This window comes from Netta rufina (genome assembly GCF_964035555.1).
Source record: "Netta rufina genome assembly, chromosome: 28".
Classification (NCBI taxonomy): domain Eukaryota; kingdom Metazoa; phylum Chordata; class Aves; order Anseriformes; family Anatidae; genus Netta; species Netta rufina.
Window position 1 is genome coordinate 5588627 of NC_140152.1, and position 263316 is coordinate 5851942.

Consider the following 263316-nt stretch of genomic DNA (forward strand, 5'->3'; position numbering starts at 1 on the left):
CCAGGTGACCAAAGGTCCTCCCTGAAACCACAGTCACTTTGCTGGGTACTGCCCCTGAAAGGAGGCTCAGCTTGTGCTACTGATAAGAGATTTACAACTTAGATCAGGCAGACAAAGAATGGGAAAATGATGGGATTGTGTGATTCACTTCGGAGGTGTTGAGCCAAGGGCCGGAGAGATGAAGTGATTTGATCAAAGCAGAGCACAATTTGAAATCTCATTTCAGAAGCCATAACGCAGTTTCTTGAGCTGTGCCTGTGTTAAGTGCTGTCTCCTGTGGAGGGGTTTAATTCATCTTCCCGTCAGGACAACCCGATCCATATCCTGTAAGAAACCCCTCTGCAGCAGAGGGGAGCACGGAGGCAGGATCCCTCCTTTTTTAATGTGCAATCTTTGAGCCCATTTGTAAAGAAGCGCACCCTAAAGACCAGTACCCCAAATATAACACCAAGACTTTGAAAAAGAACCATTAATGCCGTATACTAATTGCTGGTCAGAATGGTACCTGACTTCTTAGTGGCTGTTGAGATCAGTTTCTTGCCTGTGCAGATCCACAGCCTGTGCAGCTGCTTTTCAGATATCTTTGGAAAAGCAAACACGGGGGGATGCCATCAAAGAATTAGCACTGTGCTGTGCAGTTCTGGGCTAGCTTAAAAGACTCTTTGAGGGTTTGCTCAAGCTTTCTCAGATTTTCTGGCAGAAATGCTGATTATGCAACGTTTTATCATCTTCCTGTAATATTTAACAGAAATTTTAGTATCCTTTCAGATACAGTGGGAGCAAACTGACTAAAGATACTGCGGGGTCATGGACAGTGATTCCTTGGGCCAAACAGGAAAATGCATTTAAGAAAAAAGTAATACTTTATACAAAAAAACAACTGGGAGAATGACACGACTCTGTGTTTCTTTTTGTTTTGAAAAAGAAACCCACATGAAAATAGCCATGTGAAAAAAAAAAAAAAAAGAAAGAAAAAAAAAAAAACGAGAAGGGAGAAGGGAAAAATATGAATCAGCTTCTTTTGTACAATCCAGCAAAACGGGCCCAAAACGGGCCCACCCTCCCCCAGGCTCCGGTTACTCACAGCTAGGAAGGCCTTGAGGGACACACCCAGGTTTTTCTTTTTTTTTTTTAAGCCCTTCCTGCCCATGTTATCTCTTTGAATTTGTTTTGCCGTGCTGGGACGAAAAACTCTGGGAAACGAAGGAGACCCTTTTCCTGCCTTTTTTCTTTGTCTTTTTAAAATAGCCCTGGAGCCGCCCCACAGCCAGCGAACACTTCTCCCCTGTAACTGTATTCCTTCCTTCGCAAACCAGGAAGTTTTTTCCCCTTCCCCTTACGATTCCACCCTCCCCGTCTGTCAGTGAGTTAAAAACAAGAACCCCCCAAAATCCGCTCCCTGCTCAGGAACAGGAGCCGGAGAGGTGCGAGCTGCTGCTTTGCCCAGCTGTGGTTTTTAACAGTTTTTTCCTGCAGCCTCCCCTCCTCCCCCATGATTCACGGCACCCTGCGAGGTCCTAAACCAGGAAACTCCTTGGCATAGAACTCTGCTTCCCAGTGAATTTGGGGGGGGCAGGGGTTGTTTCGAATACTTTTCCCTCTTTCTGTTGCTTTTATTTCTTTTTACCCACTTTTAATTAACGTGGCTGTTTTGTTTAAAAGAGTGCCTGCAGTTTTGTAACGTCTCGGGGTGCCAGAACATTCTTCTGTGCATCGTTCACGACGCCACACCAGGGCTCTGGCAGGGGTTGGCCCGCAGCTCGCGGGGCTCCCGGTGCCGCCTCAACCGGCAGAAGGACTGGCGTGGCTGCTCCTGGGCCGGGCAGCTCGCACGTGGCCCGAAACTGCTGAGAACAGGGGGTTTGTACTCACCCCTGAGCGAGGGAAGGGGAAAGGGGGGGGACCAGCACCGTTACAAGCGATGCAGGCAGAAAGCTGGGCTCGGGGTGTGAGCGTGCCGAGGAGCGGGGGGCAGCCGGCTTGGTTATCCCCAGGGCTTGCAGAAAGCTCACTGATCTGCAGCCTGCTGGTTTTAGGAGCAGCACACACCGTTAGCAAGGGAAGTGTTTTTTTTTTTTCCACTGATCCATAAGAATTTGGCACTGTGGAGTGTTACCAAAAAGAGAACCAGTGGGTGGCTGATCAATAAATCGGTCAGGAATCGAGCTTCATGCACCTCCAGTGCTCATACAGCTTTTACTGTGCGCTGTGTGTTCTGCACTCACCTTTTCACGGGGCTGACACGCCGTACCCACAGGTACTTTGTGCTGCAAGTAGTTGCATCGGCCTAAAATTGTAGGCATAATCACAACAACTCGTGTTTTACGTCTTTTCTTCTCCCTAATCTAAGAGAAAACGAGAAACTTATCTGTGTGCCGGCCTGTCGTTATCAGTCCCTGTTAGTTCAGAACTTCCCTGTCTTCGCTGCTCCTCGCGGATGCCTTCGGGTGACTCATTTCCTGCAAAGGACGGACCAGCCATTTCCTGGCTATTGAACACAGGACTTTTTTTTTCTTCCAGCCAGGGTTGGAGCAGATTATTCTATGGTTTGATTATGCCGCTCCAGCTTACACCCGAGCTGCAACTCTTCACGGCAGCTTTCTGAGATCATTAACTGTCAGCACGTGCTGCTCAGGGATCACGCATTGCCTCTGCTCACTCAGGCCGTAGGCTCTGTGATTTTGGGTGTGGAATTCAAATAATTCTATCAGTCCAGATTGAACAATGCCAGCCTTCTAGTCCCTGCAGTCAGATTGTTCTCTTAATCCAACTGACTTCAGCTTGTAAAAACGGAGCGTTAAAAAAGCGCCGTGAGGCAAGGACACTGACCCGACAGCACGGAGCTGAGCCCAGGCATCTTCAGATACCTTGTAAGTGGCATCAAGACTGCAGATGGGCTCTGGAGAAATCAGGTGTAGTGCCTGTGTTGTTCTTTGGTGGACGACTGGGCCAGCTTCTGCATTGTTCCTGCGCTCGTAGCCCCGTCTGTTTCCTCCAACCTGTGTTTCCAATTTCCTGAGCCGCTCTTTATTCATTCCTCACATCGTGCTCCTAACTGTTGTGGACAGCTTGATCCGATGTCACCGAGTTCAAAGAGCATCTGACCAGCGTAATTCCAGCCCGAAGCATGCCAGCTCTTTCACGCAGCTTTTTACTGCTCTTTTTTAAATTACTCTTTTAATCTCGTTTCCCAACATTTGCCTATTTAGATTCATTAGCCTGTCATACATCTGTAATGTTTGGGAAGAAAACCCACACAATAGGGATGTTGCCTCTTGAGTCTGAATGTAGCACATGCTGTAGGGATGATCGCTGAATAATTCATCCCCTCAATGATTTATTCATGCCCAGAAGCTGGATACCTCCTCTGTGACTTTCCATTATCTCAAAGAGAATGCAAGTTCCTATTCAGCTCTACCAGCCTAAAAGTGCCGCCAGCACCCGCAGCTCGGTGGCCGAGGCAAACAGAGCAGGTGTGCATTAAAAACCACTCCCTTCTCATTTTCCTGCAACCTTTCTGCTCGCTAACAAACTCTTGCCATTCCTGTGCCGTCTTTATCAGCCTTGACTCAGAAATTAAACCACAGGTACGTTTCTTTGCAAATTCTTCAGAGAGGAAGGAGGGCGAGCGAGCCTGCTGAGCTCTGCTCCACTGCTCCCCGCACGAACCGAGGTGCTGCAGGCGTGCTGCAGAATGTGCCGAGCATGGGAGGCAGACCAACAGGCCGTGGCTCTGGGGCTCGGCGCTGCAGAGCCGATCTTGTTCTCCTGAAGAAATGTCAGTTTTATTTCCATTCTAAGGGTAACGCTTCGGAGACAATTGGTAGAAACGTAACGAGATTGTTTCCTAGCCTCTCAGGAAACCCTGCAGGAAAGCTCAGCCAAGTAGCAGCAGAGCAGACTGATCTCCTTCCTGTCTCATGTGTACTGTCAAAAATACGCCTTTCGAAAAAGCTTGCAAGATGAGGATCTGAGTCTCCTGACCTAGGCAAAGATTTTGCAAGACACTCAAATTCCATTTGTCTAGATGTATGAAAGATGATGCCGTGTTTCAGCAGAGTCTCCAGCCCCACAGGCAACACTACCCCTAGCTGGCTGGTATGAGATTTCCTAATTGTTTACCCAGCAATCCTGACCGCTTTTGTCCTTGGAATAGGTTCTACATCAGCATAATTAAAAATGTCAAACATGCTTGAGAAACTCTCCAAGTTGCTAAAAATGAATGTGAATTTCCTCCCGACAGCCTCGCTTCATCTTTCCCTTACTCTGGCCTCAGCTTTGCAGAGTGGTCTGTTTCCAGCCCTTCAGCATAGTTTGCATTCCACTGCCAAGAATGAACATTTATTTATACAAACAACCATCCTTACAAGCACATCTCCCCTGCTATCCTAGGGCAGGGAAATAAACATAATTTGGGGTCTCTTCTGTGTGGCTGCAGTTCTACATTTCTTTTCCTTTATTCGGAGGCATTTTCTGCAGTGAAGGATTAGTGCAGTTCAGGCACCTTCCCGTGCTACAAAGCTGCTCAGAAAGCGGCTGGAATGCTCTTTTCTTTCCTTACAATGATTTTATTTTATTCCACTCTAACGGTGCTGCCAGTTTCCTGATAAACCACTTAGGGGTCGCGATGGCTCAGCAGGCAGCTTTTCCACGAGCTCTCGCTCATGCTGGGACCTCGGGGGCTCTGTGTAACTCCAGCAGAAAGCGCCGAGTGCCCGTTTTCCTCAGAAACACCCCAGCAGCGAGTCCCTTGGCGGGTGCTTTGTCACCCCAGCTCTCGGGGCGTGCAGCTCCCAGCTCAGTGGGGGAGCCGCGGCAGCCACCATGCGAGCAGCGCTGCCGGGCCCCACGTGGCTCATGCATTATTTCTGAGGCTCTGCGTCGCTCACCTGTCGGGCCGAGGGGCTGCTGGCTGAAACGCTAGCTCGTACCGATGTCTCCCATTGCATCTGCTACCTGAGTGGATATTACCCAGGTGCTGGGTGACTCCAGACAGAACGTCAGGCTGAGCACAGGTCATTTAAATGGAAGGGGCCCTAAAAGAGACAGAGACAGACATGCAGAGCACCCAGACATTCGCCGTTAGGTGTACGTCTGCAAGCTGCTCCCCCTCTTACTGTCTGCACGGCAGGTTTTGCTGTGCCAGAGCCAGCTTCCATTCGCAGCCCGTATAATTGTTTGTAACTAAGAGCAATATTTAGATTGACAATGTTTACAGCTCCCTCCACCAGTGAATACGCTGATGTGGTTTTCTTGGGAAACCTCTCACTTGCTTTTCTACAGCAACCTTCTAAGAAATGAAGCATTTAAGTAGTTTCCAAAGAATCCAGGAGAATGCTTTTTGAAAAATCAGAGCAAGACGGTATTTTAAAACATACCCTTGAGACTATCTTTTTAGGAAGAAAACAGCTTCTTTAACTGTATTGCCAAACCAGTCTACCAACTAGCTCGAAGGGCTGAAGGACGAAGTTTAGTGGCTACTTGGTATGAATCATTACTGAATATTTTATGGATCTCGCTCCTTCCTTATTGAACTTACTGCAGCAAATCTTGCAGGCCCCAGGAAAGCACGACGTAGCACAAGGACAGAAGTGCAGAGACGTAACTTTATTCTGGAACTGCCAAAATCGTGCTCCCTCTCCTCCTCCCGTAATACTTGTTTGAGGTTCCTCATAGTTTATAGGTGCTTCAGCAGCACAGCTGAATTAAAGTCCTTGTTTCACATCAATTCCAGAACAAATACTTCCAAATAGGTCTGAGGAAGTGATGGGACTGTCGGAGCAAGCCACCGCCTGCCTGCCATGAGGCCCGCACGGTCATCCAGGCTAATAAAGCCATCATTTTCCCAGGGCCTCAGCTCTATTAAACACAAAGCTCCAAATGATTTCCTGCTTGGATCAAAGATGTGTTTGTTCCAGTGCCACTTAAGTTTAAAAGGCAATACTGAGACTGAATGAGATCTCCCCAGTGGCAGCTGCCGAGGTTCAATTGGTTTGTCAGTGCCGTAATTATGCAGCGGGCGGCTTCTGTTGGCGGGCCCATATGTTGCTGGGGGGTGTTCGGCACGGCAGGCAGCGCGGGGAAGCCCTGCTCCCGCAGCTCAGGGGCCTGGCACTGTGGGATGAGGGCTCGCCCCCCGATGCTTCAGGTGCTGGAAATGGGAAGAGGTGGTGCAGGGATTTCAGCGTGGCTCTTGTTTGACAACTAGATGGAAGCGATGAACAGAACGAGTAACCTACCTCCAGTGTTTTAACTAGTTCTAACTAGTGCTTTAATACGGAGACTGACGGCTCCTGATGTTTGTGGAGTTACAGCTGGCCTCTGCTAGGGAGTGCCCCGCTGGGCAGACGCTGGGAGCCATCTCTGGGCTCTGCTTGGCACAGGACGGAGCTGGCTTCCTGCACAGCCAGCCACCAGCTCTGCCCCGAGCACTTCCCACCTGCGCAGTTCGGGGCCTGGGTGCCGATGAGAAATACCCACCCGTGAAGTAGCTGTGTCCTTGCCCAGTGGGTTGTACGCCGGAGTTGCTGCGTAACGCAGGTGAGCCGGTGCTGAGGCCTCCGGAGTAGTAAATCGAGCATTAAAAGAACATTGAGACGTGAACCTGCGCCACGTGGAGGCAGGGAGGATTGAGAGCGCTCAGGATCTCGGTTGCCAGAGGAACAAAGGAACTTAATATCCTTCAGCACGTTGAATATTTCATTTGGTGAGATGCTCAGAGGCGAGGGCAGTGAGTGCAGGGCGTGATGGCAGCGCCGTTGCAGCAGGGGTTTGGGGGATGTGCTGCAGCACAGGGGCACAGGAGGCTGCAGAACTGCAGGCTGTGCACAGCTGCCTGCTCCACACATACAGCGTGCGTTTTCTTGCTCGATTAACCAATTCTTCAGTTATTGAGAAGATATTTCGTTTCATACTGTGAGCTAACCACTTCCTTCTGTAGCCACTCGAAGCCAGCTAGCAGGATTTGCCCTCCCGGGCTTTGCCACGAGGACTAAAGCACACGTGTGGTCACCAAAGAAACAAAAAGGGTTTCATGTAGGCGGAGGAGCTCGGCTGTGGCTGTAACCCAGCCCTCTGGCCAGCAGGCCTGCCTTCCCACAAGCTTAGCCGTGCACAGATAGCTTAGTTGAGGTACCCAGTTAGGCTTTGGGGAGCTGTCGGCCTGGGTGATTCTGGTGATTCTCTAAGGCACGTTCACTGGTGCCGGGCTCATCTGAGAGCGTGCGCTGGAAGGCCCAGGAAGAGGCTTTGTGGTGCAGGCCTGGGGAGGTTTCCAAAACCTCCCAAAACGTCTGTACAGAAACGCCTTTGTGCACTCAGGGCAGTTACAGCAGAGAACTGCAGATCTGAACCCAGCTATTGACTCAAATTTTGCTTGAATCTGGAGAGTGGGCTTCATTACTTGCTCTTGCTCACACGTTGGAAAGTGTGCTATCGCTGCTGCAGGACAAGGGTTGGCAGCCTCTTAGGGCTGTTATGCCAGAATGTATTTTTCTTTCCTAAATTAATGGTTAGGTGTGCCAGTGCTAGGTTTCACTGCTCCTCCAGGAGGCAAGATGCCATCCAGCTGTGGTATTTTTCATCCGTGAGACTCAGTTCCTGCTGAACGCAGCACTCAAGAGGGAGACAAACCGGGAGCCGCTGCCTCTTAGGGTGCCTCTCCAGATACCGCCGATCCCAGCTCCTTGCCCCTCACAACCTATAAGAAGTGGCGGCAGACTCAGCTCTCGGGGCAGAGAACCTGCTGTTTATTGCTTCCATCCCACACCACTTGCTGTAAGATCACTTCCTAAATCACTAATGCCTTCTTTCTCTCGTTCCCTAGGCCGCCCTGTCCTCTGGGTCCTGGTGGGATTCTCGCCCTCCTTCCCTAGGCTGCCGTGCTCCATGGGAGGCTCCCTGAAACATCCTGAGTGACCGTGCAGGAGGTAAGGGCCACGGGGGCACTTCCAAAGACAACAGGAGAAAGCTGTGTAGAAAAAGGACGCAAAGGTGGAGAGCCTGCAGGGCTCCCAGGTGTCCTGTCAGCATGGGCAGGGAGCACGAACCCAGGGATTTCCCCGCAGCCAGAGGCCGCGTGTGAGGGACAGGCACCGCTCCCTGGACACCACGCCACGGGCATCTGCGTCTGCCCGAGACCCCAGCTGAGCCTTTAGAGCCCCCCTCCGAGGCAGCGCCCCCGGAACGTGCCTCGATTGCCAGAAGGCTTCCTCCTCGCCCAGGAGCCCTTCAGCACCTCCTGAACCTTCATAACCCCTCGAGGCACAAGGAGAGCCCGGTGCCCGCTGCTGGCGAGACTCCCGCACCCCCGCCCCGTGTCCCCGCGGCCTTAACGAGCCCCTGAGGGTGGCAGCGTCCCCCCTCCCGCAGCCCCCGCTGGGCCGCGGGGACACCGAGAGGCCCCGGGGGGCAGGAGGCGCCGACCCCGGCACCGGGAGGGGCGGGGCCTCAGAATGGGGGCGTGGCCTCACGGCATGGGCGGGGCCTCATTGGGTGGGGGCACGGGGAGTGGGCGGTCCCGGGGGCGGGACCTCGGGGTGGGCGGGGCCGGGCGCGGAGGCCGGCGGCCGAGCCCCCCCTGGCGGGGACGCGCCGGTGGCTCCCGGCCCCGCTCCCGGCCCCGCTCCCGGCCGTACCCGAGCCTCCTCCCCCCTCTCCCCCCTCGTTTTTGCGTTGCGGCTCCGCGAAGCTGCCGGTGCTGCGCTGTGACCGCGCCGCTGGCCAAGCTGGTGCCGCTCGGAACCTCGCGCGCAACGGGAAAAGGAACGTGAAAGCAACAAAAACGGGAAAATAAATGACAATCGCTATGGGAAATAACGGCCTGCTCGGCCCCCGGTGGCACCAGCTCACAACCGGCGGCGTGAGCGGGAGAAGGAGCACAGTCACTGCCCGGTGCCGTAACGCTCTGCGGTAACGGGTTTGCCCTACTCACATTTCAGCTTTCCCACTTCTTTGCAGGGATCTAAAATATTAGGGCATATATTTATAGCAGTTGGTGATTTCAAATTAATTTTTTCCTTTACTACATCTGTTTTTAGTGGTTGATTACTGTTGGTTGGACCAGGCGATCCGTTGCCAGCTGGCTGCAGGCTTTTATTGGCTCTGTTTTAAGACGACTTGATTTAGAGCTCGGTTGTGTTACAAGGACGGCAGCTCTGTAATGCAGACCCTCAAGAGAAGAGATAATTAAGACTCAGCTGAAAAAAAGCATCCAGTTCTTTAGACCAAAATACTCCTGTTTAAGGAATGTGATTGCTGTAGGCTGTTCAATAGCCGTCTCTCGGAGCTGGTACACGCAGTTACACCCTGCCCACTATCAGGTGTTGTTTTCTGTGAGCATCTCTAGAAATGGAGCACTGCCACCTTGTAGCGAGCGCATCTTGGGAGCTGCATTGCTGCAAGCAGGGCAGGAGGAGCAGTGGAAGGATACGGGGGAGCAGGAAGAGAGCTGAAGAGGTGCTGAGAAGGCTCCGGCATAGCCAGGAGAAGGAGAGAGACACACTGACAAGTACAGGAAGAACGATGTGCTGGGAAATGATTGATCCACCCCAAAGATCCACCCCAAAGGCCCTTGCTTAGAAGCGGTGGGATAAGTTCAATGACTTGTAGCGCCATGAGCTACTTCTGCTCTGCTCTCAGCTCCCTCCTTGCTCCTTCCAAGCGGACACGGGGAAGCACAGCTTCACCCCTCCTGCCCAGCCGCCACGTGCCCCAGCGGCGCCCCTCGCCCCTTCCCAGGGCTCTCTGGCAGCCCGTCCCCTCCCGTGCGCCCGTTTCACAGCTGTCCCGTGCTGCTGCACCCTTGGTGAGCTCTCTCAAGTGAGCAGGAGCAAACAATTCATGCTGAGGGCAGGGGCTGGGAGTCACGTTTAAGAACTGCTGTTCTGTATCCTGTTGTTTTCCTACCGGGATTGTTCCAGTTTCCTGCACTGTCTTATCTAGAGCTGGAAAGGCAAAGCGCTCCTATTTACTTGCTTTGTGCCTGCCTCGGGTTCCTAATCTGTGAAGCAGACTTATAAAGAGACTTCAGAGAAACACAGCTAGCACTATTACAGGGTGGAGGGACAGGAACACCGTGGTTAAAGGGCTTGGAGAGTCCATACAATTAGTTTCTTTATTTAGTTATCCTGCTTGCATCAGCCTGTGTGTCACAGAGGGGTTCAGACAACCTTCAGCATAACGTAACGCTGCATGGAGTCCACTGGAATGTGAAAAAGTAGAAATTTTCAGGTGATTTCCATATACAAACCTTACAAACAAATGGTTTTCAGAAAGTTTGTCAAAAATGGATGAGTATTTCCCCCCCCCAATGGCTCAAACCAGGCACAAGAAAGTCTTAACAGGGAAGAAGCATTTCAATGCTTTTAGTCAGCTTTGAGTTTAAAGAGCTCTCTTGAAATGCTGCAGACTTCTGGGAAATTATCTCTGTGTTCAAGAAAACGTGGCCAAGTGAAGTACGCAAATATCGTGCTAACATCTTGAAAACCTTCAGCGTGGATCAGGACCGTGAGACAGCAAAAGCTTGCAGATTTTTTTTCTTAAACATTTTTCTTTTTCCTTCTAGTGAGAATCCACTTAGCGTGAGTTCACTTAGCTGTATCAGCACACTAATTTTAACCCTATTGGTTAAAAAAAATAAACAAAAACATTTATCAGGCAGCTGTGGAATGTCCTGTTTTTCTGCACAAAGGTGTGGGTTCTGCACGCAGTGTCCATTATCAGATGGGAGCCTCTCCTGGAAAGACAATTAAAATGCTGCCTCGCTCACAGCCACAGGACCAGGCCTGAGGTTTCAAAACAAAGCTCAAGCCCCGAGCCCAGATCGCCTCCCCCGTGAGGATCCTGGGTTTGCTGAAGCCGGAGGCGTTGCGGCAGCAATCGTGACTGATTTTTGTTGACCGAAGCGATGAGACCTCTGCCACTTCAGCCCTTTGGGGTAAATACATGGTTTGGTTTTCTTCCCTCGCTCAACTCTAACTGTAAATCCAAACTTCCACTTCGCAGCATCTCTGGAGGTACCCTCAGCTCATGTAAATACCAGCGCAGGAGTGGCCTGAAGAAGCGTCCTTAGCTGATCACCAGAGTTTTTATTTGGACCTAAATATCAAGAGAGAAAAAAAGGCTTTTTCAGTGGGATCAGGAAAAGGAAGACATGTGCTCGGAGATAAGGAGAGATAAAAGCATTCCATTTAAAGACACCCATGATGGAAATCAAGATGTTCATCTGCCAAGTCCATAATTTCATGGCCTCATGACCACAGAGCTTCCGCTTCTGTTACCTTTTCCCACAGTGTGTGTAAGTGCCAGATTGCCCAGGCAGTTCAGCTCTTTGGGGAGAAATTGCTCATGTTGAAGTGGAAGATAAAACTCATCACTAACTTCAGAAAGAGCAGAAACCTGCTCCCCCAAGTTTGTACAGCACGGCAAGGCCCAGGAGCAGGGCTCTGCGGGAGGCTGTGAATCCCCTGTCCTTGGGAGCTTTCAAGGCGAGCACCTCTCAGGAGAAGCTTGGGTAAAGCTCATTCTTCTCTTGGCTTCAATGGGCACCCGAGGTGCCTTCCAACTCTGTTCTCTAGGGCTCATTGGGAGCGAGATCATGGTGACCACACGTCCGTACACCAGATTAACAGTTCCTGAGCTCAGAACGTGTTTGCTGCTTTAAAATTCCCTGGAAGCATGCCTTTGCTCCCAGAACGTATTCAGGGATTTTTTTTTTTAAAAGCAAGCAGCTTCAGTTAGAAGATTCTTTTAAAATCTTGGCTTTACATATTTCACAAGCTGGCATATGCAGACAGCAAAGCATTCTAGGCTAAAATTATCTGTACTATCATTAGGAAGCCATAAAAAGGAACACACGCAGTGATGCTAGCGTAAGAGCAGAAGGCTTTCCAGAGCTTTGCTGACATGCAGCATTCACCCCCAAACAGGAGTGGTTCTGATGCCTCCTGCTCAGTCCTCATCGGGAAGTAAAACTGATGCGAGGAGATCTGACCTGTGCTTTTCTTGGGGAAAGGAACAGTTAGTGCCACGACCTGTCTGCTGAGGTTACAGAGAGCCTTTCTTCTGTGCTTTGCTTTTGTCTCTTTCCTTTTCTGCTGGGCTTGTGCTGTGCCTATGTCCAGAGCTGTTCCTTGTCCTGCAGGTGCTGGGCAGCGTGGCTGTCACCTGTGCTTCTCTCAGGACAGGCAGCTCGGAAGCCCGCACCACCTCGATGGTATTTTGTGTTCCTTCTGCTTGGAACGATTAAATGTTTGCCTGGAAATTCTGCATGCCTCCTCGCCTGGGCGTTGCACCCAGCGAGGCACACTTTGCTTTGGCATCGGCAGGCCGAAGTGCTCGCAGGCAGCGTGTGCTCAGCGCCTCGCCAGCAGGAGCCACGCAGCGCGGCCGGGACTCTGCAGCGTGCTGGTCGCCAGCAGCTTTGGGTCGAGCGGGCAGGGCTGCTGCAAACACGCTTCCAGGAGCTCTCCAGCGCGGGAGGTCAGCCAAGCAGCAGTTCCGTGCTCCCTGGGATTTGTCTGTCGTGATCACAACGACCTCCTCCCACCTCTGCTCCCTGCGTCCCCACCTCGCCTCGCAGATGGGGCCGGCAGCCCAGGCGGCCACGCTCGTCCTTCCCGGCCTCCAGACGGGGCTGCTCGGCCTCGTCCCGGCCTCTCCTCGCCCTGCATGGGCCTGGCAAGCACGGCAGGGCAGAGGTCGGGCACTAAGGGCACCAGCACAGCCTCTGCGCTATGGGCAGCAGCACAGCCTCTGCCTCGGCTGCTGGCACGCGAACAGACGGCTGCGCTACAGCCGCTTCCCAGCCCGCGTGCCGGCAGGCTTCCCCTCAGTGTAACTAACATGCCCACGAAATAAATCCCTGCAGACAAACACCGCATTCACAGAAGCGGAGCAGCGCTGTGGCTGTCAGCTGGGATGGGCTTCTTCCATCCTCTGCAGCTGGCTCAGAACAGCAGCGCCCGGGGCTGGCGGCCGGCCCCGAGGCTCAAGCTCAGGCGCAGGGCGAGGACGCGCTCACAGCACCGCTCACCCACACCCTCAGAGCCGAGGGAAGCGGCCAGAGCTGCTCGCAGGGCCAGCCCAGATGAGATTCCAGTCCTTGGTGTTCCTTCTGGCATCTTTTGCCACCACTTATGGCAAAATTTTTAATTAATAATAGACTAAGCAGCCTGGGGTACGGGCTGCCATTAGGAGCTATAAATGCGTGCCGGATCAGTCCCATAAGGCACGGTCAGGTTTCTTGGCTCTGTTGCAATATACACACCGACAGGAATGAACATCACCTCTCTGACCTCTCCTCTGACCTGTTACACAGAAATTGCCATGCTGCTCCAGACTACTCCATGGAAGTTTTCAAAACTGATGGGAGAATTTCAGATTTTCTCCAGTAAACATGAATGACAGATGCAAAGAACCCTTTAGCTAGGAAACTGCCTCGTGTCAGTATTTGAAAACTCAGATAATGTTACAAGTTGCTTCACAATTTCTGGCCCTTCTGTTTCTGCAGTTCGCTCCATTTGTGGAATTAAAGATCGCTAGCCACAGATTGTAATCAAAGTGCCCAAAAACGAGTGACATCTGCTAGCCAGAGATTTTAACTATGTAATAAGTATATTACATACACACACACAATGTGTATTTTAGGTTCTGAGAAGGAAAGGATATTCCGACAGTCACTTACTGAACTCCACCCGAACGAGCACTCGGTGAGATAGAAACCAGCAGCATGGTGAGTGTATTTTATGGCATAAACGATCCCATAGGTGATTCTTTCTAACAGAATCAGTTATAACATTAAAAAATATAGATCTTTTAAAACAAGTTTTAGATACAGGGGTGCAAGGTCCACTTTTCTGTCTCTGAAAAGCATCCTACAGACAGCTTCACGTGTCTGATTTCCCTTTGGTGCCAGGAGTGCTACCATTTCACAGTCAAAAGAGCAACAAGCCCTGCTGGCTGTGGGGAAGTGGGAGACTGAGGAGCTGATTCCTGACACTTCCCCGTTACATTTTCCATAAGGGAGTACAGAATTGGGTACAAGCTTGCTTGGACCGCAGGACTCATCCCCACAGACAGCACTGCACTTCGCAAGGTGCCTTCCCATCACCTGCGCTGTGGTAGAGGCTTGGTGGCTCAGTGAGAACATCGATCTCCGCGGTGCTGTGGCTGTAGAACACATGCACAGCTGCTGTGGCATGATAAATTCTTACGCTGAGCTACTTGATCAAGACTCTGAGCACATAAGTATGCAATATCTATTATAAGCTCCTCATTCCAGGACCACGCTCAAGTATTGAGCAAGACCTCTAGGTCTTCAAAGTAGACTTATTTATTTTTTTTTAAAGTAAACAAATACAATCAGTAGAAGGCTCACTGATTTGGAATTATTACTCTGTTGAGGTGGGATGGAAACGGTCCCAGGACTGCTATGTCATGCACATACTCTTCCACTTAATTTACTCCCAACATGTTTTTGCAGAACGAGAGCATCAGTGCTGAAAGGTGCAGCGATGGCAGTTCACTTTGCATGGATCTTTCCAACCTCGTCACCTGGGCACACACTCATGGCAATATCTGCAAACAAATCCCAGCCTTGGAAGCGGTGCAGAGCTCGGGTCATCCCAGCAGAGAGAATTCTATCCTGTGGATGTGTGGGGGTGGACACGCATATCACTGGCCGTGTGAAAAATTACACTTCAGAAGCAGAGAAGAGAATGAAGCTGTAGAAAAGAGAAAGAGGCAAACGTCCTGCGAGGCTCCATCGAGGGAAGCTAACTCAGGTGAAAAGAGGATCAGGGTAACCTCACCTTTTGAGAGGGCTAGAAGAGACACTGCTGCCACAGGATCACGTAGCAGATCTCCAGGGGTCACTCAACAAAGAGATGACACAGTCTACATAGTACACAACGAACCAGCACCCAGAGAAAATCAGAAAAACAACAAATCCATGAAACCCTGCTTTGCAGCAGAACAGCGTGTGTCCAAAGGTGAAATCAAAACAGACGCACGTACAGTGAAGCTAGGAAGCAATGAAGATCCACAAATCATCTCTGATGATGAACAGCACGTATCGGATGCAGAAAACCAAGGAGACAGACAGAATATTTGGTCAGACTCACCACCAACTAGCTGTGTAACTGCTGAGGTAGATTTGCAAATGCATCATGATCAGAAGACTGCAATTCCCAAGCAGCCAGCCACTCCCACATCTGGCTTTGCCCCTACAGAAAAGCCACCCTTAACTCTTCTCTCTATTCTAAAATCCCCTGTAAATAATCAGAAGATCCTGGAAAGCAGCTTCATGTGTCAAGGTCCTCTTAATCCTGTGGAGTTCACAAGTGAAACTTCCAGAGCAAGGAATTCCACCGGGTCAGCAACACCAAAGGAACCGTTAAAACAAATTTCTGTCTCCAGCACTGAAGCAAAAGCCCAACTAGAGTCACCCACCTCTGTGACATTCTTTCAGTTTGAAACCTCTGTAGATGTCCAGCAGCAACTCCAACTGTGCTGTCCCGAGTGTGGCACACCAGGAACAGGGTTCAGTGGGAATGCTGCTGAAAACCCTCCTGAGGGGAGCAAACCGTCGGTGTCTGAGCTTACAGCTCATCACTCAGCCTCACTGAGCCCAGAAAACAAGAATTTGGAGCATCCATCCTCAAACAAAAGTAAGATAGTCTGGAGCTTTATTCCTGGGAGCGTTGGTGGGCATGTGGGCGTGTTTTGTTAATCACCTGGAGGGGGACTTGGTAGAGCTGCCAAAATCTGTATTGGGGCATCAAAATAAGTGCAGCTGATAGAGGGCATGCGATTTCTACCGAAAGGGACTAAAAAAGGTTCCTAGCTTAAGCAATCATCGCTTCAGTAGATGATGGCATTCACTGTGCTACCCGAATGTACACTTGGCTGTGGCCCAGCCTAAAATATCCAGTTTGAATACTTCGGTCTTTCATTTTGTTCAGTATCACCATGCAGCGTGTTGGCTGTGCTTGAGAGAGAATCCCTGTGAGAAGCTGGAACCAGAGACATGAACTCTGGTCTCAAGAGAAAAAAGCACAAGGAAGTAACTTCTAAAGCAGTGAAATGGAGAAATTGGGGCTGAATCTCTGGCTTCACTGAAGTCAATGACAAAAAATCCCAGAGACAGCAATGGGACCAAAATTTTTGGTATCTTCCTGCATGCTGTCCTTGGAATCCTGCTGGAGTGGGGGAAAATATAATTTCACAAACGTTAACTTGCGAGATCCACTGCTTACCAGGGAGCTTCCAACACCAAGGCTAAGTCACGCACAGTGTATTTTAAATGACTCCAAGTCATGAGAACAGCCCAGCCAGTGGCTGTTCTAATCCTGCTGTGGGACAGACACCGTCTGCGTGAGAAGGAACAGCTGGCACGCAGCGTGCAGACACTATCACAACGATGCTAGCAGTGGGGAAGCTATCAATAAAATTGATTTAAGTGATCGTGTTTTAGGATATATGTTATGCACCGGATCCTTGATGCCAGGTACATACACGTTACTTAATGATTAAACACCTCAAATAAAATGCAAATGCCCAGGACTTTAAAGATGCTCTGGCAGAGCCACAACATTTGCCTCTATGATTTGCATGCCTGCAGGTGGTGTCGCACAGTACCACCAGGTAAACTGCTGCCTCGGCATCTTTACGTTTTTGTCTGCTAGCATCTGGGCATAAACACGGAGGCAAACTTTGAAAATCTGGTTCAAGTCAGAGCATCTCTCTTCCTTCCAGTAGCTTAATGCCCTGGCTCCACCTAACAGGAAGAGCAGCCAAGAGCACGCCTCTCACCTCCACGCACTGAGTCCCCCACACCCGTGTACCCACACAGCCCAGCAGCCCCTAAGAGCAAGCAGGTTACTGAGAGCACGTGGGGTTTGTCTGTACCACAGTGGGTGTAGTTAAAGCACCAGTGGTCCTCCTCAATGCACTCAGCGTTACGTTTTCATGCCTTGCGTAGCCACAACCATGCACACTGGTGCAGTTTCATGAGCACTGTTTTTGTAATTGACAACGTACATCATCAGGAGGGACGGGGAATTCACCTGGGAACGTCTGTGCAATCGCTGTTCCTGTCAAGATAAATGGCTTATGGCTCAAGCGAGGCCTTTGCATGCATGTATTGATTTACAAGCCATTCATCTCTTCACGTAGATCAGTCAGTAACAAAGGCAAAGCACCAGAACAGCAGCACGGGGATCAGTAGGGATCAGTAGAATCCACCTCAATCCCGCCACAGCATTTTAAGATAACAACTAAGCGGGTACAAAATAATTTGGTGTACAAAAGGGAATTTCTAGGTGTTGGCTCTAGAACCCTTTTTAATCTACCCCTCCCCAGCCCTGGAAGAGTCACAGGCGAGCAGATGGAGCTTTTCAGCAATCCAAAGAATTAATTTCTCATGCTACATCGAACTAGGTGGATGTGGTATTGCCATAGCAACTTGAGAAAGAACCCAACTGGAATCCTGGCAACCCTTTTTTAAAAATACACTTTTACTCATCTTTTGCTGCTTCCTTACTATTCACCCCTAACTTTCATTAATGTTTTTATTGCACAATGAGAGCTCTCCTGCCCTGGAGAGGTTTCCGTGCAGGGGAACGCTTTGAAATGTGTTTTACATAGCGTCTGCTACAAGGCTTTGAACATACGAGATGGATGCCACTCGGTCCCGAGGCAGATCACAGCACAGGCCAACTCCCAGCTATTTTAGCAGAGCCAAGCGTGGCCCCTGCAGTCACCGTAAGGCACTGCCAGAGTAGCTGCAAATTGCTGAAGGACAGCGAGGCCATTCGGGACTGCTGGAGCCTCAGGGCCAGCACCGCAGCGAGTGGGTACGGGAGCGGTCCCACAGACACACAGAACCAGCTCCAAAGTCAGCGGGGGTGAAATTCGGTCCCTCGCCAACGTAAGGACAAGCCACCAACGACAACTCCCGTTTCCAGTCCTGCTGCTGTCCCAGATAGCCCATAAAACTTGCACCAGTGCTTTCCACCCGGTGAATCCCACAATCCCATTCAGTGATGAAATCTCACCGGGCAATCATTCTGTCCCCATTGAACAGGATTCTAAAAGAAAGAGAATCTCACATTTACCTTGCTGATAGCATGCAGATTCACCAGTCAAGCGAGAAGGAACAGGGCAGGGAGCAGTCCTGCCTAGAGCAGCGCTGTCAAGCAGCGCGGGCTGGCTGAGAACACAGATAAAGCCAGAGCTTTAAGGGAAGGGGTCCGTGACAGTCTCAGTCTGACTTACTTTTCAAAGGGAGGTGAACATTGTTCTGCGCCCCCTTTTATTTTGCTGATCTTGCTAGTTCGTGCTGTTCACAGTGCTGTTTCTTATCTTTTAGATGGGCTGAAGAAGAAAAACCGGAATGCTGGCGACATCAAGATTTTCAGAGACTGGCTGGTCTTACACTGCCCCTCTGAAGCGCGCGAGATCTACAAGCTGCCACCTGAAGACCTTGATAATTACCTGGCCTGGTTCTACAGCTCCGCAAAGAAACAAAACGGCATGGATTTTTCCGCCAACTCTTTGTACTTCTTCCAGAGCAGCATTGACAGATACCTGAAGGATCACAACTACGAGTACAGCGTGGTTAAAGGAGCGGAATTCAGAATGTCTCAGGAAGCCTTAAAACTGAAGCGTCAGCATCTGTCTCAAAAAGAGAGAGAGGGAGAGTGGACTATTTTAGAGAACCTGACGGATGAAAACGTGGATGTCCTTCGTAAGAACGGGCTGTTGAGTCAGATGACCCCTCAGGGCTTTCTGCACCTGATGCTCATAAATATCATTAGGGGGTTTGGGGCAAGCACACACAATCACAGCCAGAACCTGTACTGGGGACAGCTGGTGCTGAGAAAGGATGAGGCAGGGCTGGAGTACCTGGCGTGGAAGAACGACCTCCACGCAGAGGAAACTACGGGGGAAGCAGCTGCACACCTCTTTGCCAGGCCTGACAACCCAGATAACTGTCCGATCCAGGACTACAAGAAGTACGCTAAGAAGAGGCCGCTGGACATGCTTCACGACTACGATCCGCTCTACCTGTCTCCCAAGCCCCTCTACTCCATGTGGGACCAAGTGTGGTACTGCAGAAAGTCACTGACAAAATCCAAAATGGAAAAGATGCTGAAAGTTATTATCCAGCAAGTCAAAGGAGCTGAAAAGAAGGCCAAGAAGTAAAGGTAGCCGCTGGTTTCTGTTGTGCCACTTGGCTAGGAGCCTGTTTCAAAGTATGTTTGAAAGGTTTAAGTAGCGACAGTTAGCAGAGGTTGAAGAGAAAATCCATCCCTTCAGTGTCACCTTCCAACATCTACAGATTTGCATTACTTTAGCTTTCAGGAGAAGTGAAAAACTTCTATTGTTCTTTTTCTTAACAGAATTGGTAATTCAGTAAGTTAAATAAATATGAGAGTTCTATTTTTACAAACGTGAAAAGTTAACGTTCTACTCTATTATTAGTGACATGATAAAATAGCTGCACTGCCAGGGAGAGGGCTCTGCAGCTGAATAACAAGCTGTGCTTGTATTTAGGGGAGCTGACACTTGCAAACTGTATTTAGTCTGCTGTGTCACAGCCCATCATAAAGGGATAAATACCGTGAGCTCGTTGTGGGGTGGAAGGAGGATGATGAAATACCGTGTTTGCCAGCTGCTAATCCATAGCTCATAGGAATACTTTCAACAAGGTTTATGTCATTTTTCTTAATGAAAGATTTGTAGATTTAAGAAACTCTGACTGTTTTTAAAAGTTATTTAAATATCTGACAGCGTTGAAAAGTTTTATGGCGTTTTCCCCAGGGCACTAAATACAGCCACATAAGTAGCCTTCAGTAGACTTAAACAACTTCTTTCAGCTGTTCGGTCAATATACTCTTACAGTCCGGTTGTTGGAGTGAATTGTTGACATGTTCTAATAAAATTAAGTCTTACTTAGTACTGTTTGTCTGTCCTACAAGGGTGAACCAGTAAGCCTGAACCACCAGGTAACAGCTTCCCAGAACACCAGCACACTCACTGCTCTCTTCTGCAGCAAGCCTGCCGGTGCTCCCGGCTACAGAGCCGGCCCTGTGCAGGCTTTGGGCGTTTGAAATCCCCCTGAGCCCCCAGTCAGGGGCTCTTAAGGAGGCCTTTGTGGCCAAGGCCTTCGCCAGAAGCAGCCCCGTTCAAGTTTAACATCACCAAGTAACTCACAGATGCTTGAGGAGCCATAAAAAAGACAAACTCACTCCATCAAACGCTCAGAGCCTTCCAGCTTTCCTCGTGCTGCCCACCACAGCCTGCGTTTTTAGTGCAGCAGCTGCAGGAACCTGCAAACCTTCCATGCCCAGCTCAGGAACGGCCACATGTGGAGCTCTGTGTGGCAAATTGCAACCAGGCACTGAGAGCCAGAGCAAACCCTTTCCCACAGGGCTCAGGTTTACTCTGGCTGGATGAAACAAGAAGATAGCAGGCAGGTCAGCCTTTTATTTCCTCTGTGCTGACCTGTTTAGTCCACGTCCCAAAGCTCCTTAATGAAAGGCTGCTGCCTCAAAAACCAGGTGGCGCAATTAGTCAGCAGAATTCACTTCATCCTTTCACAGTCACACCGGCATCTCTTGGTTCTCCGCCTTGCTGCGGGAAAAAACAACAAAGCAAACACGAAGCAAACGCAGTAAATACGCGAGCAGGGCCCTGCCGCCCCCACGCCTTACGGTGGGAAGGAGCCTGGGGAGGGAAAGCAGCCCTCGACCCTCCCCAAAACCCCGCGCTCGCCGCGTTCACATGCCAGGGGAAAGTCACTTGCCTCTATACGTGGGAGGATATCTGTGGATCCTTTTATTTGTCTTACAGTGTTTCTAAGCTAAATTTCTGGTTAACTGCACGTCAAACAGATGAGTAGCATCCTGTGTAGATGGCTAAATTAGATCTCATCAAGGGTATTTATTAATTGCTGCTCACAGAAGAAAGGATCAGCCCCAGAAATGTTTCGTTGTGTAGAAGCGAGGGCCTAGCGTTTTCAGAAATTTCGAGTAACTGTCCCAGCGCATGTCACGGCAGCTCGCACTGTAAACATTTTAAATAATTAGGAAATTACCCAGCGTAGGCTGTTGCTAGGAGCAGTGTCTTCTGCAAAAAGGGCTTCTGAGAGGCCTCGGTTAGGGGACTTGGAAACACTTCTACTTTGAAAGAAGAATTAAAGCAAGGCAGTGTCCCAATTTTGTTTGCTTGTTTAATAAAATGCATTAATGCACATATTTGGTGGAACCCGATTTCTAGGAACATTTATTTTCTGCAAGAAGCACGACCAAAAGCCCTGGGCTTGCAGCTGCCCGGTGTCTCCAGCTGCCCAGGAGCACGCAGGGCATTCCCAGAGACGTGGCTGGACATGGCCCCGTCCTTTCCCCTCTTCATTGTGGGGCCCAAGAGGAACAGAGAACCACCCGGGATGATCCCGCAGCTCCCCCCCTGCTTGTCATCTTTGCATCTCAATTAAGAAGCAGTTGCTTATGGCAGAGACCCAGATCCAGCGCAGACAAATTAATTTGCCCGAGCTCGGTGCCAGCGGGCGCTGCACGGCCCCGTCCCGGGGGGTACCGGGAGGCACGGCGGGGCCCTGCTGGAGCCGCCAGGAGCAGTTTGGCCCTTGGCAAGAGAAGCGAGCACCCAGAGGGTTCTGCAAAACCGTTTTCTTTTTTCATACACAGGGTTGTATGTATTGTACCATGACCCCGCCGTCCGTGTGAGCCCAAAGGGGAAGCGGCAGCAGAAGGGAACCTGCTGCACCCCCGCGAGGCTCCCAAAACCTCCCTGAGCGTGAGCTGGGGCTGAGCTCAAAGCACCGCGGGACGCAGGGGGCCCGTGCAAGGTGCAGCGCGCTCGCTCCTGCCTGCTGACGGCTCGGCCTCTCGGGGAGGCTCCGGGGCTGGTGGGCAGGATCCGGCCCCATCCAGGGGCCCCCTCGCCCCTCGGTGCCGGCAGCGGGAGGCACGGCCCCGGCCTCCCGAAACACCCGCACTCGTTTTAACCCCCAGCTGCAGAACCAGCGGAGCGTTTGGGCAAACAACACAGCAGGAGGAATGAGAGTAATGACTCTTTAATAAATTAGCAAAATAAACAGCATTAATACATGTTAGATATCACTGCGCTTCAGCAGATTGCCTGACTTAATCAGAAACCTCGATTTCCCAGCTCGGTGTTGATCCAGCGGCACGCTCCAGCCCAGGCACCCTCCCGGCTGGGGCTGCAGCACCTGAAAACCTAAAACCACTCAAAAATAAAACTTGTTTTTGTAAGGGACACAGCTTGCAATGAGAAAGAAGTTAAATTACCGTATGATTTCTCTTCATCTAGCTGTCTCCTGGCAGAAGAAATTAAAAGAAAGTGATCTGATTCTTACCCCCTTACATAAGTATTATTTCATCTCAGGGGAAAGGGGGGGGACACAAACGAGCACGTTTAATTTATCGGAAGGATCATCTGTTCTATTAAAAACGGATGCAATTTGTGATGTGCGAGTCTCTGCGGGTGGCAGCTGCCCGGCGCGGGTCAGTCCTCGTCCCGCACGTAGAGCCCGGCCTCCCAGCGCTGCGCCATGGCGCTCTTGTGCCGCCCCACCCGCGTGCTCTCCACCACCTGGGGGGGACCAGAAAGCACGATTTGTCACAAAAACACTTTCATGGACAAAAAAAAAAAAGCAATCCTTTCCGCACAACTTGCCCTCCCCCTAACTGGGGCTCCCGCCCTTGGCGTCCGGCCCCGCGCGGCGCCTGCCCCCCCCCGGCCGCTTGGGGCTGGAGCAGCGGCCCCGGGCAGGGACCCCCTGAGCCCCTCAATCCCCGTCCCCCAGGGGCAGGAGGGGCCTTACCTCCGTGTTGATTTTGTCCACGGGCTCAATGCCTGCGTACTGGGAAAAGGAAGGAAAAGAGGTTCAGAGCCATGGCCACAGGGGGATGCCGGGGGAGGCGTGTGAGCACGGCACGGGGACCGCGGGGGTCCCCTGGGCCAGGACCCCCAGCAGACGGCAGGGCCCTTCCACCCCCCCCAGCCTCCAGCACCAGACCCAGCAGGGCAGGGAGCCCACGCTGCCGCCCCCGGGGCAGCCCCAGCAGCACCCGTGCGCTCACCTTGCCGTCCTCCTTCATCCTCCTCCTCCTCTCCTCGAAGGCGCTGGAGTGAGCCGAGTCGGGGCTGAGGCTGTCGCTGCTGTCCGGGCCGGGAGCCGCCACGCGCAGCGGGGTGAAGGACGACACCAGGCCCAGGACCCCCGCCTGGCGCGAGGAGGGGGTGGGCACCGGGGACCCCGACACCGAGTAGCTGCCGCTGGCACCTGAGGCGGCTTGGGGAGAGAAAGAGGGGCCGGGCTGCCAGGGCTGCGAGGGCTGCAGGGAGCACGACCCCGGGGATGGAGGCACCCACGGCGGGGCCAGGCTCCAGCCCCAGGGCCGAACCTCTGTGGGTCTGTGGTCACCGCCGGGAGCCCACCCCTGGGTGCCAGCACCAAGGAAGGGGCAATGCGTGCACCGGGCACTTCTGGGCCCTTTTGTCAAATCATCCCAAAGGGCAGCGCGAGGCCGCCTCCAGCTGCGAGGGGCACCTCGCACAGGCTGTGACTCGGGATCTTGCTCCCTCGTCGCTTCGCCTCCCTCCACACGGGCACCCCAGGGCTCCCTGCCCACCCCCTGAGGGCTCCTGCTGGGACTCGGAGCCACGCTGGGCAGGGGCAAGACGCAGCTGCCTGCCCCGCTCCTGCGATGCCTTTCCTCCCCTTACCTGAGCTGTGGCGCGAGTGGGAGCCCTCCCTGGAGAAGCCGTCGTTGCTGCCCAGGGAGGAGCCTTCGAACTGCTGCCGCCGCCTGCGCTGCTCCTGCAGCTCCTCTTCCCGCTGCAGGTCGCTCCGAATCTCCTCCTCGATCAGCGCCGACGTCTGGGGCTTCCACGTCCTCAGCGTGTACTGCTCATCCCGGCCGTCCTCCCCGTCCGGCCCCTTCTCCCTCCTCAGCGGGCTCTGCGTCCCCATGTCGTCCACGAAGGAGATCCTGGGCTTCCAGAAGGGGAAGGAGAAGTGCTCCTTGCGCAGGACGCCCGCTCCCGCGGGGCTCGGGGTGGAGCCGGGAAGCCTTCCTCCCTGGGAATCCTCACGTGCCCATCTGCCAGCGCTGGCGGAAGCGTGGTCGTGCGCCGGGGGCTCCCCGCGGCCCCTCTCGCCGGAGTGGGGCTGGGCCGCCTGGGAGCGCGTCAGGGTCACCGTGTGGGTGGACAGGGCTCTCCCGGCCCGCGTGTCCTCCGCGGGGCCGGAGCCGTGGCTCGAGGGCTGCTCCTCGTGGACCCAGCTCCTCCGCTCCTCTGCCCTTCTCGCGGGGGCCGGCTTGGGCGGGGGGGTTTCCTCCTGCTCGAACACCTTCTTGCGCTCGTCCAGCTCCTGCTGCGTCCCCCGGTCATACAGCCCCAGCAGCCGCCCTTGCCTCTTCAGATCCTCTTCGCGCTTGGTTTCCTGCTCTATTTCCCGCTGGACGTAGAAGGAAGCGCGGCTTTTGTCCTTCCCTTTCCTGCCCGGAACAGGAGACGCGTGCATGGAGAGCAGAGGCTTGGTCTGGATTTCCACCAGCTCGCTGCTGGAGGTCAGCCGCTGGATGCCCCTCTCTTTCCAGAGGTTCTCCTCCCTCTCCAGTGCCCTGCGGATCTCCCGCTCGATGGGCGTCTCGTTGCTGGCCTTCAGCTCCTTGTCGGGGCTGCTGCTGCTGTTCCTCACTTCCACGATGCCATTGAAGGCCTCCACGCTTCCATTGCTGACGTAGCCTGTGCTGCCCTCGGTGTACATCTCCCCCAAGCCAGAGTCCAGGTCATCTCTGGACGACGCTTTGGTCAGGCTGGATGTTTTCCCGGTGTGATATAACCTCCCGGCATCATCCCTTCCCTGAGCGTAACCCTCCGCCTTCACGGGCGTCCTGTAGGAGACGTTGTACACCTGGTAAGTGCTCGTGTCCGTCCTGCCCTGGCTGGGCACACCGGCGTCGCCGTAACCTCTCTCAGCCTTCGTGGCGGTCTCAGGACTTTGCCACTCTTGCCTAGAGATTCTTGTCATCGCCTCTGGCTTCGGAGACACGGCGTGCTGCCCCGGGCTGAGCAGGGAGCCCGGGCTGGTCTTCTCCAGCATCAGGAACTGCTGCCGGGCGGCGGCGAAGTTGATCTGCTCCCTGTCTATGCTTTCGGGGTCGATGGGCGTTGCTGCCCTCCCCGAGGATGCCTTGTCAAAGTAAATGCCGAAGCTGGAGGTGCTGGTGCCCTTGTGCTTGCCTTCCCCCTGGCCGCCCGCGCCCGCGTTGATGGAGCTCAGCTCATCCATGGAGCTCCACCTCTCGGCCATGGTGGAGCTCTTCCTCACCACCTGCCCCCGGATCACCTCCCTCCTCTCGTCCTCCAGCTCCTTTGCTTTCTCGGGAGAGATGTTTGGTGGATGGAGCCTGTACTGTTCCTGCTCGTCGTCCTCATAAAGCTTCGAGGGCTTCCTCTCACCCCTGTAAGCCCTCAGGTCGTACAGGCTTCCCGACCGAACCACCTCCAGCCTGGACTCCCTGTCGGGGGAAGGGGTCCAGACGTCCTTTCCACCATCCAGGAAATACGAGGGCGACTTCAGCCTCGTTCTCCACTCGTAGCCATTTTCCACCCTCTGGCTGCCGTACTGAGAGGACCCAAACACGTCGTCGTCGCCATCCGCGGGCGCGTGGTCGTGTCGGTGCGCCGTCTGCGGGAGCTGGAAGACCAGGTGCCTGGTGACCCTGTCCATCTCCTGGCAGGAGTCAGCATCCAAATTTGCACCTTCCTGGGGCTGGGGGCACTGCTCGGCCTCGCGGGCACCCTCGGACTCCGGGCTCACCTGAAGAGGTGTTGAGCAGAGGGCAGGATCTTGCTGGCCCTGCAGGCGGGAGGGGAGAAAAGCCGTCGGGAGAAGCTCAAGGAGCAGAAGTCGGAGCGGCGCAGCTCCCTCCCCAACCCAGCACTCATCCTCTGCAGTGCCCAGGTGATATCCGAGCCCACAGGGAGACACCAGTAAGGCAAGATAAAGACGTCTTAATAGCAATTTGCTCCATTTACCCAGAAACGGCAGTTGTTGGACAGAAGTGGTCAGCTCTCTGTTCTCAAAGGGAACTGCCCAAAAGCCAACATCCAGATCCCGTCCCCAGTCCCCTCTGTCCTCGCCCTGGCCGTGGGTTTTGGCACACATCCACCGTGGGTGGCACCGGGGACGTGTGCCCACAGCTGGGACAGGCACTGATGACACCGTGCCCACCTCTGCCTGGAATTTCTCCTTGCGTGTTTATGGGAAGGAAGCTCCAAGTCTCTGAGACTATTGAAACAGCAAGGATCATAAAAACGGTTTCATGGCTCATAAAAAGCATGGGACTTTAACCCATCTGTCACGCACACCGGGAGGAAATGCCTGCCCTGACCTTGGTGTGGGTCCTCCCGCTGCCAACCGGGCCATAGCTCGGTGACAAAGTGGGTGCCCGGGCAGGGAGGGGCAGCCCAGGCGGGTCCCTGCCCCCAGCAGGGAACACTGGTCCCAGTGGGATGCCGCAGCTCCGAGGGGGCCAGGTGAGCAGTGCTGTCACCACGACCCCACCACCGCTTCCCCAAGTGGGGGTCGGGGAGCTGTGGCCGTGCATCCCCTGCAGCATCCACAGCCCCTCCTCAGCCCTCAGCCGGGGCTATTTCAGCCTTTCCCGGGGGGCAGCACCTGGGGCTGGGCAGCGCTGACAGCGTTAGGGGCAGCTGGGGTGTCGCAGGGCGCAGGGAGATGCCCCTGCATAGTTTAACCCCACTGTCTTCAGCAGTAACAGGCCTGGGCTCTGCTGGGAAATGCCCCCCCCAGCTGCTCCGTGCCCAGCTGGATTCCCACAGCCTCTATTTTCCTTCCCATAACTCATTATTACCCGTTTACAGCCTGTGGTGACACGGGTAATGAAAACTTGCCCACGGGTAATCGTGTTTGGAGGGGGCAAAAGTCCTTGCTGGGAGCGCTGGGGAGCTCGGGTTGCTGGCAGCAGGAGGAGAGGGGGGCAAGGAGAGGAGCGGGGGGGCCAACACCCCCAGCAGGCCCAGCCCCAGGCAGAGCCGTGCCCACAGAGCCTGACCCGGCTCAGCCCTGGGGGTGCAGGACTGGGGAGAGCTGGGCTGGGCAGCACCGCAGCGCCCATCGGCCACCCTCACCATCAAACACGCACCGGGTGCTTCCCAGGGTCCCCCCACCCCGGGGTTCCAGCAGTGGGCACGGCACAGCACTGCCATCCTCGTGGCACTGCTGTGCCCAGCAGTGGCACCCACCGGCGAGGGGCAGGGGAGGCAGTGTCCCAGCTCCCGACCACGTCCCTGGGCTGCGGCACCTGGTGGCACTGGCACAAACCCAGGGCACAGACGAGGCATCGCCTGCCCGGCCCCTGCCTGCTCTGTGCTCACGCACCCCGTGCACACAGGCCCCTGTGCCCCCAGTCCTGCCGGCACGCCTGGGACACCCAGGAGCGAGCCAGCGAGCTGCAGGCAGCCCCCACGCCCGCACCACCTATGGATAGGGCTGGGGTACGCACGTACCCCTTGCGCTCACCCCTCTGCGTGGCGCCGGTGCCCCCAGTGCTGCACTTACTGTCCTGGAGCCATCGGCGCGGGGGTCCCCGTGCCCCAGGGTGGCACCCGCCTGAGCTGCGTCCTCGGGGAGTGGCTTGGCCGGGTGGCGGTGGGGTGTGGGTGCTGCCGGGGCGGCCCAGGGCTGCGTGGCCCTGATAAGCTCAGTCTGAGCCCCGTGGAGGAATTCCAAGAATTCAGCTGGGCTCATCGCTGGCCTGGGTTCAATGACCCGTTCCCACCCCCCCCCACGCCACCCATAGCCCTGCTGCCAACGGCTCCCACGCCTGCACAGCCTCCGTGCCCTTGGCCCACGGCCCCTGGTGCACACCAACGAGCAGTGCACCGGCACAGCAGCGTGCTGGGGCACCAACGTGGCCGTGTGCCAAGGCAGCGCCGTGCTGCGCGTTGCAGCACCGTGTTGGCGTGCTAATGCACCGCTACCCCCTCCTCTGGGCACCCTCTGCCTCTCCACGGACACAACTGCAGCACCGAAGAGCCCCGAAACCCCAAAGAGCAGGGGGGTGCCAGCCGCTCTTCTACCCTGGCTGTGTGGCTGAGATCTCCCCATGGAGGAGCACAAACAGGGGAAGAGCTCGTGCTGCTTCCCTGCGAGCAGGCAGCCCCCAGCGGGGAGGCAGCGTGGGGGCACGGCCAGTTGGCCACCAGCATCCCCAGTGCTCAGGGAGCTGCGGGTGCCGCAGTTTGGCCCCGGGGTGCTGCCGGGAGCCGTGCGGAGGAGCCCGTGGGCTGAGCAAACAGCAGGGAGTCACCGCTGAGGCCGCTCGCACTCTCCTGTTTACACCACGGGGCCTCTCCCGGCCCAGCTTTCCCCGTGCCAGCTGCCTGATAACCCCCTGTTTGCGCAGGCAGGGCTGGGGCGGGCGCCCTCGCTGCCGTGGCAGCCCCGGTGCTCCCGGCCCCGCTGCCCCTGACAGCCCCCTCAGCCCTCGTCCTGCCTGGGGACCAACCAAAGCAGCTCCAGCAGCGGGGAGCAGCCCCTGTGCCGGTACAGAGACCTCGAGCCGTTGTATCTGACGGGCGAGGACAGACCCACGGTGGCTGCAGCGCTCCTGCTGCCCTGGGCCATGGATGCTGGAGCCCGGCAGCGCCGCCAGCAGCCAGCACCGAGGGCACCCTGCCCGGCCTGGCACCAGGCGCCACGGCCGGCCTGGGTGGTGCCCCCCGTGCCACCGTGCTCTGCCCTCGCTGCGCCTGCACCTGGGGCAGGATGTCCCCATCCTCGTCCTCTGGCCACGTCCTCATCCTGCGGCCCCTGCCACAGCCCCGCGCCCTGCCAGACTCCGCTCCCCTCGCACGGCCCAGCCCCGGCTGCCGGCCCCAGGCCCGAGCAGGGCAGGGGTGTAAATCCCAACTCGCCCCAGCTGCGAGGCACTGGGAAACCCGACTCACCCTGCGCGGCCTGTGGCACCCGTCCCGCTCCTGAGGGAGAGCAGCCGGCACCTGCTGGGTGCGGGGATGGTGCCTCCGGCGCGGCCACGGGCGGCTGTGCGTTTCCGGGAGGGAGCGCGGTGCCTGTTTTACCGTGGGGCCGAGACAAAGTCCACGCCAGCGGCCGCGGGGCACGGGCGAGCACCACACCCTGCGGCGGGTGCGGATGTGTGCACAGCCCGGGGCTGGCACCGGGCAGCTCTGCCAGCGGGCAGGGCCGGGGCCCCGTTGCCCAGAATGACCCCTGGGATCCCAGCACCGGCGCTGCCCTCCCTGAGCCCAGCCTGGGGCGAGCTCCGTGGGACCCCCACCAGCCTGGAGGCGGGCAGAGACCCTCGGCTGCACAGCGGTGGTCCCCGGGGGGCCCTGACCCCAGCACCATCCCCTTGTGACAAGCAGGAGCCCAGGCTGCCACATCTTCACCTGTGCGTGCCCGCCAGCTGCAGCAGCCTCCCTTTCCTCCCAGCATCCCGGTGCCCCCTCCCCGTCCCCTGCTGCCACCTCGGGGACGCGGCGGTGCGGGGGTGACAGGCAGGCTGCCCACCCTTACCTGCGCCCTGGGCTCCAGGGTGGCACAGAGGACCTGCCACGGCGGGGTGTACTTGAACATCTCCCTCCTGTGTTGTCAGCGTCGCTCCGGGGACGGACACCTCCGGGGCACAGCCGCAGGTGGCAAAGGCAGCACCCAGCCGGCTGTCACCCTGACCGAGTGCCTCTGGCAACCCGCCGGGAGGAAGCAGGGGGATTTATCCTGCAGGGAGACCTGGTGGCGCTGGAGCCCGGCCAGCCAGCACCTCTGCCTCCGCCCCACACAGGCTCAGCCCCGGTGATCCAGGGGGAGCGGGGCGCTCGGTGCCAGTGCGGGGAGGAGATGGGGACCCCGGGTCAGAGCACGGGGCACCGGCACAGCCCCGCTGCCAGCACGGCTCGGGAACGCTGCCAAGGCGAGGAGGGCTGCTGCCAGCAGTGCCGGCACAAATACCCCTGCCCGCGACCCTTGCACTTGTGGAGCAGGCAAAGGGCAGAGGCTGACGGGAAGCCTCCGGGCAGGGGCAAGAGGAGACGGAGCCGAGGCAGCGCGGCTGGGGGGGGGGCAGCACGGGGGGCCTGGGGAGATGGGGCCAGACCCTGCTCCCGACCCCGCTGGTGCACCGCCTTACCCCGTGGTGCTCAATGGGGATGGACCCGACCTCCGGCCACCGTCCCCTCCCCAGCACCCCCCTCCCGGCCCCTTCCCACCCCCGTGCCCGGTGCCCACCTCGGGGTGCGAGCGGTGGGGCCGAGGTGTTCCCAGGCAGAGGCGGAGGCGCGGGGCTGGTTGTTCACACAGTTTTATTTGCTCGGTTCGGGTGTCTTACAAACAACGGGGGGGGGGTGTCAGGGAGGGGGGGAAACTTCAAACGGCTTCGTCACAAGTAAAAAGCACGGGGGGGGCGCGGGAAGTGCACTTCAGCTGAGCCAGGCGGGGGGACGGCGCGGGGCTCGCCGGGACGGGGCTGGGGCACGGCCGGGCTCCTCGCTGCTGCTGCCCCCCCACAGCCCCAGCCCCACGGGGCCTGATCCTGACCCTGCCTCTGCCAGGGGCCAACGCTGGGTCCGAAGGCAACCGGGGGGCTGGGGGTGCCGAGGGCGGCAGGGGGCCTGGTTTGGGATCAGCACCCGGGGAGGGGTGGTGGGAGGTGACGTGGGACCCTGCGGGGGACCCAGCCCTGACCCCCAGGGATTAATGGGGCCGATGCCCCCCAGCATCCAGCCCCAGCCCCCCACGTCACACACGCCCTAGGACCGGGGGTCCGCCGGCCGTGTCCCTGCCGGTGGCAGGAGAGGCTCTGCCCCTGCCCCCACGGGGCTCTGCCTCTCCCAGAGGCTTTTGGCGCACGGCTCAGGGACAGGGCCCCCCCCAGGAGACCCCGCACTGCAGCACCGCCAGCCCCCGCAGCCTCCCGCAGCCCCCAGCCCCTGCTCCCTGCCCTGCAGACACAACTGGGGTAAACCCGCAGCCTCGGTGGCACTGGGGCAGCAGCTGGGACGTGGCAGCAGGGCCCCCAGCTTCGTGCTGCAGCAGGGACCCAGGGGGACCAGGACCACGGGGACCGGGCTGGGGGAGCTGGGGGCTCCCAGCAGGAGCCCTGCCCGCGCTGGATGCTTCGCCAGCAGCTCCCAGGGTTTGGGCCAGGCTCAGCACCCATGGGTGCCCGGCTAGCCACAGTGGAGCCCCCCCTGCTGCCCCAGAAGGTCTCAGTGGGGAGGAAACACGAATGCTGGTGGTGAAATCCCCGCCGACGGGCTGGGGCGTGGGGCAGGGGAGCGGGGAGGCTGCTGGCGGTCCTGGCACGGGGCTACGGCCCCGACCTCCACCACGCTGCCAGCCAGGGCAGAGACAGCGTCCCAGGGACACCCTGCATGGGACACCAGTCCCCCCAGCAGGCCCCAGTCCCAGCACCTGGGGTGAACTGGGCCGGGGACCTGACACTGGTGACCCGCAAGCTGGCTCTGCAAAGCTGCCTGGGGCAGGAGGACGTGGTGAGGGCACAGGGGCCACCCCAGGGCAGGGCTGGGGGGCTCTGGGCCACCCTCATGCTGCTGCGGGGTGTCACAGGCAGGTCCAAGCCCTGATCCCATCCCCGTGGGCTGGGACCCCCCGTTCCCCCGCTGCTCGCTGCCCCCAGCCATCACCACCCTCCTGGGTGGGCACCCAGACACGGCCCCGCTCGCCCCCCTTGGGTGCTGGAGCCCAGTGACACCGGCAGGGCAGATGAGGTGTTGGAACGGCCCCATGGCAGCAGTGGCGGTGGCGGTACCTGGCCGGTGGCTGCCGTCACCACGAGCAGCAGGGCGAGGAGCCCCTGCATGGAGAGGAGAGTCCAGGAGAGCGGAGCCAGGCTCCCTGCATGGACCCAGGCTGCGCCTGCCCCAGGGGAGCTGTGCCTGGTCCGTGGCACCCTGCACGCTCCTGGCACCGCTCCGACAGCCCGGCCGAGCCCAGCATCACGGAGCCGACGATGGCCAAGCCCCCGGGATGGAGCCAGGCCAGGGATGTGCTGGAGAGATGGCGCTGGAGGTGCAGGGGAAGGGCTGGCGGGGGGCTTCGCGCCATGCCTGCCGCGGGCTGGGTGACCGCGGGTCCTGCCGGCTGCTGGATTTGTCTCTGACCCCTGGCCCGGCCGGCGTCCGTCTTCCAACGGCGGGTGGGAAATTGCTGGAGGAGGGAGGGAAACGCTCCCGGTGTCTGCGCCGGGGTGAGGCAGGGCCGTGGGGAGGGGCAGGCGAAACGTGGGGCGTGGGGGGGGGGGTCTCTAATAAATATCACACGCAGCACTGGGGGTGTCGCACGGAGCGGGCGTTGGACAGACGGGGCGAGCGATGCCACGGCCTCGGTGTGCTGCCGCCTTCGGCTTTACAGCCACCGCGTTGGATTTCCCCGGTTCTTCAGAAAAAAGGGGGCTGTGTCTGGCCAGGGAGTAACCCTGTGTCCTGCGGGGCCGCGGGCCTGGGGAGCGGGGGCGGAGGGGCTCAGCGGGGGCAGCCTGCTCTCGCCGGCCGCGGGGCTCACATCACCGTGCAGCATTTGCAGCGCTGCTTCTTCGCGTCCATGTCCTGCTCGGCCTCCTTGGCTTCCGTGGCGTTGGCGCCCGGCTTCTGCCCGCCCGGGGCCTCCTCCCCCTGCTGCGGGGCGGCCGCGGGCTCCAGCGCGGTGCCGTTGGGCGGCGCGTGGTCCTTGCCCGCCGGCTCCGGCTTGCTCTCGGCGTCCTCGATCACCACCAGCTCGGCCTTGATGGTGCCCTCCAGCCCCAGCACCTTCTTGGTCTCGTTCTCGTCTTCCACGTTCTGGTAGCCCATGAAGATCATGGTGACCGGCTGCTCCCGGCTCGGCTCCGCGCCCTCGCCCGGCGGCAGCGCCGTGGAGTTTTCCCTTGGCTTCGCCTGCAGCCCCGTGATCTCCCTGCGCGGCGTCGGCTTCTGGCTGGACGGGGCGCTGCCGGCCGCCTCCTCGCCCGCCTTGGCCTCGCTCAGGGTCACCTCGTCCGCCTTGTGAAGGAGCTCGTCCACCTCCGAGGAGCTGAGGGGGTGCGCCCCGTTCTGCAGGGCCCCAGCCTCGGCGCTCACCGCGTGCACCACTGCGGGGACAAGAGCAGGAGGTGAGGGGTGGCGGGGAGGGGGCTCGGACTGCACCGGGACGAGCCCCGCTCGTGCAGCCCGGCTTCCCCGTGCTGTCCCCTTGTCCCCAGGCCAGGCTCACCTCCTGGCAGCCCCCGGCCCTCCCAGCCCCTGCTCCGTGCAGCGAGTGGCGCGGCTGCACCAACGGCACCACTGAGGAGCCGCTCCCAGCCCTTGGCACCTCTGAACCCAGGCCCCGGGCCGAGGCGATGCTTTGCAGCAGGTCCCCGAGCTGAGCACCCGGTCCCACTGCGCCCCAGTGCCTGCAGTGCCCGGGGGCCCCGTGCCCGCCGAGGGACGGGGTCTTCTGCTGCTGATGCGCAGCACATGGGCACTCGCAGCGCTGCAGGGCAGGAGGAGCCGTGCTTGGCGGTGAGGGATGCACCCAGCGCATCGCATTTTCCACTTGACTTGGAGCATCATGTGATGATCAGTGCCACAGCCACGGAGCGCAGGCAGACGAGCGATAACAGATAATGACTGGGCCAGGCAGGGCTGGCTCGGCCGGGAGGGACCCGGGCTGCTCACTGCCAGGGGGCTCCGCGGCACCTCCTTGGGAACGGGGGGTCCCAGCTGTGGTCAGCCCATGGAGCCCAGGGTCTGCTCAGCCACCGCAGCTCCCGGTCGTTTTCTGCAGCTCCGCAGTCAGTCCTTGCTGACACAGCCGTCCCTCGGTGCCACCAGCACCATCAAAGCAGGTTCCTGGGGTGCCCCAAAAGGAGGCACTGCTCCCTATAGCTGCTTCTTCTCCACACCCAGGGGATGGGCTCTGTGCTGCCAGCCTGGGTGGCGCAGGGTCGCAGGGATCCCCAGCAGCCCAGCTGCTCAGCCCCATCCTGTCCCTGGCCGGGAGGTGCCCGTGACACAGACGCGATGCCGGTGCCATCGCCTCACTGGTGAGACGCTGTTGTGGTTTAACAGAGCTCCTGGGGCTCTGGACACAGCAGATCCTCTTCCGTGCTCCCCATCAGCACAGGGCCTTGACGTGCAAACCCAGGCTGGCCCCTCAGGACCGTCCACACCACGGTGCTGGGCTGGCTCCCACGCCGGGCTGGCTGGGGCGCAGGACGGGCTGTCGAGGGCTTGCCCTGAGCCAGTTCCCCCGTGGAGCCGGTGGAGGCAGCAGGAGCTGCCCCGGCCCTTCCTCACCCTGGTGCCCACGGGATGCTCGGGCAGCTGGTCCCTCGGCCCCTGCCCTGTGCTCCTGACGCCTGCCGGCGGTGCGGGATGGGGCCCTACCTTTTAGCTCATCCTCGTACACTTTGACCCCTTGCAGACAATGGTTCTGGGGGAGAAGGGTGGTGCTGGACAGGACCTTGGTCTCCCCAGTAACTCTGTCCTTCTCCACCGTGATCTCCACTGAGTACATGGCTGGGACACAAAGAGCACAGTGAGCGTCACGGCGGCCCCGGCCCTCCCCAGCCCGTGCTCAGCAGCCGGCAGCGGGCAGGCGCAGCAGCACGGCGCGGTGCTCAGCGGTGCTCAGCGGTGCTCAGCGGTGCTCAGCGGTGCTCAGCGGCGTTAGCAAGGCAGCAGGCTGCAGCGAGGAGGAGTGGAGGCAGAGGCAGGTGCGACATCCCGGGCACAGCCCTCCTACGGGACCCACGGGGCTCTCACCGTCCTGGTGCTGCCGGCATCCCCTTACCTCCGTCTGTCCGGCCAGTGAGCGGGGCCACCCGCGGGGGCCTGGGCTCGGGGCCAGGATCACGCTCGTGGGAAGCGGTGCTGAAGGCGCTGGTGCTGGCCAAGGGGGCAGGGCAGCCCCTGCGCTCCGTGGGACGGGCGATCCTCGGCACCGATCCTTCAGCTCCCCAGCTGCTCCCCACAGGCACCGGGGTCACCACAGCCCGGCGGTGCTCGGCTCCATGGACACAGAGCCGGGTTCTTCGCAGTGCTGCAGCCCGGTCTGAGCGTCCCCAGACCAGAGCGAACCTCTCCAGGAGCTCCAGCCCCGTCCCAGCATGGGCAGCTTGGTGCCAGCGGCTGCAGCCCCGCAGCCCCTGCCTGCTCCCCGCACCTCTGCAAGCCCCCGCGGGCAGGCAGCCCCGGCCCCGGCCCCGCGTCTCTGCTCTCCCTCGCACCGAGAAGCCGCAAACAGCAGGAGGCAAAGGATGAAACTGGAGCAGAGACATGGAATGGGGAGGGGATGGGGGCCCTGAACTGCAAACCAGCCGCGGGATCCCACTGAACACGAACCCTCCGATGGCAAATAACCGATATTTGATGCCCTAGGCTTGGAAACTCATGGAGCGGCGGGGATCGTTGGTGGCAGGGCTGCAGGACAGGCTGAGCACTGAGGGCGGTGAGCCGAAAGATGCCGCGGGGCGGGAGGAGGGAAGCGACTGGGAGGGAGTGCTCCTCGCGTGGCAGCGGGCACGTACCTGCCTTCATCATGTCGGTGCCTTCCACCGCCTTCATGGGGCTGCTGGAGACCTTCTTGGCTGGGGGTGGAGAGGAGAAACGACGCCCTGAGCCGATCCCCAGCCACCCACGTGCCCCACACGCGCCCACGGGATGGCCCCGGGGCAGACAGAGCCTCCTGCTGCCACCTGGACGGGCTCCCCCTGCAAGGGGATTTGGGGTGCAGGGTCACCTACCTACGGCTGTGCCCAGGGGACTCTGCAAGACAGAAGAGCGAGGTCAGGAGCCGCAGGGGACGCACTGCGCCGTGCACCCAGCCCCAGCGGTGAGGCACCAGGCACAGCCCCCCCCAGACGCAGCCCCTCGCCCCCTCACCCCCTGCCCACCCGGCCCTGCAGGGGGTCGGCCGTGCCCACCTTCTGCGCGTTGGGGACGATCTCGGCCTTCTCCTCCTTGGCCGGCACCGCCGCCACCTCGGCCAGGTTCTCCTTGGTGGACGCCACCGAGCTGCTGTTCTCCAGCGTCTCCAGCTCCTTCTCCAGCCTGGGGGAGGAACCGGGCCGGGGGCTGCGCTCAGACCGGGGAGCACGGAGCAGTGACACAGCCAGGGACAGACGGACAGACCGCCACCGAGACACCCCCGCGGGCTCTGAGTCCCGCCATCGGCTGGTGGCACAGAGCGACCCCACCTCATCCACGTTTTGCTCTCAGAAACGTTCATCCTGATCACATTCCCCAGGAAAAAGCCCCGGCCATCAGCCCGGCAAAGCCCCCCCCCGGCCCCCAGAGCCCCCCCCATGTCCCCCGTGTCCCCCCCATGTGAACCAGGGCACCTCCGCCCAGCCTTTGGTTCCGTCTCCCCGCGAGCTGCCCTTTCCCCCTGCAGCCCGGAGGAATGCCCCGCGCCATTACACGGACACAAAGCCCCCTTCATGCCTGGCCGCCCCGCTCGGATGCTCGGTAATTAACCGGTAATTAACGAGCGCAGCCAGGGACCGGGTGCATTCCTGCCGGGCTGCCGGGACACCGCTGGGGGGGTCCCTGCCCCTTTCTCCCCATCAGCACCCCGGCACCGGGGGGCTGGGAGGGGGCTGCCCCCCCTCACCTCCTGTCACGACCACCCAAGGGTGCCCGGGGAGCCAGCCCAGCCTGTCCTGAGCGTGGTGGCAGCGCCCGTGGGGTCCGACGTGGGGACCCAGCTGCCTCCTGGCCTCCTGTCTGCCCGGGGAATTTGGGCACCCTCCGAGCACGTCCCCGGCTCCCTGCGGGCTCCCCGGCACCAGCCCACGCCGCCACCCCCGGCCCCGTTACCTCTGGATGGTTTCCTCCAGCTCCTTGGTCTTCACTTCATCCTCCTGCATTTGCTTCTTCATCGCCTCATCCTCCTCGGAGGCGGAGGACGGGGCCCCCTCCAGCAGCCACCTCTCCCGCAGAGCCTTGGACTGGGGAGCACGGGGGGGGGGGGGTCACGGTCCTGCCGCCCCCGGGGCCAGGGGCTCCAGCCCATCCCTGGAGCAGAGGAGGGGTCCCCGGGGGGGGTCCTCACCTTGAGGTGCTGCAGCTGCCGCCGGTCATCCTCGAGCTGCCGCCTCTTGTTCTCGATCTCCGTCTGGCGTTTCCGCTTCTCCTGCGGGGACGGGACAGCGGCACAGCCGGGGTCGGCCTGGGGCAGGGGCAGCAGCAGGCACGGCCGGAGGGGGGGCGCCTCCATCCCGGGGGGGGGCAGCCTCTGGGCTCGGGTCTGCACGGCTGGAGCCCCTCGTCCGCCCCCCCCCCAGGGGACTGCACCTCACCAGCCCAGCACTGGGGGAAACTGAGGCACGGAGGGCGCAGAGCACGGGCTCTTTGTGCCTGGCCCTGCTGAGCGAGAGCCGGCGTCGGGAACCCAGCCCCATGCGGCCTCTTCCCCCGGCCCCGCCTCGCTGCACATCCTGGGGTCGGTCCAGATTATTTTAGCAGAGTCAGTCCCAGTCCCGGGAAGCGTCACTCGCTTTTTTTCCTCCTCTGGCCCCAAACAATTTGCCCTTTGTACAGCGCAGATCGGCCGATAGCGATGGGGATGGGGAGCGGGGAGCTGGCAGCCGCCGGCGGCACCGGGGGCCAGGGAGCTGCTGCGGGGCAGGGGCAGGGGCAGGGGCAGGGCAGAGCCTGCACCACGCAGGGCCGGGTCCTGCACGAGCCCCAGCCCTCGGGAAGGGCAAAGGGGGGCTCCTCACTCGTTTCCCTCTCCCTCGTGGCTCATCAAGGTGCCACTTCGTTAATTAACCCTCCCAGCCGCCAGCTCTGCCCCTGGTCCAGAGGTGTAGAACCAAGCCCCGGGGGTCCCGGGGGGGTCACCTCCTTGGGGCCGGGACACGGGGCCAGCAGCCAGGTGCTGCCTGCTCGCCCTAGGGGACTCACCGCGATGGCCTGCAGCCTCTCCTGCTGAAGGGTGCTGGTCTCCACAGCCCTGCAAGAGAGCACAGAGCAGCCGTGAAGCGCGCTGAATGCGGACATTGTGCCGGACACTGCGCACAGACAAAGGCCGAGCTCGTCCCTTCCGCCGGCTGCTGCCTCCCCTGCCCTTCACCACCCCGCAGCCGAGCACTCCTCGCCCCGCGCGTCTCCTCCAGGCACCCGCTCCCTGCTCGCCGCCGTCCCCGTGCTGCTGGCGGTGACCCCGCGGCACGCAGGTGGACGTGGTACCCACGGAGGTGCTGGAGCGGGGCGCTTCTGGCCACCCACTGCTCCACCCGCCTCGCACTGCCCATGGCAAGCCCCTTCCTTGGCTGCCGACACCTTTCCTGCACAGAGACCCCTCCCCTGTGTGCGCACAGGCACACGCGTGCAGACACGGACACACCAAGGAGCACGGACACGGGGATGTGCACAGACACCCCGCCACGCGCATGCAGGCGCAGACACACGGACGTGCACAGACACACGGCCCCGACGTGCCGCACAGCACCAGGTGCGGGCGCAGCCGGGCTGGAGACGCCCGCCCGGGGCCCGTCTGCGACCTGGGGAGGCTGCGGTGCCGCCGGGAGCAGGCGGGCTGCGTGCCAGCCGATGCTAACGAAGCGCTGAGCTGCGGCAGTAATTAGGGTGGGAGGCTCGGCGGTGGCGTAAGGCGGTGGATCGTTGCCATTTGCTCGCCAGAGCGAGGGACGGCGGAGCCCAGGAGGGGGCAGGAGCAAAGGGAGCGAGTCTTGGGGAGAAACGGGCCAAGTGCGAACCCATTTTCGCAGCTCCCAGGAGCTCCAGCCCTGGCTGGGAGCGCTGGAGCTGGGGTGGCCAAGGCTTGGGGGACAGTGAGACACCAACCGCCCCACGCGGGTCCTGTCCCTGCACACACCGGGCTGGGCCTGAGGGTTTGCAGCGCTCAGAGCGAGCGCAGACCGTCCTGACCCCCAGGGACAGAGAGGGGCTGCGGTGGCCCCGAAGCATTCCCAGAGCAAGCAGGGACCTGCAAGTGCCCCTCTGCTCATCCCCTCCCAGCTGCCCTCCGACGGTGCTGTGTTCAGGCTGTTTTCCCCATCCCCACCCCAAGCAAAACATTTCCATGGCATGCAAAACATCGCCGCTTTCCAGAAAGCCCCGGAAAAACAACAGGGACATTTCCTGAAGGGGTCATGGAAAACGTGATGCCCCACAGTGACCTTCACCTGCTCCCCGCACACGGCACCCCCCCAGGCCTGGCCCCATGTCCCACTGGTACGAGAGGAGCCCCCCCGCCTCCATCCTCCTCCCCCTGGAAGGCAGCGGTTCCCCCGCACCCGGATCCTGGCAGCGCGTGAAATCAGGGCCAGACAAACGAAGCGGGGCCGGTGCCGCTTTGGGGCGGTTATTTTGGTGCAGTTCGGGGTGATGCCGTGGCTGCTCTGCACACGCACGCATGCGCTCGCCCGCTGTCAGCAGCCTCCATTTGTCAGCGTGCTGGCAGCCCGCCTGCCGTCCCCACGCTGCGCCCGAGCTGGGAAATTAAATACTGAAAACCCCAAAGGGAGTCGGAGCGTCCGCGGGTCCCGTTCTCACCCCTGCTCCCTGCGAGCTGCTCCCTGTCCCGCAGGAAGCGGAGGGCACCGGGGGCCGGCCCCGCTCCATCCACGCCATCCGGACCCCCCTGCAGCCCCCCAGACTGCCTGTGCCCTGCAGCCCCCCCTCGGCAGCCCCCTCACCCGTGGGCTCTCCAAGGGCCCCCCACGCCCTCCCCAGCTGTGGGACCAGGCAGCCCCGGGGTGCCCCGTGCCAGGACCACCCTGCTCCGGGGCCAGGGGCACCCCCCGAGCCCAGCTCTCGGCACCCCGGCCTCGGAGGACTTTGGACCAAAGCCCGCTTCTTTCCTGGATCTTGCCCCGTGCAACAGATCCAAACTTTTTCAGTGTTCCTGAAACGTTCTGTTCTGCTTTTCCTCCATCCTCTTTATTTTCCATTATTTGCTGAAGCCTCTGCATTCCCGGGGTGAACGCCAGGAATCTTCCTGGCCCAGGGAAAGACGCAGAACAGGCTGGACGCCCCCTTGCTGCCCCCCCAGACCCAGCCCCGGGTGCACCCCAGCCCTGCCACAAGGCCCCGGGCACTCATCTCTCACCTCCAGACCCCGAGAAGGGGCAGGGTGGGGCTGACCCCGGAGCCCCCAGACCCCTACCCACGGGGACAGGGCGTGGGGGCAGAAGAGTGGGCGGGGGGGCTCCTACAGCCCCCTCCAGCCCCCCAGTCCCTGTCCTGCACCATCCCAGGGGGGTCACCACGCTTCATAGGGCCCCCAGGGCTGGGGGCTGGTGAGTGGAGCCCCGGGGTGGGCTGGGGCTGGGGTCATCCCAGGCTCCCCCCGAGCAGCCGCTCCCCAGCCCCGGATGTCCCGGGGGGCAGCAGCCCCAGGATGAGGGACAAGGGATGAGGGACGAGGGACGAGGGACGAGGGATGAGGGATGAGGGATGAGGGCTGGCCGCGCCAAGCCGGGCGCCCTGGCAACATCACCATGGCAACGGCGCCCTGGCAACGGCGCCATGGCAACGCGGGAGGGAGGATGCTGTGCCCCGGGGACCGAGGGGGCCCAGCAGCAGGGCTGGGGCCAGGGCGCAGCCGGGCCAAGGACTCGGCAGCTCCAGGGCTCCCCGGGAGGCCTCGGCAGCGCCAAGCTCCGGCCTCAGCCAGGGTGCCCGGAGGGGCGGAAAGGAGCCCCCTGGGGCACCAAGTCTGGGGCCGGCACCCCCCTCGGGAACCATGAGGGCAGAAAAAAAACAACAAAGCAACCCCTTCCTCCGCCACGCCTCATTTCACCCGGTCTCGTGTGCTCCTGCAAACAGGTTCATGCTTCGCCCGCTGCCCTCTGCACGCACGTCCCAGCCCTGCCCGTCCCGGGGCAGCTCCTCCAGCGGGCTCCGATGCGCCTCGTGGCCGTGGCACGACAAATGAGGTCGCTGGGACCGGGGGCACAGACGGCACCGGGGGAACTCCCCCTGCTACGGCAGCAGTCCTCGGGCAGAGCCACGCGCCCACGTGTGCGCACGCACGCGCCCCGAGCACGCACCGCGCTCCCTGCCTGGCTCTCCAGCTCTTTCCAGCCCTGCTGATGCCGCTGTTTCCACCATCACAAGGGAAGCCTGTGACCTTTTGTCTCCTCCCCGCCTGACATGAAACAATAATGTTTATTTGCCTTCCTCTGTTTTTTCCCATTAGCTCATCCAAATGTGCGAAGAGCCGTTTCAAGCTGCTCCTCCGCTCCCCTGACCTCCGCTCCGTTCCCACCCGCTCAGCTCCGAGCCAGAGCGCAGGGCAGGGAGAGGCCCCGGCGAGACGAGCCCTGGTGCGGGGCCCAGCACGGGTGCAAGCAGCAGCAGCTCAGGCAGCCACGCAGGAGCGGTGCTGGTGTACACCAAGAGCCAGACCCCCGGGGAAAGCCGGCCCCGAGTGCTGCTGCCGTGGGGCAGCCGTGAGGCCCCCAAAGCACCGCCACGGACAGCAGGGCCGCCCTCAAACACCCTCACCCGTAGCTGGGTGCGGAGGGGAGGGGGCTGCAGCAGCTCGGGGCCGACAGCCATCGACAGCGAAGGCAAATAAATCATCAGCCAGCAGGCTGGAAGGGAAGGGACGAGGCTCCCGGTGACGGCGAGGAGAGGCCGGGCCCCCGCTGCGCGCAGCCGGGCTGCTCGGAGCCCTGCGGGTACCCGCGGGCTGCCTGGGGAGGGGATGGGATGGGGGGGGGAGGCGGGAGGAGGGGTGGCAGCTCCTGAAAACGCAGGATGCATTAGAGCAGCAGAGCTGCCTGATTGATTCTCGGGGCTGAGACGTGGGCTGGGAGTGCCAGGAGAAAATGGATCCTATGAATATTTGATGAACGGAGGCTCAAGGAGAGAGTTTGATTGGAAAATTACAGATCTTTCAAACAATGGTTCGAGTGCCCTCCAAACACTTGGGTTTCCAGCTCCCTTCCAGTTAGAGGAGCAAGGCTCCACTAGGAAACACCCACACGATTTATGAATGAGAGCAGAGCCTCCCCCCCGGGCAGCCCAGCAGCTCCAGCACCAGCCGGGGACGTGGCGCTCGGCTCCGGCCACCCCGGCGGCGTCACGTTGTCCCCGCTCCTCGCTCCTTCGAGGCACCGCAGCTTTCCCACGCCAGCGCCAGGAAGATGAAGGCACACGAGGCTCCTCACATCCAGCAGGGATGCGGTTCATGTGCAGAGCCCTGGCAGGACACCGAGCCCTGAGCCAGCACCCGCAGCCCCCGGCGGGGAGCTCTGTCCTCACACCACGTCCAGCTCCTCCGCACGAGGAAGCACCTGCCTGGAGCAGGTCCAGCCTGGGCTCCCCTCCCTGACGGGAGCTCCAGGGCTGCTGGAGGCCTCATCCTCACCCCCTGGGACTGTCTGGGGCCTGAGGGGCCCCGCTCCCCTCCCAGTGGGTGCAAGTGCTAAGTACAGACTCGGAAGATCAGGCTCCCCGCCACCGCCTCTGCCTCCAGCCCCGAGCTCTCTGCCCTCCCTCAGGCCTGTCCTGACCCCTCAGACCTGTGCCCGTCCTTTCCACGTCCCAGCCTTGCTCTTCAGCAACCAGTGTGGGGGGCCCTGGAGAGGCTCCCCCAGGCAGAGCCCCCTGCCCGCCCGCCCCAGCCCCACTGCAGCCACTTCCAGTGCCGAAGCCCATCTGGCCGAGCCCGGCGCGGTGCGGAAGGTGTGAGCTGCCCCCCCCAGCGCAGGGGAAAGTGGCTATTTCTGGCCAGGAACCAGGAGAGCTAGCAGCAGCAGTTTCCCAAGGAAACCTGCTCTTGCTCCAGTTCCTGCCCAGCCCGGTGCACTTGAGGGGCCGCGGGGCCACGGCTGGTGGCTGCGGGGCCGAGCTCCGAGCCCCGGTTCCTGGCGCGGGGGCTGCGGTGCCATTGTGCGGCTGTCTGCGGCCGAGCTTTATGGCTTCCTCCGGGACATTTGGGAACCACGGTGGACTGGGTTTTAACTTCATCACAGAGGCACGTGGAGGGGAGAGCAGGACCCCGAGTCCCACCCAGCGGGAGAGCCCCCAGGTTACCCCCAGGGCTGAAATCTCCCTCCTCCCCCTCTGCAAGGCTCTCGGCTCCTGATCAGGGCTAGGGACGATGGGGAAGGGCAGGACCAGGAGAGCACCCAGCTCCCGAGGAGGCCAGAAGGCTGCGGGAGGCACAACAAGGCACAGGGAAGAGCTATCAGAGCAGCCAGAAGTGGAGATGCAAAATCTCCAGCTACTCAGCAGCATCAATAGCAGCAGGAGCAGAGGACAGCAGAGCAGCCCCGATGGGACCAGCAGCTCTTACAGAGCTGGAAGCTTTTAGCCAAACCTCCCTTGGCACCAGCAGCTCGCCGCGGCCAGCACCCTCCTCCAGCTGCTGCCAACGCCAAGGAAAGGCAAGAGCCAGCCCAAGCCCGGAGCACGCTGCCCAGCGCGCATTAGCGGCCGCAGAGCCAGGCCTGGGTCCAGGGAGCGCTTTGCCATGGGCCTCTCCTGACCCGGGACTTTCCTACGCTCCCATCCCAGCGACCAGGGTCTGAATTTAGCAGAGCACGACTGACCCGCGATGGAAGCCAGTGCAGGAGCGCTGGAGCTGTAGGTCTGCTCACACACCCACAGCTGCCCAGGGAGAACGCGTGTCGGCACGGCAGCCAGCAGTAACTTTTGCACATGTATTCCAGCCCAAAATCTCAAGACCCATCTCCAGAAGAGACAAACCCTGAGCGCCCAGGAGGGGCTGCGCTGAAGCTGCCCAAACAGAAGCCGTGCACGCTGGGGCTCTGCTTCACTGCTCAGCCCCGTGCTCACCTCTCACCTCCAGGGCACGTTTCCCTAGCGGGGATTTTAGTCTAGAGGAGGAACAGTCTGGTATTTCCAGCACACAGACAACAGCCCTGGCACATTCCCAAAGGGCTCCTTGTCCCTGGGGGCAGCCAGCGGGGTCTATCCCTCAGCCCCCGGTGTCAGAGGGGCTTGGGAGGGAGGAGTGGAGCCAGGAGATGTGGCGTGGGGGAGCTGGGGACAGGAGCTGCCGCCCTGCCCTGAGCTGTCACCAGGCCTGGGGGCTGGCCCCCTCCCCATTTCCATCCCAAACGTTGCACCCAGGCCTCTGAAACCCTCCCAGGCCCCTGCTGGTGCCTCCCACACCACTCTCAGCAAGCCAGAATCCAACCCCAACAGCAGGCAGCAATCACCCCGACCGCCTCCAGCACCCCCAGCAGGGCTCCCCCAAACCGCAGCCGGCAGCCGAGCAGGACCAGTCGAGCACCCAGCACCTCATTAGCAGGCAGCCCATTAATTGCTGCGGGGCGAGGCAGTCACAAGGAGCAGGCCCCCAGGCTGGGCTGGATGGATGCCCCCCAAATTCCCGGTGCCAAACCCAGGAGATGCCGGGGTCCCCATCGTGCCGGGGGGGGGACTGGAGCCACGGGGAGGGAAGGGAAGGCCTGGGTGTGATGGGGCTGCCCCCGCTGGCACCTGGCGTGGAGCAGCAGCCCCCTGCCCTCCCGAGGGGCACGACCAGCACGGGCAGGGCGCCCCCGACCCGTGCCCCCCGCTCCCCATCCGCCCGCGGATCCCCGCGCCCAGCCCGGAGCCGGCCGCAGGCAGCAGCCGAGCGGGGCAGGGCCCCACCGCGGCACACAAAGAAGGTCGGGGCCGGGAGAGCATCCCCGGGCTCGCCCGGAGCCCCCCCCCCGGCAGGAACCGGGCTGCGAGAAGCCCCCGGGGCTGCCCCCCAGGCCCCTCGCCGAGGGATGGGGGCCGCGTGCGCAGGGAGGGGGCCGCGGGCTCCCCGCCACCCACTCGCCCCCAGCCACACGCAGCAGCAACAACAGGTCCGAGCCGCCCAAATCGCCGCCCTTCCACCCCCCCCCCCAGCAGGGACTCGCCCCCCGCAGCCCCCGCGCCAGCCCCGGGCCCCCACCGCCGCCCCCCGGCACCCCGCGGCAGGGCGGGGGGGGGCAGGCACCGGGGGCAGCCCCCACCGAGCAGCAGCGGGGGCCGAGCCCCCGGCACCGGGGCGGACGCGGCACCGAGGATGGGGGCCCCGAGCCCCCGGGTCTGGGACGCGAGGCCCCGGGACCGGCGGGGGTGAGGGGGGGGTGCGCGAACCCCGGTTTTGGGGGTCCGGGAGCCCCGCACCGAGTCGGGGGGGGGGGACACGCGAGCCGCCGGTGTCGCCTCCCCGAGCCCTCGGTACCGCGACCCCGCCGTGGGGAGCGGAGGGAGGGGGGTCCGGAGCCCCGGCCCCCGCCCCGGCACTGCGGTGCGCGGCACCGGGGGACCCGCGGCCCGGTGCGGGGGTGCCGGGGGGTGGGGGGCGGCCCGGCCCCGGTACTCACTCCATCTTCCAGGCGGGCTCCGCGGGTCCGGGGCGGGGGCGTTGGGGTGGGGGGGGATGGGGGGGGCCGGGCGAGGCGCGGCGGAGCGGGGCCGGCGGCCGCCGGCGTCCCGGCGCTCAGGGCCCGGCGGGCGGCGGCATCCCCGGCGGGGCTGCGGGATGCGCAGGGATGGCGGGGCCGCGCCGGTGCCGCCGCCTCCCGCACAGCTCCGTCTGCCGGGCGCGCCCCGCCACTGCCGCCGCCCCTCACCCGGCCTCGGGGCGCGGCGCTCCCCGCCCGCCGCCGCCGCCGCCCCCGGGCGCTCCCGCGGCCGCTTTCGGGGTTGCGGGGACCCCGAAGCCGGGTCCGGCTGCGAGGAACCGGGGGGCCGCGGGCGCTGCCGGCTCCTGCCCGAGCCCCCCGCCCCGGGCTGGGCCCCCCACCACGGGCTGAGCCCCGCCGTCCCCGGGAGGGGTCCCCCGGTCCCGGCCAGACGCCCCACTCCCAGCACCGCCACGCAACCCCGGGGGTGCCAAGAGCGACCCTCAGCAGGGCCGGGGCTGCCCCCCCCCAGCTCCCCCTCTTCCCACTGACAGTTTTGTTGGGTAAACGCTGGCAAACTGACACAGGAAGCCCGGGCCGAGGCTCAAACCACGGCGGTGTGAAGAAATCCAGGGGCACGAGCTCCTCACACACCCCAGAGTGAGCCCAGCTCCATGGCAGGGGCACCCCAACCATGGGACCCCCAACCATGGGACCCCCAACCACGGGACCCCAACCATGGGACCCCAACCATGGGACCCCCAACCACGGGACCCCCAGCTGTCAGACCCTCAGCCCTCCCAGCTGGGGATCTGGACCAGAGGCTGCAGCCCCCGTGCATGGGCACAGGCCCAGAGCCACGCAGCATCCCTGGGGGGTTGGCATGGGCACTGCCACATGCTGGGGAGCGTCCCCGGGCCATGGCAGGGCCCTGCTCACCCCCGCTGCGCCAAGAGCAGGATTTCATCCCAGTTAGTTCAAGGCACGAGAGCAGCCAGGACGGGGCTGGAAGCTGCTCTGCTTTCACTCTTCCTTCCTTAATCCGCTCCCCTCCCAGCGAGCAGCCTCCCCGATCCAAGGGAGGCTGCCGAGCGGTGCCGCAGGCCAGGCTGGCTCCGCAGCCCTGAGGACAGTGAGCCTGAGCCCCCCCCCCGGGTCTGCAGAGCCCCCACAGACCAGAACATTGCACTCCCCATGCCCCCCACTCCATCGTGATTGCACAAGGCAGCAACACCCTGAGGAGGAAACCCGCCAGCATCCGCACCGTGACTGCGCCCACAGCACCCCCCTGCAGGGCTATTTAACCCCCCCCACGCACCCCAGGTGGCCCCACAGGAGGTGGCAGAGGCCCACACCGCACCAGCATGGTCACCGCTCTGCTCATCCTCAGCCTGGGGGGCTCCGTGCTGCTCCCGGCGCTGGGCCCAGCAGGTAACGGGACGGCCGGGGCTGCGGGGCCGGTCCCCCCCAGCCAGGGTGGGGACGAGGGGCCTGGGGCTGGAGCCTGAGCACCCGTGGGTGGCGCTGGGGTCCCCCCGCAGCCGCTGAGCGCCCGCACCCCCCAGGTGCCCGCGGCAGCCGGGTGATCGGGGGGAAAGCAGCGCTGCCCCACTCCTGGCCCTTCATCGCCTCCATCCAGATGGACGGGCAGCACTTCTGCGGGGGCTTCCTCGTCTGGCCCAAGTGGGTGATGACGGCGGCCCACTGCCCCATCCCCAGGTGAGCGGTGCTCCGGGGGGGGGCACGGGCTCTGGTCCCCTCCGCGGGGCACGGGGTGGCCCCGTGGGGACCTGGCCCCACAGGGATGGATGTTCCCGTCCTGGGGGGGTTACGTGGCGCTGGAGCAGCCTCCCCGCCTGCCCGTTCCCCTTCTGCTCTCCGTCCCCGGGGGCACCAGCCCACTCACGGTCCCCCCCCGGGGCCGCAGGCGCAACCCCTCGGTGCGCGTGGTGCTGGGCGCCCACCGGCTGGAGCAGCCCGAGGAGTCGCAGCAGGTCTTCGGCGTCGAGGAGTCCATCGCGCACCCCCTCTACGACCCCCGCACGGTGGACAACGACATCCGCCTGCTCAGGGTGAGCCCCGCGCCCCCCCGCTGGGGGTCCCCGGGGGGGGGGGTCCCGGCAGGTCCCCGCGCCCGGCCCGGCCGCCGCTAGGTGTCAGCGCTTCGCCGGGGAGCGGCGCTGGAGGCGGCCGACGAGGGGCTGGGGGGGGGCTGCCCGCGCCCCCCCGTCCTCCAGCCCCGGGGCGCGAGGGCTCCAAAATCAGCCGGGGCCGGGGCGGTGAGGAGAGGGGCCCCGGCAGCTGCCGGGCTGGTCTGGGGAGGGTGCGGGGCAGGAGCTGTGTGTTGGGGGGTCTGCCCCGGCCCGGGGGTGGGAAGGGGCAAGGAGGAACCCGCGCCCCCCGCTCCCTGCCCAGCTGAACGGGTCGGCCACGCTGAACAAGTACGTGAAGCGCATCCGCCTGCCCTCGCCGCACATCGACCTGAAGCCCGGGACTGTCTGCCTGGTGCTGGGCTGGGGGGACATCTCCAACTACGGCGAGCGCCCCGAGCAGCTGATGGAGACCGACACGGCCATCGTCAAGCGCAGCCTGTGCCGCACGCTGTGGCGGGGCCGCGTCTCGGCCAACATGCTGTGCGGGGCCAGCCGCAACGCCACGCTGCGGGGCGTCTGCGCGGTGAGTGCGTGCCCGGCCCCGGCCCCGCCGTCCCGGGGGGATGCTATTCTGCCTCCCGTCCCCTCGCTTCGCAGGGTGACTCCGGGGGACCTCTGGTCTTCAAGAGGAAGGTTTACGGCATCGTCTCCTTCTCCGGGGAGAGATGCGGGGACCGCCGGTACCCTGACGTTTACACCAAGATCTCCAACTACATCGACTGGGTGCACCTCATCGTGCTCAAGCACCGCCACCCCGAGGGGCAGCAGAAGCACAACCCAGGTCCGGGGGCAGCGAAGGGTCCCGGGGCAGGCAGACTGCGGGGGCCAGCAGGGGGGCCGAGGCATCGCAGTGGTCTGGAGGCTCCCAGGAGGGCAGGGAAGGGCTGGGACTCCCAGGCCCCCCTCCAGCTCCAGGGGCTTTGATGGTCGATGGGAACTGACAACCAGGGCTCACAGCTCCTGCCTCAGTTTCCCCACGTGCTCCAAGGCAATGCAGGAGACTGATTTTGACTGTTAGTGAGGAGCCAAGCATTCCCCTCCTGCCCCCTCCCCGGCTTGTACAAAGAGTCCCAGCACCCTGATTCCCCTTTGGCAGCAGCATTTTCCTTCCGCAATAAAACCTCCTTCCCAGCCCGCTGTCCGCTCACCTTCCCTCCGCCAGTCCCGCTCAGCCAGCAGAGCCCAGCCCCGCTGCTCAGCCCCCTTTAATCCCCTCCTGGCAGCTGGTCCCAGTGGGGCTGACTGGGGCCCTTGCCCTGCCCGTGGCAGCTGCCCCTCGCCTCCTGCCAGGATTTCCTTCCTCCAGCTTTCCCTTCTGTCCTTTCCCTGCCCCGCGCTGCTGGCACGGGGAGGACGGGCAGTGCCACCCCCACAGCCCCTCTCTGGGTGTGCTGCTGCTCCCCCCCACAGCCCTTCTGCTCTGCTCCCCGGCCAGACCCCTGCCTTGTCACGGGGCAGGGTTCTGCAGAGCAGGGGACGCAGCAGAGGGCAGGACCAGACCCCGCTCAGCACCAGGCACTGCCATGAGCTGGGGTCTGAGCCCTGCAGGGTGCCCCCAGCAGCGTGGCGCTGCCTTCCCGCGGGGGCCAGGCTCCTCGTCCCGTCCCACCCTGTCCCATCCAGCCTCATCCTGCCCCATCCCACCGCTCACTCGAGGACCCCCCATCGTGAGAACCACAGACACGGCCCGGGGCAGGTCGGTTCCCAGCACGCCCGCTCCTGCCCACGCTGGCAGAGGGGCCGGGGACACCCCCGGGGGGCTCCATCCTCACCCCCCGCCCCGCACGCCGCTGGCACGGGGACGAGCGCCGACCCTGGGGGTCAGGGGCCGCGTGCGAGCTGCAGCAGGGTCTGAGCCAACGCACACAGCGCACGGCTCCTGCCCGGCTCTGCGGCCGTCTCTGGGGACGACGGAGCCGCTCTCACCCCTGGTTGTTTGTTTTATCTGCAAATTGCTGGCACACCACAGCCGCGGGGCGCAGCAGCCCTGCCTGCGGAGGGTCCCGGGGGACACTGGGGCTGCGGCTGTGCCACGGGACATCCCTCGGTCGGGCGGTGAGGGGGGCACAAAGGGCAGGGCTGAGATGTCCCCAGAAAGCAGCCCCCCCTCCGGTCCCCGTGGTCCCTGCACTGGGGCGCCCAGCACCCTGCCGTGGCCTTGGGGACACCGGGGACACCGGGGACACCGAGCAGAGGCCGGACCCTGCCAGGCTGCCAGCCTTTGAGGAAGCCCCAAATCCCTGTGGGCTCCCTGGGAAGCCACGGCCCCGAGGACACTGGGGCAGGGCTGCCAGCCTCGGGGCTTCCACACGCTGCTGGGAACCCTGGGGAGCCGGCGCTTGTCCCGGCTCGCCCCAGACCACCCAAAAAACGGAGGGAAGGAGCCGCCTGACTCACGGCCGTGCTCTGGGAGCCGAAATCTCCCGCCCATCAGCAGCACTGACGTCGCTGCCGCAGCCCGTGCCCGCCGCCTTGGCGTGGGTCAGTGCCAGCAGCCTCGGGGCCAAAGCCCCAGGGCCAGGGCTGGGGCGGGAGGAGGAAGGGGGCTGGAAGCCCCCGGCCCCCTGTGCTGCAAACACTGGCACCAGGGAAAGCCCCGGCCGAGCCCTGGCCGTGCCCTTACACCCACCCCGCAGGCAGGGAGCGGCTCAGAGGCGAACGGGGCAGGTACGGGGGTCGGGGTGGCCGGGCCGTGCGCTGACCCCAGCCCCGGGGCAGGGGACCCGGCCGGGGGCACGGCCGCAGCTCCTGGCGTCCCGCGGGAGCCAAGCCGCAGGCTGCAGCCCAGCTCCTGCGACTGCGTCCGCCGGGGGAGCGTCGCACATCAGGACTCAATTAATGGCAGGAATTGTTTTGTGAAATACCAAACCCTTACGGCACTCACTGATATTAGGAACATATTTGATTTGCATTGCTGGTTGCTCTCTCTTTTTTTTTTTTTTTTTTTCCTCCTCTCTCTCCCCTTTCCTTTCTTGTTGCTGCTCGGAGAGACTTGGCCAGGGTGGAAAAACCCCAACACAAAGCTGAAACAGATGCTGGCGGTGGCCTGGTGCAGCCAGGGAGCTGGGGCCGAGCAGGGCGCACTTCACCTGCTCCCTGCCACGGGGACGCTGCCGCTGCTGCCAGCTCGGGCCGGTGCCCACGCTGGGACGGCCATTACCGGGGGGGGACACAGCTCCTGGGACGCGCTGCCGCATGCACCAGGCACCCCCCTGCACGCCCCCCCCGCCCCACAACTGCTGCCGCCCTGCAGGTCCCACGGCACGGGGGCACAGCCCCGTGGGATGCAGCAGCGCAACAAAACCAGACCCGCAGCACCTTTTATTCGTTTTTTAATTGTAATCCAAATTGTAACACAGCCGTAAAATGCTCCTAACAATATGGAATAGGAAATGTATATGTTCCCATAGCTTCTGCCTCAGGAATCGGAACACAATCATACAAAAATAGAAAATAGGGTATTTATATATATATATATTATATATATATGATATTTATATAAAGGCAACAGCTTCTTGGTGTCAGAGACGAGATGGTATTTACACAGGTCACAACGCGCACAAAAAGAGAGAGAAGTAACAATAAATACAGAGGGAGTGAGAGAGCGGTGGGTGCGGGAGACGGGGGCCGGAGGAGGCTGTGCCTGCCCCAGAGCAGGGCCGGGGGTCCCAGGGACGTTCCTGCCCCGTGCCCCCATGGGGGCTCCGCAGCCCTCTGCCCCGCAGCGGCCCGGGCTGCTCGCTGGGGGTTTGGCCATGGAGGGGTGAGCGAGGGCGAGCAGCAGGCTGCGTCCCCATCGCACCGAGAGGGCTGGAAGCCAGGTCTGGGTGGGCCTGGGAGAACCTCAGCTAACATCAGCTTTAACAAACACGCGCTAAAACTTCAGGGGAAAATGACATACACATATACATGCGCATATATATATGTATGTGTGTATAAAAATATAGACCTATCCCTCCCAAACCCGGCGCAGCTCCGTGCTCCCTTTCCTGCTGCTGGCAGCTGGGGCTGAGCCCCTCCGGGGAAAGATAAAGCGCAGATTCCCACTTGACCCCGAGGTCCCGGCCAGAAACGTCAGCAGAGTACCAAGAATTCAATCCAAAAATAAATAGGCCCGGGGCGGCCGTCCAAGGACACGTGGGGGGGGCAGCGCGCGGCGGTGCGGACGCCCCCTCGACGCCGCGGGCACGGAGCAGCCCGGGTGGCCCCGCGCAGCCCCGGCACGGCTGGCAGGGCCGGGAGCCGGGCCCTCTGCGACTGCATAACATACACAGATATAAATAAGGACCTTTTATCTTAATAAATATCAGGTATATGGTTTGTACAATATACACATAATGCCCCTGTCTCCTGGGTCCGGCCTCGCGGCGAAGGAAGGATTCACACGTAGTTTTCCTCGGCGTTGTCCGTCTCCAGGGAGAACTTGGCCGCGGCTGGAAATGGGGGCAGAAAATGGGGAAAGAGGTGAGTGGGTGCAGCAGGGGGGCAGAGCCCCTCGCCGGCGGCCCCCCCGTGCCCTGCTCCCCGCTCACCCGAGCAGCTCCCGTAGTGGCGCACGCCGATGGAGCGCCCCAGGTGGCACGTGGCCCGCCGCAGGTGGCACGCCGACGGGTAGGTGACGTTGTTGTTGCCGCACAGGGCATGGTCCAGGCTGGTGGGCTCGGGGCAGGGAGCCGTCCGGCACGTCACGCAGTGCGCGCTGCCCGTCTGGTCCACCACGCAGGTGTGGGTGCCGGGGCACACCACGCTGGAGCAGGACTCTGCGGGGAAGCACAACGCGGACGCAGCTCAGCAGCCCCGGGCAGGGACCTGGCACCGCCGGCCGCGCGGGGACGAGGGGCAGGAGCCGTCCGTGCCGGGGGGAGCCGACGGCCCCGAAACAGCACCCGAGAGAGGGCGCGGGGCCGGAGCCCGGCTTGGCCGACGGGACCTGGCTGGGACAAGTGGCCCCACGCAGGTGCCTTGGCAGAGAGAGCAGGGGCGGCGAGGGCCCGCAGGGGCAGGATCAGGCCCCGGGCAGGGCTCGGAGCCGTGCAGGAGGGCGGGGGGCTTTGTGCACCCCCAGCCCGCAGGCCCTGCGCAGCCGGCCGCCCCCGGGGCACCAGCCCCACGCCGGCGCGGGGGCACGGCCGGGCCCGGCGTGCTCCCCGGACGCTGTAAACACTGTTTGAAGCCTTCCCTCCTCCTTCCTCTATTTTCCTGCCGGATTGGAAGGAGACTTGGCATCTGCAACTCCCAGCTCGCAACTCACATTTCTTGCCCCAAATTTTACTGTGCAGTCCAGAGCTTGACAGGCAAAGCATTTCAGAGAGGAGGGCTGGCAAAAATAATCATAATAATTCTGACAGTTCTTGGCAGGGAAAGGAGGATTACTGCTCTCTTTAACAAAACAACAAAAAAGGGGCTTGATGTTTGGAAGTGACATTTTACGGAGTGCTATTCCCCAGCCGCGGCGAGGCCGAATCCCCCGTCGCACTGACGAGCCGCTTCGGCATCCGAGGCAGCTCCTCGGCCGCCCGGCTCTCGCCACTGCGTCCCCGCTGGGGTGCCGGGGCCGGGGCCCTGGAGCGGGTGCCAGCTCCGAGCCGCTCCACCCTGCTGCAGGCAGCGGCGCGGGGGCGATGCCGGGGCCAGCGAGCTCGGCCGCGAGTGAACTCCTCCGCGCAGCGCTCAGGCGGGGAGATGCAGCTGGGAGCCGGGGGCCGGGCTCGTCCCCCCCCACTGGGGCATGGCAGAGCCCCCAAACCCAGGCTGCGGATCTGCTCCTGATGCGCCACGGGAGGGGAGGGCACCGCAGCGGCATCTCCGTCTCCAGAGGCTGCAGCCTCGGTGGCTGGGTTCACGTTAGCCCTGGCTTCCTGGGGCGGGAGAGGTGGGGGCAGTGCGCGGTGTGCAGGCAGCACGTGCCCGACCCAGGCGGCCTCTCACCCCTGCAGAACCTCACAGGGCACCGGGAGGAGTGACGGGCGTGTGTGACCTGGAGCCACGCAGCGCTGCCGGGCTCCGACCGCCCTCATGGCACCGGGAGCCGCGGGGAGCGGGGATGGGGCAGGGCAGGGGCACGACCGAACCTACTTTTGCATTTGCCCTGGTACATCACTTCCAGGTCGGGGTGGTCTCTGCACTTGGCTGTCAGCAGGTCGCACTCGTCCCGGTAGGTGTAGCCGTCGGAGCCGCAGACCTGCAGCTTGCGGGGCAGGCTGGAGCAGTCGGGGGCGCAGGCGCACTGGGGCCGCCCGTGCTTCATCTTGCACACCTTGTCGGGGCCGCACACCACCCCCTCGCAGCTCTCTGGGGAGAAACGGGGGGGGGCAGCGCGTCAGGACGCGGCACGGCCCCGCGGCACCGCGCCGGGGCTTACCTGGGGCTGCCCCCGGGCCCCGCGGGGGCTGCGCCGCGCGAGCGCTGCCTGCAGCAGCATCTGGATCTGCTCAGCGCTGCGAAGGAGCAGGTCGTTGGCTGCGGCGCTGAGCTATCATCCAACACTTACCCCAGCCAGAGAGCTGGCCCTCAGATCAGCACCAGCTAATTCATTTCTATGTATTTATTTTTTTGGAAGGAGACATTTCTTTTTCTTATGCAATGGAAAAAATCTATCTCTGTAAGGCCCCAGATCCTCCAGAAGGAACTGGGCTTTGCGAGTTGTCTGGGCAATCAAGAGCTCCGCTTTAATCAGACAATACCCAGCCCTGTTTTGCTCCAGGCCTCCGTGACTTGAACACAAGAGCGGGTCACGGCAGCGAGCGGCAGATCCCCCGTCCCGTCCGCTTCCCGGCGGGAGCAGGCGAGACAGACGGACGCATTGTCCCGTGGGTCGCCTCCCCGCAGGACGGCGGCGGGGCTCAAAGCGCCCTGGGGCCACCGCGGCCCCGGGAGCAGGGGACAGAGGGGGCCCCAACGCCGCCGGCTGCACCGGGAGCAGGAGGGGAGCAGCGTGTGGGGCAGCTGCGAGCCCCTTACCCCACGTCCGGACACCCCCAGCGCCACCCCAGAGGGACTCCGGGCGGCCCTGGGGACGGGGGAGGCAGGACCCAGGTCTGTCAGCACCCGGAGCGGGGAGGGAAGAGAACCCCGAGCCCGATTTACCCCAGAGCAGGAGGGATTCCCGCAGACAGGGTGTGTGCTGGGAAGATGTCAGCGGGGAGATGCCTGGAGATAAAGCAGGGGGATTTCCCCGCAGAAGACTGGGGTCACCTGGGGAGACGGCAGGGGGAGGTGGGGAAGGGGAAATCCCCTGTCTGCTTGGCCCAGCGTTCCCAGGGGAAATTCCCCGGTGGGAGACGCGGGGAGACGGGCGGTTTCCTGGTTTGCTCCTTGATTTCCATAGCTGGGGCCTGCCCAAAATGGCTCCGAGGGCAGGGGCAGCGCGGCAGGGACAAGACGGGGCACGGAGGGGCCCGGCCCCAGCAGCACACGGGACCCTCGCTGCGGCAGCGCGGCACGGCCCCTCTGTCCGTCCGTCCGTCCGTCCGCCCCATCTCAGCGAGGCCGTGAGGCTGCAGAAGCATCTGCCCCTGACCTGGCCCCATGGCCTGGCTCTCCCGTCCGTGCTGGGTCCCTGGGGGGGACACCGCGTCCCCGGCAGCTGGAGCCAGGAATTTCTGCAGCCCCCGGGGCCCGGCCAGTGCCTTCCCGCAGGGCTCGGCCGCCCCGGCTGCTGCTGTGGGGCCGGCGGCTGCGACCCCGTTACCCTGGACTGACCTGGGCCAGCCCCACGAGCCCGCAGCGGGCTCTGCCCCGGCCCCCAGCTCTGCCAAGCCCCCGGAGCCCGGCGGGGAGCACACGGCAGCCCCATCTGGATGGGACCAGCAGGGCTTTTGGAGGGGTGGAGAGTGGCGGCGAACGTGCCAGCCGGGCTCTCCATCCATTTTCCCTTGGCTGCCTTCTGCCCAGGTCCTGCTCTCTGACCACCGCGGTCACCCTGTGCACCCCCAGCCCTGCTGCAGACCCCCCTGGCCAAGGAGCCTCCTCCAGCCTGGGAGAGCAGCCGGTGCCAGCGCTGGTGCCCCTGGCAGTGCCCAACCTCCCTGGCTGCCACGGGGAGCACAGCAGGGCCAGGACCTTGCCGGATGCGTCCCCAAGCTCAGCCAGGGCAGCCGAGGCCAGAGGAGCTCGCTGGGGGCTGAAGCACTAAGGGGCGGCGTGGAGGCGCTGCAAGAGGCTGTTCGTTAAGAGCCTTTTTTTTTTTTTTTTCCCCCGCTTTAAGCAAATAACGAAGTGACCTTCCAAAGACCTGCTCCTGACTACTGTGGTCAGCAGGTCCTCGAGCATGTTCTCACACGGCCACGCAAGTGCGACGAGGGGATCCGTGCCTCCAGCGTGCGCCAAAACATCTGGAGGGCCTGGAACTCACAGCTGGAGAGTTTCCATTTCTGGAGCTGCCCGTTATATAAAGCCATTTCACACACGCGCTGGGAGGAGGAAGGGGGAGCAGAGGGGAAGAAATAGATCTTTTTCCCTTAAAAAATACTGAAAGAAGTTTCCCTTTAACCAGACCTGGTGAGGGCAACAGGGCCGGGAGGCCCCAGCAATCTGTCAGCCCAGGAGCCACAGGGCAGGGTGCGCGGCCCCGTGCCCCAGGGGCCACAAAAGCGCACGTGAAGTGAGAGCAACCCGGGGCTGGCGGCTGCGCCACGAGCCCAGACCCCCGGCAGCACCCTCCTGGGGACCCAGGAAGGCACTGGGGGACCCAGCCCAGCCCCACGGCTGCTGCATCGCGGGCTCAGCATCCTCCCCAGCACGGGGCTCAGCCCCAGGGGCCTCCCCAGCCTGGTGCCCAGCAGCGGCTGCGCTCACCTTTGCAGGGGTGGCAGGTCACCAGCCCCAGGAAGCCCAGCAGGCTGATCTTGTTGCCTGGGTAGGTGTAATTAGACCAGGCCACGTCCACGTTGCCGTTGGCGCAGCATTCCTCCCACGTCACGCCCGTTTTCAGGATCATGGTGCACTTGGCCTCCTTCCCCTGCTGCAGCCAGCAGATCCCACCTGCAGAGAGGGCAGAGGATGAGGAGACCCCAGTGTGGCCCTGCCACCTCCCCACCACCAGGGCACGCACGGGCTGCTGCACGGGGAGCTGGCCAGGGGAGCTAACGGTGCCCGTGCTGCGCTCGCCCTGGAACAGGACCGGTCCTGGGCCAAGTGACCCCGCCAGCCCCCAGCACCGTGCGCGTTCCCACGCAGCCCGGCCGGCACCCCAAAGCCCCGCCAGCAGCACGGCTGGGTGGGCACCCTGGGGGTGAGATGCCCCAGGAGCTGCCCGCCTGGTGGGCCAGCACGGGGCCCTACAGCCCGCTCCCCACAGTGCTGCCCAAGGGGACAGAGAGAGCAGGGCCGGTGGTGCCTGCACAGCACCGCAAGCCGGCGTCCCCCAGTGTGCACCAGTGTCCCCACGGAGGGACCGACCCCGCGCGCGGGAGCCCGACACACACCGCCTTTGTGCGGGGCCGGCCGGCAAACAGGGCACTTGACACAGCCCCTGGGACGCAGCCAGCCCAGCAGCATCTGATCCCACTGAGTCAAAAGCCTGTTTGTTCCTTAACCTCATGAGCAAATCATTTATACTTTTTTTTTTTTTTTTTTTTTTTGTGAGTGATTCCTTTGCAATTTCCGCCTCTGCGAACCAGCCTCTTCTGACGCTTATTTGGGTTTATGTTCTCATTAGCTGCGTTTGAGGTTTGCTAAACGGCTAAAGATGTGAGGAAGGGCTGGGGGCAGGGCCGCATCCTGCTGCCCGACACGCCAGCACGGGGCTGGAGCCGCTCCCCTCCAACTGGGCTGCCCTGATCCACAGCGGGTGTCAGCACCCATCCTGGTCCCCTGGTCCCCTGTCCCCTCCCTCCCATGAGCCCCATTTCATTTTGGCCTTAAGCACGAGGGGCTCTCAGTGCGGACATGGCCAGCAGCAGCTCCCCGTGGGGACCGGAGCCCATCCAAACCCTGACAGCCCCGAGCCCCAGGTGTCCAGGAACCCCAGGGCACCTCCAGAAGTGGCAGCAAGGCCAACGCGTCCCTGCCATCTGCGCTCCATCAACCTGCCTAATCGCTCTCCTTTACAATCTCCCATGGCCCCAATTCCCCCCATGGTACTGAGCCAGAAGCTGTGTGCCAGCTCTGGACCGTGCTCACACTGGGGCTGCCCCCCTCCTGCCCAGACCCCGCAGCCCCCGGGGCCAGCAGTGATGCCAACAGCAGCTCCCGTGGTGGATCAGCGCGGAGCCTTGCTGAGGACGTGGCTGCGGCAGCCACACCAGCATCCCCCACAGCCAGCCCTCACACCAGCGGCAGCCCCAGGAGCTCCGCAGCAAAGTTTGATCCTTGCTTGCTCCCTGCGCTTCTTCGGGGCTGAAAGGAGCTCCAGCAGCAGCCCGAACACCGCGTTTAGGCAGTGCAAAAGCCGGGGCTCTGCGCCGGTAGCACCCGCCCCAAGGCTGCGCGCACGCGGCCAGCCCAGAGCTTCCCAGCCCCAAATCCCTCCGCAGCTTTTCCATGGCCCATGGGTGCCTGATGTCCACAGGGAGAGGCCTCCAGGGGAGGCCCCAGGACATCCCCACGGCGAGGCACGGTGCTGGGGGACAGGGTCTGCCCCTCCTGGGCTGCTTCGGTTTGTCCCCAGTGCGACCCAGGAGCCCCCCCCGTGCTCCCAGTGCCCAGGAGGTAGTTTCCAAGTCTGATATCTTCCCAGCAGGGATCTCTGGCTACTTTAAAATAGTTTCCTTCGCAGATCATTTGCCAAAAGAAAGTGGGTCAGCTGCTCACATGTTTATAAGAAAAAAAGAATAAAAAATATTCAAAACACGGAGTCTCCTCTGCTGCTACGTAGGGGAACCTCCTGCCCCCGCCCCAGTGCCCAGGCTGCAGTGCTCCCCCATCACCCCATAGCCCCGGGGAGCCCCCGAACACCCTGCACAGCATCAGCGGGCAGGAGAGCCCAGCGAGCTCCTCACCCCGGACCAGGGCTGCGCTCTGAACACATTTGGCAGCGCCCAGCCATGCCACGGGGCTGGGACGGGTCCTGATGCCCCAACGCTCACAGCAAAGCCGCAGGGAGGCTGAACGGGAAGCGGGCCACAATGCAGGAGCAGCCCCGAGCCCCCAGCAGGCGAGCAGGAGCCACTTTCACACCTCCCACAGGGCCAGCTCCTGCGGACACGGGAGCGCCTGAGCCCCCACAGCTCCCACTGCACCCGGGTGGCCGTACCCACGGCTGCGCCCACGCACAGCCAGGCCAGGGAAAGGGGGGGACGTGCTGCGGGCTGAGCCCATGGCCACGGGATAGGTGGGGGCAGTGCGGGGGGCTCTCTGGGTGCCCCATCCTCCAGGTTTCCCCAGCCAGCGAGGCTGCAACGCTCCTGCCCGCAGCGGGGCCTGGAGGGCAGCATCGGGGGGCTCGTGCCTGGGGCCTCTCGGTGTTTGAACTGGACCTCGCCAAGCAGCGAGTGGAAATCCCATGGGCGGGGGCGATGCTAAACATGATCCTGGGGGCCAAAGCCCCTGCAGGGACCCTGCGGGAATCCCCCTAGTCCTCTGGGGCACCTCGACCTGCTGCTGTCCTGCGAGCCCTGCTCCCTGCCCGCGCTGGCAGCGAGTGATGGAGACGAACGTGACTGCACGAGGAGGAAGACGGAAACTCCAGCGCTACAGCAGGAGAACCGAGGCTGGCAGGCAGCGACCTCGGCTCAGCACAGTGGGGCTGGCAGGGCCACTGCGATCCCGGCTGGCCTGGGCGCTGGTGGCTCCTGCGAGGGAACGGCCACCGAGCCACCGGGCTGCCTCCGAGCACCGCAGAAGCTGCCGGTACGGCCACCCGACCCGGGAGGGCTCCGAGCTGCAAACTCCACACCCAAACCGGGAACCGGCTGCGGCTCCCGGCTCTTCCCATCCGGGCCGGGCGGCTCGCAAAGCACCGGAGCTCGGCGCTCAGCACCCCGGGGCGCTGAGGACCGGGACCTCCCCGGGCGGTGCTGCGGGGCCGGCAGCACCGGGGGCTCCGCTCACCTCCAGCCCCGAGCCGGGGGCCGGGACCGGGCACGGGCGCTGCCCCGACGCGGGCCTCGCTGCAGCCCCGGGACCGCCGCGGCCGGAGGTGGCCGGGACGTCCCCGGGGCTCGTCGCGGGAGGGACGCGCGGGGCCGGCGCCGCGGGGCGGGGGGGGCACCGGCGGGGAGCGCCCCCCCCGCCCCGGGCCACCGGCAGCGGCTGCCCGGGGCCGGACGGGGCGCGCCGCGGGGCACAGCCCGGTAACGGCGCCGGGAGCAGGGGCCGCCGCAGGCACCTGCCGGAGGGACGGGACGGGACGGGACGGGACGGGACGGGACGGGACGGGACGGGGCGCGCCAGCTGCCGTCGGGCGCGGCCGCCCGGTGCCCGCGGCCCCCCCCCCCGGCCCCCCCGCACTTACCGTGCGCGGCGTCGCCGCCGGCGGGGCCGCAGAGGGCGAGCAGGCAGAGCGCCAGCCGGAGCGGCATGGCCGGGCCGGGCCGGGCCGGGCGGCGGGACGGGACGCGGCCGGGGCGCTCCGGGACCTGTTGCTGTGAGGCGGCGGCGGGGCCGGCGGCGCTATAAAGCGGCGGGGCGGCGTGAATCACCGGGCGGGGCGGCGGCGGGCGGGCCGGGGGGGCCGGGGGAGCGGGGGGGGGGGGGCGGCGGGCGGCAGCGCGGGGGGGGCGCGGGGCTCGGTGGCCGCGCGGTGTGGCCGCGACCGCCGGGCTGGAGCGCAACCGGGTGGCGATGGGGAGGGGGCCCCCGGTGGCGGCCCCCGGTCGCGGGGAGGTTCGGGGGTGCCCCCGGCACGGGGGAGCCGAGCTGCGGAGGCAACGTCGGGGCAGGAGGAGCGAGGTTTGTGCGGGGACAGCCCGGGGTGCTGCTGGGCTTGGGGCCCCCACCCTGCCCGCCCCCTCCAGCCGAGGCCGGAGCGAGCCCCTGGCCCCCTGCCCCCCCCGGAGCCTTCCCAAGCAGCAGCTGGGGCCGGCCCACGCTGGATGGCATCCTTGCCTCGCAAGCAGCTCCGCGGCCCCGCTGGCAGCCCAGGCCGTGCCGTTAGGGAAACCGAGGCACAGCCGGGTTCTGCTTCCCTGGGCAGTGCCAGCCCTTGTGTGAGCCATGCGGGGAGAGGTGGGGAAAGGAGAAGAGCTGGGGGGGGCACACGCCCCATGGCGCACAGTGCCACCAGGAGCGGGGCTCCTGCCTGGCATCGTCCGGCCTCGGTCCCTGCCCGGTGCCACCACGCCGGGATCACCAGCCCATCCGCACGGGGTGCAGCCAGGGTCCCTGCCCATCGCCCTGCACCCAGAGCAGAGAGCCAGGGCCACGGGGCCCCTCCTGCTGCCGCTCCAGGGGCCTTTTCCAGCCCCTTGAACCTCCCCGTCCCTCTGCGCCGTGCAGCTGAGGGGAACGTGTTACCCTTTGCACTGGCCTCAGCTGAGGTCATGCTTTCAGCAGCGCTGGCCCAGCTCTTTCAGGAGAGGGGCCCCATCCGGACGGCCCCGGGGAGCTCGCACCACCCCTGTGCTCCGGCAGCGGCCGCCCCGCTCCGAGCCGATGCCAGCACAGCGCGAGCAGCTCGCTCTGGCGCGGGGTCGGGCTGGACGAGCCTCGGTCCAGCGAGGCAGAGCAGCGCTGGTCACACGCCCGGGGAGCGGGGGCGATGCCAGCGGGAGCAGCGCGATTGTGTCCGCTGCCACCGCCACGTCCCCCCCTTCCAGGGGATGAGGACAGGGACCTGCACCGAGGCCGAGCTCCCTCTCCGCTTCTCCCCACGCAGCCCCCAGGGAGGGGACGCGAATGGGGAGAGCTGCGTTTTACCCCGTGCAGCATCACCGCGAGCCTTGGGGCTTCGCTGTCCTGAAGGGTCACATCACCTGTGGCCAGCACATGGGGGCAGAGGCACCCTGCCATGGCGAGGCACGTGCTGTCCCCACGGACAGGCGGACCCAGGAGCCCAGCACACGCTCGTGGTGTGCTGCTGGCCTCGGGCTGGGCAGCGCTGCCTCCCGGCCCCTGCCCTGGTCCCGGTCCCAGTCCCGGGGCGCCGTGCCCCCGCCTGGCTCTGCCGCCGCTCCGAGCGGCTGCCCATGTAAGGGCAGAGGGCTGGGGAGCCAAATCCCTGAGCTGGGTCTCAGTGAGAGAGCGGGTAGTGATGCACTCGCTCACATGCTCGAGGATGTCAGAGGAGCTTCGCGGAGGCCAAGAAGGGATTTTCCCTGGCTGTGAGCGGCGTTGCACAACCGGCGGCTCTGGCAGGGAAGGGGTCGTACCTCTCTCCAAGCCGCCGCATCTGGACGGAGCAGCACAGCTGGGCTCCCCGCTCCAGCGGGGACGGGAGGAGCTCGGAGGCCAGGAGGGGAGCAGGTCAGGCCCCTTCCTCCCAGCGCAGCGCAGCCTCACCGAGGCCTTCCCAGCGCAAAGGGCAGCTCCGTGCTGGGGGCTCGGGCTCGCCCTGCGCCCGGCTCCCCGGGGAGCGCCGTCTGCCTGCTGGGGGCCGGGTGTGGGGCAGGGAAACGCTGCCCACGGTCCTGCCTCAGGCGGGGACCAGGGCAGGTTCTCGAGCAGGGCTGGGAGCAGAACTCAACCGAGCAGACTGCAGAGAGCCGGGGACGTCCTGCTGCCGAGTCCTGCTGTGCCCAGAACAGGACAGGCGGCAACCGCGAGCAACACAGCGGCACCGGCAGAGCGAGGGGAGAGAAAGTCAGACGGGGACCCCCGGGGGAAAACTGCCCGGCTGCAGCTCTGCTGCTCAAGGCAGGCGGGAGGAGCGGTGCCTGCGCCCTGCTCGCGGGGACGGGCAGGATGGGGCCCCCGCGCTGCCCGGCCGCAGCCCAGCTCTTGGCAGGGAGGGAGCCGAGCCCAGCGGCCCGCGCGTGGGGCTCGGGGGCGGCGGGAAGAGCGGGGACAAAGGAGCTCTTTGCAGCCGCAGTGAATGGCAGCCTCGCATCTGACCTTTTCTGTCTGGGTGTTGGTATTGTTCTGGGTCAGGCGGCTTCCCGTCAGCCTTTGGTCTGCAGCAAGATTTCAGGCCGAGGTTCAAGAGGCGGCCGTCCCCCCGGCACCCGGGCTGCTCTGCTCTCCTCCTGCGCTGCCGGGCTCCTTTAAGGAGGGAATCTCGTCTCTCTCATCAGTTCAGGCTAATTAAACTCTGCTAAACCAATTAGAGCTGCAATTTACAACAAGACATTCAATTGAGAAGCGTTTCTCACAGAGCCCAGGGTCAGGGCGCATGCAAAAGCGTCGAGGTTTCCTGTCGGCACTGAGGATTTGCTGGGAGGTTTTGGGCACGTCCCTCAGCGCCTCGGCCTCCGTTCCCCCCCGGGAGCAAAGCAGGCGGCCCCGGCAGCCCGTTACTCCCAGCACAGCCCACGGGGCAGCCTGCGGGGAGCTGGGGGCCTCGGGAAGACAGAGGCTGCCGGGGACCCGAGCTGTGCTCAGGGCGATGGGGCCAGCTTGCTGCCTGCTGGGCACTCACAGAGCACGGGGGAGCCCGGCAAGGCCAGGGCGAGGCTTGGCCCCAGCCTTGGTTACCCCCCCCCGAAAAGCAAGAGCTGAGCCCATGCTGCAGGGAGGCACCGGCTCTGTGAGCCCACGGCACCATGCGGGGGTGCTGGGCCTCTGGTGCGCAGCTCTGCTGCCCGGCTCTGCCCCAGGGGGCTGGATTTTCTCCGCCGTGGCCGCACGGCCCCAGCCAGGCTGAGCGGGGAGCTGCCTATGGCTCACGGCTGCATCAGCGGCGTGGGGGAGCGCGGAGCCGTGCGATCCGATCCGCACCTCGATGGCCCGGTTGGGCACGCTCCACCCCCAGCTCTGACACGCAGCTTCGCCCCGCGCCCGGGGGCAGCAGCGTCACCGCTCCGAGCCTCAGTTTCCCCATCTGCTGCGGCGAGATAATGCTCCTCTGCTTGATCCTGCGCTATCTCACAGGAAGGTTGCATTAGCAGTTAGCTAATGCTTGCGAGGAGCTTTGAAGATGAAAAGCCGTGAACAAATGCCAAGAAGTGCTGAGCTGGATTCTCCTCACCGAGCAATCGTTTCATGTTACTGGGGCACTTCCACTTCTGCAAAATGAAAGAGGGCAGGGTGGGAGCCTGCGTGTGGGGAAGGGCGGGGGGTGGCGGGGTGCGCAGCTTCCCAAGACCTGCCCCTCCAAATCTGATCACCGTGCGTGCTTTGCTCCCATGCAGAACCCTCCTGCTGCTGCCTGGCCGCTGACCTGGCTGCACCCTGCGGTCGCTCAGCCCGACGAGCAGGACCCAGCCCTGCCATGGGCGGCTTCGTCCCGCACGCCCTCGCCTCCCGCTGCGCTCAGGGCCCTGCTCCTGCTGCAGCATCCTCTGTGCGCGCTGCGGCCTCGGCTTCCAGGCTGCTGAAGTTGCGGGGTTAAACAGCACCGCACCCCCCTCGTCCCGCAGCCCCCAGCCTGACGCGCTGCTCTTGGCCGATGATCTTCGTGCCCATTTTCAGCGTGTTGTAAAAGCGCTCCTATCACAGGCGATTTGATTTAATTATTCGGGTAGGATCTCACAAGGCGCCGTGTCAAATGCTTAATTAAAGCCTCAATCTGTGCGGCTGCCCGTGCCCCCCTCGGTGCGGGCTGGGTGAGAGCTGCTTCCCCGGACCCAGCACCGCCTGCTCCGTCCTGCGGCCCCGCAGCGCTCGCTGCCCCTTCGTGGGGCTTGCTCCCCTCAGCCTTGGGTGCCGGGGAGGGTCCCGGGGGCACCCAGGGGGGTCCGGCCCCGTTCCTGCTCCTTGCCCTCAGCATCCAGGCTGCAGAGCTGCTGGGAGCATCCTCCCCGGGCAGTGCCCGCTGCTCGCTCCCTCCCCGCTGCCGTCCCCCTGATCTCCGGGGCTGTGCCCGGACGGACCACGCACACCCGACGCCTCTTCTCTTCCAGCACCTTCTGCAGTGATGCCAGCGGCAGCCCCCGCATGGGAAGGGTGCACTGGGCTCTGTCCGTCCAGGGGGAGCACCCCGGGGGGGTCACCAAGGAGCAGAGACTGGGAGAGGTGGGCGAGGGGGGCGCAGGGAGGTACAGGGAGGGGAGGCGGCGGGGACGTCCCGCGGGCCCCGCTCGCGCAGCCGAGGAGAAGTGGCTGTGTCTGAGGGAGCGCGGTTCCCTGAGTGGAAGAACAGATGTCTCTTGTCTATGGCTCGCAGTTGGCTCTGGTTTTCATCTCTCCTGTCTGTGCACACGCAGATTTATGGCTGCCTTAATTAGTTCCTTACAAAACGATCTCGTTGCCCACATGGCTGTCTGAGCCCCACAGGGGGGCCGGGGCGGGAGGTGCGGGGGGCAGGAGGCCGGGGTGGCGCGGGGCAGCGCGGCCAAGCTTCGGTGGCCCCGGTGGCCCCGGTGCTAAGCCCAGGGCACCTGCCGGGGGCCGGCCGGCACGGGCGGCTGTGGCCAGGGGAGGGCAGAGCAGGGGGCCCAGCCCCACGCTGCTGCCCTGGGCACTGGGGGGCTTCCACCTCCCGCTGCATGCACGGGACGAGCAGACCGGGCAGGGAAGCAGCGCGTCCACGCGTGCACAACCCCCTGGAGGCATTTGCACAAAAACAAGTGACTGCACAAACCCACCGCGTTCACACGGACGTGCACAAAGCCACGGCCACCCCGCGGGGGTGGAGGGGGGGATGCTCCAGGCACCCACGGGACGGCCGAGCGGCACCTCCGAGCCCAGCACCTCCCAGGGAGGCCCTGGCCGAGCCCCCCTGCCCGTCCCCGCTCCGTCCCCGGCCCCACCACGGGCCGGGAGCTGCAGCGGCTGCGTGGCCGTGGGGCTGCGGCCCCTCGGGGCTCTGCCCACACCTCGCGGGTTCCTTCCCCTCCTCGCCTCGCCCCGTGCCAGCCCCAGGTCGCTGCGCACGCACGGTGCCGCACGGTGACACACTTTTCTGAGTAACTTTCACAGGCACGCCGTGTAAACAAGCCGTGAGTCAGCGGCCGGCCGCCCGTGCGGTTTCCCCAGCGTAAACGCTTCCTCTGCCGCGGGGGAAGGCAGGGAGCAAACCCAGCCCGGAGGGGAGAGCCGGCAGCTCCGCAAAGCGTGAGGAAGCCGTGTGGGGCTGAGCCGGGTCCAGCGGGGCCGAATGCCAGCACAAATCCTCCCGGTCGGCGAAGCGGCTCTGCGGAGGGGCCGGGAAGGCTCTGCCCAACGCTGCTCCGGCAGCAACGTGTGGGCAAGGGGGGGGCTCGCACCCACGCCACTGTGGCCACTCGAAGCCACCCGAGGGAGCGGGGTGACCCATGGCGTCCTGTGGGCACGGCCAGGCTGATGCCGACCCCGGCACCCGCAGCGGTGCAGAGGAGGGGGGAGCGGGGCCGGGGCACCCGGGGACCCAGGGGCTTGGCCAGGGAGGGGCAGAGGCGCTGCGGGGCCCGTCCCCCCCACAGAGCCCCGTCCGCCCCGCAGCTCCCTTCAGCCGAGCAGCCTGATTGCTTACATAGCCCAGGCTTGCAGTAAGTAGAAAAACATGTTTTTCGCATTAAAATTTCCCTTGAAAAACAATGGTTTAAATTAAGCGTAGGAAAAGAAAAGCGAAGAATCCAAAAAGAAAGAGAAAAAAAGAAAAAAAAAAAGTAGAAGAAGAAAAAGGGAAATTTTTGGTGGAGCCCAAAAGCAGTCCCCTGAGACCCAGAACTTTCCCCCGGGCTCGCAGAGCTCCTGGAGGCAGGTGGGCTCCTGCTCCACGCCACAGCCCGCGGCCCCCGGGGGCTGCTGGAGGCCGGGCTGGAGGCTGGAGGCTGCGTGGGGAGCCGGCAGGGAGCCAGCACCCCCGGCCCCTGGCATGGCCGAGCCGTGGTGGTGCTGAGCACCGGGCTCAGCCCCTCCGCGGGCGCTGCCAGACGCTGCCGGGGCGGCATCCAGACCTGCGGGGCGGAAGGCTGGGGAGGGCGAGGTGGGGGATGCAAATCGTCTGATCTGTCTGCGAGCGAATTCAAAGGGAGGCCGATTCAAATCCGCCGTGACACGACTGGTTCGGGGCTGGCAGACGATCCCTGCAGTGCTTGTAACAAATCTCGCCGCTTTCCTTTGAGTGGCCTCCAATTTATTAATTAAAATAGGCAATTATATATAATCTGGGTGGAGGGGAGCAGGGAGACCAGCTGCACCAGTTATTCTCCCTCGGCAGGCGGGGCGCGGGGAAGGCACCGGGGAGCGAGCGCTCCCCAGGACCCGGGGCAGGGCGCAGGATGGGGCCCGTGCCCGGAGCTGCCCCCGGTCCCCGGCCCGACACGCCTGGGCGAGGAGAGCCAGGCAGCGGGGATTTCGTTCCAGCAACCGCTTGATTTAAGAAGACAGGGCCCAGAGGCCAGGGCGGTTTAGCAAATGACCTGCCCACGTCACCGGGGAGGTGGTAGCAGAGATGGAACCGAGCCCGAAGTCACCCGGGATCTGCTGGGAGCGCTCGCTCTGCCTGCCCTTCCTTGGGAGGCAGGAGCGTGGGGGCTGGAGAGGGAGCCCAGACCCCTTCCAAGCATCCTCACCCACCCCCCCTGTGCTCTGAGATGGGAACACCACGGGCAGGAGACCCCCGGCTTCTGCAGAGCACCGGGAGCGTGGTGCGGGCGGAGAGGGAGTGCCACGGGGAACACGTCTGTGCAGCGCGATGTCTGCGCGCAACATCTGCATGTCTGGGATTTATCCAAGCACTGCAGAGCTCGTGTCAGCAAATCCCGCGGTCAGAAGGATTTATCCAGAGTTTGTTCCTCTCTGCCGGGCACGCTCACACGGGACGGCCCCGGCGCTGGGGCTCCTCCACCCACCGACCACCCCGGTGTGACGGGTGCTGGACCCCGGTGCCACCGGCACGGTGCCACGTTGAGCCCGGCCGTGCGGTGCAGCGGGTCCTGCCCAGCCCGCGTGCCCGGTGCACACGGACACTCACCCGCACGCACAGGCCTGTGCCGAGCCGGAGCTGGAGCCCATGGCCACCCCCCAGCAGCGCCTGGCACGGTGGCACCGCCGGCATTAAGTAACGTCTCGGGCGGTGAGCTCATCGCCAACACCCACGGCCGGGCGCTGCGAGTGGCAGCGGGTGGCCCCGGCCCTGCCTAACCCCGCCGGGCGCCCTGGGACCGCGCCACCGCATCCGCACCGGCTGCGGGAACGCTCCCTGCCCCGGGGCCGGCGGGCACCGTGCGCCTGGGCACAGGGCACCGCTGCCTGGGCCGGCTCCCATGTGAACGCCAGCCCTCCTCCACCTCCTCCTCCTCCTCCTCCTCCTCCTCCTCCTCCTCCTCCTCCTGCTCCGATCCCGGGAGCAGCACCGCTCTCTTTGCCTTTCCCTTGATGCCCAGGGTGCAGCTCCTGCCGGGCCCCGTGCTGACCCTGCTTGCAGGGGAGGCCGCCAGCCCCGCGCCCCCGCACCCCAACACCCAGGGGTCTCGCTGCGGGGTCGATGCACGCACAGGTTCCCGGGAATCCAAATCCCTGGGCTGGGATCACGGAGGGGCACGCGTCCCCCTGCCCCATGTGCCTCCACCCCACCCCACCCCACCCCACCCCCTCGGGCAATGGCCCCACGATGTTTCCCGCTGCCCTCGGCCTCCCCCCGTCCCCGAGCGGGGCGGTTGCTCTGCGTGCCCGGGGATGGGGCCGTGCCTGGCGCTGACTCGCCGTTAATTGGGGCGGTGTCACCCCCCCGTCAGGGCTCTGGGGTGGGGGCCGCTGCCGCCTCCTGCAGCGCCGTGGGAAAATCTCCGCAGCCGCTGGCCCCGCGGGGTGACTCAGAATTCCGACCGGAGCCGGGCTGCCCCGGGGCAGTGTGGGGGGGGCACGGCCGGCTCCACAAACCTCAGCCCCGGGGTGCGCCCCCCCCCGGGCCCCCCTCCCCGGGCACACGTTGGGCTCTCGGGGCCGGGGCTGCCCTCGGGAGGGAGCTCGGCGCGGCCCCGGGGCAGGGGCTGGGGTCGGGGGGGGGTGAAACGAGCGGGGGGGGCACGGCCCCGGCATGGGTGGGCGCCACCCTCCGGTGATGGGGGGGGGCGGCGGCCACGGGACGTGCCTGCAGAGCCCCGCACCCCCTCCCCACACCCTCACCCCGCACCCCCCCCCGGCACCCCGCCCCCCCCCCGCCGCCGCTCCCGCCCCGCCGCCGCGCCCCCCCCCGGCGGCAGCGCAGCCCCGGCCGGGCCCGGTGCCGCCGGGAGCCCCCCCCCGGTGCCCGCCCCGGCCCCGGCCCCGGGAGCCCCCTGCCGGCTGCCTCGTGCACGCGCGGGGGGCGGGGCGGGGGGGGCCGGTTGTGGCTGGGGGGGGGGGTCCGGAGCCCCCCCTGCCCCCTCCGGGTGGTTTTTGGGGGAGCGGGGCGCGGGGCCGGGCAGGGCCGGGGGGGGGAAAACGAACGGGAACGGGAGGGGACCGGGAACGGGACGGGAACGGGGACGGGACGGGCACAGGAACGCGCCCCCGGCCCCGCCCCGCGCATTTGGCCCCGCCCCCAGCCCCGCCCCTCAGCTCCTCCCCCCGCCCCGCCCCTCTTCCCCCGCGTTCCGCCCCCGCCCCTTTTTGTCCCCTCCCGGCCGCCGTCCCCTCGGCCGCGCGTCGCCGGGCGGGGCGGGGCGGGGCGGCGCGGGGGGGTGGGAAGATGGCGGAGGCGTCCCCGCAGCCCGGCCGCTTCTTCTGCCACTGCTGCGCCGCAGAGATCGCCCCGCGCCTGCCCGTGAGCGGGGCCGGGAGCGGGGCCGGGCGGGGGGGCCGGGAGGGGACCGGGCCCGGGGCGGGGGGCGGCCGGGCCCGGCTCCCCCCGGCGGCTGCGCGGCCCCGGTGCGGGCCGGGCCGGGCCCTGGGCGCTGCGGCCCCCGGGGGGGGTTCGGCGGATCCGGGGGGGTCTCGGGGCGGTCTCGGGGCCCCGCCGCCGGGGGGAGCCCGCCCGGGCCCCGCCGCCGCTGTCCCGGCCCCGCGCACCCGTCGCGAAGCCTCGGAGGCCGCCCCGCGGCCCGGCCCCGCTCCCTGCGCCGCGCTGGGGCCGGGCCGGGGGCCGGGGACCGGGGGGGCTCCGCTGGGGCACGGGCCCCGCCCGGTGCGGCCCCCCTGGCGGTGCGGGGCCGGGCCCCGGGGGCGCTGGGTTTCACTTCCCGGCGGCCGAGCGAGAGCTGGGGGCGGCTGAGGCGCAGCGGCGGCGCTGTGTGCCCCCCCCCCCCCGCCAGGGACCGTGCTGATCCCGGCGTCTGGAGCTGTGCGGGAAGGGGAAAAGCCCGGGCTGCCCTCAGGGGGCGAGGGGCGGGGGGTGGCCCCTGCCTGCTCCCGAGCGTGCCCAGCGCCGTGACTCGTCCCGGTGAGGAGGGAACGGGAAGGGGCCGTGCCCGAGGCCGGGGGAACCGCTCCCAGTTCCCGTGAGCTGCCCGGGGGCTGCGCCCTGCTGACAGCCATGGGGAGGCTCGGGACGGGGCAGGGGCGGTGTTGAAGCCCCGCGTTGTGTGAACCCCACCCGCCCGCTGCTTTCACAACCGCCGGCCTGGAGGGCCCGGCCCCGCAGGGGGAGTCGCAGCCCCTGTGGGTCCCTCTGGAGGCCTCGCAGCTGCTCGCTGCCCGCCGGCCCCTTATCTGCCGGGCAGACGGGAGCAGCTCCGAGGGCACTGCTGGCGCTGCCGCCTTCTGCACACCCTTATCGGCTCCTCCCGCGGCGCCTGGGGCTTATCGGGCCGCGGGGCTCGCTGCTCGCCCTCCCCTCTCTGGGAATCCACCAACTCGGCTCAGTGTGAACCCAAAGGGGTGAAGGGGGCTGGGGTTACCCTCAGCGGGTCCTGGCCTCCTCCACGCCCAGGGGTCCCGGCCCTGTCACCCAGGGGTCCTGGTCCTCACACAGGGCCCCCTGCCCGCGGCAGCTGCCCCGGAGGTGTGGTGAGGCCGGGCGTAGCGCAGGACCCGGAGCTTCCTCCGGTGACTCAGCGGAGCCGAGGCGTTGCTGCTGCTGCCCCGACGTGCCGACGGCCTCGTGCTGCCGGCTGGGGTTTCCTCCCCTGCTCTGGGCGTCTCGCTGCTGACCCCCGGCGTCAGGGGGGACGCGTGGGGAGCTGAGGGAGCTCCTGAGGACACAGGCTGCTTGTCCCCACACCCGCTCTCCTCAGCGTTAAGGCACGAGGGCGGCACTGGCGTTCTGTGGGAGCGTGAGGCTGGGGCTTTGTGCCTGGCTGAATGCCCCTCTTGTGGCTGCTGGGAGCCTCCGAGGCCGTCAGCTGCAGCCTTCCTGCAGTCCTTCCCCAGCGATGATGCCATGGTAATTAGTCCACAACGATGCCAATGCTGTGGTAATTAGCCCACGGCGCTGCTCCCTCCTTGGCCTCTCCTGAGGGCAGTTTGGCCCCCTGGGGACGTGGGGCTGCCCCCCGAGCCCGCAGCTCTCTGCAGCCCGGCGCTGAGTTCCCCTCTTGGGAGCGCTGGAGGTTTTGCTTTCACTTCGGCCAGCACCACATGGGACGTTCCCTGGTGCTTTGTGCGTGCTCTGGGTCCGTCAGGATCACCCAAACCTTTTTTAATCCCGACTCCCAGGCAGGGTCAGGCTCAGCGATCTGCCTCGTGAGCCTGGGGGAGGCAAACATCGGTGGCTGGGGGGGCGTTTTGGCTCTGCCTGCCCTGCGTGCTGCCCGCGCTGAGCTGTGTTGGTGACAGACCTGCCAATGGGTTTTGTACAATAACTGCTCTGTCTGTGCTGGCTGGGCGTTTCCCTTTAAAATAAATTTTGCTTTTCCCCTTAAAATAAAGGGAAATGGGGTTTGAGGCTGGCTGCAGCAGTACACAGCCAGACGGTGGGAGGAATGCTGCTGTCTGTGCCGAGTTGCTCTGAGTTACCTTCACTGGGGCAGAGTTCCCTTTCTAGCAGGTACAGTGTGGGGAATCGATCTTCCTTTACGCTGCTGTGAGGCTGATCGAAGAGGTTTCCCGGGCTCAGGGCTGGCTGCCTGCTCTGCCTGTGCAGCAGGAGGGATGCCCCTGCCCACGTGGCCGCGGCGTGGCTCGTCTCGCTGGCTCTGATCGCAGGGAGCGTGCTGCTGAAGGTGTCGCAGCTCTCAGGGAGCTGCCTGGCTCCCCGGGGGCTGGTGCAGGCGCTGTGCCCGTGGCGTGGGGCCGGGGCCGTGGGCTGCAGGGCTCTGCTCTTCCAGGGCACCGCGCTGCGGGCGCTCCTCGCGGCTCTTTGCCCACTCGCTTTTCTCTGTTTCTTCTCCCGCAGGACTACATCTGCCCACGGTGTGAATCTGGGTTCATTGAAGAGCTTCCTGAAGAACCAAGGTAACGAGCTGCTCCCACAGGCTTTTGCAGGGGTGATCCCAACCTGTTTTGTGCTTTTCCTCTTCCTAGGTAAAAGGCACTGCCACTTACTACCTTTTTTTTTTTTTTTTTTTTTTCCTCTGGCCAGTTTTGGCCTGTCACCACGGGAGTGCAGCGCGTAATTTGTATAGGCAAATCAGCCGGTGCTGGGTGTCGGTGCTGGCAGAGGCTGGGGGTGAACGTGGTGATTTAAAACAACAAGAAAAGGTGTTAGAGAGGCTTTCCTTGTGGCACATGTGAAAAGGAGGCCCAGAGGCGACCTCGTTGCTTTCCACAGCTTCCTGAGCAGGGGAGGCGCCGGTCTCTGCTCCCCGGCCACTGCTGAGCGGCAGGAAGGGCACCAAGCTGCACAGGGGAGGGTCGGACTGGATGTTAGGGAACATTTCTGTACTGGGAGGGTGGGCTGGCACTGGAACAGGTTTCTTAGAGAGGTGCTTGGTGGCCCCGTGCCTGTCGGCGCTCCAGAGGCGTTTGGACAATGCCCTTGTGTGCGTTAGCGTTCAGTTAGCCCTGACTTGGTGATCTCTGAGGGTCCCTCCCAGCTGAACTGCTCTGCTCGGACCGTCCCAGAGGAGATTTCAACCACCTGCAGAAGGGAGAGAGCGTGTGGAACTCAGCTTAAAGCACCGGTGGCACCGTGTTTTGGCTGAGCCTTTGGACTCTGCACCGAGGCAGCTGAGATCTGCGTCCACGTGTCTCACTGCTGACTCTGTAGCGGGGCTGCTCCCCGGCACTGTCAGAGTGGGCGAGGGTAGGAGTGATGTCCTCGTGCCTCAGATGCTTGTGGGACCTCAGCTGGGAGCAGCACGGGTTGGCACATGGGTTGGCACGCGCTCGGTGCAAGGGTTCCCTGCCTGGGGCGTGTGTCAGGCACATCTCGCTGCCTCCCGACTGCTCTTGGAGCTGGGCAGAGCTGCCGTGCACCAGCGGAGGTCTCTGTGCTGACAAGGTGACCTTTTGTTTGCCTGTGCCAACCCAAGAGGTGGAAAATCAGTCCTGGCAGACCCTACCTGTGCTGCTCATTTGCCGTGACCTTGGGGAGAGGCTCTTAATCTCCAAACCTTGGGTTTTGTTACCTACAATGCCAAAATGGGGACCTGGACACTGAGCTGCAAATACTCCTGCAGCTCTCCAAAAGCAGAAGCCTGATGGCGTTAGGAGATTTCCTCCTGGCCTGCCCCATTCGGTCACATGCTGCTGCAGCAGAGAAGTTCCTTGGATTCGAGATTAGGCTTAAGCATGTTTGGGTCGTGGTGCTGAGGGTTGTGCCCTAAGTCTTCCCTTCCTGGTGCCCCAGGGGGTAGCTGACGTGTTTGAGGTGGGTTGTGCAGGGAATCTTTGCTTGACATCGTGCTCCGGTCGCTTCTGTGGCTTCACGGAATTGGAACCTGAAAGTGTTGGGAGAGACAGATGAGGGCACGAGGAACTGAGGGCTGCATGAGGGCAAAATGCAAATTGGTAGGGACAACTAGAAAATGAGCACCCGAGGCAGGCTGCTGTCTGTCTGGGCTGGAGCTGCTCCTGCCATGGGGCAGAAGGGCAGGGAACGGCCCCTCTGAGGTCCCTTTCAGCTCTGGCTTTCTGTGCACCGAGCAGCTGTGCCTCTGCTCAGCACGTCAAACTCATGTCCCTTGATCCCCTCTGCTGGGAAGATCTCTGCACAGCACCCTTCTGCTGCTTACCAGCACTCTTCGTTCTTCTCAGAAACACCGACAATGAGACCAGCTCCTCTACGTCAACCAGCGACCAGAGCAGGCATCCTTTTGAGGTGAGTCCTTCCTGTCTCTTCAGAAGTCCTCTTGCTGCTGAATTGAAGCACGTCTCCGTTAGTGTATTGTTTAAATGTTCCTGGATTGTGATCAAATCTGGGACAGGAGGCGTTAAAGGCATCCCCGTGCTGCTGCTGGAATGGCTGCATGTGGCGTTTTGCTGTGTTTTTAATAGGACCGTCCCTTGTAGCTTATCCTCGTTGTGAGGGGGCTGAGCTGGGAGCTGGGGAGCTGTCTGGGGGTGTTGCTGTGCAGTGGCCTTGGCTTAAAAGGCAGCAGCCACACACAGCAGCTACCGAGGAAGCAGGGGGGCTGTCTTTATTTCTTAGGGTCATGTGGAGCTGTCTAGGGGTGGGTGCCCCTGCCCATGTCGGGGTTGGAATTAAATGATTTAGGGTCCCTTCCAACCCAAACCACTCGGTGTAGTTTCGGGCTGTGTCTGTGCCTCACTAAGCTATTTCTGAGTGTGCACCTGGATCAGCCGAGGCTCGTGAGCTGATCTGAAGAGATCAGTCTTTGTTGGGAGGCTGAGGAGATGCCAGCAGTGAAAACCGAGCTGTTCCTGTTCCCGTTACAAGCTGCTCCTGAATTCTCTCCCCCCAGAACGTGGATCAGCACTTATTCACCTTGCCGCAGGGCTACGGCCAGTTCGCCTTCGGGATTTTCGATGACGGCTTTGAGATTCCGTTCGGGTCCAACGTGCAGTCGGAAGACAACCGGGACTCTGAGAACCGGAGGGAGCGAGAGCACCAGTCCCGGCATCGATACGGCGCCAGGCAGCCCCGCGCTCGCCTCGCCGCACGGCGTGCCGCTGGCAGGCACGAGGGCGTCCCCACGCTGGAAGGGTGAGCGAGGGGCCTGGGGAGGGGGCTCTGCTCCTCCTCGCTGCTGGGCTTGCTGCCAGGCGGGCTGCGTCCCGTCCTCCTCCGTTTGAGGAACGGTCTCTTGAAGACTGCTCTCGGCACAGCCGTGCGCTGTGACCGCCTTTCACAGGCGTCCGTTTGTAAGATGCGGTTCCTGCAGGGTGTTCCATTCTTCCTTCTATTCCCTCTGACGATGCAGCAGCATCCAGCTGCTCTTTCTGTGTCAGATTTCCGGGCTGGGAGCTGGCAGACCTGAATTCTTTTTTAATCCCGGTTTTCTTGTCTTTCAGGATCATTCAGCAGCTGGTCAATGGCATTATTGCACCAACAACAATACCAAACCTAGGACTTGGTCCCTGGTGAGTTAAAGATGGACTCTTCTTTCTGACACTGTCCCTATTCCCTCCTGAATTTAACTCTGTTCTTATTCTTAAAGGGGAGTCTTGCATTCAAATCCAATGGACTACGCCTGGGGTGCTAATGGCTTGGATGCAATTATCACACAGGTAAGAGTAGCATTGTCGCGGGGTCTGCAGCGCTCTTGGGCGGTGCTGCAGAATTGTCAGCACCCGCTGTGAAGCAGGGGAGCAACCACTGGAGGTGCAGGCGTGGGAAACAAGGCCCACGGTGCCTCCGCTTGGTAAACGAGCAGATTCTGTGTGCTGCTGAGCTCACATCTTTCTGCCCTGTATGGCCTATTGTTTTTTCAGTTACTAAATCAGTTTGAAAACACTGGACCGCCGCCAGCAGACAAAGAAAAGATCCAGGCCCTCCCCACCATACAGATCACACAGGAGCACGTAGGTGTGTATGTCTCCTCCAGGGAATTGCTCACAAAGAGGTCTGTGAAAATTCTGTTCAGCTCTTTCGTGTGATTTTAATTTTGTCTGCCAATGCCTTCAAGGTCTAAAATGTTTCAAAGAGGGGCGAAAGCTGACATTGCTCTGCTCTACTCACACAAAGTGAAGAGCGGCATAGACTGGATGGATTTGCCCTGGGGAGGGAAACTGTTCTGAAAAGTTGAGCGCAGATAGAGATGAGCAAGCACGTGCGCACTGCTGGGCCGGGCTGCAGCTCTGTGCTGGCGTGCGCTGCCAGCTCTGCCAGGCGTGCTGGGTGAGAGCTTATTTATCAATCAGGCAGGCACAAATTGAGCACCAGGTGTTTTGGTATGAGTATGTGCACGTGTACATGCTCTGCTCGTTAAATATGGTTTGTATGTAGTAGGTTGAAGAGGGGAGCAGTGCAGCAGACCCGGGGCAGAGGAAGGTGGAGTGGTGCTGGTAGGGCCTGCAAAGCAACAAGTTCCCCTCCCGGGATGAAGCAGCAGTGGGGGCAGAAGCACAAGAGCTAAATGGGTGGGAAGGGAGAAGGTGATGGGATCCTGAGGGGGTGCTTCAGTTGTTGTTCCCTCCTTTATTGCTTAGCTGTGTTCTGCTTCCCCTTGTGACGCAGATTCTGGGTTAGAGTGTCCCGTGTGTAAAGAAGACTATACAGTTGGGGAAAACGTCCGACAGTTACCTTGCAATCACCTCTTCCACAACAGCTGTATAGTCCCTTGGCTGGAACAGGTTGGTGCCTTCTGCGTGGATCTCGTGGGTTTTGCAGCAGTTGGGGGCTTTCTGGTGGTACTGCTCTCTTCTGTGAACATTTCCACACCTCCGTGATGAGGCCTAAGCGGCCTTTCACCAGAGGAAGGAGTGTCACCCTAGCCCTTCCCTTGAGTGCCGCTCCTGTAGCGTGTTTCTAACCATATTTCCCATATTTCTTTTTTTTTTGTCTGCTCTCCAAAGCATGACACGTGTCCTGTGTGCCGGAAAAGCTTAAGTGGACAAAACACTGCCACAAACCCTCCAGGACTCACAGGAATGAACTTCTCCTCCTCCTCTTCCTCCTCTTCCTCCAGCTCACCAAGTAACGAAAACTCATCGAACAACTCATGAATCTTAACCCATACCTCTGTCCCTGGGGCCCTGTCCATTGTCCTTCCTCCCTCCCCAGCCTACGTAAGCAACAAAAGGGGCTTCCAGAGCAGAGCAAGGGGAGGGTGGCGAGGGGGAAGCAGCACCCCCAGAATTCCCTTTTGAGTTCTGAAGACGCGGAGACTCTGGGTCCTTCAGAGATGAGAAGCCTCGAGTTCTGTGCTGGGGGGGAAGAGCTCTGTCTAGTAATAAAATGCATCCAATTGCCGCGTGGACTTAAAGCCGTTGCAGTGAAAGGCTGCTGTGCCCCACAGGTGGAAACCCAAGGTGCTGAGCTAGCGGTTGCAATTCTGAATGGAAAGGTTGTTTGTCAGATTCTGATTTTGAGATTTCTTTCTTTCTTTCTTTTGCTCCTCCTCCTCCCCTTGGATACTCTCTCTTCTGCTTTGGAGATTGAAGTCTTTAAAACGAAAGCGTAACGACACTGCCTCCCTCCCAGGATCTCCAGCTGGGGAGGGCAATAGTTGTCACTGAAAAAATGAACTCTCGAAACAGACCCCATTATCCTTCCCTTTCCCCGGCTCGAGTCCCATTTATTTTTCTTTATAACCTTGCCCTTCTGATACTCGACACTGAAAGGGTTTTTATAATTTTAAATTATTACTGCTGTTTAAATAAATGGACGTTTCAGCTCAACGAGACCTTATGCATGATTTGAGGAAAACTACAGGGTAAGCTCTCTGGAGACTGCTGTGCTGAGCCCTCCCCTCTCACCCAGGGGCAGCCTGGGCTTGTCCCAGCCCTCCCAGCGTGCTGGGGGCTCCGGGCACCAGGCTCCAATGTGGCCAGCACCCCTCCGGGCACTGCCAGGCCCTGGGTTGGGGGCAGCTGGCCACAAGATTGCAGCTGAAAGCATCCTTGCCTGGTGTTTTGTATTTTTTACATCTTCTCCCTGTTGCAGTCCTTCTCTCGGCTCGATGGACTTTTCCACTGTGTTGACACCAGGACTGGGTGCCCGTCAGAGCGAGGACCAGACAAATCTCATTGTGATCAAATAGTAGATAGGAAAACCAAGATTTTGGAGGAAAATGTATTTCAAAGTTACTTAAAATACAGCTGATTAAAAAAGGAGAGAGACAAATACCCAGGTGTTTCACAGTTTCTGTGACAGAGCTGGAGGCTGGAGAATGAGAAGAACGTGAGCGGCGTGGGCAGCGACCTCCCTGCTGCAACCCCTGCTCCCCTGGGTTGGGGGGTGGGGGAAAGGGGACAAAAACCTGGCTCTCCCCAAGGGGCTCTGGTTTCCTTCCTTCTCTGGAACCTCAGCTTTGCGCTGCCAGCTCTGAGGAGCCTGGATCATGGGCAGGGCTGGCTCCTCGCTGCACGGAGCAGGCAGCACGTGGCCAATGCCTTCTCTTCTGCCTCCGCTCCCTGCAGCAGGCGGAGGGCTCCCTGCCCCTGCTGTTTGTGGAAGCGTTGTGTGCTCCGTGTGGCAGGAGGCTTGGCAGCGCTGTGCTCCTGTTTTTCACACCCCTTCCCTGGCCCTGCACCCTCCCACTGTGCCCAGCTGTTGCTGGGATGAGCACTGCAAGACCTGGGCTTGGTTTTGCCGAGGGCTGCCCTGCCCTGCCCTGCCCTGCGTGGTGCCTCCTGCCCCTGGTGCCCTGCAGCTCCCCGCTGGCACAGTGACCCGGTGGCCTCGCTGTCCTGGGGCTGGGCTGCGGCTCTTGCAGTGTTTGTGTCTCCGGTGACTCAGGAGCAGGAGCTCGAATGTGGCCGCGGTGCAGCAGGAAGAGGGATGAGGAATGAAGGAGGAGCCGAACGCCCTGCGGGCACCGGTGGGTGCTGCCCTGCTGCTGGCAGGGGGCTGGGACGGGGCTGGGGGGGGTCTGGCAGGAGGCAGCCAAGCTCCGCGGGGCCTCCGTTACCTGCCCTTGCCCGGGGCAGGAGGGTTGAGCATCCCTGGCCCAAGGTTCCCTGCATCTTCCCCAGCCTTTGGCTGCGCAGGTGGTGCCCTGTGAGCAGGCTGAGGGTGTCCGGGGAAGGTGCTGGCCCTGGAAGGGCTCCCCACCCTGCTGCGAGCTTCCCAAGCAGGGCCGTGCCTCCCCACAGCAAGGGGAAGGCGTCGTTCGGCACTTCTTGAACCATTTCACAATAAACGGCAGCTTTGCTGGGGAAAACATCCCTCCTTCAGTCACCGGGAGCGATTTGCTGAGTGACCGTCCCGGAAGGGTTTGGTGTCGGCTTCCCCAGCTCACCCGGGGCTGCTCGGCAGCGCCTATCTCAGCAGGTGCTGCCCCCAGGGTGAGGGTTGATTTCAGGACTGGGACGTCAGGGGCCAGAGCTCGTCCTGTGCCAGAGCTCGAGCCAGGAGCTTCTGCCCCTGGGATCCTGGGCTCGGGGTGGCGATGGCAGGAGGGTCCCGGGGTGGGGGGGATGCTCCTGCAGCCCCCTGGCAGCTCCACGTGTGGTTTGTACCCGTGTTAAAACGCTCGGGGTGGGTTTTGGGTGGGTGAAGCACTCCTGGGGGCTGTGGCTCCTGCTGCCTGCCCCAGCTGGGGGCTGCTGGCCCGGGGCCGGTGCCCCCCGTGGTCCCCACGGGGCTACCGCAGGGGCCGTCCCCTCCTGCCACCGACTCCGGGAGCTGGTTCGGTGAGAAATGGAACGAGTTTGGTGGTTTTCGCTCGGCCGTCGCTCACCGCTGCCACGTTGACGTGACGAAGTGACCACGCTGCGCAGCGGGGTGCGGCGCGGGGCTATTTCTGGCCCTGCTCCCCTCAGGGCAGGTGCCTGTGCTCGGCGCCACCTCCCCGGCGCCTGGCTCCATCCCTGCCCTCCGGGAGGCCACGGAGCAGCACCGGGGCCGGGCGGCAGCGGGGGGCTGCCGGGCACGGGTGCAGCCGCGCGGCTCCTGCAGGAGGTCGCGCTCCCACTGGCGCCTTCACCCAGCGCGAGGCCGGGATGCAAGGCTCTCCCCTTCCTCGGCTGCTTTTTCCAGCTCTGTCCTTTGTGTCGCTGGAACAACAATCGCTCTTTTTTCCGATGGGTGAGGTTTTGGGCTGGGTGTGCCTCCGCCTGCACGCTCAAGGCAGGGCGTGGGTGGGCGAGGAGCGGGGAGGCCGCTGGTGGCCGCGGCTCCTGCCCCAGGGCAGCTGCTCGGGGCTGCAGCCGCTCAGAAAGGGCCCGCGGCCACCCCCACGGAGCCACCCCCGGCACCAAACCTCCACGACTCAGCCCCTTTGTGTGCCACAAACACAGCTTTAATGTCCACGGGTGCTTGGCCACAAAGCGAACGCAGCCCCGGGATGTCCCAGCCCCAGGGCTGGTGGTGGCTGCTCGGGGTGGGGGGACGGCAGCAGCCCCTGCCCGCGGTGGGCGCCTGCCCCGGCCCCAGCGTGCGGCTCTGCCCCCCCGGGACACCGGGGACGGCCGCGTCTCTGCACGGCCACATCCCCGCACAGCTTTCATCCCGGAGCTTTCGTGTCCATGTCCATCGTCCACCATGCGTTTAAAAAATAAAACAATAAATAGCAAAAAAAAAAAAAAAGATATTTACACTTATAAAATAACCCTATTTTTCCCTTTTTTTTCCACAGGACCGTCTGGGAGCCAGGCTCAGCTGATGAGCATGGGGAGGAAGTGCGTGGAGAGGTGCTGCCGGCGCGTCTGGCCCCCTCGCTGCGGCCTGCCCTTGCTATTGAGCGAGAGGAACATGGGGCGGCCCCGGTGCCGCCAGCGCAGCGACGCGTAGGTGTTGTAGCCATTCTCCTCGATGCGCTCCTTGAACTTGCAGTTGGGGCTGAACTCCTTCTGGCAGGGGAGGGAAGGGGGTGAGCGGGGGCTGTGCTCTGCAGTGCCGGGTCCTCGCCCTGCTCTGGCACGGGCTGGAGCCCCGAGAGCAGGGCAGGCGCAGGAGCCCGGGCTCCCCGCGGGGCAGAGGGGCTCCGGGGGCACCATCCCTGCGTGGAGCATCCCGGGCATGGGGAACCAGGAGCCCACTCCCGGCAGGTGCCGGTCCCACCATTCCAGCTCTGCCCTGCGCCCCCGGCCCCGGCGGCAGCACCCGACCTACCGACCCGTAGAGCCGCCCCTGCTTGTTCATGGCCAGGTAGAAGCCGGTGTGCACCGCCCGGATGGCCACGACGCCGACACGCACCGACCGGATCTCGACGATGCCTGCGGGACAGCGAAGCGCCGCAGTGAGGCGGGCAACCTCCCCCAGGGGCCCTTCCCCAGCATCACGGCTGTGCCCACAGAGTGCCACCAGCGAGGGACAGCACCGCCGAGCCTCACCGGACGGACAGACAGACACGTGGACAGAGGGATGGAGGGAGGGAGGGAGGGAGGGAGGGATGGAGGGATGGATGGAGGGATGCCTTCCCCACAGAGGGACAGTGGGGAGCAAGCACTGCAGCCTGAGTTAGGAGCAGGAGGGGGAAAGCCGTGACCTGGGGAGGGTTTGGTCTTTATTCCTGCCCTCCCTTGGCCCAGCTGCCCCCGGGAGCGGAGCTGGAGCGACACCGAGCCAAGGTTCTGCTTGCCTGAACAAGCAGTCAGCCTTTGACCCGCGCCCACCTCGTGTTTATTCTCCCCAAACTGGCAGCTGTGCCTCTGCTCAAAACGTGCTGCGGTGCCCCAGGGACCCGACCCCACTCTCAGCCTGACCGTCCCACTGAGGCCAGCAGGGCCCTGGAGGGGGCGAAGGGTGCGGGGTAGCGGTGGGTGGGGGCCTGGGGGGGAGGCAGCGGGCGCAGCTGGGTGGTGCTGGAGGGGCGCATGAAGGCTCCGTGCCAGGGCAGGGGGCTGCGGGCACCAGAGTGTGGCCAGGCCAGTGCTCCCCATGGGCACCGGTGCCGCTCACCTGGCTGGCACCAGCAGGGATCGGGGCTGGGGGCCGCAGGACGGACGCTGCACGGAGGGGGCAAACCCAGGCACTGAGCCCGCAGCGGGGCCCGGCTCCAGCCCAGCCCGCAGATCCCCATCGGAGCCGCTAATGGGAAAGGCATGCGGTCAGACCAGGCGGGTTTTATGGTGGAAACACCCAGAGCACCCACGGAGACTCCGGGGATTCGGCTTCCAGGCCAGCGAGAGAGCAGCCGGCCCGGCCCCATCCCCATCCCTGCTCTGCCCGGGGAGCCCCACGGAGGCTGGACGGGGCTGGAGGATGCGCAGAGGCTTTGGCTGGCTCACGGCACGCACAGAGCAGCCTCTGGGCAGGGTCTTTTGGGGGTCCTCCCCCCCACCCCCAGTGTGCTGAGCACCGCTGGAGCCCCCACGGGACCAATCCTGCCATTGCTGGGAATGGACGGGGCTGGATGCGGCACCAGGACAGCGTGAGTGCTCCTGAGAGCTCAGCACTCTTGGGGGCACACCTGAGAGGGGGATTTTCAGCCCAGCCACCCCGCACAGGGCTCCAGCAGCAGCCAGGACCCATGTGGGGCGGTTCATCGCGTCCCAGCCCAGTGGAGCCATTAACGAGCAGCAGCCGTGGGGACGGGCTGAGCAAACGCCTGCAAATCCATCTCAGTTTATCGCCGTCTGGAGCTGCTGCTATTTATAACAGAGACTTTTACTCCTCTAAAAATAGCCCCACGCTGCTCTCCCCAGCTGGGGACCGCTCTGCGGGTACCCGGGAGGGCGCCCGGCTCCGGGCAGGCTGCAAGGGGCCGAGGGGCGCGGGGCACCCGGGTCTGAGCTCTGCAGGGCCAGCAGCACCCCGGGGACGCAGCGGCGGCTCCCGGACCCTCGGCCCCGATGGGGTCGGGGCCAGCCCTGCTCGGGAGCCTGGGGCAGGCGTGGGGTGCGAGGAGGGGGGGGCCCGGGGCCAGCGGCCGCTGGCAGGGCTGGTCCGGTGGCTGCCGGGAGGCTGAGGAGCAGCCTCGGCCCAGCCCAGGCGCAGGTTATCTGCGGTGCCGATAACCAGAGCGAGCCCGGTGCGACAGCCTGGAGCCTCTCCACCTGCCAGGCCCCATTGCCACACGGCCGAGGGAACGTGTCGGGGCACTGGGTGCTGGCAGCGCGCCCGCATGGGGCTCCCGGCGGCTTTGGGCACCACGGGAGGGTTCCCCCGGCCCCGCCGGGCTGGGCTGAGCCCCTCACACCACAGCGCGGGGTCCCTGGGTGGGCGACATCCCCCTGGCTGTGGGCAGGGGATGCTGCTCCCGTCCTCGCCATCCTGCCCCCCCCCACATCCCACTGCCCTGCCCGGGTGTCCCCCCACACGAGCCCCCCACGGCTGCCCCCGATGGCTGCGGGGTGGAGGGGATGCGGCGCTGGCCCCGACCCCAGGGGAAGGCCTGGCCCTGCCCCCCCGCCCCCTCCCCACCTCCCGATGGCAGCAGCAGCCTGGGCCGTGCCGAGACCCCCCCTGGTCGCCCTCCTGGTGCCCACCAGGACGCGCTGCCCGACCCCACGAGGCCCCCGCAGGCCCCTCCATGGAGAGGCTGCCACAAGCCCCCAGCGCTCAGCCACCTCTATGCCAGGGGGGGCTGCCGGCCGTGCCCAGCAGGTCCCCACCCAGGGACTGTCCCCGGGCACGACCCCACACTCGGGGCTCGCTCTTGGCCCAGCCTGGCAGCGCCGGGCCCCCTCGGGCTGACCCTCACCTCCCGCTGCCCCGGCCGTGACGGACCCCGACCCCCCCGCAGGCAGCAGATGCTCCGTGCACCCCTGCTCTGCTCCCCCCCAGCTGCCGGGTGCGGAGCCCAGGGGCACCCCTGAGCCCCCCGATCCTTCCTCCTCCTCCTCCTCGTCCTTTCTCCCTCCGACACCTTCACGGGCAGGGCCGGACCCCCCCAGCCCCTGCCGGAGCAGGAGAAGCCCAAACGCGGGGCTGGGGGCAGCGCTGCCAGCTCTGCCGAGGAGGACACGGACGCCCGGAGGGATGGGGACCCCTCCGAGCCCCCCCTGACACAGGGCCCCGGGGCAGAGCAGGAGGCTGGCAGCGCTCGGGGGGGTCGGGAGCTGCCCTACAGCCGCCCCCCCGGGGCACCGCGACCCGCGGCTGCCGCCCGGCTGCAGGAGCCGCCCGGCCCCGCCGCCCCCCCGCGGCCGCAGCCCCCCCGCGGCCCCGCTCGCTGCCCTTTGCCCGGCCCCGGCAGCGCCCGCCCCTGGCACCGCGGGGGCGCCCGGCGGCTCCTGGCTCCGGCCCCGCCTTGGGTACCGGGGGGGGGCCGGGGCGCGGGACCCCCGGCGAGGAGCGGCCCCGGCCCCGCTTCGACGTGGCGGGGCCGGCAAACGGGGGCTGGAGCCGCGCGGAGCCGGGGGGGCAGAGCCGGAGCCCCGCGTCCCTCGGCCGTCGGGGCACGGCCCCGGGAGCCGGCGAGGAGGGGGCGGCCCCGGCCCCGGCCCCGGCCCCGGCCCCACTCCCTGCCCTCCGCACTCACTGCCCGGCCGCTCCCTGCAGCGCGTCCCCTCCACGCCGCCGCCGCCGTCGATGCGCAGGAAGAAGCGGGTGGCGGAGAAGAGCCGGCGGCAGCGCACGTCGCCCTCCAGGTGGCCGTAGCTGCGGGGGGGCCGCCGGCCGCCCCACGGGGGGCTGCCCGGCCCCGGCCCCGGCCCCGGTCCCGGTCCCGGCCCCGCCAGCACGGCGAGCGCCCCGGCGAGGCAGGCGGCGAGGGCGGCGGGGCCCCCGCGCCTCATGGCGGGGCGCGGCGCGGCGGGCGGCGGCTCCGGGCCATGGCGGCGGCGGCGACGGCGACCAGCGGCCCCGACGGGGCGGGCGGCCGAGCGCGGCGCGAGGCGGCGGGGAGGGGCGGGGCGGGGCCGCGGCCACCAATGGGCGGGGAGAGGAGGGGAGAGGGGCGGGGCGAGGGGCGGGGCCTCCCATTCATACATCCGCGCGGGGTGGGTGTGGGGGTGCCCCGACGGGCGCCCCTCTGCCCGCTCCCGCTGCCCCCCCCAACCCCGCAGCGGGGCCGGGGCTCCCCGAGGCCGCCCCCCGCCGTGTCCCGGTCCCCGCTCGGGGCTCCGCGGCCTCGTGGGGGCGGGAGGCGCCGCGCAGCTCCCCCCGCAGCGCCCCCGACGGGCTCCTCGGGGGGCTTGGAGCGGCCGTGGGCGCGGGGCTGCCCCTTGGACGAGCCCCGCGGGGCCGCCCCGCTTCGTGCCCTCGGTCCCGGCCGCTCCCGGTCCCGCTCCCGGTCCCGCTCCGTGTCCCCGCTCCCGCCCCGTCGGGCCGCTCCTTCCCCCCCATGGCCGCCAGGGGGCGCGGGGCGCGGCCGCGCTGCCCGCTGGGAAATGTAGTTCCCGCGCCGCCGCCGCCTCCTACAACTCCCTGCGGGCTGCGCGCGGCGCCTGCGCGGTGCGGCGGGGGGCGGGGGGGGGAGCATGGCGGCCTAGCGCGGCTCCATGGCGCTGCTGCGGCTGCGGGCGGCGCTGCTGGGCCCGGGCCCGCTGCGGGGCGGCGGTGAGGGGCGGCGGCGGCACCGGGACCCGGGGGGGGGGGGGGGGTGTGGCGAGGGGCCGGCGCCGAGGGGTCCCCGGGGTGCTGGGGCCGGGGGGGGGCTCTCGGGCCGCGCCCCCACGCACGGGGTGGGGGGGGGGCACCGGGGGCCTGACCCCCCCCCCCCTTGGGGCAGGTCCCGGCTGTGCGGCGGGGCCGGGGCTGGGGCTGGGGCTGGGGGGGGGTCCTGGGAACGGGGGGGGTCTGGGGGGTCCTGGGGGGGGGCTCTGGGGTCTTGGGCGGGGGTCCCTGGAGTCCTGGAGGGGGCCCCGGGGTCCTGCCCCCCCCCCCCGAGCCATGGGGCAGCCCCGGCCCCTTGCCCCAGCCCCCGCCCCCGTCCCTCTGAGGCCGCTGCCACCCCCTGAGCCTTGCTGGGGATGGCCCCGCTCCGCGCCCACCCCACTGCACGCAGCAGGGCCCCTCTCACCCCCCCCACACCGAGCAGGGCCCTTCTCACCTCCCCGCCTTCGTTCCCTCCTGCCGCAGGGATCCCGTGGAGCGTCCTCAGGACCTACTCCTCCGTCAGCGCCAAGGAGAAGGCGAGGAGAAATGCGGTGTGTGAGAGGACGGAGCTGCTGGAAGGTAAATGGGGGGGAGCCGCAGCGCTGCCCCTCGTTCAGTGGCCTGGGAGCTTTTATAGGAGCCTTCCCGTTCCGTGTAGCCATAAGGAAAAGATGTGGGACTGGAAACGCTCACGGCCTGCTGAAGGATGTGGGCTTCCCACAGACCTGCTGGCTTTCCTGAGCACGTTCTGCCCTGTCCCAGTACCTGGAGGTCCCCCCTGCCCACATCGAGTCCCTGTGACGTGCAGGGTGGTGGCAGAGCCCCTCACAGGGCGTCCGAGGGCCCTGCAGACTGGGGAGAACTCTCCCTGCAGAGAGTTCCAGCTTTGGGCGCTCTGCCCGGGTGAGCTGAGGGCGTGAGGTCCTCAGGGTGAGGCCCATTGAAACGGCCCGGCAGCAGGTCGGGGTTAGGCGGGCGTGAGCTGCTGCCTTGCTCCACGTGGTGCCGTTTTTTGGCTCCCCCTGACCCTGGGACAGGCCACGGCTCGGAGCTGGACCCCAGAGAGACCCCGGGCAGCGCGTTGCTGGGAGCTGCTGAGGCAGGGCTGGGGGGGCAGGGAGAGGAGAAGCCCTTGCGTGGTGCCTCTTCCCCCTACCCCCCTTTCTGAGCACCTTGCTGCGCCTTGTGCCGCTTCACCTCTGCCCCGGCTGTTTCCCCGCAGTGCTGAAAGCCCGAGTGAAGCAGCTCCAAGCCTCCCCCGGCCCCGAGGTGACGGTGAGCAAAGCGGAGCTGGCGCCGCTGGGGCTGGGCAGGCAGCAGGAGCCCCCGGCCCCCAGGCAGAGCACCGTGAGCCCAGCCCAGCCCAGCAGCTGGGTGGAGAAACTGAAGAGGGAGATGTACGTGCGGCAGGCCAAGGTGGAGAGGAAGCTGTCCATCGCGGCCTCCAAGATGACTCTGGTGGGCCAGGCCAACGCCAAAGTAAAGGTGAAGGCGGTTCCCAGCACCAAAGTAAAGGTGAAGGCAGTTCCCAACGCCAAAGTAAAGGTCAAGGCGGTTCCCAAGCCCAAGGCCAAAGCCAAACCCAAGGCCAAGAAGAGCCCCAAAGAAACCAAAGTGGCTGCGTGGAGCCAGGGCCACGCCGGCCCCAGCAGCGCCTGCAGCAAGCCCGAGGTGGTGGAAGTGAAGCAGGACGTGAAAGCAGAGAAACCCCCGAACGTGCCTGAAAAAAGGGAAAGCAACCACCAGAAGATCATGCAGCAAACCATCCAGTCTAACCTGGAGTGCCTCCTGTGCTTGCAGCAGCCGGAGGAGGCTGAGAGGCTGCTTCTGCTGTATCACAGCTCCCCCATGAAGAGAAAGCTGCTGACCATCGGCGCGTACAACATCGTGATGCGCAGCTGGGCGAGAAAGGTGTGGGGCCGTGGGGTGCTGCCTGGGCTGGGCTCGGCCCCGTGGTGCTGGGCTGTCTGAGAGGCCAAGGAGGGGGCTGTGCTGGCTCAGGGGGAAGAGCTCCGTGCTCGTAGGAGCAGTAGTTGCACTTGGATTTCTGTTTGTCACGCTGCCCTCAGTGATTTCAATTTGGGAGAACTGGGTTCTGCGAGGGGTGGAGCTGGGCTGAGGCCCCCGATCACTGCGAGGTGGCTCTGAGGGGGGGGAGAGCACGAGGCAGCACAGGCAGGGCTGGGCTGGACAGGGAGCAGGGGCGTGGAGCTGCGATGGCAGCATTCAGTGTCAGTTTTCCACGGCCTCCTCTCCTCGTCCCCAGGGCTGCCTGCACCGCCTCAACCGGGTCCTCTCCATGCTGGAGTCCGCCGGCCTCCGCCCCAACCTGGACTCGTACGCGGCGGCGCTGGAGTGCATGGGCCGGGGCCAGGCGTGCACCAAGATCATCTGGAGGTGAGGCACGGGGCCCCGGGGTGGGCTGGCAGCTCCTTGGCCGGGGCTCTGTCAGATCCCGGGGGCAGAGGAGATCTGGGAGCGGAGAGCTGTGCACGGGGGTACCGCTGCCCTAGGGTGGTGCAAGTACAGCACCTGCAGGGTTTGTCAGCCCCCTGCGTGTGTTTGCACGTGGCTGTGTCTGAGGATGGGGGAAGCGGCTGCTTTTCCCTGGCCTCACAGAGGCAGTGGAGACCAGCAGTCAGCCTCCCCACCCGTGTGGAGGAGAGAGCTGCCCGCTCAGCAGCAGCAAGGGCTGGGGGGGGATGGCTGAAACCTGAGGCTGGTGACCTTGTGGGGGACGGGCTGTGCTCTGCGGGCAGCTGGGAGCCTCAAAAGGGAACGTCCCCAATGGCTTCTCTTCTCTGTGCTCAGTCTTCTCTTGACAAGCTTTGTTCCCTGCCTCATGGCGTGCTAATTTCCGTCAACACACAGCACAGTCCCCCAGGGAAGTTTAAATCTCTTACCTGCCCCTCCTCAGATGTGTGCAGCAGCTGAAACAGGACGGCTTCCACGTGGATGAGCTCTTCCAAAAGTGCCTGTTTGAGGGAGATGAGAAGGAGACGGTGCTGAGGGCCATCAGGATCGTGCAGCCGGACTACCAGCTGCCGCCTGCCCCCAAGCCCCAGACCTGCAAATCTGCTCTGCTCAACAACTTCTACTCCAAAGTAAGCCGCCGGGTTGGGGTGGAGGTGTTGGAGGTGGCCACACGGCGCTCACGCGTCCCCAGGGTGCGTTCGGGTCCCGCTCAGGTCCGTGGCATGGGAAGAACTTTGCAGCCTGCTCTCTGCTCAGCAGCCAGCGCAGTTCATCAGGCAGCAAATTGTTCCAAGGGAGTAAATGCCCTTCCAGCTGCCTCACAGAGGAACAGAGACACCGAGGGCTGGTGGGTCTGTAGGACATGCACATGCCAGAAGGGTTTCCTGGCAGGGCAGCGCTTGGCTACAGGCAGGAGCAGCACAGCCCCTGGAGACGCTTCTGAGCCCAGGCTCCCTGGAGCTTGCCAGCCAGAGACCCCAGACCTCCGGTCCCAGCCGCGCGCCTCTGGCAGCACAGGGGCACCTCTTGTCCTCCTCTGGCTCCTGGCGCTTACTGCCTCGCTCTCGTTGCAGGAGAAGGTGGTGTCCTACCCCAAGCTGGATTTCTCTGTGCAGGAGCTGCGGGAGCGCTTCCAGCAGCAGCTGGAGATGGAGCTGAACAGCACCATCACCATCCAGTCGGTGGAGTCGACCAAACCGCTGACCCCGCAGGCTCTCAGAGCAGTAAGCTTGGGGTGCCTGGGGCCACGTGTCGAGGGCTGGGGGCGGTGCAGTCCTTGGGGCTGGCATGGCCCCGCGGAGTCCTGCAAAGGGGGCAGCTCCCTGCTGGTGCCCCCTGACCACAGCGGGGCTTTTCCCCTTCCTGGTGCAGCGCAAGCAGCTGGCCGCCCTGCGCGCCCAGTGGCGCGGGGCCATCCTCCAGGCCCTGCAGAAGGCGAAGCACAACATGTCCCAGAAAAGGACGATGTCGGGGTACAACAGCCTCTACCCCTACCTGTGCCTGCTGCCCGATGAGGAGTACGTGGACATCATGATGCAGGTAGGAGCCTGCCCTGACCCCGCAGAGACGCGGGAACGGGGCCTCCTGGGGCTCCCACAGAGCTCTGATGTCCCAGTCAGGGCTGCAGAATCAGGGCACGAATCTCAGGGTTTGCCCAGGCTGTTAGACGTGGGCTCTGTCTGCTCCCTCTGCTGAGCAGCTGTAGCAGCCCCGCTCTGTCCCTGAGCATCCTTCCTCATGTGCTCAGCATCACGGGAATCAGCATTTTTCTGTGCTCCCCACACAGGGACTTTAACTCCTGCTTTCTTTCTGCTCCGTCTTTCTGCTCCTCCCTCCTGAAGTCCCTCTTTGCCTTCCCCTTTCTCAGATCCTCAACACGCTCTCTCCGCAAGGAGAATCCCTGTCTGTCCTAGCCAGGGAGCTGGGCTCCAAAGTCTACGACAGATACCTCACCCAGAGGAAGCTGCACAGCCGCCAGCTGGAGAAGGTGCAGGAGATCTACCAGGACTACATCCACCTGCTGGCGAAGGACAGCCAGGTGGGCGCTCTGCAGGCCCATGGGAGCAGAGCAGAGGTGGGGCTGGGCGCTTTGTGTGGGTGCCCCTCACACCCACAAGGTCAGGTCGTGGTGCTGCAGGGGCCATCAGAACCTCCAGGGCCCCGTTTTGTGGGCCCCAGCCCCACGATGAGGGTCGGGTCGCTTCTGGCAGGGCTGTGGCTGTTCCTGAAGGCGTGACCTGAGCACAGCTGGCCACTGGGGGCCGTGCGTCCCGCATGGAAGAGCTCTGGGCTGGAGCAGGGTGCGCTCTGTGGGGCAGGGCAGGAGAGGAGATGGGCGCCAAGGCCACGGGTGTGGGCAGTGAGGGCACGGAGAGCGGGGTGCTGGCAGGGCCACGAGCCTGGGGCACAGCAGAGGCAGATCTGCAGTTCGGGGGGCAGGGACGGGGGTGGGCATGGAGATGTGGCTGGGAAGGGTCTCACAGGCCAGGCCAGGGGCACTGCAGCAGAAGCAGATTCTCCTTGTTGGCCCTGCCTCAGCCACAGAAGCAGTGCTTCCCCACGGAGCCCTGTCAGGCAGGAGCTCACAGAGTCCCTCTCAGAGCCACGTGCAGGGTCCAGAGGTCACGTCCAGCTGAATTGGAGCGTGGCTGCCCCCTCCAGCTGACTCGATTTTTCTTCTTCCCCCTCCCAGCCTGGGGAGTACTTGCCACGGGAATACTGGGAGAAGCTGGTGGCAGAAGCTGGCTACGGGCCTTCCCTGAGGCTCAAGGACTGCAGCTGGCCGTACGTGCTCCTGATGCGCCTGGGCGTGTACCTGCTGGAGATCCTGGTGCACTCTGTCAAGGTGCCCAGGAACACCCTCAAACCCCGCTTGGAGTCCAGGCTTATCCCCGTCCTCTACCACATCTACTCCTTCCGCAGCAGCTGGCAGGTGAGCCTCGCCCCCGGGGGGTCACCTCTGTGGGGGCTCTTGCGGGGCCCTTTCCCTCCCCGATGTCTTTCTCTGAGGCTCCAAGGAGCATCTGGGCCCGTCACTTGCCGACTGACCACGCTCTGCCAGGTTTCCCCCTGCTGCTGTCCCTCACCTCTCGGATTCTCTCCCCCAGGTCGGGCTGATAAAGCCCCACCCCATCTTCTCCCAGCTCATGTCAGATGCCGCAGAGACCACGCTGACCTTCAGCTCCTCCGTCATGCCCATGCTGTGCCCCCCGATCCCCTGGACTTCCCCCCACTTCGGCGCCTTCGTGCTGAGCGACACCAAGCTGATGCGCTACGTGGACGGGGCCTTCCAGCACCAGCAGCTCCTGGACCAGTGCCCCCAGGTGAACCTCCACCCCGTGCTGGACGCCTTGAACCAGCTGGGCAACTGCGCGTGGAAGATCAACCAGCCGGTGCTGGATATAATCGTCTCCATCTTCAACGACAAAGGCAACGAGAAGCTGGACATCCCGCCGCCCCTCTCCGAGGCCCCCAAGCCCCCGGTCAGCCCCGGCAATTCCTCTGCCTGGCACAAGTCCCAGAAGCACGAGCTGCTGCTGTGCAAGAAGAAGGCGGCCGAGATGCACAGCCTGCGCATGGACGCGCTCTACAAGCTCTCCATCGCCAACCACGTGAGGGACAAGGTCTTCTGGTTTCCTCACAACATGGACTTCCGCGGCAGGACCTACCCTTGCCCGCCGTACTTCAACCACCTGGGCAACGACGTCACCCGCGCCATCCTGCTCTTTGCGGAAGGCAGGCCCCTGGGCGCGAAGGGCCTCGACTGGCTGAAGATCCACCTCATTAACCTCACGGGGCTGAAGAAGAAGAACAGCTTGCAGGAGCGGCTGGATTACGCCAACGAAATCATGGAGGAGATCCTGGACTCCGCCGACCACCCGCTGACGGTGCGTGGGGAGCGGCCGGGGGGGCCCTGCCTGCCCTCGCGGCGCAGGGCTGGGACCCGGAGCCAGAGGGGAGCAGCTCGGGCTGCAGCCAGCCCCGGGCAGGTTGGGGGTCGCCCGGTGAAACGGTGAATGGAAGAGCAGGAAAGCTCGTGCTGGTTTGAGCCCAAACGGGAGTTGTTCCAAACGTGCTAAGAGAAAAAGGCATCGGTGTCCTCTGATCTCAGAGGAGACTTTAATCGCCCCTCTTGTGTAGCAGAGCTTCTGGGAAGTAAAGTAAAAAGGAAATCAGATCAATTTTGAGCCAGCAACGTTTTGAAAGATAATTCTTTAAGGGGAAAAAGCAGAACAAAGCATTGTAGGCTTCCTAAGTACCATCTTTCTGTCTGTAAACGCCGTGGAATATTGTGGAAATAACACTTCCCCACGGAGGCATGGTGAGGAGGTGCCTTGCCCGGTATTTCCTGAGAGCCCAGAGGCTCACCTCCTGCCTTTGCTGTGGGGTGCCACAAGAGCACTGCCTCCTAGCAGCGCGTTTTCCTCTTCCCAGGGCAGGAAGTGGTGGATGAACACCGACGAACCCTGGCAAGTCTTGGCGTGCTGTATGGAAATCGCCCAAGCCTCGAGGTCCCCGGACCCAGCGGCCTTTGTCTCCCATTTCCCGGTTCACCAGGTGGGTGCCGGGGGTTTGGGGGCCGGGCGGGGAGCTGGGGCAGAGCCCGGGCACCCGGGTGCAGCACGGCCAGGCCCTCTGAGGTGGGAGCGCAGCCCACAGGCATCTCGATCAGCTCCAGCAACGCGCTGCCGCCTGCAGCCGTGAGGGAAGCGGTTGAGGGAGGTGCTGCCCCACCTGCCCCTAGGTAACAGAGCCCGGCCAGGGCTGGATCCCTGCCCGCGGGGCTGCTCCTGCCCTCCAGCTGCAGGGTGCGGACCGGGAGCTGCCCTGCCCCGGGCTGGCAGGGCCGTGGGTGGTGCAGGCAGCTCCCGCCTGCTCCGAAGGGCTCGAGGCTGCTCTCGGCCAGGGCTCGTGGAGGCGTGGACCTCCGAGGACAGAAATCAGCCGTCCCCTGCGTTCCCTGCTGTGTCTCTGGCCCCAGGTGCCTGTCCCCACCCAGCCCCAGATGTGCTCTAGGTGGGGCTTGCCCAGTCGCTCAGGTGCTGCTGGTGTCTGGCAGTGTCCGTCCCTCTGTCTGTCCGTCCCTCTGTCCGTCCGTCCCTCTCTGCTTGGGAGGAGCCAGGCATTGCCCCCCACACCCAGCTTCAGCCCTTCCTCCTGCTCCGTCCCAGCAGATCTCCAGCCCTCCTGCCCACCAGCTCTTTACCTGCACTGATAAATTCCCGTGCTGTATGGAGACAGGGATTAATTCTTCTCCTGGTGAGAGGGGTTTGCTCGTTTGTCTCACCAGAAGATCGGATGGCCCTAATGAAGCGTGGGGGGAGGACAGGGGGGTATTCTGCTCCTAGCTGTGGTCCGGAATATGCATGAGACTGTCCAAAGTGAGGGGCTCTGATGATTCTGTTATGACAACAAAAGATCAAGAGAGCAGCTGGGGGTGTGCGGAGGGTGCAGGGGATAAAATTCAAGCAAGGACCCTTCCTGGAGGGCACCGGAGTCTGCTTCCACCTGAGTCATCAGCGCTGGGTTAACAGCGGCGGCTCCTCTGCAGCAGCGGGGCTGCCGAAGCCGTGTCAGCTCTGTCCTCCAGCGTGCTGCACTGCAGGGCCTGGGGAGGGAGGTGGTGGAGGAGGAGGAGAGCTGCCCCTGCTGCAGGCTGCTGAGGAGCAGGGGGAGCAGGGACAACCCGGGGCAGGGGCACAGCTCCTGTGAGCAGCTTCACCTGGCACTGCCTGGGGGCAGCGGCGCCTTCCAGCACTGCCCTTCGGGTGCCGCCTGCCCCATCCTGGCTGGTCCTGGTCCCAGGAGGGCCGTGACAAATCAGTCTGTGTCGGGCTGCGGGAGGGGCTGGTGGAGCTGGGCTTCTGCTCCTGGAGGAGGGGTGGAGAGGCCGCGGGGCTGCAGCTGCTCAGGCAGCCGTGGGCTTGCGCAGGGGTCGTGGTTGTCCCTGCCTCTGCCCGTCTCTGGTCCTGCTCCTGGGTTTTCTGAGATCTGTTGTGACTGCCGGGTTGTGGGGCCGCTTTTAGCATCCCAGACACATTTGCTGTTTTCCAAATTTTCTGTTTTTTAATGTTTCCATGGAGCTGTCTCTCTGAGAAGTTGGGGGGGGTGCAGTGTGAGGCGAAGTTTCTCTTTTTCTTTTTTTAAACCCGATAGGCAGCAGGAGTTAGCGATGAGATCCAGACAGGAGAGCTGGCAGAAGGGGGGTGGAAACCGGCACGGCCCTGGCCACTGCTGGGAGATCAGCTGCAAACCTGCCCACCGAGGGGAGGAAGCAGCAGCCACCCTCCGGAGCCAGGGGTGTCAGTGGTGCTGAGCAGCAGCGGGCGAGCAGGACTCCATCCCCGTGCTAACGACTCCTTTCCCTCCTCTCTTCCCACACAGGACGGCTCTTGCAATGGCCTGCAGCACTACGCAGCCCTGGGCCGGGACCTCATCGGTGCCATCTCTGTCAACCTGATGCCCTGCAGCGTCCCCCAGGACGTGTACAGCGCGGTGGCCCAGCAGGTGAGGCGTGGAGGGGGCGTGGGGAGGTGTCCTGGACCCGCTCTGCCCCTCGTTGCACAGGGTCACTGCAGCTCCAGCAGAAAGGCTGGGATGGGACCAGCGTGTGGAGGGCTGGGGGAGCGTGGGCTGGGCAGAGGCAGGATGGCCCCAAACGGGGTCACTGCAGCGGGGTCGGGCTGGAGAGCTGTCCCCATCCACGTGGCTGTGAGAAATCCCTGGGGTTTCTGCTCCCCTTTGCTTCTGAATGAAATCTGGGAGGAGCGGAGAGGTGGAGGAGAGCAGGGAGTGTTCCTCATCTCCTGCTAACAGCTGGCTGGCCTGCAGGCTATGGGATTTTCTTCGTTTGAGATGGGTGGGAGGGAGGGGGAAGGGATTCAGCCCTTGGCCCTGCTGCCAAGACGTCAGCTTTCTTGGCAAGGCAAAACGAGCCCGCTGGGGAGCGTGCGAGCCCTGCCAGGCGTCCAGTGGGCGCTGAGCCCCTGGCTCTCCCTTCTAGAAACCAGCACGTTTCAGGGGCAGCAGCACACCTGCGCCCAGGAGGGGCCTGCCCGGGGTGCACGGCTTGCTCAGAGGTCCCAGCGGGGCGGCAGGGGCAGCACAGCCTGAGTGCAGGGCTGCGTCCTTGCGATGCGCGGGGCCATGGCTCTGCTGAGGCAGCAGGGGAAGGCTCCGCTCCCCGCGGGCCCTGCAGCACCCGGCTGCCTCCTGATTCTGGCAGCAGACGAGCTCTGTTAGCCAGGGCAGGTGTATGCTGATAGCTCAGGCCAGGCGGTGTGGGGCTGGTGGGGGGCTCACGGGGTCCCCCAGGCTCCCCCAGCCACAGAGGGGTCCTGAGCGGGCACAGCTGGGGGTGATGCTGAGCCGCAGGGCGCTCTGCTCCCCAGGTGGAGGAGTTTCGGAAGAAGGACGCTGCAGAGGGGCTGAAGATCGCCCAGGTGCTGGAGGGCTTCATCAGCCGCAAGGTGGTGAAGCAGACGGTGATGACGGTGGTGTACGGCGTCACGCGCTACGGCGGGCGGCTGCAGATAGAGAAGCGCCTCAAGGAGATCGACGAGTTCCCCGAGGTAGCCTGCCCCCCCCGGCCTCCCTGCAGCACCTTCCTCGGCTCAACCCCTGCCCGTCCTGCGGGAGTGCCTCCTGCCCTGCTCTCTCCTTGCCCTCCCGAATCTCAGCTGGGTGTGCGGGGCTGAGCCTCCGGCCCTGCAGGGGGGCTCTGGGGGAGAGCTGGCTGCCAGTGCTTGTGGGTGCCAAGGGCTGTGTGGCTTTGGGACTTCTGCTGCCCCTTTGCCTGCCCCTCATTCTGCCCCTGGTCTGTGCAGGAGTACTTGTGGGAAGCATCTCACTACCTCGTGAGGCAGGTGTTTAATGGCATCAAGGAGATGTTCTCAGCGACTCGAGACATCCAGGTAAGGGGGGCGAGGAGCTCTGTGGGGAGAGCTGCTTCTGCTGGGCCCTGGCCCAGGGAGGATCCTCCTGTCCCAGCCCAAGGGTGCGGGGCTGTGCCCGGGGCAGGGCCAGGCTCCCCAGTACGTGCCGTGCTGTCCCAGTCTGCGGCAGGAGGCCGGGCTTGCCGGTGCTGGGAGGGAGCGGGGTCGGCTGCTGCCTGCACTAACTCCAGCCTCTTTCTTCCCCTTTTCCCCCCCAAGCACTGGCTGACGGAGAGCGCCAAGCTCATCGCCCAGTCGGGACAGACGGTGGAGTGGGTCACCCCCATGGGGCTCCCCATCGTGCAGCCCTACTATCGGGTCAGGTCCACTGTGGTGAGTGTCTGGTGGCAGAGCTGCGTCCCCTCACCCGTCCCTCTGCCGCGGGGGGGAGCGGGGAAGGCGAGGCAGGGCTGGGGGCAGTGAGCTGAAAGCTGGCAATGCCTGCGGGTGAGGCTGCAGAGCCCGCGGGGTGCCTGTGTGCAGGCGCCTCCTCCAGCCTCACTGCGGGCACTGGAGCGTGGGGTGGGCTGCGAGGGAGCTGCTGCTCCCATCCCACTCCGGCAGCTGGGGCTCAGGCCCCTTCCCCGCTCTGCGGAGCTGCGGAGCCGTCCTCGGGGCTGGCGTGATTCAGCCTCGCTGCTCTCGCCTCCCACGCGCCTGCACTGACTCACGGCTCCCCGGCCTCTCCCGTCCCGTCCTCACAGCCGCCCTCCGGTGGCCTCAGCTCGGCTGCGTGGGGGGCTGCAGGCGGGTGCCTCCCACCTGCAGGAGCTCTTCTCAGCCCCCGCAGGGTGAATCAGCATCTCCATCGCCCTTGGAAGGGGTGAAGGGTGCTCGCCAGCATCCTCAGAGGGGCGGCAGGCGAGGTGCCACTGGGGAGCGACGGCTGCCAGGGTGCCCGGGGGGCCCTGCAGACGTCCCCGTCCGGCAGGGCCGTTCCCTGCAGCGCCTGGAGCACCTCGCTGCTCTGCTCCCCTCTGCAGAGGCGGGCGGCAGTGCTCAGTGCCTCGTGCTGCCTGGGCAGCCTGGTGTGACAGCCGATCCCCTTTCTTCCTGCAGCTGAATTCCAACATGCAGAACCTGAGCGTGAAGAGCTCCGCCAACACCAACCAGTAAGTATGAGCCTGCGCTCTTCACCGAGTCCCCGATGCCCAATTCTGTGCTTTGGGGACAAAACCTTCCCTGCCAGCGTGCCGAAGCTGCTGGTACTCCCCTGAGCCGCGGAGAGCCAGCTGGAGGAGCTGGGGCCCTTCAGGGCTGCCCCCGTCCACCCCAGGTCTTGGCTGGCTCTGCCCTGGCTCCCTCACCCTGGGCCCTGGACGTGCCCCAGCTCCTCCCGTGTCCCGCTCTGTGCTGCAGGAAGCCTGACACGGTGAAGCAGAAGAACGCCTTCCCGCCCAACTTCATCCACTCCCTGGACTCGACGCACATGATGCTCACGGCTCTGCACTGCTTCAGGTAGGCGCTGGTGGAGCAGGGCTGGGAGGAGGCAGCAGGGCAGGGCCGGGGAGCTCCCGGGGGCCACCTCTCTTGGAGGGCTTCAGGCCCTGCGCGGGGAGTGCCCTCCGCTCACGTGCCAGCCCCAGGGTTTCTGAGGGGCAGGGAACAGCACAGAGCTGGGGCTCTCAGCGCTGCCTCACAGCACCTTCTGCTGCCTCCCAGGCAGGGGCTGACCTTCGTCTCAGTCCACGACTGCTACTGGACTCACGCGCTCACTGTGGACGTCATGAACCAGGTAAAAGTGTCCCGAGGCCCCCGTGAGCAGGGATCTTGCTGATCTGTCCTCTGGGCACTTGCCAGCTCTTGCCTCCCCTGGGCTTCGCTCCATAGGCGCATTGGCTTACCCAGGCAGGGTGAGCCTGGCTGCTTGCTGGTGGCTGCAGCTGACTCCTTGGTGCCGCAGGCCCCCTCCTGCCACCCTTCAGGGAGGGTGGAGAGCAGCACAGAGCAGAGTCAGCGCCTCTGTCCTGCCCTGGGCTCTTCTGAACTGCTGCAGGGCTGCTGTGTGATGGATCAATAAATGGGGCTCGGCCTCTGCTTCCCACCTCCCCACACTGATTCCCTTCACCCTTGTCCAGCAGCCTCCCCCCCTTTCCCACTCCTGCCTGCTGCTTTCCCTCCTCTCGCCCCTGACCTGTGTTGGCTGAGGAGCGCTGAGGGGAAGGAGGGGAAAACACCTCTTAACCTGTGCCTCACCATTGCTCCCTGGACCAGATCTGTCGGCAGCAATTCGTGGCTCTGCACAGCCAGAAGATCCTGCAGGATCTGTCCAAGTTCATGCTGAATAAGTACTGCAGGTACTGCTTGGCCACGGGTGGCCCCCAGTCCGCTCCCTCCTCCCAGGTCCCTGTCCCACGGCTGCTCCCAGGCTGTGCCATCTCCCCGGGGGCTGATCCCACGGGACGTTCTGCTTCCTTCCCAACTGACACCCAAGTTGTCTTAGACTTTGTTGTGAAACTCGAGGTGTCTGCATCCTTCTGATGCATTACTGAAGTGGGATTCAGTGCTTGAATCCCTCTGTGGGCCTGGGGTGGGCCTTGGTTTGCCCATGAGTGAGGCAGGAAGATGAGCTGGGGTCACCCAGTGTGCAGCCCTCGGTTATTGCCGTGGAGTCGGGTGAAAGGAGACGTCCCCAGGTCTGGGGAGCACCTGCAGCTGTCTCAGCCCCCGCCTGAGGCTGCTGTGGCAGGCGCTGGGCTCCTGCTGCCACAAGGCGCAGTGTTTCGGACGAGCTGAAGCCAGTTTCAGGTCCCATACTGGTGGGTGGAAGAGGGCGCCTGTTCTCCCAGAGCTGCCTGTGACTCGCTTTCCTTCTGGTTTGTCCAGCCCCAGCAAAGACAGCAGAGCCCCTTGGCAGAAGAAGCTGATGGAGCAGCTGTCGAATGTCCCCGAGACAGGTAGGAGCACAGGATGGGAGCTGCAGAGCTCAGAAACTGTTTGAAAACAAGGGGAAAGAGCTGGGGAAGGGCCCTGGAAATGACTGAATGTTTGTGGCATCCGACACTGGACGTGCTGAGGCTCCAGGCTTGCCAAAGGGGTCCCCAAAGATCCATTTTTCCTGCCCGTCCTGGACTGCAGAGCCCGCAGACAGCATCTCTTGTCATTCCCCCAGTGGCCCCTGCCTTGCCCAGAGCTTTTCCTTTGGGATTTGCCCCAGCTTGACCCAGCTCCTGCTGTCCCCTGTCCTGCTGCTCTTCTCCCATCTGTTCCCAGCCACAAAGCATTTGCCTGGAGATGGGAGCGAGGAACTGAGCGCAGTAATTGCCAGGATCTAGATGATATCCACGCAATGGGATTAAGGCAATTAGTTTAACTCCTCCTAATCTCTCAGCCGTGCTTCTGCCAGGCCATCTGGCTAAACTTTGCCCTGCCGTTGTGGAACAGCAGAGCCCAGCGCAGTGCTGCTGAGCAGCCGCCGTGCAGTCGGTTTGCACTGAGGGGCCACGTGTGCCCCTCTGCCTTCTCTTCCTTGCCCCCAGCTGCCCGTTCCTCCGCTGTCCCAGACATGCAGGGGGCCGTCAGTTCCACGTGGACCTCTGTGAGCCCACCACGGGGGCTGAGCTGAAGCCATGTTCCGCAGCAAGCTCGGGACAGCTCTCTCCCAGTTGCCTCGTCACCATGCCCTGACCCTGCTCTCCTCTCACCTCTGGTCTCCCTTGCTTCCCGCAGGGGAATTCAACCTGTCGAAGGTGATGGATTCCACTTATTTCTTCAGCTGAGCCCCAGCAGCCAGCGGCCCTGCACCACCTCTGGACTTTGGCTGCCTCGGAGCCTGGGGTAGGCGCTGGCTGGGCTCTTCTGTGCTGTGGCTCGTGGGGAAAGGGAGCGGCCCCCAGCCCACCAAGACACCCGCACCACATGGAGATGCTGGGGCAAACTGGGGCTCCTGGAGGAGCGCAGGGGGCTGGTGGGGATGGGGTGGCTGCGCTATTTGCTGTTACTGCCTGGCGAGGGGAGAGGAGCTGGAGAGGGCAGCGTGATCTCGTGTGGGGTCACGGGATTCGACGGGGTTGGTGTGTCCCCACTGCTGCTGCCAGCTCCAGAGCTGGCCTGCCCATTGCTTGTGCTGAAGGTGCTGTCCTCGCTGTCCTTCTCTTCAGCTGGAGGGCTGGCCCCTGCCCGCAGGGGCAGGAGGGTGACGTGGCCCTGGCAGGAGCCTCCCCCTGTGGGGTGGGTGCTGCTCTCTGTGACCAGGTTCAGCCACCGGGCACTGTCACAGCTCCTGCTGTAGCACAGCCCCTGCAGCTCCCCCCTCTCTTCTCCAGGGCTGTGTTTAAGTTCTGCTCATTGGGTCTCAGGTAGGGGAAGAAAACCACTAACAGGGGTGGAAGTGTACGATACTGTAAATAAAATGTTTTTTGAAACATGGGGTGGAAAGTTTGTCCTTCTCCCCGTCTTTGCTTGGAGTCTGAGGGCCGCCTGGGCTCCCCTCCTGGTCCTCCTGCTGTCACCGTGCTGCCTGGTGGGGGTTCGGTTCTGGGGGCTGTTGCATCCTGGTACCTGCTTTGCAGCAGAAGGGGATGCAAAACTGTCCTGCAGCCCTTGCTGTCGGAGCTGGCAGATTGGTGAAGCTGGAGTGGGAGTCAGCCTCCACCCAGGGCTGTTTGCGGCTGCTCCCTGCAGTTCTGGCCAGGAGCCTGCTCTGGCCTTCCCCCCCTCCACCCTTCTCCCCTGGGGCTGTGTCTTTGTGGCCCAGCTCCCGCAGCCCGGCTGGAGGTGAAGAGTGCTGGGAGGAGGCTTTTTGGCCGCGGCCCTTTGCTCTTTAAAGGACAAACCTGCCTCCTGCAGCCCGGCCTGGGGCTGTGCCCGCTGGCAGGGCCCGAGCGCCGGGAGCAGGGCCAGGAGCAGCCGGAGCCGCGGCAGGGCGGGACGGAGGCGAAGGAGAAGCAGAGACAGAGACGTGCGTAGCTCTGTCAGGTGCTGACGTTTATTGCACGGGATGGGCTGGATGGCAAGGTGGGCGCTGGGAGCGGGGCCCTGTCCCCCCGGCTCTGCGGGGGCAGGGGGCGCGTGGCCCCTCGCTCGGGGGGCGCTGCGTACATTCAGTGTGGAAGGCTCCAGCGTGCCGGGCTGTGCCCGCGTGCACCCACGCTCACACCTCCGCCATCCCTCGGGGCACGCGTACACACGGGCACGCGGTTCCACGCGCTGTGTGCGCCTTCCCCGGCTGGCCAGGGGAGCCCGGCGCTGCCTCACCAGTGACTGCCCCTGGGGCACCTCAGGGCTCGGCTCCCCCGGCTCCAGCAGCAGGGAGCGGGGCTGAGCTCGCCCCCAGCCTTGGGCTGGCACCGGGGGCTGGTGTGTGCGCGGGGTCTCGCAGTCCCCAGACCCCACAACTTACCTCCAGTCCTCGACCGTCACCCCTCGCCATCGCTCTGTGGGAGGGGAGGCAGGGACGGGCGGTGGCGCTGGGGCTGGCCAGCGTGCCTTAACCCCCAGGGAGGTGTCCTGCGGATGCACACATACAGGTTTGTATTCAGGTCATAGATATCATATACAGCGTTGATCACAGGGGATGATGCAGCTGTGGCTTCTATGGGGCAGCCGGGGGCAGTGGGGCACCCCTGCAGGGCGCAGGAGACGGGGCCAGACTTTGGTCAGAGGTGACGGAGCCCCCAAAACCCCCACCCCCGGTGGGAGGAAGCCGGGGAGTGGGGCTGGAGGTGGCCAAGGGGGGTGGAGGTGCCCCTGGCGTGGACGCCTCGGTGGGGATGTGCGGGCTGGGAGCAGGGCTGGCCGCCCACACCGCGGCCCCCCCGGCGCACCCGTCCCCACACCCGTCCGGTGGCCGGCGCGGTGCGGAGGTCACAAGTTGGAAGACAGCCTGGATTTGGCCGGGTCCGTGTCGGGCGTGCCGCCCACCGAATCCTTGCGGGCCGCCCCCGAGTCCTGCTGCAGGGCGGGCGGCCCCGCGGGCGCCGGGTGGGACAGGGCCCCCCGCGAGGAGGCCGGGCCCCGCAGCCCGGCCGGGGGCGCCGAGCCCGGCGAGGCGGCGGCCGGGCCCCCGGCGATGGAGGCGCAGGACTCATGCGCCGAGGCCGGGGGGCTCTGGGTGCTGCCGGCCGCCAGCCCGTGGGGCAGGGAGGGCTGCGACGCCGACAGGGGCCGCGAATCCTGGCTGAGGCTGCTGGTGTGCAGCGCCTGTGTGCTTTTGTGCACGGCCAGCCGCGGGGGCGAGCCGGGCGCCTGCTGCTGGCTCAGGGAGAGCTGGGAGCCCAGCTGCCCCTTGGCGCCTCCGTAGGCGAACGTCCGGCTGGCCAGCGGGCTTTGGGACGGCGGGCTGGCGGCGGCGAGGGCGCTGGCGGAGGCGGGCAGGGCGGTCGGCGGCGCCTGGTCCTGTGAGGGCGACGGGTTGGCGTGGGGCGTGGGGGGCTGCGGCTGCTGCGGGGGGCTCTGCTGCAGCAGCACCGGGGAGACAGCGAAGGGGCTGGGCACGGCCTGGGCGTACTGCAAGCGGCGCATCATGCGGGGCGAGCCCAGCGCCATGGAGCCCACCAGCGGGCTGGCCATCTGCGGGCAGAAGCTCATGGCCACGGCTTGCTGGAGGGTGGCGATGGCGGAGGTGACCTGGGGCTGCACGGGGCTGTACATGGCCGTGTGCTGCTGCAGCTCCGCCTGCTGCACCATCTCGCGGTCGTACTTGACGATCTCCTGGATGATCTCGTTCTCCTGATTGTTGAAGACGCCCGAGTTGAGGTCGTGCTGCACTTTGTGAAGCAGGATCGAGTTCTTCTTCCCTGCAGGAGGAGGGACGGGGCGGGGAGAGTGATGAGCTCCAGTGCTGGGGCTGTGCTGGGCCCCTGCCCAAGCCAGGGCTGTCCTGGCCCCTCACCACCCATCCCCGTGGCTACCTCCATGTGCTGCCACCCCCCGTCCAAGCACCCCACAGGGTCCCTGCACCCCGGAGTCCCCATCGCGCCCCTTCGGCTATTTGACCCCTGGGGCACAGGGACAGGCAGCACCGAGGAGCAGCGGGATGTGCCAGCAGGAGGGTCCCTGCGCCCCCGCAGCCCCCAGAGCCCTACCAATACGGTCGAGGCGGTCGATGGCCACGGTCTCAAAGGCCCGCCTCATCATGGGGTACTCCTCCAGCACCTCGTTGAAGTTGTCCACGGAGAGCGAGTAGAGGCGGCAGTAGGTGTCTGCCCGGACGCTGGCTGTGCGCCGGCCGCGGGTCAGCAGGCAAATCTCTGGGGAGGGGAGGTGCAACGGTGCCAAAGCCAAAACCCCACCAGCAAGTACTGGAAACGGGGCTGGGGGGCAGGGGGAAAGGGGCAAAAGCCACCAAGCCCAGGGGAACCCAGGACAGCATGAGCATCCTGGGTGCCTCTCACAGACCCGGGAGCGGGGCCCAGGCTCAGGACCCCCAGGAGCTCACCTCCAAAGTAGGAGCCGTCGGAGAGTTTCATCTCCTTGTTGCCCTTGGTGAGGATGCTGACCACGCCGTGCTGGATGAAGTACATCTTCTTGCCGATGGTGCCCTCGCGGATGATGTAGTCGCCCGGCTGAAACACCTCAAACTTCAGCTTGGTGAGCATCGCTGTGACAAAGTTGGGGTCCGCGTTGGCAAACAGCGGCATCGAGGCCACCAGCTTGCGGCAGTTGAAGTTCACGATTTCCTGCAGGGAAGGAGGGGAGGAAGCAGGTGGGGAGGTGGGACACGGTCCCCGGAGGCTGGCTCACACACGGAGGTGTCAGCACACACAGACACAATTGTGCAAGGACTCAGCCACACTCGGAGCTGCAAAGCCAGAGCCAGAGGTGTGCGCGTGTCCTGCAGGAGTGCTGGGACCTGCAGCCCCCTCCGTGGCTGGGAGCAGGGGGCCCCTGACCATGGGGGGGGGGCAGGGCAGTGGCCCCTTCCTCCCAGCTGCCGCCCTCCAGCCCCCAGGACCATACCTCGCGCAGGGGCTCGTTGAGCTCCCCCAGGATGCTGTCCTCATCAAACATCTTGCCCTGGTAGCGATGCTCGTAGTAATCGTGGATCTTCTGGCGGAAGTCGGCGGGCAGCTTGTGGAAGGACATGTACTGCTCCACCTGCTTGTACTGCGCGGACAGGGAGGGCGGCAGCGTCAGCCGGGTCAGGGTCCTGCACTGCTGGGTCCGGCCCCACCGCCCCGTCCACAGCGGGCAGAGCAGCCCCAGCCCCAACCCCAGCCCTGGACCCAGCCCCAGCTGTACCCGGACAGGAACCGTGGTCCCAGTCCCACCCAGTCCCACCCAGTCCCACCCAGCCCTACCTTCTCCTGGTACTGGCGCCGGGAGGAGTCCAGCGACTGGATGAGGGCCGTGGCGTGGCCGATGAACATGGCGTAGCAGGTGGCCCCCACGATCATGCTCAGCATCGTCAGCCAGATGTCCGTCATGCTCTCGGGCGCCTGCTTCCCGTAGCCGATGCAGAGCATGTGGCTCATCGACTTGAAGAGGGCGAAGGAGTACAGCTCGCTCCAGGAGTCGTTCTGCAGCGCCGAGAGCGCAGCAGTCAGCCCGGGGGCGCGCAGCTGTGAGCACTCGCACACGTGGGTACAAAGCGCGGCCCTGGCTCAGTTCTCTGCTTGCAGCTCCCAGCAGCGCTAAGCAATGTGATTTTTGTTGTTTGTTTGTGTTTTTTTTTTTTTCCTGTCTCACCACACAGGTGAGATCCAAACAAATCCAAACACCAGGCACCGGCTGGGTTGGCAGCGGTCCCGCCGCGCTCTGCTCCCTTCACAGCATCCACCAGACTGGAGGGTTTCTGCACCTCGCCGTCCTGCCTGGCTTCGCTGTAGCTCGCCAGCCGTTCTGCCGGTGTTACACTGCTCTGCAAACACGCAGAGCCCCTGTGAAGCACCGTGCAGGGCCCAAGCCCCGATGGCCGGGCACCTCACAGCATTTGGGGGTCCCTGCCCAGCTGGGGAGGGGACGGGCAGGGGCTGCAGGGCTGGCAGCACACAAAGCCTCAGTTCCCCTCAAGAATGGACGTGGTGGGGAAGAGGAGCGGGAGATGAGGAGCAGAGGACAGGCAGGCAGGGAGGGAAAATAGCACGGGGATGGAAACCCGGCAGAACGGAAGGGATGAATGGGGAGAGCAGGAGAAAGATGAGCCTGTACCAGGGCTGAGATTGCAGGGAGCAATTAGCAGTGTGTCCCATTATTTATTAATAGCAGTTTTGTTGCTAATGAGAAGGGGATGGAGGCAGGGGACAGGGGCAGAGCCACATCAGCATCTTCCTCCTGCCGGCGATCGATCCCTCCCCGTGTCCTGTGAGCTGTCGTGCAGCACTCACCACCATCCCGTTGATGGAGACCCAGCAGTTCTGGGGGAAATCCTGCAGCATGGGCACGAGGAACTGGAGGCAGCCGTCCCAGTGGCACAGCAGCAGCATCATGCCGATCAGGTTGATGATCCTCATCACGGCGCTCGCCAGGTCGTAAGTCATGTGGAAAATCTGCAGGGGACAGGGCACGAAGACGGCCACATGAGTGCAGGACCGGGACCGTCCTGGCCAGCCCCTGCAGCACAGCCCTGACACCGATGAGGTTGGGCACAGAGCGGGCACAGAGGCAGGACACCGCCCGCATCCTGCGGCACAAGGCTCAACGTGCACAGCCTTGGCCCAAACAGCCACCAACGGCCCCGTCCTCCCCAAGGCAGCCGCGCTCCTGCCTCCTATTTATAGCTGGCGGGGGGCCTGCGAGCCGCAGCGCCGGGGAGCGCGGGTGGCTGCGGGCTTTGATCAGGATAAGGCGCTCGCGGCGCTCCTGGGGGAGGAAGGAGCGGGGCCGTGCCTGGGCTCAGCACGAGGTGGCTTTGAAAGAGACGGCATAAGGTGCCCCCGGCAGAGCCCCCGGCCGGGGCGGGTGCAGGGGGAGCTGTGACCATGGGTGCAGGGGGACCCGGCCCTTGTGGCTGCTCCTTGCCCTGCGCCCTCACTGCCCCGAGCCTCCCGGTCACAGCCTTGCCTGTCCCCAGTGCCTCCCTCCCCTGGGCGCACAGTGGGGGAAAGGGAAAAGGTCTTAGGACTTGTTCCTTCTCCTTTAAACCGTGTTTTATGTTTTTTTTTTTTTTTTTTAAGTTGAATTAAAGAAGCAAAAAAGCAGTAAAATTAAATAATTCCCCTCCCAAGTCTTCCTCCTGCTGCAGCTACAAGGCTGGAGCCCCACAGCATCACACCGAGCAGCCGGCACAGCGAGGGCACAGCAAAGGCAGGACAAGGGCACAGCAAAGTCCCGTGTCCGTCCCCCCCCCCCCCGGTACGCGTGCAGAGCCGGCGCCGTGCTGCAGCGAGCACCTGCACGGCCGCAGCCATCGGGGCTGTCAGAGGCTCAGCCCACGCGCTGCAGCCACGCGGCGAAGCCGAGCACCCGCAGCCAGGCACCAAGGCACAGCCCCTGCAGCCCCTGCAGCCCCCCCAGCGTCCTGCCTCCCCCCCTGCCCCGAGGCCGGCGGCTCCTGCGGCGCCTGCAGCCCCCTGGGGCCCTGGTAGGGAGGGGGCAGTGGGAAGGAGCCCCCCCGGCCGCAGGTGGGGTGCAGGAGGATGCTGCTGAGCTGCTGGTGGGCACAGGGCGTGGGGTGCTGTCACCCATGGGGGTCCCATGGACACACACGCGCACACACACACACACACACGCACACGCACACGCACACACACACACACACGTGTACTCACAGGGCACGGCTGAGCAGCCCCAAGGAGCTCGGTGCTGCAGCGGGCTCAGACAATGCCCACATCCCGGTGTCACAGCTCTTGTCCCCATGCCCCCGCCCGCCCCCAAGCTCATGGGACTGTTCCCATTCTCCATCCCGGAGACGATGCTGCAGAGACCCCCCCCGCTGACAGTTTGGGCTCCCCAAGCCCCCGGAGGGGTCCAGCCCGGTTCCCCCCCCCCAGCACCTCGCAGCCCCTCACCTCCTCCCACTGGTGGATGTAGCGGATGAGGCGGGAGAGGCGGAGGAGCCGCAGGAGGCTGAGGATCTTGGTGAAGCGGACGATGCGGAGGGCACGGGCTGTCTTGTACACCTCCGAGTCTATGCCCTTCTCCACGATGAGGAAGACGTAGTCCACGGGGATGGAGGAGACAAAGTCCACCACGAACCAGGTCTTGAGGTACTTCTTCTTGATCCTCTCAGGGTCCAGGATGATCTCGGTGTTGTCCTCAATGACGATCCCCGTGCGGAAGTTCAGCACCAGGTCCATCAGGAAGAAGGTGTCGGAGACCACGTTGAACACGATCCAGGGCGCCGTGGTCTCCTCCTTGAAGAAGGTGATGCCCACGGGAATGATGATCAGGTTGCCCACCATGAAGAGCAGCATCGTGAAGTCCCAGTAAAACCTGGGGGAGGACGGAGGAGCTGGCACCCCGCGGCCCCACGCCCCTCCCAGGCACAGCCACATCCACGCATGGCCCCGTCCGGCCCCCAGAGCCACAACGGGTACAGGACCCGTGTCACTGCGCCCCTGGGGACGGCCCCCCTGGTGTCACCCCAGGGAGCACAGCCATGAGCCTGATCCGCGCCCGGGTCCCGGGGGGCCCGTGCAGGTGCAGGATGAGGCCCGGGGCTGCGGGGGGCTCCTGGTGCTGTGCTCCAAGGGGGGGGACACAAACCCGGGTGCTGGTGGGGAGACCCCTGGCCGGGAGCCGCTGCGGGAGGGTGGGGGGGGGAGCGGCTGGGGACCCCCGACCCCCCCACCCCGGGGGCAGCTGCGGGTGAGCGGGGCCGGCTCTGCACCAACACCTCCGGCGGGGGGGGGGACCCTGCACGGGGGGGGCACACGGCAGAGCCCGGCTGGGGGCGGGGGGGGGGGCTGCGGGAGCGGCCGAGCACGTACAACTGCAGCTGGAGCCAGCGCCGCCCGCAGCCGGGGGGGCACCGGGGGGGCACAGCCGAGGGGGGGGCACGGCCGGGAGCCTCCGCACGTCTGCACCGCGACCTTCCCCAGCACCGGCAAGGTCACGGCAGGACCGGGGGGGGGGGAGGCCGGGCACGGAGCCCCCCGAGCCCCCGGGGCACCCCCGCACTCCCCCTGCCCTTTCCCAATGACACCGTCCCCGCGTGAGCCGCTGCCATGGCAACCGCGAGTGATGTCACCGCTGCACGGGCATGACGTCACACGTGGGGCCGGCTCCTGGGTGCCCTCTGCAAGCTGCCAGCTGGGGGGGGCACAGCTCGGCACGGCACGGCACCGCGCTCCCCTGGGAGCAGAGGGCACCTGGGGGGCACCGAGGCCCCCCCGGATCCCCATCAGGACCCCGAGGTGCCGCAGGGTGGCCGCAAGCCCCCCCCGGGCTCTTGCCAAGGCCCCCCCAGCACCAAGCAAGCCCCAGGGGAGCATCGGCCGTGCCGAGCCGTGAGGAGCAGAGACCCAGCGACCGCGCCAGCCGGGCACTGCCCTGCACCGCCTCAGGAGCCTGCGCAACCCCACGGGGCCAGAACCGGGAGGACTGAGGGGGACGATGCAGCCCCCATCGCCCCCCAGCACACACAAACGGGGCTGAACCTCGGGCAGGCTCTTATGAGCCCGGCTGCGACGCCAACACTTTGTTCCTTGGAGGGCAGCGCGTGCACGGAAGAAAAGATCCAGCCCAGGCTGCTAAAAATACCTGAAAACAAATTAATTAGGATCCTTGCCCCCCCCTTACTTCTGACCTAGTTGAACCACAGCGATGGTGACAGGAGGTGCTGAGGGCCTCTGAGCGGGGACGGCCGCTGGCCCCCTGCACCGCTCACCCCAGGCCTGGCACAACAGCCCCAGCCGGGCGGCTGCGGAGCCGCGGCAGAGCCCAGGCCCGTCCTGTCCCCAGCAGGAGGGGAGGGCAGGGAGACCCTCGGACCCCTCCGGGTGGCAGAGCCCAGGCAGGACACGGGACATCCCCGCTCAGCCCCATCTCCTGAGGACGGAGCTCTGGTGGCTCCTGGGGATGACCCGTCCGCCTCCGTGCCACGCATCGCTCCCCGTCAGCCTAACCCAGTCAACCAGGACGCTGCTGGGGCTGAGCAGGGTGCAGCGGGGCCTGTCGGGCTTTGCAAAGTTGTAAGAAATACTCAGAGCCTAAAAAAACGAGGTCACGCACAGAAGTGGGTTAAGAAGCCACCTGCAGAAGTTCAGCCCCAGCAGAGGCAGAGCAGCGGGTGCGGTGCCAAACACCCGCGTGCACCCAAACCACGCGGCCGGGGCAAGCCAGCGGCGCTGCTCTCCCCAGAAGCCCGTCACCATGCGGTCCCTGGGGCTGGGGCTTCAGGCTTTGCAAAATGTCAAGGACACAAACCTGTAAAATCACCCCGGGACAGACAGCCCCAGCCTTTTTTCCTGATGAGTAAGCTGTGGCTTTTTGCCATCTCTCAGGTCTGCGTGCCCCACATTAATCCCGCGGAGTGGGCGCACGGTTCCCGTCACTGTCACCAGAGATAGCAGCAGCAGCGGGCTCATCAGCAGGCACCGAGCGGTGGCATTCACAGCGTCCCCGCCGGGAGCAGCGGCAGGCTGCCAAGCCCAGGACCCGCTCTGCGGGGCCACGAAGCAGCCAGGGCAGCCACCCGGGCGGCAGCAGCGCCACGGACATGGCTTTACCGCAGGAGGATGGCGGCAGCCAGGACCTGCACCTGCCCTGGACGCGTCCTCGCCCCACGCTGGGGCAGGGAGCACCTCCCGCGGGGCTCAGCCCCAGCCGCAGCGCTGCGGGTGCCGGGTGAGGCCGGGCTTGCCCGCGGCAGGCAGCCCCGGGGCCGTCACGGCACCACCACCACCACTGAATCATCCGCTGCCTGCAGCTCGCATTACTAATGCAGCCGGCAGCTCCGGGCTGGATCCTGCTTCCCGGGCTGGATCCTCCCTCCTGGGCTGGATTCCGCTTCCAGGCTTATGCAAGGCTCCAGTGGCAAGGGAAGGGGAAGGGATGGAGCGCGGCAGCACAGTGCCCCTAACCCGGCACCCACTTCCCTGGGAAGCCCCGGCCCCGCTGCACGAGCCCCCGCGCTCCCTCTGCGAGGCTGCGAGGATGGGATCTGGGCCAGCGACATGGCCAAAGTCACTGCAAAGCTCGGGCTAGACACAGGCCTGATCCTGGCTCCAAACCCCACTCCAGGAGCGCTACCCAGCTGCAGAAACACCAACAGAAATGACGGCGAAGTCAACGCTTGCCTTTTTTTCCTCCAGTCACTAAAGACCAGAAGTGGAGAAGATGGACAAGGCGATTGAACAAAGCACCCAGGAATGAGGGTCTCTGCTCAACGTTATCTACTTCAGCCCACAATTTGCAAGGTTCTTTTACCAGGTTTGCAACTTGGGATCTCAACAGCCACCCGTGCTGCTTCCTAATAACTCAATATTTATGGAAATAGCGACTTTCCTTCCTGGAGCAAAGCATGCCCCTGAATTTCGTATGAATAATCACGGTGCTGCATCCAGGAGACAGGATCTCTAAATGACTCCTATTATGAAATGATGTCACATATGCAGATGGGTAATGATTTTATCTTAAGATGGGAAAATGGGCTTTGCAGGGCAAATGCGGATGGGTTCATATCCATTAGCATTACTAGATAAATGATGTATATTTTTTTTAAGGCAGGAATAATGTGAAATACACAGACACATGTCCTAAACACGCATGAGTGGAGTGGACTCCTCGCTGCTGGGCTCCCAGCCCTACGTTGAGCTGATCTTGTTTATTTCCACATTTGTAGACTGGGCTAATGCATTGGTTCTCCTCGCAGCTCCTCCCCGCTGAGCAGGGAACTCTTCTACGCCACTTGCAGCATCACAGCACGGGCAGCGGCTCTTCTCCCATGGGTTTGGAGTCGTGGCAGAGGCTCCAGGAGGGGATGGAGCCGCAGCGGGACAGGGTGACCCCCCCAAGGTCGCCTGCAGGGAGGCCCCGTGCTCCAGCAGCACCGCGGCGCTGCCGGCTCCGCGTTGGCCATGGAGCCAGGCGGGCTCTCGCCCCGATGCAGTCAGCACGGGGCCTCATCGCCACGCCACTCCCAAGGGTCCTGTGGCCGCACGAGGTGAGCGGGGCACTCACCAGCTCCCCGGGAACCCCCACGGGTGGCAGGGGACCCTCCTGGTGCAGGGACACTGCGCTGGCTGCCACAGCAGGGACCGAGGAGCTCCTGCAGGAACAGCAACGCCCTCGCGCCCAGCTAAGGCCAGGCGCCGCTCACAGCCCGACCTGCAGCAGAGCTGGTCCCCGACCGGGAACACGAGCAGAAACCTGCGTGGGCTCCTGACAGCAACGTCTGGTGCGAGGGTGAGGGACCCTGAGCGTGAGGTCAGCCCTGGAGAGGAGGCTGGAGGCCTCCGGCTGCTCCTCCACACACCTCGGAAGACGCCAGAGCAGCACAGGAGCCGTGCACGAGGCCAGGACGCCGGAGCTGCAGGAGCTGGTCCCTGCCCCAAGCCTGCCTGGCCAGGACAGAGCCTCACCGCCCGCTGCCTCCTCTGCCCGGGGACCTCTGCGTGGCTGGGGTCTCACCCGCGGCCCCCGCACCCTGCACCCGCTCCCCTGCGTGGGGGTGAAGCCCCCCTCAAGCGCTAAAAGAGGGGCAGAATGACTTGGGCCTGAGCCACACGCTGCCTCCCGGCCCCTGGCAAAGGGTCCCCAGCCCCCTTAGGGTCACCACGCCATGGGCTCCTGATGGCCCCGATCTTGGCCACCAGTCCCCAAATGGGCTGCGCCACTTGCCCCCAGTATGTCCCTCCTGGCAGCCCCCACCCAGCCCATTCACCACCAATCTCTCCCCAGGGCTCAGAGGGGGCAGATGGAAAGGAGGGGCTGCTGCAGCACCTTTCTCCCAGCCGCAAAGGCTGGACCCTGGGGACCTGGTCCTCCGAGGAGAGAGACGAATCCCTCAAACTCCTTGGATCTTAGGGATGGGATCTGGCCTCCCGGTGGGAAGGGGAACCTTGACAGAGCTCTGCAGGTCTCCCAGCCCGGGCCTCGGGGCCCTGGGACCCCAGAACCAAGTGTGACTCCTTCCCCCATGACAGCTTTAGGGCCCAAAGCCTGGTGGGAGTCTCCAGAGCATCCTCGCTGGGCCGAGCCGTTCCGAGGCCCTGGGAAGGACAAGGGGATGCCCTTGGCCGAGCACCCGGCTCGGAGAGCAGCGGGCTCCCGGCACCCCCGGGTCGCTGCGCTGGGGAAGGGGGCGCCCGGCCGCCAGCCCCTCCCCGCACACCCGCGGGCTGCGCCTTCCACCTCCAGCGCGGCTCAAGGTGCCCTCTCCAGGGCACGGCTCGGCCCGGCCCCGGCCGCGGGCCCCCCTCGCCCCCTCCCCGCCGCCGTCGGAGCCCCCCCGCCCGGCACAGCCCCCGCAGGGGCCGGGGATGCTCGGGGCCGGCGGCGCCGCCCCGGGGCGGGGGCGCAGCCCCGGAGCCCCGGGGGCCCCGCGGAGCCCGGGCGCGGTGCGGGCGCCCCCGGCGCGGCTCGCACCTGAAGTCGCTGTAGGGGTGGATGATCCAGGCCCCCGCCGACTTGACGCGCTCCTGCTCCCGCTCCACCGCCTTCTGGGAGCCGAACATCCGCAGCGAGAACTTGTTGACGCCGGGCTGGAGCATGGCCCCGAACTGCCGCTGCATGAAGCTGGCCTGGCTCCCGCGGGCCTCCTCGCCCGCATCGTCGCCCTCCTCGGCCGCCTTGGCCCCGCCGGGGGATGCGCTGCCGCCGCCGCCGCCGCCGCCGCCGCAGGAGAAGGAGACCTTGGGCTCGCGGGGCGGCTCCGCGCCGGGGCTGCGCGGCGGCTCCCCGCGGCGGCACTCGCCGTTCGGGGACCCCTTCCCGCCGCGGCCCCGCGGCCGCCCCCCGGCCCCGCCGCCGCGCTTCGCCCCCTCGGCCGCCGCCGCCGCCGCCGCCGCCGCCTCCTCCTCGGCCGCCGCCTCCCCGCCCGCCGCGCCGCGGCCCGCCCGCATCCTGCCGCTGCCGCCGCCGAGGCCACCGGCGGCCGAGTGGCGCCCGCCGCCGCGCCGGGGGCGGGCCGGGGGCGGGCAGGGGGCGGGCGCCGGGGCCGGGCCGGCTCCGCAGCTCCCCCCGCCGGCGCGGCCCCCGCCGGCTGAGCGGCCCCGCTGCCCCCCGACGGCACCGGCCGCTCCCCGCGTCCCGGTCCCCCGACGCCGCCGGGCCGGGAGCCGCCCCCGAGGCGCGCGTCCCCCGCGGGGCCCCCGCCGAGCCCCGGGCCCGTCCTTCCCCGACGGCTCCGCCGCGCAGCCCCGAGCAGCCAGGCGGGGGGCAGCGGCCGGGACCCGCCGCGGGGGGCAGAGGCTCCCGAGCGCCACGAACGGGCTCCGGGAGCGGCGGCGGCGGGGCCCCGGGGAGCGCACGGTCCCGGAGCCGGCCCGGCACAGCGAGCGGGGCGCGGGCACCACCTGGTGCTCGCCGCGCAGAAACGCACCCGGGGGTGCCCCGGAGCCGCGGCCCCGGCCCCCGCACCCTGCCCCAGCCCCGGAGCCCCCCCGCTCCCCCTGGTCGCCTCCCAGCGCTGTCCGCCAGCAGCAGCCGATTTCCAAACCGCCTCCGAGCGCAAAGCCCCCGCCTGCCCAGGATCCCCCCCGGCCCTGCAGGGGCACGAAGCGCTCCGGGAGCCGGCGCCGCGTCCTCGCTTCGGCGGGAGGCTGCGGGCACCGGGGCGAGCGGGCGGCACCGGAGGGAGCCGGGTGCCCGGTGCCGGCCCCGCAGCTCCCGGCAGGGAGCAGCACGGGGCCGATCCCCCCCCGGCTCCCCGGCCGCTGCCAGCCCCGGCGAACAAAAGGCACAAGCAGGGCTTTGTGCCGGGTCGGGCAGGCCCCCTAATCCTCATCAAGGAAATTAAGCCACGCATTGATTTTTATTTTTTTCTTTTTCATCACCCGAGAGCCCGGGGCCGGCGGTGCCAGGGCTTGCATAACCCGCCGACGTGCAGCAGGACCACCAGGACAGCAGAGCCGTTACCGGCTGCTGCTGCTCCCGAGGCCAGGCCCCACGCCCGCGACCCCCCCAGCAGGGAGAAACAGCTCCTGGTGCACGCAGAGCCCAGCTGCACGGCCCCCCGCAGGACAGGGAGCCCCTGCTGCATCCTCTCTGCAGGAACCACGCTGCATGCAAAGGAAGCAGACAGAGGCCTTACACCCCTGTTTTGTCCCCCAGGAAAGAACAGGGAGAAAGAAATTGCTTAGAGAGGTGCTATGCATCAAGCACAGATGCTACAGACTCTGCTCCTGAGGGTCAAGAGAGCAGAGACCCTTCACTGCTGCAGGCTCCTCACACCTCCCACATTCACCTCCCTTACAGAAATTGAGGTCCCAGCCAGTCCCACACATTCTGGGTCACAGAGCTCCCGAGGGGGCTTTGATACTCTTCGGAGGATGAAGTCCCAGGCAGCTGAGATCCCAAAAACCTGCAGCACAGCTGGAACACAACCCAGAAGCCAGAGCAGAAAGGCAGAGCTTGCCTTAAGAGGCAGCACACAGCACCCATCCCCAGAGCTGCTCACCTCCCTTTGTTAGGGCTTGAACACCTCTCAGGGTGTACGCAAGTGAGATTAGAGAGCAGCCAGAGCTGCACTAGGCTGTGGGACAAAGGGGGACAAAGCTTTGTGTCCAGCAGCCAGAGGAGCCAGAAAGGGGTCAGAGCAGGTCAGGAAACTCACGGGCCTACCTCTGAGGGAAAAGAAAGACCAGAATCCAAACCAAGGTGGAAAAAAGAGAGAGAGGAATTATCTTTATTTGTGAAGTATGTTAACAGATGGAACAGTTCAATGCTACTCAGCAATAAAGGTATTAGACACCACTGAGCATTCGTCTGCTCTCAGGCTCCTATGTTGCACAAACACCAAGATGGCCCAAGCACAAGAACACATGCTGTCACACCACCCCCCACCACACCGCACCCCCAGCGTTCACCCCACACTTTGCCCCCAGCCCCAGTGTAGCCACTTGAGAAGCAATACTAACAACCCATTAAATAAGTTAACACAAATCATGTTCAGCCAGTGTCCAGCTTTAACACTGCCTCCTGGTTGTCTGTTTCTGTGTGTGACCACCAAGAGCATCCCTGGAGGAGCCAGGGGGTAGGGGGGATCTCCTAAGATGCTCTGAGGGATGGGGTCACCTCCAGAAGGCTGCTACAGCAGTTTCCTCCCAACCCGCACGTGCAGGACACGACACCGTGCTGGGAACCCAGGCCAGCCATGTCTGGTGGAGCAGCCCTCAAGGAACTGTGCATTTTGCTGCCACGCTCAGGTCAGCTCTGCGCAGCTCCTCGTGTGGCCTCCAACACTGAGGTGGGGCGAGGAGGGCATCTCAGCACAGCCCCCCCAGCACACGCTGCTCTTCAAGAGGAGAGGAAGAGAAGTTGTACTCCCACCCACCCACTCTGCTCCAACATGAAGAGACCTAGGACAGACAGCCAGTGACCAAGACTACCAGAAACAAGGGATTTACACTTACAGGTAGAAAAAACCCTCCCACAACTCTTTTTTTAAAAAAAAACAACACGTGTATTTTAGTTTCTACAACTTAAGTTCCTTTAGAAAGTGAAGTAACTCAATCGCAAGGACACACTAGAATATTTCATGGTGCTATTTTACCAAAGAAAAGAAAAAAATGTCCAGACGAGTTCTTCAGCTACATATCACCTGGAGTGAGAGAGAAAAAAGCCGGTTAGATAACCTAGTAGTACCGTAAGGCCATGCTGTGCTAGTGGGGGGCTGATAAAGCCGGACAAAAGCTGTGGGCTTGGAGTCATCTCTTGCTCAAATCCAGGGTACAAACTATCAGGTAGTCCTGACCCTCCCATGCTGCAAGACCCCCACCATGGAGAGCCCAACACTCTCCTGCCTCCCTTGGCCCATTTGGGAGGAGGCCAGGCCCTGCTGAGTGTGCCTCACACGCAGTCCCAGCAGCTTTGGCAGTTTACTGCTCGTGGCCTGTGCTTGAACTTCACAGCAAGGCTTCCTTCCCTCTCCCAGGAACTGCACTATGATGCTGGGCCAAGGGGAGCTTTTGCCCACATGGCTTTTACAAGCTGCTAAAGAGCCCCGGCAGGGTTCCAGCCAGACACAAGCACCTCCAGACAGCCGTACGAGCCTCATGCTGTGAGGAGGTGAAGGCACCTGGCTCAGCAGCTGCAGCTCTGCCCCTGGGAGCAGCACTCACCTGGCCCCTGCTTAGTTAGCATTTCTCTGGCGGACATTCTTGTCCTTGTGGTTTGTGGCATTGCTTTTCCTGGAATGAGGGAGAAAAGGGTCAGTGAATACAAAGCACAAAAACCCACCCTACCCAGTAATGCAATTTGTACCCAACTTGAGGCTCAAGATACAGCAAGGTGAGTTTAGTTGCCAGAACAGTTTCAGAGACCTCTGTACCATTCTAAGTTGTATGCAGTTCATATAGAGGCCATAAAAAAAAAAAAAAACAAACACACATGGGAAGGGAAAGTCCCCCTGTAAGCTAACGAGCTATTCCTGTACCAGCTCGCTTTTATATTCACAGCAGATTTCCTGATTAATGTGATCTGCCAGTACAAACAGGACTAAGTAGAAAAGCAAGGCACTTACAGTGGTGCAGAACCTCCATCATCATCTTCATGTTCAGGACAGCACAGGAAAAGAAAGAACAAAGAGCGTCAGGGAAACACACGTACCAAGTAATCCCTGCCTCCCTTCCACCTCCGTAACTGGGGACCAGCATCCCGAGGTGACGGGACTCTGGACACCACAGGTCACCACAGACAGGGCTCCCATCTCACCAGGGCTGGGGGGAGCAGGGGGGCTACTTCTTAGAATACCACCACCCCCAGCATGAGTTTTAAGCTGCTTCTTGTCTAAGCAGAGACACGGCACAAGCTTAGACATAAGCTCCTGTTAAGCAGTTGCTTCTGTTGGCACTGCACGGGCACAACCAGGTCTCCTACCCCCCCATCAGCAGAGGTCAGGTCTGGTGCTTCAATAACCACGAGGAACACCTGAGACTATCCAGGAAGCCACAGAAGCAGAGTTACACGGGGAAGTGTCCGGGCAGCCTCAGGCAGCACTGCTGACCACTACCATCTGCTGACATCCACAGCCCGTGCCCCCGGCCGGTCCTCCCACTAGCACCCGGAGCTGAAATGGGAGCCACAGTCCACTCGGTGGGACAGCACACCCAAGTACTTGCTGCTCTCACCCCTGTTAACAGCTCCCAGACCTGAACACAAAGTCAAGGCTGCAGGAACAAGGCTTTAAGTATCCACGTAAAGCCCTTCTTCCTCCCTGCACACCCTGTGAAACAAAACAAACACTGCACGCCACGGTCTCGCTACACAGAGAAACACGGCTAAGAAAACACCTTCGCCAACAAGTGCCCAGCCCTGGGACCTTTCACCAGCTCCTTGCAATCTGCCACTTTCCAGGAGAGGGTTCCTATCACCTCCTCCACGGCCCAGGCCTCCGCTCAGGCAGCGCTGAGTGGTGAGACCCAAGCTGTAAACTCGGGGCTGCCGTGGACACCCAGACCTGTGCACAGCTGGTGAGAGGATACGGCTGGAACCAGCTTCCACTTACCATTTGAGGTGGCACCCAGCAGCAGAGAAGGGAAGAGTGGAAAGATAACACCAGCAAGGATATCAGGCCATGCACAGGCTGGACTCCTCCCGTCCCAGGAAACAGGGAGCAGCCAGCCCACCGCCACGCACCCACAGCTCAGCAGCTCTGAGCTGGCTCAGCATTGCCTTCCTGAGGCTTTCGAGGAGCGAGATGCAGCTTTACACTGTCCTGTTGTAGCATCAAGTGCAATGCTGTATCCTCACCCACAAGCACTCGGGAGCCTGAGCTTAAGATCTTTGGCTGAGGAGCCGCCAGAGGAGCCCTGCCAGTATGACAGGACCTGTCGTCATCTGCCAAAGGCTCCACCACAACTCGGACAGAGCTCAGCAGGATCTGGACTCAGCTGGTATCAGCAGAAACCACACTCAGCAAACAGGTTACAGCTTTTTTTTTTTTTTTTTTTTGCTAAAAGATGTAGCTACAGCCATTCTTAAGTAGACATCTGCCTTCCAGCCAAGAGCGCCGTGCCAGAGGGCAACACGTTTACTTATAAAACCGCCTCGAGTAGAATCTCTCAAGCTCTGCAGCCAGGCAGGGATACTCAGTTTTAGTCCCTCCACTTTCCTTCACACCACTCGGTCCACCTGATGTGCTGTTCCCCAGCAAAGGGCAAAGGTGACTGACCCAGCCAGCAGGAAGGATACCGAGCATTCACACTGCATTGTTAACAGGATCAGATAAGGGAGGGGCTGCCGGCTCCACACAATGAAGATTCCTACTGATAAGGAAAGGGAGGAGCCACACTTCCAGAACAGATTCAAGATAACACCAGGCTTTGAGGAACTCCCAGAGAGCTGGGATGAGTACATTTGAAGACCCAAAACAGATTGAGGAGCTGAGGCTAAGCTTATTGTTAGAGAACTGCTGACACTCCCATACTTTGCAGCTCAGAAAAGCTCTACTACCTGTTCCCACATCATTTTCTCCAGAACGTTAACTCTCAGAGAAAAACCCGTCCCGGAGATGCTCGTCCCGGAGATGCTCGTGTGAAGCAGCTGAACAAAGTGCAGAGGAGCTGCTGAGACAAAGGGTCAGACTGACCTGCACTACATGTAACTCTGGAGCCAAAGCACGGCTTGCTGAAGGATTGGCAAAGCGTGCAAGTACTTCCAGGCCAAAGTAACCTGGTGTGGGCTAGGATGATTAGACAAGAAGCATTCCTGAGAAGCAGGCCTCCCACTGAGGTGTGGTGCCCATCTGACAAAGTCTGAGTTCTCCGAGAACAATTTGCCTGTACCCTACAAGCTCCTTTTTCGCCCTAGAAAGATATAACCCCGGGTGCCTCTTACCATCAAGAACTTCATCTGGCTTCCTCCTCTTCTCGTAGATAAAGATGATGGTGACAAGGACCAGGACTTCTGCCACTATGCCCAGGAAGGGCCAGAGCGCTGCCAGACGGCTGCGTACGCGCAGGTTCACCGTGGCTTCACCCTTGCCAAAAAAGTTGGTGGCAACGCAGTGGTAGTCACCCGTATCCTCCTCGATGTTCAGCTTAAGAATGCGTAACTCTGTCTTGTTGCCGCTGGACTTGATGATGTATCGGCCAGATCCATTGACGATGGACTAGAAGGAAGGAACAGAGAGCTTCAGGGTAGTGCTGGCACAAGGGGAGCTGCTCACATTATATGCACAGGTCCACCACTGCAGAAATCCTCCTTGCCATGGCACTAAGGAGAAAGCTACTCTGGAAGCACTAGTTCTGATGCAAGAGGTCCTCTGCCTCCTTGTTGGCAAGCAGGGTGGGCAGAAGGGGAGCCAGGACAGACACAGCACCTACCTCCACGCCATTTCTGGACCAGGTCCAAGTGCTGACAGGAGGAAAAGAGGGATTCTTGCAGGTCAGCACCCCCGTGTCCCCCTCATTCCCATGCTCAGACTTCTTGTAAGCCACCACTTGGGGCACAACTGCAGCAAGAGAAAAAGGAAGTCAGACACCTCGCCGTGGAAGAGGCAGAAAGGCTCGTTGCAGTCCAATAGCCACTATCAGACAAAGTTGCTCATAAGGCAGCTTCAGTTTAAGGAATGTATTAGCGGGTCTTAACCTCTCCATTTGTGCAACATTTGGCATTTTCAGAGCAGGAAGCATCTCAAGCTGCTTCAAGAAAGGCTCAGACAGGTTTGACCACCAGGTACTGCCCCCCTCCCATAACAGAAGGCTGATTTCCTGAAGGGCCCCCAGGCTGACCCTGCAGACAGCTTAATTGCTTGATGTAACTGAGATGCCTCACAGAGCAAACCTGATAATTCACAAGTAGAGCCCTGCAGCCCTACTGGTAAGGGCTATAAGCAGCTTTTCAGCTTGCTTTGCTACCAAAGCAAAGCGTTCAGGAGGCCACGGCTTCCCCACTCGCCCCCTCAGCCACAAACCCGTAGAGTTACCTGATATATTTATTTCTCCTTTTATCTCTGGGCTTGTTTTGTAGATGCATTGATAGGTACCAGAGTGCTCTTCCTCCTTCCCCTCGATCCTACCAAAAAACAGGTTGTCAGATAAGCATTCAGCTCAGCTACTGCCATCCAAAAATGCGCAACTCCAGACCCACAGAGACAGCCCTACAACCCCTGAACAGCAGCCTCCTCCTCAGGCCGTTTCTCCCATTCCAGCACCAAGATCTGTGCAGCACCACACACCTCCCTGCCCTTCGCTCCCCACACATTACGGCTGGCAGAGGGGATTTCACACACACCAAGTCTGACATGGGTCTGTCACCTCAGTGATCACAGATATCCTGCATCCCAAACCCTGCAAAGCAGCAGCTTCCACTCCCTAACCCGAATCACTCTTGCCTCCAGGGCCTCTACAGAGGGGAAAATAAGAGCAGACTGCTAGCCCCTACAGAAGGGAAGGAACAAAGCAACACGTCTTCACCAGGTATGCTGACTTACGTACACCTCGAGGTGTACTTCACACTTTTCCACCTTCCATACAGACTGCAGCCCTGTTAGAAGTCGTCCCCTACTACACCAAGCCCCCGAGCACGGCCACACACCTCCAGCAGAACACCAGCCCTGCAGTTCACCTCTACGGCAGAGGGGCAGGGGCTTTAAGACAGCAGATTCAGAGGAAGGGTACTCTTCCTGTACAGGGAAGGCTGCTGGCACACATGGCAATGACAGAAAAACCCAGGCTGAGTCACTCTGGATTGATCCAAGTGTAGGGAGAGCTCTCCCATTTTTGCCTTTGTGAAGCTGCTGCCCTGAGATTTAGTGGATTATGCTGCACTACAACAAACATCACATTCTGCAGCTTAGTAATAGCCACTCAGGGGAAGGGGCAAAGTTTCAGTCCCCGGCTGCGCTGGGACAACAGGCCGTTTGTTAGCTCTGCCGTGCACCGAGCTTCCCGCTTCCAAAAACCACTCAGCTAAGGAATTGAGGTCACGCGAGGGAGGCTGGGTTATAAATACTTTAATCCTTGTTCAGCTCCCTGTTGCTATGGGGAGACAGGCACGTCGGCACTGCCATACAAAAGGACATGATGCCTCTACAGCTGCTGGGTCAGTGCCAGCCAGGCCTGACTGTAATCGGAAAGGAAGGCTCGCTGCACCGCCACAATACGGCCGGGATCCCCGGCATGCTCAGCTACAGCCTGCAAACAGCTTCAGAAACTAATCTGCAGGCAGCTTCCCCACTCACTCTGTAGCAGGGAGACGTGCATAAAAGCGTGATGCACGGAGAACACGGGAGTGTGCAGCTCCACATGGGGCAGGGGGGGCTCCTCCGGGCTCCGCGAGGCAGCCGCGCAGCTCTCAGTGCTGCGGGCACAGCGCGGGGCCAGGCTGCACCCAGCAAACCCAGCCCGGCCTAATTCTGCATGGAGACACGGGGCCACAGGGCTCTTCCTGCCAGGAGGACACTGGTGGCACTTCACTTTCCTTCCCTCCTCCTCCTCATTCCCTCCTCTCCCAGAAGTAGGAAGAATGTGGTCTCACCAAAACTTTATTTTGTTCATCTTATGTTCCGAAGTTCAAAAGTTCTTATTTTTTGGCAAGACTGCAAGCACTTAGCTTTGAGTTCAGTGGGTAGGAAAGATTGCCTCCAGTTAAAAAAAAAAAAAAAACACAACAAAAAAAACCTGTCCTTGTATAGATCCTTATCTGGCCTTGCACCCGGCACTTACTCGTAAGTGGTGGAAGCGCTCGACTCCATGTCTGTTTGAAGTATCTTGTCTCCACGCTTCCATTCATGACCCTCGATGGCAGAGTGAGGCTCGGTTAGGTTGCAGCTGAGGACCAACTTGCCAGCAGTGCTTGTGAGCTGTGTTTGGATGTCTGGACCTGTTTGTAAAAAATCCCATTGAAGTTAGCACCTGGTATTCACAAGGTCACGCAGCTGCCCAACAACCTGTACCGAGATAGCCAGAACCCGCAGCTCCTCACCTCCACCAGAGCTTTTCACTTACCTTTGTGGTCTGTTTCCTACCAGAACTGGTGACACCAGCATGGGAGACTGGAAAGCCAGACAGCTAGGACCTGACTGCACCTAGCAGTACCAGGACACTGACTCTGTGGCTGCTCCCACTGGGGTCGGGATTGCTGCCATGTCCTATGGACAGCTTTGAGCCTCCTGCTCAATGGGTGCAGCTCTAATAGAGCCGAGTGCTCAATAAGCAGTGGAAAAAGCCATACTGTGAAGGGCAGTTACAGTAGCTCAGCTCCCTGCTTTTATGAGCCACTTTAGTGCTCACTACATGTCAACACCTCCCACAGTCAGAGTGGATTTAGGAACCTGCAGGTAACATAACCTACGGCAGCCACAGCCCTCTTTTGGGAGGGGTAACAAAGGTGACCTTACACAAGCAATACATGCATCATATGATGCGGCCCAAATTTTTATAGTTGGGTTTATTCCTGGGAGAACACACATAACCAGGACTCCAAAAGGTCCCAGACCTCCATGTGCCAAGCAGCAGTAAATTATACATTGTGAGATGAGTCAGACGTTTCTACTTGGAGGCAGTGAAGCACACGGCTGCCATTAGCAGAGCCATTACACAGCCCCGGTAGCACTGCGTTCCCTGCCCTTCCACGCAGGCTCTTCACCTGGAAGGAAGAAATTTTGCACAGGCCTAACAGACCTTCTGCTTTTCCTCCTGCCCCAATTCCACTGGAAGAAGGCTCTGCTGGAGTTTTGCACTCCCTAGCATGCTTCAGGATTCCTGAGACCTTAGTGGGACGTTAAATCCCCTCACCCTACCCAGGTTTCTGGGACTCAGAAGCCAGCAGCCCGTTAGCTCCAGTCCCGCTGCCAGCTCTGGGAGCAGAGGGCACCCGGTGGCCCCCAGCACACGCGGCTACGCCACACTCAGTGTCGCACACAGACACGGCCATTTCAAAAATGGTTGCACCACGGGAAGCTAAAAGCAGATTTTGGTCCCCAAAGCTTGTATCACTAGCAGGAAAGCGAGCTTAAAGCAAGACCGCTGACGGAAGCAGAGGCTGCAGGAGCTGTAGGGAAGGGCTGGTTTGTCAGTGGTTAGGGCAGAGTCTACCAGCAGGACCAGGACTGAACTCTGCAAGCCAGCACCGGGACACGGAGGCACTGGGGAATAAGCGACACGTTCCAGGTCTTTGGCTCCGGAAAAGGCACGGGGTTGCTGAATGGCGTTTTGGTTGGGAAGTCACAACCCTTTTTGAGGGCCATTTTGGGTCAGGTCAGAGGAGGTGAGGGAGATGACACAAGGGGAAAGTCTCTCAGTTCTACGGCCAGGGTGGGAAGGTGAGGGGGCTCTGGGGAGTCACAGGACACGGGTGCAGGGGTGAGCATGGCGGGAGACTCAAGACACTAGTGTCCGAGCAAGTGCCAAGGCCTCAGGACGGCCACTCACGTTCGATGACAAAAACGTTAGCCTGTGAACGGATCCACTTGACTTTGGGGCTCTTCGACAAGTGGTTGCGGTCAGGGTCGTTGCTGGCCCGGCACTCGTACGTGCCCGAGTCGTCGCCCGTGAGGTTGGCGATGTAGATGGTGCTGGTGGAGTGCAGGTTGTAGGTGGCGTTGATTTTGACACGGTCCTGCCGTGCACCATCCCAAAGCTGAGCATAGGTCTCGTTTGGCTCGTTCCCCTCAAACCACCACTGGATCTCAGGGATGGGATTGCCAATCGCCTCGCAGTACAACTCGACGCTGTCCTGAGTCAGTCTCTTTTGAGACAGCGGTGACTTTATAAAACCAGCTACGAGTTGAAGAGGTATTAGTGCAAAGTGTTAGTGCAAAGCAAGAATTCACCCTCTACAAGCAAAAAAAATTCAGCCATCGAGAAGATGCCACAGTCTTCAGACCAGAATCCTCTCCCTCCCCACTCTCTGTCCAGACGCACAGCTCACGCAGGGCCCTAGCTCTGGGTTATTGCGCCTCCAGGCAGCAAGGCCTCCCACCACGAGGCCAGGACACCAGGAGCCCGTGCGGAATCTGCCAGGATACCAGCAAGAACGGCGGCACTGCCTCTCCTGTGGGGCCAGCACCCCAAGGCGATGCTCACCAGGGCAGGCCGAGAGCCCCCCAGCCTCGGACCTCGGCCCACAGCCAGGTCAGGCCGAGGCAGCAGCGGGTTTCTGCCCCGGCCTCCATGGGCTCCACTGCTCGAGCATCCCACCAGGTGTCTGCACCAGGGCACCGCGGCAAGCACACAGCGAGCCCCTGCCCACCAGCTCTGTCGGGACAGCCCCGGCACAGCAAAACGCTGCCCTAGACACCCCTGTGTGTACACGGATCGCACTGAGAGGCCGCTCCTCGTAGTAACACCATTAATGCCTGGAGAATGCCAGCTGGGTACCCGAAGTGCCCCCATCAGAAGCACCGCATGCAGCTCGGATCTCCCGCTGATGGGAGATGCTCCGCACCCACCTCCCCAGCCCCGCGCTCCCAACCATGACCCGGAGCTGCCCAGAGCCCAGCACGGCCACAGGCAGCGGGCCGCCCGCTGGGCCCGGCCGCCAGCCCTGCTGCTCTCCTCCACGGTCTCATGAGCACCTCAAGATGCTGACACCACTAAACACCTTACTGATACGACCGCTTGGGTTTTGTGGGCTTTTTTTTTTTTTTTTTTGGTGTGTGGTTTTTTGAGGTTGTCTTGCAGTCCGCAAAGTGCCACAAACCAGGTGAAGAAATTTCTAACATCTGTTGCCACACAGCAAAAATCAGATTTTTCCATCCGACAAGACAGCTCTGCAGAGGTAAATCAGCCAGAAACTGCTTAAAGGCAGAGACACCCAGAACGACGGCACTTTTCACGCTGTTCCTGTGCTCGGAGCCCCAGGGCCTGGCTCTCAGGAAGCCCCAAAAGCCGCAGGGCTGCGGGGAGCCGAGCTGCCTGCGGCGCCTCCCGGCCGCTATCAGCTGCCACCAGCTGCAGCCTGCGGAGGGAAGCCGGCTCCAATCGCTCCAGGACAGCAGGGGAAAGAGCAGGGCCCCGGGAGGGCTGTTCCCGGAGGCCAGGAAGAGACATCACACCAACGTCAAGGTTACTTACGTGACTCAGTCTGAGCAAGGTTTCAGCAGAACCAGCGAGGCTCATGACACGTACTTCCTGCACTGACTGCAGGCTGCACTTCTCAGAGCCGCCACCAGCAGACTTTGAGGCTATTCCCAGGAAATTTGTTAAAAAGCACTTGGATTTCATGGTTAAACAGGCTGCTCCACACAGGCATGAGGCAGGTGGGTTCGGGGACAATTTCTTTTGTTTTTGAATTCCTGGGGATGTTTCAGTAAGAGAACTCATGGCTGCTTTTGAGAGTCTGGAAGCAAACCAGTGTTATGAAACCAGCATTGCTCAAACTCAGGGAAAACACAGACAAGTCTGCAAGGTACATTTCAGAGTAAATCACTTCCACATTCCTCAAAGGAGGATTTAAAGCTTTGGTATCCATAGCTGGAAAAATAAGCATGCTTGGACAAGCAAGGAGAGCTCCGACCCCCGTCTGCTACAGGCCAGCTTTAGCAGACGGCTGATATTTAAAACTGAGGCACCTTTAAAACAGAGGTCAGAGTAGCTCGGGGCTAGAAGAGCCTGCTGCTATTTCACATGCCAACAACGGTGCTGCTGGCTGCTTCCAGAAATGCAGTGACACCTCCGCAGCAGTTTTAAAGGTTCCAAGCAATTCTGGGTTACAGAATCGTGGCAGAGACACCAGAACGATCCTGAACTGGTTTCAGGAAGGCACAGGAGGTGGCCGGGGCTCCAGAAGCCGTACGGGTCCCAGTAACAAGCAGCTCTCGGGCACCAGAGCTTGCTGGAGGCCACCTCATAAAGCACCCAGAGACCAAGCCCAGCAGCCTCCAGGACCACGCTTGCACATTGCCACGGGACGAGCCGCCCGCACGCCTCCTGACGCTTCTGGGTGCCAGAACGGGCTCTTACACCTCGGGCCTGTGATTAAACGCTCCCAACCACCTTATTTTGAAGAGTCACAGAGCTGACTACTGCACATGTTGGAGCCTGCCCCATTTTAACTGCAGCCTGGTTTAAAATGGGAGCTAGTAAATATCAGTGGGTTGGAGTTTTGTTTTTGTCTCTGGGGGTGGGTGGGGCTTCGTTTGTTTTTTAGCAGCCGTAAGGTGATTATTGTATGCTGACAAAATAAGCTGTTGCAAGGTTACATGCCCCAAGTTAGAGGGCACTTCGTGCCTTTCAGAGGCTAAAAAGCTTCAGCTAGCCCGCACTAGTAGCAGCAGGTCCCCCCTGCACTCACATGGGGCTTCACGTCCTCTTCCCTTCCTACATGAGGCAGAGCAACCACAGCCCCAGGCACACCAGGCTGGGGAGAGCACCCGCTAAGTCCTGGGGCACAGGAGCAGTGCCAGCAGCAGCCCCCGGCACCCCCAGAGTCCCTGGGGGGCGAGGGGCCGCAGCCAGCTCCCCAGGCCAAGGGGCAGGCAGCGCCCGGTCAGGCTGGGCAGTGGCGTGCAGGGGCAGATAGCGCTGCCCTGAGTCACCTTCCAGCTAAAAGCAGCCTCCCCAGGCAGAGGGAGGGCGCGGGCAGCGCCGGGGGCCAGCGCCACACTTCAGGGCACGCTCCCCCCGCAGTCTGACCTTTGCTTCTTGGCCTCGGGGAGGGACACACGAAGCGCCGGCTTTTTTCCACTAAGAGCTCTAAAATGGACTCTCCCTGGAGCTGCGTGTGGCCGGGCAGGAGACCTGCGCGGGGCTGGGAGCAGAGTCCAAGCACACCCACGCTGCTGAGCCACCAACGCCCGGGGTCCTGCCCCAAACCCAGAGGGAGCAGGAGACCCCCGACCTTCCAGCCCCCCAGCTCGGGTCCCCAGAGGAGCAGAAGGGAAGGGGACGGGAACTCCAGGGAGTGCAGAGCAAAAGGCACAGCCCCGGGGCTGCTCCTCACAGCTTCTCGCGCCCAGCCCAGGGGCAGGAGCCCCCCCCCAGGCACCCTGCCCTGCCCCAGGGCCCCCCCCAGCCCCGCCGTGGGGCAGCCACCGGGGGGGGGGGCCCGCTCGCCCCAGGGGAACGTGCCCTCACCCAGCTCCCCGGGATGGGAGCGGCGATTTTGGGTTATTTTTGAGCCCCCCCAGGGCCGCAGAGCGCCGCCCCCGCCCCACTCCGCCAGCCCCGACCGGGGGGGGCTCCGAGACGGGCGGGCCCCGGGGGGGAGAAAGCCCCGGGCACACCCCGCGAGGGGAGCACGAGGCGGCGGAGCAGGGCGCGGCGGCAGCGCGGGGGGGGCTGCAGGAACCGGAGCCCCTCGGTATGGAGGGGGGGGGGGGGAACCGGGCACCCCGGGGCGCGTGCGGGCAGGCACGTGGCGGGGGGGGGGGGGAGGGCACAGCCCCGGGGGGGCGGGGCCGGGCGGGCAGCCCCGGGCAGCCCCCGCTCCCCACCCCCCCCCCCGCGGCTCCCGGGCCACGATCCCCCAGGGCCGGACCCAACCCCGGTCCCGGTCCCGGTCCCCCCCCGCCGCCGCCTCCCCGGGGCCGTGCACAAAGACCCCACTGCACCCCCGGTACGGCCAGACCCCCTCTCCCCCCGCCGCCCCGGGGCCGCCGCCCCGGGGCCGCTCCCCCCCGGCGCCCGCTCCCGTACTTGTGCCGTGTCCGCCGGCCGCCAGCACGCCGAGCACCAGCAGCGCCAGGAGCCCGCCCGCCGCCATCGCCGCCCGCGCTCCCGCCGCGCCGCCCGCCCGCTATAAGCACGGCGCCGGGGCTCCCCGCCGGGACACGCCCCCCGGCGCTCCTCGGAGCCAATCGCGCGGCCGCTCCCGCGCGAAGCCCCGCCCACCCGGCCGCGCCCGGCCAATCGGAGCAAAGGTTCCGCGGAGCCGCCTCCCGCCGCCCGCCGGCCCCCGCGGGGACAGCCGGTTCGGGCCGGTCCCGCCGCGGCCCCGCCCACCAAGCGACGACAGCCAATGGGAGGGCGCCACCGGGGGGGGGCCGCGGAGCGCGGAGGCTCCCCCCCCCCCGTCCCCGGTCCCTCCCGGTCGCCCCCCGGTGCCCGTCCGCAGGCCGAGGCCGTGCCCGCGGGGCAGGGCGGGCAAAGCGCCCCCACCGCGCGGTGCCCCGGACAGCCCCGGGGACGGCAGCGGCGCCTGCCCGGTGCCCGGTGCCCGGTGCCCCCGCAGCCTCCCGCAGCGGCCGCCCTTTGCTCTGTTTGCGCAGCGCCGCCCGCCCCCGGTGGCCCCCGCACCCCCCCCGCCGGTCCCGGGGCAGCAGCGGGGACGGGCCGGGGGGGGGGGGGCGGTGTTTGCAGCCCGCCCCCCGCCTGCTCCCCTCCCGTCTGCGGGGGGCACCGGGCGGCACCGGGAGCTTGGCCCGCGGCCGGGGCACGGCTCCGGGCACCGGGGGGCGGCTGCTGGGGGCCCGCTGCCCCCGCTCCTCGGCCCCGCCGCCACGGGGGTCCCCGAGCAGGACGGGTGCCCACCCCCCTCCCCCCCCCAGCCCCGGGGTGAGCCGGGGCCGCGGCCCCACGCGTGGGAAGGGAACCGGGCGGCGCTTCCCCGGCGCGGGGGGCGAGGCGGGGCCAAAGGCTGCCCGCGGACAGCGGCGGGGCCCGCGCCAACACAAACCGGCAGCACGGCCCCGGGGGGAGCCGCGAGGAGCGGGCACCGGGCGGCGGCACCACCGGACACCCCCGGGGCCGGAATCCCGGCCGTGCCCTGCGGGAGCAGAGCCCTCGCTCGAGGCCCAGGAGCCCCGGGGCCGGGGGGGGGTCCCGGGTCCCCGTTCCCAGCCCGGCTGCAGCCGCCCGATAACGGCGAGGTGCCGGGCGGGCGATAGCAGCCGGGTGCCGCGGCCCCGCTCACCGGGACCAGGGGCCCTACGGGAGAGCGGCCCCGGCCCCAGCCCAGCCCCGGAGCTTGGCTGAGGCAGCCCCAGGAGAGCCACGGAGCTGGCGGCCGGGGGGGGGGCCCGGGGGTGCTGGCAGCGGGGCAGGAAGGGCCGAGACAATGGGGCCGCTGCCGCCAGCCCCCGCAGCGCTCCCCGCGGGGATCCGCCGGGCTCGTGAACTCCTCAATCCTCCCGGAGCGCCTCTTCCCCTGAACTCCGCTCCTGCCCCCCGGCACGTCCTGCCCGGCTGCCCCCCCCCCGCTCACATCCTTCCCCCCCCCCCCCGCCCGTGTCCTCCCGCACCGGAGAACCCCGCGGTGCAGAGCGGGGACAGAGCGGGGGCAGCCTCCCCCCGCGGCCCCGCTCCCAGCACCTCGAGCCGTGCCCTCGGCCGTCCTAGCCCCGGGACGGGGCCCGGTGGCCTCCTGCTACCGTGACACCGGCGGCAGGGAAGCCGCCCCTCTCGCCCGAGCGGGGCTGGTGGCAGCTCCCAGCCCGAGCCCCAGCATCCCGAGGCAGCGAGAGGGAACCGGCCGCAAGCAGCCACAAAAACGCGGGTGATTCAGGGAAAAACGGGCAGGGACGAGCCTGGGCAGGGCGTGGGGCGATGGAGGGAGCAGCCCCCGGGACAAACAAGGGGGAGGTCAGACCCAGCAGCCCGGTGACCTTGGGAGCCATTTTCCAGCCCCAGCAAAGCAATAATCCCATTCACCTTTTAGCCTGATTTCCTAAGGCAACGAAGCACATGCATTCACCACGTGCAGTCGCAGGCGTCAATCAAAGCCTCATCCCACTGACACAGCGGCAGGGGGAGGTTTTGCTCAGCACCGAGGTGGGGGCAAGGCGGGAGCCCTGCGGGGCCAGCAGAGGCCCCAGGCAGGGGTTTTGCAGCCCCGGGGGGGGGGGGGGGCTGGCAGCAGCGCTGCCCCCCCAGCCCAGCAAGGTGCCAGCAACGCAGCTCTCACGTGGTCGCAGCGGGGCTGGGGGGGGCAGAGCCCAGCAGGGCCCCAGCAGCTCGCGCAGCCCGGCAGGACCCAGCCCACAGGCTCGGGGCAGGGCCCAGCTGCACCCAGATCAGAGGTACGGGGGGGGCCTGGGCCCCATTGGCCCCTGCTCTGAGCCCGGGGCAGGCAGGCGCTGCCTGGGCAGGCACGGGGCACGCAGAGCTGCCCGAACCCAGCTCTGCCCTCGCATTTAAGGCCTGGCCAAAGGGTTTGGGGAGGGAGGGATGAGGCTGCTGCCCCCCCCGCAGCCCTCGGAGCAGCACCTCTACCTGCCGGGGCCGCAGGTGGGGCAGGAGCTGGTGCAGAAACCGCTACCACAGGCGGAGCCCCAGGCACCCACACAGCCGCTCCCTTAAAGCGCTTTATTAAATAGTTTCTAAAAAAACAGAAGCAGAAAGACTCAGAACTACCCCGTCCCTCCCAGCTCGTTACCAGCTGCCAACAGCCACGGCCTGCCCCAGGGCCCCGCAGGAAGGGGCGGCAGCGGGGTCCACTCGGGGCGGCCTCACGGCAGGGAAGGGGGAGCTGTGCCCCCCCCCCAGCATCCCCCCCGCAGTCCCCTCCCGGCCCGGAGGCTGCAGAAAGCTGCACAGAAGCTCCCCTGCTCCCAGCTCCACGGCCTCCCCACACCGCACCTCGGGAGGAGCTGGACGTGCCCGAGCAGCCAGGCAGAGCCGCCAGCCCCCCCGCGTCTGTGGGCTCCTGAATGCCCCAGCGAGACTTCCCCGTCCCCCCCCAGGCAGTTTATAAAATAGGGATTTTTTTTGCTTCTTCTACAAAGACAGCGCTGGGGTTTCCTTTGCAACAGCAGAACAGTCTCCCTACGAGGTAGAGAGTTAATTTCAGGGCTGACAGATCCTAAATTCAAACCAGTTTGTCCTAATTGAGGTAAAACTCAGTAGTTTATAGTACGCTTTGCAACGCCAGGGGGCCATCAAGATTCCTCGTTGCCAGAGTCATCGTCGTCACCGTGGCAGCTGTCTGCTCCCTCCTCCATCTCATCGTCCTCGTAGTAGTCGTCGTAGAACAGGTCCGAGCCCTCATCTGGGGCTGGAGTCTTGGTCTTCACGCAGTACTCTGCCAGCGTGGTGGGCACCTTCACGCCATCCCGCTCAGCGTCCACCTTCGTCCCCAAGACTTGCTTCCTGGGGGGTGAGAAGCAGGGGGGTGAGGGCAGAGGGGCTCGCACAGCCTGGGCACTGCGCGGCTCAGCCTGGGGACACAGCTCGTCCCGGCTGGAAGGTCACGCAGCCAGGACCGGGGGCACCCCATGCCCTCGGGGCCCCTTTGCCACGCCAGTCCCATAGCACAGCCCCGGCCGTGCCAGCACAGCGCCTGCTGCGTGCCCACGTCCTCAGCCCCACACCATGACAGCTCAGGGACCCCCCCACGCTGCCGGGGAGCTCTGGGTGTGCCCCCACGCACCTGATGATGTCCGTGTACTCCCGGTCCTTCCCTTTGCTCTCCTTCCACTTGCGGTACATCACAGAGGCGTCCACGTTGGCAGGAGAAAAGGTGTTGGGCTCGTTCAGCAGCGAGATCACGCTCAGGAGGATGGTCCTGGCAGCCAACACGGGCGGTGAGAGCTGCACTGCGCCCCCCAGCCCCAGCACCACCCCCAGCACCCCCCCCCCGTACCGCACGTTCTGCGTCGGGTTCCAGCGCTCCGACGGCAGCTCCCCGCTCTGCGGGTCGTCCACAGGTGGGTGCAGGATGGAGATGCAGACATCACCGGTCTGAAAGCACGCACAAAGCGGCGTCCTCAGGGGGGCTCCCAGCCCAAGCATCCCCCCAGGCAGCCCGTTCTCTCTTCCCTTTGGCTTAAATGACGTGAGCAAGTCCCAGCCCGTGCTTTTGGTCCCTGGGGAGGGGCAGCAGAGCCAGCTGTCCCCGTTCTGCCCCCTCAGGCAGCACGGTCCAGGCAGAGCTGCCGAGCTGCCAGCTGCCCAGCGCCTGAACACGGCCCCACCAGAGCTGCTGCCACAGGGAGCTGTGAGCCCCCGCTCTGCACCCAGCCTTGGCCTTGCACTGTGTCCCTGCCAGGCACGTGCAGGAGTCCCCCAGCCTCGGAAGGCCGAGCAACCTGGAAGCAGCTCCGGCACAGGAGGCAGGCGGTTGTAAAAGCCTCCGTCGGCTCCCTCATCCAAGGCCAGGCACCAAATGCCAAAGGCGCAGGGTTTCCAATGTTGTGCTCGTGACCAGGGCTTGGGATTTTAATCCCGAGATTACCACGCCCCCTCCCTGTCCACCCAAGAAGCTTCTGCACTGCCCCCGCCACCTACCTCGTAGATGTTGGGGTGCCACATTTTGGTCAAGAACCTGAACGCAGGGGGAGAGTAGGGGTAGTCGATGGGAAACCGGAGACGAGCCTGCGAGGAAACAACAGCGAGGAGTTAGCACCAGCTTGTGAGAAGGTGGCGAAAGGAGGGAGGCCCAGACCTGCCGCTCCCCCAAGGAGGAAGGAGCCGCTGCCAGGCCCAGAGCAGCGCAGCCAAAGCCTCTGCACCCGCTGGTGGCCACTGGGGGGGAGCTCTGGGGGGTGACCGGCAAACAAGCAGGCACCGCAGGCAGCTCCCCGGATGTTTTCCTCACCGAAGCCCTTGAGAAACAACTTCCACCTCCGCCAGCCGCTCCCCTGCCTCCCCCTTTTGCAATCAGGCGGCCGGCGGAGGGAGGCAGCGGGCGCTGGGAGCTGGCAGCATGCAGCAAGGAAGCTGTGACACGGGGGTGGAAGCGGGACCTGAGGCCGGGCAGCAGCCCTGGACAGAGCCCTGGAGCAGCCGCAGGGGACACGGCTCCAGCTGGCGGCCAGGGCACAGACTCCACGCTCCAGAGCTGAACGGGGAAGAAGCACCAGGTGCTTGTTTGGTGCTCTGCTCGACGCGCCAAACCCCTAAAAATAGCTCGTCAACACCAAAAAAAATAAAAAAAGACCAGCCCTAAGCCGGCCGCGCTGCACAGCTCAGGCACTAAAAATAAACGCAGCTGAGGATCACGCAGAGGCCCACAGCCAGCGCCAGCAGGGACGGCAGCACCCACCGGGCCCTGCAGGCAGCTGCAGGGACATCGATGGGGCAGGCCGGGGCTCACCGCTGGCCTCGGAGTCCCCCGAAGCTGAGGAGGCTCAGAGGAGCACCGCAGCACCCTCACCGTCCCTGCAGGGGCTCCCCACGAGGCTGCTCCTCCCTGCGCTGCTGCACGAGCTGTGGTGGCCACCAGGGCTTTGGGGGGCTCCCAGCCTCTGGAAGCAAACTGCCAGGAGATCGTGCCACCGCTCCCAAAAAAAGCCAACAGCCAAAACACAGGAGCCGCTAGGGTTTAAGACAAAAGCTCTGAATGCTTGTCGAGAATTTAGAACTCGGATCCATTGAGGGCCGGTGCCGATGGGATCTTTGCTCTGGGACCCCCTGAGCCCGGCGCAGGCCCCGTTCAGAGCAGTAACTGCACACGAGGCTTTGGCTGCTTCTGGAATTGCAGCCTCAGACCGCGCGGTGCTGCCAAACCCCGCTGCCAGCCAGCAGCCGCGGGGAGCTCAGTGCAGAGACAAACAGAGCCGTGGGTCCGTGTCCCACTGCCCCCCAGCTCGAGCAGACCCCTGCGAGTCGGAGCAGCCTGGTGACCCCAGCGGTGCTCTGCCTCGTTGAGCTCGTTACCTGCAGCCTTCCAGGGCCGCCCTTTGTCTGCCCGCTCCGCTCCCTGCGATGTGGGAGAAGCAGCGAAGGGGAGGCGGGGGTGGGCGCTCAGGGCACCAGCACAGCATAACGCAAGGCCCTGTGCTGGGGCCCAGCAGCTGAACTGGGCAGAACAATTCCCTTTGTTGTCCTCGAGAGGACCAGAACAAAACCATCCCCAGGCAGAGCCCCCCCCGGGGGGGCTCCGAACACAGCCGTGCTTCGCAGCACAGCAGCAAGGCTGACGCTGCCACCAGCCCAAAACGAGGACACGGCCCCTTCCCCCCCCCCCCTAGAACAGCGTCAGGCCGGGACACTCAGGTACGGAAGAGAGCTCAGGGCCTCAGGCTGAGGGCCAGGAGAAGCTACGGAGAAATCCCCAGGGGAGCCCCTCGGCGAGGACAGAGCACCGAGCGGGGCACCTCCGCGCTGCCCCAGCCTCCCAGCGCCTCGGCCGGGCTGACCCCGGGCTGACCGCGGCCCACCCGCACCCGGTGCTGGCAGAGGGAAAACGGCCGGAGGAGGAGGAGGAGGAGGAGGAAGAAGAGGAAGCAAACAGCCGGGCGGGGTGCACAGCGCCTGGAAGCGTGCACACGGACAGACAGACACGGACAGACACACGGACAGACACGGACACACGGACACGCTACAGACCCCCGTCCCCAGGCAGGGGCTGTGCGGTGCCGCCCCCCCCGCCCCCAGCCCCAGCCCCAGCCGAAGCCCCGCGCGGGGCCGGAGCTGTGCGGGGGGAGCCCCTCGGCCCCGCTCCCCCCTCCCTTCTCCCCCAGCTGGTGGCGGTGCCCGGGGTGCCCCTGGGGGAGGGGTTGGGGGGGGCACCCAGAGGCGCAGCCCCCGGAGCGGTTCGGCAGCGCCCCCCCCGCACCCAGCGGCTCCCCACGGCCCCGGACGGGGCTCCCCGTGCCTGCCCCCCCCCCCTCACCCCCCCAGCCCGGCCCCCCGCGCCCCCCAGGCCTCCCCCAGCCCCCTCCTCAGCCCCCCCCCCCCCCCCACCTTGAAGTAGCCGCCCTCGTAGTCGGTGCCGGGGGGCCCGAAGATGGCCACCTCCCAGGTGTACAGGTCCCCCTCGTCCACCAGCGCCACGCGGAAGCCCTCCACGGGCTCCTCCTGCAGCCCCTTCAGCTCCAGCAGCAGCGCCTTCTGCGAGCTGGGCACGGGCGGCCCCGCCATGCCGGGGGGGACCGGGGGGGGACCGGGGGGCGGCGGGCGCGGGGCGGCCGGGACCGGGGCCCGCTGCTGGGGGAGCGTGGGGCACCACGGGAGTTGTAGTCCGACCGCGGGAGGCGGGGCCACGGCGGGCTCCACCCTCCCAGCCCCGCCCGCCTATCAGAACACGCCATATGGAGAGGGGCGGGGCCAGCAGTGAGCTCCTCCCCCCAGTGGCACCGCCCCCCTCGGGGACCCTTCCCGGCAGCTCCCCCCCCCCCCCCGCCCCGAGCCGCGATCGGGACCCGCGGGGCTCAAAGTCGCACGGAGCTTTAATGGCTTGCAGGAGGCCGCTAATTGCGCGGTGCGATAATTAACACAGGCGGGCTCAGATGAATACCGTGCGGCTCCACGCGCCTCTGTCAGGCCGCCAGCACCCAGCGCTCTGCTGGGAAGCCGCCACGTCGGGCCCTCATCTGCAGCACCCCGACTGCAGAAGCTGCGGCGGCTCCGTAAATGCGGGGCAGGGACACGGCGAGAGCGGCTTCTCGCCACCGGGAGCTTTGCAGCTCGGCTCCTGGCAGAGGCAGAGCCCGGTCCCGGCTAGCAGCTCCTCCACACCAGCCACTTCTCACCTTCTGTGCAATTAAAACATTTTTCTTAACACGTAATCTTTATCTCACATGTCTTATCAACCCAGTATTTACCTGTGAATCCTCTCCATAGTCCGTGAAGCATCATCCTGCGCTTTACAGGTAGGGGTCAAACAAACCCAAAAGCAGAGACAAAGCTCCCTGCTGAAGTTGCACAACACAACATTGCCAGGCCTAGCATGAAACTGCTGGAGATCCAGCCCCACATTCAGTTCATTCTGGCTCCTTTTTAATTGCTAACACTGGCCTACAGTTTACAGGCCTCCTCACAAGTTCCCAGTTAATGCCTAAAAATGACTTTCTGATGCCAGCAGGAAACAGAGGAGCTACAGCTAGGATAGACACGGAAACATCAAGTGCCAGAGGCGAGTGGGCACTTGGAGTGCTCAGAACAAGGAAAGGAGCATGGAAATGAGCAGCCTCCCTTCAAGCAGACCCAGGGCTCATCAGGCAGTGCCCGCCAAGCCCACTCATGCCTCGTTGCCCAGCTCGGTTCCAGGGACTGAAGCCTCCATAACACAAACTGCTCTGCCCGAAGCACTTGGGGAATTAGAACTGGAAGCAGCGAGTGTTGTTCCCACCTGGACGTTAGTCAACAGGCTTCACTTTTGCAACAAATAAGGCCGTGGCTTTCTTCAAGAACTCCTCCCTGCTCATGGAGGCGCTCAGCTTCCTCTCCTGCAGCGCCCGATCCATGGCCAAGGCCAAGCAGTCCGGCCCCAGCTTGGAGCCCGCCTCCAGGTACCGCACGGGCACCGAGAAGTCGCCGCCTCCCAGCGCCTCCTCCAGCGTGCGCAGCACGGCCTGGCAGACCCTCTTGTCCGCCGCGCCCGTGCCGCCGTCCAGCACGTCGTACAGGGCGTGCGCCTTGGCCACGAACTCCAGCAGCACGGAGCAGGTGAGCACGCCGTAGCGGAAGACGTCGAAGGGGACGGCCTCGTGGTCCCGGCACTGCACCCTGCGCAGCAGCGCGCCCGACACCTCCTGCGGCGCGGCCCCCAGCTGGCAGATGCGCCGCAGCAGCTCGCTGTACAGCCGCCCGTCCACGCCCGGCCGCCGCCGCCGCCCGCTGGCGCCCAGCACCTCGTAGGCCGTGCTGATGTTGTTGTTGAACGCCGTCCTGCCGCGACACGGAGCACAAAACACGGCCTTACCAAGGGGCACCCCCCCGGAACTACGGCTCCCGGCGTGCCACGGGGCGCCCGGCCGGGGACGCGCGCGGCGCCGCCGCCGCGGGGCACGCCGGGAGCCGTAGTCCGCCGCCCGCTCCCCTTCGCCGCCCGCCCGCACCTGTGGGAGTGGTGGGCCAGGCGCACGTACCACAGCGCCCGGGCCAGGCGCTGCGGCGGCGCCGGGAGCTCCGCGGCCGCCTCGGCCGCCCCGGGGCCGCCCAGCACCAGCCGCTCGAAGTAGTCGGCCAGGAAGGAGACCGGCTCCTCGGGCCGCGCCTCCAGCACCTTCAGCAGCGCCTCCCGCACCATGGCGGTGACGCCGCTCCGCAGCAGGAACTCCGCCTCGCCCCCCGGCCCGCCGCCCGCCGCCGCGCCGAGCGGCTCCGCCGGGCCGCTGCCCGCAGCCGGGGCCGGGGCGGCGGCCGCCCGCCGCTTCTCGTACGCCGCCATCTTAGCTGCGGGCGGCGAAGGCGGGCCCCCGCCATTTTGGCCACGCGCGGAGCAGTCCGCCGGGGCAGGAAGCTCCCGCGCCGCCATCTTGAGCACTGGCAGCCAATCCGCGTGGCGAGCCCTCAGCCGTCCTCGCCTCGCGCATCCAATCAGCGAGAGGGAAGCCGTTGCCATGGCGCTGGGGCGCCGCCGTCGGGCGAGGCCGCGGGCCGCCATCTTGAGTGTGGGCAACGGAGCCGCGAGGCGCCCCGGCCGCCATGGCTGCTCCGGGCAGGGGGCCCCGCGCCGCCGGGCGTGGCCGCGGCCTGCACTGGGGACAGAGCCACGGGAACAGCCTCAGGGCACAAATAAATCCGAATAAAACCAAACAAACCCAAACACAACCAAATAAATCCGAATAAAACCAAATATACCCAAAAGCAACCAAATAAGCCCAAACACACCCAAGTGAACACAAGCACACTCAAATGAATCCAAACACAACCCAGTAAGCCCAAAGCACCCAACCAAAGCCTTTATTTGGCCCCGTGTGGTGCCCTTCTCTGACGCCCAGCGCCCGCAGGCCATGCAGAGCCGCTGCCACCCGTGGTGGTGCTGGGCCCCGGCGCTGTGGTGGCCCCGGCCGAGCTCCCTGGGTCCCTCCTGGCCCCGGCCGCCCCCTCTTGCCGCCCCATCAGGGCTCGGCTGGAGCCGCGGGGCTGTGGGGACACCGCAGCCTCGCGCATCGCAGCCCTGTTGGCACCGCGGGCAGCGCTGGATGCAGGGAGGTGCTCACAGGTCCCAGATCCCAGCCCTACACCCCTGCCGGCCTCCAGGGCCTGCCTGGGGCAAGGGAGCGCAGGGGCAGCCGTGCTCAGAGAGGTGCAGGGGCAGCTCCCTCTGGGCCTGAGGCTGTTCTTTGCAAGGTCTCAGGGCAGCACCCTGCACCCCACCAGCTCCTGCGGTCCCATTGCTGGAGCTGGGCTGCCCGGCTCCGTCGGAGCTCGGCTTCCTGCAGCTGGGATTGCCCAGCAGTGGGCAGGACAACGGCAGGGACTGGTGCAGTGGTGGGGCAGTGATAGGCAGTCCCCGCTCTTAGGACAGTTCATACTGCGACTTGAATCGCTTCCACAGGCGACGAGATATGACACCGGTCACTATCAGTCCCAGGAGTGACATCGTTGTTCCCATGGCTATGGCAGGATCAGCGCTGAACACATCTGCAAAGGCACAAGGAGGACGTGTAGTTGCAGGCACCCAGGGCCGAGTGTAATGCCCCAAAGCCCCAGCGCAGCTGCAGCCCATCCCAAGGGATGCGTGTGGGGGGCAATGCAGGGGCCGCGGAGCCACACTCACCGTCCGAGACCACCAGCTGCAGGCTGACCACCTGGGAGTGGTGGCCCTGCAGGATGCACTGGTAGTGACCCTGGTGACGGGGCTCAGCGTGGTCCAGCTGCAGCGTGGAGCCGCTGCCCGCCACCTCCTCCCGGTACTGTGACAGGGCCACGGGGGTGCGCAGCCAGCGGACGGTGGCATTGTGAACGCACTGCGCGTGGCACTTGATGCTCAGGGCCCTGCCCCGCGTCCCGTTGGGAGGCAGCGACCAGATCTGCAGGCTGCAGGCGGGTGCTGTCCCCATCCCCACCGTGTGGGAGCCCTGGCTGGTGCCACCTGCAGCCGTGCCCTCTGCCTCGGCCAGGCCCCCAGCTGTGGGGCTTGTGGGGCTGGAGCTGGGAACTGTGGCAGTGGCTGGACGTGCTGAGGGGCTGCCCACCACGGGGGCCTGAGGAGTGGGGTGCTCCTCTGGGGGGGGTTCAGTAGCAGCAGCATGCTCTGAGGTAGTCTTGGGCTCCTGCGATTCAGTGGTCAGGGCTGAGGTGGGATCACGCATGGGGTCACCCGGCTCTGGGGACAGCGCTGTGGTGGGCACAGGCCTGCTGGTGCTGAGGCTCCCCATCGTGGTTGTTGTGGTGCAGGGGCTCTCCGTGGAGGTGACCACGGCCGCCGGCTGCTCTGCCACAGCTGCGAACACAGAGGGTCCCGGGCAGCCTTAGAGCTGCGGCAGTGCCCATCCCTTGCATTATCCCTGTGGCGATGCCCCCTCTGCCTGCCCTGGCCGCCTCCCCCCCTGTGAGCGCAGCACCCTTGGGCAGGGAGCAGCAGCAGAGCGGCACGCCCGGAGCAGCAGCGGGGACAGGGGACCGGCAGTGCAGCACGGCAAGGAGTGCTGTCACCCTCCTGCAGTGGTTTCAAGCAGTGCCTGTTGGTGGGGGTGGGCTCTAGCAGACAGGGCACTGCAGGGACCCCAGCTCCAGCCCCGGCACTCACCCCCCGTGCTCACAGCCATCGACGCCTCGCGGGTGAAGATCTCCGTCCCGATGCTCAGTGTCAGCTCGCACCTGAACAGCACGCCCTCCGCCACGTCCTCCCCCGCTACCCGCAGCGTGGCCTCGATGTCGAACAGCTCCTCGTCGGTCTCCGTTGCGTCGGGGTCATCCCTCTGCAGCTCTTGGTCCCCCCGGTACCAGGTGACCTCCAGCCCCATGGGGGGGTACACGCGCCGGGCCAAGCAGCGCAGCGTGGCGGGCTGACCCGGCACCAGGGCAGGCGGCTGAGCATCGAGCTGCAGCGTGTCCGGGAGGGCTGCGAGGGGAACCACCGCGGGGAGCGCAAAAAGTGACCCTCGGCCCCGCTTCCCACAGCCCTGGGGAGTTCAGGGCGGTGCAGGGCGGTGCTGGGGGAAGGGGTGGGGGTGCTTACAGTAAACCTTCAGGTTGACGGATTTCTGGTAGTGTTCCTCGCCGCAGATGCCCTGGCAGATCTTGATGCCTGCCATGGCCACCTCGGCGCTGTTGATGTGCAGGACGCTGTGGGTGGGGAAGTCAATGCTGCCCAGGTTGGTGTCCAGCCCCTTCCACTGCACCGTGCCGCCCGTGCAGGGCAGTGAGCAGTTCAGCTGCACCGCGTCCCCGTACCGCACCAGCGGCTCCCGCGGCTCCACCACCATCTTGGCGAGCGGTCGTCCTGGGAGAAGGAAGAGGAACCGCGGGGCGTTAGCGAGGGGAACAGACACAGAAAGCGAAGCAGACACGGTTTTGGCTCCCTGTTTGCTGAACAGTCGCACTCAGGCACCACCCAACACCCTTCCCATGGCTGTGGGGGGCACAGCTCGTAGGGGCGGCTCATCACAGCCAACGCTCCTGCAGCAGGAGCCAGCCAGGGCACCACAGCGCAGGCATCGCAGCCAGATCAGACTCTACCACCGAGACCTGCCAGCCATTTTGTGGGTGATGAGCCCTGGCACCCCTTCTCGCCTCAGTTTTCATCCAGGGAGCGCTGCTGCTCCCCTGGCAGCACAGAGGAGCAGAACCACACCGTCACACACACAGCAGCCATGGGCCCCACAGCTCTGGGTGCAGGGGTGAGGAGCAAGGAGAGGAGCTCTGCTGGTGGCACGTGGAGCAGAGCCCTGGGCCAGCAGGCAAGGGACCGGCACGGCTCCCAGGCACTCACCGCTGCAGCCCCACAGTGCGCTGAGGAGGAGGAGAGGAGCCGCTTCCATCACCCACGGGGCCGGGCAGCAGCAAGCCGAGGTTTTCCTTCCTTCCCTCCCGTCGGGGAGCAAGTGCTGCCGGCTGGGGCTGTCCCCTTCTGGCTGCCAGCCCCGTCCCCAGCCCTTCTTAAAGCCCTGCAAGAACCGCCCCCGGCCTTCCCGCCAGCGGGGTATTTCCAGAGGGGGTTTCTCGTTTTGTTCAAAGTTCAGCTCCCACCCAGCTCTGCAGCCCCTTGCCCAGGAGACCTGCGGGGCTCCTGCTGCATCGCACCCCCCTGGCAGCTTCGGGCAGGCGGTGGTGCCCTGAGACTCGCCCAGACCTGGCCCTTGCCCGGCTCTCCCCGCACCCCATCCGGCCGCGGTGCGGGCTGCCCGGGTGCCGCCAGGTGCCCCATGTTCCAGCAAGCAGGAACCCCCCAGAACATGGGGATTTGATTCCTTCTGTGCCAAGAGGCTGGATGCAGGGGGAGGACAGGCTGCCTTCCCGCCCCAGCTCACCCCAGACACCCAGGGGTGCTCCAGGCAGGAACTGGAGCTGAAATAAATCGCCCGAGGGCCAGCCAGGTGAGCGGGGTGACACGGGGCGCCTGGCTTTCCACTGCCCCCACAGCCCCAAACCAACCCTGTGCTGTGCGGGGCCAGCAGGGCCCTGCTGAGCTGAGAGGGACGCTTGTCCCCCAGAGCCCGTCTCAGCCCCTCGGTCCCAAACACCGAGCCAACGCCGCGCTCGGGGCCGAGATGTGAACTTGTGAAGGCGCAGCCCCCGGGCATGGGGAGGAGGCACCCAGCCCAAGGGGCTGCACCCAGCATTTATTCCCAGGAGTTGTTTTTAGGGAAAAAAGTAGGTGTCCGTGGGAAAGATGGTTTTATAGGTCAGAAGGAAAAAGTGTTTTCACGTGGATGTTGGCTTGGCGTTACCCACCCTCAGCAGCTCTCCTTGCTCCCAGGGCAGGCCTGGCATCGCTTCCTCGTCCTTACCCAGCTCCCCGGGCAGAGTCGGGCCCAGCCTGGCCCATCCCATCCCACCAGGCTGGCGGCTGGGGAAGGTGCCGAAGGGTCAAAGGAGGGGATGCCCCCACTCCCCCCACACCTCCCCTTGCAGGAGGTGGAAAGTCTGCGCGGGAACCCGCCGCTTCCCCTGTGGGAACACTCCTGAGAAGTGGCTCCAGGCACGGGGCACGCCACTCATCCTTTTGGGACCGAAGGCAATTAACCATCGGACGTGTTCTGGAGGCCTCCCACTGGCAGGGGAAGTGCTCTGTAAACAGCTGCCACCAGAATATGCACATTCAGCTGAAGCTGGGGTGATTAATGGCTCTGGGGTTTTGTTCCTTCCATCCTGTGTTAACAGAGCCACTTCCCAGAGCTCCCAGCAGCCGCCGTGGTCCACAGATGGGGGCCTCTGACCCTGGGTCCCCTCGGTGGGGCGAGCCCTGGGCAGGGCTGCTCCTCGCACCAGCCGGGCTCTTCCCAGCAGCGATGCCCAGAGCTGGAGCCACGGCGGTGCTGGAGTCTCCTCACTCCTGCCCTTGCAGCCCAGAGCCGCCAGCACAAGGTTTGGGTGTGTTAAGGCACCTTGCTGGGCCCTCCATGTCCTAAACCCACATCCCCTCAGCCAGCTGTGGCCCCTGCCATTGCCCAGCCCCAGGGGAGCCGTGGGTGCTCACTGCCCTCACCCACGCTCCCCCCAGACCGCCGGGGAGTCGTCCCCTTGGGCACCCCTTGCCCAGCAGCACAAAGGATGACTGAGTGCCCCAGGCAGCGCCCACGCTGGGAAACCACCTCCTCATCCTTCTTTTTCCACAGAGCCCTGGGGATGCTGCTGTGGTTATTTCCAGGCATTTCTGCTGCCCAGGAAGATGCTTTTTGGTGCACGAGAGCAAGAGAGAAAGGAAACTTCTCCAGGAGGTGAAGAGGAACAGAGGGTGGCAAGGGCTGCAGCAGGCAGCCGGGGAGGGAAGGGCCAGGCCTGCACAAGCTCCGTGAGCACAGCGGCCCACCAGAGCCGCAGGACTTGCAAAGCACTGGGAGCCACGGGCAGGGGGGCAGCGGGGCCGGGAGCTGCCGGGCAGGGGCAGGGTGGGTGCTGGAGGAAGGAAGGGGCTCTCCCCTTCTGCAGGACTTGATGGATTTTTTCCCCAGGCTGGAAGCGCACACGAGCGATGCTTTTCATCTGTTTAGAACAAAGCTGCCTCCCTCCAGAAAAGGCAAAAAAAGAGAGCGAGATCTATGAGTTACAGACACAGGGCGGGAAGAGCAGGCTGAGGCTCTTTGGGACTTCCAAGAAACAGGAAACCTTTAGGGTCAGCGCAAAGGGAACGACGACTTTCAAGAAACAGCTCAAACTTTCCTCCTGGATGCTGAGCACACGCCTTCCTGACAGCCGGGAGGACTCTCGCTCGGCGAGACTCATCCCGGAGGCATTTTTCAGGAAACAAACTTCAAAACAGCTCAGCCGAGCGACGGACCGACGGCAGCGGGACGGGCGCTGGCCCCCAGCACAGGATACCACCGCACCGCCGAGCCGTCAGCACCTGCACTCACCAACGCCCGATACAAGTTAAAAAAAAAGAAGAGAGAAGAGAGAAAACAGAAAAAGCTGTTTTGAATTCTAGGCTGTACTTGCAATATGCACGCCTTCCTTTTTCCTCCAGTGCACTGATGCTGTGTCAAGCTGAGGTCTGCCCCCCCACCCATAAAGGCAGGAAAAAAAAAATTACAATAAGCTCAAAAGCACAGAGGAAACAAATACAAAAGGCAATACATTTTACAGCAGATTAATTGCATTTCCAGCTCATTACAGGATATCGGCCATCCAGCAGCACATCCCATCCAAGGTCTGACTGAATCTGCTCATCCTTCTTGTGATACTGTTCACAGCAGCACCATCCTCAAGCACTGTAAAAAAAATAAATAAACCACCACCCCTTAAATGAGGAAGAGAAGATCTAAATTAAGCCTGCCTGGAAATGAAGACAATGGGGTCTGGGATGCTAATAACCTGGGTCCGGGGGCGCTCCCCGATAACGGCTCAGGGCAGGAGCGAGGGACGGAGGCTGAGCACTGGGCTGCAGCAGCGCTCTGGGCTCGCCCAAACCTGAGAGCAAGCCCCTGCCTGCCCAAGACGCCAGCCCCAGCCCCGACTGCACTTGTGGAGCATTTTCCTCCCCCCTCCACATCCCAAAGGGGGCCCTGCACTGCAAATATTGCCTGCACGTGCTGCCTGGAAAACTCCTGGGTTTTGCTCACGCCCACGGCGAGATGAGCAGCGGGGCCGTGGCTCAGAGCACCTGGTCTTTAGGCACCAAGACAGGGAGAGCCGTGAGGACAGCGTGGTTTTCATGCTCTGAGGAAGATCCGGATAGCTGCGTTAGCATCGGGGTGAATTTGAATTGATTGCAAGTACTTTTTATTCCAGAATATCTATAAGAAATTGGTGAAAATAACTGGACAAGTTGTGCCCACTGAGGAGAGATGAGAGCGACACGGCCGCGGGTGCAGACGCTTGCAGGCATCCCTTCAGCACAGCCCCGGGGGCTGAGACAAGTCCTGCTCAGAAGCACGAGGCTGACTCAAAAAGCCATCTGATAACACCGGCGGGGGAAACTGATCAGAACAGAGAGCTTCAACACAACAGGAAAGAAGCAGTTTAATAAATAATCCATCCGAGGGAGAGATTAGCCAGTTATAAACACAATTTGAACTAAAATAAATACATTTCATTGTTAGCTTAAAAAAGATACAGAAACGCACGTGATCATAAACAAACTTCAGAGAGAGCCATTCTTCGGTACACACGGGCTTGCCACATGCCCCCACTTTGTAGAGATGATAAAATGTTAGCAGCCATTCAAGTGCAAAGAAAAGAATAAAAACAAGTAAAGAGTTACTAATTTGCAAAAGTAACGGCAGTAGGGAAAGCAGTGGTTTAGTGCGTTGTTTGTTTAATGCAACAAGATCAATTTTTAAACTCCCTTGAGCTGCTGCCATTAGCTGTGGTGCTGCAGACGAAGGGCAATTAAGCCCGTTTTTGCCTCGTGTTTGGGGCATTGCTGTTACTGACCTGAATTACAGCTCCCTGCAGCCAGTCGGGTGCTGCCGCTGAACAGCCAGGCTCAGGCATCACACCGCAGATCGAGGGGATTTTCAGAAAAGGCTCTTTTAAAAAAAGTTGCATTTTCATATAAAGTAACAAAACTTGGCAATGCTGAGTGCTCTGTACACGTGTTCCAGTCTCCCCACGCGACGCTGCAGAATTACCAGCCCTTCAGAATTAGAGATTCTTCATTCGGGTCCAGTAACTTCAGCTCTGCCGCAGCCTGGCCCAAGCCCTTCTCTCACTCACAAGGCAGAAGGGTGGCTCACGTCCCTGCGTCACGTCCCTGCTCCTAACAGGGAGTGGAGTCGCGGGGGGCTACGGGGCCCCCACCAAACCAAGGGAAAGGAACTCCAGAAACGTGGAAACAAATCCCTGCCCACTCACAGCGCCCACGCGAGTGACATCTCTGGGGAGGGCGAGCAGCCCCGCTGCCACGGGCAGCCCCACCTCCAGCGCAGGTGCTCAGCACCACAGGCTCTGGGGGCTCAGGACACAGCTTCCCCCATGTGAGCCGGCCCCGTGCTGCCCCAGCAAAGGGCAGGTGCTCAGGTCACCTCCACCCCGCTACCTGGCACTACGGGACAGTCCCTGCGGCGCTCCTGTGCTGCAGAGGCACACCAGGGCAGGCAGGGCAGGTGAAGAGTCCTCGGTGGTGGAGCCGTTCCAGCAGGCAGCCTGCAGCTGAGAGATGCCTCGGGGACCTGCAGCATCTTCTGGCCCCAGGTTTGGGGGCTGAAGAAGCGTCCCGGAGCACCTCAGGCCAGCTACTCACGTGCTGAGGACGTCAGCACCGCTGGGAACTCCGATATCTCGTGGTGACAGAGGACCAAGGAGTGGAGCTCGCCCGCTCCGTTCTGCTGCCCAAAGGGAACGGGAGCCGAAGTGCTGCCGGCAGCAGCAGTGGTGCCAAAAGGGAATGAGATTAGAAACGCATCTGTCTCGATAAACTATTAAATAAAGGAAAGGACTTTTAAAAATATATATCTATTTACTTTATAATATATAAATTACGCTCGTCTTTTTTGTAACGTTCCGCTATATTTTACCCGTGAAGCTGAGTGCCTCAGTGCGCGTGAGGTAACGATTCAGTGTCTCATTCCACTTCGTTTGTGTGTGAGGGACAAAACTACTTCAGTTCATTTTAATGCAGTGCAAATAAACGAATCGCCAGATTTACTCGGTGATACTCCAGCCTAAAAAAGCTATTTCTGTGAGCAATAGAGGTGAGGTTGTTGCCTAGCTCACGTGACTGGGCATTCTTTGGGAAAGGAGTGTGCTGTGCACACGCAGTGCAGCCCATCCCAGGTGGGTCTGGAGATGAGAGGCATCACCACACTGAGCTGGAGAACACTGGAGCACCCAGCACGCACTGAGACCTTCTGCTAGCTCTGTTCTCCAGCCCTGGAAGTGGATCCACGTAAGCAAACCCTCGGTGTCCGAGGGAGCTGCTCGCTGCTCGGACATAACCTACTCTCACCGTTCTGACTGCAGGATCTGGGTACCAGCCACGGTTCGCGATAAACAAAACAGGAGTGACTTCACTTGAACGTCTGCCTCCAGTGACCAACTGGTCCAGACAATTGGTACGCAGACAATATGCTATTAATTCAGCCCAGTCTAGGCAAGCAGGGATTCTACACTGTGAGTATCTGACAGGCTTTTAAGGGACATACACAAAAATTGCAGGTCTCCATCTGTCCAGGGCCGGCAGTAACGGGCTCCCTCTGACAGCTCACGGAAGAGGTCAGAAGCTGAAAACACCCCGGGGCTCGTGTCCCCTGCACGTTCCTGGGGCAGGCAGCCCAGCAGAAGGGAACTGATAGCGCTGGTCCCCACGCTCGTGCCTGCTGTGGCTCAGGGCACCGAGATCTGCAGGGTTGTCCAGCTGACATTCTTCATTAAATCCAGAGGCAAATGGCATCTGTGGTCAGCGCTGCACAGGCGCAGCACCGGCCACGATCACCCATTTGCAAAGAACCGAGACATGAAGTCAGAGCTCCCTTTTGGCCTTCCTCCTTTAAATTACCTGTCCTGAACCTACAGAGGATCGATCGCCACCAGAGAACTTGGCAGCTGTTACACAGATCCCATGACGAGACAGGACTATTTTTGGCCACTGTACCCTCAATTCCCTTAGCAACTAATTTCTTAAGTGTTCCCAGTTTGGCCTTTACTTCCCCACTGACTGCTCAATGCCATTACCTCTGATCTCACTCAAATGAGAACAACTGTTTTCTGCCCACTTCAGTATCTCTGTATCTATAAACGACCAAAGTTTCCCTGCACGTTTGCCTTAGCTCCTTCCCTAGCACTCAAGTTCAAGTATCTGCTGCTCTTTTTAAGCTGAGCTGAACCCTGCAGCGGAGGTTGCAACTTCATTTTTCAACAAAATGAAAGCCTTCAGAGCAGGCTCAAAAATGCTACGTGGAATCCAAACCTGCAAGTTCAAACCAATTGCAATCATCAACAGGCTCTTTTGGACCGAGAAAAACAAACCACACTCATTATTTAATATCAAGATGGCAAGAGTCTGGGGGAAAAAAAAAAAAAATCAACATGCTTCATAAAAAGTGCTCAACAGCTACTTCTCTGACCTTTCTCTCAGGAAGCCACGCTTTAACAAAGTGCTTAGCAGAGTTTGCTTGTTCCTCCAACCTTTCCAAGAACTATTTTCCAGTTCCACAAAAAGGTTTCCAAAAAATCCTTCTACCTACCACCTCTGGAGGTAGAGACAGACAAATGTTACATCACCGTAACAAAAACCAAGCCAAGCAAACCCACCAACCAGAAATACAAATGTTGTTGACCATCTAAGCATTTGTAATTCATAAAATTGCCTCGCTATCATCTGCCCCTTCCGTCTTGGGAATTAAGAACAAAACCGATTTCTTGTCTAAGCATCGCTTGGACCAGAACGGGCAAATTCAACACATGCTCAAGGAGCGAGGACCTACTTGCAGCTGTTGGCTGTGCAATCTTCCTCCACACACGCACAGTTTTTACTGGTGTATTACCGGAGCACGGGCTGCTTACACTGCGTACCAGCTCCCCAGCCTCTCCCGTGCTGAGGTTAGCCAGCTCAGCTGTGATGGGATCAGCAGCAAGTACCAGTTACATAAGGGGACGGGGGCATGTAACAGATGCCTTGTTTTATTCTGGCTGGCACATGAGTTAGTTCACATTAGAACAAAGACAATGCTAGCTCCTTAATTTTTCACTGGCGAGCTGAGGATTTGGCAGGTCACACCGTGAAGTTCAGTGTTCACAACAAGGGCAGGTTTGCTTTGAACAGCTATCCCTTCATGCGGAGCAGTTCAGTATCTCCCCTTTCCATCCGCCCCAGACGATACAATTCCATTTTTGCACCAGCTGGGTGTATTTGGCTTGAAGGGAAACCCTTTCCCTTCACATGAGCTGTTAGTGGTACAGTCTGTTACCTCGTTTCTTCTCGCCTCCCACCCTCTCTCCCCAGGCCCCAACCGGCTAAGTCCATCCTCGATCTGGAGTTGAGACGCAAGCCAGGTCCTTCCCTCCCAACCTCATACGCTGCTGTCCTCCAGCAGGGGCTCCTTGCCATCCGAGCCTCCAGCCTGTGGGCTGTGGGCATGGGTCTGGGCGCCGTTACTGTGTTTCTTGTGGCTGCCTGATCTCAGTGCAAGGTTGTGTTCCGGGATGAACAAGGCCACCAGGAGCGACAGGAGGACAGAACAGGCCCCAAACAGGAAGGGAGGCCCCGGGATAATGCTGCTCTGTAGGGCAAAACAGAGGAACGGTTAACGCTTAAAGCAAGGACAGAAGCAGCCCAACAAAACGAACGAAAGCCGAAGCGGTTACCTCATCCGTCGGGTTGGCCATGTTAGGCTTGGAGGCCTTACCCAAAGTTTCCACCTCAGCCATTTCATTCAACTCAACGTGGAAGAGATAGAAGACAAAGCCATAGAGAGCTGGCCCCAGGCCATTACACAGACCCCGAATTCCAGTGATCATCCCCTGCACTACACCTGGGGACAGAGTGAGGAAAAAACAGATTTGCCTCCAGCTTTCTGAGGATACTTATTTTATTTAAGGGTGCTTACTTACTTAAAGACAGTACCAAACATTCAGGTCTAGATTGTCACACACTCTGCAGATGAAGCGGTGAGCTGGCAATTAGTTTAGCACAATACCAGGTTTCACAAAAAACAAGTAATGCTGTGCTTGTCACTTTCTACAATAAAACGAACGAGGAGGGCACATCAGCAGAACTTCGAGCTGAGTTGGAGTTTAACGCAGCCAGGCCGGAGGGCTCAGGGTCAAAATGGAAGCAGGTGAATGATCAAACAGCAGTCTCCTCTCTACCCCTGCCAGGCGACCCTGAACATCTGCATGCATTATTCAAGAATTCCCTCCCAAAGCACCAGCTACGGCCAAACACCAGGCAGTGTCATTGCCACCGAGTAAAAAGAGAGAGTCTGCAGCTGGCACAAACACTGCTGCCCGCCCCTCTGCCACCGATGCCAAGCAGTAGAACACTTGTGATCTGAAGTGCTGCTGGATGAGCTTGCCCATCAGACAAGTCATCAGGTACTTACCCTGTTGGTCAGGGTCTGCATTCCTAGACACCATGGCGCTGATGGCCGGGAAGGTGATGCTGGACATGGCAGCCACAGCCCCTGCTGCCCACATCATCCTTGGAGAGAAAGAGGCCGCAGTCAGGAGGCAGGCTCCCGACCAGCAGCTGCAGACCAGCACCGCAGGCGGAGCAGCATCTCCCTCTGCTGGGGGACAGGGACCTGGCACCGAGGGAGAAACCTGCACACGCCAGTAAACCAGCGTGGGCAAATGCTTACCAAGGCTGTGATCCGAAGCCATACCAGGCAAGCTGCAGGATCTGGAATCCTAGTCCCAGTAGGATGGTGTTTTTATTTCCTATCGAGCGCATGAGAATTCCCAACACTACTGTCTGGAAGTAAGAGAAAGATAGGTGCTTTCAAAGTAGGTGCAGAGAGATGACAATGCCAGAAGACAAGAGGACAGGAATCAGAGAACTCTTGCTGCCATCTGTCACGCACAGGCACTCCTCCATTCTAACAACATCATGTTAGAAACCAGCCCAGTCCTTTTTTATGGCAGTCAGAGCAAAATCTATGGAGTTTCACAGAGCAATGCGGGGCCACTTCACAGTTCACCACAGTTCGGTATTCAGCGACAAGAGCTACGTCCAAAAGACGAGAACAGAGGGACCACAGGTACCTGTGTGTGGCACTGACGATGTCTGTGTGGCCACAGGGATTTTGAGAAGTCACCTGCCCCCATTATCAGAAGCTTAGGACACTCTCACAACCAGACTGTTAGAGCACAGCCAGGCATCGCTTCTCACCTGAGCCAGTATAGAGAGAATTCCAACTACACCAATAAAGGCTGCCACAGTCTCAGAGGAAAAACCAATGACCTGTAGAAGGGCCAAAAAGGGACTTTTCAGGCAAGACATTTGTACCATGCAACAGAAGCCACTCCACCAATGTCACTAACATTTATTGACATGGCTTATCAGATACTTAAACATTAAACAACCATACGTTCCATTACCTCACCGAAATAAAATGCCTACAGAGTGGTCACATTTTTTAGGAAAGCTGGAACATGTCACTATTAATTATGGTTTCAGCTTCACCAAGCTATTTGCTAAGATTAGGTTCTTGTGTACATGCAGCTCAGACAATATTTCTAGGCCAGGTTTCTGCATTCAGAACCTTCCCTTATCACAAGAGACTGACCTGTCGCAGGTACAGGAAAAAACTGGAGTACTGGCCAGCTTCAGGAAGGTAGGAGAGAAAGACGGTGATGCAGATGAGCAGCACAGTAGAATCCTGACCCACTTTCCTCAAGGACTATAGAAAAGGGGAGGAAAAAAAAAAAAGTTAAAACCATTACATATTTTCCAGGTACAGAGAAAGCAGAAGTGTTTAAGCTACCTTCTTATATCCAAGAAGTGAACGCTTGAACCAGACCAGACCTGCTTGTTTAGAAGAGCCCCCCATAAACACCTCGTGCTCATAAACAGCAAAGATCGCCCGGCATTTCAGGTGAATATGTGAACACGGTCAGAGCACACCAGACCAGAGATTAAAATTACATCAACCTACACCCTGGAATGAGGAATTTTTGCAAGACTTCTGGAGCTGCTCTTAGATGTTCTGTAGCTACACAAGGTCAGTTAGAAGCTGCCAGACAGCTTTAGACGTGTGCAGTCTGCTGTCACTTTAACTCTGTCATGAGTACAGAGTGTTTACCTTCACCTTCTGTGGAATTCATCTTTCATTTGAGAGAAATAGCAGAACTAAAGCACCTATAAATATTACCAGAGTGCAGAAAATCAGCAGTAAGATTACTTACAGCAAATGGGTCTGCTTGTTCCCAAGAGATTGGAGCTCCCCAGGAGACTGGGCGCATTTCTTCTGGCAGGGATTCTGGCACAGCCAGTAGGATGAAACCAATATCCAGCAAAGCAACACCTGAAGCCAGCACAACCACCAGGGTATCACCATAGGCTTGGGAAAGGTATGCACCGATGGCTGGGCTTGTGACCAGACTAGCAGCAAATGTGGCTGACACCTGGAAGCATGAAAAATTAATACAGCCTATTCCTAGTAGAGCCTATTTTCTCCTCCACAGTAACCCGAGGGTGTTAATTTTGACATCTTTGATGGAGATAATCCAGGTGGACCGGGACTCCTGCACACAGGAAGATGGCACGTTCTCTTGGTGCAATCTAGGGTAAGTTCTAGCAAAGGGCAATTAAAACTATCCTAACAATTCATATCCAGTACTTTCAACAGCCCTATAGGAAGGGCACGATCACAGGCTGCTTGTACACATGCTGGCATCACAGCCTGACCTCTTCTGTGGTGCAAAGAAGCTGACAGACCAGGGTGGTTTGAAGGCCAGGCAATGATAGGACTAGGATTCAAATCTTGGAGGAATTAGCTCACTCCCTGTGCTCAGTCACAGAGAAATGAGAACAGGGAGACTGTATTATCAGTGACGTGCCTATCATCTTGCAGCAGATACAGTGCTCAGGCTTGTTGTCAGTAAGTATCCCAGCCTAGTTTTATACCGCTCCTAACCACCAAGCCCCAAGTATTTCCTTCGAGAGGCAAGCCCGTTGTCTGGCCCCTTACCAAGCCATACGCCGTGCTGCGCTCATGCTCCTGTGTGATATCAGCAACGTAGGCAAAAATCACAGAAAACGTGACAGCAAAGACTCCAGACATGGAAATGACAGCAAAATACCACCTGAAAGAGACGTTACCAAAGGCAAAGTTAGAGAACAAACACTTGGTGGAGTCTACACCTGCTGATTTACTGCCTCTCACGTATTCTTCCTTCTGTCCATCCTATTTCATTGCATCACAAAGGGTTCAGTAACACCGAGCTTCAGTCTCGCCGCCTATGAAGTTTTATGGCCTATTTTCCCCCTATTTTATGGCACGGCACAGGAAGGAAACATTCCTTGATAGCCATAACACACCCCTTAGGAGAACAGACAGCAGGTAAGGTAAGAAAGACTTCCTCCTGAAACTGAACCCTCTGGTGGAACTGGGCACGTGAATCATTCTCCAGGCTGAGGAACGGGGACGTGCCCAGGCTCCTTCTCCATCGGACAGCCACTGCCAGCTCACCCCCAAATGCAACACCAGCAAATCCTCCATCACCCAGCTTCACGCTCTCTCTTCTTCTAAGAACCTCTCGGTTGTAACAAGAGCAAACTCACCATGGACTGATCTTCATAAGGGGAATTGGCGCACATGTAAAGAAGACAGTGAGGAGGAGGAAGGATTTCCTGCCCCAGACATCAGAGAGAGCACCAATCAGTGGGGCACTTAGAAAAGAAAGCAAACCCTAAAAAAAGAGACAGAATGACAGAGAGAAACCCCCTAGTCAAATTCTGATTGTTGATAGCAAGAGCTTTTGAAGATTTAATCTGGAGATAAAAATAAGAGGAGACAATCCATTCCTATTTTCTACAAGCAGGCAACGTTACCAAAACACAACAGTTCATTAAACTGCTCGCATCCTTTTAATGGGAAACAAATCCTCTATCAGCTAGACGCTGCTAAATACCCCAATCACTTCCCGCTCTCTGCAGCTGCTCAGCCTGCAGCTGTGGTCTTCCCATGCACACTCGTGCAGCAGGGAGTCACCCTGCCAGTACCTAAAAAGATGCTGGCACAGCTCCATCACATTAACATCTGCTACGGTTCTAGGGAAAGCTTTCTCTCATAGCTGGAGATAAGACAGACCTGGCCAAGGCCATTGAACAATTTTATTTGTGCTTAATGCCTTTCAACGTCTTTCAGACCTGAAGTGGGCAGGGAAGAGCCTTTACGTGCCAAACTCACCTCCAAGGAAACCTCTCTGAAGCCATTTTTGAGATCCTTCTGCCTGAAGCAGCGCCCAGAAACCTGTCTCGCCGTACTCCTGAGTCAGAACACGTGGCTACCACCTGGTCAATGTGGTTGCCTTGAATTCTGCTCTGGGAATGCCTGCCTAGTTCAAACCACTGTGTCCACCTGCCGTACCACAGCATACTCCTGCTTTGCTTGGAGAGAGCCCAGCGAGGCCAGCTTAGTTCAGATGCCACTGATTTTTTGTTTTGTGATTCTCTGCAGTATGGTTACAAGGTTGATCTCATGCTGATTTAGAATATCTTCAGCTGAAACACACAGCTGCTACAGCCCCAGACCCACACTACCAAACAGCACACAATGCTGTAAATCAGCTACACGAGCTACCCAATCTTCCTGCTCTATCAACTCTTCCTTTTCCATTAGGATTGGCAGTGAACAATCCACACTGAAATGTGTGCATCAGACACAGGTTAACATCAGCAGATGACATGGATTATAATGACTTGTCCCTCCTCACACTCATCTCAGACTAAATGCAAGCCCAGGCACTGGTTAGACTTCATTACAGGTGCCTGTAAGAGTGGGAGGAAAATTCTTTACCTTGACTCCATGAATCAGGCCATTCATCAGGAACGTATGCTGAGGAAAAGTCTGGTGTAAGACCTAGGGGTGAGAAAAAAAAAAAAGAGAAAGAGCAAGCTGGCAATTTGTACAAGGTACCGACCCACTTCTGCAGGCACCTGACAGCCAGAAGCCTGGAAGAGCACAGCAGGGAGCACCCTATGAGAGCCCCGCTGCCGTGCCTCCACGTGGAGCTCTACCTCACCTCTCTGGTCTGTAAAGTATTCCAGAATACGTGGGCAAAGCTAAGCTTGTTGGAAACATGCCTTTCTCCGTCTGTGTTCCATCTGATTTCCCACTGTTTACTACATGAGACCACAAAACTTTTCTGTTCTTCTCTCCCACTTTTGTACCACCTGTCTGATTTGCATTTTATACTACTAAGCTACCATTACACACCTCTACACATAAGCAACAAAGACTCCTTTTCTGTAGTTACCCAGGTATCAGAGGTCAGCTCAAAAACATGCATGGCACATTAAACTTGAGCACGAGCTGCCATATCACCACCACAAAACAAATTCAGGAAGCTGAGCAGTTGTCCTGAGGTTGCCCACTTGGAAGTTTCCAGCTTCTTAACCAAAGCCTAACTTTGTGCTGAACTGCGGAGCTGCCTTCGCTGCTGCTAACCACAACTGTTAAATCCTGAGCCAGTCACTGATGGGACCTCACAGAGGGAGCACAACCTGACATGGTCGGGAACTGCAGGGAAATCAGCTCTGTGCTCAGCAGCCCAGGCTGTGGCAGTGGTTCAGCAAAAACCAGAGGCAGGGGATGTGGAGTGCTAGCGTAGGGCACAGGGCAGTCTTTGGTTAAGAAGTCAAAGCCTTGCTCAGCTTGCTTTCATTAAGCTCCCACATGCACTTTTGCTTTTTAAATACCTAAAAAAGTGATAAACAGCAGTACATTACAAGCAAGTTCTAGTAATTTCAGGCTTTTCAGATTTGTCAGTCCTCCTTTCTTGAAATCCTCCAAAAGCTTTCAGAAGTCAAACTCCTGCTTAACTTGGAGTAAAGCAATAAGAAAGAAGGATAGAAATGCCCAGAACCATTAAGAAAAAAAAAAAAAAACACAACTGTAACTCCAACAGGAAAAAAAATCCACTACACCTTGATTTGTACTTCCTAACTCCCAAGGCCTGCATCCCTACCTCCACCCTCGGCATCCCAAGGTGGTCTCACGTCAGCACGAGGCAGCGCCCCCACGGAGACGCACTCACCGTTAGCATCGGAGTGGTCAGCAAGCCCCAGGCAAAGAACTCCAGGAAAATCACCACCACGGCATGGTACACACTGGGCTCTCCGATCCCCTGTCGCTGCAAAACAAAGCTCATCGTTAAACAACGCACACATCCTGGGCTGGGACTCGAGACGTGTGGCTGGGCACCTAAACGCCAGCTCTGACCTCGGGTATCCTCGAGGTGATTCGCGACCGGCCAAGACAAACGCCCGCTGCAGCCTCCCCCTCCTGGGCTCTACCAGTCCCTGCCTCTCCTACAAAGCCGACTGCTTTTGTGTTTCTGTTTCTTCCTCCCCACCCCTCCTAAGAATTAGCACCTTTGACACCGTTGAGCTTTCCCTAAAGGTGACTGAAGCCACCGTTCTTCCACCCCTCCACCATGCATATTTTGAAGCGGCACGCGCGGAGATTCCGGGAGTTTAGGAGGGTGCCTGGCACGGTGGGAAAGGCAAAGCCCTCGGATCAGTTAAAAAACAAATGAAAACAACACAAAACCCCTCAAGGCCTTGCCTAACTTTCTTTCCTTAAGGATCTCACAGCACTTCTGGGGCAGCGTTTGTCCTCCCCTCACCGAGCCTCGGCTGCCCCCTCGGCTGTTCCTGCGGCCGTGCAAACACGCCTGCAGTCCCTGGCTCGCAAGGATCTGGAGGAAAGCCCCCCGGTTCCACTTGAATGACATCGGGGAACTGCACAGACCAGATGTTCAGGAGCACAGCGTGCTGCTCTAAGGGAACCAACTCCTCGTGTTGGCACCGATGGTTTGAACTCAGTGAGAGGCGTGTCCTTGCCCTGATGCATCGTTGATGAAACCACCCCAGCAATTCAGACAGCTCCCCGTGACTTGCAGGGTATCCAGGAGGCAAAAACAAACTCCCATCAGCCGCACAAATCCCAGACCCAAATGGATCCTGGATCTGGTACAGCAAACCTCACATCCAGGGGCGTTTCTTCCAGGCCCAGGGAAGATGCTTTTCCATTAACGTGCTCACAACCAACTGACGCTTCGCCACTGTGCTGGCGATACAGAAATCGTTCCCTGCGCCACACCAACCCGTGCCTTTACCCCCACCTCACCTCCTGCACTCCCTGCTGAGGGACACCCGGGGCAGGAATTCAAGGAACCCGGCAGGTGAAGAGCAGCGTCTCCCCCAGCCCAACCCCCGGTTCCCACAGCCCCCCCGCTGCGGCCACACGGGGAGCCCGGGGGGGGCCGCGAGGGAAGGAAGCCGCTGTGCCGAGACACCGGGCACGGGATCCGTGAGAACGGCCTCGGAACGGGCTGCCTCCAAAACCAGTCAGCAGCTCCGGCACGGGGGGGCTCCCTGCCCGGGGGGCGGCCGTCAGCAGGAGGCGATCCCCAGCAGGGGAGGCTCGGGGCCGGTGATAGGCACGGGGCCGTCACCCCCTCGCTCCCCCGGCCGCTCTACGGAGGGCGGCGGCGCCCCCCTCCCCCCTCCTCCCCCCTCCCGCCCCGCCTCTGGCACGGCACCGACCGAGCCGCCGGGCTGTGGGGGGGGAAGGCAGGCACCGAGCCCAGCCCAGCCCGGTCCCGGTCCCGGCCGCCCGGCAGCAGCCCCCGCACCGAGCGGGCCCGGGACTCTCCAGGCGGGCCGGGGACAGCTCGCCCTGCGCGGGGCGCTACCGAGCACCGGCCGCGGGCGGGCGGCGCGGGGCGGCCTCGGGGCCACGCCGGGGCCCGGCGGCAGGCGCGGAGCGGAGCGGCCGCCCCGGGGGCTCGGCGGCCCCCCCCGCGGCCCGAGCCCCCCGGCCCCGCTCCCGGCCCCGCTCCCGGCCCCGGCCCCGGCCCCGGCCCCGGCCGCCGCCACTCACGCCGGCCCCGTCGCGGATGACGATCTTCTTGGCCAGCAGCACGCTGCGGTTGAGCCGCTTCTTCTTCTTCTTCTCGCCGGTCATGGCGCCGCCGGGCCGCTGCCGTTACCCGGCCGCCGCGGCTGCCCCATCCTCCCTGCGGCGGGACCGGCCGGGCCCCGCGGGGGCGGCGGGGGAGGGAGGGGGGCGGGGGGGGGGGTGAACTCCGGGCCCGGGGCTGGCGGCGGAGGGCGGCGGAGGCCGAGGGAGGCCCGGCCCGGCCCGGCCCGCAGGCCCCGCCCACCCCGCCCCGCCCCGCGGCCGCGCCCCCGCCTCCCGCACGATGGCGGCGCCGAGCGCTTCCGGCGTCCCGCTGCCACGCGCCGCGCCCCCGCGCCCCATTGGCCGCTCGGCCCGCCGCCCGCCTGCCGATTGGTCAGCAGCGGCGAGGGGGCGGGGCCGTCCCGCCGGGGCCGTGACGCCGGGGCACCCGCAAAGGGGGCGGCGCGAGGCACGACGGGATGCGGCGGGCAGGGCCGCGGGGCATGCCGGGAGGTGTCCCCGCCTCCCCCCCGTGACCGCCGGCGGCCGCCATTTTGCCTGGGGGCCGCGGGGAGGACGGGGGGCGATGGCCTCGCGTTCCCCCTGCGCCCACCGGGGAAGCGGAGCGGGGGCGGCTCCCGGCACGGCCCCTGCTGATCGCCCGGTGGGGGTGGGGCTCGGCGTCCCGCAGGGCTCGCCCCTCCCGGTGCCCCCCAGCTTGTACAACGCACCGTGCCCCACAAGCACCGTGCCCCACACCCAGTGCCCCACACCCAGTGCCCCACACCCAGTGCCCCACACACTGACCCTGCCCCACGCCCCGGCCCTGCCCGGCTCCAGCCCTGCCCGGTGCTCGCCGTAGAACAACCCCACGCCAGGGCCCTGCCTGCCGAGCAGGTGGGTGCCACCGGGGACCCCGGGTGCTTGCCCCAGCCACCCCTGCCCGCTGCCGTGCCGCAGGATCTGCCCTCGCCACACGGCGAGGGGATGGCGGCAGCGGGGCGCTGCCGGGCAGGGGGCCAGTCCCGCTCACCCCGAGCCCGCTGCTGGGGATTCGGGGACACAGCGGCAGCCGCGGGCCTGGGCTCGGTGCTGCCGGGGATCGGCACTGCCGCTTGCGTGTTTGGCCGTGTGCGCACGTGTCCTCCTCTCCTAATTAATCCTTCATGGATTGGGGAGTGCTTTATGTCGATTCCCCTAATATGGTGCCAGAGGTGTAAGGAGATTAATTAGGCACGGCTCAGCAAAGTTATGCAAATCGCGGGCAGTGGCAGAGCGGGGTGCCGGCACCGCTCCTCCCAGTCGCCCCCGCACCGCTCCTGCTCTGGGGCCATGGGAGCGGCGCGGGGCAGACGTCCCGCAGCGGCACGGCCCTGGGGGTGCTCTCAGGGCACTCACCCAGCGGCTCTGCCGTGACAAAGGCTGCAGCCATGTCCCCTGAGAAGTGGAAATCAGCCCTGCCTGCTCAGAGCCCTGGCCTGTCCCCCAGGGCTTGTCCCCGGCGCTGGACGTGGTGGCCAGGATGGCCCCAAGGCAGGGCAGGACCCTCCCCACGGGGCTGTGGGGTGACGAGATGCTCCCTTGTGCCAGCACGGGGTTATGGTCCACTCTTGGCTCCTGGAGGCTTGCCTTCAAGTAATGATTAAAAGCAGCCTGAGGGAAAGCCCTTGATGTGAAGCTAACTCCCCAGAGCCTGAGACCAGCTGGAAACGAGATGAAAATAATCCCCTGGCCACCGGGGACCTGTGCAGGAGAGGGGAGCAGCGTGAGCCCCCGTGAGCTGCAGCTGTGTGGGGGCTGTGGGGGCTGTGCTGGCTGCATGGGGGGGGTGGGGGGCCCTGCTGGCTGCATGGGGCTGTGCTGGCTGCAGTGCGGCAGCTCCGAACCCCAGGGCCCAGCCGCAGCTCTGCGGGGTGATTGTTCCTCCACTGCTGCAGCGCCAGGCTGGCGTGCCCCCCGTGCTCCCCCCGTGCTCCCCCCGTCCCCACAGCACTCTGCACGGGGCGTGCGGTAAAATGCTGGTGACCTTCACGGGACCTCGCGTGTGCCAGGAGCATGTGTGGGGACCCGTGGGGACCGAGCCCTGTGGGGACCAAGCCCTGCTGGGTCCGGGCTGCAGCCACCCCAGGAGCACGCAGGAGCCCAGCTTGTTGCAGCGCTGTGCAGCAGCTTAAAAACAAAAACAAGGAGGGCGGAGAGAGGCTGAGAGAAGAGAAGTGGTTCCTAATATGGCAACAGCAAATGTAATTCTATTACCTTGATTTATTGATTGCACTTAGAGCAATTACTGGCTTTCACCCCGTCACCTGCCAGGGAGCAGGAGACAGCAAGGAGAAGGCAAGACAAAGGCGGCCGCGCGTTGCCCAGGGCACTGCAGGCCCCGGGGGAGGCTCGGGTTGTGTTTGTGCAGGGCTGAGGGCAGGGCGGCCGCCGAGCCCCTTTGCCGCAGAGCATCCCGCACAGGCGGAGCGGGTCGGAGCAAACCCTCGAGAGGCTCAGTGGGAACACGGGGCTGGGGGGGCAGAGCTGGGCATTACGGCTTGGCTGGGGTGGGCTGGGGTGGGCTGCACGCAGGCGAAGCCCCCGGGGCACAGAGGCAGCCAAGCAGCTGCAGGTGGGGGCTGAGGACCCCCACGGCCCCATGCCCTAGGCTGGAGCAGGCGGGAGGCATCCACAGCAAAGGAACTTTCCAGCCGTGCAAATGGAAAGGCAGAGGAAAGAAAACAGCAGCCAAGGGTGCTCTCAAAGCAAAGAGGCGGCTCTGGGCTCGGTCCCCGATGTATGAGAGTCATGCCGAGAGCCCCCGGCGTGGCGCGGTGCCCCACTGCCTCGTGTAGACGGGGCTTGTGTCCCTCTGCCTGTGCTGTGGGTGGATGTCGTGGGCTGATGCCAGGCTCGACAAGAGGTCTGAGTCCTTTGAATCCCTGGAAAAAAGCAGCAGCCCTGAGGCTGGAGGAGGGGAATGTTACTTGATTGTTTTGAGGTCAGAAAGTCCCTTTAAGATTTTTTTTTTCTCTCTCTCTTTCCCTGCTTGCTGCAGATGCTGGCAGAGAAGCAAGAAAATGATTGTGCTTTTTACTGCCTGAGCCCTCCAGACAGATATAAACAAGCGGGAGCCAGACCTGGCTTTGGAGGCAGACAAAATCAGAGTGAATAAGACCACTGGGTTGCGAGGCGCAGAAATAGGCCAGCCCCATTGTGCAGCACAGCCTCCCGCAGCCCCCCACCCCCCAGGCAGCCCCAGGCGCCCCGCAAACGCTTCCTGATGATGAAGATGTAGAAAAGTGGACAAAATGTCCCTGTTGCAGCTGAAGGCGTCGGCTGGGGGCTGCTGGTCCTTTCCAGAAGCCTCCTGCTCCCCGCTCAAGCCGATTGCCACGCATGAGCCGTGCACCCCTCCCTGCCCCGCTCGCCCCGCGGTGAGCCTGGGACCTGGTGGTGGCGGTGGCGGTGGTGGCTGCCCGGCGAGCCTGGGGGGCTGCAGCCAGCGGGGTCGGAGCGGGGCACACGGGGAGCCCCCCCAGCACAAAGCCGTGCCTGGGGCTCTGTCGGCCGGCGCAGGTGCCCTGGGCAGTGCAGGGAAGAGCCCGGCCGGCCCCAAGCGCGAGCAGGCGCGGGGACGACCCCTGCCCCTTTTGGGGGTCCCACCGCAGTGGGGCGCGGGGGAGAGGGGGGGATGCGGGGGGGGCCGGAGCGGGGCGGGCGGGGGCCGCAGGGGCGGGCGGGAGGCGGGGATGCTCGGGGATGCTCGGGGGGGCCGGGGGCGGGCGGCGGAGCGCTCGCTCCATGACATCAGCGCTCGGCGGCCCCGGGGGAGCGGGCGGGGGGCGGGCGGCGGCGGCGCGGAGCGGAGCGGGGCGCTCGCCCCGGGCGGCGGCGGCGGCGGCGGCGGAGCGCCGGGCGGAGCGGGGCAGGGGATGCTCCCCGAGCCCAAGTATGACCGGTTCCGCGACGAGCCGCTGAGGGCCGCCCCCATGCCGGCCCCGGTGCCGGTGCCGGTGCCGGCTCCCGCCCCGGGGCTGGCGCAGCCGTGCCCGGCGGCGGGCGAGGAGCCGGAGGCCGGCACCACGTTCTGCATGCTGCTGCCCAGGATGCCCCAGTGGAAGTTCCCCGGCCCCGGCGGCTTCCTCAGCCGCAGCCCCTCGGGCTCCAGCAAGGAGCTCTCCTCGCCGGCCCGGCCGGGGGGCGCCGCGGAGCCCGGGGGGGCCCCGTCCAGCCTGGCGGCGGTGCTGGGCGCCTGCGAGCCCGGCTGCTCGGCGCCCTGCTCGCTGCCGGGGCTGAGCCGGCTCCGCGCCGGGGCCGGGGCCGCCAGGAAGGCGGCGCGGGCGGAGGGGGCCCGGCCGGGCGGCGAGGAGTGGAACCGCAAAGGCAGCTTCATCAGCAAGCCGGCGCAGGGCTGGCTGCACCCCGACGAGCGGGTGCTGGGGCCCGGCGTCTCCTACATCGTCAGGGTAAGTGCCGCCGGCCCCGCTCCGCCCCGGGGGCTCCCGGGAGCCCCCCCCTCGCCCCCGGGCACCCAGGGCACGCGTCCCGCGATGCCCGTCCCGGGGGACCCCCTGGAGCCCCGCGGTGCCGCTCCCCCGCGGCTGGCATCCTGCGACCTGGGCGATGTCTGGCGGGACCCTGATGCCCAGTGGGACCCCGATGCCCGGCAGGACCCCGATGCCCGGCCTCCCTCCAGCCTCCATCCTCAGCGCAGGGCCCTGGAAACGCTCGGGGGGCCCAGAGGCCGCTGGCAGCCTTGGCTGCAGCTGCAAGCCTGGCTCTGGACCAGGCACGCTGCTCAAGGCTGGGCTGAGGGCAGAGCCGGCAATCCTCCACCTTGTCCGGGGTGGCTGTGTCCAGAGGCTGCGGGCACGGGGTGGGACCCTGGCAGCCACCCCCTCCTGTACAAAGCCACAGGGGGCAGGTGGCCGGGGTGCTGGGGCCAGCATTGTGGGGGTGCCCTGACTCCCACAGAGTGATGCTGGGGCTGGCAGCGGACGCGCCCGCACGGCCTGCGGCCCCTTCTGCCGTCACATAGCAGCCCCGTCACGCTGCCCGCGTTGTCTGTCTTGGCTTGTGAAGGATGGCACGGGGCCGGGTTGGGCCGGGGACTTGCCAGGCCAGGGGACACAGCCCTGGGACACGGCCACCACCAGCCCCTGTCCGGGCGGTTGGAGTCCTGGCACCCGGATGAGTTTGCTGGGTCTCAGCACAGGGTCTGGGCACGCAGCGGGGCAGCTGGACATGTTGGGGTGGGGAGCGAAATGGTGCTGTGCATGAGAGCCCTGGAGCTGGTGCCAACGGGGGCCTTGTCCCTGGCACCCAGCTCCATGCTCTCCTCTCCCTCGCCTGCGCGGGGCGGGTGATGGCAGCCGCAGACTGCTCTGACCTCCGTTCCCTCCCTCCCTGCAGTACATGGGGTGTATCGAGGTGCTGCGCTCCATGAGGTCCCTCGACTTCAACACCCGGACACAGGTCACCAGGTGGGGCCCCGCCGCCACCCCCGCCCAGGCCCTGTGGAGACGGGGGGACGGGGCTGAGGCTGGGGGGGGCCCCGCATGCCTCACACTGGGCCAGGGGCAGCGATGCGGCAAAGGGCTCTGCCGCAGATCGATGGGAGGAAAGAGGAGAAGGGAGGTGGCCCCAGCTGGGAGGACGAACCGCCGGCCCCATGACACCAGGGGAGGCTGGGGGATGCTGCAGGCACCTGGGACTGGTGGCCCCCAGAGCTGTGGGGAGGGGAGGCAGCTGGGAAGGGGCTGGGGTCTGCAGCGGTAACGCTGTGGGGCTCGGGGCTTGCAGGGAAGCCATCAACAGACTGTACGAGGCAGTGCCGGGCGTGAAGGGCATCTGGAAGAAGAAGGTGAGTCTCCTCCCGGGCCCATCCTTCTCTGCTCCCCCAGGGCCAGGGCTGCGGGCAGGGTGCTGGGCTGCTGGCTCTGATCGCAGTGCAGAGCCTGGGGTCTCTCGGGCACCCCCTCTGCCTCCTCCACCCCAGGAAGCCTGGTCCTGGGGGGCTGCATCGCCCCCACCCTCCTCTCCCCCGTCAGGCTCCCAACAAAGCCCTCTTCTCCATCCTGGGCAAGAGCAACCTCCGCTTCGCAGGCATGAGCATCGCCGTCAACATCTCCGTTGATGGCCTGAACCTCATGATCCCCACCACGCGCCAGGTGAGAGCCGGGCACAGGGGATGCAGCCCCCAGCCCCATCCCAGCCCTCTGCCTCCAGCCTCAGCTCCCGCTGCCAGGCAGGGGCTGGCAGCCCCCCCAGTAACCCCACGGCGGCCGTGCCCACAGATCATCGCCAACCACCACATGCAGTCCATCTCCTTCGCCTCCGGCGGGGACACGGTGAGGCTCTCTTGCCACAGCCCCTCCTCGGCTCCCCGCTTGGGGAGCAGGGACGTGGGGCTGCCCTGAGCCACAACGGGGGGACAACACGGTCCCTGGGGCTGAGCCCCCCCGGTAGCCCTGGCCCCCCTTGCCATGCGACGGGGGGGTGCAGGCCCTGAGCACCCTCTGTGCCTCCAGGACACCACGGACTACGTTGCCTACGTCGCCAAGGACCCCATCAACCAGAGAGGTGACGCTGGCCCTGGGGCACGGAGGAGGGATGAGCTGGGCTGGGGGCGGTGTCCCTCAGTGGGGGGCGAGGGGCATCTTGGGGCTATCCGAGGGGCTGCTGGGGACACGGGGGAAGCCTCGATCTGTCCGTCCATCTGTCTGCCCGCAGCTTGCCACATCCTGGAGTGCTGCGATGGGCTGGCGCAGAGCGTCATCAACACGGTGGGACAGGCCTTCGAGCTGCGCTTCAAGCAGTACCTGCACAGCCCCCCCAAGGTGGTGGTGCCCCCGGACAGGTAGGGTTGCAGCCGGCCTGGGCACTGGGGCCAGTCCGGGCGTCCCCGTCCTTGCCAGGATTGGGGCCGGGCTGGGCAGGGTGTCCCCAAGCCGCCTCTGCTCCCACCACGTCCTGTGCAGGGTGCTGGGGACGGAGGAGTCGGCGTGGGGGGAGGACGATGAGACGGGCGAGCACGACTACTATAACAGCATCCCGGGCAAGGAGCCACCCCCGGGGGGGCTCGTCGACTCCCGGCTCCGGCACGGCACGCTCCTGGGCCACGTCCGCGTCCAGCCCCCCAGCTCCAGCCCCGCCAGCCAGGTGAGCTTCGGGGCCGCTGCCGGCCCTGCAGTGAGGGGCCGGGGCTGGCCCCCCCGATGCCCTTGCTGTCTTCTCTCCCCAGGGCAGTTTAGCACTCAGGAGAGAGCAGAGCAGCCAGCTGGGACCACCCTGGGACCTGGAGAGCCAGGGTGGGTACTGCCGCGGGGGGCTGTGGCCGCAGGAGGGTGCTGGGGGCGTCGGGGCAGGTGGGGTCCCATGGGGGCTGCGGGGGGGACCCCGCTCCACCCGGCGGTGATGCCCGGTCCCCACAGGCCAGCCCTGCGACGGGTACCTGCAGGCGGACGGGCACCCCCTGGGGCCGCGGGACTACGAGGAGCACATGTACGTGAACACGCAGAGCCTGGACACGCGGGAGCCGGATGCCGCCTGCGGAGCACCGGAGGAGAGTCCCAAAAAGGACCTCTTCGATATGAGTAAGCTGCCGGGCTGGGGCTGGGGGCTGTGCTGAGGCCTGGCATCGTGTCCCAGAGCGGTGACGGCCCCGACGGCCCCGTCCTGGCTCCTGCAGGGCCTTTTGAAGATGCCCTGAAGCTCCACGAGTGCATGGCAGGGGGAGGCAGCAGCCCCCCAATTGAGGACCAGTGGCCGAGCCCCCCCACGCGGAAAGCTCCCATCGCCCCCACGGAGGAGCAGCTGAGGCGGGAGCCGTGGTACCACGGGAAGATGAGCCGGCGGGACGCCGAGAAGCTCCTGCAGATGGACGGGGATTTCCTGGTGCGGGACAGCATCACCAACCCGGGGCAGTACGTGCTGACGGGCATGCACTGCGGGCAGCCCAAGCACCTGCTGCTGGTGGATCCCGAGGGCGTGGTAAGGGCAGGGGGGCCGGGACGGGGGCGATGGGGCTGGGGGCAGCTGCCTGGGGCTTCAGGGCTGCTCTGCCCCCGGCCCCAGGTCAGGACCAAGGACGTGCTCTTTGAGAGCATCAGCCACCTCATCAGCCACCACCGGCAGAACGAGCAGCCCATCGTGGCCGCAGAGAGCGAGCTGCACCTCCGCCAGGTTGTCCGCAGGAAGCAGTGATGCTGGGGGGTACGTGAGCCCCCGGCCTGCCCCCCTGGCACCAGACTCGCTCCAGCCCGGGGCAAAGCCAAGGGAGGCCCTTCTGCACCCCCCTCTGCTCGTGCCTGTCTTCAGGGGCCTCGTGGTGCCCACCTCCAAGGGCCCCGCTGTCCGTCCCTCGTCCCCCCATCCCCACTGCCTCCCCTCCGTCACCCGCACGGGGCCCCCTGCCCCGCGCACACCCGGACATTTATTGCGCTCAGCGGCTGGGGACAGCGCAGGGACGTGCTGGGTGAAGCTGTCAGGTTCTGCCCGTGGGGCTGCCCCAGTCCTGGGCCAGGCGGTGCCAGCCGTGCCCTGCCCACGTGCCCCCCACCCCTGACACCCCCAGCCCAGCACCCCGCAGCTGGAGGTGTCCTGGCACAAGGGACGTGGAGCAAAGCGGGGTGGCTGCTGCTGGGAGCCTCATCCCTGTGCTCATGGGGTGCGATGGGGTGAGCAGGCTCAGTGTGTGTGCGTGTGCTTGTGTGCACGTGTGTGTGAGCACGTGTGAGCATGTGCACGTGTGTGTGAGCGTGTGCAGGTATGTGGGGGGCTGCTGGGGCAGCGGCCCCCGCGCAGAGAGCCATGCCTCTCGCCAGCGCTGCTGCTCAGGACCCAAGTCTTGCCTCAGTCCCTGCTCTCTGCCAGGACATTGGGGGCCCCCCCACCCGTCAGGACTGTGCCCCTGTTGGGCTCTGCCCAGCGGGGCTGGGCACAAGCACCTCTTGGAGCCAGTGCTGCTGGATTTTCCCGTGGGTCTCACGCTTCCAGTCGCCTTCTCACCAGGAGTGACCGTGCCGCAGCACCCGCGGAGCCCCTGCAGCCCTGCTCAGCCCCCGGGGGGGGGCCAGGACCGAGTGTGGGGCAGAGCTGAGCCTGCGATGCTGGGGCGTCCCCAGCCCTGGGACCCCCCAGGTGCAGCTTTGGCAGGTTTTTATGGCATTCACGGTCCCTCCTTGGGCGTCTCTGGGGTTTGTTGTTTGGGATACGTTTCTAATTAAACCTGGAAATGAGCAAGGCCCCGGCTGTTCGTGCTGCCCCCAGGCACAGAGCTGGCAGCGGGTGCCAGGGCAGCTTCTCCATCACCGCCAGCTCCCGGCCGGTCGCACCTCGGTGGCCGCACCCTGCAGCTGCCCGTGGGCACGCGTTGCCTCCGAGCCCCGGGGTGTGCTTCCAGGGCCGGGGTGTGCGGGGCTGGGTCCTGCGGGGCTGAGCTGGGAGATAAAAAAGGCTTTTGGCTGGGATTGGCAAAGGCACCAGGAGCCCTGCTGGAGCCCAGGGGCTGCGGGAGGCACGCAAGGCTTTCGGAGCCAGGGGCAGAGCAGGGCTGCTGGGGGGTCGGGTCCCCCACGGCCACAGAGCCCCGGCCCCGGTGGGCCTCTGGCTGCAAACCCCGGGCACGGCGGGGCCGCAGCGGGCTCCAGGCCAGGCTCCGGGACAGCTCCAGCACCAAAGTCCACGGGGCCCCACCGGTTGCCCCCCGCTCGCTGTGCCCAGAGCTGGAGCTGGCAGCCCCAGGGGAGTGGGGTCACCCCTCGGGGGACGTCCTCCGGCTGAGGGGCCGGCGGGGTGCTGGGTGAGTCAATGAATAAAGTCAGTGCCTAAATAAAGCCTGGTAATGAATGTGTAATTTTCCATTGATAGTCGAATATCTACAGGGACGCAGCGCTTCCATCTCGGCTGCTATTTTTTGTCATGTAGTAATGCGTCTGCAAAGATAATTGCACTGTTCCCTCAATAGCAGAGGCAGGAAAAGGCAGCGAGAGCCCCTGCTCGCTTCTCTGCTGCGAGGAACAAGCCTGCGCCGCGCACCAGCTGCCGCCGCTCCGCACCCGGCCTTTCGGCTGCCAGCGAGGCTGCGAGGAGGCACTGGCAGGGCTGGCACGGTGGTTTTGGGGGTATTTACCCACCTTGATTGAGGTTGTCCAGGCCGATCACTGCACCGCAGGCGGTGCACGGCCCCCCGAGCCCCCCAGCCCCGGCACAGAGGCAGGACCCTGCGGTGTGGGGAGGTGGGCTGGGAGCCACGCAGCGGCAGCGCTCTTGAAACAAAAAACAATTAAATATGAGGCCTTTATTGAGTTACGTATGGACATGAATAATGCAATTGGAGCACCAGTTCCCGAGAGGGCCGCAGCTGAAATTGGATTTCTTTCTGTGCGCTCTGCACCCCCGGAGCAGCCCCACTGCTGGGCTGGGCTGGGGGGGGCCGGGGCCGTGCTGCTGTCCCTGGGGGCTCCCCGTGGCTGGGGGGGGGACACGGGGCTCTGCTTCCCAGCCTCCAGCAGATGGTAGCACACTGTCGGCTCTGCCAGGCACGTCCCCAGCCCTGTCTCTGTCCCCAGCCCTGTCCCTGTCCCCAGCCGGGCATCCCTGCCCCACTGCACCGTGCCCAGGCCTTGCTGGATGCTGCTCTCCTCCAGCGCCCTCCAGCCCAGCCCGAGGGACCCCCTCCCGCCTCACTAACCCTCGCCCATCCCCACGCCCCCCATCACGCAGCTCAGGGAAGGCAGCTCTGGAGCCCGAGATGGGGCCTCGTGGTTCCCCCCCCCCCGCCTGCAGCCACAGGGAGCTGCGTTGTCCCAGCCCCACGGAGGAGGCAGGAGGGGAAAGGGCCCCCATCCAGCCTTGCTCTGCGCAGTGCTGCCCGGTGGTCCAGAGCTTGCTTTGGAGGCGCTGGAGAATTGTTTTCTCCTGGCCTGCAAGCATTTGTTCTCTGCCCACTTCTGGCTGTGGTCTGGCACCTCCCTCTGCGCGCAGTGACTGTGGCAACGCGGCGCTGGAGGCGAGCGCTGGTCCCGAGCCCCGTACCGGAGCAGGGCTGGCTGCCAGCACGGGTGCCTGGGCACACCCCACGTCCCCGCCACGTGCCCCAGCGCCAGCTCCTGCTGTGTGCACGGGGCACTCCCGCTGCCCCTCCGCTGAGACCCGGGGCACTCGAGCTCTCCGTGGCTTTGCCCATCGCTGCCGCCCTGCTCTTGTCCCAGCCGCGCACCAGGACCAGGTGAGCTCAGTGCAGACGCTCAGCACCCTGCTCCCCCTCCACACCCCAGGGACCGCTGGCCCCAAGCCAAGTGTGCGGGCAGGGCTGGCCCAGCTCCAGCGCTCTTTGTTATCTCTGGGGAACTCAACCATTTCTGCACCTTATTTACCTCCTGTTGCACATGGGTGGAGGAAAGGTAAACACCAGCCTTTGTTCACCATCTCCCTTTTCCTTGAGCTTCCTCATCCTCTCTCTCTTCACCCTCTGCCCCCCAGCCAGACCCCGGACTGGACGCCGTGCAGTGCCAACCCCTGGTCCAGCCATAACGCTGCCATCTCCCCTCCTCAGTGAGAAGCCCCAGCCCAGCCCCACTCCTGCACCCCCACACCCTGCTTGCCACGTCCCTGTGGCTTTTCCCAGATTTGTGCCAAGCTCCCCTTAGGTGAAGGCCACTGCTTTGCCAGCATTACTGCTCCCCACCAAGCAGGGCGATGCCCCAAGGATCTCTGAAGCCGTGGTGCCTGCCCTGCAGGGAGCACCCCCAAGGTGCTGGGAGAGGCCTCACATGGGGGAGGAGAGCCCAGCAGAGACACCGGGCAGCGCAGAAAGCAGCAAGCAGCCAGGGAGGGGACGGCTGTTCTCCCAGCCCCGGGGCACCTTCTCCCTCCCCGCCTCTCCCAGGCGCAGCCAGAGCAGGCTGCCGGCCCTTGCTGGGCTCGGCGCATCCTTCTCTTTTCATCAGCTCAGAGGCAGGATGCGGAGGGAGCCGAGACCTCCCACCTCTCGCACAGTGCTTGGCTGCAGCAACCTGCGCTGAGTGAGATCACCAAGCCGGGCCTTCGTTTCTGGTGATTACATCAAGCCCTTTGCTGTCGTGGGCTGGTCGCGAGGAAAACGGAGCCTTCCCCGCAGCCTGGCAGCGCCCCAGGGCAGGCACCCGGGAGAAACAAACGCTGTCCCCATCCTGCCTGGGGCACCACCGTCCCCAGGGTTATAAATTCACAGGGTGCCCGTGCTGGGGCTGATCATCCTGGCCTGAAGGTCGCCTGCCCGCTTGGCTGCTCTGTGCCCGCAGCGATGCTCCCTGGACCCCCTGACATTTCGCCCCCGGTGCTCCCAGCACCACCGGGCCGTGTCCTGCCCCACGCCCCCTGCCAGGTGTCAGCCAAACGCGTGCCGTGCGGCGCTGCCTCCCCCGAGCCTCCCTCCACGGCATTAAACCACTTGATGCTCTCAGCGGGTCCTTGAGCTCTGAGCTCCTTGGAGTGCTGTTGGCTTTGTTCGGCGCTTTGATGAGCTCGAGAGCTCGGGGGGGAGGGGGGGGGGGAGCGCGCCGCGATACCGGGGGGCTCCATCCTCGGGGGGCTCCTGGCTTGGCCCAGGGCGGGGGGGACCCGGGGGCACAGCGGGGCTGCTGCCGGCTCGGGGGTCCCGGCCCGGTCCCGGCGTCCCCGCGGGCACACGGTGGGAGGGTCCCGGGGGCCGGGCAGCCGGGGGTCCCGCTCCTCGGTCTGGAGGCGGCCGGGGGCCGGAGCGGGGACCGTGCCCGGCGCGGCCGACGGGGGTCGGCCCCGCCGCCCGCCCCCTGCGGGCTGACCCCTGCCCGCCGCGGCCCCGCGCAGCAGCTCGGGGGGGGCCCGGCGCGGCGCGGGGAAAAGCGGGGGCGCCGCGCTCGGAGGAATACGGCGGCGGCGCGGCGGGGAGCGCGGGGCCGCCCCGGCCCTATAAAAGCGCGTCCGCGCCCGGCAGGCTGCGGCGGCGACGGCGGCTCCGGTCCAGGTGCGGTGGCTCCGGTAACGGTGAACGGCAACTTCCCGGTGGGGCGGGTGTCCCGTCCCGTCCCGTCCCGTCCCGTCCCGTCCCGTCTGCTCCGCCGTGCGCTGCGGGGTCCGGCGGGTCCCGGTGCGTCCCGGTGCCCGTCGGCACGGCGCGGCGGCTCCCCCCCCACCCCCGTCCCCACCCCCGGGCTGCCGGGTGCCGGTCGCGGTGTCCCGCGGCGCGGCCGGTTCCTCCCCGTCCCTCTCGTCCCCGTCCCTCCCCTGGGACCGGCGGGTCCCGGTGCCCCCGGTGCGGCCGGATCCTTCCCCAGCCTCGTCCCCGTCGCGCGCCGGGCTGGCGGCTCCCGGCGTGCCGGTGCCCGGCCCCCGGTGACGGCGCTTCCCATCGGGTCTCTTCCAGCCCCGCAGCCGGCGGCGAGATGTGGCTCCTGGAGCGGCTGCGCGGCGTGGCGGAGAACGGCGGCTCCCGGGGCGCGGGGCCCGAAGAGTCCCCGCGGGGTTCCCGCTACAGCAACGTCCTCACCCCCGACAAGATCCCCGACTTCTTCATCCCGCCCAAGCTGAGCGCGGCGCCTGCTGAGGCCGAGGGCTCCGAGCCCCCTGTTCCGCCAGCCGTGGGTCCCTCCGCCTCAGAGCAGGACCTGGCGGGGCGCAAGCCCCCGCGCAGCCCCCGGCCGCCCAGCCGGCCCCGGCCGAAGGCGACCGGCCGGCACATCATCCAGATCGAGAGCGCCGAGGACTGGACGGCTGAGGGGGGCTTTGGCACCAACGCAGACCCGCAGGCACAGACGGCCATGTCGCTGCCCTACGTGCCCAAGGCGCAGACCTCCTACGGCTTCGCCACGCTGGTGGAGAGCCCCCACACGCGGCGCAAAGAATCGCTCTTCCACAGCGAGCACAGCAGCCTCTGCCCCTCGCCGGCCACCTCCCCCAGTGCCCAGCGCAGGGCCAAGCTCAATGGTGAGAGCGGGTCCCGGGCGCCCGCCGACCTGGGGGCAGCCCTCATGCACCCCGGCCGCTACTTCAGCGGCGGTGAGAGCGACACGTGCTCCTCGGCCGAGTCCTCGCCCTTCGGCTCCCCGCTGCTCTCCCGCTCCGTCTCCCTGCTGAAGATCTTCAGCCAGGAGAGCCAGTCCAAGGTCATCAAGCTGAAGCACTCGGTGGCCCGCAACAGCTCACTGTCCACCGACGACAGCTCGGCCGACACCAGCCCCAGCGCCCAGCGCCGCGCCAGGAGCGCCCCGGCAGGGGGGCAGCCGCCGGCAGCCCTGGACCTGCCGCAGGGCCGAAACCGCGAGCACAGCCTGCGCCTCAGCCGGGGTGGCAGCCTGCGCCTGGCCGCCGACTACGACCCCTCCAACGCCCGTCTCCGCGTGCGGCTCATCTCTGCCGAGGACCTCTACGACGCCCTGGTCGACGTGCGCAGCATCAACTGCTGCGTCTCGCTGTGCCTCAACCCCGGGAAGCTGCAGAAGCAGCGCAGCACCATCGTCAAGAACAGCCGCAACCCCAGCTTCAACGAGGACTTCTTCTTCGACGGGCTGGGCCCTGGCCACGTCAGGAAGCTGTCCCTGAAGCTGAAGGTGGTCAACAAGGGCAGCAGCCTGAAGCGGGACACGCTGCTGGGGGAGAAGGAGCTCCCGCTCACCACCCTCCTGGCTGGCCTGTAGGCAGCCCCGGAGGGAGCTCACCCGTGGGGCTGGGGCGCGGGAGGGCAGGGGCCAGCCCTGGCCCCTCTGGCGGAGGGTTCAGAGGGGCCCCCCCAGAGGAGGGCCGGGGCCGTGGCGGGTCTCGGGTACGGAGGGCTGGGTCCCTGGGAGCGGTCCCACCGTGGGGCGCTGCCAGCATCAGCCCCCCCGCGGCAGCCGCAGCCTCTCCCCTCCGTCCCCTCCCAGCTCCGCTCCCGGGGCTGTGGCTCCTGGTGCCCAGCGGGAGCCGCAGGCCCTGTCCCCATCGGGAAGGATGGATGTCACCTGCTGGGCTCTTCCCTCCCTGGGTTCTGCGGTCTCCAGCTGGCCGGCACACAGCTCGGAGGTGGGTAGATCCCCGTAGCGTACTTATTGCTGCTTCCCTCAAAGCCTCAGCTCCCGGAGCGAGGTGATGGCATGGATCTCGACTTTAATTTAAAAGTCAAGTTCGTAGTCTTGGAGACTGCAGGGAAAATACTGCAGAGGTGACCCAAGACCCAGCCTGGGGGTCCTGGGAGGCAGCCCGGGGACTGGCTGGGACCCGTGGTCTTTCTGAGCCTTTCCTGGACCCTTCCTGGGCCTGCGCAGGGCACGCAGGTTGTCTCTGCCCAACACCCGCAGCCTCTGGGGATGCCTTCCTGCCTTGAGCGATGCCGTCCGCTGCTTACCCCCCCCCCCCATGGGTGACAGCTCCAGGAGCTTTAGGGGCATTTGGGTCTGCCCAAACCCAGGCAGGGGCTGCCAGGGGCTGGCGCTGCCAGATGGGGGCCCAGCACCCCCTGCCCCGGGTGCATGGGTGGGCACGGGTACTGGGTGGGTGACCCAGCAGTTGCTGAGCACTGGTGGCCATGCACCTGGGTGGCACTGGGGAAGGGCAGCAGGCGGAGGCAATGAGCTCCCTTCCTCTTTGCTGCCCACCCACCTGCGGGTGCTTGGGGGCTTGTGAGTGTCTGCACCCCCTGGGAGGGGGAGATGCAGCCCTAGGGGGGACCTGGACCCCAAAAGGGTCTGTGCTGGCCCTGCAGCTCTCCCCGGGGGAGTGGGCGCCCCCATCGCTGCCCCCACCCCGTCCTGTCCCACCCGGCCAGGGACACCGGGAGGGGGAAATGCAGGTTGGGGTGTCTGCGGGTGGGTAAAACAGCCACCTCGTTGTTGTTGGTGTGGTGTTGCCTATCGCATTGGGTTCCTGCATGTTTTTGTGGAAGGGAGCAGAAATAGCAGCGCTCCTCTGCCCCGTCCCAGCACGCGTGGACACACGCACACACGTGTCCCTCTGTGTTAACCTCTGTTGGTGGCGGTTGATGTTCCTTCCTTGTCCTTTGCAGCAGATGGCAGATTTCAGTGTTGGCTATTTATATCTGAGGCTGATCTTTCCCAGCGCGTTTTACTTCTGTCTGTAAATATGTTCCAGGTACGCGAGGCATGGTTCTGATAGCGTGATGTTTGCATGTCGGGGGGATTTGGGGTGACCGTGGCTGTTTTTCGAGCTTGTGGATGAAAACAAACCGTGCAGGACGTGAGGAGCAGGCGCAGCCCTGTCGCAGGGGATTTCCCACCTGCTGCTTCCTGCCCCAGCACCGACCAAGGGGCGCCTGCCCCCGCCCTCCCTCCTGCCCCGCGGGGCCTGGGCTCAGCCGGGGGGCGAGCAGGGGGCTGTGAGGGCTGGGATGGGACCTGGGGGGGAACCTCCTGCACCGGGGCTGGTGGGGACCCCAGGGCACCATGAGGCACATCTGGGGGCACCCAGGGGCTGGAGACAGGACCGGTGCAAACGTTTCGGTGCCCACAAAGGGCTGGGGGTGCCACGGCCACCCCTCGGCAGAGCTGTGCTGTGTGCCTTTGGCTCTGGGGAGGGGGGGAGGCTGAGAGCAGGGCCCAGGACTGCTCCTTGGCTTGGGGCTGGCCCCAGGGGAAGACCCAAGGGCCCAGCAGCTGGTGCCATCCCCCCTGCCTGTCCCGGGGCTGCCTCACCAGAGCGTGGTGCTGAGCCCCAGGGTGTGCCGTGCTGTGCCGGGTGGGTGGATGTGGGGCCAGGAGTGTGGCATGGTGGGGTCCTTCCTCCCTGTAGCTCTTTTCTAATGTTCCTGCTTTGATATTTCTGTGGCTGGATTTAATGACGCATTTTTTGGAGTGAAAACATATATTAATACCTGAATGGAATGTTTGTTTACAGATGACTTCCCCTTTCTAGTGCAATAAAGGCATTTCTAAACCAGATGCGGGTGGTACCCCAGCTCTTGGTGTTCCCTTGCTTTCCATGGTCGCAGCTGCTGGGCAGTACCAGGGCCGAGCCACCGGCACCACCTCGGGCCTGTGCCAGGTCCCCCGTGATGGGGAGCGGTGGGGAAGCAGGGCAGGGCCCCTGCGGAGCCCCATCCGTGCAGCAGCGACCTCTCCTCATGATGCTGCCTCTCCCCACCAGCTCTGTCCTGTGGAGCTGCAGGTGCTTTGGGGACCCCCCAACATGCCCGGGCAGCAGCGAGAGCAGTCCTCCGGGGACGATGTGGTGATGGGGAGCTCCAGCTCTTGTCCCCACCCGTGCCATAGGGGTGCCAATGGCAGTATCACGGGGGCAGCCGCTCCTCTCCCCGCAGCCGTGCCCCCCCCGAGCCCGTCAGCCTGGGCTGGGCACGCAGCGCTGTTCCGATGGGGCTGTCCTGGCACCAGCCCCACAGCAGCACCGAGGTGGAAGCCCCCGTGCCCCTGCTCTGAGTCCTTCACAGCTCAGCCCCCAGCCCCTGCGCTGGATCTGCCCCTCGGGGAGCCCCCTGCCCAGCCATGTGCGTCCAACAGACTTTCCAGCTTATTTTTTCCCCCGCCTTCCATCTCTAAATCTGCTTTTAACCAGAGGCCATGAAAGAAAAGAGGGAGGTTTGTCTGTTACCTAAATGCCATTTTTCTAATTTCCACCACTCTAATAATTTGTCATTTTTAGTAGAAATAAAGAATAGGAGCACTACACAGATCCGCCCTCTCTCCTCCGGCCCCCACAGAGCAGAGAAAGCAGCACGGCGAGAGCATGGCAGGTGCCAGGAAATTTAAGTAGTTCTTTTTCTAGAGGTGTAAAAGCTACAGCAGTCAGCAATAAAAGGCGGCTGATTAAGTTGGGCTGAGCTAGATGTGGATGGGTCAGCCTCAAAACACCAGAAATCCCTGGAAAGTATTCAACATGCAGAGCAAACAGTCAGAGGGGCACAGGGGGACGTCTTGTGGGGGAAGATGTAGCTCTGAATTAGTAACCGAGTTGTGGGGGAGAGAAACGCAGCTTCCAGCAGTCGGGACTGGCCCCGAGCTGGGGTCGGGCACTGGGCTTTGTGCTGGAGGCTGCCGGGGGCCGAGGGGGGGTCCAGGGGTGGGCAGGGGGGTGCTGGGGCCGATGCTCTGGACCCTTGGCTGGGGCAAGGCTGAGCCGAGCCACACCGATCGCTTTTCTCCTGCAGGTGTTTGGGTGCTGTCGGGGCTGGGGGAGCCCCGAGTGCCGCCGGGCAGCTCCGCAGCCCCCACCCTGCTCTGATGCAGCTGCTGGTTCCAAAAAAAAAACACACCACACACACACACACACAAAAAAAAAAAAAAAAAAAAAAAAAAACAACAAAGCTTCTTCCCGTTGCTTGGCAACCCCTCGGCCGCCCGGTCCCGCTGCGGGGGCCGCGGGGCTGCCCCGGCCCCACCGGGGTCGCTCCCCGGCTCCGTGCTGCCGCTGCGGGACCGGCCCCGTCCCGGGGGGGCCGCGGGCGCGGGGCACGGCGCAGCCCCCCCCGAGCACGCCGCGGCTGCACGAGAGCATCGGGCTCCCTGCGGCACGCTCGCTCCTCGCCTTATTGCGAGCATCCGTCCTCACGGCGCGGGGGGCGAGGCTCCCGCTGCTACCGGGGGGGGGGAGCGGAGGTGAACCGGGTCCCGCACAGCCTCGCAGCCGCTCCGGGCCAGACACGAAGCCGGAGGGAGCTGCCCGCGGGGTCCCAAGCCTGCCCGAGGCAGACCGCGCTCCTCAGGCCCCGGGGACGCGGACACCGGGCGGCTCCGTTCGGCCCCGCGGCGCTGCGAGGCCTCAGGGAGCAGCACGGGAGCAGCAGCCGCTGGGTGTCCCCGGGGCTGGCAGCGCTGCCGGTGCCACCGGCTCACGCTCGGGTGATTTTGCTGTTCCGGGTGATCTTTGCTCTCGCACTTTGAAGCTGGCAGCCTGACAAGCACCTGGGGCCAGGGCACGGATCCTGCCCCAGGAAGGCAGGGAGCGGGCAGGAGGTGCCACCTCGGGCTCCCCACCCGCCCCGGCTACGTGGGCTGGGGGGGCCTGGGATGAACACGAGCACGGGGCTCGGACCCGGGGCCTGGACACGCGGAGCTGCGGGACAGGCGAAGCCCCAGGGGCTGTGCTCAGGGAGAACGCGTCCCTCGGGAGGCGAGGGGGAAAGGAAAGCACCGTGGCTGCTCTGCAGTGCGAGGGATTTCTCCCGACCTCTCCTCTCTGTCTCCAGTGACCTCCTCTTTTCCAGCTGCCTGCTGGAGTTTTAAAGGCTACCTGTGAAATGTTTGCAGCATGTCCAAAGCATCAAGTAGGCCCAGGTGGGAGGGAAAAAAATGGCATAAACAAAGCAGACGGGAGGATTTGTTAAACGCCAGCAGCTGCTGGCAAACACTTTAATATCAGTGCAGACAGGCACCGATCGATACAGCAATTTGGGGCCGCTGGCTGATCTCTGCGCGGTGCCCGCAGCCTCTGCCGGCATTACAGCTCCGGCGTGGGGTGCTGGGGGGGGGCTGGTGCTGGTTTGGGGGCTGGAGCTGGGAGGGCTCCGGGTGCTGGGAGGGCTCCGGGTGCTGCGGGGGTGCTGGCAGAGGTCGAGCTGGTGCGGGGGGGCAGTCAGAGCTTGGCTCTCCCCCCACCCGCCCCCCAGATTTCGGGCAGGGGGACGCACCTCCTGCCGCGGGCTCCTCGCGGGGCAGCGGCCGCCCCGTGGCCGCCGGGGTCCTGCCTGCGGCCGGGAGCCGGGAGCCGGGAGCGGGGCCGCCTCCAGCGGCGCGGGCAGTGCCCAGGGACCGCGGTGGCCGCGCCGCGCGGAGCTCGCCTGGCATTGCCATGGCGATGCAGAGAGAACGGCGCCCGCTGCCAGGCGGCGGAGCGGGGAGGGCCGGGAGCCGCGGGCAGCGCTCGCCCCGGGAGGGGCCGCGGCCACGCGCGGCTGCAGCGGGGGGCGAGCGGGCAGCCCCCCCACGCCCACCCCCTGCACGCTCGTGGCGGCCCGGGGGCTGCTGAGCTTGTCCCGGCCGTGAGCCTGTGGAGCGGAGGTGGGGCCGCATCGCCCCATCGCACTGCGCTGAAGCCCTCAGCACCCCTCGCAGCCAGGACAAAGCCAGAGGTGGCACCAGGCAGCGTGTAAATATACAGACAGACATATACTCGAACCCTCGACTCTCACCGCTGCCAGGTTATAATTAATTCCTATTTGCAGCTCAGTCCAATTTCCTTCACACAGCTCCCAATTCAATCCAATTGCCGTATGAGATTTCTGTAATCACTAATCTTATCAAGCCCATCAGTGTGAAGTGAGAACGCTGCAATTAGCAGGACCAGGAGCAGGGCGGAGTGGAGCAGCAGGTGATGTGCTGCTCAGCGAGTATTTATTTCACCTGTGCCAGGGGAAAGATGGTGCTTGGCCAAGCGTGTGCTGGGGCTGTCCCTGGGCTGCCTGGGATGGGCTGTGGACGATGCTGGCGGGGGGAACAGGCTCAGCCCTTCCAGCCCCACTGCTGGGAGGCAGGGCTGCTCCTGCCTCGCTTCTTACCCCGCCTGGGTCCCCAAGTCCCAAAGAGGAAACTGAGGCTCAGTAGCGATGCAGGGGAGTGCTGAGATGCTAGCTGTGGCAGGAAGAGCCTGCGGGTGAGGCACCGAGCGCTGCTGGGCTCCTCCGAGGGGTGCAGTGGGGCTCTGGCCACCCTCTGGAAGCACAGCGCCGAGACACCGGTGAGGAGCCAAGAAACGCGAAGTTGATGCTGGCGGAGTGTCCTTAAACAGAGCTGCCTGCGCCGCTGTTTGTCACAACAGTAGGAGTTAAAGACGAAGTGTCAGCCTGGATTCTGGATTTCCTGGCTCTGCTTGCCGGCGCCTCAGCCCCACTCCCTTTCCCAGCCCTGCTCACGCTGCTGCTCGCTCCGTGTCTGAGCAGACGGAGGCTTAGGCTCTAGGGGCAGGAGGAAGCTGTTCACATCCTGCCTGCCCTCCCACCGAGCATCGCCGGCCTTTTGGCAGTTGCAGTGGGAGAGGCTGCTCTGGTCCTGTCCTGTCCTGACCCCGTGGGGACCAGCTCAGCGCCCACCCCACCAGGCACCGCTGCAAGCCCCGGCATCGCTCTGTGCTGCAGCCCCTCTGGCCTGGCCCCATCCCGAGGTACAGCTCGGGGGGATCCTGCCCCACACTGCTGTCCGCGTGGTTTTGGAGCGCTCTGTTTTCCTCCCACTGCCGCTGGCTGGCTGCCTGCAGCCACAGGGGCATTGGGTGGTGGGATCAGGCCCACCCGCCAGGCTGCTCGCTCGGGCCCGGCTACCTCGGTGCCACCGGGGCTCTCCCTGCACCCGCCGGGACCGGGGGGGGCGGCAGCGGGGGTGAGGAGCGGCCGCTCGCCCTGCTCGGTGCAGAGGCTGGTGCAGATGCTGGGCACCCCGGGAGCATCGCCGCACACCGCTCCTGTGGCACGCGGGACGCCCCCGGCAGCATGTGGAAGGGCCATCAGGGTCCCCATCGTCACCACAGCTGCGGCGGCCACGGGGCTGAGTGGCACGGGCGCTACCAACAGCTCTCGCTGCGCCGCCCCCGGCCGTCTGTCGCTGCTGACACTCACCGACAGGAATAAACTCCAGCACCTGCCATATGCTTCGCTACCTCTGCTGCCTGTGCTCACTTGTTACTCGCCGTTTCAAACGACGGGGCTGCGTCCGCGTGGGCTGTGCCCCTGTCAGCAGGGAGGAGGGGTGGGGGCAGCTCCGGGGGCGCGGGGTCTCTGACGGCTCTGGGTCCCTGCCTCCTCCCCAGCCCGCGGGTGAAGCCCGGCCGCCTTCCGCCCTGTGCAGGCACGGCCGCTGTGCCGGACCCGTCCCGTGCGGCAGCTCCGCGGCCCGGCCTGGGGGCGATGCGGGATCGGGCCCCTCCGTGCCAGCTCTGCCCCTGCCGCTGGCTCGCGGCCGCCGCCGCGCCTCGCCGGGCACCGACAATGCCCCCGGCCGGGCGCTGCCGCCGAGCCTTTGTGCCGGAGCCGGGCACGGCGCCTGGCGCTGCGCTCGCCCGCCCGGGAGCGGGGCGCCGGCGGCACGGGTCCATCCCCTGCACCCCGAGGTGGGACGGGGAGCCAGGGCGGTGGCGGCTCCGGGTCCTGCCTGGCCGCTGCCCCGTCCCTGGGGGCTGCAGCACAAGCCCGGGGGCTCGGCAGGATCGGCCTGCAGGAAGGAGATTGAATCCGCTGCAGAGGCTCTGAGCCGCCAGTCTGTTCCCTTCCCTCCCGAGCTGCTCCGTGTGTTTAATGATCCCTGCAGCTGGGAGAATTAATCTCGTTTCAGGAGTGGATGTACCAGAGCGCAGCTCCCAGGCGCGGGGGCTGGTGGGGCTCGGAGCAAGGGAGCGACCTTGGCGGACGACGCCGGCCGCTGCTGGCCCCGCGTGTGCCGGGCCCCCGGGCCGAGCTCCAGCCCCCGCGAGCCCCGGAGCCGCGCAGGAGGACGGGGAGCTCCGAGCACGAACAGCGGCCGCCTGCCTTCCCGTGGCATCCCGCGTCCTGCGCGTGGTGCTAATTGCACCATGCAGCTTTGATTCCTGGTTTTAATTGCAACCTAACGAGGCCGGGGCAGCAGGAGAGGAAAACATCGAGCTTAAGGGAAACAAATTGGGAGAGAAAAGAACATTTACTGGTGACTAATAGGTCTGTGGATCGGCGCGTGTGTTTGCCTGCCACAGCGCGGGATGCTGCCAGCACGAGGAGGAGAGGGGATTTCTTCCACGCGTTTGGCAAGCCGAGCCGCCGCTTCATCCTGGGGCCCGTGCTGTCTCTGGGTTATTTTTAACCCCTGTTGCACAAAAGCTGCCCCCTCATCCCCAAACAGTGGATTTTGACTGCTTGCACAGGGATTGGGGCTAAATCTTCTAATTCTAACAAATGTGCCAGTTTATACACTGGGCTGAGCTCATCAGAGGGAACCAAGACTAATTTGGTGCGGATGACAGGAGGAAATTTCTGGAGCTGGCTGCCATCCTGGCACCCAGCGCCGGGGTGCCCGCTGCCTTGAGCCAGCAGCACCGTGGCCGGTGAGGGCGTCCCGGGGGGGGTGAGCGTGGGGCTGGGGTGAACGGGGACCTGGTGGGGATGGGGACTGGGAAGCGGGGATGGGGACACGGTGGGGTGTGGAGAAGGGGCTGGGGCTGGGGCTAAGGGCCGGGGATGTGCAGGCAGAGCCGTCTCTGGCCCCAGCGGTGCCTGGTGCCGTCCCGCTCGGCTCCCCCTGCTGCGGGTGCCTCCTCGGACGGGCAGCGCGGCCCCGCGGGTGCTCGCACGGAGCTGCTGCGGCTGCGCACCGCGGAGGGCTGGGATCTCGTTACCGAGCTCTTTGACTTCGAGCATCTTGGAAACCAATGCTTGCTAATAAGACAAAAAGAATGACAGCAAATAAGCCCAGCCGCGGGAATGTGGCCTTCTCATCTAGCATTTTTTATTCCCCCACGTTCTCCCCCTTCCCTGCTTTGCCACGGATAGAAGCCACTTTAATAAAATTATTAAATAATAAAAAAAGCTGTAGCCCCCACCTAGATGCAGCAACCATGGAAACCGGATCAAGGGGACACCTGTACATTTCCATTCTGGGCTTCTGCTATCTGAATATACAGAGGAGCACTAATTAAAAACCCATCGCTAGTGGCAGCAGAGGGAAGGCGCTGGGCCCAGGAGAAGGGGGTGCGCGGCTTGGAGGCGCGCCAGGGATGGTGGGCGGAGGAGTGGGTCCCCAGGAGGGGACAAGCCATCCCCTGCTGCCACCCCGATGCTCTCATCTCCCTCCTGGCTCCTGCAGGAGGAACGTGCGTGTGCCGGCCGCCAGTGGTGGGGAGGACGAGGCAGCCCCAGCCCCGCTGCTGCCCTCGGTGCCGAGGGGCTCAGGGGACCCCGTCCCCGGGCCTGGGGACACGTCCCGGCGGGGCAGGGCAGGGCCGGGCCGGGCCGCGGGGCCGTTGGGTCGGGGGCTGAGCCCCACGCCGGGAGGAGCTGCGCTGCCGCACCGACACGGGGTGCGGGGCGGGGGCAGGCGGAGGGGGAGCAGCTCCGCCGGCGTCGCCCCCCGGGGCTGGCACCGGGCGCTGCGCCATCGCCTCCCCGGCGGCGCTTTGGCACCGGGGCCCCCCGGCCGGGGGCGGGAGGGCGGCGGGCGGCGGCGCGGGGGCGAAGCAGCGAAGCGTGAGATCTCGCACCTCCCACGGGGAGGGCGAAGGCTGCGGGAGGCTGCCCCCCGGCGCCGCCAGCTGCCTCCCTCCCCGCACCAGCGCCGTGCGCGGGGCCGCGGGGCCGGGCCGCGGTGGCCGGGCGGGGCCGGCAGCTCCCCGGCCGCGAGGGCAGGGCTGCGGGGGCCGCTCTGCGCCCTGTGCTGTACGCCCCGGCTCTGCACTGGATTTCGGGGGCTTTATCGCCTCCCTGGGAGGAAGCTCCTCTCCATCTCGCACGTGTGCACCCAGGAGGAAAAGGCTGTGTTTAACCTGCAGGTTTATTTTTGCCGACAGCTAACGGCAGCGCCTGGAACATTCCCCTGTTTGGAGTTAAATTTTGCTAGAGCTGAGTTTTAGTCATTGTTGTCAAAAGCTGTCTCCTCCACATTTATTTCTTGAAAAAGCTCCTGGCGTTGAGCCGCTGAGAGCCCAGTGGCCCAGGCCCAGTGCCTCCACCCACGGGACACGGCCGCGGCGTTCCCTGGGGGGCTGGTGGGCAGCGAGGCTGTCCCCTCCCCTCAGTACAGACGTGGGACCCGTGCCATCATCCAGGTGGTGCACAGAGCACAGTTCACAGGGCCCTGACTGCCGCTGGACTCAGCTGCGCCTGCTCCTCGGCCCCTGCCCAACCACAGAGCTTGCTCCCCCGGCACGGGGCTGCGGCCGTGGGATGGGGGCTCCGGCAGTGGGGGGGGTTCCTTGGGCTCCAACCAAGAGCTTCCACCAAGGGGTGGTGCTGGGGGGCTCAGCAGGGGCAGGTGGGTCCCGGCATTGCCTGCTGCCCGCCCCACCACTGCCCGTCCCTGCCCACTGCTGGCCCCACAGCCCCAGCAGACAGCTCAACTTTGGGGAGAAGAAAATTCCTCGTTTCCATGGGAACCGGAGAAGGAAAGTTTCTGGGGCTGGGGCTGGGATGGAGCCAGCTGGGACGAGAGCGGCAGGGCCAGCGGCACCCCAGGGCTGGCCACGCTCTCCCTGCTCCCCTCCTCTCCCAGGGCCGGTGGGTGCCCGTCCTGCTGCCAGCACCTCGCGAGGCACAGCCTGGGCGAGCAGCTCCGGGGGCTCCTCGCTCCCCCCGCGCTGTGTCGGGCGCGAGCTGACATTTCGCTCTGCAGCTCAGCGCGTGGCGATGCAGAGAGAGCTCTAATCTGCTCGTCTCCTCCTCCCCCTCTTCCCAGAGGCGGGAGCTGTGGCCGGGGAGAGCAGTGGGGCTCTGGCTGCTCCTGCTGGGCTGGGGGACGGAGGGGACAGAGGGGACGGAGAGGACGGAGCTGTCCCAGTGCCTTCCCTGCCGCTCCCTCCCATTGGGCTGCATCTGCCTGGCAGGGCCAGGATGCCGGCAGCAGAAACCGAGGGTGGTTTCGGAGCACCCCGGCTTCTCCTGCCTCCTCCTCCCGCTGCTCCCCGCTCTGCCTGCACCCAGGCCGGCAGCAGCCCCCCAGCAAAGGGCTGGGCCCGGAGCCCTGCGCCTCTCCTTGGGGTGCCCGAAGGGGCCTCGAGGGCAGCACAGGCAGCGCCCCAGGCCTGGTGAACAGCCCCAAAGCTCTGCCAACCCACCCAGCCATTGGAAACCCCCAGCTCCAGCCCCATAAATTGGGACCCTGCCACCCAGCCCAAGGCACCCCTGGTCCCTGTGGACTGTCAGAGCCCTGCCAGGCACCTGGACACCCTATGCAGCCCTGGTTCCCAGTGGCTCAGCTCCAATTAGCGAGGCCACTGTTAATTTTTCCTGCTCAGCAGCTCCCACCAGCTGTTAATGAGCTCTCACTGTCCCAGCCACTGCCAGCCAGGGGCAGGGGTCCCACAGCCCGGGGGTCCCGGCACCCTCCTTGCATCCGCAGGGCCGTGGTGCGAGGCCGTGACACCATGGATGTGGGAGCAGGGTTAATGATGCCCTGAGATGGATCCGACCTCGCCACCTTCCCACCTCCCAGCTTCACCTGTGGCTCCCTTCTCCCTGCCATTATCTGCATGGATGCCTGTGGATTTCATTTCCATATTCATGGTGTTTTAATGACCCTGTAATGTCTTTATGGTCTGCAATTAAATGTGGAATCTTTTTTTTTTTTTTCCTTCTTCTGCAGATTAGCATCTGCATAGGATCATTTGTGGCATTTGAGCAGAGGAAGGGAAGGCTGTGCAAGAGGGAGATGGGGTTAATTAAACTTCAGAAATCAGCGGGCTCCAGGCTGCTGCTGTCTGCTGCCGGTGCTGGGTGGCCACGGCTGGGGGGGGTCCCGGCCACCCCTGGGGCAGCTCCTGGGGGCTGGCAGGGCTCAGCCAGGCACACAGAGGCTCTCAGGGGTGGCTCAAAATGTGCCTCGAGCTCCCAGCCAGCAGCAGGCCAGGATCTGGCTGCTCTTGGCAGGGGGTCCTGTGCCCATCCCAACCCCGAGCCCCCCTCTTCAGCCCAAGCCCCCCGACAGTGCAGGCGGCTGTCCGTCCGTCCTCCAGCGTCCCAAGGCAGGCAGGCAGACGGACTGACTGCAGCTGGGAGCAGAGCTGCCCCAAGCAGGGCCAGAGCTGGGGGCAGTGGGGAGGTGGGGGGGTGGCTGCGCCCCCCCCCCCCCGCAGAGCAGAGGCCGGCAGGGCTCCAGCAGGGCTCCAGCAGGGCTCCCATCACCGCTCCTGGAGCTAATGCAATGGGCGTCTCGAGGCCGCAGCCGCCGCGGGCGATGGGCCGTAATTGGGTTTCAGCTGCGAGATGGATGGGGCCGGGCTGCCAGCGAGCGGGAGGAAGAGGAGGGGGCAGGGTTGTGCTGGGGGCAGCCCCCCCACCATCACCCGCTGCCCCTCTGCAGGCTGCCACCAGCCCTGATCCCACTTCACTTCATGGGGCGTTGGGGACGAGCAAGTGCACGGGTGTCCTGGGGGGCAGGGCCCCCCCTCCACTGCCCCCAAACACCAGCGGGTCTCTGCGCCCTTGCTGGCATGGCCGGAGCTTCTTGCCAGCCTTGTCGCCACCTCCTTTCTTCAGAGACAGGTTTGGGGCCAGATCCTGCTCGCTGGAGCCCAGAGGATGCTCACAGCCCCCCGATGCTGCTGTGAGTAAAACCGGAGTGGGGGCTTGGAGGGTTTGGGTGCCTCCGCATCCCCGTGCACCTCTCCACATCACCTCTGTGACCTGCAGCATTGCCTCTGTTCTCCTTTGCAGGAAGCAGTTGTGTTCGTTACCTGCACAGCAACGCCATGGGGGCAACCAGGTAGGGAAATTGGGGCAGGAGCTCGCCCCCCGCGTGTCTTTCCAGCAGAGGCACAGGGGAGGCTGGGGCTGGCAGGGGCTGGGGGGCTGCGAGCCCCGGTGCTGGGGGGGGACTCTGCCCGCTTGGCCCTCCCTTGAGCTGTGCCCCGGGTGCTGCTGCCCTGGTCGGGGTGTGCGGGGAGAGGACCCACGCTGCACCCGTCCTCGGGGTCCCTTCTGTCCTCCCTGCATCCCACTCGGGGCTGGCAGTGCCAGCAGTCCCCAGGTGCTGCAGGTTCCCCGAGTCCAAACGCTTGCCTGAAAGCCTAAATGAGGAGGTTCTTTGTGAGTAGCACAGCTCCATCTAGCATTCGTGACAACTGGTGCTCCTCTAAGGCTTAATTCCTAACTACTATTGTGAGAAGTGCTGAGAGCCTGAAGGCAGGCTGCAGCACCCTCCCTGGCTGTCCCACGCGCCCCACGGCAAGGCGCAGCGTCCCCTCTCCCTGGGCAGGGGCCAGGCCTCGCCCGTGTTCATACAGCTTTGTCCCACCAAAACTGCTTTTTGAACCCGTGTAAACTCTTCTACACCTACAACACCTTCAGGCCAAAATGTTCCTTTGCTGACATGTGAAGTGTGGAAGTATTTTCTTTGTCTCAGAGCTGCAGACCTCGCCTGAGAAGAAGCACGGCTCACAAGGCAGAGGAGGGCAAGGAGGGCACGGTCAGCTCTGCCTGGTTCTGCAGCCAAATCACCCCTGGCTTCACCCAGCACCTCTTACCCTCCGTTTTGCTGTCCTCGTCCGCAGAATAGTAAACCAGGGTGCTGGGAGATTCAAGGGCTCTGCAGCCTGGTGCCGTGGGCTGGTTGTGTACCACTTTTGGGATGCTGGCTGAAGGGGGAGTTACCGCACCTGCTAATTCTGAGGACAGAAATGAACGTCCTGGGCAAAGGAAGCGTTGAGAAGTGTTTTGCCATTCCCTCAGGCAAGCACAGCCGCTTGGAGAGCCTCAGCCTGGCAGTTGTCATCACAGTCATTAAACAGAGCACCAGAAGCTGGCACAGACACGGATCCAGGTCACTGGAACTGTGCTTCTGGCACGGAGCTCGTGCACTGGGTGGCGCGGGGCAACTGCTGTGGAGAGTCAGGAGAAGGGTGCTGCAGAGATCCCTTCCCTCCGAACTTCTGGGACAGTGCAGGGCCCTTCATGAGGCTGAGGGAGAGCTGATGGCAGCACGAACTTGGGCTCGCACAGGAGCCTGCGGCCTCTCGCCTGTGTTCCCTGCAGGGTTGGGGACGGGTAGCACACGGGATGGGTGCGGGCAAGGGCCCCGCAGCAGAACCCGTACCAAGGGCACACGCGGCAGCTTCAGCCGCCTCAGAGCGGGGCTGCTTGAGCCTCATCTCCACCCCCCGGACGAGCAGCAGGGCTGCTCCCAGAGTAAATCGCAAACAGGCGGAGGGCCCGAGAGCTGCCGCAGAACAGTCCCATTTCCCCCGGTCCTGACCCCAAGTCCAGGCTTCTCTGCTCTTTGTGGCGATGGCGCCTACGGACGCGATCTTAAGAGCCAGGCGGGAGGCAGCGAGCTTTGGGGAAAGCTCTCAGAGAGGCGAGGCTGCTCGGCCCACGGAGCAAACAGCAGCTGCCCTCGGCCGGGCCCCTGAGCGCAGGCACGGAGCCGTGCGGGGCAGGGCGCTGCCCGGGGCCCGGCCTCAGGGGCGGGGACCCCCCCGGTGCACCCCTGGGGTCGGCCGGGCCCGGCGGCTCCATCCCCGGGGCCGCCCGGTGCCACCGGGGCCGCGGGCCCGGCCCGGGGGGCGCTCGGTGCTGCGGCTCGGGGCCGGCCCAGCCGGGCGGCAGCTGCCCGAGCCTCCGGTCCGCGGCCTCGAACCCGAACCGAGCCGCGGGGCGCTGCGCCGGGCCCGGGGCGAGCGGCGGCTGCCACCGGGACCAGGACCGGGACCGCCACCGGGGGGGGCCGGGCCGGGCCGGGCCGGGGGGGGCGCCGCGGGTGCACCCAGCCCCGCTGCAGAGCCCGGGGCCGGCCCCGCAGCCAGGCCCGGAGCTCCCGGAAGGCGCCGCCGGCCCCGGCCCCGGCCCCGGCGCCCCCCGCCCCTTGACCCCCGCCCCCCGCCCCGCCGCGCCCCCGCCGCTCCCCCGCCCTCGCGGCGCCGCAGCCAATCAGCGGCCGCCGCCGCATCCGGGCCCCGCGGCTCCCCCGCCCCGCCCCCCCCCCCCGCCGCCGCCGCCGCCGCCGCTCGCGCCCGGCCATGGCGGAGGTGAGCGCGGAGCCGCCGGGGGGGGGGGGGAGCCGGGACTGGTACCGGGGCCGGGCCGGGCCGGGGCCTCCCTGCTCCGCCCGCGCCCGGCCGGGGCCCGGGGAGCGGCGCCGCGGAGGGCCCGGCGCTGGGCCCGGCGGGCTGGGGGGGGCTGCGGGGACGCCTCGGAGCCGCCGGGCGGGAGCGGGGCCGGGGCCGGGGCCGGGGCTGGGGCCGGGCGGGGCCGCACGGGCGGGGTCCGGCGGCAGAGAGCGGAGCCGCGGCCCCGGGGCTTTGGGGCGGGCGGGGCGGGGCGGGGGGTCCCGGGGGGGCGGCTCCGTGGGGACCGGGTCCCGCCGCCGCCCCCGGCACCGGCCTGCGGGGCCCGAGCGGGGCCCCTCCTGCCCCGGCCGTTGCGATCCTTCCCCCCCCCTTCCGTGCCCGGGCACCCCCGAACCGGCCCCGCTGCTGCCCGCAGGGCCCCGCCGGGGGCGCGGGGTCGTCGCGGGGCTCCCGGGAGCCCCCCGAGCACGGCTCCGTTTTCGGGGTGCTCCGCGGGCGGGGGCTCCCCTCTGCTGCCCGCCCGGCCCCGTGCTCTCGGCTCGCCTCAGCCCGGGGGTCCCGGGTGAGGTTGGGCCGCGGAGCCTCGGCCTCGTGAGCGGCGCAGGAGACCCCCCCACGTCCTGTCCTTTGCTGATTTTTGTGCTCTTTCAGACGTGCAGGCTGCAGAACAAACCTTTCTGCCCCTACCTCTTCCCCCTGGCTCCAGCCGGGGCTCGCAGGACACGAATCTGTGTCACGTGGCACGGATGGGGCAAAGGAGTGAGGAAAGCTTCGCTCACCGACCCTGATGCCCCCTCCAAACTAGCTGAGGAAATCGCTGTAGCTGTTTAAACAGGAGGGCTGGGAGAGGAAACCCTCTCTCTTTTTCCTCGCTTTCTTGCGAGAGCCGCTTCAGCCTGGAGGGCTTCGTGTGGCAGGGCTGGGACGGGCGCAGCCAGCGCGGTGCTGGGACGCGGCCCTGGGCGTGCGAGGAGCTCGGGCCCTTCCTCCGCTGCGCTGCCCGAGGCGCGGCCGTCGCTGCGTCTCCTGTGCTCAAAAGCTCAAGTCCAGAGCTGAGAAGGGAGAGCTGAAGTCACCTGAAAAGGCAAAGACAGGAGCGGGCAAACGGCCGACACCGGTGTAACTTCTGGGAGAGGGAAGTTGAGCTGGAGAAGCCGGGAGCGGCGGAAGGAAAGCAGCGGCAGGGAGCGCGGGGCTGCTCCCCGAGGCTGCGTGACCCGCGGACGTGGAGGCGCTGCTCCCCAGCATCGGGGGCACCCTCCAGGTAACCGAGTTCACTGCTGTGACCTCGTCTGAGAGCTCCCGTGGTGCGGGGACGCCTGGTAGCGCCTCCTCAGCGCTCCTGCCGTCTTTCCGACGTGTGCAGTGCTCTCGGCTTTCCCCCGCTCCTCTGCCTTGTTCGTCCTCGTCGCGGTCTTCTGGATTCGTGAATGATTTGGGGGTTGGTTCAGTGTCACACGTTTAAATTTGGGTGTACAAGTGGGCCGCTGTCTCTGTCTGCCACTTGTGTCTTCTTTCCTCGATGCAAACACAGCAGCGCTGATGGCTTTGTGGTGCCTCTCAGCAGTTCCTGCTTGTCCTGGTGCTGTGGTGCTGCTCTGGGGAAATAAACTCCTGAGTAGTTAGGGGCTTGTCATCCTGGCATCCTGGCTATTAGTACTCGTTCCAGCACTGATCTTTGACACAAGATCTCATCGATGCTGAGGTATTCTTGACATCTTCTCAAGCCAGCCCTTCCACGGCTGACGGTTTCGGCCTTCGTTTCCCCAGTCCTTAGCGTGCAGCCCCGTATCGATCCTGGCGGCAGGGAGGCGCGATCGATGTAGCGGTCGTGGTCTCAGGGAAGAGCTCTGCAGATCACTTGAGGCAAAAGAGAGGGCGCGTAATCCACACCCGTGCCCTTTTCATGAAAATGGGATTATTTGCTTGGGAGGATTTCTCCAAGAGGGCTTTGTGCGTGGTCACATCCCAGCAGGGCCCAGAAGAGAGGCGCTGTCACCTCCTGAGGTGGGAATCCATCTCCTGGCGCGGCTGTCCCCACGGAGGTTGGCCGAGTCCTTTCCATCCTCGTCTTTTGCTAGCCAGGAACTCCTCCTCCCTTCTCTTCTTGGCTCGTGTGGCTGTTGGGCTCCGTCTGCAGCCTGACGAGGTGGTCTCCAGGGGGGCTGTCCTGCTGCTAATGACCAGGCACCGGGGACGGTGAGTTAAAGCTCGCTTCGGCTGGGACTGGAGGCATCTCTTCAACGTCTGGGAAGAGGAAGGAGCAAGAATTCCACAGCCGCTTTCAAGATCCTTGCCCTCCCTCCCTCCCTCTATCTTTCTGTCATGTGGGAGCATCTTCTGATGCCTTCCAGACCGGCATCGTGGCAGTAATTACATCTCGCAACCAACCAGCTCTGAGTTGTTACAGAATTTGCAACGCGCGTTGAAACGCCCGAAGGCACTCATTCAGAGCCCAAAGTCCAGGGTGGCTTTTTTGGTGTATACCTGGCTCTGTTGGTAGAGAATCCGTTGGGATTTGAACCTGTGCTGTATTTCCTTGAGTTCTCAGAGCCTTGTGCAGAAGCACTGAGGGTGTCCTGGCTCCCCCTGCCTGAGAGGGGAGCAGCGGGAGGTGGCCGAGGGCCGTGAGGAGGTGTCAGTGCTGCCGGGGGGACCGGCACTCGGAGCTCCTGCTGCAGTCAGAGGCTCTCAGTCAGCTCAGAGGCATTGCCTAATTACCTCCTTGCTCCCTACCTAGGCTGAACTTGATGAACAGCATTTCCAGCTGCATCAGCCCAAGGAGCTGCAGATGTTCGGGCTTGTTGTCCAGGCCTCAGCCCCTGTTGCTGCCTAAACTTCTGACCGAGCACCGCATGCCAGAAAGCAGGTGCCTCCTCTCGGTGTCTACCTGTCTCATCCTCTTTCCACCTCACCTCTGCTACTTCCAGCCCCCCTCGCTGCCCGCTCAGCTCTGAGTTTCCTTGCTGACCCCTCTGAGCCTCCTGGATGCGGCGAGGCGCTGGGGGCAGCTGGCGTGCCGTTGATAAAATGCGGTGTTGGAAGCAGCGTGGCATGGGTGTGCTTAGAATGATGGCTTAGGGTCAGAATCCTTCTTTTAGGTAAGATGTAAGCCATAAAGACCTGTGGTCTTAAACTGGTGAAGGGATAAATTATTATTGGAAAACTGAAGGTAAAGTGGAAACGCTGCCACATGCGCTTAGAGACCGAGGGAAAGGTGATGAACCCCGAAGAGAGGAGCTGTGGGAGAGCTGTTAAATAAACCTGGCCAGAGCTCTTTTTGCACAGCGGTTTCCAGTGCTACCCTGTGTGGGTTTATTAACTTTTGCTTTGAAACTAAACTAATTGCATTTGCTGGAGGGGTTAAGCGGCTGGAGGTGCGTTACCCTTTAAAAATGGAGAGTTGTCTCAGCCATGTTCTTCTCTTTCCTTGAAGGCTTCGGTGGGCAGGCAGAGTCCGAGGGTGGTGCCGTACCCAGCCCACAGCCTATGTCCCGGAGAGCCTGGCCTTCAGAGTGCCGCAGGTAAAGCCACGGTCTGTGCTTCTGTTCGTTGGTCTGGTTGCCAGAGAAAACAGGGCTCCTGTGCTCAGCCTGTCCATCCCCTCCCCTTCTCCTTCCGACTTGTTTGGAACCTGGTGGGTGGTTCCGATCACACTTGACAGGCAAGAAAAGTCTTAAAAATGCCAAAGCTCCCAGAAGCGTCTGTGCTGGTTCTCCCAGTAAATAGTAATTATCCTAAAAGTGCCTTGAGTGAGGGGAAAGCTGCAGTGTGCATTCGGATGTTGTCATATCAGGGAATCCAGTCAGGAGAGAACCATAAATACTCAGAAAACCTTCAGGTACATCTTTCAGTCAGTCATGGGGCTTCCAGTGTAGGAGCCAGGCTTTGCTCACGGTGCTCACGGAATGACTTCTGCTGGTTGTGCTTCCCAGCCCCTCTCACTCCTTCCTGCCTGATCTCTTCCGCTGCCTTGTCATGGCCACACACGCACGAGGATGGGTCAACCTGAGCTTTGTCACGTCTGAAGATTTGGTTCAGGATGATCCAATGCCCAACTTCTTTAATCCCTGCAGTTGTGTCAATGGGCTCGGCTGATCACCGACTGAACCTAGCAGAGATCCTGTCGCAGAACTATGGTGTACGGGAGGAAAGGGAAGAAGAGGAAGATACTCAGGAGAAACAGAAATCCTTAGAAGAGCTGGAGAAGAGTTTCAGTGCCTCTCAGGTAAAGGCGGGAGGGGAAGGGAAATTACCTGCTGGATTTTCTTGTTTTCTTTGCCAGTGCTGGTACCATAGATCTTTGTGAGAAACTGTCTTGCTTGCTCTGATGGCTGTGTGCTGTGTTTCGCTCCACCCATCAACAGGTCTTAGGTTTAAATTTGGGTAGCAAATAATTGGTTTGCCAGCCGGTGACAGCAGTAAATTTTGGAGACTTTGTCTGCCAGGTAGGTGCTCTGACCACGTGGAATTCCTTCAGCCACCCTGCTGAAGAGCCATCAGCTGCTGGGCGATGTTCTTTCCGCAGAGGTGATGGATGTGGTCCTCCAGTGGGTAGTCTTTGGGGAGGCCTCAGAGGAACACAAAGCACCTTCCTCACAGATTATCTCTTCGGGTCTGGCACAAGAATAATGCAGTGACTTGCTGCAGCCCTTCTGTATAAATACAGTTCTGCTCTTTGGCAACTCATCACCAGCATGAAACCTAGTATAAAAATAAACATATTCTAAGAATACCCTTGACCGTATTTGTTTGGGGTGGAAGTTCCAGGCTTGTCCATACCTTTAAGACCAGGCTGTGGTGGGTCCTGGTGGACATGCCTCCTTCATTGTGCAGCACTGCCCAAGGCATTCAGAGCCCCCAGAAGAGCAGAGCTGCTTTGACTGCCTCTGCAGGTGTGTTCGCTGCAGCTGCTGTTGTACTCGGCGATTGTTCCATTCCTGATGAAGCTTTGTCTTCCTCTTGCTCAGAACAGTGAAATGCCATTTGAGGAGCTGCTTGCACTTTACGGCTATGAGGCATCTGATCCCATCTCTGAGCAGGACAGTGAGAGCAATGATATTACTCCAAATCTCCCAGATATGACTCTGGATAAGGTAAGAGCAGCTGTCAGCTCGGGTGTGTGCTGTTGGGCTGTGCTGTAGGGTGCTGAGCTGGCGGAGAGCTTCAGGTGTCTAGTAGCTCTCCCCAGTGGAGCTTGGAAAATGCCAGGGAAGGGCCTGCCTAGTTCTGGTGTCCCAGCGAGGGGGCAGAAATGTGAGTGTGCAGGGGATAGAGGAGACTGGGGGAAGGAGAGCTGTTTTGAAAAGGACGCGGTAAAAATCCTTTATGGAACGTAGGTAACAATTCTTTGCACGTAGGTGGGTCTGTGGATGGTCAGGGAAGGTTTGTGTCTTCCTTCTGAGCCAGCTGATGTAGAAAGTTGTTTCCTTATGGGGTCTTTGAGCTCTGTACGCTGGGTGGGGGTCTACAGAAAAGGCCTTTTGCTCCTTCTCTCTCTGGCTTCCATAGGAAGCCATTCTCCTCTTGATGCTTATAGAAGTGCTTCTAGGGAGGATAATCCAGGGGCGGCAGGGAGTGCAAGGCAGAATCTGTCTTTGAAGAAGCTGTGGGAGGGTGAGGAGGACTGTGGATGTGGCTGCCCTTGGCCAGAAATGTTTTACTGTAGGCCTCACACACACCCACCCCCTGCTTTTTTTTTTTTTAATTTAAAATATTTTTCACTTTCTTGTTGTTGTTAAAAGGAACAAATAGCGAAGGATTTGCTTTCAGGGGAAGAAGAGGAGGAGACACAGTCTTCAGCTGATGATCTGACTCCATCCGTCACATCCCATGATGCGTCAGACCTATTCCCAAACCAGCCTGGCTGTATGTGTTGCTAATTTCTAAGTAATTGTTTTGTACTTAGGTGTTTTGTGCAGGTTAGGGCAGGGACATATTTCTTTACTTTGTCACTAAGTTTCCTGAGTTACGTTTTTCCATGTTCTTTCTGGGGCTGCAAATAAACCTGAGTGCCAGTGGGTTCACCCAGCACCAGTTAGGATGTGAGTGTAGATGTGCAGGGGGATCAGGAGCAAATTGTCTTTAGCTGTAACTCACAACATTGGTAAGGTGAGAACTGTTTTGCTGCCTGTTGTAATTACAATCTGCTGGGTCTGACACCTCTACAAGTGAATACATTCGGTAGTGCTACTGGTCTGATACGTTGTGGCAGTTCCTAAACATCAGAATGTGCAGGAAGCCAGAGGGAATGGGAGACTTGGTATAAAGTGATCTTATTCCTTCTGCTGTCTTGCAAAATGAGGGAGTCTGAGTTCTCCAGGTTGGTTGGCACCACCTGCATGGCAAGTGTGCAAATTGTCTTATTTCCATTTTCTGCTTTTAAATATGGGTAAGTAGTCACTGAGGACCATGCTGAAAGTAACTTTAAGACAGAAAATAAAGGGATGGGAGGAACATAGAGCAGTAGTAATAAACCATTTCATGACAACAGATCTCTTCCTTTCCCACAAAGCAAACAACTTTCTTGCTGATGAAGACAAAGAGCCATGTTCATCTCCATGTGCTTCCTCCATGGCTGAGGATTCAGAGGAGGACTCCATCCCATCCAACGAGTGTAAGAAGGTAAATGATCAGAGTGCATCCAGAAGGGGAGCTGAGGCAATGGGCCTGAATTTGGGGAAAGCATGACGCCAAAGCACTGTGGTATTTCCCCAAGAAGTTTTCTTTCTTTATCTTCCTTTTGCTCAGTCTTGCATTTTGTGGAAGGCAGTGGCAGACATGGGTTGCAAAGTGTATTTTTTATGTGATCTTGAAATCTGCATCTGAAACTATTTTCTGCTTCAGATATGGAAAATGCTGTTGTTGCCTTGGTAAATCAGAACTGCAATCCATAGCCCTGTAAAAGTGAATTGCTGTGCGATGTTCCCAGTGGGTTTTACTGAGGGGGAACCATCATATGAAAGAGAGGAGCAGACTTCCGAATTCATCCTGGTTATGAAGGTTGCAGGAGACCTTTAGCATTTCTTTATCTCCAGCTCTAGCTATTTGCTATATATCTTTAACATTAAAACTGTGTAAATACCTAAGGTCCCTAAAGTATGATCTGGTTGGTTGTAAATCTTTCCAGTTACCCTATAAAGTAAGTCAAGGCTCCCGAGAAGTAATGGTGACACTGGGGACTGCTGATATATGTTGGCCTCGTGGTGTCATAGCCCTTAAATCATGCGGTACACTTCATTGCCTATGCGGAGTGTGTTCCATTTCGATTTACTGACTTCTCTGTGATGGTGTTTCAGGAGATCATGGTTGGACCTCAGTACCAAGCCACTGTTCCCATCCTCCACTTGAACAGGCACAGTGAAAAAGGTAAGGCCACTTGCTTTACGTATCTTGTTTGGTTGTAGGGCTGCTGGCCTGGCCATTTGAAGGGGCTCAGTTCACCAGTTCTGCTCTGCATGTCTAGGCTTAGCACCTCTCAGTAATGACATCAAAATTTACAGCTGTACCTAGGCTAGCTTTTAAACTAGCTTATCTGAATTTGGCGAGTGACACAGCTACAGACACACAGTGAAGACTGGCTTGGTGGGAAGACAGGTTTGGAGAAAGGGGGCTCAGCTGTAGCCAAAGAGGGAGATGCTCTAATTTGTTTTTCTCTGACGTCTTCCTGAAGTAGCAAGAGTGTTTTTCATGTAGTACTCCCTGGAACTAATCAGTTCCAAATGTGATAGCGTGTCTGCAGAGTAGATAGAGTTGCCTTGATTTGCAGATTGTCTAATAACTAGTGTAATTCTGGCAGCAGCTTGTTGAACTTCTGAAGAAGATAGCTAACAGAAAACCACCTCTTTAAAAATGACTCATTTCCTCCCTAGTTCTTTTAACCTAGCAGACTAAGCAAATGATTTAAGGAGATAAAAGTTATCAGTTTTGCAGGTACCATTTCAGATTTTCTTGCTGTAGTTCTCAGAACTTTTTACTGTCACTTAATCAGGAAGTTTACGATACTCTCAGTACTTCTGTACTGAAGACCATGGATTTAGTGCCTGTTTCCCGTAGCCTGTACGTTTGCATCAGTGCAAAATGAGATGAAACTTGCAGTAGATCCAGATGGTGGTCTTCTGTGCCCTGTCTGTACTTCCTCTGACCTGATTTTACATGGCTAAGGAGTGGGTTCCTTTGCCTGTAGAAATACACGAACAAGTAAATCCCATAGGGTGCTCATGTTATTATGACCCCTATAACCTCCCTGTGTCAAGGGGGTTGGAGTTAGGTGATCTTTAGGGTCCCTTCCAACACAAGCTATTCAGATGGTTTTCTGAATAGAAAAATCACTGTATTTCTGATTATTTTTATTGCAGAATCTCTTCTTGCTTTCCTCTGTGCTGCAATTTTACTTAACCCTCTGTCTGCATGGTTGTGTGCTTTGTTCTCATGGACCAAGAGCAAGAACCACTCAGTGCTGCAGTGTGCTGCTGCTGTTTTGTCCAGGTGGAGCAGCTCAGAGGAACGTGACAGCCTTGCAGATGCTTAGTTTTGTGCTTAGGACAGAGGGGGTCTTGAGCCTAAGCCAGGCTTATAGCTCAAAGCTGCCTTTGCTTCCTAGTCCTTTTGTTTACTATATGTGGGAAAACACAACTTAGAACATGGGGTTTTTAAGTTGCCACGATTGATGAATCAAAGCAACAGCCTTTGAGAGCATGGTAACAAAAAACTTGTCAGCCAACCCTCTGAAGAAGCGGAAACCAGACGAGCCTGTGCCTAGGGCTCTAAAAGAGGTATAAGCAGTAGTAAGCTTATCTGCCTCCAAAATCAGGAGGGGAAAATGCAGCACGTTCACACAGATGGTCGTCATCCCTAGTGCCAGGTTAGGAGTCCAAGCAAAGATTTTCTCCCTTCTTCTGCCTCTGCCAGGCCCAGACACGCAGAGCATTTCTTAAAAGCAGTGGGATTCTCTGATTAGCTTATTTCGTTTTTTTGTTTTTTTTTTTTTTTCTGTTAGTCTATGAAAATGAAGATCAGCTGCTTTGGGACCCAAACATCCTTCCTGAGAGAGAGGTTGAAGAGTTCCTATATTGTGCAGTGAAGCGGCGGTGGGATGAGCTGTCTAGCAGCAGCCTGCCAGAAGGAGAGATGGTGAAGGACAATGAACAGGTAAAATCTCACAGCCAGAGATATTAGAACGATGCTGGCGTAGTGGTGCAGCACTTCCTTCAGAGATCTTGAATGAGACCCACTTGAAAAGAGACTGGTATCTAACTTTTGTGATCCTCTGCTCCTGCTTCATGGATAAGTGAGAGTGCCTCCCAAATGGAGTCTGAGGGTCTTCACTCTGCTTTTGGGAAGACAGGAAATGGCTGCAGTGGGTCAGACCCTGCCTAGCTTAGTACTTGCCTTCTAAAGCTGTTTGTGGAAGGCATCTGTGGATGCTTGTGGAAAATGTGGAATGGGCAGGGCAAGTAAAGGACAGTTAGTTTTGACTGTATTGTCTTGGTATCCCAAAATCTCTGAGACAGAGCTTGCAGGAGGACAATTTTGGATCTGTTCTCTATAAAATTCTCTGTCGTCTTTTGAAGGCGGCAGAAGATCAAACATCTAACTAAGAAACCAGAGCGGTTGTGTTTCCTCTAAGGTAGGCAGGTTAGATTCTCACAATAAGCCCAGTATCTGCAGAAACACGGGAGCACACCTGTAATCCCTCGAGTTGCTGGTAGAACTGCGTCGTTTCAGTCCTAGGGTTTGTAATGCAGTTCTGTGAAAAATGGAATGATGTATGCTGGCTGCCATGCTAGGTTAGTGGAAAAGTGGCTCCTGGGAAAAATAAGTTTCACAAGACAAACATGAGTCATGCAGAGGTCTGCTTGCGGTGTGTTGCTGTCAGTCACTTTCTTTTGTTTTCTAGGCATTGTATGAACTGGTTAAATGCAATTTCAATGCAGAAGAGGCATTACGGAGGTTACGGTTCAATGTGAAAGTTATCAGAGGTGAGAACCCCTATGTCTGGATTCCACTCCGAACACTGAGGCACGTGTAACTCCTCCAGATTCTGTATGCTTCCTCCAATCCCTCTTTCTGCTGTAGATGAGCTTTGTGCCTGGAGCGAGGAAGAATGTAGAAATTTTGAACATGGCTACAGGGTCCATGGGAAAAACTTTCATCTTATCCAAGCAAACAAGGTAAGAATGTTCACCCCTGCATCACAGTAAGACAAAGGGAACGAGGCAGTTGCATTTGCACCAGAAGTGTATTTTGAGCCTTGGCTGATGCAGGAAGTTCAGGACTGCTGAGTTCCAATCCCAGGCTTTGTGTTGACTCATGCTAGCAGGTGATGGGCTGTTCACTGCCCTGCTCTGCCTTATTTTCCAGGTGGGAGAAGTCACAAACAACACTGACCTGCATGAGTGATGTCAGTTAATTACTGATTAGCCCTTTCTGGAGTCTCAAAAGTTCTTTCCAAACTCTCAGCCCTTGCAGTACTTCTGTGAATGAGTGAGTTGAGCATGTGGATGTTTTGTAAAGTCCCCTGGGGTCCTCTAGAATGAAAGATGCTGTCGTAGGGAGAACTGGGCCCCAGGACATATGCTGCTATGCTGGGAGTTGGCAGAACCAGAGAGTCCAGTCCTACCACTGATTCACTGTGGGCATGTTGACACTGGCCAGTGAAAATGGATGCAGGTTTGCTCTCTTGGTGTTAAGCGTGCTGCTGGAAGTGCAGGAAGGTCCTGCATGAATGTACTGTGTGTGAACCCACACCGGGGTCTGCGAGAACAATTGTGCACCATGGGAGTTACTCCTCTGGCCGGTTACCGCCTTGGAAATCTCGGTATCTGCTTCTGTTCTGCAGTGCAGATGTGTCCATAGCAATGTAAATCGCTGTAATGCACTTCACTTGCTGTGCTGATAAAACGGGTGAATAACCCTTGCTCCACGAAGCGCATCTGGATGCGTGACGCTCTGACTGTGGTGTTTCTCCTCAGGTCCGCACCCGGTCAGTGGGCGAGTGCGTGGAGTATTACTACATGTGGAAAAAGTCAGAGCGCTATGAGTACTTCACTCAGCAGACTCGTTTAGGAAGGAAGAAGTACGTCCTCCACCCTGGAGCCACGTGCGTGGAATATTCTCACACTAAAATTAGTAATATTAACCTCCCAGTGACGATCCTGGCTGCAAAGCACCTCTACTTTAAAGGCGGCGCTTTCTGCTCTAGAAGGTTTCTTCGGTGGGAGCATGCAGAGGTTCATGGGGTGTTCTCGGAGCATAATGCACTGTTAGCGTGGGAGGGGACACTTAAGCAGTTATTTGCTTGGATGTGGACTTTCTTGTGTCAGAAAATAGTGTTTTCTTTCAGATAAATGCATTCACAAGAAAGATTAAGGTTATGGTCAGGGATTCAGGGCTGATCTCAAAAAGTAATTCAGTCGGATGCAATTTTGGGAAGGGATTTTTTTACATACAAAAATACCCTGTTTCTGATTATTGGAGAATTAATTTCTTTCCCTGCAAATAACCTTCGAGGCAAATTCTTCGCTTTGAAATATATGTTAATTACAGCAAATACTTTTCAAAAAGGTTGAAACTGAAATGTTTTAAGAGGTCAAAATGAAATATTTAAGTTGAATCAATTAAAAATATTAGCTGTTAGAGCTTGAAAAATGTTTAAGTCTTAGCTTTTTTCTTCTGACTCAAGACAGGAAAATACCTGAAATCTCAAATTTCCCCATGGTAGAAAATATTTTTTTTGTCTCTTGCTCTTTGCTGGCATGCTGACATTGTCACAACCCAGTGCAATCATCCCATGAAGCTGGCTGCTCCCTGCGGAGAGTATTTGGCCATTTGTTTTGTTATGGAAGAGTCAGAGAGCCGGGGGGCAGAGCTCTGTGTTTGGGAAGCTTCACAGCCCGTTCTGGTTTGATGTGGGCTGGTCTCAGGCACCCTGACCTAACCGTGGGTATGGACGTTCCTCCTCGTGAGGCCTCTACAGCCCTGCTGCTTTATTTGTTGGTGGGTTTTAATCCCAGTCACTGTTTCTCCTGCCTGTATCTTTCTGCCCAGCGGGTGGTCACAGTTCTGTCTGTCTTTCCCCACAGGGATTACGCCGACAATGACTTGGATGGGGGTGAGGTAGAAAATGCCAGTCGTTCTCGGAGCTCCCCACCGATTCCCTCTGCCACCAGCTGCCTGGACTCTCACTTTGGCCAAGATCAGCTAGCAATTGAGAGCACAGGTAACTGCCTTCTCTTCTGTCTGCCACGGGGACAGCTCCCCTCCCCCCCTCAGCAGCACAGACCCTCCTTTGCCTTTCTCGTGTTGCTGTTATCCAGCCACTGCTCTTCTCCCTGCCCCTTGCCGGTGTGCTCCCTTTCTGCCCTGAGTCAAACGCCAGCCCCGGGCAGTGTGGTGTAGGTAAAGGAGGGTTGCCTGTCCCTACGCTGAGCAGTACCGGCTCCTTTAGAGTTGGTCCTGCTTCAGATGTGGAGGGACGGCCTAAGTCGTTCCCAAAGCAAGAGAATTTGTGTGAGTTTTGGGTACCGGAGGCAGGCAGTTGCTTTCAGTGCACCTGCCTTAATTAGCGGACACTGGCACGTCCTCCAGAGATGGATTTAAAACACCAGAAGTCAGTCTGTGCCTGTTAGCTGCCGTCAGAGAGAGGTGGCTGTAAGAAGACTCACAGAAAGCCTGAAACGGGTTCATTCCCTCTCTCTGTCCTACCACGGACAAGGGCTTTGTGTTAGCACCTGCCAGGAGACGTACGCTTGAGGGGACAGGATTTAGGGTTGGGTTCATCTCAGAATCTCATTTGAGGTTTCCCTTAATTTCCATAGAAATACTGGTGGCCTCCTGTCTGCTGTCTGCATCTTGCCTTTCATTGGTAGATGCTGTCAGGAGTTTTGGTTGCTATAATAAAGAAACATCTTTGCCATCGAACAAATACTGTTCTGGTTAGGTGGGATTGAGCTGGATTCTGGTTTTTATACGTTATGGACTGACTCTAGTTTTATTTCACTTGCTGCCTCCCACCCTTTCTTCCTCCCTGTCTGTCCATCGTCCGTGCACTTCCCTCCTCTGTGGTGCGCAGAGCCTCTGAGCGTGGAGAGCACAGCCTGCAGCCTGGGCAGCATGAGCGAGTCGGGGCAGGGCTATGAGTGCAGTACTCCTTCGGAGACGAATTGTTCCTTCGACCCCGCCGAGGAGACCTCCTCAGGCACGCTCTCGGCTTCCTGCACACGGCATCCTGTCACCCCCTCCGACACGGGGCTCTATGCTTTGCCGCCGGCAGGACCAGGACTAGCAGAGAAGCAGGAGACGTTGCAAAGCTCTGGTGAGACGATAACCATGGACTTCACTCTCCCTGCAGACATTAATGAGGGCTTACCTTTAATTGCTGGCCCTGTGGATTTGGACAGAGACACAGAGGCAGTGGTGGCCCCTGCGCAAGTGTCCTTATCGGTCACAGATTTTGGCCTCATTGGCATTGGAGATGTAAATAGTTTTCTGACTGCTCATCAGGCCTGCCCAGCACCCGTGGCTCGGTCAGAGCCCTTGTCACAGTGAGAGTCTTCAGTCACAAACCTGTCACAAATCCACCAAGGACTTTGACCTGACTGAGTGAAATCCTGGAACTTCCACTGTTCTCTAGGGACAGTATGGAGCTGTTGGTCAGAATCCGTCTTTCCATCCTCCTTGATCCAAGGCTACAGTGAAACCAAACACGTTTCTGCTCCAGCATGTTCCGACACAATCACACAAAGCTGGTGGCCAGCTTGGGTGAGGGGGGAGGCCCACGGCCCCCCATTTTGTTGACCGTGTGTCACCCCAGGTCTTGCCAGGCTGTTGGGAGAGTCCCTGCCCCCAGGACCAGGGAGGTGTCCTCTGGCTCCAGTGGAACGGTCTGAGTGCAAAAATGTGTTGAGAACAGGGATGTGTCGCAGGCACTTTGGGGCTGGGGCAGAGGATGCAGTCTGGAGGTCCAAGAGCTTAGGAAGTCAGCATGGAGCACAGCCTGCCTGGGCTGCAGGGCTGCTCACCAGTGGAGATGGGCATGGCGACGCCAAAGGAAGGTGAGGAGTCGTGGCTGCTCACCCGCACGGTGTGCTGCAGTAGCAGTCCTTCTCCCCGGGCCCCTTCTCACAGCTATCCTGCGCTCCCGAGCTGAGGACCGTAACAGGCGCTCGCAGTCCTGCCTTCAGACCTCCCGGGGCTGTGCGTTGCTCCCTGCCCACACTGCCGCCAGCTCCGGCTGGGGTGTCGCCTGTTCCAGTCCTTTGGCTGAAGCTTCGGGTCTCGGAAGGGGCGCTGTGCGGTGCGGCAGTGTTGTGCATGCTGAAGCCCGTCCTGCCTTCCCTTGGGGTGCTCTGCCATGAACTGGGCCAGGGAGATCTTGAGCTGGGAGTCGAGGCGGTGCTAGACCCAAAGTGATGTTGGCCTTCAGTGCTGCACTGCTGCCCCCTTTGTTCTTGGCGGTGAATAACTCGATCGTTTCTGGCCCTGCTGCACATCAGGAGGGTGAAACGCAGCTGCCACCTCTGTAACGCCTCAGCTCCTTCCAAAAAATTCGCTAGCTGGGGAAGGAGGAGGAGCTGGACGCAGGAAGAGAGGGCCAGAAGGGGATGGTGATCGCTGAGTTGACCCTTGCTTTGTTGGGTGCCTGAAGCTAGAATTGTGGAAGTGGAGAAGCAGCAGCTGCCACTGGGCAGGTGTTGGGAAGGGGCAGCCGCTGCCTGACCTCCCCGGGCAGTGACAGCGAACCGGGTGAGGATGTGCGTGATGGCAGGAGGGAGCTTCCAGCCCGTGTCTCCCTGGAGTCACCACAGCAGGGCCGTGCCTCCTTCCTAGCGCTGTGCACGCTGCGGGCACCTCAGCTCCCCGGGCACCCTGCGTCGGACACCACTGCTAGCGCCGAGAGGCAGGCAGGAGAGCGTGCCCAGCGCAGCCCTGCCCCTTCCCACCTGCCTCCGTTCTTCTAAAACATCGCCAAAAATCTCTCTCTTCTGAGAGAAACGTGTGTCCCTGCTGCCAGTGGCGTTTTGAGGAGGGGCCGAGGGTCGGCACCGAAGCGGCCAGCGGCTGTGCAGAGCTGTGCTGGCTCAGAGGAGCGGCTGTGGGTGCGCTGAGTCGGAGCTGGTCTGCGTCCCGCTTATGTGCCAGGTCTGGGGCTCGTCACTGGCTTATGTCCACGTGTTCTCATTCCCTTTTTCCATGCAGGGAACACTGCTGACTTGCTGGGCAGGGCTCTAACGCAGATGTTCCCTTCCTCCAGCCATTTTCTCTGCTTGGGAAGGGTTCAGGTTGAGTCTTTTTGCTTAATTTGGTAGAGGTCTTCAGGCGCTGATCCTGCGGCTGTTTCTGTGGATTTGGAAGATGAGTAAAGGCATTAACCTGGGACCCCCTCTTACCCGGCCCAGCGAGGTTGTGCTCACTCCTGCAGCAGGGGCTTGGAGACAGCACCAGACAGCTTCATGGGGTAGCTTAGGATCAGACCTCATCTCCCCCTTTCAGGCCCCAGACCCATTCGCCTACGTGAGTGGGGTGGGTGCTTGTTTCGGTCCCCAGCCAGCCCTGCTAGGAGGCGCCGAGCTGCAGACACTGCTCTCGTGGCCAGGTGTTGCTCTGTGAAACGTGCTGTAGAATGGAGGTCTCACCTCTGGCTGCTCCCAGCTGCTGGAAACAGAAAGCAAACACAAGTGCCCGCTCCATAGTGGAACTTCCCAGGCTGTGATTCCCCTTTTCTGGGGGAGAGAGGAAGCTGCTTGGCTGGAAGGGGAGGAGGTGGCAGGGTGAGAGCATCTGCAGCCCTCCCAGGGAGGGTCAGGCCTTGGCGTCTCCTCTCCATCAGCCAAGAATGTTCTTAGTTTTTCCTGAAACCATTTTTCTTTGGTTTGTTTCAAGCCCCAGTGAAGGGAGAGGAGAGGCTGGAGGAGGCAGAAATGTCTCTTATTTATATTATTCAGTGTTGTTTACAGATTCGCATGGGGTCTTTCAACATGAGCGCAGCGCTTTTCCCACATAACTGTAAGGGAGAGGGGTGAAAAGGGCTGGGGCAGGGCGGGGAGTCACGGGGGGAGGTTTGGTTTTGGTTTTCTTGGGGTTTTCTTTTTCCTTCTTACAAAGCACATTCACTTTGAGACGCTCCCAATGCTGGACTCGTCCCCTCACCCCCAAGCCCTACACTGTGAAGTGATACTGCCTTGAAGACCCCTCGCCGTTATTTATTTAATTAAAAACCTAATTTGAAAGCAAGCAGGAAGCCTGTCTTGGTTTTGGAGACTGAGGTGCCACAGCCCTGCATGTTGGGGTGGCAGAGGTGAGGGGGGGTCCTGGCCTTTTTCATCTCTCTGCCACAGCTGAGTGCTCCAGTGCCCCATAGGCAGGGGCTGGGCGTGCGGCCGCGCGTGGCTCCGGGGTGAGGCGTGGGCTGGGACGAAGCCCAGAGCCCTGCGGGGTCGTGTCCCCCACCTTGGGTGCTGTGATCCACGGCTGTGCCCGACAGAGCCCAGCGGTCCTGGCACAGCCCTCCAGAAGCTGAGCTCAGCCTCTTCTTGATCACAGCTGCTTCTGTTTGGTGCAGAGCATCTTCAGCAGGGGCTGGGGGAGTGCCAGTGCCCCAGCTCCGTGGCACGGTGCTCCCATGGCAGGAGCCTGGGCGAGCTGCCCGGTGGCTGTGCTCCTGTCCCAGTGGGCTCGGGGTGCTTCCCTCCTTCCTTCCTGTGCCTACACCAGGGCTGCCCTCACAAATGGGGAGGAAGCCCAGCTTCCTTGGCTGAATTTACCTTCCCAGTGCTGCGTGTGGAGGTGTTGAGGTGTTTGCTGCTCTTACAGGTGCCCTGGCTCTGAAAACGGCAGCGCTGGGACAGCCCCGTGGTGGCAGGGCTGGGAGGCAGGCGTCCGTCTGCGTCTCACCGGCCTCGGCCAGGAATAACATCCTGGAGGCGAGGGAAGCGTTTCTGCAGGAAGGTTCATTCCTCACTACAAAGCCCCTCTGTTTTGTCAGAAACCTCTCAAACTTCCCCAGCTCCTGAGCCTGTTGCTGTCAGCCCCATGGTCAGCACGGATTGCTCCAAAACCAGAAGCAGGAGGTGGGCAGCAGCCGCAGGCAGTGCTGGGGAGGGACCCCGGGACCCGCCGGGACCCCCTGGCACCTGCAGCGCTGCCCTGCCCGTGCCAGGCCCGGTAACGTCGGCTCTCGTCTTCTGTCCCACGGCCTGGAGCGGGAAGGGGGCTCGGCCCTCTCTCCTTCTCCGGTCTCCTCCCCCTGCCCAGCAGGGAAAACACCCTGAGAGCTGGCCGCAGAGGGGCACCCCGCTCTGCTCGCCAGGCCCCGTGTGCCGCAACCCTCCTGGCAGCGCGGCCTCGAGCGCAGCCCCCACCTGTAGCGGGGCGAGGAGAGCGAGAGTCAGCAGAGAGACTGCAGGGCACCTACGGAAACGCTTCTCCCTCCTGGAAATTCTGGATCTGGGTCAGATTTGATCCTGTATCTATTACAAAAACACACACATGCAAGTCTGCTTTTCTGAATGGAGACTTCGACTGTCTCGAAGTTTCTGGACTTGTCAGGAGAGGTTCCTGCTTTCTGCCATGAGCTTGGGCACGCATGCTGGTGACAGCAGCGGCTTCGCAGACATGCCTTTTGTATTTTTTTGCCTGTCCTTCAAAAACAGGAAAAATAGTGTTCCATGTTTCCTCTGGGCTGCCCACCCCAGTAGTTCAGGGAAAGGCTTCCCAGCCAGGGGCTGGGGTGAACACCTCCGGGACAGGTGGGAGATGTGGGCGCCTGCTTGGTTTTTGGGAGCAATCCCCAGTGAACAGTCAGCATGACACACGGCTCCGCTAAGAGCTCCAGCCAGAGCCTGATCTTTAATTACTGTGAAGAAGAGCAGCTCAATCACTGCTGCCAGTGGAAAGCAAATTAAGAAGACCCAAAAGACTGAGCAGACCTCAGCAGCCCCGGTGGACGGACTGCAGCCGTGGTGTAGAAATCCCCACCCGCTGCTGCAGGGAGATGTCCCGCAGCCCGTGGCTGTGACCTGCCCCCGGGGCAGGGAGCCCAGCACCCCGCTGCTCCCGGTGGGCGCAGCCGCTTCACCGGTGGGACTTTGGATGCCACGTGTCAGCCGGGCATCGTCCGCAGGTGGAGCAAGCGGCACGCTGCCGCCACACGCCCAGGCTAGGACACCTTCCCTTTGCTCACCCCACGAACGCCCTGGGGAAGGCTGGGGAGGGCTGGGGGGGGGCAGCAGTGACCTTTCCAGGGGGATCAACTCAAGAAGGCCCAAAACCACCCTAAAGGCTTCCGCAGCACTGTGGGTTCCTCGCTGCAGGGGCGATGGCAGCAGTGGCAGAGGGAACAGCCGGGCTCAGCTCCCTGGGGCCATGCTGTGGGGGCTGCGGGGGGTCCCTGACCCCCAGGGCTGCTGCAGCCTCGGCACCCCTGCAGCAGAGGAGCCGCGAGGAGCCAGACCCGCGGGGCTGGGAGGTTCCCCATCACTGCCGCTGCCCGGCATCGTCCGCCAGCCGTGGCACTGTGCAGGGCAAAGTCCTGCTGCGGCACCCGTGCTGCACACCCGGGAAGCAGCCGCTTATCAGGGCCTGGCTCTGCCCCGAGCCAGCGTGGAGCCACGGGCTGGCACCTCGGGTGCACGGCCCTGCCAGGCCCTATCCTGCCTGCCCCCGCCCCACGCAGCCACTTGGGTGCCCCTGCGGTCAAACCTTGCCCGTGCGTCCCCTCCTCTCCTGCCCTGGGGCTCTTAACCCCCGCCCAGCATTTGGGGGGTGATTTGGGGGGTGAATCCTGCCCGGCGGCTGTGCCGGGCCATCCTCCCCCCCCCCGGCACCCACAGCAGGAGGCTGCACCAGGGCAGACCGGGGCAGCCCAGAGGGTTGGACGGGGCCGGGCCGGGGCAGCCAGGAGCAGAGGAGGCTGCTGAGGGGCTCTGCTCCTCTCCTGAGCTCCCGGGGCAGCCCGAAAGGGTTTCCAGCTCTGCTGGCTTCTGACCACAGCGTTGAGATTCCCCACAGACCACTCACGGCGCACCTAAATAAAGCAGCCCAGTAGCTATCATTTGGGTGGTTTCTGTATTATTTATGTTTCCTTCCGTTCCTAACCAAGAGCCAGGCCTGGAGCAGCCAGGGGGCTGTGGCTGTCCCCGCTCCCGCAGGGCCTCACCGCAGGGACTGGGCTCGAGCCTCCGCTCCCGTCCCTGCTCCGGGCACGTCCCGGGCAGCGCTGGGAGCCCGTCCTGCCCCGGCCCCGTCTGAGGCGCGGGCAGCCCCCGCCGCGTTTCAGCCCTTAAATCACGGCTCCAAACGCCCTCGTGCCGTGCCCTGCGTTCGGAGCCGGTGCTCGGCTTCCCAGCGCCCCTCGCCGCCGTCCCGGGGCCTCGTCCTGCCGGCAGCAGGCACCGCGTCTGCGTCAGCTCCTTATCGGCCTCGCCAGAGCCCGGCGGCTGCAGCACCGCAGCAGCCAGCACATTGCTGCGGCTGCATTCTTCCAGTCCCTGATTTGTTCTTTTTTTCTTTTTTTTTTTTTTTTCTTTTTCTTTTTCTTTTTTTCCACTTCTCACTTCTCAGAAGAGGAGCCCGGGGCCGGCGGGACGCGCGCCGCTCCCGCGTGAGGCCTCGCTCCTTCCCCCCTCCCTCGGACGGGGCCGGGGAGCGACCCCCACCCGGGGGCCCGGAGGCGGCCGCGGGGACCCCCCCCCCCCGCGCCCCGTACCTGCGCCCGGCCCCGCTCCCCGCCCCGCGCCCCCGGCCCCGCCGTCCCGCCCCCAGCCCGCGGGCGGGGGCCGCCCGGTCCCGCCCCGGAGCCGCCCCGTCCCGGCCGCCCGGACTTTACCTCCCGGCCGGGCCCGCGCCGTTCCGGGCCATGTGAGCCGCGGGGCCGGGCCGCGGGGCCGCCACCGACCGGGCACCGGCATGGAGCGCAGGAAGGTCTTCGTGGCGCTCGACGTGCTCTGCGTGGTGGTCGGTAAGGGCCCCGCGGCGCCGCCCGGGGCTGGGCTCGGGACCGGAGCGGCCGCGTCCTCCCCTCCCCGCCCGTCCCGTCCCCTCCCCGCCCGTCGGGGCTGCGCCGGGGGTGTGGGGGGCCCGGGCTCCCTCGGCGCCCACCCGCGGTGCTGCGGCGGCCTCGGGGGCCGGGCTCCGGGGCAGCCCAGGGAGCACCTGCCCGGCCCCGGCGGCCTTTGGCCCCGCGCTGCGGGCACGGCGGCCGGCGCTCGCTGCCCTGACGAGGAAGCGATCGGCCTCGCCCTCGCCGCTTCGCCGCCCGGGACGGCCCGGGACGATCCCGGGACGGCCCCGAGAAGTTCCGGCGGGGCTGGCCCGGGGCCGCGGCGGCCGCCCGCCCCCTCGGCGCCCGGTCCCTGCCCCGCGGAGCCCCCGAGCTGCGCCCGCCGCCGGGGGCTGCCAGAGCCCGAGCGCCGTCCGACGGCGGCCGCGGGGCAGCTGGAGCCGGTGCCGGTCCCGGGGGGGGCGGCGGAGCCCCCGCCGCGCTGCCCCGTCCCGCCGGGCGCTGCCGGTGCCTCCTCCCGGGCAGCCTCCGCCCGTTTCTAAAACTGACGCTAGCAAGCGCCTAATTAAGACGGATGGGCTAAAAATAAAGGCCCAGGTCGTAATTTCGGCCTCCTGCACCGGGGAATTGCTTTCTTGGGCTCTCTAAGCACCGGTGGAGAGGGGCAGGATCCTGTTGTTGTTTGAGTCTCTTTTCTCTCGTGTGCGGGTGCCTTTTATTTTTAGGGGAGCTTTTTTGGGGGTTGAAATTATCCAGAAAGAGAAGCGGCAGCTAATTTGAGCAGCAAATGAACGTTTGAAGCGCTCCCAGAGGCGTCAGAAAGCACCCCCTGCACGCCGGGCACCTGGCTCCTCCGCCGGGCGGCAGCGGTTACGGCTTGTCCTGGCTTTTGCGCAGCTTTTTTTTGGCTGCTTTTGCTTCTGCCTGAGGAGAGCGTGGAGACAGTGGATTTGGAGGCCTGGAAGCAGCAGGGGGATTCTGTGCCGTGACTTTGCACTCGGATGAGCAGGAGGTGGCGGGCCCAGGGCACACAGGGACCCCCGTGGCGCACCCTGGGGAAGGGGCGCTGCGGGGAAGGTGTCTGCCGGGGACAAAGGTGGGGGCTTTTCCCTGGAGACGGTTAAACAATGGGCAGGCGGAAATCGCTTTATGAAGGCGGAACCGGGAAAGAAGCCCAGGCTTAAGGTGGACCTCAGGGCCAGGGAGGAAGGGGCTTTCTGCACCCGGTCCCCGCAGGGAGAGCATCGCACCCAGCTGGGCGCTGCTGCAGCGAGTGACCCCGAGGGCAGGAGGTCGCCTGCCGGTGAGGGCTATGGCAGGGGGCTGAGTCTGCCCCTGAATCCCCTCTTGGTTGCTGGGATGTGCAAAGGAAGAGCTTGAAGATGCCCATGGCCAGGGCTGGCGGGCACAGGGTGGAAAAGCCTCCTCAGCTGGACTGAGCCAGCCAGTCTCAGCACTGGTGCAGAGCCCTGCCGGGAGGCGGGGAGAGGCAGCCAAGAGCAGGGCTGTGGGAAGGGAGAGCGTGGGCAGGGGCTGGGTCCCCCACCAGCTGGGCTGCGCCTTCCAGGCTCTGGCTCTGCCCATGCCTCGTGAGGGTCCTGCCTGGACCATCGAGGGCCTGAAGGCACTTTCCCTGGTGGAAAACAGGTTTGCAAGACACCTGTGCTCGTTAACCCTAAGAAGCTCTGACCTCCTTGGCTGAAACATCCCGGGGAATGTGAGGAGCGGGTGCATCGTCAGCCCTGGGTCTGCAGCCCAGGGAGGAGCTCTGGGGGTGCCTGAGAGCAGCCATCGGCTGCGGTATCTGGGTGCTGCAGGCAGCTGCGAGCTCTGATAGCACCCTATCAGCAGCAGGGCCAGCGTGCTGCCCTAGGTGCAGGATCCTTCCCCAGCAGTGGGGAGCAGGAACTGGGGGGATGTGGGACGGGGACACCATATGTGCTGGGTACCTGCGTGGAGCCTGCAGGCGCAGGTACCCCAGGCCTCTCCTTCTCTCTGCCTTGCAGCATCTCTGCCCTTCGTCATCCTGACGCTGGTGAACTCCCCGTACAAACGGGGCTTCTACTGCAATGATGACTCCATCCGCTACCCCTACAAGGCAGACACCATCACTCATGGCCTCATGGCTGGGGTCACCATCACCTGCACCGTCCTCATTGTAAGGAAGCGCTGTGCTCCCCTCCAGGCCCCCGGCAGGGCTGCAGGGCCCTCTGGCCAAAGGGCTGGGTGTTCCCCTGAGGGGATGAGCCCCCTGGCTCGTGGGGCTGGGATCCTGAGGGGTGAGGGCAGGTCCTGGGAGAGTTCCGGGGGCTCCTCTGCTGCAGCCTGCCAGAGAATCCCATGGCCCTAGAACTGGGACCCTCACCCTTCGGCCCTTGCTCTCTGCAGATCTCATCAGGGGAGGCATACCTGGTCTACACGGAGCGCCTCTACTCCAAGTCGGAGTTCAACAACTACCTGGCTGCCCTCTACAAGGTGGTGGGGACCTTCCTCTTCGGGGGGGCCATCAGCCAGTCCCTCACCGACCTGGCCAAGTACATGATCGGCCGCCTGCGGCCCAACTTCCTGGCTGTCTGCAATCCCGACTGGTCCAGGGTGAACTGCTCCACCTATGTGCAGCTGGAGAACATTTGCCGGGGGGAGGGCAGGGACGTCACCGAGTCCAGGTGAGCTGTGGGGCCAAGCCACACGTCCCTGGGTCCCCGGGCTCGCAGCTGCCCCAGAGGGGCCGCAGGGCTCTCCTCCTGCAGGGCAGGGGGCTGGCAGGGGGCTGGCGGCCCCCTCCCTTGGCCTGACCCCTCCCGTCGGCCCCCAGGCTGTCCTTCTATTCCGGGCACTCCTCCTTCGGGATGTACTGCATGATGTTCCTGGCGGTAAGTGTGGTGCTGTGGGGAGGGGGGGCCCCAGGGCGCTGCCCCCGCTCTGGGTGACAGCTCTGCGCCCCCCCAGCTCTACGTGCAGGCACGGCTGGTGGGGAAGTGGGCCCGGCTGCTGCGCCCCACCATCCAGTTCTTCCTCATCGCCTTCGCCATCTACGTGGGCTACACCAGGGTCTCTGACTACAAGCACCACTGGAGCGACGTGCTGGCAGGGCTGCTCCAGGGCGCTCTCATCGCCGTCCTCATCGTAAGCATCCCCTTTCCCTCTGCCCACGGAGGCGGTGTCCCCGCCTTGCGGCGCGCAGCCCTGGCAGGACCCCACGAGGCTGGTGCCAGGGCCCGAGGCTGTGGGGGGAGCTGGGCGGCCGCCACCCCGCAGAGGTGTGGGAGCAGACCCCAAGCCCCAGCCCTGTCCGGCTCTTCCAGGTCCGCTACGTCTCCGACTTCTTCAAGCACCGGCCGCCCCTGCCATGCGACAGGCAGGACCCGGAGCGCAGGCCCAGCCTGCCGCTGACCAGGAGCGACTTGGAGCACAATCACTACAGCTACCGGGGCACCCCCTGAGCTGCGCGCGGGCCACGCGCCCCAGACTGCCGACGCTGCCCCGTGCCTCAGCCGGGGTGGGGGCCGTGCGCCTCGTGCTCCCTGCGGGCTCCTCGCTGCCGCCAGCCCTGCCCAGCCCCGCTCCCGGCTGTGCCGCGGCTCCGACACACGGCAAAGCCGGGGCTCCGCAGGGCTGGGGAGCGCGGGGAGGGGGGGCCCTGGTCCCACCGGCCTGAGTCACGCTCCGCAGCCCCTTTCCCGGCCTGCTGTGTGGCGGGGAGGGAGGGCGGCACGGGGGGTGGATTTGGGGCCAGCAAACAGCAGCGAGCGAACTCGTCGGGCATCTGAGGCTGCCTGGCGCTGCACGCGTGTTGTCCCTGTCAAATTACACCACCTTATGAGCACAAATCCCCGTGAGCACAAGGGGAGGAGGACAGCTGCTGGGCTTGCACTGCCTTTTTTGAAAGGATTGGAGCAAGCCAGAGCCCTTCTGCTCCCTGATTACCTTTAAAAGTGCTGCTGGCTGCCAGCGGCCGCAGGGCCGGGGTGCCCAGGCTGCTCCTTGCCCACCTGCTTGCGCCTGGCTCGGGGTGCAGGGCTGCTCCTGACCCTTTGTCTGCTGCAGCTTCAGCTGATCCTTTAGGGGGTAGGGGGAAGGGGAGAAATCTTCTGTGGTAAAGGGGGGGAGGGAGAGGGATGTGGAGCTGGGCACAGGGCTCCTACCTCCCTGGGAAGGTGAGAAGGGGGCCACGTCCCAGCCCCATCTCTGATCTACAGTACTGGAGCTGTGGGCCTCTTGTTAAACTACATGCATTTCCATGATGATGTTTTTGTAAAAATGTGTTTTTTAAATTAGATCATCCTTAAAGAATGTCTGTCTTGGGCCTCTTCTCTTGCTCCATGGATGCTTCTGGCCTTGGAGTGGATGGGCTGAAGAGTTCAGGGCTTCCTCTTCAAAGGGCCCCTCGGCAGGGGGTGTCTGCTGTGCACGGGGTGGGGGTGGGGGGTGCTGAGGAGCCCCTGGGGGTTGTGCTGGGACACAGGGCTCAAGTGGGGATTGACGGGACAGCAGGGACCGACTGAAGCAGCCGTGTTCTGATGGAGCTGGAGCGATTGCTGGGGGACCTGTCAAGGTGTTGGAAACATTGCCGGGGGGGGGGGGAGGAGATTGTTCTCCTGCCACCCCTCCCTCCAAGAGGCAGTGGGGCAGAGGAGCACCCTCAGGTGCTTCTCGGGAGGTAGAAGACCTGGGGGCTGCAACATGGGTCTGGTGTGGGGCCTGAGCTTTGTGCGACGCCTGGCTGAGGCGAGGAGCAGGGTGCCAGGATGGGGGAAGCCCTGGGGATGGGGCCCATGCTGCCTGCCTGTCCTGGGCCTGGGGGGGGGGCTGGGGCTGCTTTGTGTGGCTGTGTGGCTCCCAGCCCCACGTTGCCCTGACCCTAGAGGAGCCTCTGTGCTTCCCAGCGCTGCGGCAGGGGGAAGGGAAGGTGGATGGAGCCTCTTGGAAAAAGTGACGCTGTGTGCCTGCAGCTCCCTTGGCTGCGGGTGCTGGAGCCAAGGGAGGCTCAGAGCTGCCTGCGTCCTGCTGCTGATGAAGGAGTGCGGCGGGGGAAGGCGGCAGCTCCAGCTCTGGGGGCTGCTCTGTTGTGGAAGCCGGGGTGTGCGGGGCAGGGATGGGGCTCGTGCTTGGTGCGGGGCCAGGGGAGCTGTGGCTCTCGTGGCACAGGGAAGCCCAGTGGCCCCTTTGCCTGGGCACATCTCAGGCTCTTTGCTGTACCCGGGAGTGGTGGTCAGGGCCCAGGAGGACCCAGGCTCCCCCCGAGACCACCAGCTCCATCCCCGATTAGTGCAGCCAGGTCCCTTCTGGCTGGGCACAGTGGGGGCCATGTGCACCCTGGGCTTGCTGCGTGCTCTCAATGTGCTTACGCAGCGGTTGCTCCAAGTCTAGACAAGCCCTGACCAAAAAACACCTTCCCTGGGTGGGGGAAACTTCCTTGCTTCGCGCTGCTCTTCCTTCCCTGGGAGAGCTGTCCTACCCCCAGCAGCGTTCCTGTTCCTGTCCCAGTCCTCTGGGGCTGCTCCCTCCGTATCTGATGGCACAAAACAATGCAGCGGAACTGCCAGGGCCCGAGGGCAGGGCATCTCTGCTGCAGTCTGCAAACAAAGGAGTCGGGGCAGCAAGGCACAGCCCAGGCCGTGGGGTCGTGGGATCGCTGCCCTGGGTGGGGGCTCCATGAGGGCTCCCAGGGCAGCGAACGGGGCCGGGGCCGTGGTGCTCAGCGACTGCCTCAGCTCCTGGCGTTGCCTCGACAGCTCTTCTGCACAGCCAGGAACGTGCCTGCTCCCTTCCCTTGAGATCTGATTTCACCCCTTGGATGCAGCTCTGGAAAAACCAGCTGGGCCACAACGCTGCAGTGTGTGGCGGGGCTGGGCTGGGGCACCCGCAGCTCTCGGCTGCTCCGTCCCCATGCTGCCTGCCCCCGGGCCTGGCTCAGTGCATCCCAAGCCTTTGGCAGCCTGAGGACGGAAGGAGCTCCCAAGCCACGTCTGGGCACAGCGAGGGGCCATAAGGCTGCTGCCAGCCCCTACCTGCCACCAGCTCAGGAGGCGGTGGGGCTGCTGGGGGGCACTGTCCCCGCAGGGGCTCCTTGGGCCTGGGGATGGAGCAGATCTGGCTGCTGCTGCAAAACCTGTGCTGGCCTCGGAGCTGGGGAGGGGCAGAGTCTGGTGGGTGGGCTGAAGGGTTCCCAGCAGCTTGTGTGCCTCAGTTTCCCCACTCAAGGCTTGGTGTCGTACCCGGCCCTGTACCAGCCCGTTTCGCATTCAGGCTTTGGGAAGGGTGAGCTGTGGCCCTGGGCATCGTGCTGGGGCATCCAAACCCCTCTACATCAGTGACTCAGGAGTTAGGGATCTGGTCCTGGTGCTGCTGGGTCAGGTTCAGCCCCAGGCTGAAGATGAATAGCATCGGCCTGCGAGCAGTGGCTGCTCCCCGAGAGCTGTCCTGTTCCCCAGCGTCAGCAGCTCCACGCACTGTACGCTCAGCCAAGACGCCTCCTTTCCAAAATAAGCCGTTTCTGGCAGCGCTGAGCCAGGCTCTGGCTTCCAGCCCTGCTCTGGGGGGAGCCTGGGCTGCCTCCCCCAACCTGTGCCTCCTGCCTTGCCACGCTGCATCCTCTCTCCCCTCTCCCTGGCACCTGCGACTCCTCCGCCCCTTCCATGGTGCAAATGGGCTCCATCTGGGTCCCTTTGCCCTGGCCCCAGCCCCAGGCTGCCTCCTGCTCTTGGCGTCTTTCCCTGGCTGACTGGGGTAAGGGGCAGGCAAAGGGGCTGAGCTTCCCGGTGCCCCCAGCACGCTTCCAGGAGCGGGCAGAAGCCTTGCCAGGAAGGATGTTACTCATCCCCTAAACATCCCCTTCCCTGGCCGGCAGCCACAAGGAGGAGGCTGCCAGCAGATGAGCCTGCGGCGTGTGTGCGCGGAGGGGGGGGGGGGGGGAGAGGTACGAGGTGGTCGCTGCTCGGGGGGACGCCGGGAGGTGACCGAGACGCGAAGGTGCGGGGCTGTCCCTTCGGGCACCGGCCGTGACAGCTCCCCGCCTGCGAGGGCAGAGCTGGGCAGAGCCCCCCCGAGCTGCCCAGTGCGCCCCTGGGGGGCTGCGGGGGCCCGGCGGTGAGCGGCCGGTGCTTGGGCGAGGCCCCGGGGAGCGCCCTGCGGCTGGGGGCCGCCGCCATCCCCCCCCCCCCCCCCCAACCCGGCAGGCCCCGGCCGGGAGCGGCTGCGGGCGGCAGAGGGCAGCAAGAGCCCGGCGGAGCCGCGCCGGGGCCGCCCGGAGCCGCTGCTCCCCCGGCGCCCGCCCGGGGCCGTGCCCGCGGCTGCCGGGGGCCGCGCTGCCCCCCCACGTCCCGAGCTCCCTCCCCCGAGCCCCCCGCACCCTGAAAACGCCGCCCGGAGCCACAAAAGCTGCTTGGACGGCGATGCAAAGGGAGGGGGGGGGGGGAAGCAGCCGGGGGAGAAAGCGGGGAGGGGCTCCAGCCGGCGGCCCCGGCCGCTGTGGCGCGGGGGGGGGGGGGCAGCAGCGGAGTCCCGGGAGCAGCCGAGCGGGGGGCGAGCGGCGCTCGGGGAAGGCACCTGCCGGGACTGAGCCCGGCGGAAGCATCGGGAGCACAGCGAGGCCTGGGGGGGGGGGTCTCGCGGGGGGCCTCGGGGGGTTCCGGCCTCGTGCCCGGGGAAGGCCCCGGCCGTGGCGCTGTCCCCGCTCGGCAGCGTTCCCGTCGGCTGTGCCCGGGGCCCTCGGCTGGCTGGCCGCAGGAGGTGGTGCTTGCACCCACCCGAGGGGTGCTCCAGGAGGTCCCCGGGCTGCGGGGCCCCTTGGCAGGGCTCTCCCCATCCCCACACCTCTCTGCCCCGCAGCTGGCTGGGGCCAAGGAGTGCCCAGCTCCAGAGCCTCAGATAAACGAGCAGCCCCCGCCTCGGCACTGCCGTACCCCGTCGCCCCTCACGCGCTCGCCTCTTGCCCCCTTTCCACCTCCCAGCATGGGTGGAAGGCAGCGACAATGGCACTGCCCAGCCCCGGTGCTCTGAAGGTCACTGGGGGGCTGCCAGCGCCCCCCCTCCCTGCAGGACACGGCCGGGCCTGTGGCACTTCCCTCCATCAATGCCCTGCACTGACTCTGGGCTGGGCTGAGGGTGCAGGCACCAGGCCCCTGCCTGGGGCCATTCTCTGGGGTCTCCTCTCCCTGGGGCTCTCCCATGCAGCCCCTCCCCTCTCAGCTCCCTCTGCTCTGGAGATGCTGCTGGGAAGCGATGGGGCAGAGGGGACTGGGTTCCCAGACTGGGGAAGGGGCTTGGGGGCAAAATGGCACAGCACTCCAAGCCCTCAGCTGCTTTTTTTTGTTGTTATTTTAATATTTTTCCCTTTAACACTGATGCTGCCTTAACATGACCTTGGCCAAATTATTTCCCCTCCCTTTGAGATTTATGGCCTTCTTCCAGAAATGATCTGTTCCATCTACGAAAATAGACACCGTGCTGTTATTACATTTTAAGATATAATATGGGCTGGGAGTCCGCTCTTGTGCCACCCTCCAGCCCTAGCCAGCACCTCAGCAGAGCACAGACCCCACAGGTCTCCTGTGCAGGGCCAAGGCAGGCTGTGGGGAGAATGGGGGCAGCCCCAGCTCCTTCCAGCCCCAGCAGGGGATGTCTCCTTCCCTGCCTCATCCAGATGGAGCAGGGCACAGAGGTCCCCATGTGAGGGCATGGACATGGGCAGCAGGAGCTGCCCAGCCCCGGCCCCACAGCACCGGCAGGATGGGTTCGTGCTGCCGATCCCCACTTGCTGCCTGAGGGGCTGGCACGGGATCGCTCCCAGGGCTCCCTGATGCCCCACAGGCATGTGCAGGGTGGCCTCGGTGCGGTCGCTCTGTTTCAGTGGTTTTACTGAGATCATTATTATCGCTGTGTTCCACCAGGGCCTGCCTGGGGCACGCTGCTGTCCCCGAGGACAGGCTCTCGTTCCCGTCTGCACTCCCTGCCACACATGAACCGGCGCGGACGGCTGTGCGTCGGGGTCTGGTGGTGTCGGGGAGCCGAGGCAGAGGGGAAATCACGCCAGCTCCTCCCCAGCGGGGTTCTCGGGGATCATGGGGCTGGTCCAGAGGAGCAAAATGGCTGCAAGTAAACAGGGAAAGGAGAAAATCAGATCAAACGTTGACATTTCGGCTGTTGCTTTTCTTCTCCATCACCACATTTGTTTCCTGACTGCTGCATGCCTGTGTATGTGCACGGAGGGGTGGCTGCACAGCCCCGTGGGGATGATTTGCTTTCTGTTGAGTGGCTTTCCCTCCTGTTGTAGGCGCAAAGCCTGGTGCTGGCCCCGCAGCAGGCAAGCTGCAGATCCCATCGTTTGCACGTGGCCACCCCTGGGCACAGGACGGACGCGCTGCTGATGCCACGGGTGCATTTAACAGCAAATTGTAGCGCTGCAGGAGGGAGCTTCCCTTCTGGAAGGCCAGAGCCAACATCTCCCTGGACAAACATCATCTGAGTGAAGGAAAGGGGGCTGCGCAGCGGCTTGCTTTGCTTTGCTTCCTGCCCTGGCGGTGGGAGCGAGGGGACGGAGCTGCGGTGGAGGGAGGCCGGGCCCGCTCTCGCCTCGAGGTTCAGCAGGGGCAGAGGCTGACCCCGCGCCGCTGCTCACACGTTTGGTTTCCTGCACCGTGAGCCCGGACCGACTGCAGGCAGCGGCAAATGGCCGAGAGCCGCCGAGCTCCCCGAAAGGAGAAAACCGCCAGAGAGACCCCGAGGGAAAGCCGGGGGCTGCGGGGGGGGGGCGAGAAGGGGCTCGGGGGGCCCTGCCCAAGCCGTGCCCGGTGCTGCAGGGGGGGATTTGTTTTTTTTTTCGTCTCGGGATCAAGAAAGGTGTCGGGGGCGCGGGGGGACCGCTCGGGTCGGCGGGGCGTTTAGCAGATAAAGCCCCGACCGCCGGGCAGGAACGGGCAGAGGCCGGGGCAGAGCCTGCGGTGGAAGCCCGGGGAGCGCGGCCCGGCCCGGCCCGGCCCGGCCCGGCTGCGGCGGGGGAACGGCGGGGCCGCTCCCGGGGCCTCCCCTGCGGCCCGGCCCGGGGCCGTGCCCTCCGCGGGCCGGGGGGGGTCCCACGGCCGGGCAGTTGCACCGGGCCTGCGGGGGGCGGCCTGGGGGCTGCCACCACCCCCGGGCGCGGACTCCTAGGCCCCGGTGCCCCCCGGTGCCCGCTCCCCCCGCCGCCGCCCGCCCGGCACCGCAGGGGTTAAGCGCCGCTCCCCCGCCCGCCCCGTCTCTCCTCGCCTCCCGCAGATTGACACATTCTCCTGGCGGCCGGGCCCGGCCGGCCAATAGGAAGGCGGCTCGGCGGGCCCCACGTGGGGGCGGGCCGCTCCCGCGGCGCTCCCATTGGCCGGCCGCCTCGGCGAGCGCCCGCACGGGCCAGGCCCCACGTGGAGCTGGCGCCCGTTCATTGATCGCGCTCCGCAGAGCGGCTGCCGCGGCGGGCGGGGAGGGGGCCGGGGCCCGGCCCGGCCCGGTTCGGCTCAGCCCGGCCCGGTTCGGTTCGGTTGGGCCCGGCCCCGCCCCGCCGCAGGGGCGCGCGGCCGGGACCGGGGCCGGGGCCAGCAGCGCGGTGAGTCCCGGCCCGGTCCGTCCCGTCCCGTCCCGTCTCGTCCCGCCCCGCCCCGCCCCGCTCCGGTTCGGTCCCCGCCGGGCCGGGCCGGGCCGCTCCGTGCCCGCCCCCCGTGCCCCCGCCGGCCGCGCTCCGGCCCCGCTCGGGGCTGGGCGGCGGCGCGGCCGGGCCCTCCCCGCGGCCGTACCTGCGGCGGGGCCATTGTCTGCGCGGCGCGGGGGGCGGCGGGGCCGGGGGCGGCGCGGGGGTGCGAGGGGCGCTCGGCGGGCGGGGGCGCCCGGGAGGAGCCGGGGGCCCCCCGGTCCCCGCGGGGATGCGGGCGGGGGGCGCGGCGCGGCCGGGGCCGGCGGGGCGGGGGCCGGGGGCCGGGGCCGGGGGCGCGGCGGGGCCGGGGCTCGGGCTCGGCGCCCCCGCGGGGTCATTTCCCGGTGTCTTCCTTCCCCCAGGGCCGGAACCGGAGCTGGAAAACGTCCCCGGGCCTGAGCCCGCACCCGCGGTGCAGAGCGGCGGAAGGGACCCCGGGCCCAGCCGGTGCCAACGATGTTCCCTCAAAACCGGCCCCCGGTGAGCAAGTGGCCCCGGCCTCGTCCCCTCGCCACGCGCGTGGCCCCGGGCCCGCTCCTGAGCCGGGACCCCACGGGCTGCCCACTGCCCACGCCCGGTGTCTGTCCCTGCGGTGGGGTGCCCGGGGTGCTTGCGGCCGTCATCCCTCCAAGGCCTGTGTTCACGCCCCGGAGTTCGGCTTCGCTGCGCGCTCGGGGCTGGCTGGGGCCGGACGTGGGGCACTCGGATGGGAAGCGACTGGGGCTGGGCAGTGCCCGGTCCCCAGGACCCCTGCACCCTGCTGCTGGCCCAGGGCAGGGGTGGGAGCAGCCCACACTTCGCCCCGGTGACACCTCCCGCCCCGCCGGTTGTTAATTCTCCTCTCGTGGCCCAGTGACCAAACCGTTACTGGAGAGGTGGAAGGCCATTGCCCTTTGTGGCCGGCCGTGCCCCCTTTTCGCTGAAATAACTCCTGCCTCCTCCTGCGTGGGCCACCATCCCCGCTGTGCCGGCAGCCCCTTCCCTAGGGTGTGGGGACCCTCGGGGCTCAAGAGCCCGGTGGGTGCTGGCCCAGTCCCAGCCCCACCAGGCGCTCGGGCCAGCAGCTGTGACCCCAGCCGTGCTCTCCTGTGCCCAGGCCCACCTCCAGGCACCCTCCGCTGCATCAGGCACCGCTGTCACTGCTGGTGCCATCCCTGCCACCCCACAGTCCCTGAAGCTGACGTACCCCGAGACCTTGGACCGCATCAAGGAGGAATTCCAGTTCCTGCAGAACCAATACCACAGGTGAGAGCTGCCAGAGCTTGTGTGCCAGCACGGCACTGGGCACGTACCCGGAGCTGGCAGGCAGCAGTTCCCCGCGGCACTGGGCGCTTGCAGGGCTGGCAGGAGGCAGTGGGAGGCTCCCTGCATCCGTGGGGCCGTTGTGCCAGGCAGCGCCGCGGTAGCTGGAGAAGATGCCGTGCGAGGGGGAAGCTTGTGCTTGCCGGCCTCCTCCTGCCAAAAGCCCTTGGGGTGGTGCTGGTTGGGGGTGCTCTGATGGCTCCTGGGCTATGCCAGAGCTATCGTGTAGCGGAGCCCCAGTCCCTGTGCTCCCCTTGCTGCCGGGTGGGATTGCCGCCCCCCCCCCCCGCAGAGCCGGTTGGAGCAAGGGTTGAAACGCAGCTCGGCTTTGTAGTTCGCTCCATTTGGGAAGCAGATGCTGGGGAGGGGGACTAACGCTCCCTGTGGGTTGTTGCCTGACACATGGATCCCCTCACTGCCCACCGCCTCTTCCTCCTCAGCCTCTTCCCTACCCCCCATCAGGTGGTTTTCTTGGCCTGCGCTGGGAGAAGGGGCTCAACCTGCGAGCAGGAGACTGAAGCACGCGGTGTGCGGGGAGGGCTCTGCCATGGCTGGTCCGGGAGCCCTTGCCTGGTGGAGGGGCGCAGAAGGGCTCACTCTCTCCTCTCTCTTTATTTTTACAGCTTGAAGTTAGAATGTGAAAAGCTGGCAACAGAAAAAACAGAAATCCAGCGTCATTATGTCATGGTTAGTGAGTTCCACCTGAAAGGAGCGATGCCGCTGGGGGGTTTTTCCTCTGAGCCATCAAAGGACGCGCAGCACCGCGATGCCTCGGCTCCCCCGCGTATTTGGGCTGTGGGGCCAGGCCCCGTGCCCTGCTTCATGCGCTTGTGACCGTCTTTGGCCCCCAAACAAGCCATGGTGTTTGAGCTGCAGCAGCTTGGGAAGGGGGTGGCGAAAGCCACCTCTGTGCGGGTCCCCTGGGGAGCCCGGCAGCGCCGGTGGCGTCGGGCTGAGCTCGTGCACCAGCGCCGGAGAGGACTTGCAATCCCCGAGCCCGCTGACGCTGCCTTCTCTCCTGGCAGTACTACGAGATGTCCTACGGCCTGAACATCGAGATGCACAAACAGGTAGGCTTGGTGCCAGGGAGACGAGCTCTGCTCGCTGCCTTCGTGTGCCCGGTTGTCCTCAGGGGCTGAGGAGTGCCCTGCGGGGGGAGGGCTGGGAGCCACGCGTCCCCTCGCTGCCTCCCCCCCTCTCGCGGAGCCATGCTCTGGGCCACCAGCTGCTCCTGGGCTCAGAGGCAGAAGGCTTCTTCTCATCTATTTTTAAAAAGGCTGCGGAGGAGTCTGATGAGGCGTGCTCCCGCCGGCCCCCTCCCTGCCCAGCCCCGTGCTCCAGCCAACTGTTGCGTGGGAGCCAGCTCTGGCACGGGGGTGTCAGCCCCTGGCCCCCAGCATGGTGCTGGGGCTGTGCCGGGCACTCACACGCCCCGTGCTGCCGGCCCCACTGAGGGCATCTCATGAGCACCACGGGTCTGTCTGCGGCCGTGTCCTCCCCTCCCGCCAGCATCCCCTGGCTGGGTTTATGCTCGCCCCGGTGCCGCTGGCCGCCTGCCCGCTGCTGGCCGTGGCCGTGAGGAGGCCCCACACCGCTGCGCTCTGCCATCACATGGGGCAGGGCTGCATTGGAGCTGCCGGGGTCAGAGCCCTGGGGGGGGTCTGGTGCCCCCCTGCCCTCCGTTCCCCCAGCCTGGTGATGCGCCATGGCCGGGGCCAAGCGCTTGCAGCCTCCCAGGAAGCAGCTGCCTCCTTTGTGCTGGCACAAGCAGGGGGGTCCCTGGGCGGTGCCGCCGTCGCCCAGCCCCGCGTCCCCTGGTGCTGGCCCGGGCTGGGGCAGGTTGGCTCTGGGCTTGTTTTGCGGGTGATGGGGCTGGGGGTGATGGCCCAGCTCCACGGGCACGGTGCTTAAGGCAGCCACAGGCTCAGCAGGGGATGCTGGAGGCAGGGATGGGCAGGAGATGTTAATTTTTTATTGTTGTTTTGTTTTTGGCGTGGAACTGGCCTGTAGCTTTTTATAAAACCACGTCCCCGAATGTGCCTGGCCTTGGACTTGCTTACCACCAGCCAGAGGGGAGGTGACGGTGCTGGTGGCTGGGGGGGCTGCAAACAGCATGATCATTTTTCATGCTGAGAGCGTTAAAGTGCCAGTAAATTGCACATTAACGAGTGCGAGTGAATTGGAGGCAGCTCTCCCTAAGGAGCTGCTGCCCATCAGTGCATTAGGGAAGAGAATCCATCACTGCCGGCCCCAGGAGACAGCTAAATCCTTCCCAGAACTGCCGGCTGCCAAATCTCCTTGCTTGCTTGCTTTTTTTTTTTTTTTCTTTCCCTTTTTTTCCCCTCCTCTTTCTTTCTTCTCTATCTCCTTTTTTCCTCCCTCGGAAGGGGAAGTGAGGGCGGATGCTGGATTGTTTCTGCTGTCTGTGGGTCTGGCAGAAATGAGTTGGTGGCTGTGCTGGAGGGTGGCACAAAGGTGTCCCAGGCTCAGTGTCCCTGTGTGGGCTGGGCAGCGCTGCAGCCCCCTCACCCCCAGCTTTGGATGTGCTCAAGGTCCTTGGCTGAGAGATCTGGGGTCTGACCGGGGCCCTGCAGCTTCTGGTCCCCTCGTGGGGCCCTCTCCTCTCAGCCCCACGGCGCTCCCTTGCTCCCCATTGGGGTCCCCCTGCTCTGGATAGGGCGCTGCTGGGGGCAGCCCCATACCTGGAGCCCTGCACCAGGGCATCCCCAGTGCTCTTGGCAATGCAGACATGAGGGTTCACAAAGCACCGCTGTGCTTTGTGCCCTGCTGCTGGGCTGGAGGACAGCCGGGGCTGCTCTGCCGCTGGCTGTGGGCAGTGGGGCACCGTGCCCTGGCAGAGCTTGGCCTCCCGGCCTTTCCTGGGGGCTGGAGGAGGTCAGATCCGTCCCAGGGCTTTGGGGCAGGGCGTGCGGAGTGCTGGGCTCCTGCTTTTTGAGGCAGTGGTGTTAGGAAGCTTCCCTGGTCCTGCTCAGGGTGTTTCAGCTCTGGGGAGCCAGTGGGGCCCCTTGGTGGGAGGGGGCTCTGGTGGTGTCTCAGCCCTGCCCCCGCCCTGATGGTGTCCCCCCCCCAACTCCTTGCAGACGGAGATAGCGAAGCGGCTGAACGTGATCTGCGCCCAGCTCATCCCGTTCCTGTCTCAGGAGGTGGGTGAGCCCCCCCGCAGCCCCCTCCCTCAGGTTGCTTCTCCCAGTTCCCTGGGGAGCTGGGCCGGCTGCCCAGTGCCGACTCGCTCCTCTCTCCTCTCTCCCTGCCAGCACCAGCAGCAAGTGGTCCAGGCCGTGGAGCGTGCGAAGCAGGTGACTATGACCGACCTGAACGCGGCCATCGGGGTACGTTGACCCTCTGCCCCCACCCCTGGCCAGGAGGGTGCTGGGCTCCTGCAGGTGACGGCGCCTCCTGAGCCGGCACCGACCCAGGGCTGCAGACCCGTCCTGCCCCCTGCCTGTAGCTGAGTCGGGGGGGCCTAGCCAAGGTGGTTTGGGGGGGCTCTGTCAGTGGGAACGGGGCTGGGGGTGCAGCTGTGCCCCCAGAGACACCACTGTGATACGGCGATGGGGTGGCAGGGCGTGGGTGCGACGCCGTGTCCTGCAGCCCTGGGTGGGTGTGGAGGGGGGGGCACCATCCCTGCCTGTCCCTCGTTCCCTCGAGGCTGTGGTGGCAGGGATATGTGGGGGGTCTTGGGGCAGGGGACCACAGTCCCAGGGTGGGAGGTGGCAGCAGGTGGGATGTGATGACCCCTGCTGGGCTGGGGATGCCCCGGGAGCCCGACCCCCTTCAGCCCCCAACCCCTGCTGGCCGCTGTCCTGACCCGGGCCCTTTGTCTCTGCTCTCTCCTCCCGCCCCCCTCCAGCACCAGCTCCAGACCCAGCACCTCTCGCACCACGTGCCCCCCATCCCGCTGACCCCCCACCCCTCTGGCATGCAGCCCGCCAGCCTCGCCGGCCTCGGGAGCGCTTCGGGGCTCCTGGCGCTCTCGGGGGCGCTGGGGGCCCAGGCTCAGCTCCTCGCCAAAGACGACCGCGGAGTCCACGACGCTGAGCACCGGGGTGAGCGGCGGGATGGAGCCGGGGTGGGGGGGCCCTGCCGGGCTTGGGGGGCCGCGGGGGCTGGTGTGAGATGCCCCGGCCGAGAGGCACCTCCCAGGGGTGCCGGGGACGGCCGAGCCAGGCTCGACCCTGCTGCGGCGGTGCCAGCGCCGTGGGGCTGGGCTGAAGGCCCCGGCACCCGCGGGAGCAGCGGGTGCCGTGCGGCACAGCCATGTCCCTGCTTCCCTCCCGGTCCTGCTGCTCGGCCGCGTCGCCATGGAGACAGAGCGGGACCCGGGGCCTGTAAGTGTCGCTCGCGGCCGCTTCCCTCCCACCGGGGGGGTGCCGGGGTCCCTGGGGGTCCCTTTCCCGGTGTCACAGAGCCCTGAGCAGCGCCCCCGTCCCTGCTCCTTCCTCTGCTGGTGTGGAGGCTGCGCCGGGGCTCTGTGTGCTGGGAGCCCCGCGTGGTGCTGGCTCTCTGAGAGCAGAGCGCTGCCCCCCTGCCCATAACACTATTTCCCCCCCCCGAGCTCCCTAGCGCTGCCCCCCCCAACCCCTAACACAGCTCCCCCTGCCCAGAGCTCCCTGGCGCTGCCCAACGGGGAGCGGGCGCGAGCCATCTCCGAGTACCTGAGCAACAGCAAGAAGAGGAAGGTGGAGGAGAAGGACTTTGTGACAGACTACGTGAGTGCGGGGAAGGGGCTGGTGGGCTCGGCGCATCCCCACGGCAGGCTGGGAGGAGCTGCCCGGGCCCCTGGGCTGTTGCAGGCTGGGCAGCCCCAGCCCATTTGGCTCCGACCTTTCCCTGTGTTTCAGGGCAGCGACGCGGACAAAAGCGAAGACAACCTGGTGGTCGATGAGGTCAGTGCACAGGGTGCCGGGTCTGTGGGTGCTGCCTGCCCCCCTGCCCGGGGTGAGGGTACGGGGACATTACAGGCGAAGGGGGGCACACGGGGCAGTGGTGGTATCCCCTGGGTCCAGGCTCCCAGCCGCCAGCTCGCTGCTGGAGCGTGGCTGGGGCCGTCCCCGCTCTGCTCATCTCTCCCGCCCCTGCCCAGGACCCTTCGTCCCCGCACAGCGTCCACTCCTACTCGTCCCGTGAGAACGGGGTGGAAAAGCTGCCACTGGGGAGGAAGGAGGCTGTGCCGCTCAGCCCGACCTCCATGGCCTCCTCGAGCAGCGCGTCCCCGTCCCGCAGCAAGGATGTGCCCACGGTACGTACGTGCGCTGCTTCCCTTGGGGCTCACTTCCCCACTGCCCAGGGCTCAGCTGTCCGCTGCCCTAAACCCGCAGGGGTGCGGGGTGATGCCTGGGGGATGGGGATGGCCCCTGCCCTGTTGGACCCCTGTCCTGTTGGACCCCCATCCCATGTCCCCTGCAGCACCACTGGGTTCAGGGCTGGGGACTAGGGACCAGCTCGCTGGGGGCCTCAGGAGCCCTCCCTCCAGCAGGAGGAGGGTCCTGTGTGACCCCCCCCGCTCTGCTCTGGCAGGTGGAGAAGGCAGGGACACCCAGCCTCAAGTCCAGCACCCCCACGTCCCAGGGCGACGCCGCGACCCCAGGCTCCAGCAGTGCCCAGCAGTTCCGCCCCGCTGCCCCCAAGGCCCCGGTGGACCCCCTGGGTGAGCCCTGCCTGGGCAGCGCCCACGAGTGGCACTGAGCCGTAGTCCTGTGGGGCTGGGCCCTGCTCCACGGCCCCGTCCCATTGTGCCACCTCTCCCCTCACAGCCCTGGGCCTGAGGACCCCGCTGGGAGTGCAGAGCCCCTACTCTGCCACCTTTGGCATGGCTCACCCCGCCGTCAACGGGGACATGGCTGGGGCCGGCGCCTATGCCAGCCTCCACCTCGTGTCCCCACAGCTCAACGGGGCTGCAGCCACCGTGGGAGCCGGCAGCTACGGGCGGTCCCCCCTGGTGTGTGAGCCTCCTCCCCGCGGGGCGTGGGGCCATGGGCTGGGAGCTGCTCTCACCCCGTGTCCCCTCCAGGTTGGCTACGACCCGCACCCACACATGCGTGTCCCGGGGCTGGCAGCCGGCATGCAAGTGGGAACGTCAGGGAAGCCGTAAGTGGTCTCAGGCTGGGCGGTGGTGGGAGATCAGGGTGTCCTGCTGGGAGTGAGCCCCCTGTGAGCACCCATTCCTAGGTGCCCAGATGCCACTGATCTGGCTCCTCTTGCAAATCCGTCCTCAAACGGTGCTTATAGGCCAGGCACCCTGGGTCCAGTGTGGTGCCAGCTGTGCTTGGAGCCTCACCTTGTCACTACTCTTGTGCCCCTGCAGTGCCTACTCCTTCCATGTCAGCGCCGACGGGCAGATGCAGCCGGTGCCGTTCCCCCCTGACGCCCTCCTGGGCTCTGGCATCCCCCGGCACGCGCGGCAGCTCCACACCCTGGCCCACGGCGAGGTGGTCTGCGCCGTCACCATCAGCAACTCCACGCGCCACGTCTACACCGGGGGCAAGGGCTGCGTGAAGGTGTGGGACGTGGGGCAGCCGGGCACCAAGACGGCCGTGGCTCAGCTGGACTGCTTGGTATGGGTGGCACTGGCGGCCCCGGCATGCAGGGAACGGGTCCAGATCCCCCCGGGAGAGCGGGCGGGGGCTGCATCTGTTTGGGGGCTGCTGCTGTGCGCTGCGGGGCAGGGACGTGACAGCTGTGGCACGGCTTTGGGAATAACCTCCTTTTTTTGGGTGGTGTGGGGCTGCAGTGAGGGAGGGTGGCTCTGTGGTGCCCGCATGCTGCTCCAACTTCTTTTACTCCCCTCAGCCCCTGGGGTCTGGCACCGAAGGGCTGCAGGCAGGAGCTCCACAGGCAGCGCCCGGCCGGGATCGAGGCCTGGCCAGTTTCAACCCCTGCCTCTGCCCTGGCTCTCGCAGGGCTTACTGGAGCTGCAGCTCTCACCCGAGAGCATTTTCAGATACAAGGAACTGACTGGGTCCTCACCAGCTCGAGCTGCAGCAGAGCCACAGGAAGAGGGAGCGGGGTCATTGTAGTGCTCAGAGCCTGGGGCTGCTGTGGCCATGCCCCATGGCTGCTTTCAGCAGGGGGGGCTGGGGAGGCTGGAGGGGCTGGAGGAGCGTGTGGGGAAGGGGCAAGAGCATCCCCCTGCCATGCATGGAACAGCTGCAGCCCCACGCTGCTCAGGGCAGGGGAAGGGGGTGCTGTGGGGCTGCCCCCACCCCGCCCTATTGCCCTGGGGGAAGGGGGTAGGCAGGGTACGGCGGGTGCAGAAAGGCAGCAGGGGAAGGGGCTAACGGGGTCCTCCCTGCACCCAGAACCGTGACAACTACATCCGCTCCTGCAAGCTGCTCCCCGACGGCCGCAGCCTGATCGTGGGGGGGGAGGCCAGCACCCTGTCCATCTGGGACCTGGCAGCCCCCACGCCCCGCATCAAGGCTGAGCTCACCTCCTCCGCCCCTGCCTGCTACGCCCTGGCCATCAGCCCCGATGCCAAAGTCTGCTTCTCCTGCTGCAGCGACGGCAACATCGTGGTGTGGGACCTGCAGAACCAGACGCTGGTCAGGTGAGCGCCTGCGTGGGCAGGGGGCACTGAGCGCCCCCCAGGCCACAGGAGGGGGCAGCCCTGATGGCTGTTTGCTGACCCCCTTCGTGTCCCCCCTCCCAGGCAGTTCCAGGGCCACACGGATGGTGCCAGCTGCATCGACATCTCCAACGATGGCACCAAGCTGTGGACGGGGGGGCTGGACAACACGGTGCGGTGCTGGGACCTGCGGGAAGGGCGGCAGCTGCAGCAGCACGACTTCAGCTCCCAGGTAGGGACCGGGGCTGGATGAGCCCCGCGGGGCTGGGCCCTGCCTGCCTGACCTCCCTGCTCCCAGATCTTCTCCCTGGGGCACTGCCCAACGGGTGAGTGGCTGGCGGTGGGCATGGAGAGCAGCAACGTGGAGATCCTGCACGTGAGCAAGCCCGACAAGTACCAGCTGCACCTCCACGAGAGCTGCGTCCTCTCCCTCAAGTTCGCTGCCTGCGGTAGGTGCCTGCTCCCGGCTCCTCTGGTGGCCCTAGGGCTGTGAGTGATGGATGTGGGTCGGTGGTGTTTTCCTTCCCCCCTCCCCCCCCCCGCACACACAGTTTGTGTCCTCCAACACTGGGGGTCGTTCCTTTAGGGGGCTGAGACACTGCCACCTTGTCCCCTCCTTGGGTTCAGCTGTGGGAACCCAGCCAGGGGCAATTTGGTGAGGTGCTGCTCCTGTGCCCCTTGTGTCCCTCCTGCAGGGAAGTGGTTCGTGAGCACGGGGAAGGACAACCTGCTCAACGCCTGGCGCACCCCCTACGGCGCCAGCATCTTCCAGGTGGGCAGAGCAGCTGCACTGGGGGAGCGGGGGGCTCCCGGGGCTCCCAAAGCTCTGAACTGACCCCTACCCAAGCTTATTCCCTCCAGGGCCCCCTTGGGCCGGGGGGGCTTGCTGTGGGGCTGTGGCTCATACCCCCCCTCTCTGCAGTCCAAGGAAACCTCCTCCGTCCTCAGCTGCGATGTCTCCACCGACGACCAGTTCATCGTGACTGGCTCGGGGGACAAGAAAGCTACGGTCTACGAGGTCATTTACTGAGTGCTGAAGAGGGGACAGCCGCTGGGAGGGGCCACTCCACAGGCACAGACGGACAGACAGCCGCGGGGGCTGATGGACGGACGCTGCCCGCCCGGGAGCTGGCAGCCCAGGGCTGGAGCAGGCAGCAAGGGACGGAGGGGACCCCGCAGCCAGGCAGGGCTGGGCGGCAGCTGCTGCTTGCAGGGACCTTCCTGGGCATTTTCTTCTTGTTTGGGGCTTTAGTTGTGGGGTTGTTTCTAAGTCTGGACTGGGGGTGGGGACAAGGGACCTTTTTTTTAATGTAACTTTTTTGTTGTTGTGAAGGCTCTGGGCCATGCAGGGGAGGAGGTGTTCCATCCTCAGCTCCATGAGCCTCCTCGAGTGTATTTAATAATAAAAACAACCAAAACAGCATCACTGGACCTCATCTGGGGGAGGGAGGGGGGATGGATGGGGGCGATGGCAGCTCCATACGGCAGCACCCTGGGGGTGAGGCCAGTGCTGGAGGCAGCTGCAGGCTGCGGAGGAAGGGGGTGAGCTGGGAGCAGCCGGGGCTGGTGGGGCTGAGCCGAGCAGCTCCGTGGCTCCAAGCCTGCTGTGGGCAGGGGCAGCAGGGCTGGGGGCTCCTGGCTGTGGGCCCAGGTGCAGTCCGCAGGGGGAGCTTTCCAGCCCCTCTAGGGCCTGGACCCCAACCCAAGCAGCTCCCCCTGGGGTAAGGAGCAAGGAGCAGGTCACAGCTGTCCTCCTAGCCCCTACTTCATTGGATGTGGAGTGGTGCTCAGCCCCCTGCAACCAGGCTGACAGTGCTTTTGTTCCTTTTTATTAGGAAGAAAGTGAAAACAGTGTTAAATACATCTCTTTACTGATAATTTACAGCTGGTTCTGCAGCAGAAAATCGGTGCCGTTAAATCAGTAGCAGTAACAGGGGAGCAACACCGAGCTCTGGCCTTTCTCCCTTGCCCTGGGCCTCCAGGGCTGGCAGGCACCTGGTCGTACCCCTGCCAAATCCCCTAGGTCGGGGAGTGCCTGGATCCCTCCTCCCCAGCCCCCCCTTCATGCCGCAGCCCCTGTGCCCCCCAGTGTGTCACCCCCCTGCCCCAGCTGGGTTCTGGCTGCTGGGAGAAGAGGGGAGGGAGCAGGAGGGCAGCGAAGCAGCTCCTGCCACAGCCAGGTGGCCCAGGCGCAGGGCGGGTCTGGGCCCTCAGTACACCACCTCGTACACCGTGGCCTTCTTGTCGCCAGAGCCCGTGACAATGAATTTGTCGTTGACAGAGATGTCACAGCTCAGCACGGAGGAGGACTCTTTGGACTGGAAAGAGGAAGCAGTGATGAGGGTCAGGGGGTGAGGGCAGGATGGGTGCAGACCCCCTCCCCGCTCCGCCTCCCCCAGCTCACCTGGAAGATGCTGGCACCATAGGGCGTGCGCCAGGCATTGAGCAGGTTGTCCTTCCCTGTGCTCACAAACCACTTCCCTAGGACAGGACACAAAGCACGGTCTGCTGGGGGAGTGGATCTGCAGGGCGCCAGCGGCTCGGAGCCTGCACTAAGCAGCCCCCAGCCCACGCAGGCACCTACCGCAGGCAGCGAACTTGAGGGAGAGGACGCAGCTCTCGTGGAGGTGCAGCTGGTACTTGTCAGGCTTGCTCACGTGCAGGATCTCCACGTTGCTGCTCTCCATGCCCACCGCCAGCCACTCACCCGTTGGGCAGTGCCCCAGGGAGAAGATCTGGGAGCAGGGAGGTCAGGCAGGCAGGGCCCAGCCCCGCGGGGCTCATCCAGCCCCGGTCCCTACCTGGGAGCTGAAGTCGTGCTGCTGCAGCTGCCGCCCTTCCCGCAGGTCCCAGCACCGCACCGTGTTGTCCAGCCCCCCCGTCCACAGCTTGGTGCCATAGTTGGAGATGTCGATGCAGCTGGCACCATCTGTGTGGCCCTGGAACTGCCTGTGGGTGTGGGTAGTGGAGGAAATTGTGCGAGGCTGCTGCTGTCAGGGCTGTCTGTCTGCTCCCCACCCCCACCCAGAAGCCATCTTCTCCCTCACTGACCTCTCCTTGTGCCCCAGACCCCCACGCACCTCACCATGGTCTGGTTCTGCAGGTCCCACACCACGATGTTGCCGTCGCTGCAGCAGGAGAAGCAGACTTTGGCATCGGGGCTGATGGCCAGGGCGTAGCAGGCAGGGGCGGAGGAGGTGAGCTCAGCCTTGATGCGGGGCGTGGGGGCTGCCAGGTCCCAGATGGACAGGGTGCTGGCCTCCCCCCCCACGATCAGGCTGCGGCCGTCGGGGAGCAGCTTGCAGGAGCGGATGTAGTTGTCACGGTTCTGGATGGCAAGCACAGGAACCAGCAAGTGAAGAAGGAGCCGATGGCTGCAGCATCACAGGCATGGGGGGGACCGAACCCCCTCCATGCTAGCAGGGGTGCATTCCCTCCCCTCCTCCCCCCAAAAAATAACAAAACACTTGCTGCCCCCCACATACCAAGCAGTCCAGCTGAGCCACGGCCGTCTTGGTGCCCGGCTGCCCCACGTCCCACACCTTCACGCAGCCCTTGCCCCCGGTGTAGACGTGGCGCGTGGAGTTGCTGATGGTGACGGCGCAGACCACCTCGCCGTGGGCCAGGGTGTGGAGCTGCCGCGCGTGCCGGGGGATGCCAGAGCCCAGGAGGGCGTCAGGGGGGAACGGCACCGGCTGCATCTGCCCGTCGGCGCTGACATGGAAGGAGTAGGCACTGCAGGGGGACAGACGGGAGAAGTGAGCAATCCCTGAGGGCGGCTGGGGTGCAGGAGCTGCGTTCTCCCCTCAGCCATGCTCCCACTGGGCAGGGGGCACCTGCAGCGGTCTGGCTAACAGGGCTGCAGTCAGCTCTAATCAGCCAGCTCCTTGTTTGTCAGTAAACAGCTGGAATGAAACAAATGCATTGGCCACAGCTGTGGTGTGAGACCCCCGCCTGCCCCTCGCTGCCGCAGCCACACTTACGGCTTCCCTGCAGGGACAGTGCAGAGCGATGCTGGGAGCGCGGAAGCCCTCAGGTGAGGATGCGACTCGAAAGCCACCTGCATAAAGGGGCACAGGCTGAGCAGCGGGCTCCCGAAAACACAGCCACAAACATCCAGAGTCAGTGGGGGCTTCTCAGGGGGCACTGCAGCCTCCAGTGCCCAAACCAAGCCCCCTCCCCAAGCAGGGACCCCATCTCCGTGGACAGCCCCTGATGAGCTCCCTGCAGCTGCATGGGCACCGTGGGGACAGGCACCAGCAAGGGGCTGTCCCTCGGCAACTTACCATCGGCGAGCGTCCGTACATGACGGTGCTGCTGACCTGCGGCGGGAGGTGGATGCCCACGTACATGCCGGGGGCCGCGAGCTCGCCATTGAGGGCGGCATGGGGCAGCAGCCCAAAGGAGGCGGCGAAGGGGCTGGAGATGCTCAGGGGGCTGCGCAGAGCTGCAGGAGAAGAGACGCGGCCGCTGGGCCCAGCCCACAGAGGGAGAGCAGCGCCCAAAGGAAAGGGTGCCCGGCCCTGAGCCCAGGGAGAGCCCCTGGAGGAGGAGGAGAAGGAGGAGGAGGAGGAGAAGGAAAGCTCGGGCCTGGGCAGCAAAGGGGGACGGCCCCTGAGCTCCACCAGCCACGGGCCTGGCACACGGGTCCGGAGAGCAGAGGGCCGCATCCTGCTGGCGCCTCAGCACGGCCTCGCCCCACCGCCAGCCCCACCAGGCCCCCGTGTCCCTGCCACCGGGGCTTTGGGGCTTACTGAAATCGATTCCAAGTCAATTTTTGCTAAACCTCTGTAATTTTCCAGCCCAGCCAAGGGATTAACATCTCCACTCTGGCTTTAGTTCACCCCCCCACCGTGCTATCTGTCCTCCTTCTAACACCTCCTGTGCCCTTTGGCTGGCCAGGGGCCCAGCCCTCCCCCAGGCCTCAGCCCTCCTCCTCCTGAAACGTCCTGAAGGATGCGAGGCAGGAGGAGGGAGCGTGACTGGCCCAGGATCCAGTGAATCTCCACCACCGCTGAACCCCCGTCCTTGTGCTTTCAGGACGTGGCAATGCACCAGTGCGCACGTTCGCTGTGGTTTGGTAACACGGAGCCAAACCGCTCACCCCAGCCCTGGGCACTCACCGGTGCTGTCCATGGCCGGTGCCTTGGCTGGAGGCTGCCGGAGGAGCACAGCTGAGCTCGGCCCCAGGCCAGGTGTGAGGGCATCGCGGGGCGGAGGGGACACGGAGGACATGGAGGCTGGGGGGTCCGGCTGCAAGGCAAAGGAGGAGCAGCCTCAGCTGCCGGCAGCACGGCCCCAAGCAAGCCCCTGCGGAAAGGGGCCCCTTGGGCACGGCTCCGCTGCTCCCCACGGGACATTGCCCTCGCCTGGGGGGGCCCAGCCCAGTGGCAGGGCCAGGGACAGCTCGGGAGTGACCAGCCTCTCCCGTCCCCACGGCCTGTTCAGTCCTCTCTTTTTTCATGCCTCTCCTATTTCTTCTTCTTTTTCTGCCTGGGGATTTTGTCGACACCAGCAAAAGAAAAAAAAAAATTAATAACAGAGCAAAGCTGCGTGCTGTGCTGGCAGATTGCTCAGGGCGCTTTGTCTGCTCTAATCCGATTGTCCTGGGGAGCAGCCGCTCGCTGCTCCCTGCGCCCGCAGCCGGCTCCTGACCCCAGGGCTGGCAAGGACAAATCGCTTCGGGCTCCCTGCAGCGGCCGGGAGGGCCGGGGGTGACAGAGCTGGCCCTCCCCCTCGCTGATGTTTCAATCTGAGAATTGGGCCAGTGCTTGGTGAGGGGGAAGGGAAGGGAAAAAATAAAAAATAATAATAAAAAAATCAATTGCTCAGAGCAGCTCTGGGGAATCCTGCAGGCAGCCAGATGGAAAATACCTGCAGAGCTGGGCCCTCGCCTAGCAGACGATTAACCTCTCCCGCCGGCACCAACCTCTGCCCCCCGTGCTCAGCATCGAGCACAGCAGAGCAACCCCATCGCGAGCCCTGCTGCCCCACAGCCCGTGCTGCCCCAGTGCTGCCCCTTACCAGCCGCTGGTCCTGCAGCCGCGGGGGGGTCCCACTCTGGCTGGAGGCACCGGAGGCACCACCGGAGGCAGGGCTCTGGGGCACGTCCCGGGCTGGCGGGAGCTGGCTGCTGGATGCCTGACCGGGGCTGCTGGACTCAGAGCGGGGGTCCTGGGGAGAGAAAAGGGTCTTCAGGGAGCGGGAGGCTGCAGCCCCTCTGCACGGGAGGGCAGACAGGAGCAGCTCCAGAGGCGAGGCCGCCTGTCAGCTCTTGCACTCCTATAACCATTCAATTAGGGCTGTGATTTTTATCACCGCAATTACACCACTGAGCAGTTTTTAATGTGCCATTTTCTGCAGAAATCCCAGCTGATGTTCCTCCCAGAGCTTATATTTTCTTGGGAAGTGACAGGAGGAAAAAAACAAACAAACAACAACAAAAAAAAAATACACACACATGTGCTGTCCCTCCCCAGTCCTCCCTGGGAGGAAAAGGGATGTCCCCCAAAACATCACCTCTGCCAAGAATATCAGGGCTGGGCTGCAGCACTGCTGTACCTGCCTGGGTGGCTGGGGAAGGCTGCAGCAGCAGGGCCTGGCAGCTGCACTGCTGCCTCCTGAGTCCCCTCAGTTTGCCCCTGCTCCCACCACCACCACCACGTGCGTGAGCAGCGAGCCCAGGTCCCTAGGGCGCCTGCCCTGGCTTCCCGCGGGATGCTGCAGGAGAGGCACCGAGAGGCTGCAAAGTGGAGCCAGGTCTGTAGCTGGCAAAGCCAAGCTCTGGCTGGCACAGCCCCAAGCCCCCAGCACCGCGCTCAGAACCAGCCTCGGCTGGCAGGAACGCATCCAAGCAGGGCTGGCACACGCCCTGGCTGGCTGCTCCAGCACAGGAGCCCAGCGAGCCCCGACCTCAGCAACCAGTGTCCCGAACCCAATGCTCAGAGCTTGAGCCTGGTATCCAGCAAGGCTTCGGTACCTGCGGCAGTCTGGGCTTACCTCATCCACCACCAGGTTGCAGTCACTCTTGTCCCCATCGCTATCCTGCACAGGGGAGAAGCCCAGGAAGGCTCAGTCAGGGGTGCAAGGCTGGACGAGCTCTAGCCCTGCAGGCGGCTGCCCACGCCATCCCTGGGGGTTTTTGGCTGTTTTCACGTCTCCTTGCAGGATTTCTGCACCCTGGGGCTGGCAGCGATGCCCCTGCACCCGCACACCCGCTCTGCAGCACTCACATCATGCCCAGCCGGGTCCCTCTCCTCCCGTTTCCGCTTCAGCCCTGCGCCCCCCGTCCGCTCCTCAGTGGGGGGGCTCTCCGGAGGGGACGCTGAAACGCTCTGAGCAGCAGAGGGGAGGTGTGAGGGGTGGCACAGGGGGAACGAGCCAAGCCTCAAAGGCTGGCACCGCGTGCTGCCCCGCCGCAGCCTCCTGCGGTGACCCGGGGAGGCTCCGTGGGGAGGGGGGGGGGAGGGCAGCAGCTCCAGGGGGCTAAGGACTGGCTCCGTGCCCCCCCGAGGCGCTGCCATGACTTACTCGGCCGGGGCTGCGCTCTGCAGCCCGTGCAGCAGCAGAACCAGACAGGTCGGCACCGGCAAAGCAGAGCAGAAGGAAAGACACTGTCAGTGGTGGGGCTGTGCACCCCCAGCCTCCACTGCAGCACACCCCCACTGCCCACGGACCTTGCCCCGCGCCCATTCACCCATCACAAAGCCCCTGGCGCTGGCTCCTTGGTGAGCGCTCTGGGAACAGGGCACTGGCAGTGCTGGGTGTTGCTGGTAACTTGGCCTGGGCCTGCCAGTAGCATTCACAGAACTGATTTAACAATGATTAAATATTGATGATGTTTGTAAAGCACTTTGTGATCTTGATAGGAGGAGGCACCAGAAGGATGAGGAATTAGCACTGTTTACCAAGCACCAAGTTCTCAGCATGGCCGTGTGTTCTGGATGCCCTCCTGCAGCCCCCTGCCTCCCACGATTTCTCCCACAGGTGTAGCACAGATTTTCCTGTAAAGCCTCCACTTTGGCCTATGGATACTTACCTGGTGTAAGCAGGAAGCGTTTCTCTGTGGCAGGGGTCTCACACCTGCCCAGCTGCCCCTTGGAGGGGGCACCCTCACACTAAGAACACCCAGGGTTGCAGGAGGACCCAGGTCCCCAAGGGGACGGGCGCAGACCCTGCTGCACACACGGCCACCCCCCGCGTGCTCCCGGGAGCCATCACGGCAAGGCAGCCGTTCCCTTGGCCAAAAATAGAGCCAGCCTCCCAGGGCTGCAGATACTTAATTAGCTGGGTCTGTCACTCAGTGCCTGCCGCTCCTCCTGGCCCCAGGGAGCGGCTGCCAGCATCAGGGAGCCCTGGGGAAGAGGCAGAGCAGGCAGCAGAATTCCTCCCGGCACGCGCGGGCACCTCTGGGCTGTCCGCCCTGCACACATTCAGCCAAGCTCAGAAGGGCTGATCCAGCTGTGCTCGGCCCCTCACCTCTGCTCTCCCCATCCTGGGCTCTGTCCTCCTTGGCAGCCAGCTGCGACTGCGCCATCAGTGCCCCCGAGAGGGCCAGGAGCCCCGCGGCGCTGCTGGCCCCGGCCAGGCTGGGCAGCTGCACGCTGGAGGGGTGCGGTGTCAGCGCCACGGGGGGGACGTGGTGGGAAAGCTGCTGTAGCTGCTGCTGCTGGAAAAGAGCAAACGGTCCTCGATCCTGGGAGGAGGCGGCCGTGTGCCAGACACGCCTGGTGCCCCAACACGATGAGATGAGCGCAAGGCGGGGACCAGGCAGGGAGCAGCCATCCAGGCTGCACGGCGGGGTCACAGCACCTGCCCCTTCCCACCCAGGGCACCGCAGGTGTCCCCTCCCCGTGGACATGATCCCTGAGACACAGCAGAGGACCCGAGCTGGGCTCCCCCTGCTTTGGTCCAGGCTGCCGGGGACGATCCCGCGAGCTCTCCACCATCTCCACTACCCAGCAGCAAACCCCAGCCACCACTGGAGACCAGCCCTGGGCTTGTCAGAGCACTGAAGACCTTCCCCCATCATCACAGCACGTTGCCTGGAGCAGGACAGAGCCTTCCCTGCCGGGCAGCACAACTCACCCCGACGATGCTGTTGAGCTCCGCCATCGTCACCTGCTTGGCGCGCTCCACCGCCTGCAGGACCTGCTGCTGGTGCTGTGACCAAGAGCACGGGGATGGAGGGCACTCGGCGCTGCCGGCTGGGGCACCACACGGCCCCGCGTCCTGCCCAGCCGCCCTGGGGCTCTGCAGACCCCTGTTCAGCCTGGGTGCTGCAGATTCCCCTCGCTGCCCATCCGCGCTCGGCCTGGCCCAGGTTCGCCCTTTGGGTGCACGCCCCCCACTCACCTCCTGCGCCAGGAGCGGTAGGATCTGCGCACAGATGGCATGCAGCCTCTTGACGATCTCCGCCTGCAAGAGGAGGCAGCTTTCAGCACAGCCACAGGGCTGTCAGCCCCTCCAGCCCCCCAGCGGGGTGGCCGAGCACCCTGGGGACACAGGCTGCCCCTGCGCAAATCCTCCCTGCAGGGATTTCCTGAGCTGCTGCCAAGGGAGGGCCGCCGCCAGGGCTGCGGGACCCCCCCCAGCTGCCAGGTCCTCCCGGACACACGGGAGGGAACCCGACTCCCAAACGCCTGTGGAGCCGGGCCAAGCCGAGCTCTGCGCTCAGCCCCTCGCATCCAGCTGGCTGCGCTGAGCCCCAGCCCGGCGCGGCTTCGCGGGCTGCCGCAGGCTGGCAGGGAGAGCCGCCAGCGCTGGCGCGGGGCCACCAGCATCCTGCTTCCTCTCCCCGAGCACCAGGCTCGGTGCCAGAGGGGAGCGGGGGGGGCACAGAATTCACACAGCGATGCCGGGCCCCCCCTGCCGCCCCCACCCCCTCTCCAGGGGACCCCACAGGCGCTACTGGGACACCCGCCCGCACCTCGGCTGCCCCTGTCCCAGCGGACAGCAGCAGAGCAATGCGGAGGGCCTGGGGCACCTTCCCCAGCCAGGGAAGCCCCCAGCCCCCCCACGGCAAAGAGCCTTTCCTGGGGAAGGGGCCGAAGCCTCCAGCCAGGCCCCCCAGCCACGTTTCCCAGGGAAAACCTGACCCTCCCCTCCCAGCCCACGAACCCAGCCCGGCTCTCGCCAGCAGAGGGATTGGCTGCTCTGAAGTGTTTTCTCATCTCAGGTTTCCTACAATCTCTGACAGCCTTGCAGAGAGGTCAAACCAGGCACAAAGCCGCACAAAGCCGCAGAGAACAAAGGGAACATTTACAGGCTGCTCCCTGAGGCTGCCTGCGCCCCAGGGAGGGCACAGGCTGCCCCCCCAGCACCCAGGTCACCCCCAGGTCCCCACAGCTGCTGCTCCAGCCCCCGCCCTTTATCCCCCTGCACCAGGAGTCCCAGGAGACAGGGACCCCCGGCTCCAGTCACCCCCTGCCCAGGCAAGGCCTAGAGTCGACTCAGGGCAGGGGGCTCACCCTCCCCAGCTGCCTGGCCCCATGCGACCAGGCCACCTCTGGCTCCCTGCTCCGCCGGAGCTCGGAGCGCACGGGGCCAGCAGGAACGTGCTCGAGGGCTCTGTGAGCCTTCCTGCTAACAAAAGGAGCAAACTCGGAGGGGCTGAGCCAGCTGGAGGAATATGGCAGTTGACTTGCCACTTTGTCAGGCATTGGTCCAAACTAATTTCCCTGGCAGAGAGCCCGTGATGACTGGATTGATAAATCTGAAGAGGGAAAGCAAATTAACGCTGGAACAAAAGGGGAACCAGGGAAGGGTGAAAATACTCCTCTGGCTTCAGGAAAGGAAAAGGGGATTAAAAAAAAAAAAAAAAAGAGAGAAAAGAAAAGAAAGACAATCCATTTGCCTCTGGGCTCCAGCTCTTGCTGCTTCCTCCACGCTCCCTCCTGAGCCTGGGGCCCCAGGGAGCTGCAGCCGGGAGGCGCCTGCACGGGGATTTGGGATCCACAGCCACGCTTTCAGAAGTGCTTTGGGATGGCAGGGAGCAAGCCCCGTCCCAAGGCACCTGCAGAACTCAGCACTGCATGACCTGACAGCGCTGAACCCCTCTGCAGGCCAGACCCTTGCTCAGAGCTGTGCCGTGCCCCGCGGTGCTGCAGGGACGGGGCAGTCACCGTGCTCCCGGCAGCCTCCCCCCCCTCCTCCTGCTCTCCTCCCTGCTTACCTGCTTGTGCATTTCGATGTTCAGCCCGTAGGACATCTCATAGTACTGAAAGCAAAGTCACAGCAGAGCCAGCTCAGGAGCTGCCCGGGGCTGCCAGCCCCCCCCAGCCCTGCTTCCCCAGCCCAGCTCCCCACTGCCACCGCAGGTCCCAGCTTCCCATGGCCCTGGGGCCTCCTGTCGCCACCCCCCCTCGCTGTGCCGTGAGCCCGGTGCAGCCGCCCCGACGCAGCTCCCCCCCTGCGGGCACCCTGGCCCCAGAGATGGGGCTGTCATCGCCCAGGCAGGGGGCTGGGATCTAGGGGATGGGATGGGATGGGGATGGGATGGGTTACGACCGGGCCCTCCAGTGTGCCAAGTGCTGAAGGAGAGGGAATTCTGCTCTGTCCTGCAGCTCCCATCCTCTTCCCCTCCTTCCCACAGCCACCCCCAGCCCGCCCTGCCTGCAGCTCCAGCTCCCCGTGGGCCCCCGCAGCTCCCAGAGCCCCTCCGCGGGAGAAGCAGGACAGGGGGCTCGCAAGAGCCCCGAAATTAAAATAAATAAACAAAAAGAAACGTCCCCCCCCCGGCACAGCTCCGGGCTCAGGCGGCACGGAGCGGCAGCTGCCGCCGGGAACCGCGACCGACACCGCCCGGCCCCTGCCCCCCGGGGCAGCGCCCAGGAGAGCCGCAGCGAGGCGCCCCCGGCAGGAGGGGGTGGGGAAGCCCCCGGCCCCCCCGGGGCAGCCTCGGGGCGCTCACCATCACACAGTGCCGCTGCAGCTCCGTCCTCTCGCTCACCAGCTTCTCGCATTCCAGCTTCAGGCTGCAGAGGGGGGGCCGCGGCCTCGCTCACGAGCCCCCAGCCCCCCGACCCCCCCCCCTTACCCCCCCCCCCCCCCATCCCCCGGGCTCGGGGAGCTCCGCGCGCCCCCGCCTCCCCCCTGCCCCGCGGGGCTCCCCCCCCCCCGGTGGCGCTGCCCCGGGGACCCCGACCAGCGGCGGGGCCGCCCGAGGGGGCCCCGCTCCGCGCCCCCCCCCCGGGTCCCCCCCGCGCCCCCGACCTGTGGCACTGCGCCTGCAGCAGGCGGAACTCCTCCTTCAGCCGCTCGCAGGTCTCCGGGACCGAGAACTTGAGGGGCCGGGAGGGGGGGGCGGGGGGCTGCGGACACACCGACACCGGCCCCGGCCGCTGCGTGAGGCCGCCCCCGGCCCGGCCCCGCCGCCCCCCGCGCCGCCCCCGCGCCGCCCGGCCCCGCTACTCACGGGCTGCGGGAACATTCTGGGGGCGCCGCCCCCGCCCCGCCGCCGCCGCCGCCACCGGGGGCAGCCCCGGCTCCGCCGCCTGCGCCGCGGGTGGGCGGGGGCCGGCGGGGCCGGGGCCGGGCGGGGCGCGGCCGGCGGGCGGGGGCCGGGGGGGGCCGGGGGGGGCCGGGAGGGGCTGCCCGGGGCTGGCGGCCGGCGGCGGGGCCCCCATGGGGCGGGGGGGAGGGGGCCGGGGGAGGGGGAGGGGCGGGGGTTTGGGGGGGCCGGGGGGGTCCCCGCTCGGCGGAGCCGCCGCCGCCGCCGCCCGGCCGAGGCGCGCTTAAGGTGGCGCGGCCCCGCGGGGGGCGCCGGTGGGGCCCCGGGAGGGGGCGGCCCCGCGCCACCTTAAGCAGCCTCGCAGCCCGCCGCGGCGGGGACCGCGCTCGCCATTGGCTGCGGCCGCGGGAGCGCCCGGCCAATCGCTCCGTCCCGCTCCCACATGGGTTCGTGACGCGCGTCCCGAGGAAGCCAATCGGAAGCGGGCGAGCCGCCGGAGCCCCAGCCGGTGCGCCGCGGGGCACGCTGGGAGTCGTAGTCTTTCTCCCTTCGCTCGCGGGGCGCGGCCGCCCCTCGGGGCCCGCCCGTCCCTCCCGCCGCCCGCCAGGGGCCCGCGGTGGCGGCGCCGCTCAGGACCGGGGGGCCGCGGCCCAGCGCCGCCGGGCGCGGGGCCTCCGGCGCGGGCGGGCCGGGCGGGCCGGGCCTCGCGGCCCACAAGGCCTTGCGGCGGGCGGCGGCTGCCACTCAAAGTAACGTGGGGCCGGCGGCGGGAGCGCGGCGGGGGCTGAGCCCGGGGGCGCCTCGCGCCCGCCGGGGCCGTTCCAAGCCGGGCCCGGCCCCCCCGGCCCGGAGCCGCCCGGGGCCCCGGAGCCTCCCTCGGGGCGGTGCCGGGCGGGAGCCGCCCCGGGACGCGCGGGGAGGGTCGAGGCAGGGGAGCGCCGCTTCCACCCCCTCCCCCCCCCGGGGCCGGCCGCTGCCGCTCGGGGCTCGTCCCCGCCGGGGGGCAGCGCCGGGAGCCGCCGGCAGCGGGGAGCCCCGGCGGGGGGGGGCCGCCCGGGCCCTGCCCCCGCCCCGCCCCTCCCCGCGGCCGCCCGGGGGCTCCCGGGGGCGGCGGAACCGGGGGTGCCGCAGCTGAGCCCGGGGCCGGGTGCTCCCCGCTGGGCCCGGCAGCGCCGCGCTTCGCATCACGGCTGCGGCTGGCACCGGCGGGGGCCGGTTCTGGGCTAAGCACGGGGGGAGCAGGGGAACCGCGGGGGGGGCGGCAGCAGGAGCCGAGCCTGGGCCGGGGGGGCGGGCGCTCCGCAGCCCTGGGCCGCGCTCCCAGAACTGGGGGCTCCCCGCTCCCTGCTCCGGGGATCCTGGGGCCGTGCCCTGCGATGCGGGGCCCTGACCCCGGGGCAGGCTCGGGGGGAGGGGGGGGGGGGGGGGGGGGCCGGTACTGCCCTGAGCCGCTGGGCCAGGGCCCTCTTGTCACCACAGGGCTGCGGGGACGCCGCAGAGATTTGGGAGCCCTTAAAGCAAGCCGGCAGCTGACAGACTCCCATCTCTGGCGCTGCTTTCGATTTGCGCGTTGGCTCCTGTTTGCACTTACCGGCTTTGAGTGGTTTTTAATTATTGATGCCTCTTTTAGCTTTTATCTCGTGTTCGCTGCAGCCAGGAAGGGCTTGGCGTTCCTGCATTAGTGATGAATTGGGAAGGAGGCCCTGCTCCGCCACGCTGCAAAGCATTCCTGGCTTGCAGGCTGTGCCATTGTTTCAAGCAAAGCTGTGCTGAAAAATGAGGAGGGTGGGAGCCGGGAGGGGGGGATGCGATTGAGGCAATTCCCGCTGTTACCGCAGTGACGCCAGGGATCTGGCCTCGAGGAAGAAGCCGTGGAGGATGGACTGAGAGGCAAAAAGGTGAGGAAACCTGCTTGACCCAGCGAGAAACTGGCAGCAGCTCACCTCGTCAAGGAGGAAAGATGCCATTTTATCACCTCTCCAGTGACAGGCAGGTGGTAGGGGAAGTGATGCGAGACAGCAGGGTCCTGCGCAGCCCCTGAGAGCTGCGAGCAGGAATCGATGTCAAGCCAGGACCGAGCGCTGGGCTGCCCCACTGGCAGGGCACAGGGCTCTGCCCCAGCAGGTTCTGCCCCAGCAGGCTCCGGGCGCAGCCCCGACGTTGTCCCCTGTCCCCTCCCCAGCTGAGCCAGGGCTTCATGGAGCTTTTCTAAGGATCCCTGTGCCAGGAGGGCTGGCTCACAGCCACTCTGCCCACATCACCTCCCGCTCTTGTACCACGTCCTCAGAAGTGGTTTCTCTGCCAGGAGCCAATCTTCAATCAGCCTCGATCGGCAGTGCTTTGGGGGCCCTGCAGCGCCTGCTGCTCATGTGCCTTGAGCCTCTTCTGCCAAGGCAGGACCGGCGTGCGGCTCTGGTGATGGGGCGGTTCCAAGGTGGAATAGCCTGTCTGGACACCAATGCTGCTTCCTCAAGTTTGCGTCTACTGGGAGGGTCACGGGGGGATTTTTAACCCTTGTGTGTGTGTGTGTTTTATTATTAATTTTTTCTGCTGCTGGTATGGGGCGGGACAGTTAGATTTGAGCCCAGGTCTGGTATGGTGCCTCAAGAAATGACCCCTGGGAAATCCAGAAGCTGATACAGTGGGTGCAGAGCCAGGCTGGGAGCATGGGGAACCACGGCACTGGTCAGCCGTGGAGGAGGGGGGGGATACCAGGGTGCCACCCGCTGCCCAGAGAAATGCCTCGACTGTGACGCCAGCACGATTCAGGAGTGGAGCACAAGATTCAGCATCTGCAGGGGATTTGGAGAGCCCAAAAGCTCTGTCTGTATGCTTTGAAGCAAGTTAGCCTCCCGCAGGGAGCAAGGAAGTGCTCGCAGCCCTGTTAGGAGCAGCTCCCAGCCTGCTGGCAGCTGAGGATGTTCAGCCAGCAGCCTCGTGGTTTGTTCGACCCCTTGCCCACCAAACCGAGGCTGCTAATTAGCTCTAACAACAGGGACGTCTGTTCCTCTGAAGTCTCCAGCCTGAAAATGCCCCAGACCAATTTCTCCTAAATCCTCCTCCCTTGCACATCCATCAGGAATAACATCCACTTACTGTGCTCCCTGCCCCCAGGCTGAGTCTGAACCAGTGACCTCGAGGTGAAAGCGCTTGAAAAGCTTCAGCCCCCCCCTGCAGCCAGCACGTTCCCAGCGGGATTTTCAGCAGCACTTACAGAGCAGAGATGGTTTTAGCAACTGCCGTTCCGCAGCAGCCCCTGGCCCGAAGCTGTGTTGCCCTTTCACACGGGAATCCTGCTTGCCCGGCTTTGGCGAGGCCCTCGGAGCAGCTGCGGGACCTGGGGTCAGGTTCCAGCTACTGGTGCTGCTTTGCCAGCTCCTGGAGCTCGCCCCGCACAGCCCAGGGGCTGGGGCAAATGCCAGGCTGGCCACGCGTGGCTCCTGCCCCTGCTGCAGTGCTGAGGCCCGGCCAGCTTGTGCCACGCAGCAGCGGCTCTGCTCCGGGCCCACACAGGGCAGCAGGGACGGGGCTGAGCCCCTGCCCGCAGCCAGACCTCAGAGACCCCTGTGTGGTTCTCAAGCCCGTGTCAGGAGCCTGCCCTCCCGGGCCTCAGCTGCATCCTGCTCCATGTTCGTGCTGTCCAGGTGTCAGCATTTGGCTGACGAGAGCATGGTCCTGACCCCACAGCCACCTGGTCCTGTACCCCATCCGAGGTGCTGCACGGCCGCACCAGCCCCAGGAGGGGAGCAGGGCCAGGGGCACAGGGCTGGGGCTGCAGCCCCAGCAGCCCCCGATGGGCGTTGGGGCAGCTCCGTGTGCCTTCCCTCAGCCCTTGGTGTCCCAAACCCAGTGCCAGGCCTGAGCTGGTTCGGCAAATCCCAGCAAATCTCCCCCTCAGGTGCTCAGCCCAGTCTTTGCTGGGTGCCATCGGGATGAGGCGCTGCGGCCGCCGCCCCCCCGGACCCCACAGGGCCCCATCCCACAGCACCACAAGGCACCGAGCCCCACAGCCTCCTCCTGGGGGAGAGAATTTTCCCACTCCAGCTGGCCTGGGAGAGATAGAGGAAGATGTTATCAGGGCAGAGCAGGCTGCCGAGCCAGGGGCCGGGCTCTAATTATTAAGAGCCAATTCCATTACAGCAACCTCAGCCCCAGGGCAACGCAGGCCAGACTCTCCCAAGGGGCGAGACCGCAGCAGCAGCAGCATCCCCTGCAGCCCTGGGGGACATGAACGCCACGTGTGGGTGGCAGCAGCCCTGAGCAGCCCCCACACCATGTGGGGTCCCTGCCCCTGGCTGCCTCTCCACCCTCAGGTGCTGCTGCCCTGGCACCCTCTGCCCTGCTCCAGCAGGCCCCAGCCCAGCACGGCCAGGAGCGAAAGGCACAGGAATCGTCCTCCTCCTGCCAGCAGCTGCTGAAACAAGACCTGGAGAGAAGCCAGAACCAGCAGTGTCGCCTCCAGCCCCCATCCCTACTAGGGGAGAAGCCCCTGGCTGGGGCTGGCTTCGGGTGCAGGGTTGGGAAGTAGGGGCATGGAGAAGTCCTTTTAAGTCATCCCAAAGCGGCAAGAAAACAGGCAACACGTCACCATCTTAACCAACCTTCTTATTTCTTTATTTGAAAGGCACAGCTTGTACGTCCTTGATACAGCATTTTCAGTTCCTCTTATTATAGGTCAAGTGATTAAACACAAAAAGCAAAACAAGATCTTTCTAAAGGACTATATACAAACACCAGATTATTATTTAATTTTATTTTTTTTGTTCCATTTTTTTTTTTTTAGAAGACACGCTAGCGCACGGAGATAAGAACAGAGAAAGCTGCTGTATCCTCTATGGGGGAGTGCAGGGAAGGGACCAAGGGAGCTCCCAGGCGCCCGCCTGCCCCTCGGCCAGTCCCGGACCCCAGCCCCCTGGCGGCCGGTGCTCTGCCGAGGGGAGCAGGCAGAGGGACCCCCCCCAGCCCGAGGCCAAGGAGCAGCGCGAGGAGAACACCCGGTGGCTGGACGCGGGGAACTGCGGCGGTGCTGCGGGACTGGTTAAAAACAGAGACATGCAGAACAGCAAGGACCGGCCGGTGCGAGCGCGGGGGCCAGAGACGCAAGGAGATGGGGAGCGCCTGGGGTGGGGCGGGGGGCGGTGGGGCAGGGGTCCCAGCAGGGGGTTGTGCAGAAACCGGTAGGAACGAGGGTCGTCGTTAAATACCGAGGGGGAGCAGCAGGCAGGGGCCGTGGCACCCCCGGAGAAGCCCAAGTCAGAGCCAGGCCGGGCACAGCGGGGGGGGGGCCACGCAGTGGCTGCCGTGGCGGTGCCGCGGGGGCTGCCCAGCGGTGGGGCGCCCCCCGGCCCCACCACCGCCCGCGGATGCTGCATCTGGCATTGACCCCCCAGCCCCGGCCCCTTCTCTCTAATCCGACTTCTCCCCGTCATCATCTTGGTGGGCGTCCCCGTCATGGCCGTTCTTGTCCTCCTTGGTCAGGTGCCCCTGGGAGCCCAGGGCCGAGAGCGAGAGGAGGCCGGAGCCGGCGCTGACAGCGGGGAGGGACGGGGGCTGCAGCCCCACGGGCAGCGGAGTCAGAGGCAGCGCCAGGGCTTGGAGCTGCGAGAGCTGGTGCGCTTGGAGCTGCTGCTGTAGGGAACGAGGGGCGGACAGGGGGAGGGGAGCAGGGAGTCGTCATTTCAAGGGGCCCCAGTGTCCCCCCCAGTCCTGCTGCCTCAGCAGAGCCTGTGCCAGAGGCTGGGCTCAACCCAGAGCACCGGGCGCCCAGCCCCAGGGGGGTGCACAGCCCAGCCTCCTCGGGCTGCAGCAGCCTCCTGAGAAGGCTCAGCACCAAGTCCCCAGCCCTAGGAGGCCCAGCTCAGCCACCGGCACTCCCCAAGGACGTGGTTAAACCCCTCCCAGCCTTGACCACGAGCAGATGGTGTTTTCACACCCAGGAGCTGCTGCAGATCCTGCCCCAAACCAAAGCCTCTCTTTACAACCTGTGGGATGCGGCAGGAGCTCACACCCCCCGCAAAGCCAAGCCACATCCCGATGAGCCTGGCTAAAGCCAGCCCACGCCAGCAGGGCCGTCCCAGCATGCGAAGCTGCCATCCCACGGGGCCTCAGCTCTGCCACGGAGGCCCAAGGTACCAAAACCAGCCCCCCTCCCCCCAAACCACGTACACATGTACCACGTACACGGATGATGGAGTTCAGTTCTGGTGCTGTCACCTGCTTGGCTCGTTCAATGGCTCCCAAGACTTGCTGCTGATGCTGGAGGGAGAACAGAGGAATTTGGGGTCATTTCAGACACAGAAGGGAAGGAGAACAGGGACCCAGCAGGGCTGGCACGCACACACACACACACACACGGAGGCTGCTCAACCCCACATGGTCCCCTACTACCAGGCCTGGCCCTTTCACTCCAGCAAGTGGCTTTTTCTTTCCATCTCGGCAGAAGGACGGGGCTGGGGAGGGGGAATGTGCTGCACTAAGATACAACAGGTTTAGTCATGGCTTAGTTATTAGCCAGCTCTCATCTGATCAGCCAGCCTCTCTGTCTTCCCCCGAAGCAGGTAGGGGACAGCAGCTCAGTCTATTCCCCAGCCCCAGAACTAATCCAGACCCAGAAACACAGCCCCTACCCCACAGCCCCCACCCCACAGCTCCTGACCAGAGCACGAGGAAGCGCTCAGCCTCGGGGTGGCCGGGGACAGCTGGCACCAAGGGTGCTGCAGCACCTCCCTCCCCTCAGCCCTCCCAATTCATTCCTCAGGGGGGTGGGAGGAGCCCATCAGCCACGACAGTTAGTGGGGCAGAGCAGCTCAGTCCAGAGGAGCTGCATGGAGGTGCTTTTTAGTGCCCTCCTCCCCAGTTCACTGCCCATTGCTTCCAGCACCCAGCTACAAGCGGCTGAGCTGGGAGTCATGGGAGCGGCGTGAACACAGAGCCCGACCTTGGCTGCACCAAGGGGACGGACGGACGGACAGCAGTGCCTGGGGGCCTGCTCGGACTCGGGGCCAAACCTCTTCAGAAGGGCTGATCCCACAGGGCAGGGGTGTGAGGAGCTGGGGTCTGTGTACGCTGGGCCCCGCTCCCTGGAACCAACACCCCCTTGCCAGGCAGTTACCTCCTGTGAGAGGTAGGGAAGGACCTGTGCGCAAATCCCGTTGAGCCTCTTGACGATTTCAGCCTGGAGGGTGGGAAAAACAGAGAGGAATGGCATCAGGGGACCCTGCGGCACCCACCCTGTGCACTGCCTCCCCCGAGTCAGAGAGCCCGGCAGTGTCCTGGTTTGCATGGGGACACCTCACCCCAAAGCCCCAGCCCCCCCAAACAGTTAAATAAATCCACGCTGCTGACTGCAAAGAACAAGTTTTCAATATTCTCTTCCCTCTCAGGGTCTCTGGTATTAAATTAATGAAGTCAGGAGCAACCAGAGAGAAAATTTATTACAGATCCAGGTGGGGGATGCACGGAGTTGTGCGCACCGTGCAGAGGCAGGCAGGCAGGAACGCCGCTGCAGCCTTGGCTCTGCCCCCCAGGCCAGCTGCTGGGCACCTCCAGCCGCCCCCTCCTCCCCCTGCCCCCCAGCTGAGCGGGTAACACCGAGCCTACGCTGAGATGACGGGGCTGGAGGCAGCTCCTGCGGTAACCTCAGCCAAGCAGGTGCCAGGGTTTGGGGGCATTAAAGCTTTTCTGCTGGAGACGAGTGAAGCTCTTGGCCCTTTGCAACTCGCTTTCCACCAGATTCAAAAGGAACGGGGAGCCAGAGGGTTTAGGCAAGCACTGACACGGGCTGGGAAACCTCGTGGGACGGCAGTGATGGTTCAAAGCCTCTCAGCAAGCTGCAGGTTTCCCTCCCAGCGCAGCCCGTCCCACGGGCTTAGCGAACAGGGCGATGGGATTGGAGGCTCTACGTGCGTTTGCAGGGAGCAGAACTGTGCTAAGAGGCTTTTAGCTGAGCCAGGGCATATACAGATGACTGTGACTGGAAGCTGAAGGAGGCTCATGTTGTTAACAGCACAGGTAATTAGCCACTGGGGATAATTAACAACTTAACCACCAGCGAGGGTAATGAACGAACTCATCCGGGCTGCAGCAGAGCCTCCTTCCATCACGAGGAGGCTCTCGGCAGCTCCAACATCGCACAAGGAACCACACCAAAGGGAACGCCGCCGGCTCGGAGGGCAGCAGCCTCCTGGGGCACCTGCAGGGCCGGGGGAGGGGGAGGCATCGCTCATTGAATTGAGGCTCCACATCCCCATGCAGCCTGGCTCAGGGCACCCATACCCACAGCATCCCCAGGCAGGCTCCCCACCTTCTGGAAGGCTTTGCAAAGGCAGCTTTTTGCCAGGTCAATTAATTTTCCTCCCAACAAGAAAACATGGTTTTAAGGTCAAGGGGGCAAAACGTGAATGTTCTCCCCCCACCCAGGAGCTGGCAATCCCAAAAGCAGCTTTGACATTTTCCAGGCTCATGGCATTTCCAGTTCTTGAAATACCACTGAAGTGATGGGGACAAAGCATGGCGGACAGCCCACCCTCCCCAGGAATTAAAGCACTTGGAAATGCCTTCCCCTACCTGTTTGTGCATTTCAATATTCAGCCCGTAGGACATCTCGTAATACTGCAGAGCAGGGCAGAAAAGAACAAAAAAGGTCAAATCTCTACCAGAGAAAGGGGCTCCGTGCATCGGTGCTGGGAGCCACCGCTGCTTTCCTATCAGTGTCTTTACAACAGCTGGGCAAGGATGGAAGGAGAGCCGAGGCAACCAAAGGCAGCTGCAGGCAGCAACCCTCCCCACGTCCAAGGCCAGGCACCCAAGCCCAGGGGGCTCTGCTCGCTGCTGCGGACAGGACCTGGGAATCGTCTGAGCCCCATCCAACACCCTCACAGACACCCTGCAGCACGGCGAGAGCCTCCAAACGTGCCAGCAGGCTCAGGGCTCCGCGGACGACAGAGGCAGTCTGGCTCTCCAAGCCGCACCTGGCCAGTGTCCTAACACCCACGTGGCTGCTTCAGCAGCAAATGGAAGAGATCACCACTGGGGTCCAGCTAGCAAGCAAGCAAGCAAGGCGTCCAGCTGCACACAGCTCCAGCTGTTTGGGAAAAGCTGCGTGGAAAGAAACACGCAAAACCACACACAACAATAAAAGCTTCCCCCAACCCCCACCAGTAACAGGTAGCTACAGAGCAATCTATTGGCAACAGAAGTTAATTCCTGGCCCCTAGAAGAAGCTGTTTTTAAGGCTGTTTGAGAGTTTAGGAGTCTCCTCCCTCAGCCCCTCTCCTCCTCCTGATTTTTCAAAAGGGAAAGAAAATCCCCATCTGCGCTCGTTTGATTCAAAGAGGGAAGATCACTGTCACTTTGGTACCAACTGCACGAGCCGGAGAAGCGCCTGGCTTGCCATCATGGCTATTTCTGTCTGCTCCCGCACCGCTGCCGGCTCTCAAGGCTTCTTTGCATTCTGGAGACTGAGCAGGAAGCATGAGTCCGACCCCCACGCTGCTAATTGTGGCTTATTCAAGAACTGGAGCAGCTGTAGCAGCTTTGCAGAGGCACAGAAACCCCTCTTTGCTTCCTGCATGCAGTGCAGGGAGCAAAGCAGCCCTGTGCCGGGGCAGGACCCTGTGAAGCCTCAAGCTCAGCACTGCCAGCAGCACCCCTCCTGTCTGCACCATGGGCGGCCGCCTCTACTAGTGCTGGTGACTGATGGCATTACAGGGAAAAACAAATAAATTTCATCTCCAGATGCGGCTGTGTGAGAGTCTCCATGCAGGCTGCGAGGCCCAGGAAGCAATCATTCATTGTTGAGAAGGGGGCAGCATTAAGAGCCAGGCTTCCCCACGCCTGTACGGACAGCAGGGACCAGCTCTCTGCAGCCCCATCCCAAGGGCGCCTGGCTCACTGCAGCCTCAGGGTGTGGACATGCAGACAGCGCAGGAGATCGGAGAGGCTGCCCACACCATTTCTGGTTTTAAATTTGTAACTCCTCTGAAGAGCTGCTGCATTAATTTCTATGTCTTATCTCTTCCTTCCAGGGCAGGTGCAGCAGCTGGCAAGCAGGCACCACCTCATCTTTATGGGCAGCATCACAGCCTCCTGTTAACTCCTTGATAGGAAGGGGACAGCACAGCCTTGCCCTGCCTCACCCTCCGGTGCTGCCAGGGGCTGCTCTCCACGCCGGGGGACAGTGGCGCTGCCCAGCAGCCAAACAGTCACCATGCCAGCAAGGACACGGCTCCTTCACAGAGGATTTCTCCTGAGAGTCAGCCGAGCCTGCCACCCCCGTGTAGCAACATTTCTGCCTTGTCCTGGCACTGCCCCGGGGGCTGCACACGCTGTGCGGGGCCACACGTGCAGACGCTCTGCCTGACAGCGCTGCCGGGCATGTGAGGAGGTGTGCAGGGCTGGGCTCCCACGTGGCAGCTGGCTGCAGACCCCCACCCTGTGACCTCCCGACACACAGACCCCGTCCTGCTCTTGCCAGGAGCCTCCTGCAGCCCCCTCCCTGCTGCAGGACCCCTATGTCCCCAGGCGCAGGCAGCAAGGTCACGCTGTTGGCAATGACCTGGCTTCCATGCTGCCCTCAAGCATCAGGTTGCCTTTACTGAGCAGCACTTAGGGCTCAGGTACCTCCCAAGCCACCCCAACCTCTTTCTGCTCCTGCTCTGCAGAGAGGAACCACTGCTTCTTCCCCAGGGGTGGATGATGAAGCTGCCCCAGCTCCTCCACGTGTGGGCTGCAGATGGAGGTGAAGTGCAGCCTCCTGGCTCAGGAACCCCCTCGCCCCATCACCAGGACGGTCCCGGTGCTCCCTGGCTGCCACGGGAATATTGGGCTGTTGGGTGCAGGCACCCTGCCACCACCAACTGGGCCCATCCCTTTTCTGTGTCCAACTCTGCTACTTCCCTGCACTTCAGCAGCCCACCACACGTAGAAAACACGAGGCACAAGGAGCCCTGCTTTCAGGAAAGCCAACGCCAGCCCAGTCTGTAGACCCACTGCTCTGAGGTTAAAGCCTCTGCCAACAAAACCCGGGCAGCAGCACCTGCTCCCTGCTGGCATCCCCACCCGTGCCACCCACGCGCTGCCAGGGCAGGCCCTTACCATGACGTAGTGACGCTGCATCTCCGATTTCTCGCTGGCTAGCTTGTCGCATTCCAACTTCAAGCTGAAAAGCCAGAAAACAGTCAGAAAACCACAAGCAGGAGGTGAGCAAGCTGCTCAGCACGGAGCAGTCGCATCCTGCAGCCCCACACAGCCCATCCCAGCCAGGCAGGCTCCGCAGGCACCACGACCCCAGGACCCGCGGCAGGTCTGGGCTCAGCCGTGTCTCATCCATACGGCAGCTGCTGCAGCAGAGCCCGCTCCCAGCTCCAATGCCAGCATCCGCCGCAATCCCACTCGGGAGAAGCGGCACAAGGCTGCCCCGCAGCCAGGCACTGACCGCACGGCTCTGCCTGGCGCAGGGAAGCAGCGGCCGCAGTCGTTTGGGTTTCCTCAGCTGATGCCAGCAGCAGGGGACACTGCCTAGCAGAGGCCTGCCTGCTACACGCCAGAGATGGCCTGACTTCGTTTCCTGAGCTGCATCAGGGCCTTTTCCAGGTGGCACAGGGAGGCCCAGGTGCAGCACAACCCTCCAGAAGAAAGGGTTTTCTCTCTCTCCCGGGTTCTTTGCACCCTTATGAGGAAACACCGCTGCTCCTCGCGCTTCACAAATCTCCAGCTCCCCTGCCAAGCAGCTGCAGCCAGCATGTGCAGTGGTTTTATGTTTCAAACGAGAAACAGCTTCACCTGCACAAAACCTGCCTCTCTGCAAGCAGGTCGAGTCCCACAGAGGGGGGAAGCATTCCCTGCAGCGAGCCTGCTCCTGGGCCCCCGCTGTCCACAGGCACTAGGGCACCGCGCTGCACCGCCAGCACTACCGGACCCGAAGCCTGTGTGTGTCTGAAGCACGCGCGGGAAGCGACGTCCCCCGGCAGCCAGCGTTTGGGCCAGCAGAAGCATTTCCACACGCACATGTGGAGAAGCGGAAGCATTTGGATTTAAGCGCTCCCTGCAGCATTCGCAGTCCAGGAATGGCAGCCAGCGAGAAGAACCGAGGAAAGCTCCCAGCGAGATGCGGGAGGCCTGGCAAGCTTCCACACAGCCCCGGCTGGGCTGCGCTCGGAGGAGAGGCCTGGCCGGGGCAGGAGGACCCCACGCTCTGCTCGGCCGGCTCCTGCCCGGGCACAAACGCCGTCCCGCAGGCAGCTCCTCCGGCCTCACAGCCCAAGCCACAGCCGGGTCCGTGTGGGTGCCCCGGTTGGCTCCACGCAGGGCAGCGCCGGGAGCTCTCTGGGCACCCCCGTGCCACACGTACCTGTGGTACTGGGCCTGCAGGAGCTGGAACTCGTCCTTGATGCGGTCGCAGGAGTCGGAGGTGGTGAACTTCAGCTGCTGCGGCAGGTGAGAGGAGCCCTTGAACGACACGAGACGGCGCTGGGCACACAGCGGGGCGGGGGGCGCGCGGCGCTGCCCCCAGCCGGCAGAGGCGCCCCGCAGCCGGGGGGGGGGGGGACCGAGACCGGCGGGGGACCGGGGGCGGCGGCGCCCGGGGGCAAGGGGCCGAGCCCAAGGTCACCCGCCCGAGGCTCGCCTCCCCCCCCCCCGCCCTCCCCGGCCCCCGAGACCCGCTCGGCCGCCCGGGCGAGAGGAAGAGAAGGAGGAGGAGGAGGTGGGGGGGGGGGGTGAAGGCGCCGGGGCCGCCCCGCCGGGGCACGGGGGCGGCTCTCGAGGCCCGGCCCGCGGCCCCCCGGTGCCCGGCCCCGCCCCGCCCCGCAGCGGCCCCGGGCCCGGCCCCGCGGGGGCTCCCGCGCCCGGCCGCGCCGTACCGAGTGCCGGCTTTGTGGAAACATCATGTCAGGCTGTGGCTCGGCCCCCGCGCCGAGCGGCCCAGCTCCCGCTCTCGGTGCCGGTCCCGGTGCCGGTCCCGCGCCCTCCGCCGCCGCCGCCGCCTTTGTCCGCGCCGGGCCCGGCCCCGCGGCCGCCCCCCCCCGGCCGCGCCGCTCGCCCCGCGCCGCTCCCGCCCCGCCGCCGGCGCCTATTGTCTAATGGCGGCTGCGGCTCCGCTCCGTCCTGCGGCTGCTCGGCACCACCTGCCGCCGCCGCCGCCGCCTCCCCGGCCCGGGCGGGCCCACGGCCGCCCCCGCCCCCGCCCGGCCCCGTCCCCGCCCCCGCCGCGCGCTGCCGCCGGCCGCGGGCCCCGGGCGGGCGCCGGACCCCGAGCCCCGAGCCCCGAGCCCCGAGCCCCGGGAGCGCCGTGGCCGGAGCGGGCGCCCCGAGCCCAACCCCTCCCAAACCCCCAACCCCGGCGGGGAGGCGGCGCGGGCCGGGCCGGGCCTTCCCCAGCGGCGGCTGCGGGCTCGAGGTCCCCGCCCCGCGTCCCGGCCGGGCCCTGCCCGCCCCCGGTGCCCGCGGTGTCGGACGGAGCCCCCCGCCCCCCCCCCCCCCGCCTCTCCGGACTGCAGGGCCCCGGGCCCGGTGCCCGCCACCGCCCAGGCCGCGGCCGCTGCTCGGAGCCGGGGCTGGGGAGGGGGGGGGGGGGGGGGGGGGGGGGGAGACCGGGCGGGGGCTCCCGGGGCAGACCCCGCACCCCGGGGTTTGCTCTGCGGGCGGCTTCGTGCCTCTCGCGGCCGTCCCGCTCGGCAGAGCCCCGGGCCGGGCGGTACCGATCGCCCCAGCAGCTACTGGGCTGCCCCCGTGCTGGGGGAAGGGGATGGGGAAGGGGAAGGGATAGGGGAAGGGGCCGGGGCCGCCACGCTGCCCACGAAGCCGGCTCCCCGGGCTCGCGCAGGTTCAGGCTGGCACCGTGAGATCCGAGCCCCGTCCGCCCCGTGGGGGCAATGCGGGGAACGCCGCCACGCTCGGCTCGTTTTCACATCTTCTCAAGCGGGAGAGCTGGGTTTGTGTACGCAGGGCTTTGAGTTTGCTTCGCTTCGTCCCTGCCTTGGCTTAGCACAAGGGAAGGCAAAGGCAGGGCAGCCCACTGCCCTGGGCAGGAAGGTGCCGTGTTTGTCCTGGCTTTTACCTTGTGGAATAATTCCTTCCACGGCCTCAGACAAGGCCCCAGGAAAGCTCTTTGTGCACGGGCAAACCTTGCCTACAGGAGAGTCACGGTGTGGAACCAGGACCATCAGAAGAGCTTTGTCTCTGCAACCTGCAAGCCGCCCATGTCCCTGCCGGCCGCTGGGACGTGCTGCCCGTGCTGGGCCAGGGGCCGTCACTGGGGTGGCTCAGTCCCGGTCTTGCCAGCCTGCTCCTCCCCACGCCAGCAGTTCGCTTTCCATACAAGCTGTGCCAGTCCCTGGGCATTTTCAGATAGATTAGTGGCCACCCACCTATAAAATAAACCCCAGGCCACTGAGCCTCTTCTGAGTTTCAGAGCCCCAAGGATCCCCTGGATAACAGACTGCCTCTACGTTTCTTTGCTGGAAATGACCATGCCCAGGGCAGAGCTGGTGGAAAGCAAGCAGGCGGTGCCTCTGCCAGCAGAGTTCTCTGCAGTCGCAGCATGCACCAGGACTGTCCTGGACCACCGCAGGCAGAGGCAGTGGTGCCAGCAAGCCGAGAAATCTGCTGCTGGCATCACTGCAGGGCATGGCGGAAAGGGAAATCAGGCTCTGCCTAGACAAAAAGTCCCAGTGCACGTGGGTGGGAGACAGGTTTGGATGTGGGGCAGGTGTGTGTGTAAAGAGGAGACCTCGTGGGAGCCCTTCAGACCCACACTCACTGTGTCGCCGGCCCAGCACTGCAGGGAAGGCTGCCCAGGAGACTCCCAACGGCCTGGACTGGAGCATGGGGTGAGGAGGTCAGGACCTGCAGCCGTTGTTATCCAGAGCCACCGCCTGCAACTGGCCCCAGACAAACCTCTTGTCTCCAAACAGTGAAAACTGCTCCAGTTGCAAACTTGGGTCCTAAACCTGCTGCCCGGGGAGCAGCCCCTGCAGCTCATGTCCCGGGGAACAAAATGCATTCCCACGCAGAGCAGGCCAGTAGGGAATGCAGCCACGGGCTTTATTCCTGGAGGGACTTTGTTGCCGCATGGCCTCTTGCAAAGCCACACGGACAAATGTGCCCAAGCTGAAGCAGGATCAGGTCCTTGGAACCCAGCCTGAGAATAACAGGCAAGAATGAGGAACACGGCTGGTGTGTGTGAGCATGCAGGGAGTCTTCATCAATTTCAGATGCTGCTCTGTGTCTATCTTTAAAAATCAGTACATTTTCTGATTAAAAATAAAACCCTACACGTCATGACTCCAGCAACGCAGGCTGGGCTGTTGTGCTATTTATTTTTAAAGAGAACAATATAGCAGCTGAGTTATTGTGACAGCTCCTGCATATTGTGCAGTAGCTTTTTCCCTTCGACATCTCCATATTAGTGAAAACTGTGACAGCTCCATGCCAAGGATTATTAATAGTGCAGGCAGGCTTTACGTCCCTGCAGAATAAGGTCTGGAAAACAGGGTGGACGGTCCTCCCCAGCAAGCCAGCATCTTGGCCCCCATTTTCCATGCAGAGAAAAGAAGGCACCCTGGTGAGGGCTCGGCACAAGGGCAGCGAGATGCAGTTTCCCATCGGTGTGTGCAGGACCCAGACCAGGCCACTGCTGTCCCCCAGCGAGGTGGAGGAATGAGAGAATGGTGCAGGTTCAGGGTGGTTCAGCCCTCAGAGGAGTGGCAGTTTGGGTACATGCTTCGGAGGGTTCCCTTGTCAGGCTCTAGCACAGCCTAGGTGACAGTCCCCACTCCCTTACAGGCATTACATGCCTCTTACACGGGTGATAATGTTGAGTGCGGAGGAATTGTGCAGAATGCAAATACTCTGCTTTAAATCACGTGCTGGAAGCCAGGGCTGGGGGCTGGCTCCCACGCTCCGCAGCGGCAGTGCTGGTGCAGCTGCAGCTCTGCGAGCACCCCAGGGACCTGCGCTGGGCACCACGTCCCGAGGGCAGCGCCCTGTGGTTGGAAGCCTCTTGCAGGGCTGCTGCCTCCCTCCTCATTTTGCTCCTGATTTGTTTGCATGGGGAAGGTGCTTCTGCTCCTAAAAAAAACCCTTGGAGCACGCACGTGGGGTGGGAGGCTCACATTTGGTGCTAGTTTGGAAGAACAGATTGTGTGCATTCCCTGAGCTGCCGGAGGCCTCAGCCACAACGCCAGCTGCCCCACGCAGCACGTGGGTAAGGAGAGACGGCCCGAAACATGTCAGGGTTGCTTCTCCCACGGGGCAGAGCGCTCGCCTGTGTTGGAGGTGCTGGAGGCTGAGCCTATGTGCTGTTCTGGCAGAGGGGCTGCTCTCTGCTCTTTTCTTCCCATCCAGGATATTGCAGGGGGTGGTCGTGGTGCAGGGATGCGATAAACCTCGAGGCGAAGTCTCCAGAGCCAGTGCCTTGCCTCATCAGTGCCTTGAGTGGGACAAGGAAGGACACTGGGGCCGAAGGTGCATCCCTCGCCCCTCCAGGCTGCAGGTCCCATGCAGGGGTGCCACCAAGCCAGCAGCGTTGCTCTCCTCTGCCTGCTTGCCCCTTCAGCACTCCACTAGGTGTTACAATTAATTTTAAATTGATTTTTTTTCCTGTTGTGATAAAGCAGCAAAGGTGCCATGGAAGAATCTGAAAGGACAGGTATTCCTAACGGGGGTGCTGCCAGAGTCACAAAGCATTTGTCCTTGATGCAAATAGGACTGGGCTGTTCCTGTGGTTTATGAACTTCTTTAAACAGCAGGGATAATTGTGGGAGCAGACTGAACCTGCGGAAGCAGAGGCAGAAGGACTCCTCCCAGGATGCCGGTGCTCCGCAGCAGCTCGCCAGCTCAGGCAGCGCATGCGATGCCATCAAACGCTGCGTGCCTGGGGCTGGGCACGGCGGGGCAGCCCAGCACCAGCTCCTGGGCAGCTCCAGCGGGAGCAGGTGAAGGGAAGGAGCATTTCAGCTTCCTCCCATCCCCGCAGAAGCATGCGTTGCCCTGCTCGGCCTTTCTGCCTGCCTGTAACAGCGCGCTGGTGCTCCCTTCCAAGCGGAAAATGAAATGTTCCTTTATTGGCTTTTATGTTGGCTACAAAATGTTCCTTTTTTTTTTTTTTTTTTTTTTTCCCTCTCCTTGCTTTCTTCCAGGAAACACTCTAATTTATGGTATAATCTTGGCAAATCCCAGTCCCGAGGAACACAAACTCGCTTGTGCCCAGTAAATGGCACTTTAATGGGCTATCTCCAGCTGGCCAACATACCTGCCTCCAAAAAAGGGGGGATTATAACCTTGCCCAAGCAGCGGGCTTGCAGGTATCAGCCAGGATGAGACGGGCCTGGGCACAGCAGTGAAGGATGGGGGATCTTGCTTTAAACACAGCCTGGTATGCAGGGGGGTCCCATGGTGCAGGCAAGGGGGATGCTTCAGGGCAGGGAGGGGGCCCTGAGCATGTGCAGGAGCTCTCAACCGAACCAATCTAACAAAGCTGCCAAAAATAAATCTCCTTAATGAAGAGCCTTTGTAAATTATTCAGATGTTATATCCCGCTCCAGCGCTGGTTCAAGGAGAGAGGCTGCAAAGAGACTTTCTTCTCTGAAGCTCTGGACACAAGGTGAAAGTCATGCTGTCACTGCAATGGAAATGCAAGATATAAGATCCTACTTTTATCCTGGGGAGGAAAAAAAAAAAAAAGTCTTTTTTTTTTTTTTTTTTTTTTAGCCCAGAATTAAAGAGGAAGAAATAAAAAAGGCCCAGCAGCAATTCAGGCCCTGAGACGAGGAAGGCTTTTTGATTTTCCCCTTCAGGGCCACTCCTGAGTCCCGACTCTTAATCTGGCCACATGCACAAGTGCTTTGCAGCGTCAGGGCTGAGAAATCTGGGCAATGCACGCTGCAGCGTGGGGCCAGACCCTGTGGGCCAGCTCACCCTTCCCTTCTCAGCTGCGCTTTGCTCGCCAAGGGCTCTGACTGCCACGGCTTGTGCAGGGAGTAAAAGCCTTGTGCAAAGTTTCCCTGTTGCCAGTGCTTTGAAGCTGCAGGGGTTAATTCTGTGTTTTTCTTCAGTCTAGGACTACACTGAGGCTTCTCTTTCTGCCCTTTCTTGCTACCAGCCGTCTGCTGGCCCAGTCAGCAGGGACTGCCCACGGGAGGGGGCTGCGCCTCCTGGGGCACCAGGGTTGGCACTGGGACAGGGAGGCTGGGATCCCAGGGGATCTCCTGGGATCTCCTGCCAGCCGTCCCCATGCAGCCCATGCTGCAACTGTGCTGGAACCGCTGGGGCCCCAGCTGCGTTACCTGTGCCCTGGGCCAGGCCCCAACCTGGCCACAGCAGGGCCTGCGCTGCCCAAAGGCTTCGCCCAAAGTCTCGCCAAACCAAGAAGGGAAAACGAGGAACTGCTGCATGGATGTGCGCATCCAGCCAGGGGTGGCTGGTGGGCAGGAGGGGCGCGCTCCGAGGAGGAGCCTTGCTTCATGCAGGATTTCTACAGTTGGTAAAACATTTCTGCCCTCTTTGATCTGTTTTTATTGGTGACTTGGAATAACTGGGCTCCATTCCTTGTGGTGGCTGCCTCCCTTCTGCTGTGGCCTTTGTTTTTGCTGCAGAATGATTAGGAGTAATTATCATCCTTTTTGCCAGACGAGGTGCAAGGAATGGTTCGCACTCTTCACAGGAGGCAGGAAAGGGATTTTGCAGCTGAGGCACAGCGAGGAAGCACACGGCAAGCATGCCTGGAGTTGCTGCTCCCAAGCCAGGGCTGGGACAACATCAAGGTCCAGCAAGGGGCTTAGCTCAAGCGGCGTCCCAGAGGCACGTAACAGAGTCAAACAGGAGGTTTGGGGCTGGAACACCGAGAGAAGGTTCAGGGGAATTCACCTCGGCCTGTGACCATGAGCAGGCTTCTGGGGCGCTGGAGCGGGTGACTGCTTTCCAGAAGCAGCACCCGAACCCCTTTGCACCCACAGTGGAGACGTCTGGAGGAGCCTGGTTCTGGCAGGGGTCGGCAGGGGCTGGGACTTCAGCTTCAGCCAGGGGCACAGAAGGGCCCTCACCCCCCTCTGCATCTGCTTCCCTCACTGGACAAAGGGAGCAATGAAATACAGATTTTAAGGGCAGAAGGGATCATCCGGGCTTTCCTCCTGCCTACCATCCCGCAGATAACCTCTTGCATGTACCCTACATCTCAGCCCTCCTGCCCCTGTGCAGGATCAGTGCTCACTGACTGCACAGAAGCTCCAACAAATGAATGTTTGCAGTGGTCTCTGAGATACGCACCGGGAAGACAGATTACTACATCCTTAAGTGTCTTCCTGTACTCAGCTAGTTCAGCAGCGCTGCATTCCAGGTAGGGAGAACATTTCTTCCTGACCTCAATTTATGACAAAACATTGAAGCATGAGGCTGGATTGATTGCACAAGGAGATTGTGTCTTAGTAACTCCAGTGAATGCTGCAGCAGCTGTGCTAATTCATCATTCCTTTATTTATGAAATCTATGTGCAGGTTGAGTGCAATTAAATGATGTGCTTTGGAATACTAGGAGATGAAAGGATCATGGTAAATGTAGGTTTGTTATCCTGATTTACCATGCTCTGAGCCCACCTACAACAGCCATGATAAACCAGATGCGAAACATAAGGTTTTAAAAACTGTAATCCAGCAATTGCTGTCACAAGCTGCATTTGTCAGCGTGTTTGATCTGGGCACCTTTCCCTCCCTTTCAGAGAACTCAAGTCTCCTTGTGACATCTTCCTGTGACAGGCAGCTCAAGAGCTTGCAAAAATAATTGGGGGGGGGGGGGGGGCGAAACATTTGGCACCTGCTTGGCGATAACGCTCGGCATGCCCAGGCTGTGGGAGGAGGCCTCGCGCACTTCGCAGGCATTTGTTAAGCTTCTGGCCTCCCGGGTGGTGCGGTCAGGCCTGGGCGCTGCAGCACCGGGAAGGAGCTGACGGGAGGGGATCGTGGCTAACGCGGGGCTGGTGCTGCCGCTGTGATTTTAGGTGCGTGAAGCGGGCGGCTGGCAGCGGAGAGGAAGCGCAAAGAGCAGTCGAGAAACCTCTGTGTGAGGGGCAGAGCTTGGGCTGGCAGCCACAGGCCCGACGTTTACAGCACCGGGGGCAGCGCCCGGCCGCTGCCGCTCCCCCCGGGCGGCGACGGAGCCGCGGCTGCTGCGGGGGGGGCGCCGGAAACCTGGGGAAGGAGGAGAGAAGACGGGGAGCGGCCCGGGGAGAGGCTCGGGAGCCCTTCCCGTGGAAACGGCAGCGGCCGAGCAGCGGAGCGGGGCGCACGGAGCCTCCTGCCCGGGGGCCCCCCCTCCCCGCCCCCCGAGCCCCGGCCGCCCCCCGGCCCACCCGGGCTGCCCGCGGCCTGGCGCGGCGCTGCTGCCCCCTGCCGGGCGCCGCGGGCCCGGCCCCGCCCGCCGCCGGCCTCGGGGGGGGGCCCCGGCCCCGGCCGCGGTCCCGGTCGCGGTCGCTCCGTGGCGGGTTCCCGGCCGGTGCCCGCCGCCAGTCCGGGAGCGGCTCCGCGGCCGCCTTCCCTCCGTGCTTCCCGTTCGGAGCTCGCTGCGCTCCGAGCCGTTCCTGCCAGCCCAGAGCCGCCGCCAGCTCCCGGCCCCCGCCCTCCCGGCTGCTCCCCGCAGAGCCGCCACCGCCCCGCGGCCTGGGAGGGGGCACCGGGCTCAGCTGTGGAGAGGCCGAGGAGCGGAGCCCCACGTGTGGAACACCTCGGGGATGCAGCTTCATCTGCCCGGCCAGAAAACATCGCCCCAGGGAGATCTGTCACCTCGCACCGCGTCTCTGCCTCTGATGAGAGCTGAAGGCTCATCTGAGAGAGGATTTTTAGCAACTAGTTGGTTGCTTTTTTTTTTTTTTTTTCCCACAGCTAAAGGAAACGAATATTCAACTTATAAAATAATAGCAAAGCAGAAGATGTAATCAGGGCACTGATTCAGTATGCACTGACAGGGGCATGTGCCTATCAGTCTGTGCCTGGCTGAGCTGGGGATCCTGTGCTCAGAGCACCTGGTTCCTGTGCTACGGAAGGAGCAGTTCTCATGGTCTGGTTGCAATCTGCTTCCTTAAGCCATGAAATTTTTCCTCGATTAAGTTGTTGATTGAGCAGCTGCAGCAAAATGCAGCTGGGATGTTCTTGCTCCCTTCCCCTCACTTCCAAGCACATGGAACTAAAAAGCACCTAAAAACGGGACCAGAAAGGAGAAAGAAAATAGGACTTTGAGACGTCTGCAATTTTTTACAGCAAGGTGTGCTCACATCCTGATAGGCCAAGTGACAGAATATCCTTTTTATTGGATATTACAAGGGCTGGGACTTTCCTCTCTATAAATGAATGGGGGGTTGTCACTGTGCTTAATGTTAACTGCTGCAAATACGGCTCATGAAGATAGCTGCTCTGAAGCGGATTGACATGTTCAGGATCATCTTCCCGGGAAACGCTGCTCATTAAGTCATTCATGTAGAACTTATGAAGCCACAAAAAGCATGAGGATCCTATGCCCTTGCTAGCCTGATAGAAAATAGAGGCGGGACTAAGCAGATTGGCAGGAGCTCCTCTGCTCAGACAAGCAGTTTCTAGTCAGAAGCCAATACTACTGGAGGGTGCGTGGCAGCAGGGGCCAGGAATTTCTTCAGGCCAGGCCTAGATACCTGGAAGCCTTTGACATTTGCTGACAAGAGCAGCTGTGGTGGGCTGCCAGGGAAGGGTGAGTGGAGAGAAAGGTAGTGAAAGGAACGCCCATTCACAGATACAGCAATGCAGGTGGGGCAGGGAAATGCAGACTGGGGGTTAGGGACTTGCACGGTAGAGCGGTGACCAAGCTGAGGGAAAATCCAGGTCTCCTGCTTTTTGGGTGAGTTCCTGAGCACTGAAACTTTTCCATTAAGGTGGAAAAGGAGGAAGTGGGCAGACTGTCATTGCTTGAGGACCAGCATTTCTGACATTCTTACATTGACCGTTTGAGCAGGATTCATCACAATGGACATCTGTCCGCAAGAACTAAGCAAGTGGTCCAGAGGATGGATGCAAATTTTCTTTTTCTTTTGGCAGGCTGTGAAAACTTCTTCGGTATCTTTTGGCTTTTAGATTTGACTGTGCTCAGGGGAAGGGAACCAAAACAATAGCCTCTAGCACGTAGCACCTCGCAGTTCAAAGCAGCCTAGAAATCCTCACTAGGTAACTTCAGCACCTCCTGGGACACACTGTGCATCTTGCACTCACAACCTGAGGACATGCAAAGCAGTTAAGTGACTTGCCTGAAGTCAGAGAGCAAAGTTGGAGAGGATATAGAAAATAAAGTCTTTCTGCCTCTGGAGCTCACTGTGACTTGGATTCTGGATGTCTAGAACATCTCTGTCTGTAGAATAACATTCATCTGCCAAAGCAGAATACCTTCACCTCCTTCGCGAGAGACCAGTAATGAGAGAGTAACATTCACTGAGTACTCTCTCATCTGCTAGATGTATCTGGAATAGAAAGTAAGAGATCTTAAGAACAAGAGGCAAGTATCAATTCTGTGAAAGGCCAAACTATGAAGAGAAGGCAAAAAAAAAAAAAAAAGTAGAATCTCCTCTTATGTGAGGCCAAGATATCAAAGGACCAGGTGGAATTCAGGTGGAAAACGGAACCTGATGACTATGAATACATAGTGCTTGTGCCTCAGCTAGACTGCCACGAGATGGGGACTAGCAAGCTGCAGCACACACCAGGCAGGTAACCAGACAGGCAGATACCTAACAGCTGTATCACGCTCTTCTAGTCCTGCAAAAAGCTGGTTACATGCAGTCCTTCAGGCAGAGTTGTCTGAGACAGATGAGTGACTCCAGCCCAGGGCGTGTGGGAATGCACTACAGACAGGACGGGCAGTGTTGGAGCTGGGGGGTCCATAAATGCTCTGAAACACCAGCAGGAGCACCTGCAGAAAGAAGAGTGAAAGCCTGTGTAACCTGAGGGGCTGGGGAGGCTGCGCTTGGGACAGAGCAACATCAGGCGGGACAAGAGAAACCAACGCTAGCAGGGAGAGAAGTGCTCAGAGAGGCTTCGTATTCGGGAAGCTGTGCGTGCATCTGCCCGCCTCGGGAAGAGGAACGCGCTGAGGCCTCACCGGGCCTGCCCCGCTCCTCCCGGGAACAGAGGCCTGAGGCGGGCGCAGGGCAGCGGGGCCCCTTCGGGCCCACAGGGGCAGGGCGGGGGGGCGCTGGCAGCCGGGCCGCAGCGGGGGGGGGGGGGGGGCGGCGGCGGCGCCTGCGGCCGCCCGGGCCCCCCCGGCCGAAGGGAGGAAGGCGGCGCCACGGGACGAGCTCCGCCGGCGGCGGGAGGCCAGGGAGCGGGCCGCAGCTCAGGGGGAGCGCGCCTGGCTGCGGGCGGGGCGCGGGGCCCGGCAGCGCCGAGAGGGCCGCGAACGAGCCGCGGGGCCCGGGCCGGGGCCCGCCCCGCCATGGCCACCCGCTCCGCGCCCGGTCCGCCACCGGCCCACAATGCCCCGCGGCCCCGCCCCGCCCTGGGATCGCGCGGTGCGGGGCCCGCCCCCCCCTCGCGGCCAACCAAGCTTGCGCTCCGGTCGCAGCGGAGCCCCGCCCCCTCGGCCGCGCCGGCCCCGCCCCGCCCCGCTCCGCCTCTCCCATTGGCGCGGGCGGCTGTCAGTCAGCGCTTGTTTTCGGCGGCAGCGGGTTGGGTTGCGCCGGCTCGTCGCTGGCTCGGCGGGGCCGCGCGGGGAGGGAGCGGCGGGCGGGCGGCGCGGCCGGGCGAGGGCAGCGCGCCGAGGGGGGGGGGGCGGCGGCCGCGGCGCTGCTGCTGCGAGGCCCGGCCGCAGGGGCCGGGGCCGGGGCCGGGCGGGCGCCGCGGAGGGAGGGAGGGGGGGGGGGGGCGGGCAGGGGGCGGTGGGGCCGGGCCGGACCGGGGTCCCGGCCGCGCGGAGGGCGGCGGCGGCGGCGGGCGCCGGGCGGGCGGGGGCGTCCCGGCGGCGGCGGGACCATGACTCTGGAGTCCATGATGGCCTGTTGCCTGAGCGACGAGGTGAAGGAGTCGAAGCGCATCAACGCCGAGATCGAGAAGCAGCTGCGGAGGGACAAGCGCGACGCCCGCCGCGAGCTGAAGCTGCTGCTGCTGGGTGAGGAGCGGCGGGGCCCGGCCCGGCCCGGCCCGCGGGGCCTCCGCGCTCGGCCGCCACCGCGGGGCCCGGGCGGCGGCGCCGCCGCTTGACAGCTCCGGGCGGCGGCGCGGGCGTGGCGGGGAGCGGCGGCAGCCGGCGGCCGTCCCCGCCCGGCGCCCGGGGCGGCTCGGGGCCGGGGCCGGGGCCGGGGCCGCCCTTTGGCCGCCCGGCGCTCCCCGCTCGCGCCCCGCCGGCGGCGGCTTCGAGGCGGGGGGAGGCCGCGCCGCGGGCAGGTGCGAGGTGCGCGCACGTGGGGGCGGCCCGCGAGGGAGCGCGGCCTCGAGCGGCGGCGGCCGGGCCGCGGAGGAGCGGGGTCACCGGGGGCCGGGGAGGGGCGAAGCGGGGAGCGCGGGCAGGAGGCTGCCGGGGGCCGGGAGGTGGTGCGGGGGCAGCCCGCGGGGCTCTCGGGGGGCTTTGTTCGGGAGCGAGCGCGGTGTTCGCGTCTGTGCGGCCCCCAAATCGAACCGGAGCGAGAGCTTTCCGGGGGTACCGTGGCTCAGCGCCGCCAGTGTTTGAATGCTGCCTCTTGGCCGAACGCCGCCCCGAGATGCAAGGTGGCTCTGGCGGGCGGAGGTTGTTGGCTTCGGGTCTGCAGTCGGTGAGTGAGCCCCTCTGGCACAGGTGAGGAATTAGGTTGATTCTTATGGAAAAGCAGGTGTAAAATTCCATGCAAGTGAGCTGAGGCCTTGCCTGCCCAGTCCTTTGGATATCTCTAAGCCTGCCGTGTTGCATGGTGATGATTGTTACACGAAAGCCAGGCCTTTCCTTCGTACCATGAACTGGAGACTCACGAGGTGTGAAGATAACCCTGGCAGTTAACGCATTGCTGTTCTTTAGGTGAAAGGTAAAAAGCAGTGGCCTGAAGTTTGTGGGCTTTGAAGATGCTACGTCCATTTCTGCAAGGCTTCTTGCAAGCTGGGCAACGGGTCTCCTGCTTTCGTGTTTCCTTAGAGCAATCCCAAAGAAGCAGTTGTTTCAAAATAGGTTGGAGCCATAGGCTTCATCTGGGTTAAGAAGATCCCACTGGAGCTAAAGATCTCACTTCAGAAAAGAAATTAAAGTTGCTCAAGAAAACTTTTTTTTTTTTTTTTCATGGAAGATACAGTTAAATAAAATTCAGTATTAGATTTACAAACAAACAAAAATAAGATAAAACCTATGTAAGATAGCGATGCTCCTGGTTGTGGGAGGTGATTGGAAAGACGAGCCTTCCTTTGTGCTTGCTGGCTGCCCGGCACTGGGCGCAGCACTGCACGTTGCCCACCTGAAGTCATGGCCGGTGATGGGTGTTCTGTCTCTCGATGTAACCGCCATGTGCAGGGGTTTGTGGATTTCTTCCATCTTGTTATTACGTGGAGTTCTGTTCACAACCGTTAGCGATTGTACCTGTGAGAGGGGCTTTTCCAAATACTCCGAACTGTGAAAAGAGATGTGTGCACGGGGGGAGTTCCTGCGTTGTAGAAGCCTTGTTAATTTTTCCTTCTACACCTAGTTACAGTCCAAAGCCTAAAACAGAAACTTGCAGTGAAGAATAATGCTGCTGTTCAGTGATGAACCCGGTAATAAGAAATTTGAATTTGAGGTATTGTACCTTGGCCTGTGGTGTAGGGCAGTCATCGGTCTTTTTACTGCGATGACAAGGGGGAAGGATGCTTTCTATAA

General features: G+C 63.2%; 23 protein-coding genes across 35 annotated transcripts in view; 10 read left to right on the plus strand and 13 right to left on the minus strand.

Moving 5' to 3' along the window:
- Positions 1–14761: 14761 nt before the first annotated feature.
- On the plus strand, positions 14762–19475 carry LOC311219540 (uncharacterized protein). The gene is made up of 2 exons (XM_084302706.1): positions 14762–15668; positions 18371–19475. The coding sequence occupies exons 1-2, from the start codon at positions 14951–14953 to the stop codon at positions 19204–19206; spliced, it is 1554 nt and encodes a 517-aa protein (XP_084158832.1). The 5' UTR covers positions 14762–14950; the 3' UTR covers positions 19207–19475.
- Positions 19476–22486: 3011 nt separating this feature from the next.
- Positions 22487–27720, minus strand: MISP (mitotic spindle positioning). 3 transcript variants are annotated; one of them, XM_084302693.1, is made up of 5 exons: positions 27605–27720; positions 23776–25918; positions 23130–23341; positions 22871–22909; positions 22487–22638 (listed from the first exon to the last, which is right to left on the minus strand). In XM_084302693.1, exons 2-5 carry the CDS (start codon positions 25787–25789, stop codon positions 22552–22554), a joined length of 2352 nt encoding a protein of 783 aa, XP_084158819.1. In that variant the 5' UTR covers positions 25790–25918; positions 27605–27720; the 3' UTR covers positions 22487–22551. The 3 variants fall into 3 exon arrangements, with proteins under 3 accessions (XP_084158819.1, XP_084158820.1, XP_084158818.1); XM_084302694.1 differs by having other exon boundaries at positions 27644–27704; XM_084302692.1 differs by having other exon boundaries at positions 27592–27663.
- A 2684-nt stretch (positions 27721–30404) lies between these two features.
- On the minus strand, positions 30405–45566 carry PALM (paralemmin). Of its 2 annotated transcripts, XM_084302712.1 has the most exons (9): positions 45399–45566; positions 37993–38041; positions 37139–37219; positions 36904–37034; positions 36009–36135; positions 35829–35850; positions 35613–35672; positions 34471–34602; positions 30405–33191 (listed from the first exon to the last, which is right to left on the minus strand). In XM_084302712.1, the coding sequence occupies exons 1-9, from the start codon at positions 45401–45403 to the stop codon at positions 32623–32625; spliced, it is 1176 nt and encodes a 391-aa protein (XP_084158838.1). In that variant the 5' UTR covers positions 45404–45566; the 3' UTR covers positions 30405–32622. The 2 variants fall into 2 exon arrangements, with proteins under 2 accessions (XP_084158838.1, XP_084158837.1); XM_084302711.1 differs by lacking the exons at positions 37993–38041; positions 45399–45566 and having other exon boundaries at positions 37139–37425.
- A 1163-nt stretch (positions 45567–46729) lies between these two features.
- On the plus strand, positions 46730–48496 carry PRSS57 (serine protease 57; the record flags this gene model as incomplete). The annotated part of the gene is made up of 5 exons (XM_084302619.1): positions 46730–46850; positions 46985–47138; positions 47347–47491; positions 47835–48095; positions 48170–48496. The coding sequence occupies exons 1-5, from the start codon at positions 46784–46786 to the stop codon at positions 48494–48496; spliced, it is 954 nt and encodes a 317-aa protein (XP_084158745.1). The 5' UTR covers positions 46730–46783.
- Positions 48497–51081: 2585 nt separating this feature from the next.
- On the minus strand, positions 51082–60096 carry FSTL3 (follistatin like 3). The gene is made up of 5 exons (XM_084302720.1): positions 59967–60096; positions 56369–56554; positions 53648–53863; positions 52105–52332; positions 51082–52005 (listed from the first exon to the last, which is right to left on the minus strand). Exons 1-5 carry the CDS (start codon positions 60031–60033, stop codon positions 51953–51955), a joined length of 750 nt encoding a protein of 249 aa, XP_084158846.1. The 5' UTR covers positions 60034–60096; the 3' UTR covers positions 51082–51952.
- Positions 60097–69122: 9026 nt separating this feature from the next.
- Positions 69123–77515, plus strand: RNF126 (ring finger protein 126). Of its 2 annotated transcripts, XR_014619176.1 has the most exons (10): positions 69123–69218; positions 71727–71785; positions 73529–73592; positions 74197–74438; positions 74747–74815; positions 74893–74962; positions 75167–75260; positions 75912–76027; positions 76250–77109; positions 77340–77515. XR_014619176.1 is itself a non-coding variant. In XM_084302714.1 (9 exons), exons 1-9 carry the CDS (start codon positions 69144–69146, stop codon positions 76397–76399), a joined length of 939 nt encoding a protein of 312 aa, XP_084158840.1. In that variant the 5' UTR covers positions 69123–69143; the 3' UTR covers positions 76400–77515. The 2 variants fall into 2 exon arrangements, 1 of the variants encoding a protein (XP_084158840.1); XM_084302714.1 differs by having other exon boundaries at positions 76250–77515.
- A 2351-nt stretch (positions 77516–79866) lies between these two features.
- On the minus strand, positions 79867–84019 carry FGF22 (fibroblast growth factor 22; the record flags this gene model as incomplete). Its single annotated transcript, XM_084302620.1, has 3 exons — positions 79867–80188; positions 80451–80554; positions 83764–84019. The coding sequence occupies 3 exons, from the start codon at positions 84017–84019 to the stop codon at positions 79994–79996; spliced, it is 555 nt and encodes a 184-aa protein (XP_084158746.1). The 3' UTR covers positions 79867–79993.
- Positions 84020–84680: 661 nt separating this feature from the next.
- On the plus strand, positions 84681–99594 carry POLRMT (RNA polymerase mitochondrial). Of its 2 annotated transcripts, none has more exons than XM_084302686.1 (21): positions 84681–84782; positions 85305–85400; positions 86044–86732; positions 87088–87218; positions 87739–87925; positions 88370–88519; positions 88668–88835; positions 89164–89370; positions 89989–90228; positions 90404–91183; positions 91731–91853; positions 93681–93803; positions 94688–94867; positions 95123–95209; positions 95450–95563; positions 96290–96342; positions 96590–96688; positions 96893–96965; positions 97445–97527; positions 98057–98127; positions 98900–99594. In XM_084302686.1, exons 1-21 carry the CDS (start codon positions 84725–84727, stop codon positions 98947–98949), a joined length of 3762 nt encoding a protein of 1253 aa, XP_084158812.1. In that variant the 5' UTR covers positions 84681–84724; the 3' UTR covers positions 98950–99594. The 2 variants fall into 2 exon arrangements, with proteins under 2 accessions (XP_084158812.1, XP_084158813.1); XM_084302687.1 differs by having other exon boundaries at positions 89164–89334.
- Positions 99595–100157: 563 nt separating this feature from the next.
- HCN2 (hyperpolarization activated cyclic nucleotide gated potassium and sodium channel 2) lies at positions 100158–112150 on the minus strand. Its single transcript, XM_084302695.1, has 8 exons — positions 111641–112150; positions 106120–106543; positions 104497–104658; positions 103471–103689; positions 103130–103276; positions 102609–102849; positions 102256–102420; positions 100158–101967 (listed from the first exon to the last, which is right to left on the minus strand). Exons 1-8 carry the CDS (start codon positions 112114–112116, stop codon positions 101036–101038), a joined length of 2766 nt encoding a protein of 921 aa, XP_084158821.1. The 5' UTR covers positions 112117–112150; the 3' UTR covers positions 100158–101035.
- A 1723-nt stretch (positions 112151–113873) lies between these two features.
- On the minus strand, positions 113874–126925 carry BSG (basigin (Ok blood group)). The gene is made up of 8 exons (XM_084302719.1): positions 126796–126925; positions 120883–121039; positions 119142–119230; positions 118540–118667; positions 118052–118325; positions 115737–115761; positions 115336–115404; positions 113874–114815 (listed from the first exon to the last, which is right to left on the minus strand). Exons 1-7 carry the CDS (start codon positions 126860–126862, stop codon positions 115347–115349), a joined length of 798 nt encoding a protein of 265 aa, XP_084158845.1. The 5' UTR covers positions 126863–126925; the 3' UTR covers positions 113874–114815; positions 115336–115346.
- Positions 122573–124209, minus strand: LOC311219443 (basigin-like; the record flags this gene model as incomplete). Its single annotated transcript, XM_084302581.1, has 2 exons — positions 122573–122937; positions 123996–124209. The coding sequence occupies 2 exons, from the start codon at positions 124207–124209 to the stop codon at positions 122573–122575; spliced, it is 579 nt and encodes a 192-aa protein (XP_084158707.1).
- Positions 126926–129388: 2463 nt separating the features above from the next.
- Positions 129389–133986, minus strand: CDC34 (cell division cycle 34, ubiquitin conjugating enzyme). Its single transcript, XM_084302722.1, has 5 exons — positions 133723–133986; positions 131323–131409; positions 130679–130776; positions 130466–130600; positions 129389–130185 (listed from the first exon to the last, which is right to left on the minus strand). Exons 1-5 carry the CDS (start codon positions 133897–133899, stop codon positions 129975–129977), a joined length of 708 nt encoding a protein of 235 aa, XP_084158848.1. The 5' UTR covers positions 133900–133986; the 3' UTR covers positions 129389–129974.
- A 324-nt stretch (positions 133987–134310) lies between these two features.
- On the minus strand, positions 134311–136165 carry TPGS1 (tubulin polyglutamylase complex subunit 1; the record flags this gene model as incomplete). Of its 2 annotated transcripts, none has more annotated exons than XM_084302717.1 (2): positions 134311–135648; positions 135819–136165. In XM_084302717.1, the coding sequence occupies 2 exons, from the start codon at positions 136148–136150 to the stop codon at positions 135117–135119; spliced, it is 864 nt and encodes a 287-aa protein (XP_084158843.1). In that variant the 3' UTR covers positions 134311–135116. The 2 variants fall into 2 exon arrangements, with proteins under 2 accessions (XP_084158843.1, XP_084158842.1); XM_084302716.1 differs by having other exon boundaries at positions 135849–136150.
- A 1059-nt stretch (positions 136166–137224) lies between these two features.
- Positions 137225–139691, minus strand: MADCAM1 (mucosal vascular addressin cell adhesion molecule 1; the record flags this gene model as incomplete). Its single annotated transcript, XM_084302621.1, has 5 exons — positions 137225–137349; positions 137486–138151; positions 138458–138772; positions 138890–139153; positions 139643–139691. The coding sequence occupies 5 exons, from the start codon at positions 139689–139691 to the stop codon at positions 137225–137227; spliced, it is 1419 nt and encodes a 472-aa protein (XP_084158747.1).
- A 3615-nt stretch (positions 139692–143306) lies between these two features.
- Positions 143307–156065, minus strand: LOC311219541 (hippocampus abundant transcript 1 protein-like). Of its 2 annotated transcripts, XR_014619175.1 has the most exons (13): positions 155862–156065; positions 154012–154107; positions 152772–152834; positions 151535–151662; positions 150942–151056; positions 150157–150375; positions 149538–149651; positions 149141–149212; positions 148611–148723; positions 148353–148450; positions 147616–147782; positions 146736–147530; positions 143307–144666 (listed from the first exon to the last, which is right to left on the minus strand). XR_014619175.1 is itself a non-coding variant. In XM_084302707.1 (12 exons), the coding sequence occupies exons 1-12, from the start codon at positions 155943–155945 to the stop codon at positions 147321–147323; spliced, it is 1479 nt and encodes a 492-aa protein (XP_084158833.1). In that variant the 5' UTR covers positions 155946–156065; the 3' UTR covers positions 143307–147320. The 2 variants fall into 2 exon arrangements, 1 of the variants encoding a protein (XP_084158833.1); XM_084302707.1 differs by having other exon boundaries at positions 143307–147530.
- Positions 156066–159799: 3734 nt separating this feature from the next.
- On the plus strand, positions 159800–164072 carry SHC2 (SHC adaptor protein 2; the record flags this gene model as incomplete). Its single annotated transcript, XM_084302699.1, has 12 exons — positions 159800–160333; positions 161280–161350; positions 161670–161730; positions 161918–162037; positions 162164–162217; positions 162398–162449; positions 162600–162726; positions 162848–163028; positions 163111–163177; positions 163301–163462; positions 163558–163859; positions 163944–164072. The coding sequence occupies 12 exons, from the start codon at positions 159800–159802 to the stop codon at positions 164070–164072; spliced, it is 1860 nt and encodes a 619-aa protein (XP_084158825.1).
- Positions 164073–168831: 4759 nt separating this feature from the next.
- On the plus strand, positions 168832–170524 carry C2CD4C (C2 calcium dependent domain containing 4C; the record flags this gene model as incomplete). Its single annotated transcript, XM_084302710.1, has 2 exons — positions 168832–168855; positions 169255–170524. Exon 2 carries the CDS (start codon positions 169274–169276, stop codon positions 170522–170524), a length of 1251 nt encoding a protein of 416 aa, XP_084158836.1. The 5' UTR covers positions 168832–168855; positions 169255–169273.
- Positions 170525–188141: 17617 nt separating this feature from the next.
- On the plus strand, positions 188142–201563 carry MIER2 (MIER family member 2). Of its 2 annotated transcripts, none has more exons than XM_084302704.1 (13): positions 188142–188373; positions 188941–189028; positions 189581–189732; positions 190475–190600; positions 191249–191372; positions 192019–192128; positions 192803–192872; positions 194503–194654; positions 195403–195484; positions 195582–195676; positions 196478–196605; positions 197588–197724; positions 198577–201563. In XM_084302704.1, exons 3-13 carry the CDS (start codon positions 189589–189591, stop codon positions 199050–199052), a joined length of 1644 nt encoding a protein of 547 aa, XP_084158830.1. In that variant the 5' UTR covers positions 188142–188373; positions 188941–189028; positions 189581–189588; the 3' UTR covers positions 199053–201563. The 2 variants fall into 2 exon arrangements, with proteins under 2 accessions (XP_084158830.1, XP_084158831.1); XM_084302705.1 differs by having other exon boundaries at positions 196478–196581.
- A 3484-nt stretch (positions 201564–205047) lies between these two features.
- PLPP2 (phospholipid phosphatase 2) lies at positions 205048–209594 on the plus strand. Its single transcript, XM_084302724.1, has 6 exons — positions 205048–205461; positions 207510–207661; positions 207892–208169; positions 208319–208376; positions 208453–208629; positions 208809–209594. The coding sequence occupies exons 1-6, from the start codon at positions 205410–205412 to the stop codon at positions 208944–208946; spliced, it is 855 nt and encodes a 284-aa protein (XP_084158850.1). The 5' UTR covers positions 205048–205409; the 3' UTR covers positions 208947–209594.
- Positions 209595–215954: 6360 nt separating this feature from the next.
- LOC311219677 (transducin-like enhancer protein 1) lies at positions 215955–226391 on the plus strand. Of its 2 annotated transcripts, none has more exons than XM_084302925.1 (21): positions 215955–216079; positions 216526–216643; positions 217260–217408; positions 218089–218152; positions 218491–218535; positions 220567–220629; positions 220741–220815; positions 221337–221532; positions 221798–221814; positions 222091–222195; positions 222328–222372; positions 222570–222725; positions 223004–223133; positions 223240–223424; positions 223497–223573; positions 223791–224040; positions 224785–225032; positions 225135–225282; positions 225349–225499; positions 225746–225822; positions 225973–226391. In XM_084302925.1, exons 2-21 carry the CDS (start codon positions 216620–216622, stop codon positions 226078–226080), a joined length of 2313 nt encoding a protein of 770 aa, XP_084159051.1. In that variant the 5' UTR covers positions 215955–216079; positions 216526–216619; the 3' UTR covers positions 226081–226391. The 2 variants fall into 2 exon arrangements, with proteins under 2 accessions (XP_084159051.1, XP_084159052.1); XM_084302926.1 differs by having other exon boundaries at positions 220741–220782.
- A 526-nt stretch (positions 226392–226917) lies between these two features.
- TLE2 (TLE family member 2, transcriptional corepressor) lies at positions 226918–237565 on the minus strand. 3 transcript variants are annotated; one of them, XM_084302844.1, is made up of 20 exons: positions 237466–237512; positions 237264–237361; positions 236962–237025; positions 236224–236268; positions 234405–234467; positions 234138–234212; positions 233529–233715; positions 232581–232597; positions 232283–232384; positions 232050–232094; positions 231075–231224; positions 230174–230303; positions 229337–229497; positions 229034–229110; positions 228536–228785; positions 228131–228378; positions 227852–227999; positions 227635–227785; positions 227455–227531; positions 226918–227368 (listed from the first exon to the last, which is right to left on the minus strand). In XM_084302844.1, exons 1-20 carry the CDS (start codon positions 237478–237480, stop codon positions 227261–227263), a joined length of 2211 nt encoding a protein of 736 aa, XP_084158970.1. In that variant the 5' UTR covers positions 237481–237512; the 3' UTR covers positions 226918–227260. The 3 variants fall into 3 exon arrangements, with proteins under 3 accessions (XP_084158970.1, XP_084158969.1, XP_084158971.1); XM_084302843.1 differs by having other exon boundaries at positions 233529–233718; XM_084302845.1 differs by lacking the exon at positions 237264–237361 and having other exon boundaries at positions 233529–233718; positions 237466–237565.
- Positions 237566–242093: 4528 nt separating this feature from the next.
- TLE5 (TLE family member 5, transcriptional modulator) lies at positions 242094–250578 on the minus strand. Of its 2 annotated transcripts, none has more exons than XM_084302847.1 (7): positions 250362–250578; positions 249851–249948; positions 248596–248659; positions 246067–246111; positions 244613–244675; positions 243682–243756; positions 242094–243126 (listed from the first exon to the last, which is right to left on the minus strand). In XM_084302847.1, the coding sequence occupies exons 1-7, from the start codon at positions 250386–250388 to the stop codon at positions 242908–242910; spliced, it is 591 nt and encodes a 196-aa protein (XP_084158973.1). In that variant the 5' UTR covers positions 250389–250578; the 3' UTR covers positions 242094–242907. The 2 variants fall into 2 exon arrangements, with proteins under 2 accessions (XP_084158973.1, XP_084158972.1); XM_084302846.1 differs by having other exon boundaries at positions 242094–243129; positions 250362–250572.
- Positions 250579–261465: 10887 nt separating this feature from the next.
- Positions 261466–263316, plus strand: part of GNA11 (G protein subunit alpha 11) — a 14207-nt gene continuing 12356 nt past the window's right edge. Inside the window, exon 1 of the mRNA XM_084302529.1 lies at positions 261466–261612. Coding sequence (XP_084158655.1) covers positions 261477–261612 — 136 coding nt within the window. The 5' untranslated portion in view covers positions 261466–261476. The remainder of the gene's footprint in view (positions 261613–263316) is intronic.

What these genes read in the sequence shown, in the direction of transcription:
- TLE2 (XM_084302843.1), bottom strand. An exon ending in TACCGCTCCTGGCGCAGGAG is followed by an intron (nt 234,213 to 234,404) that starts GTGAGTGGGGGG and finishes TCTTGGTCACAG; the next exon opens with CACCAGCAGCAGGTCCTGCA. An exon ending in ACCGGCCATGGACAGCACCG is followed by an intron (nt 229,498 to 230,173) that starts GTGAGTGCCCAG and finishes CTTCTCCTGCAG; the next exon opens with CTCTGCGCAGCCCCCTGAGC.
- PALM (XM_084302711.1), bottom strand. Translation starts at nt 37,303, where the DNA reads ATGGAGGCGCCCCCCCTCCGGCCGTGCCTGCTGCTGCCCCTGCCCCAG. An exon ending in GGCAGCTGCAGCACCTCAAG is followed by an intron (nt 37,035 to 37,138) that starts GTGAGGACCCCC and finishes CGTGCTCCCCAG; the next exon opens with TCCAAGGCTCTGCGGGAGAG. An exon ending in GTACGAGGATGAGCTAAAAG is followed by an intron (nt 33,192 to 34,470) that starts GTAGGGCCCCAT and finishes TTGTCCCCGCAG; the next exon opens with TGGTGCACGCGGTGAGCGCC.
- TLE5 (XM_084302846.1), bottom strand. Translation starts at nt 250,388, where the DNA reads ATGATGTTTCCACAAAGCCGGCACTCG. An exon ending in ATATTGAAATGCACAAACAG is followed by an intron (nt 244,676 to 246,066) that starts GTAGGGGAAGGC and finishes CCCACCCTCCAG; the next exon opens with GCTGAAATCGTCAAGAGGCT. An exon ending in AACTGAACTCCATCATCCGT is followed by an intron (nt 243,130 to 243,681) that starts GTACGTGGTACA and finishes CGTTCCCTACAG; the next exon opens with CAGCAGCTCCAAGCGCACCA.
- LOC311219540 (XM_084302706.1), top strand. Translation starts at nt 14,951, where the DNA reads ATGAAACCCTGCTTTGCAGCAGAACAGCGTGTGTCCAAAGGTGAAATC. An exon ending in GCATCCATCCTCAAACAAAA is followed by an intron (nt 15,669 to 18,370) that starts GTAAGATAGTCT and finishes CTTATCTTTTAG; the next exon opens with ATGGGCTGAAGAAGAAAAAC.
- CDC34 (XM_084302722.1), bottom strand. Translation starts at nt 133,899, where the DNA reads ATGGCGGGGCCGCCCGTGCCCAGCTCGCAGAAGGCGCTGCTGCTGGAG. An exon ending in GGCACCCCAACATCTACGAG is followed by an intron (nt 130,777 to 131,322) that starts GTAGGTGGCGGG and finishes GCGTGCTTTCAG; the next exon opens with ACCGGTGATGTCTGCATCTC. An exon ending in GAGTACACGGACATCATCAG is followed by an intron (nt 130,186 to 130,465) that starts GTGCGTGGGGGC and finishes CTCACCCCCCAG; the next exon opens with GAAGCAAGTCTTGGGGACGA.
- POLRMT (XM_084302686.1), top strand. Translation starts at nt 84,725, where the DNA reads ATGGCGCTGCTGCGGCTGCGGGCGGCGCTGCTGGGCCCGGGCCCGCTG. An exon ending in GGGCCCGCTGCGGGGCGGCG is followed by an intron (nt 84,783 to 85,304) that starts GTGAGGGGCGGC and finishes CTCCTGCCGCAG; the next exon opens with GGATCCCGTGGAGCGTCCTC. An exon ending in CCCATGGGAGCAGAGCAGAG is followed by an intron (nt 89,371 to 89,988) that starts GTGGGGCTGGGC and finishes TCCCCCTCCCAG; the next exon opens with CCTGGGGAGTACTTGCCACG.
- RNF126 (XM_084302714.1), top strand. Translation starts at nt 69,144, where the DNA reads ATGGCGGAGGCGTCCCCGCAGCCCGGCCGCTTCTTCTGCCACTGCTGC. An exon ending in AACCTAGGACTTGGTCCCTG is followed by an intron (nt 74,816 to 74,892) that starts GTGAGTTAAAGA and finishes TTATTCTTAAAG; the next exon opens with GGGAGTCTTGCATTCAAATC. An exon ending in TGGATGCAATTATCACACAG is followed by an intron (nt 74,963 to 75,166) that starts GTAAGAGTAGCA and finishes TTGTTTTTTCAG; the next exon opens with TTACTAAATCAGTTTGAAAA.
- PLPP2 (XM_084302724.1), top strand. Translation starts at nt 205,410, where the DNA reads ATGGAGCGCAGGAAGGTCTTCGTGGCGCTCGACGTGCTCTGCGTGGTG. An exon ending in TCACCTGCACCGTCCTCATT is followed by an intron (nt 207,662 to 207,891) that starts GTAAGGAAGCGC and finishes TGCTCTCTGCAG; the next exon opens with ATCTCATCAGGGGAGGCATA. An exon ending in AGGGACGTCACCGAGTCCAG is followed by an intron (nt 208,170 to 208,318) that starts GTGAGCTGTGGG and finishes GTCGGCCCCCAG; the next exon opens with GCTGTCCTTCTATTCCGGGC.
- LOC311219541 (XM_084302707.1), bottom strand. Translation starts at nt 155,945, where the DNA reads ATGACCGGCGAGAAGAAGAAGAAGAAGCGGCTCAACCGCAGCGTGCTG. An exon ending in TGACCACTCCGATGCTAACG is followed by an intron (nt 152,835 to 154,011) that starts GTGAGTGCGTCT and finishes TCTCACCCCTAG; the next exon opens with GTCTTACACCAGACTTTTCC. An exon ending in CTTATGAAGATCAGTCCATG is followed by an intron (nt 151,057 to 151,534) that starts GTGAGTTTGCTC and finishes CGTCTCTTTCAG; the next exon opens with GTGGTATTTTGCTGTCATTT.
- MIER2 (XM_084302704.1), top strand. Translation starts at nt 189,589, where the DNA reads ATGGGCTCGGCTGATCACCGACTGAACCTAGCAGAGATCCTGTCGCAG. An exon ending in GTCCTCCACCCTGGAGCCAC is followed by an intron (nt 196,606 to 197,587) that starts GTGCGTGGAATA and finishes CTTTCCCCACAG; the next exon opens with GGATTACGCCGACAATGACT. An exon ending in GCTAGCAATTGAGAGCACAG is followed by an intron (nt 197,725 to 198,576) that starts GTAACTGCCTTC and finishes TGTGGTGCGCAG; the next exon opens with AGCCTCTGAGCGTGGAGAGC.
- BSG (XM_084302719.1), bottom strand. Translation starts at nt 126,862, where the DNA reads ATGGCGGCGGGCGGGCTCCTGGCGCTGCTGGTGCTCGGCGTGCTGGCG. An exon ending in AGCGCTTCCACCACTTACGA is followed by an intron (nt 119,231 to 120,882) that starts GTAAGTGCCGGG and finishes GTTTTTTGGTAG; the next exon opens with GATCGAGGGGAAGGAGGAAG. An exon ending in GATGGAGGTTCTGCACCACT is followed by an intron (nt 115,405 to 115,736) that starts GTAAGTGCCTTG and finishes CCCTCATTCCAG; the next exon opens with GAAAAGCAATGCCACAAACC.
- MISP (XM_084302693.1), bottom strand. Translation starts at nt 25,789, where the DNA reads ATGGACAGGGTCACCAGGCACCTGGTCTTCCAGCTCCCGCAGACGGCG. An exon ending in GGATGAAGGAGGACGGCAAG is followed by an intron (nt 22,910 to 23,129) that starts GTGAGCGCACGG and finishes TCCTTTTCCCAG; the next exon opens with TACGCAGGCATTGAGCCCGT. An exon ending in TGGACAAAATCAACACGGAG is followed by an intron (nt 22,639 to 22,870) that starts GTAAGGCCCCTC and finishes GGTCCCCCCCAG; the next exon opens with GTGGTGGAGAGCACGCGGGT.
- LOC311219677 (XM_084302925.1), top strand. Translation starts at nt 216,620, where the DNA reads ATGTTCCCTCAAAACCGGCCCCCG. An exon ending in TCCCGTTCCTGTCTCAGGAG is followed by an intron (nt 220,630 to 220,740) that starts GTGGGTGAGCCC and finishes TCTCCCTGCCAG; the next exon opens with CACCAGCAGCAAGTGGTCCA. An exon ending in GGCCCCGGTGGACCCCCTGG is followed by an intron (nt 223,134 to 223,239) that starts GTGAGCCCTGCC and finishes CTCCCCTCACAG; the next exon opens with CCCTGGGCCTGAGGACCCCG.
- FSTL3 (XM_084302720.1), bottom strand. Translation starts at nt 60,033, where the DNA reads ATGCCGCTCCGGCTGGCGCTCTGCCTGCTCGCCCTCTGCGGCCCCGCC. An exon ending in CGGCGGCGACGCCGCGCACG is followed by an intron (nt 56,555 to 59,966) that starts GTAAGTGCGGGG and finishes CCCTCTCTGCAG; the next exon opens with GTGGGATCTGCTGGCTGCAG. An exon ending in CCACTACGGGAGCTGCTCGG is followed by an intron (nt 52,006 to 52,104) that starts GTGAGCGGGGAG and finishes CCCCATTTCCAG; the next exon opens with CCGCGGCCAAGTTCTCCCTG.
- HCN2 (XM_084302695.1), bottom strand. Translation starts at nt 112,116, where the DNA reads ATGCGGGCGGGCCGCGGCGCGGCGGGCGGGGAGGCGGCGGCCGAGGAG. An exon ending in TCTCCATCAACGGGATGGTG is followed by an intron (nt 103,690 to 104,496) that starts GTGAGTGCTGCA and finishes TCGGCGCTGCAG; the next exon opens with AACGACTCCTGGAGCGAGCT. An exon ending in GGCGCCAGTACCAGGAGAAG is followed by an intron (nt 103,277 to 103,470) that starts GTAGGGCTGGGT and finishes CTGTCCGCGCAG; the next exon opens with TACAAGCAGGTGGAGCAGTA.